Source organism: Heterocephalus glaber, unplaced genomic scaffold, assembly GCF_053883595.1.
Source record: "Heterocephalus glaber isolate CG9 unplaced genomic scaffold, H.glaber_assembly_v1.0 deba00001481, whole genome shotgun sequence".
NCBI lineage: Eukaryota > Metazoa > Chordata > Mammalia > Rodentia > Bathyergidae > Heterocephalus > Heterocephalus glaber.
Window position 1 is genome coordinate 4553723 of NW_028258317.1, and position 288358 is coordinate 4842080.

General features: G+C 38.7%; 1 protein-coding gene and 1 long non-coding RNA gene across 12 annotated transcripts; one reads left to right on the forward strand and one right to left on the reverse strand.

The window, feature by feature from the left end:
* Positions 1 to 38989: 38989 nt before the first annotated feature.
* Positions 38990 to 199778, reverse strand: Znf462 (zinc finger protein 462). Of its 11 annotated transcripts, none has more exons than XM_087183599.1 (13): positions 199759 to 199778; positions 142346 to 142595; positions 136196 to 141816; positions 135265 to 135429; positions 133586 to 133872; positions 130610 to 130728; positions 118450 to 118641; positions 75080 to 75347; positions 73087 to 73223; positions 63785 to 64008; positions 49358 to 49490; positions 42840 to 42963; positions 38990 to 41823 (listed from the first exon to the last, which is right to left on the reverse strand). In XM_087183599.1, the coding sequence occupies exons 2-13, from the start codon at positions 142563 to 142565 to the stop codon at positions 41616 to 41618; spliced, it is 7698 nt and encodes a 2565-aa protein (XP_087039725.1). In that variant the 5' UTR covers positions 142566 to 142595; positions 199759 to 199778; the 3' UTR covers positions 38990 to 41615. The 11 variants fall into 11 exon arrangements, with proteins under 11 accessions (XP_087039725.1, XP_004848230.1, XP_004848225.1 ...); XM_004848173.4 differs by lacking the exon at positions 199759 to 199778 and adding an exon at positions 196690 to 196926 and having other exon boundaries at positions 133586 to 133869; XM_004848168.4 differs by lacking the exon at positions 199759 to 199778 and adding an exon at positions 196690 to 196926.
* Positions 196985 to 197912, forward strand: LOC110350012 (uncharacterized). Its single transcript, XR_002396264.2, has 2 exons — positions 196985 to 197167; positions 197372 to 197912. It is a non-coding gene; the product is annotated as an uncharacterized LOC110350012 (long non-coding RNA).
* Positions 199779 to 288358: the final 88580 nt, after the last annotated feature.

Consider the following 288358-nt stretch of genomic DNA (forward strand, 5'->3'; position numbering starts at 1 on the left):
CACTGCCAGTTCCGAGCTACATCTCCAGCTATTTTATTGTTTTATTTTGAGAAAAGGTCTTGCTAAGGCAGTATGTTTCCCAGGCTGGTGTGGGGAAGGGGGAAGGGAAGAGTGTTAAATGGGTCTCTTTGAGACTAATACAGTCTAATTGCTGCACTTTGCTCTCTTTATTGTTGCTACAAGGTTCTCAATCCTTCTTCTGTCTTTGCTCAGTCTGTGCTCCTGCCCACAATGTCCTTCCTCCTCTCCTTCCTCTGTTCAGAGCCTAATTTACTTTAAACCACAAACTGGACTCATCCTTTCTCTTCTCTTTGACCTCCTGCACCACACTTTGTCATGGCAAATGCAATTATTTTTACTCTTGGACATCTCTAGAATCAGAATCAGTTCAGTATGACCCATAGAGAAAAAAAAATCTAACCCTTCTGATTTGTTTTTGCAAATAAAGGCTTTTTTTTTTTTTTTTTTTGTACCTGGGATCGAACTCAGGACCTTGTGCTTGCAAGGCAGATGGTGGAACCACTGAGCTAAATCTCTGGACTACAAATAAAGTTTTATTGGAACACAGCCACGCTCATTCATTTGTGAATCACCCATGGCTGCTTTCAGGCTACAGCAGCAGAGTCGAGTAATTACAACAGAGACTTTGTGACCCATGCAGCCTAGAATATTTGCTGTCTGGTCTGGTACAGGAGCTCCTGCTGTAGATCATTGGTGGTACTTAGAAGCTTGTTGGAAATGTAGAATCTCCAGCCCACCTCAAACTTGTGAATCAGACACAGTAGTTTAGCAGATCCCAGGTGATTTCTATACACATTGAGAAGTGCTTCTCTGAAGTCTCCTTAGGGCAAGCAGGGACCCTTGACTCAGAGTCACTGCACTTAGCCCAATGCAGGGTGTGTGTGAAGTCTGAAGCTGATTGGCTGCTGCTGCTGAAACAGACAGTCTATGGCCACAACAATCATTCTCAATGTGTGGTTCCAGACCTCACAGCATCTACATCATCCCAGGACTTGTTAGGAAAAAAAGTGCCTTTTCTAGGGCCCACTTCAGACCAACTGAGTTACAACTTAGCAGGGCTCAGCCACTTGCCATTAGTGAGTTCTCCAAGTGATTCAAATGCAGGTTACGTACAGGGCCCAAATCCAAAGATCCTACTTAATTAGACATTGATATATATTTTTTAATGTTCCATGTAATTCTAATCTGTAGCTAGGATTGAGAGCCTCAGTTGTTATTTATTTATTTAAAGGTACATTTTTTATTTTTTAGGTGAGCTCTTGCTATGTTGCCCATGCTAGCTTTGAACTCACAATCTTCTTACTTCAGCCTCCTCTGTAGCTGGGATTATAGGCCTGAGCCACCATGCTCAGCTGAGAATCTCAGTATTTATTTGAACACAGACCATGTGCCAGATACTGAGTTAGGTCCAGAGTGTGGAAGGATCTATATCTACAGTCACATGAATAAGATAAAGTTCTTACTACTGAAACAATGATCAGCTAATAGGGAAATAGTCATGTAAATAAAAGAAAAATTTCAGTCTAATGTCTGTTATGATAGACTCCTGATGGAGGAAATATTTGAGCTAAACCTTAAAGGATTGGTAGAACTTTCTAGGGATATTTTAGGCAGAGGAAATAGCATACACAAAGGCCCTGGGGCAGAGAGCAGGGCCACATGAAATTGCTGAACCAGGAGATTGCAAGAAGCTTGATGTAAATTAAGTATCATAAATAAGGTAGCAAGTATGGAATCTAACTGTAAAGGTTGCCCAAGGAGGTCCATATCTAATGGGAAAAGCCTGAAGAGGTGGATTTAAATAGAATTTACTTCGCCAAATCTTTGTGCCAAGATTGGTCAGACTCTAACCTCATCTCAATGCCTTGTTTACAGCGGCCACCTGTAGAGACAGTCAGGTGCAGATACAATACTCTGGCTGAGGGAGAAGTAGTAGCTGGAGTTCCCTGGGGGCGCTACAGAAGCCTGTGGGTCTCTACTCTGCACAGGGAAAGCAGACTTCAATGCACTGGAACTGTGGCAGCTGTACCTCCACGTGTGCACACCCACAGACAAGCATGGGCTGAGGGGAGATAGCCCGACTCTGCTGCGGAATAAACACCACTACCAGTCGGCACCCATTCCCAGAGGCTTTCTCTCTGGCACACTGGTGAGGCTGGTGGAGGTCGCTCTGGTCTTGCAGGCAGGAGCCAGCATGGCAACACACAGCTGCTAACTTTCTTCCCCCATCATGTTAAGCTGGAACATTTTGCACTTTTCTTCTCCAACTCTTTCAAAGCAAGTCATTTTCCTCCTCTGGAAGGATGCCCATTGTTCACTTGACGTTAAAGATAGGTCTTCACTGTTTTCTCTTAAGGCAGCAATTGGTGAAGTTAAGCTGTATTATGTGGACTTGTCAGAAGGATACGACATTATACAAAGGAATGATGTGAAACAAAAATTGCTCTCTTCAACTTTCCCAACCTCGCCCTCTCACAGATTTCAATCAGTTTTTCTGTCCTTGTGTGTTCTTGGCATGGCTGGGAATTGGGGTGATTGGAGGGAGTGGTGAAGTTTGTGGCTCTCTGCTGACTTCATGTCCCGCTGCTGGGAAAGCAAGGGGTTGCTGGGAATTGTTAGTGGACATATAAGGAACAGGGAGGGCGAGGCTGGGGGACAAGGAAAATCTTTCTTGTTTTGTTTTTCTTGGGAATTGCTTAGGAATACTTACTTCAGACTCAGAGCTGGAGGATGATTGGTTGGTGTTAAAGAGCTAAAGGTCTTTTCTTTCCCATGGTGAATTCACAATTTATTCCCCAGTGACTTTTACTCAGGATGACATGTGATGACATGTGTCATCTTTCACTACTGAAATGTAGTCCTATCTAAATTTTGAGCAGAAGGTCTAGACACTGAGGGCCAAAGCCAGTTTCTTCTTTAAATATTCATGAATTAGATTGGGCTGTATGCTCTGGTCCCCATTCTGTCATTCACTAAATACATGAGCTTGGGCAAATATCCATTTCCTCAATTTCCTTGTCTGTAAAATGAGAATAAGTATTAGAGTTTCCCAGTAGAATTATTGTATGGGCTAAAAGAACACAATACTTATAATTAACATGGCGCTTGGCAGTCTAAATTCTCAATAAATGTTTAATGTATATTATTATTTTTATCATTATTAGTCTATAGAAATTTATTAAGTGCCATTGATACTGTCCTAGGCACTGGAGAGAGGAAGAGGAGCAAGACAGGAAGTTGCAATGATGGGAGAAACAGAGCAGACAGTGATGGTCCAGGATTGGGGAGGAAGCTGAGGCTGCTGCAGCAGGTGAAGGGGGGCACCTTTCCAAACCCAGTGGTCAGAGAGGACTGCAGGAGGAGGCAGCTCCTCAGGGTGACTTCCAGGTAACATTGGATAAGAACATAGTGTTTGTAAGTGAAGAAGCCAGCAAAGGGTCTTCCTGACAGAGAAAATCATATGGCAAAGATATAAGAGGACCCTAAAGCTTCCTGAGAATTGTGTACAGCTCTAGGCACCTAGAGCAGAGACTGGATTGTTTAATTGCAGAAGATATTGTGAGTAGGAAAGTCTGGCTCCCAGGAAGTGCTTTGGGCTGGAGATGACGACTTGGATTTGATCTTGAAGGCAGAAGGGAAATACTGAACGGCATTCATGTGGCATGACCTGATTGATTGGCTTCTGGGAAGAGAGAGGGTTGAGGGATGTCTTAGTCACTTTCTTATCACTGGACACAATACCTGACACCTACGAGTTATTTATTTATTTATTTATGTATTTATTTATATTTATATATTAATTGGTACATTTTAGGTATACAATACATTTACATTTATCATTGGGTACTTGTACCTGTACATGATGTATCTTGGTTCTTATTTTTTCCCCATTACCTGTGCATCCTTCACCCTCTCCATCCTTCCCTATTTACACAGACTTTGATTCCATTTTTTTTGCTTTCTCATCATTTTTCCTTTCTCCTTCCCCTCCTGCCACCCCCAAACCCTTGGACCTTTTCCTACTTCAAATTATCAATTATTCATTTTAATCATTTTCATCCTTATTTACACTTTCAGTTTCTCACACTAGAGAAATTATTCAGTATTTACACGTGTGTCCTATTTATTTCACTTAAGAGTATGGCCTCAATATGCATCCATTTAGCTATAAATGTCTCTAGTTTCTCATTCTTTATGGCTGAGTAGTACTCCATTTTGTAAAAAAACCACATCTTCTTTATCCAGTTTCCAGTTGATAGGCACTTGGGCTATTTCCAAGCTTTAGTTATTACAAACTGTGCTGCTATAAACATAGGTCACATATATCACTGTGGTATGATTCTTTTAATTCTTTGGGGAAGATTCCCAGTAGGGGAATAGCTGGGTCAAATGGGACCTCTAATCCTAGTTCTTTGAGGTATCTCCATACGGATTTCCACAGTGGTTGCACCAGTCTACATTCCCACCAACAATAGAGAAGGGTTCCTTTCTCTCCATACCCCCGCCAGCATTTGTTATTGGTTGATTTCTTGATAGCAGCCATTCTTTGTGGGGTGAGGTAGAATCTCAGTGTTGTTTTCATCTGCATCTCTTGAATGACCAATGATGTTGAACATTTTTTCATATATTTATTTGCTGTTTTTATTTCTTTGAGAAATGTCTGTTCATTTCAGATGCCCATTTTTGAACTGGGTCTTTGAATTTGGGGGGGGTCTGATTTTTTTCAGTTCTTTATATTCTCAATAGTAGACCTTTGTCTGAGGTACAGCTGCTAAAAATTTCTTCCCACATTGTAGGTTGCCTCTTAGCTCTGTTGGTAGTTTCTCTTGCAGTGCAGAAGCTTTTTAATGAGATGAGATCCTTGTTGTTGATTCTCTGTTCTAGCTCCTGTGCTACTGAAGATTTGTTCATAAAGTCTTTTCCTATGCCAATGTCATTGAGAGTTCTGCCTAACTAATCTTTCAGCAAGTTTAGTGTTTCTGTCTTACTATTTAGATCTTTAATCCACTTTGATCTTAGTTTAGTGCACGGTGATAGGTATGGGTCTAGTTTTAATCTTTGGCAGGTTGAAATCCAGTTTTTCCAACACCATTTATTGAATAGGCTATCTTTTCTCCAATGAGGGCGGTTGGCTCCTTTGTCAAAGATGAGGTGGCTGAGTATGTCTGGAGTTGTTTCTGCATCTTCTAATCTATTCCACTGATCTTTGGGTCTGTTTCTTTGCCAGTACCATGCTGTTTTTATCACAGAAGCTTTGTAGCATAGTTTCAAGTTGGGGACTGTGATACCCCCAGCCATGTCTCTGTTGCCTAGAATTGCTTTTGGTATTCTAGGTTTCTTCTGCTTCCAAATGAATTTTTGGATTGTTTTCTCTAGTTCTGTGAAGTATATTGTTGGAATTTCAATTGGCATTGCATTAAATCTATACAGTAGTTTTGGAAGTATGGCCATTTTCACTGTATTGACTCTTCCTACCCAGGAACAAGGGATATCTTTCCATTTTCTTATATCCTCTTCGATCTCCTTCTTCAGAGTGCTGTAGTTTTCAGTGCAGAGGTCTTTTGCTTCCTTTGTTAGGTTGATTCCTACATATTTCATTTTTTAGATGCTATTGTAAAGGGAATTATTTCCTGAATTTCTCTCTCAATGGTCCGTTATTTGCGTATAAGAAGGCTACTGTTTTTTGAGTGTTGACCTTGTATCCAGCTACTCTACTGAATCTGTCAATTAGGTCTAGAAGACTTTTGACTGAGTTTTTTGGGTCTTCTATGTAAAGTATCATATCATCAGCAAATAATGACAGTTTCACTTCTTCCTTTCCTATCTTTATTCCTTTTATTTCTTTCTCTTGTCTAAATGCTATGGCTAATGTTTCCAGAACAATATTGAACAGGAGTGACACCTATGATTTAAAGGAGAAGTTTATTTTGGCTCACAGTTTTGGACCATGGTGAGCTGGCTCCAAGGCAGAAACAGGATGGCAGGGGGACATGGTGGAGGACAAGGTGCTCAATCCATGGCAGCCAGGCAGCAGAAAGAGGTAGGATAGGAGGAGCCTGAGAGGGAGATATATATTCTTTCAGGTCATGCTTGGGTGACCCACTTCCAATCAGCCCCACCTCCTAACAGCACATTGAGCTCTGCACCCATGATCCAATTACATTCCAAAAGTCCCACCTGTGAACACATGAGCCTTTGGGGGGGACATTCTAGATCTCAGCCATAACAGGAAAAAAGCCTGATCAGGAAGACATTGCAGGATTCCAGCAGGACACTGCAGGGGGGAAGAACTGGGGTAGTGGCCTTCTGTATGGGGACCAGAGATTCAAAAGTTAGAGTTTCTTAAATTTGGTAATAACTAAAAGCAGGGGAGTTGGGGATGTATCCCCCATATACACCACCAAGTTTCTGCCTTTACTGATACTTAATCACCCTTCTCAGACATGAGGTGCAGGAGGAGCAGGTGAGATGATGTGCTCCCTTATGGAGGTGCCATGCTGGTGACACCAGATGGGCATGATCACGAGGTGTCTGGCTTTCTCTACTTGGGGCTCAAGGAACTCAGCGTAGGTGATGTGCACTATCAACACCCATGAGGGCATAGGCCAGATGAGGTCACCCAGGGCAAGTAAGATGGCAAAAGGTAGCTGAACACAATGTCTTGGGAATAGCAAGATTAAAGTGCAGAGCGGTCAGAAGACTTAGTTGAGAAGTGTCCAGAGTGATAAAAGGTAAACAGAGAAAACAGAGGCTGTGGAGAGTTTCACGGAGTGCTCAAGGGTACTGGTAGCCCTGTGACACCAATCAAAGTGAGTATGTAAAGGTGGCCCCCAGATTTACAAGTAGAGGAGATTGTGGGTGATGGAAGTAAGGGCACCACCATTTGTGGTGAAGACAGAAGTTGAGGATAGAAGACAGAAATGCACAAAGCTGGAGTTGCCATTGGAATCCTAGGAAGTGAGGGAGGTGGAAATGTGCTTCTCCAGCCTGGCTGGGTCCAGGAAGTGCCTGGGGGGTGGGGGTGGGGTCATCAGATCTGCTGACCAGACTCTGTTGGTGAAGCCTGAGAACCCGCACTTTGATAAATCTCCTTCGGTGATTGTGGATCAAGAATTCTGGCCTTATGACAAGAACACTGGGCTTGGCATTAGGAGCAGGGCTTCTAAGTCCAGCCCCAGCCCAGGTGAATGGGAGACCAGGTAAGTAGGATATGAGTTTGACTCCCAATCTTCCACTTGCCATCTTTGTGACTGGGGCAAGTTACCGACTGTTTCTGGTCCCAGCCTTCTTCTCTTCTGTAAGACAGGGAGAGTAGTAATTGCCTGAGGGTTAGGTGCTGGTGAGAAAATGCACAAGGGAAGGCACTCATTGTTGCTATTAACAAAGTGTTTAGCTGCATGACCTAGGGCCAATTTCACAGCTTTTCTTGACTCTTAGAACAAGAGTGGCAGTTTCTTACTCAGCAGCTATGGGAGGACCAATGCGATCATACCAAAGGCCACCATTTCCGCAAGTTAGGTGCTCCATGAATCTCAATTTTGTGTCTTAGTACAGAAGACTACACTCAGAGGTGGTCACCAGTTGAGAAATCTTACTCCAGGGATGGTTCAAATATGCCCTCTACTCCCTTAGGTATTAGCAGAGTTTGGTAGTCTACAGGATCTCGAGATTTCTGCAGCCCACCCCAGTAGCTGGTGGTGCTGGTCATTGACTCTGCTGAAGCAGTAGTCAGAAGCTGAAGCCAGCAGCCACCTATCAGCCAACCCAGACTAGGGCCTTTGAAGTAGCTGTAACACATCCCAGACTTCAGGACAAACTCTAGTTTCTTGGGAGATAGGCAACCCAAGGACAAGTTCTTCCATGTGTCCTAATCCCTTAAGAAACAAGGAGGAAAAGGCTCAGAATTGAAATGTTCACACTAGCAGGAGAAAACTAGTCAAATGCGCAAGATCTATGCTTCAGCTTTTGCATAGTTCAGGCAGATGGGTGAAGTGATAGATGAAGAGACAGATGAAGTGGTCAGATTTTCAGCTCACTCTACCCACGCCCAGTTGGAGAGAGGAAGGAGACAGAGAGAAGGATGGACAGTGGGAGGTGCCAGGGGCCTGCTTTCTGCCTTCTAGTTGCTCTGTGGACACACAGTCACCAGGCCCACATTCCTACTTCATGATGTTCATCTGCTGTTCTGGTTAGGGCTGAAGTTGGAAGGTTTGGCCTCTTATGGAGCTGAGCTACAAGTGACAGTAAACAGTATTCACTCTACACTTTAACGTTTGTAAAGAACCTGCATCTAACTCGGGCCATTTGATCCTTATAGCTGCATGGTGCACAGTTTGTGCCCATTTTACACAGGAGGAAACAGCTGCCTTGTGAGATTTACCCATACCTTGGGATTGGTGTGTGGCAGGGCCTGGATGCAAATTCAAATCCAACTAGCTCCAAAGTCAGGGCTCTTTCCACTGGCCCAGGGGCTGCTTTAAAACTGATAACCAAAAGCTGGGAGTGGTAGGACACATTGTAATCCCAGCAGTCTGGGAGGCTGAGGCAGGAGGCTTGGAAGTTTGAGCCCAGTCTGGGTAATTTAGGAAGACCTTGCCTCACAATAAAAAAATAAAATAAAATAAAGGGCTGGGGATATAGCTTACTGTGGAAACCTTAGGTTCAATCCCCAGCACCCCAACCCCCCAAAATGTAGCTCAGATTTCAAGAGAAGGGACTAATATCTTTTTCAAGATTTGGCCCTAGCCTTGCTTTATGGACTGTGGCAAGTCACTTAACTGCTTGAGTTAGCAACACTGACAAGCAGCGTTTGAAACAAAGAATCTCAAAGGTCCTTTCCAACCTGACCGACTGTGTTAATGCTGGAGACACTCTGGGTCACTGTCCATGCCAGCCCTCACTTCTGAAGGGTTAACCTTCCAAGGGATCCTCTAGACTCACCCTGACCCCAGAGAATGTTCCTAGTTAGAGAGCTCTTTACTCCTACCCAGAAGCCACAGCACCTGTCTGAGAAGAAAGAAACTTGACTGAGAGAGGGGAATCCACAGACATCAGTAGGGTAGTGCTGTCCTCCTTGCCGAGTCCCTGAAGCTGGTCCAGCTGCTCTCTCAAGCACTGATTCCTCATTTCTTGGCTTTCATTCTTGGAGACCTTCTTGTACGGCCTCTGCAGAAGGGTACAGGCTGGGTAAATGTCCCTTACCCTTGTGACTTGCTTGTGTTCCTAGCGTACCTACAAATGCATGTGCTCTTCCTTGTTTGTGGAAGGAATTAACAGAATTACTCATTTCTCTGTGGCTCTGTCCACCAGAGCTCTACTGAGTGGGATCTTCCTTTCCCAGAGAAGTTATTATTTACTTCCTGGACATCAGTATTTTCTCCGGAGATCAACTTTGGTTTTTGAAGTTTACAATTGCAGAAAATACAAATGGAAAATTTAAAAATAAATAAAACTCTCCTCTTTTAGAGTGCACTTAGTATTATGGTTTGTATCTAGAAGTCCCTCCAAAGCCTCATGTGATCATAGCTGGGGGTTTGGGGAAGTGGCTGGACCATGGGTATGTGATGCTGTGTGTGTGGTACTGAATTAGTCCACTGACTGGCATAGTATAGTTCTTGGTGTGGATAATGGGAAGGCCCATACTGATTGTGGGTGGCACCAACCAATAGGCTTGTAGCCTCAACAGAATAAAAGGGAAAGGGAGTCTCCTCAATGCTGCTACTTTGCTGCCTCCTTCCTGCCATGCCATGGACTCTTTCTCCTCTGCCATGCCCTTCTGCCATGCTGCACTGCCTTGGAACCAGTGGACTATGAACTGAAACCTCCATAAACTTTCTTTCTTTTTTTTTTTTTTTTGGTACCGGGGATTGAACCCGGGACCTTGCGCTTGCGAGGCAGGTGGCAGAACCACTAAGCTAAATCCCCGGCCCTTGAAACCTCCATAAACTGTGAGCTAAAATAAACCCTTTTTCCTTTAACTTTGGGTGTTGGGTATTTTGTCCTAGCAATGAGAAAGTAACGAAGGCATCTGGTCAGGCTTTTGGCTGGGGAGAAAGACAAGGGCTAATTCTCTGTGTTTCATAAACAGGTCTTCTACCCTTAGGGGCTAAGGTTTGCCGTGTTCTGCCAAATAGGAGGACAGCTAGACTCCCCTGAGGATCTGTACCTTGGTCTAGAGATCTCTTCCTTTAGTTTCCTTTGACTTTTTGGCTCAATATGCAGATTAAAAAGAGGGGCCTAAGGAACAAGTTCTCTTCAGCATCACATGGATTAGGCTGGAATTAGGCCACTGCTGTCAGTTTTATTCGGTGATCCCAGTTGGGTCTCCAAATTATACCTGTAATTTGGTGCACTCTGTGTATTGCAATCTGTCAGAGAAATCCTATAATTATTTTTTAAGTGACAAAGTTTTAAGGAATAGCTAAATAAATGTAGCTAAATTAAGAGCTATATTGCTGTACAATGGAATGTGGCAGGAGGCAGAGAAATGATCTGTGGCTAGAGGAAGGAGAATTTTGTTACTATCCAAAAGGTGGCAGCAAAAATTACCTCAATTAACTGAACAAGAAGCCTAGCCTCCTCTGCCAGCTTGCCCAGGAGACCTGGCAAACACTGTTTTCCTTTTCTGCCAGAATTCTAGGCCTCCCTCACCAAGCTGTCCCTGGCTCCATCTGCTGCTCCTGTCTGAAGCTGATCCCGTTGCCCTCACTACCTCCTGCCTCCCCACCTAGAGGCTCAGGCTCAGCATTCCAGAAGGAGAAGGGTCAGGAGTTCATACCTCCAAGAAATCTCAGCCCAGATCCACACCTACCAGGAAGTCCAGAGAGAAAAGCCAAAGATCTGTCTCTGCCGTGTACAACTCCATGGAAAATGAGAGGTTTTCTATAAGCCCAAGACAGACAGTGAGATCTTGGGAGAAATGTGATCCATACCACATTGAACTATTCATCCAAGCTTTTTAATGTTGGAAATATACTCTGTGTGAGATGCTTGTAAATGACTCAGGTGAATGAATAGATTAATTAATCAAATATTTATTTGGCTTTTACTAGGTGCCATATACTCTTCTGGATTCTGGATTTATAGCAGTGAACAAAGGAGAAGTCTTTTCCTGCCTGTCACTAATGTTCTAATGGGGGTAGAGCGATGAATAAGATAAATGGGAAAAATACGTGCTTGATGTGAGGTGAGCCATGCTAAGGAGAAAGATCAAGCAAAGCAAAGAGTTTGAGCGACAGAGGAGGCTGTCTCACCATTAGAGAGGGTGGCCAAGGCCTCATAGGAATCAGGAGCTGGAGAGGATGAGGAAGCAGTCCAGAGCCTCAAGGGGGCTGAGGAAAGAATAAATGAAAAGACCCTGGGAGCGAAATGCTAAGAGGGCTGTTGTGATGCAGCGTGAATCCTGCAGGTTCATGCTTGAGAGGGCCAGAGGACTTGTTTAGAAAAATGATGACTATGCTAAGTTCACCATGTATTTGTTTCGACCAGGGATCAGCAAGCCATGTTTTTTTTTTTTGTTTTTTTTTTGGTACCAGGGATCGAACTTGGGACCTTGCACTTGCAAGGCAGGCAGCGGAACCACTGAGCTAAATCCCTGGCAAGCCATGTGTTTTTGTACAGCCCATGAGCTAACATTGGTTTCATATTTTTAAATGGTTGGAAAAAAAAATCAAAAGATTATTGTGTGACACATGGAAATGAAACTTCAGACTCCATAAATAAAGTTTTATCGGAACAAAGCCATGCTCATTCATTTATATATTTTCTAAGATTCCTTTTGTGGTAAGATGGCAGTTAAGTAGCTGTGATAGAAAACATATGGCCTGAAAAGTCCAAAATATTTACTGTTTGGCCTTTTACAGAAAACATTCGCTAACTCTTGGTGCAGGCAACATGGGAGAGGGGTTAGGCCTTGGCTTTGGAATTAGGAGCCCCTGATTCCAGCTTCAGTGGGGCCGCCATTTGGTGGTTCCATGACTTTGGACGAATGGACTATCTACTTTGAAACTATTTTAGAATTGTTGTGAGAATTAAATTATAGAAAGATATAAAGTACATAACAAGTGCTTGATATTCTTGGCCATTATAATTATTATACATATAAGGGCTGATCAAAAATACGGTGTGCATTTAAAAATTATTACTGTAAAAGATGCATTGCCATTAACGGCCCTCAGAATCCTCCCCCTTGCTTCAAACATGCATGTCCCATCATTCTTGCCATTTTCTGAAGCAGTTCTGGAATTTCTCTTTTGTGAATATATTTATGAGATATGATGAAAAATGCAGCAAATGCTGCTGCTGAGTGCCATCCAACAGAAAAGGGAGCTCAGAAAACATTATGGTGTGTCCTTATCTCCCTTATTCACCAGATCTGGAACTGTGCAACTTCTGGCTCTTTCCCAGAGTTAAAAATGACCATTAAAGGTAAACATTTGGAATGGATTCAGGACATCAAGGAAGCCATGACAGTACAACTAATGACACTCATGAAAGAAGGACTCTAGAACTGCTTCAAAAAAATGTCCAGAAGGATGGCATAAGTGTGTTTGAAGCAAAAGGGAGTATTTTGAGAGGGATTAATGGCAATGTATCTTTTACTGTAACACATTTAAAAACATTTAAATATTCACCATGTTTTTTATCATATGTACCTTAGTACTAAAGTATGAAGCTAAGATGAATGTCATTTTACAAAGCGAGGGGTGCTTGTGTCCACTAAAATTCGGATGTCGAAGCCCTAACACCAAGGTGATGGTATTTGGAACTGGGATCTTTGGGAGGAAATTAGATTTAGGTACAGTCATGAGGACAGAGTCCTCTTCAAGGTATTAGTATCCTTCAAAGGAGAGAGCAGAACTCTTTCTCTGTCTTTTCCTCCATTCCCTCAGCAATAGCTCTCTCTCCATCATTCACAGACATGGGGAGAGAGCAACCATCTGCAAACAAGGAAGAGAACCCTCACCAGGACCTGACAATGTTAACATCTGATCTTGGACTTCCAGCTGGGAAAAATAAATGTGTGTTGTTTAGGCCACCCAGCCAACACTGTTTTGCTATTGCAGCCTGCACTAACTAATGGAAGTGAGGTACATTAGGCAATTTCCCATCCCTGGGACAAAGTTCCTGACAACTGCAACTTAAAGGTGAAGAAGTTTATTTTGATTCATGGTTTCAGTGTGTTCAGTCCATTGTAGGCTGGCTCCAAGGTAGAAATGACATGGCAAAACAGCTTACTGGAGGAAAGCTGCTCATGCCATGACAGCCAAGAAGCAGAGAAAGAAGGGAGGCACTGGGGACAAGAATACAGCCTTCGAAGTCACTCACAGTCACCCTCCTCCTTTGACCGTGCCCTACCTCTGAATGTGAGACTTTTGGGGGACATTTTAGATGTCAGTCATAATAGCAGCAACTTTCTTTACCTTGAGAAGTCAGAGAAGTGGTCACTAAGAAGACTCTTGGATGATGAATACGATTTTCCAGGTGGGAAAAGTAGGAGAAGACAAGACATACACAAAGGAAATGGTGACATGACTGAGCATGGGATATCTGGTAACAAAGAGGACACTGTCATCATTTGCAGCACAGACACAGCAGCAATGGAGGTGGGAGGAAGGGCAGGATTAGGTAGAGCTGAGGCTGGAGATACACATTTGTGAAAGGCCATCTATCCCAATGTTGGGGTAGCTGATGTGTTAAGTTTTGCCCATTTGCTATGTGAAATGTTCTGTTCTCTCTCTTAAAATGAGAGGTGAAATGCCAGTCAACAAGGATGCCTCCTCCATGTTCTTTCACGGTCCTGGGTCAGCAGACCGTTCCTGAGCTTCGCTGTGGCCAGCAGCCTCTTAATCATGGAGATGTGCATGGTGAATAAGAAAGACATTACCTTGATGCAAAGGTGTAAAGAGTGTTAGGAGAAATAAGGAAATTTTTTAAAGGAAAAAAACAAACAAACCGGAAAAAAGAACATATATAGTCCAACCTAATAAGGTCTTCATGATTTTTTGCAATGGACATTGGAAAAAATTTGAAGGGTTTTTAAATAGTGCAGTGACAATACCTGATTTGAGTTTTAAAAAGATGACTCTGGTTCCTGTAACCCAGAGGGAACTTGAACAGAGGAAACTGTCACTGTGGTCCATGGAAGACAGAGCTGTAGCTTAGATCAAGGAAATGATCATGGAAATGAAGAAATGGGCCAAGGGAGGAAAAACAGTAGAAAGAAGAATACAGAGTGTTTAGCAGCTGGATGTAGAGTGTGAAGGAGAACGTACAGGTGATGAGCAGAAGTCTACCTGTGCAGCCGGAAGGATGGGACACCATATATGGAGAAGCAGCAGGAGGGAAGAGACAGGTGCAGGGGAATGTGGAGTGGTGGTCACAGGTCAGGACTGGGGATGGTGAATTGGAGACACTTATGGGGGTAATCCGAGGGAGGGGAGCTAACTTCAGGTATTTGCTACCTCAGTCGAATGTTCAGAATTCATTTGGTGCTAGAAGCCAGGAGATTGGTAATAAATTGATGGTGACTGACATCCCAGAGTTGCTGAGATCACCAAAGAAAAGATCCTATTTGTCTGCTTGCTAGCTAGCTACCCAACTCGGGCATGGAATTAAATCCTGTATAATATCCTGCCTCTACAACACACACACACACACACACACACACACACACACACACACACTCTCTCACACACACACACTTCTATCCCTGATGGCTCGAGTGGCATGTGTCTGGCCTGGATTGTGCACACAATTTTACAGGAAGTTGCCAACACAATGAAACATCTGAATCCTCTAATGAAGCAATTATAGTATGTGGAAGGAACAGTCAATCAACTGTAAACTCAGTGGTGAGAATTTTACAGAGATAGAGAGTAGATAACAGGCTGGCTGAGGTTAGGTCAAAGAGAGAAATTTGATTCCTTCTTGGAGTTGAAGTATATATATTGTGGGAAACTCCCTGCCCCTCCACTGACACACACAAAGAAAAGAGTTCATGACACAAGACTGTCACCACCCACCAGTCAGTGCTGCTCTTAAAAGTCTTCTCCTGGAATCACAAAGAATACGTCTACATTTTGGGAAGTCACATTTCATAAAGACTTTTTGACCCCAGTGGAATCTCCGCAGTTAAATAATTTAGCATTCTACCCTGTCATTTGGTTCTAGAATCCAAAGCAGTGCTAAGGGCGATGCTCAGTCTATGGCAATGATGATAGTGTTATGATTTCCATTGCTCTGTAACATTCTGTATATGTTATTGCCTCTAATTTTCACAACAAGCCTCCAGAATGGGTATTATTAGGTTCAATATATAATGCGGAGAGAGTCACAGGTCTAAGTAATCTTTTGGATGCCATAGAGCTCAGCTGGTGCAGAGCTGGGTCATCCCTCAACTGTCTGACTTCAGAGTGTGTCCCCACGACGGGCCACCTTTCTTATAACCTGCCCCCTCCCAGTCTGTGTGTGATGACAAATAGTTTGTTCCCTCGATCTCTGGGCTACTAGAAGATTTTTATTGCTATCTCCACCCACTGTCCTAGGCTTACCCTAGAGCCAGTCATATGAGACACAGGTCATTATCAGAGAGCAATCATGCCCACTCCCTTATTCTCCCCTCTGCTGTCAGTGCTTCCAGTTTCTTCAGCCTTGCCCCCCCGGACATCCTACTATCACTCCCTCCTCCACAGCTTCCTCACCAGAAGCATAACCTCCCACTGTAAAAGCTAAAAGGGCCAAAAAACCTCACTCCCCTAGAAGGGAATATTGAGCAGTGAATTTTCAAGTTCGAGAATTAGGGGACTGGAGCAACCAAGAGATGTGCAAGGTGTTAAAGAAGTACCTGGATCCTGACCCGGCCTGTGTAAACACTCTATAGCCTCAGTCTAGAGCTTCTGTGTCTCTGGGGGACACAGAGAAGTTAAATGATAAAGGGATGATATTATTTTTCTCATTATTGTTGAAGATGGGAGCTGCCATTCCTCACAGACAGTTCTTTACTTCATGCAGTGTGAGGCACGAGGTTCCCACATGGATTATGTAAGCAAAGGTACGCTGACATCCAAATGTCTCTAAATGTTTACCAGGCTCTCTCCTCCCCCCAAAACTAACTCTAGGACTAATATTTGTGTCATGTATCGATTGTTTTTTGACTCATCACTTGTTGTGTAAAGGAAAACTATTATTTCAACCATAGTTGCAATATTTGTCTCAAAAAAGATATCTTTAGGAAAGATTATTCGATTCATTCTTTAGCCCATTTTTCAAGAAGTTTACAATTCTGGAAACCAAATGTATGGAATTAAGATTAAAGAAAAAGCATCTCCACAGGGTCAAGAGGCCACAAGTTTGAGGTTCTTTGGCGTATCCGCTGTGTTGAAGGAAGGAAGTTGGGAGACCTTTGAGTCAAGAGTAGTTTGATATTCTATAAAGCAGAGATTCTCAAACTTGTGCATGTTTAAGAATTACCTGGAATGTGTAATCAAAATGCAATTGTATCAAGTGCCTACATTTCCAAAGCGTGCTTTGTTCTTTTGTTGTGTTGAATGTGCAGTTCTCTGTCTGGAGCACCTGGCCCTCTGTTACGTGAGAGGCCTGAGCTCAAATGTTGTTTTGTTGAACCACAGCCCAGGGTCTAGAGGTACAGTCCACAGCATCAGACCAGGGAACCACCCTCTCTTTCTCTGCACCATGGTACCCAGTCCCACGGGAAGAACCTCTTGGACCTTTTTTTGGGTCATATCTGGCATGTCCTTGGAATTCATCATTGATGAGTGTGACACAGCTGGCCAGACCCTGACCATGTGATTTCCTTTAGTCAATGGAGAAACGCTGTGACGTGTGCTTGGGAGAGGGATTAGTTTCCTGCAACTTCAGCAACACAGGAGATAGTTTGCAAACAGAATGAGGGAGGAAACCCAGAAAATACCAACAGAGTCCACATAACCCCTGGATATAGGTGAGGGTCTTTTCTTTCCCTTTCTCTTTCCTTGCTCTTTTTCTTTCTGTCCTAAAGAACTCTTTGTACACACTTCTCTTATACTGTTCTCCACATTATATTGTATTTTATTTACAGAACTGACTTCCTCCCCTGGGCCCTTCCAAGACAGTGAATTTACAGACTTCAGAAACAATATCATATCTTCCTGTGTGTCCTTAGTACTCAACATAAGGACCCAGTCATTGTGGAGTAAATAAACAAATGAAAGAGGATATATAAGAAAACATAGGGCCAGAATGAAGCAGTATATTTTATTTTTCCTGTCACTGGGAAATCAACATCAAACAGGGGAGTTTATTGACACAAAACCTTGCAGGATAGGCCAAAAATGTTTAATTCTCATTCTCCCTAGGATTTCCTTTAACAAATGCAAGCAACACCTGGGAATGAGAGACCTGCCACCACATCATCCACTTGATTTCAAACTGGAAACCCTAGGCACATTCCCTTGCCCACAATTATCCAGGTGGAGGCAGACAAGTTAATATCAACAGCTCATCTTGATGCCCACACTGTCTCTGGAATCCACACAAAGGTGTCTTCCCTTTAATTCTCTGTGGCAGGACAGATGGCACTTACAACCTAACCTAGCACCTGGGACATGTTTTTCCTGCCACCACTTAAGATGCATTCTCTCCACTGTGTCCTTCACAGGCACCTGGAGGACCCAGTAACCTCAACAGGTGCATCTTTCATCTGATCTCTCCCTTGTCTGTTGGGCCATGCTGCTGCAGAGCCACAGTGCTGCAAGGAAGAAATTGAGAGCTACGTTTGAAGTGGAAGCTTTCTTGTGTGTTAATGGGACTCCCAGAAAATTCTTTTTCATTGTTTTTTCAACCAGTTGACAACTGTGAACTTACTGTGTACCAATAGACAATAGAAGGGAAATAGATGATAAATGAGAGTCTGCCATGAAAGGGATTCATAGTCCAGTAGGAGAGACAGATTATCAGTTAAAATTAAATTAATTAAAAATCACTCTGAGAAACACTTGGAGGCAGTGATCAGCGCAGAAAGAAGTCTCACTAATTCTGAGGAAGGGCCAAAATAGAACCTCAGTTACAGAGAGGCCACGTGTGTTAGTCTATCTTTGTATAAAAATATAACTCACATTTTTATGGTGCAATGTGATTTACACATTTACACATATGTATTTCATTTTAATTCTCTACTATTTCTGTATATTTATTCATAGGTTAAGGAATTAAGGCTCAGATAGGCTAAGTGATTTGCTCAAAATGACCTCTCCTCTCAAAAAAGTAATTTTGGATTTCAGAGTTTATTTGAATGGATTCTGAATTGAGCAGGGTTCTTAGCTGCAAGCAAAAGGTAACAACAACAATAAAACAGAAACCCCTGTAGCACTAGATATGGAGGCTCTGTACCCAGGAAGACCAACATCAAACCAGTCCTAGTAGCAGTCTGGGGAAGGCACAAGTGAGCCTCCCTTGGACAATGGAGATCATGAAACCAGTGGAAGGCCTTGCACTGTCTCTTGAACTGCTGCCCAGATGCTTCCAGAAATTGATGGAGTGGCCCCACCTCTGGCTGGAATCTTGATAACTCATGCTTCTCAGTCCTTAACTTCTGGGAGCATCTGGAGCTCTAGCACAGCTGGACGGAATCTCCATCAGGTCCCTAAATGTAGGAAAAGCAAGAGCCTGGCATTCTCAGCTGCTTTTGTGGCTAATGGATTCAGTTTCACAAGTTTGGAAATTTCAGGCAGGAGGAGGTTTAGAAGCCAGGTGACAACACTTTACATTCTCCTCAGCATTACGTCTCAGGAGTGCTGAGTTCCCTGCTTACCGCTTACTCTATTTGGCTCAGCTTCTTATTCTCTGAAACACTATGAACCCAGCAGGAGCAAGCAAATCTGCTCCTAACCACCTCCTGCATCATGCAACATGACCACAACATAATCACTATGATCATTCCAGAAACAGCTCACTTCATTCTTGATAAGACCCATTAATTTAAGTGTGTGGTTAAACTCTGCCTGGACAACTGGCCAGCCGAGCTCTAGAATTTAATTAGTAAGAGCCACTGACTTTCACTTCCGAATGCTGATTGGGAAATAAGAAACAAGAGTTCTTACTCATCTGTGAAATGGAAAATGTCTTCTTCTGCCTACAGGGAATGGGTGCTGGCTCCTCAGTGAAAAGAGGTTATGTGAAAAGTGACTTGCTGTGTCAGATCTGTAGTTCTCTTAGGCCAGTGGTTCTCAGTGTGGTCTCCTGGGCAGCTGTAGCGCACGCACCTGGGAACTTGTTAGAAATGGAAATTCTTGAGTCCTACCCCAGACCTACTGAGTTAGAAATTCTGGGGGTGGAGTACAATGGTCTGTGTTTTAACAAGGCTTCCACGGGATTCTGAGGCTTGTGAAAGCTTGAGAGCCACATTTTTAGGCCGAGGAGCTACTTCTGACATGAGTACCAAGCTTTAGAGTCTTTATGCACTCAACTACCTTTCAATTTTCCTTAGTGGACCTGAATAGGAACTGGAGGAACTTTATTTAAAGCAATAAGGCCATCCCAGATCATTCCTTTAGGTAAATCTTGTCTAAGAAACCTACAATACTTAGGCACTCCAACCAAATAATTAATGACTAACTTGTATTACTTCATATCCATTATCTCATTCTGCCTACATTACAGCTCTGGAAGAAAAGTCATTTCCACAAAGAAGAAACAGACTCAGCAAAGTTAATTTACTTGCTAAGGCCGCAAATCTAGGAGAGCTGGAGCTTGTGGTGTCTGAGCTCTACCAAGGGTATAGGCATGACTGGGGATAATCCAGGGTGAATGCTCCCACCATTACATTATATAATGTAATCATTATATCACAAACACCTCAAGCAATCATCGTTTTCTGCCAAAGAAATGTGTCTGTTTGACTTGGTATAATTCTCAAGAATTTTCTTTCTTGAGAAGTCCCTCTTTATAAATACAATTTTACACAAATCTCTCACTATCCCTATGGTTTTGTAATGAAAATGATTCAACAGATGAGTGCAGGGTTGGCCGTCCCTCCTAGGAAAGGGAGACAGAGGGACAGAGGTATGAACATGGGATCAACTAGCTATCAAACCCAGCTTGACAAGGGGCAGACACACATAGAACCAGAGTCTTCTCTGGGTTTTGTGAAATGGGAAGTTATTTTTCAGGTACTCGTAAATTAACTATCTACTTTTATCTTATTATTTCTGATAAAAAAACATTTTGCTCTTATTAATTCCCATCTCACTTTTTGCTACTTTTCTAACGTGGCATGAATTCCATGAACGGTTATTTTGACTACATGCAGCTTCCTCAAGCACGCACACACATGCACACACACACACACACACACACACACACACAGACCCCTCTTGCCCTAGGTGAACGCACTGTCCTTTCTATAATCTTGCTCATTGATTGTTTTCATATTAAAGTGCATAGTTGTGTTATGAATTAGCTTTATTTAAAATCTATGTTTTCACCAACAACTGGGTTTTCAACACTCCCTGCCAGGGAACTCACTGCCATTTCTGCTCCTTCCCTTGCCCTTCATTGCTCTCCCTTAGCCCCTTCTACTCCCTGATCCCACGCACCAACAGGTGTCCTCATATTCTGTGTCACAGAGATGTTGAAGATGGTGGTGCACGCCTGTAATTCCGGCACCCTGGCAGGCTGAAGGAGGATTGCAAGTTTGAACCCAGCTTTGGCTGCGTATTGGCTCAGTGAGACCCTGTCTCAAAAAACATTTTTTTTTTTAAATGGAGGCTGGGAGTGTAGCTCAGTGCAAAGTCCCTGGGTCCAATCCCCAGTACCACTGAAAGAAAGAGAGGATGAAAGAAAGAAGGAAAGAGAAGGGGAGGGAGGGAGAGAGAGAGAGAGAGAGAGAGAGAGAGAGAGAGGGGCAGTGTTCCAACCCATATCCTTGGACTTCTGAATGATCTGATCAGTATCTTTACCCATCCTTCCCTCCTTCTCTCCTATCACAAAGAAAGAGATGGCCTTTATTTTTGCCAAGGCTAGTTTTCCTATTTTCCTAGCATTTGTGTATGTATGTATGTATGTATGTATGTATTTATTTTATATTCAAGATTTTAATCTTCTCCCTCTTTCTAATTCTTGCTCTGTCAAACTCTTTCCCTTTAATCTTCAACCTCTATCTCTTTACATTCTTCCCTTCAAACCATAAATATGGTCAAATTCCTCACTTTAAAACCTTTCTTATTCACTGTTTTCTACAACTCTAAAGAATCATCAATGATCACAGATTCTAATTCCTTTCTTCCTTTTACTCCTTAACATAGAGCATTCTGGTTCTTCCATCACTTCTCTGTAACTGCCTATTCTCCTGCCAGCATCTTCTTAATTTACCTCCTTACTGTATTTGACATACTTAAATTCTTTTATACCATTTGTATTTATTTTTAATACTACTCTTTTGGGGACACAGTTCTTAACTCTTGCATCTGCCTGCAAATGTTAGTAGATGCTTTTTTCAAGTTATTGTTCCTGCTCTTCTTTTTCTCATAGAACTTTACAATACCCAAATGGTGATGTTGAGGTCAGGTATTGCTACCACAGTGTATTAGTCAGCTTTTCTGTTGCTGGGATGAAATACCTGACATACACAATTTAAAGAAGAAAAGGTTTATTTTGGCTCACATTTTCAGAGATATCAGTGCATGGTCAGGTAGCTCCAAGGCCAGAAATATCATGGCTGAAGGGCATAGCAGAGAGAAGTTGTATATTTCATGACGGTAGAAAGCAGAGAGACAAGAAGGGCCTGGGGACAGGATGTACCACTCCAGATTACTTCCCCAGTGACCTCCTTCCAACCAGGCCCCACCTCTGTCAGCACATTTAGCTATGAACTCATAATGGATTAATCCATTGATGAGGTTAGAGCCCCATGATCTAGTCACCTTCCAAAAGCCCAAACTCTGAACACATGAGCCTTTTGGGGGGCATTTTTAATTCAAATCTTAACACAAAGACAAAGGGGAAAACTGTCTCTCTGGAGATCCCATGAGATGGCTTCCATTATCTTGCTATAACTAGCACTTTCTGATATGTTTCTATTCTGTAGAGGCCCCAAAACCTGATTTTTGTCAACACCAAAGAGTAGATTTCTTTCTTTGAGGTGAACTTACATTAACCAACTCAAAAAACTATGTGTAAGTCCAGAAAATCAATGTAATAAATAAATGTGAGTGGAATGTCTGGGTCACTAGGTAAGTTTTTTAAAAATAAAAACCTGCTGGACAGTTTTTCAAAGTAGATTGTATCATTTTACATTTCTACCATCAATGTATAAGAGTTCCAATTCCATATCTTCATCAATATTCAGTTTTATTAGTCTTTTTTATTTTAGCTATTCAATTGGATGTGAAGATATTAATTTGCATTTCCATGCTGGCTAATGAGTTTTATATCCATTTATGTAATTACTGGTGATATTTGTCTTTATTTTATTTTATTTTTGCAGTACTATGATTGATCCCAAGACTTTTGCACTGAGATTTAGAGCTATATCCCCAACTCTTTTTTTATTTTTTTTACTTTGAGACAGGGTCTGACTATGTTGTTAAGTTGCCTGGGCTGGGCTCAAACTTTCAATCTGCCTCAGACTGTGAGACATGGATTACAGGTGTGTGCTATCATCCCTAACTTGTCAATTTTCTTAATAGGCAAAAACTGGAAATAACTAAAAATATTCATTTCCCAGAGAATGGTTCATCCATAAAATAGAATACTAGCCAACTATTTTTTAAAACTGCCTATCAATTCACATAGTAACACAAATAAATCTCACAGACATTAGGATGAGTGAAATAGCCAAGATACAGTAGATCCGATACTGCATATTCCACGTATATGAGGTCTAAGAATGGTCAGCACTAATCCACAGAGAAAGTATGTTTGCTTTGCAGGTCGTAGGGCTGATAAGAAAGAAGCACAAGAGAACCTTCTGGGGTTATAAAGATATTTTATACTCTTAGTATGAGTTTAGTAAGTTGCAAGGGTGTATGTGTACATTTTGTCAAAATTCATAGACCTGTTCGAACTGTTCATTTAACTGTAAGTTATACCTTTCAAAATTCTAGAAGAAAAAAATTACTAAAGTTTTTTTTGCTAGTGCCTTCTTTCTCTCAAGTCAGATCTATGTGGCAGAGCAGGAGCTGGGATATTGGAGAAGGGTAGGAAGGTTCTTAGGGGAACCCAAAATTAGCACAGAAGGAGCAAGGTCCCTTGAAGGCTTAATGGTGTTAAACTAAGACGTCTGATGAATTAATTTCATAATTGGGAGGTCTGCCCTGGGGAACTGAAGTCTGGAAGCTAAACCTCATTTTGGTCCTATAAAGCTGCCTAAAAAACCACCACAAAACTTTCCAGTTAAAACAGAAAATGTACTGTTTTTCACAACTGTCACATTGGCCAGGTTTAGTTGAACAGTTCTTTTACTGCACTTACTGGTGGTTACCCATATTCAGGCATGTAGTTGGTAGCTAGGTGGGGGCTGGGTTCTTTTGGAATGCTGGAGGGGCTAGATCTCCTCTCTTTCTATATAAGCACAAGACCTCTCTTTCCATATGACTTTTTCTGTGAGGGCTCTTCAGCAGTGCTTCAGCTTCTTGACTTTGAGGCACAGTGCTCCTAAAAGCATGAAAGTACAAGTTACTAGGTCTACTGGTTTATCCCTAGAACTGGCACAACATCATTTCTTCTGTAATCTGTTAGTTAAAGCATGTCATAGGACCAGCCCAGCTTTGAGGGAAGACACTAAAAAATGATGGTTCATTGAAGGCCAGCACTATAACAGAATACCACAAATGTTTTGCATACATCAATTTATATAATAAGGAAAAACCTTGTAATAGGAATGCCTACCTATGTTTCTGAGACTCTTCTCTTGTTATTGTCTGATCTACCTCCATCACTTGGACAGTACATCCTTTAAGATTTAACAGGCCACTATTCTTTTGAGCATTTCCCTATTTCATTCAGGTGGATTTGCAATCTTTCTCAGGAGAAAATTTACTTCTAAATTCTTGAAAGGCCATCTTTGAACTTTCAGGTACTAACAATTGTTATTTTTTAGGGAGCTTTTGCCCTTGCAATGGCTTTGCCTTCCATGTCGGTCTCACAAAGCCAGGAGATTTGAGCTTTAGATGTTTTCATTGGTTTTTAAGAGGCTACAGGTATTTGGTAACATGCTAGGATAAGACTTTGAGTTAACGCAAGTATTTCCATGCTCTGCACACACATACTTCCACACTTATGTATCACAGGAACCTTCTACTTATTTCAGACAGCAGCTAAGATGATTTAAACTATTGCCTCAAGGAAGGAGGGCCACAGCCAAACAAAGGGGAACAAATGTATCAATTTTCAATCTTGAATTTCAAAACAGCCTTTTCAAACACCTGACAAAGAAAACAAGTTGGTAAAAAAAGTTTTGAGTTTCAAAAGCTTGACGTTTTTGTACTCTGTAGGACACTGAATGATGATCCATAAAAGCTAATGATCTACAGAACCTACAGAGACTCCAAGGGCAGAGCTGAGGGAGGAGGGTCCAAGAGGGAGCAAAAGAGCTATAGAGAACCTTCTGGGATAGGGACCCTTACCGTGTTTCAGCTTTCCAAATATCACAGGTTGGATTCTCTGCCAGTAGACTCTGAGATAAGCTTTGGATGTAAAATGTTGACTAGCAATTAGTGCCTAAGACAGGAAGGGGAAGAAAACAGGGCTGGGCAGAGGGTAGTTGAATTGAGTAATTGAACTGTGACGTGAGCTTGACTAAGCCTTGGGCAGCAGAGAACTCTAGAGTAAATACTACTCACTAGGGTTCTTCTATGTCGGGCAGAGTGGCTAGGCTTTTCTACCTGACCTCACTCAGTCACTGGACATAAGCTGCTCTGGGGAGGGCGTGACCTTGGGCATGGTGGCTTTCTGCATCTGGAAGGAGCTGACAGCTGGAGACCATCTGCTAACTGTTCTCCCTCCCTGAAGCTCAGCAGCAGCTCCTTGTATAAAAAGCTCCGTTTCTGTCATCCTAATTATTTCCTCCCTGAGTTTAGTCTCAAGCTAGGAAATGATAGAACACTTGAATAGATTTGGAAAGCCTCAACTAGGGACCTGTGCTGAACTTCCAAAACTTTGCCCAAGAGCAGTACAGTGCACTGGACATAGAGAAGAAGTGGCAGCAAGATGCATAGAAGGCCTCAGACTGCCATGGAAGAGCCTGAACATTTCCCATTACCCCAGGGGGACCAGAAATGGTTGATAGAAGGTGGAGCATGGACCATTTGGATCAATTAACATCTATATTTGTTACTGGGGCAGAGGACATATCAGCTGATAAAAGTGCAATTGACCAAAGACCACATGGAGCAAAGTTCTTAGGTTCTAGCTAGAAGAAATGACAGTTGTATTCCAGGTCCATTTCTTCACCTTCTGCCTGAAGCTAGGTTCCAGAAAGTCACCCTAAGCCCTGTCACCTCAATCAGTTTCAATAAATCTCAGGTATTGAGCAGAAGGAAGAGATGGAGAAATTCCAGATTGCTCAAATTTAGGGTTCACCTGAAGGAAAACCCTAAATTACTGAGATTATCTGGAATTAAGTAGATTGAGTTTTCTACCATGAAACAGCATGGAAGCACTAGATAGGCATTAAATTCAATTATAAGAAAAAATATTTTGAGAGTTACATTCTTTATTCACTTGTACCATAGATTGAAAATTCATACTGCTATATAAATCTGAAATGATCAAAGAAGTAATTGTGATTTCTGTCAGGGAGGAAAGATAGAAATACATACCAAAGAAAGATCCAAGCTTGTTCTTGGCCAAGTACATAGTGCAACCGGGGATCCTATCTTAAAATCCAGACACTTAGACACTGCTGGTGCAGTCAATATTGCGAGGAGGTGACTTCTGTAATTCAACTTGGCTATGTACATATGCAATCAAACATTCTGTCTTTTGAATTTATGCAATACTACTTTTAAGTATCAAGCTTAACAAAATGAGGAGCCATCACTCTGACTTCTGTACAAAGAATAAAGAAAGCAAAGAAATGGGAGAGAGGACTGGTCTTATAATATTCTGGGCTAAATTCTTTGGTTGATGGCAGTACAGATGGAAGATATAGGAAATTGGTTTTTTTGTTTTGTTTTGCTTTGTTTTTCCTCAAGAAAGACCCTGCTGATGAATTAATGGCATGTGAATCCTAAGGGTGTGGCTTTTAGTTTCTAGTTTAAGAAACTGGGTGAATAACGGTGGCATTTATTAATGTGGGGTGACTGGAGGAGGAGACAGTATCGCAAGGAAAGGGTACAAAGCAAAAGATTGATTGTGGCCATACTGAGCTTTTGATGCCATTAAATATCCACCAGCCTGTCTCTTTGACATCTAGTCTGGAGCTTGCTTGAGAGGACAGAGCTGGAGATATTAATTCAAGAATCATGAGCATAAAGATGGTGGTTTAAGATTTGGGGACTGGATGAGATCATTTACTGAATTACTGATTGTAGATAGAGAGGTGAATCAAGTGAATGACAGGATCAAGCTATAAGATTGTTATAGATTTTTCTTTTCTTCTTTATTGTGTTCTATATTTTCCAGGTATTCTCAATGCAAGTATATTACTTTTAATCAAAAAACAAATAAAATCCTAACAAACCTACTGCGGCCACTCAGAAATATGTGTATACAACTTCCCTGCTCCTTTTCCCAGAAAAAATAAAAAAAAACAAAAAAACCCAAAAACACTTTCCCTAGGTTTGGCCTTAAAAATATTAATGTGCTAACTTAATTGGGAATCTTGGAGATCATGTTCCCCTGAAAATCAACCTCCCCTCCTCTTCTGCAGTGCAAATGAGCCACTCATCCACTGCACACCCACCTCACCCGCATCTCACTGCTGATTGAACCTGTGCCTAATTATGTGTTGCTGCTTGAATTCTGGAGTATGTAATAGTGAGGTTTATTTGCCAGGATTGACAGTGATGACTAAGTAATTTTCCTCTTCATGTTGTTTTTATTTTTTTCCTTTTTAAGTGAAGAAGAAAGTAACTCTGCCTGTCATGCCACTTACCCAGCAAGGTGTGGGGCTGTCTCTGGTTAGTAAGAGCTATGGCAGAAGCCAAGATGTCTCAGGGGTATTTTGTCAGAAGGCAGAGAGGGGGATGGAGGGAGAGAGGGCGGAGGGGGGGATAGAGAGAGAGAGAAAGATTGATTCACTCCATAATTTATCTGGATGACTTTCAGGCAGTGGTAAAGGGCTTCTTGACCAGAACATTTATTCTACTAAAACTCACTATGTTCCTTTGGTGCTCCTGACCCTACACTCTGAGCAGAGACACAGGGATAAATATGACCTTGTGTGCATTCTCTAGGAATGCAAATTCTAGCAATTCAATTTCAGCTCAGTCTGTTAAGGGTCATGATGTGGGAAGTGCGGGATAATACAGAAGCGCAGAACCAGAGAGAGGAGTATGGTTCAAGGTCAAAGCTCCCTGGAAAGGATGATAATAGCTAACATCTATTGAACTACCAGGCACAGTTCTTCAAGCTGTACATGGATTAACTCATTTATTCCTTCAAACAACCTACAAGATAGGTAATATTATTCTGATTTTAGGGGAGAAAAAAGCAGAGGCACAGAGTGGTTAAATGTGAGCTATTTAAAATCAAAGAAGACTTAGTTAGGTTGGAGGTGGAGCAAGTGTTCTTAGCGATCAGAGCACCATGTGAAAAGGCAAAAAGAATGCATAGAGCATGAGGAACAAGTGGGGGACTGCTAATGTTTGTTATAAAAGCATCTAGGTTGGGAGGAGGTTTGGGGCAGGGACTTGGAAGAGATGGAGCTGGAGGGTCCTGAGATGTTACAGTGTCAAAATCAGATTTGCCCCTATCTGGGCTGCCTGTGTGGTCTGATTAGACTGCAGGAGAGCAGATCAGCAGTGGTTGTGATGGTCTTAATAAACAATGAATCCAAAGCTGAAGCAGAGGTGTGAGTGTGGACAAAGGCTGATGAACTTGAAGATATTGGGGAGTAGACAATTGGACCTAGGGAGCTACTGGCGGTGAGAAGCTAGTGTGAAGGAGTCAGCAAGGGCCCAGGTTTCTTCTCAGTAACTGGGTAAATTGTGGTGTTGCCTCGAGACTGGAAGCCCTGGGGAGTAGCAAGCTTGGTGCAAATAAACATTGCATGGGGTTTGGTTTTTGAGCCTGAATCACTTGGGAACAAGAAAAAAAAAAAAAAAAAAGCCCAAGCAAACCAACAGAGATACAAGGAATGTACGAGTGGAGACCCAAATGCAGGAATCAAGATAGCAAACAGTAAACAACTCTAACCAACCTCTTATCTGTAATCTAAATTTTTAGCATTTCCCTTGAAGATGTTCTTATGAGCAAGGGATGGTAAATAGAAATTAATTAGACAGCTCTCGCTATTAGTGTTTTAATAGGTCTTAAATGTCATTGACATTTTGCATCTCTATCTTGCTCTATTTTAGGGAAAATTTAAAACATGTATTTATGAGACTTTTCATGTTTATTGCTAGTGTGAGTCCCATCTTCCCCTCTATCTCTTTAAGGGGTGAATTTCTCCAAACCCAAATTCTCCTATTCTGAAGAGTATAAAGACTTTTCAGAAGCTCATGCTTTGAGGTAGGAGAGGTAGTGCTTTATTGATGAGCATCATCTCTCACAGGAAAGGAAGAGAAGACTCAGACAGCATAAGTGGTTTTCTCATGGTCCCATTCCAAGTTAATAGTGGAGCTGGTGTTCCTGGACAGGACCATCAGATCCCAGAGGTCCCTCTTTACACCTGTTCTCATCCCCTCCCTGAGAAGTGGGCTGGGTTAATGTAGGACACAGACTTAGAAGAAGGGTTGCAAGTCCTTAATCATCTCCAAGTAGAGAGTTCTGGTTCTTGAAAAATAATGAGCCCTGAGAAAGTTGGGTCCTAAAACAAGAGCGGCAGGTCTGTTAAGCACCAGCCTGGAGTCGAGGAAATGGGCTGATTGGAAGAGATGTAGTATTGCCTGAGAACCCCCACAAATGCTTTCATGTAGCTGAAAAAGTTTGCCATTATCCTTTCTGAGCAAGAGGCCACTGAGTGAAGAAGCTTCAGATTGGAAACGACCCTGTTCAGCCTGAACCAAGGCCAAGTTCCTGAAGTAGAGGACATTCCAAAGCTTTGGAAAGCCAGCACTTGAGTCTCAGCCCCACCCACTTTGTGGATGAACTTCCCATAGCAATAATTCCCAGGAGCACCAAGCCATGCTTTCATTTGTAATATTCCTTCACCAAGTAAGCATTCAGTGACTATGTAAAAAGTACTACTTGTTGCCTGGTCAACAGCTAATACTCTCTTTCCTTTCAATTGAACCTAAGTTTTTTCCCACCCCATTCCTATTCCAAATGGAAATCACAGTTTATGTGAGACAATAAGGTGATGGCAATCATACAGCAGAGGCTACAAGAGTGGGCCAACCCAAACTAACCCCACCACATTACAAGGAAGGTCTCATAGGCATTGCTTGGGAGAGAGCTTTTTTTCTCTCTTCCTATCTAGATGTGAGTAATAAAGTGTGTATCACTGAGGGTCATGCTGTGGCCACAAGAGGAACCAGCTTGAGGGTGTAGCTCACATCAGTGGTGGCCAGAACCAAAGGTCAGAATCCAAACGCCTGATGACATCTTACTGATATTACTGTATGATATAGCTGGACTTCTGGTTTTTTGAAATTAGGCATTTCATCACTGTTGAAGCCAGTTTCTATAACTGTACTTCTAGCATAAAGCTTCCTAACTACATCAATGACTCCTTTGTTTTTGGCACTGTACCAGCCCCTGGGAACATAGTCAGTGAGACAATCTTTGCTCACCATGGGAGAGACACGTAAGTGAGCAGAACATTTCAATTCTGAGTAATCAGTGCAAGATCTCAGTAAGCCCTCAAGACTGTAGAAGCTCTAGGGTGGGGCTGGGGGCTCATCCAATCTTGGGGACTAAGAATACTTCCTAGAGAAGAAGATATTTAAGCTGAGGCCTGAGGCATGTGTGGAGATTCACTGGAGGACAGAGATGTGCTTTGAGCCTGAGAGAGACAAGCCTCGATTTAAATTTCAGAAAGATCCCTCTAGCAGCTGTTGATTAGCAATGTTTTATCTTCAAATGCTAATGCATATTGTTTCCCTGAAGACTTGGGTCCAGACATTTGAGCGTATACTTGGCCAATAAATCTCAAGAAGAGAAGGTGCCCCTTTTCTAGTCCTGTAAGTGTATTGAGGATTAAATAAAATAATACATGTAAAGCACTTAGCACCATAATTCTCCCATAGTCTCTGCTCAATTGATATGAACCACTATTGTCATCATTCTTGGAATTGTTTTTGCTTATTTAATGATTTGGAACCTTTGTTTCCAAGGGCTCTCAAAGTATGGTGTGGAGGCCAATTACAATCTTCTAGTATCTTCACTGGGTTCATAAGTAAGAACACTGCAGTGTTCATGTATAAACCAGGAAAGTAACTACAATTCTATTTCCAGCCAGAATGAATAGCTTACACAGGATAATTCATAGAAATGAGACAACTTCCCATTGCTGCTTTGGCCAAAGCATAATCACCCATTCCCTGGGTTTGGGGGAAACCAGGTTCCTGGCAGCAGCTAGCAGGGACGTGAGATGCAGAGTGACTGGGATTTTGAAAGTGTGAGAAATCTTATACACCTGTAGACAAGCATTTTGCAGACTAATGCTTCTATTTCTAGAAGAAATGAAGAGAATTGCACTAAGAAAATAAAGTTTAAAAGTAACAATCTTTAAGGGTGATACCTGCTTAACGAAGAATACCAAAGTGAAATCATACGATTCCTGGGGCCACCCCTTTCTTCAGCACTTATGTGCTCCTGCCTCACTTCCCGGCCAGTCAGGCTGCAAATATTCATTGAACACCCTGACCACATCCAGGTGTGCTCATGGGTACAGGAATACAGTGGGGGATGAGAGAGAGTCCCTGTCCTCAAGAAGCACACATTTCCTGCTCTGCAGCTCTCCTCTGGTCCAGACACTACCTTAGCCCATACTATGATTCTCTAGTTTACAGATTAAAATAAAACAGGCATAGAAAGCTAAAATAACTCATCCAAGGTCTCAAATACAGCAACAAGATGATGTGACACTCAACCCAGCTCTGTATGACCTCAGAGCCCACACTGTAAGATTAATCTATCTTCTATCATCCCCTTTTCATTAAAGAAATCAAGCCCTTTACATTTTGTTTTGCAAGTTCTGGCAAGTGAACAATCATTAATTGTGAAATAAGATGCATTAAATCAGTGGCCAAATATGAAATGCCAACTGTAGACAAAGCACATCACAGTCCCTCTAATATATTTTGATCTTAACCTTCCTCAAGGATTAAGGGAGGAGACTTTATTGTTCCTTCTCTACAGATGGAGAAACAAAGGTTCTGAGTTATTAAACAACTAACCATGGTAACAATGAGGATAGTCGATTACAGCAACTGAGCGCATACTATGGGAAAAGCACTGTGATAAAGGCCTTACTAATTTTATTTAATCCCAGTAACATGTACAGCCATCCCTCAGTATCTGTGGGAAGATTGGTTCCAGGACTCCCTCTGGATACCAAAATCCATGGATACTCAAGTCCCTCATAAAATGGCATAGTATCTGTACAAAACTTATACATCTCCCCTATATACTTCAAATCATCTTTAGATTACTTATAATACCTAATACAATGTAAATACTATGTGAATAGCCATTATAGCAATTGTTGAAAGATTAATGACAAGAAAAATAGTGTACACGTTCAGTACAGATAGTTTTTCATTTTCTGAATATTTTCAAATGAGAGCTGACTGTACATGACTAAGTATTCTTATGCTAATAACTCTTATGCAATATAACAGATGGAGAAACTGATGTATATGGGGATTAAGGATGAGTTGGCTTGGGTCACATAGTAAGCGGAGCAGTCAGCATTTGAGCAATGGCAGCCCAGCTTCAGAAACTCTGCGCTTACTCAGGATTCAGTCATATTGTCCACAGTCTACAGTCCACGTGGGATGAAAATTCAGCTGTGTTAATACAGTGCCCAGTTGCATGCCCTTTCTCCTGTCACACAGTGCCACCAACATTTTGGCATCTGGGTTGACATCAGAAGACCCATCAGAGTAGAATCCCTTGCTAGCCCAAATCTGAAAAGTCATCAGGAGATCACAGACCCAGACCCATCCAATCCAGGCAAGTTTTTTCTCTTCTCTGATACTTGTCTTTGATGACCCCCATCCTCCTCTGGCCTTGGTAGCCATTCCCAAAGCAGCACCCCTGTGGCCTCCAGGCTGAGGTGGAAGAACAGACAGAAGTAGGGCCTCCTTCCTGAAATGGGCTACCAGGAGCCAGAGTCACGGGGCACAGTGGATGGGCCCAGGCCTGCAACTGTCATCTACTATATAGTTCCCTGGAGGAGGTTCCTTCAGCTTCAGAAAAAGGTCAGAATTTCAATCTTGCGTTTTCACACATCTTAAATGGATTTCGGAGGCACTGTTGCTGCCTGCCTCCTCTTTTTAAACAATGTGGTTAAGCTGCTGTAGTCTACGAGAGGCTGCATTCCTCCAGCATTGTGATGTGGTTTTTAGAAGTCATGCATGCAGTCAGCTAAACCAAACGAAGCTGTTTCATTAATGGGAGTGAGCTCAAGAGAGAAATTGTGAATAGAAACAAGGCAAGTTTACTTTCCAGCCCTAATTCAAAAAGCTAGATAATTAAGTGGGTGGGGAAAGGAAGTGTCCCTTCAGATTCCTAGAGTGACTCTCTCCTTTATTTGCTGGCAGTGGTGGTATGTGTATGTCAGTGGAGGGATATTTTGAAGGAAGTCCTACCAAAAGGTCTATTCCCCAGGCTTCTCTGGGCAAGCCTTTTCTGTTGTATGGAGAACAGCGATAACTGTTTTCAGTTCGGTTCAGTTTCCCTTTCCCTCCACTCAGTTCTCTTTCACGTGGGCTTCTCTTAACCTTTCTGCCAACTCATTCTACCTCTCACTTTGGATCCTCCTCAAAGACAAGACTCAGCAGCATGACCTCCACTGGCCCCCATCTTCCACTGACAAAACATGGCTTTCTGGCCCTTCCCTGTTTTGTTTCCAAGGCCACTTGCTTTGCAGTGCACTGGAACACACTAGGAGTTTGCTTGTCAGTTCCCAGCAGCTGCCAGAGCCCCTTCCCTCCTGTGTAATAAACATGTCCAAATCACTCGTATTCTCAAAGGAAGTCTTCCCTCAGGGCTGTCTCTCTCGAGCTACGGGTCTGCACTTGCCTGCTTGCTTTCTTCAGTCAGCACTTTGACACAGTCCACCCTGATTGCCATGACCAGGTGTCTCCACTGCCATCGAAGCCAACTCTGGCTTCTGCTCCCCTCACTCCAGAGCAGTCAACTCTGCCGTCTAATACTCAGGCCAAGGGGACCTCACTGCCCCTTCTCTGTCCACCTCTGAGTAAGAGAGGAGGAAGATGGTCAAGGTGAACTTAAAGGGGAGTGCTGGTGTTCAGTTCTCTGGTATTTTCTCAGAGAGCTCTTGGAATTGCAGACAAAGACATTTTTTTCATCTACCAAGCTGCATATTTTTACTTAGATATTTAAAAAAGCAATATCAAGCTCTGAAGGAAAATGTAACATTGATGCCAAATCAGATGAGAACTAACACTTGGTATCAACAGGAATATATTTGAATTTAAAAAGGCTAGCTGCATCTGACAGCAATGTGTCTCAGCTACTTAAAGTCTGAGCTGGGTTGGGGGCAGGGAAGAGAACATTTCATCATCCATCCATCCATTTCTCCCACAGACATTCATTGAGTCCTGACTCAGGGCCAAGTTCTGTGTAAGGCACTAGGGAGACAAAAAATGAATAAGACAAAGAGAAGCGCATGGTGCAGTGGTAAAGAGAATGCATGTTGGCTATTTGCAGTGCTTCATATCTTCTGAGCTGTTCTTGGCCAATTCTAACCTCTCACCAAGGGTTCTAACCTGTAAAAAGGGACTACTAACAGTAGTCATTTCAGATATTTGCTAGGATTCTAGTGAGTTCAACACTAGATCCTTTTATCCTAAAGATACATCCATTTGGAATCTGTGACTATGACCTTCTTTGGAACAAGAGTCTTTGCAGATGTTATTAAGATGAGATCATCCTGGACTAGGGTGGGTCCTAAATCCAATAGCTAGTGTTCTTAGATGAGATGTGAAAGGGAGAAGACCCAGAGCCAGAGGGGGAGAGATGATGTGAAGACAGAGGCAGAGGAGGCAGTACTGCATCTGTGAGCCACAGCACATCAAGCGTTGCCCACTGCCACCAGAAGCTAGGAGAGAGGCATGGAGCTGACTCTGCCCCGGCCTCCAGAAGGAATCAGTTCTGCTGACACCTGGACTTTCAACTTCTGGCCTCTTTCTGTTGCTTTATGCCACCAAGTTTATGACCACTGGCTACAGTGGTCCTCGGAAACTAACATTAGCGCCAAATGGGATGTTGTGTCTCAAGTATTTAGACCTGTTCCTGGTCATATCTTTATTAAGTATTACTAAAACAGGGAATCAGTGGTAGTTAGAGTGAGACTCTGTGTCCAATGACACATCGGGGTCAGGGAGAGCTTCACATCTGAAGTGCCATTTAGGCTGAATGGTAAAGGTCAGGTGATTTCCAGAAGAGGAAAGGAGTTAGCACTGAAAGCACACTCAGGGCAAGTTGTGTGGAAAGGAACTGATATTTTCAGGGAGTGATGAACAGGATGCTTCCAGGCATTTTAAGAACTCTACAATTGAGTGCTATCCCCATCCCGCACAGGTTTATGGGAATGTTTTGACCAACACTTCCTCTCCTATTTCCTACCTGTTCTGCACCTGAGGCTGACAGCAGAGAGGGAAGTGGGACAGAGCAATGTGACACCTTATACTTCCCTCTGACAACTGGGCCTGATCATAGCTCTTTTCATAGCTCTGCTGACGTAATGTGATGGCTGGGGTTGAAGTCTCCCTTCCAAAGGGCTGCAAGAAATCACCAGCAAAAGTTCAGTTGATATGGAGCAGAATCCTCCATTGTACCTTTGCTTTGGGACCTTTTCACTGAGGAGGCTCAGTTACTTAAGGAACACAAGCTAAGTGAACTTGACTTTCAGCTGGCTATCACTGTACAGCAGCTAGACACTGCTTTCCATGGAAATAACAAAAAAACTTGAATAATAATAGCTTAAATCAATTATCTTTCCTTCTTCCAACCTTACCTCAGAAAAAGAAATTCAGGGTGACTGAACGTAGGCTTCCATAACACATCCACAAGTGTGCTTAGGGACCCATCCTCCTTCAACTTTCTGATCGACCAGTGTAATGTATATCTAAAAGTCTGGTACTATCACACTCTTCTGGTCTCATGGTTGAAAGGTGGCTGCTCTATATTCCAAAAGAAATTCTAGAAAGAAGAAAGAGAGAAGACAGTAATGTGAAGGAAGAAGCATAATCTATAACTGGAAAGGAAAAAATTTTCAGCAAATTTCAATAGACTTCCATTTATATTTCAATGGCCAGAATTGGAACACATGGTACTTCTAGAGAAAAAGAACCCGTAAAATGTGTTTTTAAAAGCTAGCTATATCACCACTCCAATTAAAATTAGGCTTCAACTTAATTTCCTAATTTATAAGAAAAATAGGAGTGATAGATATTGGGTGGGGCAACCAACAACCTCACATTCATTTGACAAATACATTCTTTGTAAAATGAATCTGATTGTGTCAATCTCTTGCTTAAAATTGTTTATTGGGTTCACAGTTCTTATAGACATTTCCATGTCTTTATATTGAAACTCTTTGGTGTGGTTTTCAAGACCCTCGTGAATTCTGAGCAAACTTCCTTGATGGACACTCAACATCACCTGCCACTATTTAGGATACCAGGCTCCTAAAATTTTAAACTCTGGTTCTATGCATGTGCCTTCCTCTGTCTGGTAGATTCCCTCTCCATCCTTTTTCTCCCTGGCATACCCCACACCAATTGCTTAAGACTTTGTTCAATGATTCACCTTCTCCAGTGTCATACATTCTTAATCCTTGAGGCATTCAGTCCTTCCCGCCTCATATTTCTAAACCATCTTATTATATTGCCTTGTAAATTGCTTGTGTGAACTCAAAATGAAGTCAACATAGGCAATTTATCATTGATGGATCCCATCAGCTTTGGCACCATAGCTTCCAGTCAGGTCCAGAGCCAGATAAATCTGTTTAAGTATTCTTCCTCTTCTGATTAAGTAGAATTTTGGTAAGATTCAACACTATTTTAGAGATAGCTAAACCTGAAAGTCTGGCCTCTCAGTTGTGAACAAATTGACTATGTTGAAATATGCAGGAATTTAAAAAGCAAGAAATGCAAGCAAGATGTATGGTTGATATTGTAATATTTATTCTACAAATAAAGAGATCAAGGTACAAAGGGGGCTTAAGTGACTTAGCTGAGATGGGATGCTAAATGGGTCAGCTGGGAGTTGAGTCCAAGTGGTCTTAGAACCTACAGTCATGACCTTGCTATATATTCTCCCTCTCTGTTCCTTTTTGTATGTCCAAGAGTATCATTGTTATTCCATCCATGGCTGGTGCTGTGAAGATTAATAATGCCCTTTTGGAAGCTAATTATACCTCAGGATTTATTTTAGTGAAATTATCCAAAATCAAGGTAGGCAGGGAATCCACAGGCAAGATTTGACTACATCATTTTGCAATATTGCAAAAATTAAAAAAAATCTGAATATTCAATAACACTCAGGAGTATATTTATGTATTTCCAGTCAACATGTAATGTAGCTCTGAACAGTTTTTAGTTATGAAGACTCTATAGTAACATGGAAATTATTCATACTATTAAGCAAAAAGGAACATGTTGCAAAACTGATGACCATTAGAGCCATATGAACATTGCCAAGGAATGAAAATGGTAGAGAATATTCCTGGATGCTAGTGTGGGAGGCATTAGTGACTTTATTTTGATGTCTCCTTTAAAACTTTACATTAATAATCATAATTAAAAAATAAATTTTCGAGTGCTTCATTGACTCTTAAAACTCTATCTTTTGGTTCCTTTTTGCAAAGGAAGAGAGAGGTATATTTTATTATATCGCTTATTCCTGAGAGCTGGGGCCAACACTGGGGAGCTAGTGGATAAGTAAGGACAGATATAAGAGAAGAACATATCACACAGTAATTTTTGTTAAGCTTAAGGCTTGAAGGCATACTCACTATGTCTGAGTAGCCAGTTTCTTATATGCCTACCTACATCAATGACATTCCCTTACCTGGATGGAAAAACCAGTCACTCTTCAAGATCATGCTTCCATCAGCACAGTGCATTCAAAGCTTCCAGCAAGCCCAGCATCTTAATTGGTAGATTTAATGATCTAAGTATTGCATCTCTATCCTATTTGTAAATTGTCAAAAGACATGTGTCATCTGTCTGTCTTGTTCTCTAGAACCAAATATATGCTCAAAAATACCAGCTAAGTGCATTGGCAATGGGACCAGCATCCTGCACTTTGCAAAGAACAGAGTTTCTATTTCTTCTACTGTCCCTGAAGGAATATTTTGCTATTTTGGACTGTGGTGGATGCTTTTGGTTCACATTTTCTTCCTAGGTGCTCCGATATACTAGACCACGTGCTTCCCAGCTGTCTTGTGGGTAGGTGCTCCAAGACAAGAACACAATAATACATGGACATAGAGGAGCAAAGCTGCTTAGTTCATGGTGGCCAGGAAACAGAGCATGGGAACTGTCAGGAAGGGGCTAAGGACCAGATATAGGTCCCAAGGCCACACTCCCATGACTTACCCGAACACATCCAGAAATGTTCTTGTCTTGGAGCCAGCCAACCATAAATTGAAACCTCCAAATTAAGCCTCTCCTCTTTTATGTTGTGGGAGTTGGGTATTTTGTACTAGCAATGGGAAAGCTAAGATACAGTCCCAGCAAAGGCTGAACATTGGAGAAAAAGTTAGCAAGAAAAATGTGATTCCAACTGATTGATCCTTTTTTTTTCCTGCCTTGCCTACTAGTCAAGCTCAGAACCAAACATGTGGCTTATGAACAGCTCATGGAAGGTGTTTTAGTCAACTCACAACTATCATCACTTTATTACTCAATACTCTTTTTCCTTTTGGGTCCCGATTTACCTAATTTTATTTACTTTATAGTCTTGTGAGTCTCTTAACACTGTCAGTTTCTAACTTCCTTTTGGTGAAGGGAATCCACAAGATGAGGAAAGGTGAGAACCATGTTTTTAGAATAAACTCTGGACAAATTATCTTGAGCTTTCCTCGCAACATTGGTAGACACAGACAGTATAAATCAGCTGAGTTTAACAATTGAAGCTAGTGATTTTTAACTGTCTTCTCTGTTCCACGACTACTAATTTTTTCTTTGATTTATAACAAGGTAGCTCAAAATATAAGTGAATGGTGTCAGTTTGGTGCAGGATGCACAGTAAGAGTAGTCTGTGGCTCAGACTTTCATGAGGTAAGGCTAACAACATGGACATGGTCTGTCAGTGGCTGTGACTTGGAGTTAGTTTAAAGGGACTATGCTCACAGCCTCGTTTCCGGATGACATTTAAGCACTGGCTCTTCCCCCTGAAACTTCATGTATCACTTTCACATTTTTGATGGAAGACATTCCCTCCATAAAATTCTCCCAGTTGATGATGAATATCTGATGTAGAACTACTGTATTAACCGTGTAAAATCCTAGCTCACACCTCACTTTTAATTTTACCTTTGCTTTCCACACCTGTGTGGACTCAGTGGCTTGAAATCTCTTATGCACATGCATTGAAAGGTAGTGCTATATCATTCCCACATTTTCTCTCTGTAGTCACATCCATAAATGATTTACAACAGATGCACATAGACACATGTGAAAAAATTCTTTATTAATTTCTCACATTTCATTACAAAATGTATGTTGCAAACAACTTGAATAACCTACTTGTGGGTTTTATTTATTTTTTGTTTTGTTTTTAAACCCTTGGCTTCAAAGACTCAGGATCTCCCCATCTTTTATCAAGTATTGAGAAATACTGATTATTGGAGTCAATAGGTTATTGTTTTGCTATTTATTTTCTTCTCTCAAGCTCTGAAAAAAATGTCCTCTGTATAAATTAAACAACAACAAAAAATGTTGTAAATTCTATGTCATTACAGTCAACAGAATTATAATAATGCATCCAAAATGTGCAGCCACAAAATATCAGGTATATGTTTGAAAAAGAAAAAAAATGACATTCTAGCCTTGTTAAAAGGATAATGGTCCCATATTTTTATTAACAGGTTAGCAAAACAAAATCCAATGGATTACAATATTTACATGTTATTTGAAAAATAATGCAGTGATAAAAGCATGTCACAATTATTTTCTTTTTTCCTTTTTCTTCCTTTTTTTTTTTTTTTTGTTTGTTTTTTGGTAACCATTACAAACACCCAATCCAGGTATGGAACTGTTTAATACATTTGAAATGAGGCCAATTAAAAACAAATATGGACACAAAATTAATCTTTGTCTAGATAATTCACACTTTCCCCATTTTCTGGTTTCCACATGATGGCCCCCATCCCTAGAAAAAAATTAAATTAAATGTTCTACAAATAAAAATTCTTAACTGCAAAAAAAATAAAAGAACAACATGCTTTTCAAGTAAGCACTTACTCCACAAATGCAACATCTTTCCATGGATTTTATTTGAAGCTGTGTGGGACACTGTCATCTCAGCAATCCCCCTTCCCTTTCTACCCTCCCCCCTCCCCCAACCCTTCCAAGTTAAAAAACAAAACAAAACAAAACAAAACATGAAAACCAAAGGACTCACACTCACAAACGTGCGCACAGACACATGCACACACTCACACATCCAAGCACACACGCAGTCAGGCTTCTAAAACCTAGGCTTCAAGAAAAGTTCTTCTCTACTTTTTGGAATGAAACCCTTTGTTCACAATCAGAACATATTATAAACGTAGACTTAGATGTAGTCTAAGCTGCTCCCTCCAGAAAAAACTAATACAGGGAAACAGAGCAGCTGGCAGCTAGATTAAAAAACAAACAAAACAAAACAAAAAAAACCAAAGGTAGTTCTCCAGGCTCCTTGTAGGATATATGTCATTTGTTTTCCACTCTCGACAAAGGGATGGGATTCTAGCATATCCCCTCATCCCCTTAAAATAAATGAGAACCCCCTGTAAAACACAATGCAAACAAAAACACAGATTTTAAATCACACACAAAAGCCAGCCCATCCTAACAGAACTTATTGATGTGAGACGGATAATGTGTTAATTTGACAAGTAACAAAAGGGTGAAGAGGACCTCTTCGTCTGGCCCACAAGCTGCATAGCTGTGCCGAAAGTTTGGTTCTTTAGTTAAATAAAAAATTAAAAACAAAACAAAACAAAAAAACCCGAAACAAATAAAAACAAAGTTAACCTCTTTGTTATTTCCACGTTTAAAATAAAAACATTCCTATTCACAAAAAACTAAATCTCCCTTGCCCCCAAATCAAAACAATAACAACACACACACAAAAAACAATTTATATGAAAAATTGAATTGTGCTGTGTTTGTAACACTCAAATCGATAGAAAATAAACATGTGGCAAACAAAACTCCACAATCTTAAAATTAGCTCACATGAATCTACCAAATTCTAAATTATAGTTGAACACTAATAAACAGCTTACCTGGAATAAAGGATGATAATTCACAAACAGTTGTCTAATAATTAAAGTCTGTTTCTTTTTTTTGTTTTGTTTTTTACTAAAATAATTAAAAAAATCACAGTATTTTAAGAAATAAAACCCACATGGGGATTTTAAGCACAATTTGTGTTCCTTTCTTTAAAACTCTTTTTTTTCTCCATTCACCATCTTGCCCAGCAGTTCTCTCTACATTTAACCACAAGGGCGACAGGTAGTACTGACAAATGCAGAGAATTCCCTTGGTTAAGTTTGAGGTACTAGGAAACAGGTGACTGTTTTATGCAAAGCAGTTTTTTGTTTGTTTTCTGTTTTTGTTTTATTTATTTATTTTTTTCCCAAAGCGGCTGCAGTTAGGTCTTGAAAAAGCTTAAGGTATTAAAACTAGAAAAACGCACTAAAAGGTGTGCGTCCAAAAGTTGTTCCCCTATGAGAAGTCTTCTACTGTCCCGGAGCTTCTGTTTCAACACACTGTCCAAGACCGCCATGGAGTGCACCATGCCCATGGAAGGCGCTTCCATATCCACAACAAAGGAAACGTCCATGGTGAAGATCCAGAAGGAAAGATGTAGTGATGGAAAAGGAGCCACATATTCCAACCATTTAAATAACTTTAATTTACATACTCACTCACACAGGTACCAGTGCTTTGAAAATAGATTGTTCAGTCCTAAAAAGCAGCTTTGTTCTGTCTTCTCTTTACTGTCCCTCCCTTCTCAGCCCATGCTGGCCCTCCCACTTTTCATCATGGTTCAAGTATGGTTTGATTAAGAATTTCACCAAACTTTTATTCTTTTTTGGCCTCTGCATTCTCCAGGAGAGATTTGTCGGCAGCTACTACACAGATGGCTACTGTTTCATTTTTTAGGGAAAAGTCTATCCCAATTGGCTCATCGTCTTCCTTTTCCTCTATGGAGGGCATTGTGATACTGTCCTCCACCATCTCTTTTGGGTGGATCTCTTCTCTGATCACTTGCTTGGTGTCATTCAATGACCTGCAATAAGCATTTATGGAAGGGACAAATGAGTATATAGGCTTTTATTAGCTGAACAAAAAACGCTGTCCTTATTTCCTTGATCCTAAATAGCTTTTGGGGGTTTCCTTTGAAAAACCACTATGGATGTTGGATTAAATTGCCAGTGATGTACCCCTGCTGTCCGTGTAGGTCATGTATTTCTGTGGATTTTAAAAGATTTGAACAACAACAAAAAATCCATTATTATACCGTTTTGATTACACCATGTTTTTTTTTCCAGACTAACATAATGGTTTCTACTGTGTCACGAGGGGTAAATTAGGAAAACTGTGTCATGTTCAAATTCATCAGCTTAGCCCAGAAGCTTGGAGATCAGCTATATTTATTAAGATGAAAAGAGCAACTCAGGTACTAAAGATTTATTGGGTAGATACAGAAATAAATCCTAGAAATAAACAAAAAGCAAAAACTTGAGGATAAAATCTATATCTTGAGAAACTTAGTTATATTCTTCGAAGCCTAGACAATTGAAGTTTTGGAAAATTTTCTCCAGAAAGGACTGAACCCAAGCTTCTCTCGGGGTCTGGTGGACTAAGGGTGTCTTGGCGAGGGAACAGTTTTATGTTCAAGGATCTGAAAAGTATCTGACAGGTGTGCTGTCACCTATTTGGGACACCGGCAGAAGCTGTCTCTGTCCTGAGACAGGGCACAGGGATAGTCAAGGCCACTCAGGGAATGGTCTAGCACAGAGGCAGGAATAGAGGCCACACATTTAGCCCCTGATACATGCTCTCTAGTAGAATGTCATGCTCATAAAAACTAAAGAGGCAATGGCTAGAGAAAACACTACTTGTGCATGTGGACTGGTGAGGGATTTGTCATCCATAATGGTTTCCCTCATCTGGGTGACTCTTTAAAAACCAACAAAGAGACCTGATCCCTTCTTCATGGCTGAGGGGAACCAAACAAGAATCTCGACCTTCCTTTTCCCCTCTCATTTTGGATGAAGGTGTTCTCGGGATGGCCCGACTTACATGCCATGTCTCAGCACGTGCCTTTCCCACTCAGAGCCCTGTGAAAACGCCCGTCCACAGAATTCACACGGAAAGCGCCTCTCAGGGTTAATAGCAGCCCCATGGTCAGAAAATCTCATCAGCTCTGCAAAGAGAAAGCATAGGTGTTAACTGTGTGCTATGTGAGTCAGCAGAAGAAGCAAGTCCACACTCACTGGTAGGGCCTCTCCTCCCTCACCTGCAAAGCCACTCAGAGAAAGCACTTTCCAGACTCGTAACTCTTAGGGTTTCCCGAGATGCATTCCTCTAATAGCTCCCTAGAACTGTTCTGGTTCCAGGCTCCATGCTTCTCCCTTACTCCTCATTTTCCTAGCTGGTGTTGTCACAAGTAATCAGGCTCTTTCTGGCCAGAAGAGCCTCATCTGCCCATTCTTAAGGCATCTGAGCTTTCCTATTTTCCCATTTTAATCTCTCCTTTTGGTATGGTCTCTATCAGTGCCTCATGGTTTGGCACCTATTCATTTTCTATTTGGCACAGGTTTATCTTTGCTCAGTAAAAAGAATACAGGCTACACAAAAGCCCTTAACCCAGTTAGTCATTGTAGACATCAGGGCTTCTGCTTCTTCCAAGTGAGGCTGGAGCCTCAAGACTGTGGTCATCTGTTATGGATACCATCATCAACACCTTCCAGAGTGGTTAAGAGCCCTGAGTGAGATCTATAAGCAAAGAATTTTGTGTGAACATGAATCTGGACAACTGGTATGCAAAAACATGTGCCTGGCCAATGAAGGATCCTGGCCAACTGCCTGACACCTACCCTTCAATCAGTGGTATGCACGAATGTGGGGGTATACCGGCATTTCTGGACCGGTCTGTTCTAAGCATCCAATATTGACCTGGTTGCTTTGTTTCTTCTATGGTGCTAGGCAATGTTAGGGGTTTGCTAAGTGTGGATTGGCCAGGCTAATTCTTTTCCGGCCACACCTCCTGGCAAACTCAAAGATGAGAGCTTATATGGCCTTTGTGTTCTCCTAAGTCCCAAGCCCATATGTTTTTCATTAGACCACAGAGGGCCAAGTCTTCTTGTGGTAATAACAGCAGAACTAGAAGACGGTCCTTCAGCCACACTGTCAAGAGAGGGTAGAACTTAGGGAAATGCTGACCATCTTTATATATCTGACTGCTCTAGGCCCACACATATAAGATGTGACAGGAAGAGATCTCCTGGTTGAAATATCCCATCTCATAAAATCCTCAGGATGACATTAGCAGGATAGGGGCTCTGTGATGCCTTAATCTTCAGCATAAAAAGCTGTGTGAATGGGGCCAGTTTTCACAAAAGATGAAACATTTTCTCACAAATTAAGAAGATCACCATACAAGCCATTAAAAATAATTGCACAGACTATCTTCCTTGATTCTTTTCATTGGAAATGAGACAGCACCATCTGCTCTTCGCATTAATTCCTTAGCAGGGATTATCTTGGGCAAGAAATCAACAGAATGCCTTCCTGACTCCTCCCCAGCGGCATAATGAGAGGGGGTGGGGTGGGCAGGATTCTGCTAGGGTGCATTTTGATTTATTCATGCCTGGTTTCTCCTCTTTCAAAATCCCTCCAAGCTTCACAGGCAGGCCCTGCCCTGTGTCCATGTTAAGTCCTCCTCCAGTCCTGTTTGGTAAGGAGGCTGAGAACCCAGTAGCTGTAAGGCTCTAAATTCCCTAAATTGAGGGTGTCTGATGAAAGTCCAAATTGTCAACAAGGGGAATGTTCCTGGTACACTGACTCCTCTAGCCTTGGGAAATATGAAACCAGTCATCTATTTTTTCCAAAGGCACATGCTAAGTTTCATCCTCAAAGGAGGAGGCCACTCATTACCTGTCACACTTCAAATGGCTCTTCATCAGCCTGAGAGCTGTGCTACTTCCAGAAGCCCGAGTGTCTGGCAAAAACACCCCGAGGCTATTGTCTGCTGCTTCTTCTTGGCAAGAATTTACTGAAATGGTGGAAAATAGATTCTAGGTCTATTCAAAGGAGGAGGGACAAAGGAGGCTGTTCTTGCAAAGTGGGTAAGGGGGAAGGGAAGGTTAGGCTTGTTCATTCCCACTGACATGTCTGGGAGTCACTGGGGAAATCCCCTGACCTCTGGGAGGAATACACACTCCTCCCTCCATTGCGTTTTCTCCACGGGAATAAGGCTCTTGCATGTGTGTGCTGCACTTTCCAGTGACAACAGAGACCATGCGGTTCTTTCCAATTAAGCCCATCTAGCTTGATGTGGTGGAGCCAAATGAGAAGGAGGAGGCCAAGCCGGACAAGCAGGGAAAATGTGCTCTACATCCCACACATATCTCAACTGCCATCTTTTCTAATTTCCCATATTTGTTTTAGTCACAGGAAGGAAGAATAAAATAGATTTCTGCCTTATAATGTTCCTAATCTCTAAAATAATATGCACTCGGTTTCAGACATTTAAGAGTCATAATATCCAAGGAGGAATAATTTATTTCCTGAAGAGCAACAGCAGGGCCACAGAGAACCAGGAAGAAAAAGAAGCTTTTGTATCCTCTGTCAGAAGCATCCTCTCCCGGAGTACTCTTGTAATAGTGCACAGATGTTAAGAATTCATTGTGAAGAACAAATTTGTGAAATGGTTTAAAAAGAACAAAGAAAAAGCCATGTTCCTGCGATCACAACCATTTTCCTTCTAAGAAATGGGTGACTACAGCCCTGAATCATAAATGTGCTACTTTACAAGAACAATCCATCTATATGATAAGGATATTTTATTTCCTTGTGCATTTTTCAAGTTACCATAGGCTTGGGGTTTTTGACAAGCTCACACACACTGGCTGTCAGTCTCTGATGTCTGTCTTGCTCAGAAGCACTACTGCCAAACTGGATCCCCAACTTACAAAACCACAGTCCTCTGCCCTGGCTGTCAACAGGAGGGTTGGGTGCTGATTAGGAAATGGTCTAGGGAAATCCACAGAAGGAAATGGTTCACCAAATAGGCCCACTTGAGCTCACAGCCTGAGCAAGGAGGAGAAATAATAAAGAAATTCTGCATTTAAAAGTGCACCCTTAGGGCCGGGGATTTAGCTCAGTGGTTCTGCCGCCTGCCTCGCAAACACAAGGTCCGGAGTTCGATCTCCGGTACCAAAAACAAAAAGAGCACCTTTAAGCGAGGTCCCAAAGGCCACTGAAACCACAATTTCAGGGCCAAGTCCCCTTCAATAAAGCACATATCACTGCCCCAGGGGTTGGGAAAGTGGTACGTAGTATAGGAGGTCTTGCTGAGAGTGGGGGCACACGCCTGCAATCTCAGCCCTCTGGGAGGCTGAGGCAGGAGGATTACAAATTTAAGCCTAGTCTGGGGAATTTACCAATTTAGTGAGGTCCTATCTCAAAGGAAAAAAAAAAGAAAAGAAAAAAAAGACTGTAGCTCAGTGCAAAGGCCCTGGGTTCAATCCCAGTACTGGAAAGGAAAAGAAGGAAGTTTTACTTTTGGAGCCACAGGCTCCACTACAACCTCTACTGTTTTTTTGTTTGTATGTTTTACTTTGAACAAGCTCTTAAATTTTCTGTAGCTTTATTTTCTCATTTGTAAAATGATAATAATGATACATTGCAGAGTTAACATTTATTATGTGGCTAATATGCTCCAGGAACTAGGCTAAGTTATTGAATGTATGTGTGTGTGTGTGTGTGTGTGTGTGTGTGTGTATATTTACTTATTTGCAGTTCCAGAGAAAGAACTCAGGACCTCATACACACTAGGCAAGTACTGTACTATGCCACTAACCTATATCCCTAGAGCCCTCACTTAATTTCTATTATGGAACCACAAAAGACCCCAAATAGCCAAAAAAATCTTGAACTAACTAAAGTTGGAAGTATCTCATTGCTCTTTATTTGTTTTGTTTTTTGAGATAAGGTCTTGCTATATAGTTCAGGCTAGGCTTGAACTCCTTATGTAGTCCAAGCTGGCCTTGAACTCACAACAATCCTCCTGCCTCAGCCCCCCGGAGTGCTAGGATTGCACCACAGGCATCCACCACCACTACTACAAAGTTAAGATAATCAAAACAACATGGCACTGGCATTAAGAGGCACATAGACCAATGCAACAGAATAGAGTCCAGAAATAAGTCCACATATTTATAGCCAATTAGTTTCTGAGAAAGCTGCCAAGAACACAATGGGGAAATGACAGTCCCTTCAATAAATGTTGAACTGGATAACATGCATGCAGAAGAATGAAACTAGAGACTTATCTCACATCGAATTAAAAAAAAAGGTCAACTAAAAATGGATAAAAGATTTACAAACATAATGCCTGACATTGTAAACCTACTAGAGGAAATCAGGGGGATAGCTCTATGACAGTGGTCTGGGGAGTGATCTTTGGGATATAACCCAATAGCATAAATAACTAAAAACAAAAGAAAATAACAGAACAAAGAGAATCTACACAACAGGAGAAAATATTTATAAGCCATACACCTGATAACTGGTTGAAATCTAAAATATATAAGGAAGTCAACTCCACAGTAAGTAAGCAACTCAGTAAAAAAAGACAAGGGATCTGAATAGACATTTCTCAAAAGAAGATATAAAAACAGTCAACAGATATCTACAGATGTTCAACATAGGTAATATGAAGATGAAAATTAAAACCACAATGAGATATTACTTCACGAATGGGTATTATAAAAAAGGTCAAGTATTGGTGAGACTATGGGAAAAAAAAGGGATATGTGCACACATTGGAACTGCTACGTGATCCAGCAATCTCACTCCTGAGTTTATGTGCAAAGAAAATGATATGAGCACGTGCTAGAGGCATCTGCATACCAATGACCACTGCCCCAGTATTCATAATAGCTGAAATTCAGAATCATCCCGAGCTTTCCTCAATGGATGAATAAAGAAAATGTGATATACATACAGGCTGGAATATTACTGAGCATTATTTAGCTTGGTGAGCAAATCCCATCACTTGTGACAATTTGCAGAAGTCTAAAGAATATCATGTAAAAAGAAACAAGCCAGGCACAAAAAGACAACTACTGAATGATCTCACTCATATGTGTAATTTCAAAAGGTCAGACTCAGAAGCAGATAATATAATGGTGGTTACCAAGGGTAGGGATGGGGAACTGGGGGGGATATGGGTCAAAAATATGAATTTTTAGTTAGATAGGAAACATAAGTTCAAGAGATCTATTGTACAGCATGGTGCCTATAATTAGTGACAACATATTGTATACTTGAAATTTGCTAAGAATATACTTTAAGCGTTCTTGCCACAAAAAAGTATGTGAGTTAATACACAAATAGTTAAATTTAGTCATTCCACAATGTATATGTATTTCAAAATATCATGTTGCACATTAACTATATACAATTTATAATAAAAATAAAGTGTTGAATACAATACCAAAGCCCCATATATAAAGTTTTATATATATATATATACATATATATTTATATATTTAAACTACAATCTTAGGGGGTAGTTCATATTATTATAATTTTATGGATGATAAATGCACAAGAAGATAAATTATCCAAAGTCCTACAGATAGAATATAGCAGCAGTGAGAGCCAAATTCACACAGACTATTATGTGAGATGAAAGAAAAAATGTTATATATAAAAGCTACCAACACTGAACCTGGCAAGTAATGATGCTCAGTAACAACAACTAATACTATTCTCCTCATCACTGGGATGATCCATAATGTTTATTTCTCATATTCTACATATGCTTTTGATAAATCTGCAATAACTAAAGTAATATATTCCAAACTACACCCTTGTGTGTATAGTCTGGAAATTTCCACAATATTCCACATTGAACAATACAGAAAAACAAAACTTTCAATGCCTACAACTAAATATACTTTTGAAACCTTTCTATTTTGAAGTAATTATAGATTTGCAAAAAGTCAGAAAAGTAGTTCAAAAGTTCCATGGAACCTTCCTGAGTGTATTCTGTAAATACATGATGGAATGAAAAGAGTGATCTCTCTTTTTTCCTACAAAGGGAAACACAGTTCAAACTGAGGGGTTAAGAGAAGGGCCTTGCAGAAGGGCACATGGGGAGGGCTCAAGCTCTTTGCAGACCCCCACTATAGTCCCAGAAATAGTCATTTTAAATGAGCATTCAATTCCAAGTTCATTCTCATTCCTCAATAGCCTTTCAGTGTCATTTATCTGCAGTCTGCCTGTCCTCATTCTGAAGAGTCCCTAGATACTAGTTTTCCTTGTTAAAAACACATCACTGCCATATATTTTAAAAACACACATATATCTCTAATTAGGGAGAAAATATCTGTTTTCCTTGGAGTTTCTAGAGCTGGTAATAGTTTACAAAGAGATGGCCCCTGATGTTTCTTAAGGCAGTCTGTTCTGCTACTTAACTAAGAAGGATTATTCCTTCTGTTACTCCCACAGCAGCCTCCTGCCTCCCTTCTGTCTCACCACGACATGGTGAATGCCATCTGGGACTCAGAGAGCAGGAGGAGACTAACCTCTGTCTTCAGCCTTGCTGTTCATTTCTTCTTCCTTATCCTCATCATCACTGCTGGAGCTCTCCATTTTTTCCTTCATCTGTTCCAGCTGGTCCAGGTTAACCCGTCCAACCAGCTCAAAGTTACGGCTTACCTGAAAAAGATTCAAACAAAAGATGTAATAATGAGGTACACTGAATGAGGTTCTCCCTGTGGAGACCGTTCCAACATCATTTTCCTGTGACTGTTTTTGGAACGAAGACTGAACAACTCAGGTGTTTAAGAGGTCATTTTCTTCATGTCGACTCTCAGAGATGGGTGTGTCCTGTGTTCCCAAATCCACCACTTCCCTGGAACTTCAACACGGGACCTTCCTTACCAGACTTGGTAAGAAATATGAGTACAAGAAACAGGAGGCCAAACGTACTGTGAAGCCTAGGGTATTCAATAAATATCTTTCGAGTTGAATTCAAAAGTGTGACTTTCATAAACTACCCAAACTTCACAAAATGGGAGTAAAGAAACTCTGCAAGTGTCCTGGCCTCGAGCAGTGAGAACCACAACCTTCTTTGCCATGAACCTTCTCTGTCAAGGGTTGTGGGCTGTTCCAGTTTAGGCCCCTGACAATGATTTGATTCTTACTCTAGTTTAGGTGGAAGACAATACTATTGCTGTTAATTTTCATACTATATTTGGAGCTTTCCAAAGAGTATTTATCATGGCTGGGATGACCTGAGAAAAACACAAGTGACTACCTCCTTTAAAAGCCCTTTAAAAGCATGAACTATGGTTAGTTCTTATTTATATAAAATGTGGTTAGAATAATGAGAGATTTTAACCTTTTTTCAAAATATCATTCAAGGCCAAAAAAAAAACTATACTAAGAAAAGTTTAATAATATCCCATTTTGAGTTATCAGATCAGCAATAGCACAAAATTCACCTTCTGTTAGCCTGTTTTCAGAATCTCTCCAGTTGCATGCATAAAATTATCAGGAATGACATGCCAGGACCGAAGTCATAAACAAGCACAGGCTACTCCTCTGTGTAAACCACTACGCCTCCCTTCTTAAGGGGCAGGGGAGGTGTGTAACAAGGATAAATGAGACTTGGTTCTGGCCTCCAGAGGCTCACAGGTCAGCTAAGAGGGAAGGCAGACTCATGAATTAGATTCCAAGGCAGATTTACATGGCTGCCACGGTAGAGGCAGAGTGTAATGGGCACGGGAGAGGAAAGAGAGAATTTACAAGACAATTCCAAAATATTCTCTGGGACCAGACTGGAACAAAGATTTGCTGAGCACCACCAATTCCATATGCCTGGCAGATGGGAACACCATCATTGGCTGTGACAAATGTGAAAGAGACTCAGAGTATCAGGGCTAGCAGACATCCCGTGAAAAGGTTTAATATTGTCCCAACATCATATAGGAAATAGGTACATTGCAGAGGAGGGAAAGAACTCAGGAAAATATGCTCTTTTAAAATAGGAGAAACAACACATTGCTCTGTCTAAAATGGAATCCATAAAATCAGTTAACTTTGAAAACAAGTCACAACAGGATGTCTTTATCGCTTATTTTAAAGTTTTAAAAAATTAATAAAGTGAGGAGGAGGAAGAACTCAAGTTTAAAATCTTTACTTTTGCCTTTTCTTCTCTAAGTCCACAGAAACAGCCTCCAAAGGCTTGCTAAAGAGGGTTTTATCTACTACTCCTCACCCATAAGAGCTGTATGAGTTTTTACTTTTTTTAAAGCAAAAAAGCAAAAAGAATTAGCACAAGAAGCATAAACTTTGAAATCAGACAGAACAGAATTCAAGTTCAGGGTTTGCTGTAACCTTGACTATATGTCTTCCATGTTAACACTGTGCCTGAAACATAACAGTCCCCTCCCCCAATATAATTTCCTTCCCCTTTCTGGGAATGCGGGTCTTTTCCAATCTTGGCATTTGGAAATGCTTATAACAAACATTATAAATACATATTTAGGAAGTCTTGTTTGGCCACAATGTCTACGTTTTAACCAAATGGCATTTATGACACATATTTCAATAAAAATATTCTGCCTTGCTCGTTTTTGAGGAGAAATGAGCAAGGTCCCTTCCAATTTGCCTCATTTTAAAATGTTTGAAGAGAAACTATTTTAAGTGACCAATACGTAGAAGGAGCCTTTTCTGGACCACTTGTTCACTTATTGAAGTAACCAGGGAGACTGTAAATATGTATAAAAGACATGGGGTGCGGGGTAGTTTCCAGGAAACAGAAACAATGAAACCAAGAAAGCCAAGAAACAATCCTTGAGCACCTTTAATACACATATTCATTCATTCATTCATTCTTTCCTTTCTTTCATTCATTCAGCATGATCTCCCCGAGGTTCGTTCTGCGCCAGGCCCTGGTCCTTATTGGAGCTCCTGCTTCTTATGGAGCTTACAGTGACAGAAGGAGATCTGTCACCAAACCAAATGTTATTTTTTTCCATCCTTCTGGGATTTTTTGAGCACTGTACTTGTCCATTTTCCCATAGCCATCATCCCTTAACTAGAAAACTGTTAACATTTTGAATTCTACACTATTTTAAAATAGTGTCTGACATTTTCATGGTAGGATGTTCATCCTGGGCTAACCCACAGTTTATTTATCCTGAAGATTTCTACAATTTTTGCAAGGCAATTAAAAGATTTAAAAGTAAAAACTAAAAATTTTGCTATGTAATTAGCAGATTTTAAAAATAAAAAGCCTTTGTAGTGTTGGATTATTACTCTATTAAAATCCCCAAACCAGTCATCCAAATCTTAATCTGAACACAAAAGGAAGACTCTTTTCTTTTTTCACATTTCCGAGCCCATCATCATTTTTACCTGGATTATTGGAACTGCCACCTCCTTGTTGGCTTCCTGGGATCTAGTCTCATCTCTCTAGTATCTATTCTCCTGTGTGGTCGAAACTTTTTTTTTTTGCCTTTAAAAAATTTAAATCCCTTCGTGTCAGTCTCTGCTTACCCTGAGGATAAAAATCTAAAGTTTTTACTGTGGTTTACATAGCTGGCTAGTATCTCATTTTGGCCCAGCTTTTCCAGCTCCCACCCCCATCCTGATCTTACTGAGGTTCCTGGAAGAAGCTGCACTATTGGGGTTTGCTTCTGCATCTGCCGATTCTTCCTTTTGAAACTCTCATGCTCCTTGATGCCTTGGCTCAATCTTCCTGCCTGGCCTCTGTCCCTTCATCTGGGACACCTCCCACACTCTCCTCCTGGGTTCATATCATTTCTCTGGTTCCACAGTGTCCACACTCCCCCTTGGAGAACACCTCATTAGAAATTGTGTATGTCTTGCCTCTTCCCCACTGAGCAGCAGATTCCATGGGGACAGATCTTCTGTACATTTTACAGCTAAATCTCCACTGGGTCGCACTGGCTAGATTAAAATGGGTGCTGTTAGTGCCTTGTAGTTACTACTGAACATCTTCATTTTATTTTTATATATATTTTACATTTTTTTCATTAACATATTTTTCTCATATAAAGAGTCACACAGAGGGCCGAGGATTTAGCTCAGTGGTTTTGCTGCCTGCTGCGCAAGCTCAAGGACCCGAGTTCGATCCCCGGTACCAAAAAAAAAAGAGTCACACAGAAAATGTGGAAAAGGACCGCCCAACTACCTATTCAGAACCATTAACAAATCACTGCATTCCTGTCCTTCAACTACAGATTATTGTCATTTCAATATCATATTAAAATATACAAGTGTGTCTCTTGATTTGTTATTCCTTGTGCAGGATATACATCATTCTCCAAATAAGTATAACTTTTAATCACTACAGCATATTTCATCAAGTGGATATCTTATAGTTTCCTTGACTGTTCCCCTATGCATATACCTTGGGTTACTTCTGGATTTTTCACTACAAAAATGTAGTAACATGCCAGCCGTTGTTGGGCACCCTGGAAGGCTGAGGGAGGAGACTCCCAAGTTCAAGCACAGCCTGGGTAACACTTGTTTCAAAATTTAAAAATTAGCCAGGCATGGTAATAAGCCTGTAATCCCAGCACTTGGGAAGCTGAGGCAGGAGGATCACTGGAGTTTGAGGTCAGCCTGGGCTACATAGTGAGTTCAAGGTCAGCCTGATCTACATAATGAGACCCTGCCTTAACAACAACAACAACAACAAATCCCAAAATCACATAAACTAAAAATCAGCTGAGGATATTGCCCCAGTGCAAACCCCTTGTGTTCAATTCTTAGTATAGGAAAAAAGATACAGTAAAAACCATTTTGTATGTTAACCTTTCTTTCATGTTAAGTTTTAATTTTATAAGCAAAATTTCAGATGTGAAGTGAAAGGGTCAAAGTCAAATATATTATTAAGATTCCAACATATGCTTCAGTTGGCTTCTGAAACAATCACAGTGCTCCCTGAACCTGCCAAATTGAAGAATATTCACTTTTTTTGCTGGAGAAGAGAGTAATTTATTACCTTGAAGTTCCCCAAAGAAAGGAGAAAGAGCAAGTCAAAGAGTTTGAGATCTAAAACCCCCTTTGCAGTGTTTTGTAGCTAAAAGAAGGCATAGATGTTCCTGAAGTGTGTATTATCTAAATATGTAATCATTCAGACTATATAACTGTATGCTGATCCTTATAACTTGTGAGGATCACCTTTGAATGTCCACTAACCCAGGGTTCCCCGCAAGCTGCTGACCCAGGTCTGGTGGTAAAGTCAGCGGTGCAATAAGAATGCGAGGTGAAGTGAACCTTGACCGGCAGATGCTGAACCCCTGAACAGGAAGATGATGACACTGTGAAAGCCCCTCCATGCTCAATTAATGTGCAACCTTCACAATATTATTTTTCTATTTGTTGGCTTTTAACCATTCAGCAAAATGAGTTAGATCTTTTCCTAGCACATATTCCCACACGTTCGTCTTGTTCTAATACGATGTAAAATAAAAACTACTGGGTTGATCATACATTTTCATGCTGTGCTAGGGTGCCAAACCCAGGGTTCTAAGAGGGACTGATATAAACATGTTTGTTAATGTCAGAGAAGCAGACACTCATGTCTTCAGATTACACTGCAGGCATCTAGTGGGGCAGATTAGGATGGAGAAAGTCCACTGGACCTTCGTAGAGTTACAGACCTGAAACTCCACCTATTCACTTAACATTCATACCTTCAAAAGGAGATGCTCATATTAGCTAATACTGGATCCACTGTTAAAAAGAAAAACCAGAGTGAACTTTTTATTTCTAGAAAAAGTGACACCAGAGAACATGGGAAGCGCTGACCTGCCTCTTCCATCACCAATGCCCATTAGTCAGAAACTAAGAATGCATAAAGGTGCAAAGGATTTAAATGACTATGACATGGTCTGGCAAACTTTTTCTGTAAAGAGACAGTTAAGTAAATATTTTAAGCTTTCTGAACTGTATAGTCTCTCTCACAACTACTCAATTGCTGTTGTAGCTCAAAAGCCACTATAAGCAATACATAGATGAGCATGGGTAGAACCTGGTAAATTTCTGGCTATAGAAATCCAAATTTCATATAATTTCACTTGTTAGAAAAGATCATGCTCATTTTTTTTTCAATTATTTAAAGATGTAGAAACCTCTCTTAGAAAATAGGACATATAGGGTCTGGGATTTAGTTCAGCGACATAGTGTCTGTCTGGCAAGCATGAGGTCCTGAGTTTGATCTCTGGTTCCAAAAAAAAAAAAAGAAAGAAAATAGGACATATAAAAACAGGTGGTTTACTCCAGTCATGTTTGCTAATCTAGGCTTATAATATCAGGTGGTATACCCAAGGATCTTCCTTGCATGTCTTTGAAAATTGGAAGAGGGGTGAGGAAAGAAATCAGCAAAAAAAAATTTCAGCCAAGTATATTCTGGATGACTTCTTTCTTTCTTTCTTTCTTTCTTTCTTTCTTTCATTCTTTCTTTTTTATTGTTGTACCAGGGATTGAACTCAGGACCTTGAGCTTGTGAGGCAGGCGGCAGCACCACTGAGCTAAATCCCCGGCCCTTGGATGATTTATTATAAGAAGATGGTCAAGGGTGCCTGCAGAATTTTTTGTTTTGAATTCTCAGATAAGAACACTTTAGACAGAGTTTTTGTAAAAGCTTCAAGAAAAGGACATTCAAAATTCTTCCATGGTGTTATAAATGGTAGGATTTATTCCTTTTTCTGGCTGAATAATATTCCATTTTATATATGTATCACATTTTCTTTCTTTATCTGCCAAAAGACATTGAAGTTGTTTCCATGTATCAGCTATTATGAATAATTTTGCAATGGGAGTGGAGAATTTGTGGATCACATAGTAGTTCCATTTTTAATTTCTTGAGGAACTTCCATGACTTTTTGCATAATAGCTCTACTAATTTATTTTTTCATCAACAGTGCACAAGGGTTCCCTTTCCTTCACATATATCAAAGCATCACACCATACACCCTAAATACAATTTTATTTAGCAAATATATCTCAATAAAGTTGGGTGAAAAAAGAAAATGAACAAAAAGAAAGAAAGGAAGGAAGGAAGAAAGAAAGAAAGAAAGAAAGAAAGAAAGAAAGAAAGAAAAAAGAAAGAAAAGGGATTTAGCCAGACAAATCACACAGGCAGTATTAAAATATGGAAGATGAGCCAGGAAATCTTACCTGCTCTGCACTGTGCTGTCCTCTTATTTTATAGATACCTCTATCATGCACAAAACATGCTGAGTTGTGACTCTTTAAGCCTTTCTTGCCTTACTTGTTTATAAACTGTTCTAGGGTAGCAAATTTTTCTTATTTAGCTTTATATTCTCGGTGTAGAGTATAAGGTCAGCTGTGTAGCTGACACACAACAAATGTTCTCTGACTTTACTGGTCAGTTGAAATCCCATGGAAGATCACAAAGTATAAAGAATTCATAATATTCCCATTCTTTTGTATCCCATGAAATAAATTTGCTTGTTAATGAGAGAATATAACTGGATACTTTCTAAAAGATCTTGTAATAACACTTATCAAATATATTTTATGTACTAAACATATCCAACAGTCTTTCCTTATATTGCTTAAACCTTAAGACCACTGTGTAAGATATGCATTATACTATATATTTGAAATGAAGAAAACAGAACACAAAACAAGTGATTAAAGCTACTTATTTAGACTCCTATCTTCAGATGCCACAGCTCAAGCTTTTCCCCTCATAATGCAAATCTTCTGTAAAAATGCAAAGTTAGCCAGGCTTGGTGGTGCATGTCTGTAAACCCAGCACTCAGGAGGCTGAGACAGTAGGATCGCCAAGAGTTCGAGGCCAGCCTGGACTACAATGGCCAGACTTTGCCTCAAAAAACAGAAGCAAAATTACTCACAAAATATGTGAAAATCAGCATGGTTATACTAGCTGAGCATAGGATAAAGGAAGAAAAAAATCTTGATAACAATGTTCTGCTGCAAAATTTGATGGGACAGTGGAGTAGGATCCTTTGAGAAGTTTTCTTCAAAATAATTCTTTTAAGAACAGTAAGAATAAAGAAGTACCCAGAAGGATAAGATGCACAGAATTGAGGAGGATATCTACTTCCTTGAGTTGAAATAAAAAAACATTTCTTTTTGTCAGTTCTAAATTGGCCAAAGTCCAAACTAAGTCAACTCATTTGGAGAATCTTGGCAAAACTCCAGGCACAAGTTCTCAAGAAAGACTGGTGTTATTAGAGTCTCAGAGCTTCACTTTTGGCCAACTGAGTGGTTACCAATATCCTGGACATGTAACTCAGACGAAAAGAGGCTGATGATGCAGCCACATTGTGCTTATTTGAACAAACAGGATACTTAAAACTTCTGATTTGAAAAGTGATCTCATTCATTGGTTTATTTAATAAACAGCTACTGAGATGCTATTGCATGCTAGGCATCATGCTGCATTTTGGAAGGAAGGACAAGAATATGTCTTCAGAGAGGAAGAAGAAATGTCTTGAGGAAGCTTGGGGAGCTAAGCAATTATCTTTTACCAGGAAAATGAACAGAGTTTCAAAGTTTACAGATAAATAGCATTTTCTAAAATTGAAAATCTTCTTGCCCATCTACTTCTGGCTTCTCTTAAATCTATCATTGAAAACCAGCAAAACTCAAATGAGGAAAAGCAGAATGAAATGACATAATTTTCCACAGAAACTTTCAGCTTGCAGAAATGTAGTATTTAGTTAAGAAATTAAATGCAATTCAAAAACAAAAAAATGTGGCCAAAGGTATATTTTATGATTTGGAGTGGGGGGAGGTCTTTTTAAAATTTATACTCATTTTCTGAAAACTAATGTTCTGTGAGATTTTTTTCCCCCTCACTGTCCGTTTTACTAACCTAGAAAACCAAAGAATTTTATTGGAAAACAAGTGTTGGCCATTCTTTTTGGGGTTAATATTATGTGCTTCTCCAAACTGGCAAAAAAGTAAAAGATATGAATTTTTTAGAGTTCAGTTGCCGGAGGCCCCATTTGTATAAAAAATTAAAAACATTTCAAAATAAATTCAATTAGTAAATGTGTATTGCCTGAATAGACTATCCTTCTAAATTTAATATACCTAACATGACAATTTTATGAGCAAACCAAGTTAGAGATAATATATTTTTATGTTCCTTAAACTAGCAAAAAGACTCTAGAACCATAAAGAACACTAACAAGGTATTGCATATACTTAAATTTTCTTCCAAAAAGTCTGTGTTTTTCAAATGTGAGAAGTACAAGATTTATTTTTTCCCAAGAATCTAAGTTTCCTATAAATGCTAAGTCTTCATCTCTCAGAACTGCTAATAAATGGCAATGCTGATAGATATTTCATTGTATATGTGAGTGTGTGCGTGCGTGCATGCGTGTGTCTGGAGAGAGAGAGAGACAGAGAGAGAGACAGAGAGAGAGAGAGAGAGAGAGAGAGAGACTGAGACTGATAAGACAAAATAAAATAGTCTTCCAGAAGACCTAGTGAGATCAGAAAATGACAGGGAGTCAAAGGATAATAAACTAAAATTGCCTGCACTGTTTACTTTGGATCCCACGAGATTACAAGTGATTCCTTGCTCACTGGCAAAAGATAAAGGTCTAGGAGAACAAGATTCTGTTTGTCACCTATAAAATGAGGGTTCTGATTGTCATCCTTTCTCTACACACTCTGGCTTCTGAGGATAAACATGGCAGCCTATATCAAGTGCACTTGACATTTTAGATCTTAAATGGAATGATATATTTGACTTCAAGGACTCTTCCTGCTGTTACCAGCATCCTGTCCAGCCCATGAACAATACAGCTTGACATCTTTAGAGATGTTCCTGAAGTTTACAACCTTTGCAGGCAGAACTCAGATGTCCAGTTTTGAATGTCCAGCTCTGTTTAATGAGATTTTTAAACTGTAAAAGACATCCTGTAGTCTCTTATAGCTTCTTCTACACATTTTTCTCCACCGAACAAAATCACCTAAAGCTATTATTTTTCGTGAAAGAATGCAGTGAGCAATGTACTCAACACATAGTCTTACTGAAAAAAAATTAGTGAATCTCAGCTCAGAACCAACTACTTCATTTATTTCACATTTTATTTTTGACAGCTTATACATTAATCTGGATCTTGAGTATCTTCATCTATTGGATCCAAGGATCAACATGTTAAGAAAAAGACCTCAGGAAACGAACATTTATTGAAGACTTATTACATGTTTGCATTTGGTGTATTGAGGTATAATTTACTTACCATAAAATTTGTCTGTTGTAAGTGAACCAGTCAATGATATTTAGTGGATTTATAGATTTGTACACTTTCATCAATCTGAGAAGTTTTTTCATATCTTTTGTAATCGACTCTTGCTGACCTTTGAGGTGCTTTCTGTTTCTATAATTTTGAATTCTCTAGAAATTTCATGTAAACAGAATCATATTACATAGTCTTTTGTGTCTGTCTGGCTTCTGTCCACTTAACATGATTTGAGATTCATCCATGTTGTTAAATGTCAGGAAGTGGTATCTCAGTTCACGAACTTGATTCTTTCCACTGAGGTGAACGAGAACCAAATCAAATTCAATGGTTAGGTTCAGTGATGACCTTTTGTGGAAATTTGATTCAGTTCTTGTCCAGTTCAGTTTACAACCAGAATTGTGGAGAGAACTGAGTTCGTGCATGAACTGAGGTACCAATGTACCACGTTCTTTTTCATTGATGAGTAACATTCCACTGGATGACTACAGTCCACCACATTTTGTTTATCACCTAGGATAGCTGGGTCCTATTCTAATGCTAAATATATGCTAAGATGCTAAGTATATGTTTGACCTTTAAACTCAAAGTGGTTATAGCATTTTACACTCCCAGCAGCAATGCATGAGATTTCCAGTTTCACCACATTCTTGCCAACATTTGGTACTCTCTTAACTTTTGCCTTTCAACAGAGTACAAAAGTAAAATACTATTGTTGGTTTAATTTTTATTTTTCCAGTAGTGAATCATGTTAAACATCTTTTTATGTCTTTATTTTCCATTTGTATGACATCTTTGGTAAAGCGTCTGTTCATATCATTTGTTCATTTTTGAGTTGGTCATTTTGTCATTACTGAGTTGTAAGAATTCTTTGTATATTTTGGTCAAAGTCCTTTCTTATATAATTACTGTGAAAATATTTGCTTCTGCTCTGTTGCTTGCCTTTTCATTTTTATAATGGTGTCTCTTGAAGAACAAAGTTTAATTTGGTGACATCCAATTTATTAAATTTTTTTAGTGTCCATATATTTTGTATTGTATCTGAGAATTTTTCCTTAACTCACTGTCACTATTTTTATAGAAGTTTTAGCTCATACATATGATATATTTTGATTAAATTTTTGTGTAGTCATTGTAAGCATCAAGGCTCACAATTTATATGTGTAAATCCAATTTTCCAGTACTAGTTTTTTAAAAAAACTTGGCTTCTTATTGCTTTGTCATTTTTTATGAAAATCAATTGACCTTATATATGACAGTGGATTTTCTCTTATGCTCCATCTATTCTTCTGCCAATACCATACACTCTTAATTACTGAAGCTTTATAGTAAGTTTTGAAAGCAAGAAGGGTAAGTCTTCCAATTTTTTTCTTTTTTTTAATGCTATTTAGACTGTTATAGATCCTTTGTATTTCCATATAACTTTTAGAATCAGCTTGTCAATTTGTAGCAAAAAAAACTTTCTGAGGTTTTGATAGCGTTTATGTTGGATCTGTAAATCAGTTTGGGAAGAATTATCAGTATTAAATTTTCTAATCCATGAACATGGTATATATTACAATAATTTAGTTTTGTAAATTTCCCTCAACAATGCTTTTTAGTTTTCACTGTAGCTTCTGTAGTCCTTAGGTTAAATTTATTCTCAAGTATATTATTTTTTAATGTTATTTTACATGGAAATTGATCTTTTTAAAATTTCATTTTCAAGTTGTTCACTACTAGCATATCATAATAACATTTTTGTATATTGATCATATATTCTGCAACCTTACTAAAGTCACTAGTGTTCTTGTAGCTTCTTGTAGATTCATCAGTATTTTCTAGTTACCAAGATTATACTGTCTATAGATAAAACTGGCTGTATTTCTTCCTAATTCTTAGACTTTTAATTCTTTCTTTTGCCTTACAGTCTTTGACTTTTAGATTTGAATCGTGAGCAAACTTCTCTTCAGTAAATTGATACCTCATACTTTTTTGAATTCTGAAATGCATGCAGTTCGTCCTGGTGAATTGTCATTTTCAGCTAGTGTATAATGCTACTGCCTATAGCTAAAAGTTCAGTTTCATTAGCACTGCCATCTTTACTTAAAAAATAAGTGTCCAGGCAATTATTACAAAAATCTAATTGCACTTTGCACTCATTATTTAGGGAATAAAAAGAATAGAAAAGGAGAAAAGGTTAAGTGTTGCTATCAGTAATAAGCATGAGTCTCATAAACTTAATAACTACTGAGACAAAGATGGAAATCATTAGGCTTGCTGAAAGTGGCAATTCTTTTGCCTTGATTAAGTGTTCACTAGACTTAATAAGCTGGTCAACCATGAGAAAGAGAAAAAGGACAACACCCAAGACTGTCTAAAATGCAGATATAATTGGTCATTTTATAATATATTTCAGGTCTTTGAGAACATAAGTGCCTTTATGATGGGTACAACAACTGTTATATTTAAGCACAATTCAATTCACAAATATTCTATGAAAGATATTCAGTCTTCAAGTATGGGAAATACAAGGACTTCATCTGATCTTAGAAAACTTTTGAGAATGGTGCAGCAATTACTATTTACAAATCAGAAAACACACAGACCTACAAATTTAAGTAACTTCTCAAAGCATACACAACAATGGTGGAGATAGGATTAAAACCTAGGTCTTTTGTCTCTAAAAGTTCTAAACTTAGCTCTGACTTTCCAGTGCAAACTATTTCCCTGTCCCACATCCTAAAGCCTCACTGTTCTACCCACTGCTCAGGAAACCTGTGATTCTGTGTGTGCTATGGTTACTAACATACTCTGTATTTCCCCAGTGACTTATAAGGTAGTTTTCCAGTGACAAATGGGGAAGAATTTATATTCTTGATTTGCTGTGCCCCAAAATAATCATCTAAAGGTTTAAACACTATAGTAAAAAGCTGGTTGCATAAATATGTATAAATAAATACAGAAAGCTCAGTTTGAAACAAATAATTTCTCCTTAAGTTTGGGTTAGAAATGCTTAGGAAGTATAAATTAGAAAAGATACTGAAATTTTTTTTTGGTACCAGGGATTGAACTTGGGACCTTGCACTTGGGAAGCAGGCGGCGAAACCACTGAGCTAAATCCCTGGCCCTATATTGAAATTTTTAAGTGATGCAGTTCAGGCTTTCCTCCCTGCCTTCATGTGTTGGGCAGATACTGAAAATACACTGCAAATGTATTTGTAATACATTCCAAAGCAGAAAAGTTGATGTAAAACCATTAAATTATGGAAAGAGAAAAAAATCTCTGCAACCTGTCTCAACACTCCATAGGGAAAGTCCAACTGTTAGATCTAGATGATTCAGACTAAAATCTTTAAAACCTAGATTCGTACAGCCAAAAAAGAATAGCCAGCTTTCTGCTGATAAGGATACAGAGCAAGGGAAATAGAAACCATATCAAAATAGCTTCTCAGGGGCTGGGGATTTAGCTCAGTGGTTTCGGCACCTGCCTCGCAAGCGCAAGGTCCTGAGTTTGATCCCCAGTACCAAAAAAAAAAAAAAAAAAAGCTTCTCATTGTGTGTCAAGTGAGCATCAAATAGATGGTTTGGATCCAGTTCATTAGAAAGGATTTCAATAAACTAAGTGGTGCCTTGATTCATGAACTCAATTCTCTCCATGACTCTGGTCACAAACCGAACTGGATAAGAACCAAATCAAATTTCCCCATAAGGTCAACATTGAACCTAACCATTGAATTTGATTGAGTTCTCTTCCAGTTCAGTTTGCAACCAGAATTGTGGAAAGAATCAAATTCGTGAACTGAGGTACCACTGTACTTTCATCAAGCAAATAGTAATCAGTTCCTTGTGTAGTTAAGGCAATACCCGAAATCAGAAATAGTCATGTCAGTTCATGATATGCCAGGTTAACCATGTGCAGAATAAAGAAGCTGTCCTATATAAATTTGATCCTTTGCTCAACAAACCTTTGGAAGAGAACTTTTTCACAAGCCCTCTATTTCATGTCTATTTTTTAAAAATCAATTATCTTTTCTAAATAAAACATATTTTATACTCATTGTGAAGTTCAAATATACATGGTGATGCCTTTGAAAATCTCTGTAGTTCATAAAATGTTAGAAACAACCTACTTGACTGAGGGACATGGTGATATAACAGACAAATAGGGGTCAGCAACTATGTGCCCACAGCCTGTTGGTTATTTTTGTAAATAAAGTTTTAAGGGAACACAGCTATGCCCATGCATTTATATACTGCATATGGCTGCCTTCTTGCTATAATGGCAGACTTGAGCAGTTGCTACTGATGCCACATATGGCCTGAAAAACCTAAAATATTTACTCAGTGGCCCTTATAGAAATTTGACAAGCTTTGTGACAGCGAATTTAAGAACAATATGGAAAGATACACTTCTCAGGATTTTTTTTAAAAGGCAAGATAGAATATTTTTTTTTGTATAGTACACTATATGAGTGAAAGTGGGCATAGAAAAGAGGCCAAAAATGTCAAGCAGTTAGATTTGGGATATGGGTGATTTGCCTTTTCTCCTATGTTTTATATTTCTCTAAAATGACCTCAGATTTCTTTTATTATCAAAAAACTAAATTTCATTTCAATAATTATTTTAGTTCATGTCTCTGTCTTGTACACAGTGGGTGTGACTAAATTCACTTGTCTCCCCACTTGGCCCCTCCCCACTGGAGTGCTGAGGGTGGGAGAGAGGAAGTCCTGGGCAAGTACCTTATGCTCATCCCGAAGGTGACTGTCCAGTTCCTCCGTGTGCTTGGTCTCATAGTAGCAGAGCTGGCATTTGTAAGGTTTCAGTTCATTGTGCTTTTCTATGTGTTGCTGGAGGCTCTCGTCACTGGAGCAGGTGAAGGTACACTTATCACAGCGGAAAACTACTCCCTGCAAGTATTTTGATAGTTTGGAACGGCACACTTCAATGGGGACAACTCGCTCTTCTGTGGAGACAAATTGAATGGAAAGATGGGCATTTTTACTGATGGCAAGCAGATGTTCTTTTCCTTGGAATATAAGAAACTCAGTCAACTGTTCTACTTCTCATGGGTCTGGGTCTGTGGTCTGCACACACACTCACACTGCCCCACCCAACCCCCCAAACAATGTATTTCTCTGGTAAAAGTGTTGTTTTGAAGACCAAAGCCTCTTTGTATACTAAACACCCAAACTGACTTATAAATAAAGGTGGGGCAGGCTGAAAGGTGCTCCATAATTCCTCAGTGGGTGACTGAGGTGAGGGCAGGAATGGAAATGGTTGCCATTTTTACCAATTTTAGTGGTTATTGATAAGAACCATTAGCATCCCCTTCTCCCTTAGCAAATGTTACTGAGGCTGGACCTACAGATTTCTCTAAGAGGGGAAGAAATAGATATTACTGGGTCACCTATGTGCCACCACAGCATTGGCATTTTCCTCTCACACCTCTGTGAAGCTAGCGTTACTCCTATTTTCACAGTAAGTAAAATGATGAACAGTGTATGTTAGTAACTCTCCAAAGCTCCCGCCATTGTCACTGGTAAAACTGAGATGTGAACCAGGCCTGCCTCACTGCAGATGCATTATTGGCGGTATTTCCAATCCCATTCATATTTCTCCTTTTAAGATGTTCACAAGATGACTCTTCTATTTTAAAACCAAGAGAATCTCTAATCTAATAGTGAATCAGAAAAACAAAGAAACCTGTATACTTTCTTTCACTCAAACTCCAGCTATGATGAGCTCACAAATGAAATGGCTGCAGGCAACATTTAGGGGAAAGTAGGGGTCCTGCAGGAGACACAGAGGATCTTGCCTTTTTCAGACCATCCTTAATCTGATTGTTACAATGGGAAGAAACTAAGAGAGGATTTGGGTGCTTTTCCTCTTAATGTACCAAATGCTGTAGGGCTGGAAATGCATGTGCTTGTTTATATTGCACTCTCTCACCCTTGTGTTTAACTGCTCAAATTAAATTTCACACCAGTCTGCCCAGAGTATCGGCGCACACGCCAGATATCCATAACTGGGATAAAATTAAAATCTGTGCTATTTATGCAAGAATCAAATATAGCGTGAGTTTTCATGCTGTGTCTGGAATTCAGAAGACTCTGAAAGTTTACAAATGGATGCACACAACATATACTTATATTATTTAGAAACAGCAATGTATTATTAAGTCAAGAAAGCATGATTTATTCCCAGAGCCTCTGAGAAGCAATGTTTCCAGAACATCAGTATTTTGTGCACTGATGTGATCGGCTCCTCCAGCCCTCCCTTTGTTGTTGGCCTGTATTCAGCCCCGGGGAATTTCCCTGCCCAAAGTCATGCCTTAGTCTCAACCACAACATTCTAACTTCAGGGCAGTCGCTGCCTTGGGAGTCCTTGAATGCCGAGATTAATTGGCTAGTAAAATGCTGGGCAGAAGAAGTGTGGAGGTTGGTGTCTGCAACATATACCCTGAAGCTCTAATGCATATGTTATTTTCCCTATACAAAAAGTCAGTTGCTTATTTAGAAATATAAATATTTTAAAACCAAAGTGTAGCAGACAGCTAAGAAACACATCATTATAATGTAATCCACACATTTCTTAGAATAGCAAATGCTTAACAATCTTCTAACCATTCAGTTCCATGGTTTGGTGTAAATGCTTTGGCGTAAACTAATGAGTCCTAAAGAACACATGCTAGGAGAGGCTATTCCTCTAACTCCAGGTTTCTTGACAGAGGTGTGACTGACATTTTGGGGTTGGACAATTCCTTGTACTAGGAGGAGGCTGGCCTGTGCATTGTAAGATGTTCATCAGCATCCTGGTCTCCACACACTAGATGCCACCCTCTTCCTCTCCGGTTGGGACAACCAAACATGTCTGCAGATTAAGGAGGCAAGAGAGAGTGAGCTCAGATGAGAAACACTGCTCTAAGCAAAGCACAGGGCATGATCTCCCACTGCTATGTGTAAGGAAGTCCTTGGCGTGACCCATGAGCAAGGTGATGACATGGTGTGAGCTACAGTGGCAGCGTGAACCAGGGGCTAGTCTGCACAACAGAGTGTAGCATCCACAGGAAGTTGAGTGAACTCTCCTGGCACCTTCCTTTCTTGAGGCTGTAATTGCCCTTGCTCTCTGTGGCTGCTCCTAATTTACACTGTCATATCTACTGCTTTCCTATCCATTTTTCAGCTCTGGTCTGTCCTACCTGCCTTGTTTTTGTTGACCTCAGTGGAGATGAGAACAGTTGTGTATAGCTTTCCACATAATAGGGCCCCAAACAAGTTGAAGATGGTCATTCTGTCCCTCTCTGTCTTCACTTCCCATTGTAAATAATCAGCTCTTTCAAACATTTTTTATGGGTCTCCTTTTCAATTCCTCTACCACTCTGGTTAGTTTTCTTTGCAGTTTCCAATTTCACTATGTGTATCTCAGTGAACTTAGCACAAAGTCATGACTACACAGAATAAAGCACTGGAATTTAAGTAATAATAATTAATGTACACTATATTTATTAAACGCCTACCATGTTTGAAGCACAGCGGGGTGTTCTGCCCTCCCTGTGATTTCTTATCCTCACAGTATTCTACAAAGTAAGTTTTATTTTCTTCAGTTTGTTGATGTGGAAATTGAGAAGTGATCAATTAAGATACTTCCTCAAAGTCACATCCTTAGTTTAGCACAGGTTGGCAATCTGGGAGCACAGACCTGACCTGGGCTAGCACCCACTTCCTCCAGCCTACTAAGAACTCCCTGGGAGCCTGCAGTCTGAATGTAGTGTACCAGTTGCCCTTTATACTTAATATTTTAAAACAGGAAAAAGCTACAGATTTCTAAAGTAAGGTATATTCAGGAACTGCTAAAAGGACATTTCCCTGCCTGTTTAATCCGAAATGTGACTTCCCATTTCCAAATTAAGATATCACCAGTGTATTGAGTATCTCACTTGTAGGGAATTTTACTATGACATCAATTTCAGAAAACAGTTAACCTTTCTTCCTTTCTAAAAACAAGGCTAAGATGACCAAGATTAAAAAAAAAAAAAAGGCAAACTTTGAAAGGTGGGCAAATGACCGACAGTGCTTTCTGAATGAGGTTATTCATTACCTAAGCAAGTGAAGGACATAAAGTTAAAGACTGGAATGTTTCCAGGTCCTGCCTTGGCTACAGACTCTCAGTGCTCAGGGCTTTTTTCTGTGGGGGCAGTGACAACTGTGGGTCTTTCTTGACTTCACACCTCTCAAAATTACCTTGGGTACGAAATCAAGGCCTGAATCACACTCATTGTGACTCAGCTTCCAGCACTGCTTACAAAAATATTATGACTTCAACAGTTTGACTATAAGATGGATTGTGTCTCTCATCTCCTCCTACTCCAAAGATGCCTGGTGCTGCCATGGAACAAAGGGCCAGGAGGCTGGACCCAAGGAACACCACACTGAAGCACCTGTGTCCTAAGTGCCACAGGAGCTGAGAAGTGTACTCCATCAAGCCTTGTGGAGCTCAGTGGAAAAATCTGCAGAATGACAACTACAGAGGGGTCACTTCTTTTCAGATCAGCAAAATACTGCATCACTGTGGAGTCTAAAGTCACCAAGTAAAAATTCTTTCTAAGATGCAAACCATAACATGTGTTTTTTCCCCCCAGAACACGCCAAGTCTAAAAGAAGCAGGGAGAGCTCTAGAAGTCCTTTACTTGGACAAAGTTGGTATAACAACTACCACCCCAAGAAACTGAGTCCCTCTTTGAGCCAAACCAAAAGTCCATCTGTTACTCTTAACAAACAAGTGACAAAGGTTGAATAATTAAACAACAGTCATCAAGAAAACAGCATTGTTAATGTTTTAATCCTAAAATAAAACCAGAAACAGATACACATAAATACAAGCAAAACAGCTTTTGGTAATAAGTACTAAGTTTTGATGTTAGCTAGGCTTCCATGCTCAAGCTAGACATAGCCAGGAACAAACAGCACCTCTAATTCTATCAGGAAAAAGTATTTGGTGAGGTTGGAAGGGAGCATATAATTTTACTAAATAATGACAAAGATTGGCAATCTCACTGCAGATATTTTTCTCAAAAGAAAAATGACAGGATTAGATAAATCAGGGAAGATAACTTCCCTTCTCTCCTTCTATCTGCAAGGTTTAGATATAGTTAGCACTCATCTACCTACTGAAAAACAAACATTAGGAGACCAGGAACAGGGATTAGCTAGGCAATCACAATGTAAATATTTGGCAAAACTGTCTTTCATCCCTAACATTCAATCTGTGCCCAATTTTTTAGGCTCACCATTAGGGAGAGGTGTAAGGTGCATATGGATAAAGCTGTGCATGATGCATCTTATTCTTACTGTGGTAAACTGAATAGAAGTGTGCTCATGAAATTATTCTCTTGTTTATTGTTTCTTTTCTTACTAAAGTTAAATTCCTCCATTGTACAAACCTTGCTTGACTCTTCATGGCTGTATCCATTCAAGAGCTTAAAACACTGTTATATAATTAGCATGTGGATGGCCCTGGGTTCAATCTCCAGCAACACACACACACACACACACACACACACACACACACACACACACCACTAGCATATAATGACTGTACAACAAATACACTGCTCAAATGAAAGAAAATCCATCAGAAGCTCTACTATCAACTTTGAAATTTAAATCTGAGGGCTTAATTTTTTCCTAGCTAAACTCATTAAATCATGGCCAATTTCATCAAATGTTGATCTGACCTAAATCCATAGTTCCTGAAAAGTATGAATCAACCAATGTCTTGCTTCAACTTTTGTTAAATTGTATTTAACAAATGTCTCATTGGAAATCTAATCAAAATTTGCCCTGGCTTTCTGTTTGTCTCCTGAGTCCAGTTTATACATTAGTATCCAAGCCCTTCATAATTTAGCCAGAACAAACTTTTCTAGTATTCCTATACTCTTTTTCAGGTGCCAGAACAGTGCGATACAATTCTGTAAACATGTTTTGTTTCCACTGATCTCAATGGTTTATTAAATCATTCCTTCCCCTCAAGCAGTGGGTTGAATAGCGCCTCCCACAAAGATATATATCCACCCTTAACTTCAGCATGTGCCTGTACTAGGACATGGGACCATTGCAGATGTAATTAGTTAAAATGAGGTTATACTGGATCAAGGAGGGCCCTAAATTCACTGATTGGTGTTTTTAAAAGAGGAGAAGGCACAGAGAGACACACAGGGAATGAGGTCACAGCAAGATGGAGACAAAGTTTGGAGTGATGTAGCTACAAGCCAAGGATGCTAAGGAATCCAGGATGCCATCAAAAGCTAGGAAAAGGTAAGGAAACATTCCTTCCTCAGAGGGAACATAACCCTGTCAACACCTGATTTCATACTTCTCCACCCCAGAACTGCAAGAGAATACATTGTTTGAAACCTCCCCGCTGGTAGTCATTTATTATGGTAGCCTTGGGAAGCTAATATGCCCCACTTTGAGTTTTCTCTGACTATTGAACCACTATGAATGGCTCAGTTTAAAAGCTACCTTTGTTTACCACCTTTTTCTACCCGAACAGAAACGTAACTCCTGGACACTTGGCACTCACTGGCTTGGACATCCTATGCACGTGTTCATCCCCTCAAGGAGGCAGCTCCTGGGTCTTCTATACCCCTTTGGAACCAAACAACAAAGAACAGCGAAGCATGGAAGAAGCAAATAATGAGCATTTGTTGAATGCATGAACAAATAGTATTATTTCTTTTGCCAGAGCCAACACAAATCTTTGGTTTAGTTCTCATGCAGCTTTCCTTCAAATGAAACTTACTGTCTTCCCTTTTCTCCCTACTTAAATGTATCAATGTGTTTGGACAAGAAGTGATGGAAACTATTCTTGCCAGCAGTAGCTCTGTCTCGGCCAGTTCAGAAGTTGTTTTTCTTGCCTTTCATCCCAAGTATTTTCACTAACCAAGACCTCAGAACAATCTCACCCTGCAGACCCTAGAGACCAAAGATGTTTATTCTGAGCTGGAAGTGCACAGGTGTAAAAGCCACATCTTGTCACTCTGAGATCAGTCCCCATGTGGAACTGTAAGGCAGATAGATGCCCAGTCCTGTCTCCTGACATGTGAAGACCAGCTTCCCACTGAGCTATCACTGTGAGCTGAAGATACCAAAGCCAGGTTGGGACAGATGGCAGATTAAACTGTCCTGGAATTCTCTGCTGTCCGTGGATCAGTGGGCCTCATCCCTGACCTCCAGTACCATGGGTAATTCTGGCCTCAGACCCAGCTGCCACAGCCCTTAGAATATCCAACAGGATGATACCACCTTCCCCGGGGTGAGAAAGTGGTGCCTTTCTTTAAAACTAAGGTCTGTGGGTCATGCACACCTAGGATCAGATCCCAGCTGGTTTACTAAGAGTCATGTGACCTTAAGCCTAAATTGTTCAGCCTTTCTGAACTTTCATATTAATCACATAGGGTCTTCTGAGAATTCTGTATGACACTGTATAAATCACTTACCGTAATGTCTATTACCTAGTAAACACTCACTAAAGGTATCCACTATTGTTGCTATTATTAAGTTGTTACTAATTTTCAAATGCTCATGTTAACTTCAGGTTGGTGCTCTCTGACCTTCAGGAGGGCAATATTTAGATACTTAGAAAATTACCTCCATAACTAAACATAAGGGACTGTAAACAACCAGTGGCAAGTAATGTGATGGAACATGGGATCAAAAGAATGAAGCTGACTCACAACTTCACTGCTTATCAGTTGGGTGACTTAGTTAAGTGATTCCAGCTCTCGTTGGCTCTATGTAACTTACTAAGCTGTTGAGCACCCCTAATGTGAACATCTGAAACCCAAAACCCAACACCACAGTGATGCTCAAACAAGTTTTTGATTTTGGTGCATTTTGGATTAGTAAACTCTATTTAGATATTCCAAAATCTGAAAAATTCCCAAACTGGAAATAATTCTGGTCCCAAGCATGTTCGGATAAAGGAAACTCAACCTGTACTATATTTATGGTGAGTAGAAAATACACTATAGCAACGATTGCTCTTTTCAGGGAATCTACCATAGAAATTCCTGTCAAGTTTCTGCATCTGGTATTTCTGAAAATTTCCCACACAACACTTAGTTTCCTTCACTCTCATAGCAGTGGGAATCTCAGAGCCTAATCGGAAGCTCACTACTAAGAAATATCAGTACACTGTATATCTACCACGTCTCCAAACTCTTGACTACCCTTTTCATACTTTCAGGTGCACTTTCTACTGCTTTCATCTTCTTTCTCATTTGCCTTAATTTCCTCCTTTGTATTTAATCCTAGAGCTCTGCAGGAATGTACTTAAGCTACCCTAAATCTTTTATGAAATGAAGTAGACCACAAATAAATACTACACATTGAAAAGGAAAAACAAAATAAAGAAAACCCAAAACTCTTTCTCAGCCACAAGTTTTACACACATAAAACAGCTGTTGCTCAAAGTGATGGAAGAGGAAGTGACTGGATGTGTAAGCAGCCCTTTGTCATGGTCTTAGTGTTTAATCTTTTTGTTTCTCTTTCTTGAATTCTCAGCTCAGAAAAGTCATTGGGCTTCCTAGGCATCAAAGCCCTGAGCAAACCAGGCAGCAATATGGGGAAAGAAGGAAACCAACCACAGAAATGGAGGACTCACCATTTCTGCTATCTTGGCAATGGCACCGTGAATGGCCTCCACCCAAGCTGTGACAGGGCACAGAGCCACTGCAACACATGGGCTGGGGGACCGGAAGCCAGGTGACTGAGGCAGAACACCAGGCAGGACCACTCAGGCCAAGAATTCCTGCCTAAATGTTTCGATGCTGCTTTTCCCAGCTTGCAGGTAGACATCCTAGCCAGCAACAATCTCATGTCTCATTAGTGTGCAACAGGGAGAAGGGAGACCCGAGGATGCTAAGTGTTGAGTCTTCTATGGAATTTGCAGCACATATGTGTATGCCACAAAATGTACTGGACAAAGGCAGTGGCTCAAGGAAAACATGGGATACTTTACAAATGCCCTCCCACCCCCGATACTGAGATTTCACCTAGATTTCTGCTGGAAAGCAGATGCTGTTCACTGTTTTTGAGGTCTGTGTGATAAATGTTGAAAAGCTATCCAAGGTTGAAAGCAAAGGAAGTATGATGGGAAGGAAGAGGAAGAAAGCAAGGGAGAGAAGGAAGGAAAAAAGAAGAAAGGGAAAGATCAATAGATGGAAATGGAAAGCAAGACTGGCAATGGATAGTAATCTTTCTCCAACTCCCTGAAGCTTCAATTTTTTCAGGACAAAGCAGACCCTACATAAATACATTTTTCCTTCCAATGCAAAAGCAGCTTGATGTTTAGCAGTGTTTTAACTGACCAAGAGTAAACTCAACACAAAAACCAAAGCGGACTTAACAGAAGTATCCTTATTGGCCAGTGGGAACCAATATTCATGGATCAACTCTTTATCCATTATGTTCTGGATATAATCATCTCTACAGGTAAGAGGTTAAACAGTGTAGGATTCAAAACCAGAATTTCAGTTCAAAGCTCATTCTATGGGTTTTCTAATATAGATCAGGCCACTTTTATTTTTTAAGAATTCTTTCTCTCTGTCCATTTCAAGGGAAATTCTACATTTTGCTTTGGAAGTCATCATTTTGATCTTTTCCAAAATAACTGCTTACAAGCATATACAGTAGCTCTTCAAGTGTTACGTTTGCTTTCACCCACACATTTTGTTTCTCATTCATTCCTTCCTCAGGTGCATCCTACACATGGTTGTGGATGGCAGAGGATTCAGAATGTGCCCTGTGGAGATGTTCACAGCAGAATCCATCCCCTTTGCCTCCCTCCACGTGGAGCAATCCCTTTCAGCAGGAAGGTGTTTTTATTCTGTGGGCTGTCATGGTGCTTATCACTATGGTTTCTTACCTGGAAGAACAAGAAACCAAGGCAGAAGTGGTACTATTGTAGTCTCGAGAGAGTATTTGGAATAGCACTATGTGTTCCTCCCACTGGCACCCAAAGGAAAAAGGAGGAAGGTTACCTCGGTGCAGCACGATGTGGTCGATCATGTTGCGTTTGTATTTGGTGTGATAGAGGCAGAGAGGACAGCGGAGATCTTTGGGGCCCTCCTCAGGAACTGCTGAATGCCCAGCTTCCACGTGCATAGTAAAAGCAGATCTAGGAAAGAGGTTGAAGAGACAGGCGGTGAGTTTGACAACAGGTCATTTCTTTCACACATCTCTTGCCAGCAAACCCACCATAGTTGAACAAGTGTGACTTTCCTGCTTGAGGGGCCAAAAAGTAGCTATCAGTCGTGTCTGCTAATCACAAATTCCTTGGTCACTCAACAGTAATCAAACACACAAATACAGTGGCAACATTATTATTATTATTATTATTATTATTATCATTTAGAATTCTGCTAGTTGGCTGGGATCAGGGCTTGATTTAGAAAATAATATGGTCCTTAAACACCTTCATGGAAATTAGAAATTGCATATTAATGGTATAAAAACAAAATCCCCAAGAGAAATGTTTCTCCTCATGCTAGGAGAAGGACTATTTTAAAGCTTGGTTGATTTACAAACTTCCTACTTGAGTCTTCTCAGGGAAAAAAGGTACAAGCTGTTTAGGTCATGATGGCTGATGAGTAGGGAGACTTAGTCCACACAGTTGTACCACCTTAAGGGCCCGTCACCTCTTTCTCTACCCTTTCCAAATCCTCAATGTTTACAAAACTCTTATATGTCTCATAAAAATGGATGAAACCAAGGGTTTAATGGGCAAGGATCCTTTCTTATCAGACTATGTGCTTTTCTCCGGAGAAACGTGTGCATCGGCAGTAGGCCTGGTCATTGTGTCCTTTAGCCTGCTCTCAGTTCTAGATTACATACTCATTTGAAAGGTAAATGGACCAAATCAACAGTCAGACATAACAGTTCCCATCAAAGCCCAGCAACTAAGATGTTTGGGAAAAAGTTTCTTCTTTTTCCAATTCATCTTTCTCGTGGGACATGAAGCCTAATTTCCACTGCCTCTCTGTGCAAAGCCTGTATTGAAATTGGTCTAAGGTTCAGGTCCTGATTGCAACAGGAGTGGATAATCACTGCTTTAAATGTGAAGTATAGTATTGGTGTTATGTTATCATAATAGCTTTCTATCTATTATACAATATACGGGGCTCATCAGTGTTTACTGTAAACACTTCAGATACAGTGATTCATTCACTACTCACAAGGGTCCCATGAGGTAGGTATTACTATTATTATCTTTAGTTTTCAGATACAGAAATGGAGACTCAGAGATGTTCTGTAACTTATCTCTAAGGTCACACACCTACGAAGTGGCAAAACTGGTATTCAAACTGGGGCAGTCAGGCTCCACGTTCTATACCTATAACCACTAACTTAAATGATATCTCACAGGATGAGATTAAATCACAGAAGAGGTTTAGATTCTATGGTAGAAAGCATTAAAATTTTTTTCATTGAGTTCACCAATTCCGTCATGCATAGGAGCAAAGGTGAATATGTATTATCTTTTCCTAAACTGGAACATTCTGTCTATGATGGCTCAAGCCTTCTCTTTGCAGTGCTGGGATCTTGAATCTGTTTCTTTCAATACTACAATCTTAAGAATTTTCCACAAGAAGAGTAGAGAGGTGAGTATTGCTGGATGCTTTCTCCTAACTTTGCTTTCAAAGTATATACATATCAGATTTAAAATGGGGGGCGGTTCGCTGAAGGGAAAATACTTCTCTATGAAATGGGCTAGAGAAATTCCTTGTTGCAATTCCCACTGTTTGGGAGCCCATTTGCTGATTTTTAAACTCATTTGTTCTGATACAGCTCTTCATCCTTTCCACAAATCCCAAAGTAGTCTTCCTTCTTTTGTGAAGGCTGGACCCAACCTCCACATCAAGGCAATGGGCGTGGCCTTCCCTGAGCTCTGGCTAGTAAAGTACAAGGGAAGAATGCAGTGGGGTGGAGCAGGGGCAGCCGCTGTTTCTCACAGTTGCTCTTCATGCCACTTACTTAAAGCCTGTATAAAAGGAGCAGTCTTTGCACTTGAAAAGCTTCTTTCCCCCATGCTTGTCTCGATAATGGCGCCTAATGCTCTGGATGTAGCCAGAGGAGAATTCACAGAATTCGCAGTGAAGAACAGCTTCAGCTTTTTGCTCAGTGCCAGCAGCAGCTCCAGGAAGAGGCACAGGGCTAACTCTGCTGTTGTTTCTGGCCAGGGCGGCTGACTGATAGTGGTTCAATTGCTGCTGAACATCTGGGGGCTCGGAGTAGGATGAGTCTGTGGAGAGATGAGCACAATGACATGGGGTGCAGAGAACACAGTAGAGGCTGACGCTTGAGAACTCCCAGTGTTAGGGTCCCCCTCAGTCTCATTGAGGCATAATGGACAAATTAAAAATGTCCCTGTTTCTCAGCCATAAAGAACAAGAAACCAGAGACATTTATAGCTAAGTGGATGCACACTGAGGCCACACTCTTAAGTGAAATTAATAGGACACACGTGTAAATACCAAATAGTTTCTCTGGTGTGAGAAACTAAAAGTGTAAGTAAGGATCAAAATGTATAATTGATATTGTGAAATAGGAAGAAAAGGTCTAAAGGAGTAGGGGAAAAGGGAGAGGTGGGGAAAGGAAAGAAGGGAAAAGAAAAAATATGAGAAAAGGAAAAAAATGGAAACAAAATCTTTGTAAATAGGGAAGGGAGGAGGGGGTGAAGGGAGGGCAGGGGAAGGGGGAAAAAATAAGAACCAAGATACATCATGTAAAGGTACAAGATCCCAATGATGAATGTAACTGTATTGTATACCTAAAATGTATCAATAAACTTAATGAAAAAAATGTCCCTGTTGAAGGAGTACAACATAATGATTTGATAGATGTTGACACTGAAATGATTACAAGTTAATTAACACATCCGTTTCCTCCCAAGATTATCATTTTTTGGTGTGTAGTGAGCACGTTTGAGATTCTAGCACACTTCAAGTGCACGATACAGTATTATTAAACGTAGTCACCTGCTGTATATTAGACCCTCAGAGCTTGCCCCTCCTCTAACTGAAAGACTGCACCCTTTGACCAGCACCATCGGATTAGTTCTGAGTATTTTTTAAGGCTGATGGCTATGATTCCATCTCTCATCTTTGCTTACATTCTATGATTCAGATCTGGGAAACCACGTAGGGAGGAAGTGCCTCCTCTTTGCATCTGACTTTGAGGGCTCATGGCATTTAAAAATAAAATTCTGAGGTTAAAGGTTTCAAAGCAAAGGAAGAAAGTAAACTGCTTTATTTAAAGGAAACTGCAGCATTGCAACAAGTTGCCACTGAATACCCATCCTTGTAGGTGAGATAAATAAACCCACATAGTGTAGGAGAGGGGGTGATGCAACAGCTCCTTCTTTGCAGCCCAGAAATATTTACACCAACCAAATTAAAAAAAAAAAAATCAGTCTTTAACAGAAATGTTCAAGCACATGGCACACACACGAATATAAAAATGGGTTTTTTTGCCTTTACAGTCAAGTGATTTAAAATTTAAAATATAGAAGTCTAACAGTGTTCTTCTGGAATGGATGCTTAAAGCTTAGTCAGCATTAAGATGGAGATTTACTCATAAATCCCATTAAAATGAAATTCCAAACAAGTTCTCTGAAAGGTAGTTTGAAGTTTGCAATTCCAAGGAAAATGTCAGAAATGACAGGCACACATCTTTAACCCTGAGGAGTTTCAGTGGCCTGCGGTGGAGAAACCTGATCTGTATGGGAGGAAGGGAAGAGCTGAGTTCCTTCTTTACACTAAAAAAGGTAGAGAGAAAGTAAAATAAGAAAAAATTTAAAATTATTAGGGTGAGAGAAAATAAAAGAAAGGTCTTGAACCTTTTCCCAACACCCTGCTTTGAATGTGAAGGTTCAGAATTCAATGCTGTCCTACAAAACCCACAGCTGCCTATGAGTGACACAGATGAGGTCTGTGAATACCACACACAAGAATTTCAGTGTAACTTTCCTTGAAAAGAAAACAAAGGGCTCTTTTCTTAAGCCTTTCAGAAAGCAAAGGGGAAAGGGGAGCAAAACTGTACAAGCCTCCTCCTGATTTGATGGACACTTAATTTTCCAAAGCATGATTCCCCCAGGCGGGACATGGAGAATTCTGTAAAACCCGTATTCGATGAAACCAGGACCATCTATCCCACCGGCCTCCTGCAAAAGCAAAACAAAGACAGAGCAGCCTCCTTGATAGTGGGGGCACCTCCTCCTGACTTCAAAGTGGGGACATATCTTCTTTTCTTGTTCTCTGGTCCCCCCTCCTCAATTCACAGTCCTCAAAACTGAGGAAAAACCCCTTGGAAATTGTAAACAAACCTCAAACCTGACACACACACACACACACGCACACACTCGCATGTGTGTGTGTGCGCACACACAGTGAAACAAAAGCAAACTGGAACAATCTCTCCATGCCTCTGTGGGTTCATTACCAGGTGTAAACTGAAGACTAAAGAAGAAAGGAATGACACAACTGAATTCATTTTATCCAGTTCTTTTATCTCCCTTTTCTTTATTCCTCTACCCTCACTGATGAACCCACTCAGGATCACAATAATCCCACTGTCAACTTCTCATTCTTTCTTTCAATAGCAGGTTTGTTTACCGTTTCATGGATTGTTCAGAGATGTTTTCTGTTTAAGCCCTTAAGACAAGTTTCTGCTTAAAACATGCACAATGAAGGGCAGCATGTGCATTCCGCTTCTCTCATTAACATAGTTCTGAGCAGCAGGTTAAGCATGGCCGGCCAGCGTCCCTCGAAAGCCTGGGTCCTCTTGTTGGTGTTGGTCCTAGCATGCAATTTTAGCTCTGCAGAATAGAAATTCTACAACCAACAAAGCCAAAGTCAGGTTCTGCTGCTAGAGATTTGTCCACAATGCACAAATCCATCCAGGGACGAAAACAAATATCCCAAGGAGTGGTCCACTTTGCAGTGAGTGGCTGCAGTGGGGTCTCTGACATGGCACAGCCCTCAGGGAGTGTCTCACAGCTTTGGATGGATACTGCTGCACACTTCAGACACCAAGCACTTTGACAGCTTTGATTTTTTCACAGCAAAGCTATAAAGGGATATGTGGCTCCTACTCAAGACGATATGCCAGGTGAATGTGTCTCCCCTTATCTTCCACTCACCCCAACTCAACCCATGCGCTCATTTAGGCAGACACCCTCTAGGAGAAGTCTTTTAGGTAACACATTTTTCTCGTCTTCTGGGGGGTCTCTTACTCCTAGGATGATTTCATCTGTCTGAAAAAAACACATTCTAAATTTTGATCCAGTATTTATATGGTATAGAAATACTTGGAAGAAATAAAAATATATGAATCTTGGGAAAAGCATTCTGAGAGACTCATCATCCTTCTTAAATGCCAATGCAAAAGGAACAGTTGTAGGTATCTATGTTATAACTCCTTTTTTCTTCCTGGTTAAGATCGGGTGGACAGGTGTATTTATAAAAAGAAGCAAATCCCAATGCTTATGATACGTCTGTAATTATGCCCAGGTAACAACTTCTGGATTTTCTTAGCCCTTTCCTTTCCTTTCCTTTCCTTTCCTTTCCTTTCCTTTCCTTTCCTTTCCTTTCCTTTCCTTTCCTTTCCTTTCTGGTACCAGCATTCTCAATCTCCCCCCAACCCTTAGTGAATAATGTACGATTTTAGCACTTTGAGCACTAAAGTGACAAAGATGTGAGTGTGTATGATTCCACCGATCTTAAAAAAGCCTACTTGCTAAGCAACATAAAATCCCAGCTTGCTCAGGAAGCCCAGCCCCAAGAGCAGGAAGAGGGTCATTCTGTGCCCAGGTTAGAAAGCCAGATTGCCAGTAAAAGGGAATGTCACATAAGTTAAAAATGATCATTAGGACCTATTCTTTTTCATTCTGAGCTTACAGAAAGAAAAGTAAAAAACACTCTAGTGTTTACAGTGGCAAACTTCTGGTTTTGGGGAAAAACAGCAGCTGAAGCTCATGGATGCAGATTCAGGAGGAAATTCTGTACCTAACAGCAGGTCACAAAAGCTACATTTATCACCTGCAGGGCCAATGGTGTCTGCAATGGAACCTGCAGCAAAGACTAAAGGTGTTTACCTTTGAAAACACGTCATGGCTTCGTGAAACCCACCTTCCAATCCAATCAGCCTTGAGACATGTTGTCTAGAAAAGTTTAATGCCCTGACTTATGACTTAATTTATATGCAAAGTTTTATAAATTAAATTTTCTTAAGTTATATTAAACTTTTATAAATTGTCTATAATAAGAAAAGAATTATATTTCGTAAAATCAGGGTCAAACTACAATTTTAATACGGATAGTTACAGAGTCTACAAGATTTGGAATATATGGAGTAATCAGCAATTAATTCTCACAGCTATGGTATGCAGTATAATCAGGTTCACACTCCAGTTTTACCTGTGAGGTAGCTAAAGCTGAGGACGGTTGGCAACAGCTAATTAAGATGCAGAGGCAGGATCTGAACAAAGGTCTCTGAGTATAACACCTGAGTCTTGTCTATCACGCATTCACACCCAAAAGTGACCTCTAGGGAGCTATGATACGAATCAGAGCGATGAGAGATATGAGCATTCTTTCAACAATAAATAGAGAGGAGAAAGAGAAAGTAGTGCTACCAAGGTTGAAATAGTTAAGAAAATAACATCAGAAAACATAAAAATGCTAACAGAATAGACTGAAATAACATTAAGCCAAAAAGAAAAATGAAACACTCAAATATTTCAGAGCATATAGCAAATAATAAACCCAGCAAGATTCATGATAAAGAAAAAGGAAATCCAAAATTTCAAACTGTTTTATAAAAGCAATACAGGAAACATCTCTAGAAGCATTTTGTGCAGGTATGCATTGCAAATACCCAGAACTGGAAACTTCCTAAATGTCAGACTTTAGTTAGATGCTAGATAGGTTGTCCTCAAAAAACAATGCTCGAAAAATTCAAGTGGGATTTGGCTGGAAAAGACAGGTACACCAACGCGAATGGAGATAGGTGCTTTAGGTGCCTCTAGAATAGGGCAGGTTTTCACAACAGGAACGGCTGTATTCTGGTTGAGCTCTCCTAGTCCTCTCACTTACTAATGTTCCTGGAGAAATGGAAAATTTAATTTTAGATCTTTAGAATACCAGGCAAACCCAGGTGAATAGCAACTTCAGGGTTTCATTTTTATTTTTATTTTTTTGTCATTTTAGTTTGTTTTCCTTTTTCTGCCAGAAAGTAGCTAGTGCAGAAACAATCACAAGAAATTTGACTTATAAATGAAAAGAATGAAAACAGAACTCTGGAAGCATGACAGAATGAGGCTTTGCCAAGGAGGACAATTCTGGGTCTACAACATTTAGGTAGCACTGTCTTTGTGCCGGCCCATGTGCTGGCTGTGGGAACTCAAGGTCAAAGAAGATGTGAGGGGCACCTTCTAGAACTCAGATCTCTCACGGCAGGGAGCTGAGCAGTTGACTGTTATCAAAACACAGCCCTTCTCATGTCTAGCAAATTTATTCCACTGACTGAAGGAATAAAACAGGCAAAGAGAACAAATGAACAGGAACAGGAGAATTTAACTACTGTGAGATTAAGGAAGACACAAGGAAGAGTAAGAATCAATTGGGCAGTAAATTGTGCCGCAGAGGACAGCACCCTTGCACACTGAGTGATACAAAAAGGAAGCCATGCTGGAGATCAAAACTCAATTTTCTGCAGATTTGCAAAGAGGCTGTGAGAGAAGAGGAAGGGTGGCAAAAGTGCCAGCAACCACACTCAATTATATCTGAGCTAGATTTTTGTGCAGACTTAGTGGACAGTCTTGATGGTTAGTGTGAATCAAGTACCAGGAAAAAATAAGACAAAGAATTTTGGGAAAGCAAATTTTAGAGATGACCATGGGGCAAATGACTACTTTATACCAATCCATTCAGCAAATATTTTTGTTTGTTTGTTTTAGTTTTTGAGGGACGGTGTTGCTATGTAGTTCATTTCAGTCTGGACTTTAACTCACTGTGTAGCCCAGGCTGGCCTCAAACTCATGGGAATCCTCCTGCCTCAGTTTCCTGAGTGCTGGGATTACAAGCAGGCACCAGCATGCCGGGACATTCAACAAATGTTTATTGAGCATCTAATAGGAAACCTGTTCTAGGATAGTCAGACTTCATTCCTGCCCTCAAGCAATTCACTGTCTCAGAAAAAAACATAAATATGATACAATGCAAAAAATACATTTTTAATAGAGGCATCTACAAAGGGGTGGGAGGGAAAAAGGTAAAATCGGCAGCATTTGATGACTGGAATAAGAAAGAGAGAGGATATCAAAAGAACACATTTTAATAAATGTTTCTGGAATTAATTACTGTGCTAATTAATGAGACCAATAACACTGCTGATACTGAAATGTTCAATTCTCCACACTGTCACTTTAAGTCATACATTTTGGAAAAACTAAACAGAAATTAAACAACTCTATTCTTATCACTGAAAAAAAGTGACTTAATTCCCCTAGGGCAAAGGAACAAAGACTGGAGGAAGAGGATGATGAGTTAAAACAAAAAGAAACAGAGGGTGGGGTAGCTTGTGTAAGGCACACTTTAAAATCGCCAACTTCTAAAATAGTATGGAAAATACAAAATATAGTACAGTGGTACCTTGGTTCATAAACATTTCTGTTCACGAACAATTTGGTTCAGGAACAGAAGTGTTTTGCAAAATTTTGCTTCTGTTTGCAAACTCTGCATCCGATGATGAACATAACTCTGGCCCTCTTCCCCAGAATCGTGGAATGAAGTAAGTTTGTGAACCGAGGTACCACTGTAATGCATGGATTGTAATTTTCTTCAGAAAAGCAGACTATTTAGGAACTAAATATTGGTAGCATGAGCAATACAAACTATTCTCTCTAGTCAAGAAACTACAGCCGGGGATTTAGCTCAGTGATACCGCTGCCTGCCTTGTAAGTGCAAGGTCCTGAGTTCGATCCCTGGTACAAAGAAAAGAAAAGGAAAAAAAAGAAAGAAACTACAGAAAGTTTGAGAGAACCACACTAATAATGACATGAGAGCAGCTAAAGATATACTTTAATCATTAGCCAGAAAACTTTTGGAATGGCATGAAACTTCTATTATACAACTGCCTATAAACTTAGGCAAAGGTCAAAAATAATTCAAGTATCTTTGTGTATGTGACAGTTACCTGGGAATATGCAATGAACAGAGAAATCTGCTGCAGTGGGAAACTCGATGAGCTTTGCAATGACCCAAGTCCTTCATCAAAGGCTGAGACACTGCTTCCAGCTTTACGTCTGATGGATGTTTCAAACCCACCCGACACATTAAAAACTTTAATTTTGCCCCAAACATCCTTTTCCATTCTGCATGTTAGTGGCTGCTTTTGTTCAAAATCAGATTGTGAGGTTCTTCATTCAAGTCGCCAGCCTTCTCCCTTTCCTGTGGCAGTACATTTAACCATGTGCTAGAGAAATAGCCTATGATCCAACATCACTCATTTTTCTCTCCATGCCCCTGTCACCTGGTCTTCCTCTTAAAATCTACTCTAGTTGGGCCAAAGTACATAACAAAAACACTTATGTAATTACGATAAAATGATGCACTCCTGCCGAATAAAGTCTCCATCCCTTACATCAGCACATACAGATCGTCAGTCTGGTTCATGTCTATATCCTCCTTTCTAGATAGCTTCCAATAACTTGCATATTTCACATATTTCATCATTCATGGTCCATACTCAGGGCTATTTGCTGCTTTTCCTCTTTCCTTTCCCTGGAAAATTCCTACCCATCCTTCAAAATTCAGCTGAAATGTCATCTCTGTGAAGATTTTCCCCAACAATCCAAATAGAACTCTGTTCTCCTCTATGTTTTGCCAACGTATACACATCGTGATTCTTTCCCTTATCTCATTATACCTTATATTACATTTATATTGCATGTCATCTTAAGTAACTTTCACCAACACACTTGACCAGACTAATGGCCGAGGCCTTAGAACATCCTGACCAGGGAAGACCAATGGCAACAATGTTGGCCGGGCTGGTGTCGGTACCAATCTCTAGCAGGTCCATCCATTTCTGATTTCAGCAGTTGAGTTAATGCAACAAAGAATCAATTTTATTTGCTCCCAAAACTTCTTTATATGGTTATATTTGTTACTGGGCTTACTCAATATAATTAATATCCAATAAGATGATGAAATACGGGTGTAAAAAGTTATCTTTAAAAAAAATTCTTTTATTGGTACATTTTAGGTATACAACACATTTACATTTCGCATTGGGGTAAAAAGATATTTCTAAGAAAGCTGCATTGAATTCTTTGAAAAGGCTTGATAAAGTCAAGTTACTAAAAACACTGTCAAAATTATGTTTTGGTGAGACCTCCTTTAAACGACTAAAAACAAAAGTCTAGAAGAACTGTGTTTTAATGTTTAAGTTTTCATTCCACTTAAAGGAAATTGAAACTAGAAGTACCACATGATGCAACTAGGTGAATATGAGTCATGTAAGAGTGAAAACGGGACTCTGATTAAAGGATTCAATTTCAGCTACATGGGAGTGACTCTATGTTACAGTCCTGGAGGAACATATCTACATTTTAAGTGAAAATAAAATGCTTAAGGTGTTTTAAAGAAAGGATTCTCTGACTAAGATGCCATTACCAAAAAAAGAGAAAATAAGTGATTTTTTTAAGGATCTGGAAAAACTGGAATCTTTGTGTGCTCTTATTGAAAATGGAAAATGGTGTAGCCACAGTGGAAAACAGTGTGGAGAATACTTAAATAATGGACATTGAAAATAAGATATGATCCAGCAATCCTATTTCTGGGTATTCACCCAAAGGATTGAAATTAGTTTCTTGAAGAGATAACTGCACCCCCATGTTCACTGCAACATTACTTACAATAGCTAAGAGGGAGAAACAACTTAAATGTCTCCAATAGAAAAATGGAAAAAGAGAATAAACATACATAATAGAGTATTACTCAACCTTAAAAACATAGATGAAACTTGAGAATATTATGCTAAGAGAAGTAAGACAGTTGTAAAAGGACAAATCTTACATGATTCCACCCTATGAGGTACCTAGAGTAGTCAAACTCATAGAGACAAAGTAGAATAGGGGTTGCCATTGGTTATGGGAAGAGAAGTTGGAACACTGTCATTCAGTGGATCTAGAATTATATCGATGGAACTAGAATTACAGTTAAGTAAGACAAAAATGTTCTAGTAATCTGCTACACAATAATGTGCATATAGTTAACATGTATGTTTAAAATTTGATAGAAGGGTAGACACTTCATACTGTGTTTTCCTACCACAACATTTTTTTCAATATCTTTAGATAAGATAATCTGTTAGGTTGTTTTTAAACCTAATACACTGTAATTGTCATTACAATTAATTATGATACCTAGGATAATGTTTGCTGGGTTGAATTTGTGAGCAACTGTGGCGATATATATATGGTATTGTTTCTGCCTATTTAAAACATAATGTAAGTTGCACGAGGGCAAGGATTTTTGCTGCTTTTATCATTGAAGTATCTCAAGTGCCTAAAAGTGCCTGGAAAGGTATTTAAGAAAACGACCCCCACACACACCTTTTTTAAGTTCAAAAAAGCACACTGCATAAAACTGTCAAGATGAGTCACAGACTCAAGAAGTCTACTTGTTTAGGGCCGAGAATTTAGCTCAGTGGTTCTACTGCCTGCCTCTCAAGCACAAGGTCCTGACTTTGATCTCTCGTACCAAAAAAAAAAAAAGTTCTTCTTGAATAAATCTACTTCTTTAAAAATATTTCTTATGATCTATCTGAATTATACTATGTACCTTGATTTTACATTCTTTCTCAAGATTCTTGTTCATTTTGTGCTACTAACACTGAATAAAATACGGCATCCAGAACAACAGCAAAAACTACAAATCACCAATGCAACTTTCCAATTATTTCCTTTGAAGATCCTAAAAAATGTCCTCTATCTATGGATTACTGCAAAAGAAAACTGTTAAAAGTTAAGCTTTAGAATGCAACTCATTTAAATTCCTTCTGGATAGTGTCTAAGGAGGAATATAAATCTTCAGAGGCAGTTACATTATTTTATTTCCTTCTTCTGGTTATGCCTTGAAAATCTCCAGGCCAAGGACTCTGGCACCTCCTAGTCTTCTATCATTAGGGGAGCTCTCTGGCCTGGACACACAAGATTATGCACAATGGCCGGGGGACAATGGACACTGGATGACTATATATAGGAATCTGGGCTTGGTTGTCATGGAGGCAAATGGAAAAACAAACGCCTAGTCCTGAAAATAAAGTGGAGGCCAAACTTGAAGGAAACACACACTGAAAACTTCCTGTCATTCTGATGAGTAAAAACAAAACCTTGAAATATGATCAGGGAGTAGATGACAAAAAAAACCAAAAGAAAAATTAGTCTCCAAAACTATAAAAACGGCAAAAAATGTTCACTCTTTTTATTTCTGAGATAGTTTCCTACCCTACTTCAGTTTGCTGAGTTTCTCAAAGGCCTTATTTTGTATGCAGCTTCATGCTGTCACACACACTGTATTTTGGTGGAATCAAGGTAGATCTGACCTAAAACAAAGAGGGTTCCTGAACTTTCAAATGACTAGGTCTTGTATTTCGAGATAGGTCCATTTGATTTTTCTGCATTTTTTTCTCAATGTCATTACCATTCACTTAGTCGACAACATCAGCACAGATCATTCATTCATTTCTCTTTTGTTCTACACATTCAATAAATCAAAAAAGTATTGTTGGTTCAACCTCCTAGAAAGCTCCTTCTCTGTGATCCATTACTAGGCTGCTGCTTATGTTCAAGCTCTCACGGTTCCTCATGTGATTTTCTGCAAAATGCTCCCAACTGGCTTTCTGTTTTCTAGTTCTTTTCCCCCTAATATTCCTTTTTAGTTTAAAATGCAAATATGATCATGATACTCACTGCTTCTTACAAGAAAAAGTCTAGATGCTGACCTGTAACGTTCAGCTGTTCTTGATCTTTCCCGACCTATTCTACCCCAAACCCACAGTGTACTTAATGCCAGCCAATAGAAGGTTTCTGCAACATTTTTTTTTTTTGTCTTTTGGTACCGAGGATCGAACCCGGGTTCTTGCACTTGCACAGCAGGCAGCGAAACCACTGAGCTAAATCCCCAGCCTGCAGCAGAAGGTTTCTGATATTCACTTTCTGGCCATATCCTTAGACATTTCAGCCTGGAGTACTCTTACTAATCTATCAAAATGAACTCAATTCAAATTTTCTGTCACTATAAAAATTTTCCTGGATATACTTATTCAGTTCCCCTCTCACTCTCTCCCACTAATACTCATCATGCTATATTGAGATTAATTTATTTTATCCTTACCAGTCTGCAATCTCTTTGAAAGTAGGCTACCCATACTTGTATTCATCTATTTGTAACATTTTTAAACTTTTTAAAATTTGACATCCCCTAGCTTAGCTCAGGGTGTGTCCTAAGAAAAATGCTCAATAATGTCAAAGAGTTCATACTGAACACCGAGGTCTGGAAAACTCAGATTTAAAAGGAAAACCCAACTGACCAAAGGATGTTCTCTTGGACACTAAGTTTAATTGATCCTTTCCGCTAAAACACTGACTCACTTTTACGGAAATAAACCTAGATTGTTTTGTATAGTTGGGGGCATTCATATTTGGTGCATATATATTTATGATTGTCATCTCTTCCTCTTGGACTGTTCCTTTCACAAGGATGTAAGTGATCATCTTTGTCTCTCTTAGCTTTGGTTTGAAATCTACTTTGTCTGCAAATAAAATTACTACCCCTGCTTTTTGCTGGGTTCCTGTGGCATGGAGGACTATTTTCAATCCTTTTACTTTCAGTCTATATATTTCTTTTGGAGTTAGGAGTGTTTCTTGTATATAGCATATTGTTGGATTTTGCTTCTTAATCCATTCTGTCAGTCTGTTTCTTTTGATTAGTGAATTGAGATCATTAACATTGATAGTTATAATTGTGAGATATTGATTCATCCTTGTCATGATGTTTTACTGTTGTTGGCTTATTTCTTGTTTTTTTTCCCCCTTTCCCTTTAGTCTCTTACCTTGCCTAGTAGCGTCCCTCTGTTGGGCCTCATAGAGTTGTGATCTTCATTGTCTTTTTCTAGGATATTGCTCAGGATTGTCTGGAGTGCTGATTTGGTGTTCATGAAATTTTTCAGGGATTCTTTGTCATGAAAGTATCAAATTTCCCCACTGATTTTGAAAGATAATTTTGCAGGATATAGCAGTCTAGGTTGGAAGTTATTTTCTTTTAGGGCTTGAAATACTTGACTCCAGGCTCTCCTTGATTTGAGGGTTTGTGTTGAAAAATCTGCCATGATTCTGATGGGCTTTCCTTCATAGGTGATTTGTTTCTAAACCTAGATTGTTTTAAATTACCTGAAAAATGGCTTCTGAAAATTGAAACTTCAGAGCAGCAGAATTCAGCATTCATGGCCATCCCAAGAAGCATTAATTTCTAGTTCTGACCCCAATCACTAATGAGTCTACACCCTGAGACAGATGATGTCAATCCTCCAGAAACCACTTTACATGATCCCACAGGCAGGTGTCTCTTCTGTCTTTTTTTCATCATTGGTAGATGCAGATGTTTGGGAGATGGTCTGGTGTAACAGACAAGGTGGATTTAGTAAACTATGACTTTGCAATAGTCAGTGCCAACATTATGCCAACAGAGCCCTTGGCAGTCTAGGAGAAGGTATTACTGGATTAGTTATGGTATTTAGAACTACATTTTCTCTGTATATAATGTTTTACCAATTTTCCTTCATCAGGAATGCACTCTCATTCTAGGAATGTAACATGCAGGCAATTCATTTTGCCTAAGGATTTGTGGTGGCTCAGGAAAGCAGAGATGGGAGAGTCGCCCCCAGCACAGAGGAGCTGAACCATCTGGGCCACCATACCATGGCCCCCGGCACTGAAGTGAGTCATGCCTGCACCAGGAGCACACATCCCCTCCAACCCTGAAATGAGAAGACACACAAATCTCAAAACCAGACCCCCAAATCGCCTAAAGTAACCCGAAAGGAAAACGAGATGGAACAATCTGATACTGAACCATCTGGACTCCCTGAACTGGCAACAAAAGAAAATCTGGAAAAAATGAAATCAGAAATAATTTCTCACATAACAGCAGAGATTGTGCCCATAGTGCAAGACATGATTAATAAGTCTAGAGAGGACACAGAAAAAAAAATAGAGGAGCTGAGGAACATGATGGAATATCAACACTGGAAACAAATGGAATCCATAGAACAGATGCAAACAGATTTCCAGGAGATTAAACACTCCATAGAAAGTTTACACAGGAGAATGAGACAATATGGGGACAGAATTTCAGATATAGAAGATAAGATTGCAATTAGTGACCAGGTAAAGAAAACTTGCTTTAAAATAATAAGGGACCATGAGAAATCAATCCAGCAGCTGCTAGATAATGCATAGAAGAATAACATAAGACACATTGGAGTCAATGAAGAAACAGGAGAGAGAGCAGACAATATAAAAAAACTGTTAACAGAAGTAATGGCAGAAAACTTCCCAAGCAGGGGAAAAGAACTTGAAATACAGATAAGTGAGGCACATAGGACTCCAACTAGCCTTGATCAAAAAAAAAATCTACACATAGGCATATAATTGTTAAGATTCCAGAAACCAAACAGAAGAACAAAATTTTTCAAGCAGTTAGGGAAAAGAAACAAATCACATACAAAGGAAAGCCCATCAAAATCATAGCAGACTTCTCAATGCAAACCCTCAAGGCAAGAAGAGCTTGGAGTGACGTATTTTAAGCCCTAAAGGAAAGCAGCCTCCAATCCAGGTTGATGTACCCTGCAAAAGCATCTTTCAAAATTGATGAAGAAATAAGATACTTTTATGACAAAGAGCATCTTAGGAACATCATGAATACCAAACCAGCACTCGAAAAATTTTTAGATAATATCCTAGGAAAAGACAATGAGGATCACAACCCCAGGATCCCCATCAGAATGAATCCATTGGACACAACAAGAAATTAAAGGTAAAGGGGGAGAATCCAACAGAAAGAAGAAGTCATGACAATGGTAAGTCAATGCGTATCAGTTATGACCATCAATGTTGATGATCTCAGTTTACTAATCAAAAGAAATAGACTGGCAGAATGGGTCAAGAAGCAAGATCCAACAATATGCTGCATACAAGAAACACACTTCATTCAAAAAGAAACCATAGACTGAAAATTAAAGAGTGGAAAACAATACTCCATGTGACAGGAACCTCCCCAAAGCCAGGAGTAGCTATCGTCTTTGCAGATCAAGTGCATTTCAAATCAACACTGATTAAGAGACAAAGATGGACATTACATCCTTGTAAAGGGAACAATCCAACAGGAAGAGATGACAATCATAACCATATATGCACGAAACACTAGTGTGCCCAACTATATAAAAGAAATGCTAAAGGACATGAAAAATCAAATAAGCACTAATATAATAGTAGTGGGGGACCTCAATTACCCCACTGTCACAAATAGAGAGATCAACTAGACAAAAAAAAGCAAAGAAATACTAGAATTCAATCAAACTCCTGAAGAAATGAACTTAACAGATGTTTACAGAGTGTTCCACCTTACAAAATCAGAAAACACATTCTTTTCAGCTGCATGTGGGTCATTCTCCAAAATAGACCACATACTCGCTCATAGAATATGTTTAAGTAAGTGCAAAGGAATTGAAGTTATCCCCTGTATATTATCAGACCACAGTGTGAAGAAATTGGAGATCAATAGCAAAAGAATTTTATAAACACATGGAAATTGAACAACACACTTCTGAATAACCAATGGGTCACAGTAGAAATTAAAGAAATTAGACAGTTCCTTAAATTAAATGACAATGACAATACAACATAATGGAATGAATGGGACACAATGAAAGCAGTCTTCCGAGGGAAATTCACAGCAGTGAATATTCATATTAGGAAAATAGTGAGCCCGATTAAATGACCTGATCCTGAACCTCAAGCTTCTAGAAAAAGAAGAACTGGACAAACCCAAAGATCATAGGAGGGAGGAAATTATAAAGATCAGAGCAGAAATCAATGCAATGGAGACAAAGAGAATGACACAAAAAATCAATGAAGCCAAGAGTTGGTTCTTCGAAAGAATCAACAAAATTGAGAAAGCCTTAGTCAACCTCATCAAAAAAAGGAAAGAAAAGGCCCAAATCCATGCAATTAGGAATGAAAAGGGTGAAATTACAATGGACCCAGCAGAAATCCAGATGATCATCAATACCTACTTCCAGAACCTATATCCAATTAAATGGAAAACACAGAAGAAATGGACAGATTCCTAGATACTATGAAGTACCAAAGTTGAACAAAGAAGACCAAAGAATTCTCAAGAACCCAATATCAATCAATGAAATTGAAAATGTAATTAAAAACTTACCAGCTAAGAAAAGCCCAGGTCCTGATGGTTTCATTGCTGAATTCTACAAGACATTTAGAGAGGACCTACTGCCACTACTGTTTAAACTCTTCAATTAAATTGGAAAGGGAAGCAATACTCCCGAATTCATTCCTGGAAGCAAGCATCACCTTGATTCCCAAAGCAGAGAAAGACCCAACCGAAAAGGAGAACTATAGGTCAATCTCACTAATGAACATAGATGCAAAAATCCTTAATAAGATAATGGCAAACAGAATGCAGAAGATCATCAAGAAGATCATACACCCTGATCAAGTGGGATTCATCCCAGGGATGCAGGGATGGTTCAACATACGCAAATCAATCAATGTAATACACTACATCAATAGAGCCAAGGATAAAAACCATATGATCATCTCAATAGACACAGAAAAAGCCTTTGACAAAATCCAACATGCATTTATGATAAAAACCCTACAAAAAATTGGAATAGATGGTCTCTACCTCAATCTGATAAAAGCCATCTATGAAAAATCAACAGCTAATATCAAACTAAATGGTCAAAAACTGAAATCCTTCACAGCAAAGTCAGGAACAAGACAAGGATGTCCACTATCACCACTCTTGTTCAATATAGTTCTGTAAACATTAGCCATGGCAATTAGACAAGAGAATGAAATAAAATGAATAAAGATAAATGAAGAAGACAAATTGTCATTACTTGGAGATGACATGATACTCTATAGAGAAGTCTCCAAGACCCACACCAAAAGTCTTCTAGACTTACTAACCAAATTCAGTAAAGTAGCTGGATACAAGGTCAACACACAAAAATCAATAGCTTTCCTCTACAGGAACAACAGACTCACTGAGAGAGAAACAGGGCAAATCATTCCTTTCACAATAGCATCCAAAAAACTGAAATACCTAGGAATCAGCCTAACAAAAGAAATCAAAGATCTCTTCTCTGAAAAGTATAACATTCTGAAAAGAGAGATTGAAGATGATATCAGAAAATGGAAAGACATCCCTTGGTCCTGGGTTGGAAGAATCAACATAGTGAAAATGGCCATACTTTCAAAACTGCTATATAGACTCAATGCAATCCCAATTGAAATCCCAGCAGAATACTTTCACAGACCTTGAGAAAACAATCCAAAAATTCATTTGAAATACGAAGAGACCTAGAATAGCAAAAGCAATTCTCGGCAACAGAGACATGGCAGGTGGTATCACAACCCCCAACTTGAAACTATACTACAAAGCTACTGTGATTAAAAACAGCATGGTAATGGCAAAGAAACAGACTTGAGGACCAGTGGAACAGATTAGAAGATGCCAAAACAACTCCAGACACACTCCTCCACCTTTATCTTCGACAAAGGAGCCAACCATCCTCACTGGAGGAAAGCCTCTTTAATAAATAGTGCTGGAAAAACTGAGTTTCAACTTGCCAAAGATTAAAACTAGATTTGTATCTCTCACCATGAACTAAGCTAAAATCAAAATGGATTAAAGATCTAAATATTAAAACAGAAACGCTGAATCAGGTGGAACAGAGGATAGGTAGAACTCTTGAAGACATCAGTATAGGAAAAGATTTTATGAACAAAACCTCAGTTGCCTGTGAACTAGCACAAACAATCAACAAATGGGATCTCTTCTTATTAAAAAGTTTCTGCACAGCAAGAGAAACTATCAACAGTGTGAAGAGACAACCCACAATCTGGCAAAAAATTTTTGCCTGCTCTTTCTCAGAGAAAGGTCTACTATCTCAAATCTATAAAGAACTTAAAAAATCCGACCTCCCTAATTTAAAGACCCAATCCAAAAATGGGCATCTGAAATGAGCAGACAATTCTCAGACAAAGAAGTAAAAGCAGCAAATAAACATGAAAAAATGCTCAACATCACTGGTCCTTTGAGAGATGCAGATGAAAACAATGCTGAGATTCTACCTCGCCCCAGAAAGAATGGCTGCTATCAAGAAATCAACCAATAACAAATGTTATTGGATTGTGGAGGAGAAAGAAACCTTTCTTTCTCCATTGAGTTGTGGGGAGAAAGGAACCCTTCTCCATTGTTGGTGGGATTGCAAACTGGTGCAACCACTGTGGAAATCAGTATGGAGATACCTCAAAGAACTAGGACTGGAAGTCCCATTTGACCTAGCTATTCCCCTGCTGGGATCTTCCCCAGAGAATTAAAAGAATCATACCACAGTGATATATGTGCAACCATGTTCACAGCAGCACAGTTTGTAATAGCTAAAACTTGGAAGCATCCCAATTGCCCATCAACTGGAAACTGGATAAAGAAAATGTGGTTTTTTAATAAAATAGAGTACTACTCAGCCATAAAAAATGAGAAATTAGAGACATTTATATCTAAGTGGATGCACATTGAGGCGATACTTGTAAGTGAAATAAGTAGGACACATGTGTAAATACTGAATAGTTTCTGTAGTGTGAGAAACTGAAAGTGTAAATAAGGACTAAAAGGTATTACAGATAATGTGAAATAGGAAGAAAAGGGGCAAAGGGGAAGGGGAAGTAGGAGGAGTAGGGGAAGGTAAAGAAGGGAATGGAATTAATATGAGAAAATGAAAAAAAAATGGAAACAAAGTCTTTATAAATAGGGAGGGATGGAGGGGTTGAAGGGAAGGCAGGGGAAGGGGAAAAAATAAAAACCAAGAGAGATTATGTAAAGGTGCAAATTTCCAATGATGAATGTCATTATAGTGTATACCTAAAATGTACCAATAAACCTAATGAAAAAAGAAAAAAAGCTGAGATGGTTTCATGTGACCTAGACAGTTGATGGAGTAACAGGAATATAACCTGGGGCTCCTGAATGCCCCAGTTTTAAAAAAACGTGTTCTTTTTCTGCCAGAGTCATTAGAAAACATTGTAGGCATTCCTTCTGCATTAAACTGTAACACAAAGCCTGCATTCTTAAAAACCTCCCTTGATATAGGTTGGAAATTTTCCGGGAAACAAATGAATGTGTGGTGAAGGAGACTTTCATAATGTTTTTCGGAGGAAACGCTGGGTGGCATCTGCCATTGTTAATTGAGACGCTCTTACAGTACAAATGCATAATTCACCTGTGACTCTTTTGAATTGTGTGACGAGGAAGTCATGTTTCCTGCTGTTCATTTAGATCATATAGATGTCTTTACCACACTGAAAGATCCAACGAAAGGCACTGAGTACAAAAGCCTCTTTATAGACATGACTTGGCCTCAACCATAGAGAGCTTGCAAGTGACCTCAGATGGTATTTTGAGCTCACAGGCTGTGGGCAAAGCCATGGAGCTTCCTCAAGACTTGACTGGCAGGAAGATGCCTACTGACTTCAAGGAGTTGGTCACAATGTGCAGCAGGCTGTGAACAGTGCTGTGACAGCTCAGACAGGAAGCTATTGTGGAGATTTCTTAAAAGATTAATCAAAAAGAAAGAGCATATCTGCATATAAACATATCTATTTAGATACATGTAGAGCTCTAAGTGATAGTATGGAAGTCAGGTGAGAAAGGCAATAATTGATTAAGAACAGGAATGAGCAGCCACACTTCAAAGCACAAAGCTATTCTAGAATTGTCCCCAAGCTGGAGTTTCTGAACCAACAAACGCAGGGGGTTTCTTACCCTTCTTACTCTTTTCTTTTATTTTCACCCATTCCCATGCAGTGTAAGATAATCTTCACTCTGGGTTAAATTATATTTTTAATCACCATTAAAGTGGTAGTTTCTTCTGTTAAGACAGCTTCTCCACCCACTCAATGCTCACCCCCAGTGATACTGCCCAGATTACAGTGTGTTCTGGTGTTAGGTGTGAACCTCCAAAACCCTGGGAAGACCAGACAGTGAGACCCAAGTGCACCTTTCATGGTCTTAACTGCTTTACATTTAGAGACTGTGTTAAGGGGTTTTTAAAACAAAAGGCTGTTTCCTGAGCTGTCTCTTGCTGGGTATGGTGGTGCATGACTGTAATCCCAGTGCTCAGAAGGCTGGGACAGGAGGATCACTGTAAGTTCAAGGCTACCTTGGGCTATATGGCGTGACCCTGTGTCAAAACTAAAACAAAATACAATACAATACGATACGATACAATACAATACAATACAATACAATACAATACAATACAATACAATACAATGGTCTCTTGTTGATCTTCACTATGATCTTATGGAATTATTGCTTCCCATTTTATAGATGGAGAAACTGAGGAGGCAAATAAGAAACAGTTTTTGGCTCTCTAATGAGCGCTTACAAGTCTTCAGATAGAGAGTTCCAAGCAAGGAGACCTCTGGCTCCTCATTTGCCAAAGGGCAAAGGTAAGAAGGACAACTTCATATTAAACTAACCGTGGAGTCCAGTGACTGACACACAAGTCCACAGCAGTTAAAGCTTATGCCTTATAGAAGTTGCAGTGAATGATAGTTTTGATAGACTGTTTTCTACAGACAACAGAAGCTGTGCTCCTTAACAGGACTAGAGGATCCAGTAGAGGGGGGAACCTCTTACACTGCTGTACACATATGTAACATCCACCCCAGCTCTAGGCACAAGGGAGATGCTTGCAGCTCCTTCCTGACTAGTTGATTCTTAGCAAAACCAAATGCACAGCTTCTGCTTAGAGCAGTTTGTTGGCTAATGTTGCAGAAAGAGATAGCTGGGCAGGGGTTAGGGGGATACAACACTAACTGTGGGGCCTGAACGGAGTTTAAAGGTAGGGTTTGACTTGGAGAACATCACAGATGAAATGATTTGTCCCTTTTTGTCAGATAACAATGCACACAGAATGGCTGAAAATCAACTTTCTACAAAATGGCCTGTCAGAGCAAATTTAATTCCCAAGCTATAGTGGCATTCCTGACAACTATTCTGAGGTCTATTTCTTTTTAAATATTTTCAAGATCGTCTCCAGCTTTGGACAAGACTCTTGTTCTCAGTGTCCAATTTACAGATATGGCCCGAATCATCCCTAGCACCAATGATATCCTCCCCAGCCGCCATGCCTGACACTCTAGATCTAATCCTTTCTACACTCACTCTTGTTTTCTATCTCTTGATGGCACTTGCCATCTTACCTATGGTAGATATGCCTTGGTTGATTGGTTCTACTTTATGTATCTGAGGGATTTTGTCACAAACTTCTTGACTTGGATGGATTTTTGAGAGAACTGTGGGAACAGCAGCTTTCCATGTTGACCTTGAAATATTTGGGAGGCCAAGTAGGTAGCCACTGATGGGTTTTAAGCAGGGGACAGGTGAGATAGAGGCCTCACATGTTTACCTGTTCTCTGTCTATACCCCTGACTATCTCTGATATGGGGAAGGGAGCTTGGTACAAATGGGCTTCTATCTAGAGAAAACCAACCAGCGGCACGTTCCTATGAATGCTGGAATACTGTCAGCAGCCTGAGATTGCATGCTTTGTTTTGAAAAGTAGGAAACATTATCTATTCTCCTCTGCATTTTACTAGCATGTTCAAATTATTCACTTGAAATTCAGTTCCTATTGTTTCTACTACATTCACATCTAGAACAGATTATGGTCCTACCTATCATCCTGCCTAAGTTCTTACCTTATGAGTAAGAAGAAAACTCAGCAGTCTGACTTTTCTGATCTTTATCAACCCTTCGTGTGCAAACAATAGAGAAGCACAGATGACCAAGTGGTGTGCCCACATGCTGCAAACTGTAACATGTAGTCATCAGCCAAGACCCTTTGATCCTTTGCCTGAACACTATCTCAGAAACGTTTGAAATGTTGCTAGATTTGCCTTTACTCCTGAGTTTTAACATCCATATGTCAACCCAAGGACACTTAATGCACATTTCCTGAGCTTACTAAGACTCAAAATAATGGTCTAAGCATTATTTTGTAAAAGTGAAGAATTATATTTCTGAACTCATTAGCTTTTCGTAAGTGGCTTGCTTATCCATAGCAAACATCATATCTATTGTTAAGTTAGGTATTTGATAGAGATAAAGATAACCAGACCTCAAGTCTCAAGAGTTCTTATGTCGTTAGGGGAGACTGCCACAACACATGCTTAAATGAGTGAGTGCTCTAGGAATGGAACAAACATCACGAAGTCTGTTAACCATGTGGCTGGAAAACAGTGGGGCTCTGGAGTAAGAAAAAAAGTGATACAGCAGACCCTCAAGTTACGACTGGCCTAACATACGAACAACTTGGATTATGACCAGAATTTTAGTTTTAATTTACTATCAAAGTTTTGAGTTATGACCCAAATGCTAGCTGCTTGTGCTTCCAGGTGGTCTCAGGTACAGATTTAACCCTAAAAGAGTGCTGGACGAAATGTTACATCATCCTTTCCTGTGTGGGGTTAACTGAGAAATTCCAGGCCAATGTCTCTCTAAGGACACTGAGATCTCCCTGTATGCAAGAGAGACTTTGAAGGCTGTGTAGAGGAGCCTGAGCCTTCAATTGACAACTTGAGTTACAACTAGCCCTCGAGAACGATTTGAGTTCATAAGTCAAGGGTCCACTGTATCTTGATTTTCAGCTTTAAACTCTTATAATGACTATTTTGCAAAACATGACTTTCACGTTACAGATGTAGGACATTTACTCTAGGGGAAAGCAGCTCTGGGCCAGGTGTTCAGAATGCAAGGATGACAAGACCCTGACCCTATTTAGCTCCTTTCTGGTAATATTATGAGGTTGGGGGAATGAATCACGAGTTCCCGAGAGGAAGGTCACAGCAACATGGGATTTCAGAAGGGACTGACTCACATCTGGGGATGTGATGGAAGTGAAGGAATTTGTATATAGCTTTGAAGGACAAGCAGGGTCCGGACATGGTGAGATGGAAGACGAAAGTGAGGCTGAAACAGGTGTCAAGGCAAAAGGTGGGAAGAGAGATGCTCAGTCCATGTTGGTAGAATCAGGGAGAATGAGGCAGCTGATGGAAAGAGAAAAGGCTGGGGGACATGGAGAATACTCAGTGCATGTTTTAAAAAAATAACCAGGTCATAGAGAGCCATTAAAGATTTCTGGGTAGGAGAATGATATGAACTTAAACCTTATTTAGGATAGACTGCATAGAGGACTTGGCAGTGCGAAGAACATGGCAAGGGTTTAGGAAGAGATTGGGATGGAAAGGAGCGGGGGCAGATGTGAGAAAAATTAAGGAAATATAGGTTGCGTGGAAGATGCCGAATCACCCCGCTGCAGACAGGCAGCCACTTGGTTCCACACTACAAAGATGCAGAGGACACCAGACAACCAGACCAAGGTACTGAGTACTGCTGCTCCCGGCCCAGAGGTAGGGGCTTCTGAGCCGCGGTCCCACTGCTCCTGGTCCAGAGGAAGGGGCTTCCCGGTCACCAACACTCCCGCTGCTCCCAGTCCAGAGGAAAGGGCTTTTGGGCCACCTTCTGTCCTGCCGCTCCTGGCCCAGAGGAAGGAGCTTCCAGGCCACCAACCCTCCCACCACTCCCGGCCCAGAGGGAGGGGATTCTGAGCCGCCATCCCACTGCTCCTGGTCCAGAGGAAGGGGCTTCCCGGTCACCATCCATCCCGCTGCTCCCAGCCCACAGGAAAGGGCTTTTGGGTCACCATCCTGACCGCTGCTCCCGGCCTCTGTCCCACCTCTCCCAGCTCAGAGGAGGTAATCCATGCAGGCACTAACAGGCCCCTGCCCCAGTGGAAATGAGAAAACATGTAAATAAGTCTCAAAACCAGACTTCCAGATCACCTACAGCAACCCCAAAGGGAAATGAGATGGAACACTCTGACACTCAACCACCTGGACCCACTGAACTGGCAACAAAAGGGGATCTGGAAAAAATGAAATCAGAAATAATTTCTCAGATAACAGGAGAAATTGTGCCCCTAGTGCAAAACATGATTAATAAATCTAGAGAGGCTCTCAGGAACATGATGGAATCCCAACATAAGAAACAAATGGAATCCATAAAACAGATGCAAATAGATTTCCAGGAGATTAAAAACTCCATTGAAAGTCTACATAGCACAATGAGCCAATGTGAGGACAGAATTTCAGATACAGAAGATAAGATTGCAATTAGTGACCAGGAAAAGAAAAATTGCTTCAAAATTATAAGGGAACATGAGAAATCAATCCAGCAGCTGCTAGATGATGCAAAGAAGAATAACATAAGACTGATTGGGTTCAATGAAGAAACAGGAGAGTGGAGATGACATAAAAAGTCTCTTCACAGAAATAATGGCAGAAAACTTCCCAAGCAGGGGAAAAGAGCTTGAAATACAGATAAGTGAGGCATATAAGATCCAAATAGGCTTGATCCAAAAAAATCTACACATAGGCATATAATTGTTAAGATTCCAGAAATTCAACAGAAGTACAAAGTTCTCCAAGCAGTCAGAGAAAAGAAACAAATCACATACAAAGGAAAGCCCATCAGAATCACAGCAGACTTCTCAACACAAACCATCAAGGCAAGAAGAGCTTGGAGTGACATATTCCAAGCCCTAAAAGAAAACAGCCTCCAACCCAGATTCATGTACCCTGCAAAACTATCTTTCAAAATGGATGGAGAAATAAGATACTTTCATGACAAAGAGCACCTTAGGAATTTTGAGAATACCAAACCAGCACTCCAAAGAATTTTACACAATATGCTAGGAACAGACATTGAGGATCACAACCCCAGGAAGCAGAGCAGAATGAACCCATCTGGCATGACAAGAAATTAAATGTAAAAGGGGAGAACCCAACAAAAAGAAAAAGTCATGACAATGACAAGACAATACGTTTTAGTTATAACCATCAATGTTAATGGTCTCCATTCACCACTCAAAAGAAATAGACTGGCAGAATGGATCAAGAAGCCAAATCCAACAATATGCTGCATACAAGAAACACACTTAATTCAAAAGGAAACTCATAGACTCAAAGTTAAAGGGTAGAAAACAATACTCCATGCGAAAGGAACCCGAAAAAAAAGCAGGAGTAGCTATCCTCTTGGCAGATCAAGTAGATTTCAAACCAACACTGATTAAGAGAGACAAAGAAGGACACTACATCCTTGTAAAGGGAAGAATCCAAGAGGAAGAGATGACAATCATAAATATCTATGCACCAAACACTAGTGCACCCAACTATATAAAACAAATAATAACAGACATGAAAAGTCATATATGCCCTAATGCAATTGTAGTGGGGGACCTCAACACCCCACTGTCACAAATAGATACATCAACTAGACTAAAAATAAGTAATGAAATACTAGAACTCAATTGAACTCTTGAACAAATGAACTTAACAGATGTTTACAGAGTCTTCCACCCCACAAAATCAGAATACACATTCTTCTCAGCTGCACATGGGTCATTCTCCAAAATAGACCACATACTCACACATAGAACATATTTAAGTAAGTGCAAAGGAATTGAAGTTCTCCCCTGTATATTATCAGACCATAGTGTGATGAAACTGGAGATCCATAGCAAAAGAAACTCAAAAACTTTCAAAAACACGTGGAAATTGAACAACACACTTCTGAATAACCAATGGGTCACAGAGGAAATTAAAGAAGAAATCAGACAATTCCTTCAATTAAATGACAATGACAATACAACATATCAGAATCTATGGGACACAGTGAAAGCAGTCTTATGAGGGAAATTCATAGCAGTGAATACACATATTAGGAAAACAGAATGAGCCCAATTAAACAACCTGATGCTGCACCTCAAGCTTCTAGAAAAAGAAGAGCAGGACAAACCCAAAGCTCATACAAGGGAGGAAATTATAAAGATCAGAGGAGAAATCAATGCAATGGAGACTAAGAGAATGATACCAAAAAATCAATGAAGCCAAGAGTTGGTTCTTCAAAAGAATCAACAAAATTGACAAACCTTTAGCCAACCTTGTCAGAAAAAGGAAAGAAAAGGCCCAAATCCATGCAATTAAGAATGAAAAGGGTGAAATTATAACAGACCCAGCAGAAACCCATAGGATCATCAATACCTGCTTCCAGAACCTATACGCCAATAAGGTGGACAACACAGAAGAAATGGACAGATTCCTAGATACATATGAATTACCAAAGTTGAACAAAGAAGACCTAAAAATTCTGAACAGCCCAATATCAACCAATGAAATTGAAAATGAAATTAAAAACTTATCAACTAAGAAAAGCCCAGGCCCTGATGGCTTCACTGCTGAATTCTACAAGACATTTAGAGAGGAAATGCTGCCACTACCCCTTAAACTCTTCAATGAAATTGAAAGGGAAACAATACTCCCAAATTCATTCCTGGAAGCAAGCATCACCTTGATTCCCAAAGCAGAGAAAGACCCGACCGAAAAAGAGAACTATAGGCCAATCTCACTAATGAACATAGATGCAAAAATCCTGAATAAGATACTGGCAAACAGAATGCAGAAGATCATCAAGAAGATCATACACCCTGATCAAGTGGGATTCATCCCAGGGATGCAGGGATGGTTCAATATATACAAATCAATCAATGTAATACACTATATCAATAGAGCCAAGGACAAAAACCACATGATTATCTCCATAGATGCAGAAAAAGCATTTGACAAAATCCAACATGCATTTATGATAAAAACCCTACAAAAAATTGGAATAGATGGTCTCTACCTCAAACTGATAGAAGCCATCTATGAAAAACCAACAGCCAATATCATACTAAATGGTCAAAAACTGAAATCCTTCACACTAAAATCAGGAACAAGACAAGGATGTCCACTATCACCACTCTTGTTCAATATAGTTCTGGAAACATTAGCCACAACAATTAGACAAGAGAAAGAAATAAAAAGAATAAAGATAGGTAATGAAGAAGCCAAATTGTCATTATTTGTAGATGACATGATACTCTATATAGAAGACCCCAAGAACTCCACCAAAAGTCTTCTAGACTTAATAACCAAATTCAGTCAAGTAGCTGGTTACAAGGTCAACACACAAAAATCAATAGCTTTCCTCTACACGAATGACAGACTCACTGAGAGAGAAATAGGGCAAATAATTCCTTTCACAATAGCATCCAAAAAACTGAAATACCTAGGAATCAACCTAACAAAAGAAATCAAAGACCTCTTCTCTGAAAACTATAGCACTCTGAAAAGAGAGATTGAAGATGATATCAGAAAATGGACAGACATCCCCTGCTCCTGGGTAGGAAGGATTAATAGAGTGAAAATGGCCATACTTCCAAAACTGCTATATAGATTTAATGCAATTCCAATTGAGATCCCAGCAGCATACTTCATAGACCTCAAGACAACAATCCAAAAATTCATTTGGAACAAGAAGAGACCCAGAATAGCAAAAACAATTCTAGGTAACAGAGACATGGCAGGGGGTATCACAATCTCCAACCTGTAACTCTACTACAAAGCTACTGTGATAAAAACAGCATGGTACTGGCAAAGAAACAGGCTTGAGGACCAGTGGAACAGAGTAGAAGATGCAGAAACAATGTCAGACACACTCAGCCATCTCATCTTCAACAAAGGAGCCAAACACCCTCACTGGAGGAAAGATAGCCTCTTTAATAAATGGTGCTGGAAAAATTGGGCTTCAACTTGCCAAAGATTAAAACTAGACCTATATCTCTCACCATGCACTAAACTATAATCAAAATGGATTAAAGATCTAAATATTAAAATAGAAACTCTGAACCAGTTGGAACGGAGGTTAGGTACAACACTTGAAGACATCAGTGGAAGGAAAGATTTTATGAACAAAACCTTAGTTGTCCATGAACTAGCACAAACCATCAACAAGTGGGATCTCTTCTTATTAAAAGGCTTCTGCACAGCAAGAGAAACCACCAGCAGTGTGAAGAGACAACCCACAGTGTGGGAAAAAATCTTCACCTGCTCTTCCTCAGACAAAGGTCTACTATCTCGAATCTATAAAGAACTTAAAAGGATCAGACCTCCCAAATTTAAAGACCCAATCCAAAAATGGGCATCTGAAATGAACAGACATTTCTCAGACAAAGAAGTAGAAATAGTAAATAAATACATGAAAAAATGTTCAACATCACTGGTCATTCAAGAGATGCAAATGAAAATAACACTGAGATTCCACCTCACTCCAGAAAGAATGGCTGCTATCATGAAATCAACCAATAACAAATGCTGCCGGGGCTGTGGGGAAAGAGGAACCCTGCTCCACTGCTTGTGGGAGTGTAGACTGATGCAACCACTGTGGAAATCAGTATGGAGATACCTCAAAGAACTAGGACTGGAAGTCCCATTTGATCCCGCTATTCCACTGCTGGGGATCTTCCCCAAAGAATTAAAAGAATCATACCACAGTGATATATGTGTGCCCATGTTCATAGCAGCACAGTTTGTAATGGCTAAAACTTGGAAACAGCCCAAATGCCCATCAACTGGAGACTGGATCAAGACAATGTGGTTTTTTAATAAAATGGAGTACTACTCAGCCATAAAAAATGAGAAATTAGAGACATTTCTAGCTAAGTGGATGCACATTGAGGCCATACTCTTAAGTGAAATAAATAGGACACGCATGAATAAATTCTGAATAGTTTCTTTCCTGTGAGAAACTGAAAGTGTAAATAAGGACTAAAGGTATAATAGGTAATGTGAAGTAGGAAGAAAAGGGGCAAAGGGGAAGGAAGTGGGAGGGCTAGAGGAAAGGATAGAAGGGAATGGGATTAATATAAGAAAATGGAAAAATAGGAACAAAATCTTTGTAAATAGGGAGGCCTGGAGGGGTTGAAGGGAGGGCTGGGCAAGTGTGAAAAATAAGAACCAAGAGAGACTATGTAAAGGTGCACATTTCCAATGATGAATGTCATTATATTGTATACCTAAAATGTACCAATGATTAGAATGAATAATCGAAAATGTAAAATAGCAAGGAAAGGTCCAAAGGGGTAGGGGTCGTGGGAGGGGCAGGGGAAAGGAAAGAAGGGAAAGGAAAAAATGATGAGAAATGGAAAAAATGGAAATAAAGTCTTTGTAAATAGGGAAGGGTGGAGGGCGTGAAGGGAGGGCTAGGAATGGGGAAAAAATAAGAACCAAGATGCATTATGTAAAGGTACAATTCCCAATGAGAAACGTAATTGTGTCGTATACCTACAATGTACCAATAAAAGAATTTAATAAAAAAAGAAAAAAAATTAAGGAAATATAAACAAGACTGAGTAGGCAACTGACTGGGTGGTAGAACATGGGCCCAAGATCACCTGAAGATGAGAGGGTTCTTGCTGGGTCCCAAGAGCACTGGCAGAGGAAACCTTTTGGGAGTAAGATAAAGAGTGCCATTTGAGAAGCTCTGGGGTGAAGGCTCAATGAAACCAGCAGGTGGAGAAAGTGAGGAGCAGACAGAACAAGGTCTGGGGCATTTTCAAAAAAGTTGGAGCTGGAGGTCCAGGTGGCCGATGAAGTAAGTGTTGAGTCCATGTGTTTGTGAGGTGATGCCATGAACAGGTCAGGGAACCACCCCCAGGTACGGGTAATGGCAGCAGGAAGAACAGGGGTGAAAACAAGGTAAAGGGAATGCATTATCAGATAGGCTATAGGAGAGCCTGAAACAGACAGCAGGATCAAAACCAAGGGAGGAGAATTTGCCTGGGGGAAGATCAGCAGTTTTAAAAGCCACAGACCAAAAAAGAAGGGTGAGGCAAGAGCAGAGGCCATGGACTTGTTTGTCCGGACTCACTGATGACCCTTGTAAAGCCATTAGGGAGAGGGAGGGAAGGAGGTGGCAGCAGGTGTAAACAGCAAAAGGAAGTGACTTTTCCACGGAAAATGTCATTGGAGTTAGCCAATAGGAGATCACTTCAGCAGAGTGCTTCGAAAAATGCTGAAGGCAAAACAGATTGCAGCAGTTTAAGAGTGATTAGCGAGGAAGGAGAAGTTGGGAATGTTCCTTCTTTCAAGATATTTGGAGGCTGAGACTGCAATTGCAGAAATAAACTTGCAGAAGGTCACAGCCAAGAATGGTTTTAATATTTAAAACACAGAATACTTTCCTGGGCCTTATGGACTTTCTTAGGCGTTCTTCTTAGTCTTTCTAGGGAAAAAACAGCACACCTAAGAATGAGGTTTAAAAGAAGCAGTTTGACATAGAAAACAGAGTTCTGGAGTTGAGGTGACAGCACTAATTGCCTCAACTCTGATAGGTGCTGACTATGTCCCAGGTACACCCTTAACTTGCTTAAAGCTATTTTCCTTTTTTCTGAAACAGGAGGGAGCTGGTCCTAGAAGTTCCTCCCTCATGGGATTGTAGTAGGGCAGAAATGAAATGAAACAATGCTTGTAAAGTACTGTGTCGGTAGACACCCAATGAAGTTATCATTAAAATAGTTATAAATATATATAGTTATCATTATTGAAATGTCCATTGATAAATGCTAATGCTAATAATAATAATAATGATAATTACTGCCTGACAATGAAACTTATCAATGCATTCCATCAGCCCTTTAGGACACAATGGGCTAAGGACCTTCTTGTGGACGTGATGTCCATTAAGCCCTGAAGTTCGATACCAATAGAGCTCCGATAAAGCACTACCTTGAAACACTGAATTATTTTAGACCCCCAAGAAATTTCACAATATAAACAAACTTCATTCAGCTTCAAAGTCATGACATAGATTTGCTTCCTTTAGCATTAAGAAAAAAAAAAACTATTCTCTAGTTGATGATAAATTATCGCTACCAACAGAGTGCAGAGACAACACACAGAGTAGGAAAAAACTTTTTACCAGCTATTCATCGGACAAAGGACTACTATCTAAAATATATAAAGAACTAAAAAATAAAAATTTAAAAAAAGATCCTCCAAATTTAAAGACCCAATCGAAAAATGGGCATCTGAAATGAACAGACATTTCTCAGATGAAGAAGTAGAAATGGAAATAAATATATGAAAAAATGTTTAACATCACTGGTCATTCGAGACATGCAAATTAAAACAAAGCTGAGATTCCCAATGGCTGTTATCAAGAAATCAACCAATAACAAATGCTGGAGGGGCTGCGGGGAAAAAGGAACCCTTCTCCACTGTTGGTGGGAGTGCAGACTGGTCCAATCACTGTGGAAATCAGTGTGGAGAGTTCTCAAAAAACTAAAACTAGAGGCTCTATTTGACCCAGCTATTCCCCTTCTTGTTATCTTCCCAAAAGAATTAAAAGCATCATACCAGCGATATATGCACAGCCATGTTTAGAGCAGCACAGTTTGTAGCAGCTAAATCTTGGAAACAGCCCAAATGCCCATCAACTGGAGACTGGATAAAGATGTGGTTTTTTTGTATACAATGGAATAGTACTCTGCCATAAAGGATGAGCTTCAGACATTAATAGCTAAATGGATGGACCTTGAAACCATACTCTTAAGTGAAATAAATTGGACACACGTGTGTAAATACTGCATTGTTTCTCTGGTGTGAGAAATCGAAAGTAGAAATAAGGATTAAAATGTATAACAGATATTGGGAAATGGGAAGAAAATATTCAAATAGGAAAAGGAACAAGGGAGGAAGGAGGGAGAATGGAAGGAAGTGATAAAAAAAGAAAGAGAAAACAGAAGAAAAAATGGGAACAAAGCTTTTGTACATAGGGAGGGGAGAGGGCCTGAGGGGAGGGAAGGATGAGTCATATACACAAGCAAATTCCCTAGATGAGGTAACATTGTGTATGCTTAAAATGTACCAATAAATGTTTTGCTATTAAATAAATAGATAAGAAAATTGCTTCTACCCTACTACTTTAATAATATCTAATATGTCTATAGTAATTTGGAACAGAAAAGCATTTCTACATGTTATCTCATTTGATCCTTGAAATAATCCTGTAAAGTAGGCTTCTTTATTTTACATATTAGAAAATCAAGGCTCATAGAGGGTAAAGGGTTTATGATGCTCATGTGTGATATAGAGCGAGACAGGACATCCATCTACGACTGCACATTTCTTTACAACATCAGTGGCACTTCCTTGACTTGAATCTGCAGCAGCCCTCCACATGGTCCTCAAACTCTGGGGTCCAACATCCCCTGAGTGAGCTGAAGATTAGTAAGTAAAAGTCACCTACATGGAGAACTGGCTTCAGAAAAATCCTGTGGTCCTAATTTACTAGCCCCAGTGGGGTGAAAATGTTCCTCCCTGGCGTCTGCTCAATCAAAACGAACCGAGCATTACACAGTAAGAGTCATACTTGATGTCAGCATTGCAATCCAACTCTGAAATTCTGCTGAAAAACAACTGTTAGAATTGAGGAAGAGGGTTCGTGAACACCTTCCTCTGAACAATCATGCCTGATGGAGTTACTGCAACCAAGAATGCCTGGGTCAGAACTTGGACTGCTGTGGAATAATCAAAAGTGCAGACCTGTTGCTATCAATAACCCGCACTTCCCTTCTGGGACCAGAAACCCAGGGGTGCAAGGAGAGCTGTTCTACCTGACCTGCAAAGAGGGTCTGGGGGCTGTGAGCTTGGCTGGTCTCAGCACTTCCTTAACAGTTGCTTTATATGGGCTGCCCCAGGAGACTCATCTCCTGTTAATGGGATGATGATGATTAGTATAAAACAGCTACTAAAAGGTACAGAGTAATATAGGTTCTTTCTCCTATGTTGTTTTTGCTTTCTCTGAATTTAGAAAATGAAAACAAACTGGAAATAAATAAATAAATAAATCTGCCCTTGGCTTGGACAGAACCATCATTTCTCCATTTTATAGTCTTCAAAGCTTTTCCTGCTCTGGCTACACATGATGGGTGACATCTATGTCCTCGAACATGCTCCTCTAGGCATACTGTGATTTAGAAAATACTCCCAGAAATTAGAAGTTACAAGGGTAGAGTCACATAACAATTAAGCCATTCCAAAAGTAACTGAAAAACAATTACTTTGAAAGAGAAAAATAAAATCTTTTATTTAAACATTGAACTTAATTTTTGAATGAGTTATTTTTTTCCAGACCTCCCTTATGGAGGTGACACAAGCAAAATACAAAAATGTGCGGCAGATCTATTAGCAAAAGTGATCCTATTTCACTGTTACCATAACAACATATAGAATTTACCAATTTTAATGTGTTTGTTGGAAATTTCACTTACTATCACTGTCTGCCTGTGGTTTAGTTATCTTAATTACTGTGTTTCTTCTAACAAAAGTGTTGGTGGCATTACTCTTGCTTACGTGCTAGGTAGATGTGTTTCTTCATCTTTTTTTCTCTGTATTCCTAATTAAAAAACTACCCATGGGCAAAATTTTAAAATACTGTAAAATTAGAGTAATAAAATCACAACTTACAAGTACAATAATTTGCAATTGCCACAGCTATTAACTTTACAGTTGCTCACTCCATTTAGCAAGATAGACTGCAACTATCTGTGACTTCTAGTACACTGTCTATTCCTGTCTCTCTCAAGAAAATACATATGGAATACTTATATGGATAAATTGCTGCTACATAGAGATAAATCTGAATATGTGCACATTTATTTTAAAAGGCAAATCAGATTTTGCGATTAAAAAAGATAACCTGGAACACAGATTGGAAAAAATTGAGATTAGAGCAAGAAAGACTGGCTGACATCAGAGAATGTGAGAGAACAGGGGTTATTTAAGGTTGGAGTCTGGCATTTGGAAACCAGAAAAGAAAAAGGCAGCTCGAAAAATCAACAGGCTGGAGAAAGCTCCTCTGAAGTGGTAAACTCCAGGGGTTCAGGGTCTGGGAGGAAAGGAGACCTGAAAATGATGGTCAGATAAAATTTAAGAGTTTGAGAAGATGGGGTTGGAGCAGTTATGGTGAATCCAACCACAGAGAGACACCTGGACTATTGTCAGGAAGAAGGTCAAAGTATCTGGTGAGTTACTACCCTTGATTCTAGTCTACTGGAATTCCAGCACATGACAGTTAGAGGTAGAATAGAAAGAAAGGCTGTGGGCCTGGCTCTGAGTTCATGAAAGAAGATGAAAGAAAGTTCTGAAAGATAAGAAGAAAGTAAACAGAAAGAAAGCATTTGAAATGAGACCAATATTCTCAAGAGCAAAGAATGCATCCATTCCTCTTGGCTGACTGAGGGAGAGGAATTACTCACTTGGGTTTCAGAAAGTTGAGGGATATGGTGTTATTAATGGGGGTGGAAGTGGAAGTGAGTTAATTCAAGGAGGGAGGAGTGGTCAAAAAATACAGCACATCCGAGTACACACAAAGCCAGATTCTACTGATTTTCTCCAAACACCGTGTAACATCAATGAACCTCCAGTCACTCACATTCTCAAGCTTTCTCACACAGAAACTGTCATTGTGTCAGCGTTCCTTGTATGTGGTTGCTTATTCATCTCTAATTCAAATCAATTTAAGAAGTATTTATTGAATGGCCTGCCAAGTGCTAAGGTTCTGAAAATGAATAGGAAACAACCCTTGACCTCAGAGAGCACACAGTTTATAGTTGGGAGAGAAATATGATAACTGATAATTATAAGAATATTTGGCAAGTCCAGAAACAGAAGTGAATACAGGGGTCAGAAACTTCCCAACATACTTTATATTTATCCCCTAGCAAAATTTCATTTTCAGCCCATTACTCTGAATAGTTTAGTCTGTAATCTTGATTTTTCTCATTTAACTCGTAGACCATTTGCTAGTATTTCAAATGTACTAAATCTCAAATAAGTACTAGGGAAAGAGGCTCTATTTGAGTAATTTTTGAGATGAATGGGACTTAAAATGAAAACAATCTACTTTTGATTGGCAAAAATATCAAAGACCTTATACAATTCTGAGAATTCCACCTTAAATACATATACCCAACACATAAAAAAATACTTGAAGCCTTTAAGTAGTCAATATTGAAAAGGATAGTTTTTAAGACATGGCCTACCATATTTCCAACTCAGAATCAGTCAAATGATGGAATCTATCAATTGAGAGCAAAGCCATACGAAAAAAAAAAGTTTGTATATCATGATACCAGTTTTATAAAAGTAATTAAAATAACAAAAGCTCGTCTATTCATAGAAAAATTATCAAGAGGACTCTACAGCAAACTGTTAACCAGGATTATTCTGGGTGGAGAGAGACTAGCATTATGGGTGAGCCTTATATTTTATGCTATTTATTTCCATAAAACCATTCTTTAATTATGAGTAGGTATAACTTTGTAGACAGAAGAAAAAAAAAATCTATTCAGCTACCTTAAAGGAGGATGACACACATCCATGCCTATTTTTAATACATACTCATTCTTGAAGACCTATAGATGCATCTTTCTGCACCTGTAAGTCAGAAGTACCCTGCTACTATCACAAGGGAAAGGTACCATGTTGTTGGTCTTCCTTGTTCAGTATGTTTAACAAACTCAAAGTTCCCCTTGCCCCGCTGTGTTAAGTACACCTACTGTCTGGTAACACCTCTAGCCATGCACTAACCACCTCACTACACACCTTCCACTCTAGCTGGATTGGTCTCCTTGTTGTTCCAGGATCCTTTCATCTGTATGTTTGCTCTTTGTAGAGACTCCTCTCAGTTGGAATAGTTTTCCTTCCACCTGTATAAATCCACTCACCCTTCCACACCCAGCTTGAGTCCCACCTCTTCCATGGAGGCCTCTGTGACTCATCAATTCCTTCTCCTTTCCATAGTTACAGCCATTAGAATGTAGACACCAATTGCTTACTTCATTACAGCCTGGTCTTTTTTTTTTTTAACCAGGGATTGAACTCGGTATAGCCTGGTCTTTTAACTTAATACTATCTGTATACCTATTAACTTAAACCTCAATAAATAATGAAAACTTGCCTCTAGTATTACTTATAAGAAGAGGTAGTACCTTAACAATTCTGTATCACTTCCTGGATGTGTATTTTTGGTGTTAAGACTTCAATAAGGCATAAGGTTAAGGACACAGGGTTTGGATTCAGAGTATGAAACTCAGCTCTAATGCTTTCACTTTCTATGACTTGGGCTCACCATTTCACTCTTCAGAGCCTGGGTTGCCTTTTCTATAAAGTGAAACTAATTATTTGTATCTCTAATTCATTAGACATATTAAGAGAGATGACAAATTAATCAGCAGAATTAAATAAATAAAAATAATGATTATTTTTATCACTCAGTAACTAAACAAGGAGACATGCAGAGTCATTATGTAAGCCAGAATGGACGACTTTCAAAATGGTCAATGGGAAAAAAATAACTACCAATGCTAAAAATCAAGGACTAGATTAAAGATTTAGAAGGCTAAGTGTTGCTCAGTGTGGCTCAGTGTTGCTCTGTCACCACAGATCTGGTGGAGGACTTGCAGTGCATGAAAATAAAAGATGACCTAAAGGGAGTGACTTGTGCGAGTCCATATTTTGTGTCCCTGAGGAAGCTGCAAAGCCTAGTCCTGGAATGACTTCTCCAAGAGCAGTGTGCTGACACATAAAACCTGAGCTGGGCTTGGCAGTCTCAGCCAAACACAACTCCTGGAGTTGAGTTTGAAAAGGAGAAGAGCCCTCAAGGCTCTTCTTGGGCATCAACAGCAAGGGATGGACCACAGCAAAAAGAAAGCACATTCTGTTACTGTTTAGATCTAAAATGTCCCCTCAGTGTCTCATGTGTTCAGAATTTGGGCTTTTGGAAGTGACTGGATAATGGGGGCACTGATCAGTGGGTTAGTCCATGGATGAGTTCATTGCTGAATTTGCTGTTGGGAGGTGGGCCTTGGTCAGAAGAGGAGAGTCACTGGGGTGTGACCTCAAAAGGTATATTCTTGTCCTTGGCTCCTCTCTTCTCTTGCTCTGCTTCCTGACTGCCATTGGTTGAGCAGCTTTCCTGTGTTTGTCCTTCTACCAAGTCATTTAGGCCTTGGAGCCAGCCAACCATGCATGGACAGAACCCCTTTGAAAGTGTGAAGCAAAATAAATCTCTTCTCCTTTTAAATTTGTGGGTATTGGGTATTTTGTGCCAGTAACAAGAAAAGTGGAGTCCTTCTACTATCCTTCTACCAGAATGCTTGACTCTCATATCGCCTTGGCTGTTCTTTCTCTTTTCACTTTATTTAACCACCACCACTGGGATTTTTCTGTAGGGTAATATATAGGATTATGAATGTGTTCTACCTACTGTTCTTTCTGAGAACATACCCTCTTCATCTCCAAAGACTGACCCAGGATGGCTACCTTTGAATCATGGCTCACTCCTGTTGCGCCTCCTAACTCTAATATCCCTCCTTCAGCCTTTGTAAAATTCTCTTACGCAAGCAGTGTTTGAAAAAGAATTGAGGACCTGAGTCATAAGGGGTCTTAAAACAGTTTGAGGAATTTTTGCCTCAAATAAAATTGGTCTGACTATGTCATCTAGCTTCAGCCCCAGGGAAAGACAAATCAAGATGGACAATGGTAAGATGGAGGAAAATTCCTTCTTTCAAAAAAAACTGAGATTAGTCTTTTAGATGATTCAACTAATAATTCAATGTATCCTCTGCCAAAGAAGAAAGGAGATTTCTAGATAGTCCTATGACTGAGGTTCTGGAGAGGGTAAGGTAATCTTCAAACAGTTCACCAAACGATGCAAAAACCAGATGTGGAATCATGAAGCCAACTCTAGTGTTGCTAGGAACCAGCTCTGATTATGTTTAGTAGTAAATGCTTGTGTTTCTGATGACCCAATGTTTTTATTGGCATGGGAAGAGGGAGATGGGTTAGTTGACTAAGTTCTCAGGACATGGAAAGTCTATACTTGAAACGTTTTTTAAACGTTGGTACATAAAACTGTGGCTCAATGAAAAGGTCACAAATCCCAAGCAGGTGGGTTTCTTGGGAAGGATCTCTCACATGAACTTCAGCTTGAGGGTGATGATCATTTCAGAAGATTCCTGTTAGCCATCAAGGCCAAGTTCTAATAGCTTATCCCATACAAATTTCTATGTGTATAATACAGGATTCCAGATTCTTTAATGACACTTCATTGAGGACCTCTAAGATTTTACAGTATAAATGCTTTATACTAAGCATTAAAACAAACTCTAGATCACATTTTAGTGTAGAAATTCTGGTGTCAAAAAGGGAAGGTTAGTAGTGTCTGGTCAGATAATTTTGAGCCTAACAGAACCTATTAAAAATTATAGTCAAGCCATTAAAATTATGCCTTATATCCCATGTGCTATAAACGATGTAAATTTTTTTACCATACAATTATTCACGAGAGTCTCTATTTCATATTGTCATTTTAAAGAAACCACCTCTTTTTTCTTTCACCCCAAGAGAAATCTGATTGCAATTGGAACCTGCGTGGAAGGTCTGATGCCCTAGCAACTAATTGGATCCTCTTAAAGGTTCAATTTTATGTCTGACCTATTTAGAGATCTGAAAAGTTGCTCTTCGAAAAGCAGGCATCTCAGATCTTAATTTTTAAGTGTCAAATATTCCTGCAGTCAAGGTTAAATAAGTTGATGGTTTGGAGTTAGACTCAGCATACTTCTTGGAGAAGATTTTTCTTTTAAGCTTAAATACAATTCATGCACTAATATTTTTAAAGTTTTATCCAATATATCTTACATTTCATATATAAAACAAAAACTATTTGGGTCAAATTACATTTTAAGTACCATCTAGAATACTTCATATGTTAAACATAAAACTTCAAAAAGACATTTATTAAAGACTGGATTAATTTCATGGGTACTGCTGCAATTTTTCCTGTAATCATCTATATCAGGGGTTGGTGAAGCAACTTTCATAGGCCAAATCTAGCCTTTCCATTGTCTTTGTACATAAAGTTTTATTGGAACACAGCCATGATCATTGTTTATATATTGTCTATGGCTATTTTCACGGTGTAATACTGAGAGTCAAGCAGTTGTGAAAGTGAGTATATAACTACAAAGCTGAAAATATTTTCTATCTGGCCCTTTGCAGGAAAAAAGCTTGCCAACTCTTGATTTATGGTAAGAAGTTGACCAATATGAGTCTTGTAAAATAAGTCTCTTCTAACCAATATATTATTTTATGTTAAAAGCCTAGTGGGAAAGATTTTCAGGTAGATTAGAAAGTTCTACTCATTGAAAAGTTTTGTTGGTTTGATTCACTATACAGTTGTTATGAATCGGGATTTAACTCCCACCAAACATTGTAAGTTCTTTTGACAAAGACACAAAGAACAAGTTGGCCCCCTCCAGAGTCAAGGATTGTGTGCAATGGTTCCAGCACCTCTGCTACCTGGCGACCATCCTAGCAATGTCTATCTCTTCCTCACCACCACAGTTCAACCTCCTTCTGAGGGATGACAGGTTTACAGCTATCTCAACCTTCAGTTTCCCACCTCTCCAAAAGGTCTCATTATGCAGGAAGCAATGACAATATTTAATCCCTCTTTGTCAAGAAAAATCTTTCCATCTCGGCAGACTAACTTCATCAGAAAGTTTCTGTTAGAACAGTCCGTAAGGTTTCATCTTCAGATTGTCTTTGAAGTTAACTCTTAAATGCAGGACAGATAAATTCATCCATATACAAATGTGGTTCTGTAGAGGTAGATAAATTCAGGACTCAGTACAGCCAATTGAATTGAAAACTGGGATGTCTCTGACAGATCACTGATCTGTTAAAAGAACACAGTATTTACTAAGTACCTGCCTCACTATTCCCACTGGAAAAATTAGGTGGCAGAAGATATAGCATATCTATAAGTACAAATAAAGGTTTAAGAAGAGTGATAGAAGAGCAATAAAAATAGGGTTGGTTAGGGACAATGAAAAAAATCAGTCTTTGAAAGAAGTGCAAGTCATTAACTTGTAGAAAGAAGCAGACAGGTAGGAAATCTTTCTCAGCTCCCAGGTGAGCTTATTCAAAAGGTGCAAGTGCAGATGAAGAAGTTAGAACCTGAGGGCAGCAAGCGCTGAGATGGGAGGTAACATCAGTTTTAAGCCACTCTGCAATGGAGGAAGAACAGCTAACTGGTCAACACTGTGTGCAGTGCAGAGGACTTTGATTTTGAGATGACAAATGCCTGTGGTTCCTTACTAAGAAGGGACTTGATAAAAATAGTATTTATCCAGTATTATTCTACTGTTTAGAAAAGGCAACTGAAAAGTTCCAACAAGAATATCACATATAATATTTTTCTTTTAATTTCTAGTAAACATTTCTCTGCTGGATAAACTCAGTTGAGATCTTTATTATAAAGGCAGGGGCATCATGACCAGGCATTCTTTGTGTTCTCTGGGATGCTAAGTAGAGCACGCGCAAAAAACCTATATTACCCTTATTTACCTTATTGATTTTGCACCTAGTCTTGGTACCTGAATTTTTGTTGTTGTTTTAAATGGATTCTAGTAGTGACTTATTAAAGCAGACAATTCCATACAGCATAACTGGATAGATAAAACAAATAAATAATTTTTTGTTGAAGGAAATTTGAAGGCAGGAAAAGATGGAATGTCACTACTGGGTTGACTTCTTATAAAGTATATGGCTGAAACTTAAATTACATAGCCATTGGCCATGTCTTGTGTACCTTTTCAGAACTAAACAAATTTTATGGTTAAACTATGCTGTCCTAGTTTCTTTGTTATTTTATAGCTGTGTATGGATGTGTATTTTTCTGTATTGAAAGCAGAGACTTGGAAACAGACTGATAAAAGCCAGTCCTACATTTTATATGGCAGGAGAAAGAACACAGTAAACACAAACACAGTAGAGCTCTTCCCTTTGTTGACAACCTTATTGTCTCCCCTTAATGCATTGTTTTGAATAGCAATTACATGTCATTTTCCATTATCCTATACACAAAACCAATACCATACAGCTGCTGCTTTTCTTTCCGACAACTGATCTTGAAGAATATATAGAGGATTCACGTGCTGGTGAAACATGTCAAGACTGACAGCTCAGAGCCCAAGAGCTTTGTTGAAGCACAGAACAGGTGTGTGGCCAGGCAGCTGGAATGAGATCTGCCTTCCATCTTCTCATTTATGCTTTCTCGGCTTCTCTTCCTTGCAATGCTTCCCTCTGGGTTGGGAGGAGAACAGCATGGGAAGAACCTCCCATTTGGGTTCTTTCCTTCTGCCAGAAAAGGCTGGCTAGCTCTCAAGACAATAAGCATTTGACCACTGCAAAGCACAGTGAGCATGTCGACTCATTTTATTCACATCCCTCACTGGGGATTCAGAAAGCCAAGGACACACTGGTGATTTCCCTGGTTTTATGGATCTTGACTCCCCCAGGCCTGCAACACATTTTTGGTTCATGTGTTCACAGTGTCCTGGCATCTGCAGTGTGGGAAACCTTAACTGAGAGCCAATAGCCCCACAGCTTCTCCCTATTAAAATGTGCAATTGGATTTCACATGTGTGTTTCAAACACCATTCAAAGCATGATTTACAGGCTACTGTCTAGCCCCACAGCTGTTTTTCCATCCTCCAGACTGAGCTGTTTCTAGGAATCCACCATCCAGCTCCTTGGCAAATGGTCCTCTTAGTGTGGGTCTCCTCAGTCATATCTGGCCATGCAAAACAATGCAAGACCTATAGTAAGAACTTAAAAAAAAAAACAACTCACTGAATAAACTATTAATTATTCTTTCCACATAATTATCCCTTCATGAGAACAGGCTATTTGATGCTTTGTTTCTGTTCACCTCACCTTCTAATCAACTTTTTTGTCATCAAATTAAACTAATCACTGCTGTTTCTTTGATTTGGATTATTTATATACATTAAAAACAGCACAGGTCCATTTTGTGTAGGTCATGGTTAGCACCCAAGGCTTACATTTACTAAGCAAAGATAGGCTGTCTGTGTTAAACAGAGTTAGTGTCGAGTTTCTGTGACATCCACCACACTCCACAATCCAGGCTTCTAAGAATCTGAGGTCAACTCCCCAAAAATGATTAGACCTCAGACCTGAGGTTGTGGTTAGCTCAGATATGAGTGTTGATAATACCTTCTAAACATTTGATTTTAAGTTACCGGAGGGCCGGGACAGTGCTGTATTCATTCTCATTGTTCTGTGCCTGCTCAAGCTTTGGGCAGAGAGTATAGGTTCAGGGAGCTGAAGGAGCTCAACTCCTTTTAGCCTACACTGAAAAAGATGATCCATGCAGTGAGCTGTCTAAAGGAGTAATTCTCTTGTCCAACTATCAAGGGAGAAGGTCAAAGAAGATGACACTGAGAGAAATGTCCCAGAAAAGTCTTTGCTAGGAATAGTGTTTGAATGTACTGTATCAGTTTCTGTGAAAAGGCTTCACAGATGTAGCCTCTATTTCAGATGAAAATGATTTAATTAAAAATCTCATTGCTAAAAATCTTATAATTTGGGTCATAGTAGATTTTGCCCTCTGGTTGTAATATACCAATTTTTTCCCCAATGAATAGAATCTCAAGATACAAGGAATGCATTTCTTTTTTTTACCCTTTTACAAGTAGTTTCACTCAGCTCTAGGTTTGAGTCATTTAAGACAGGTATTGTGCTTAATACAGTATTTAATAGTTTGCAAGGAATGGCCACCAAGCACCACAACTTGACAAAGACATTTTTTTCATCTCAGGACTTACCTTTCCATTTCTTCCTACTCGCAGGGCTTGTGAATAAAGGTTACTCATTCACTGCTTTGATAATATGAGAATTAGATCACATTGACAGGTTGGATCATCAGATCATCAGGTCACCTGAAGAGTCTCTCATTTTAAATCCTTACATTAAAAATTACCCAAAATTCATACTTACTTTAAATGGCCCCAAAGGCCAAAATTGCAAAGACTGAAAACCACAGAAATAAAATAACCATTATAAAATACTTCCTATGTGTCAGATGTTATGTTAGGCATTTTACATATGTACCTTTTTCTCATTAATCTCTCAAGACAACCCATATCTAACTTTACATACAGGTTTAGGCTAAGATTGCTCAGGAAAATATAACTAGCATTGAGAGAAGATTCAAATCCAAGGTTTTGTTCCACTTTCTTTCCTATCCACCAATCTACTCCCAAGAATGGAACAGTGGGCCTTGGTAACAGCCAATTCCCTGATCTGGGAGGTATGTAAGCTGGTGGCAATAACTGCAGAAGAGATTTAAGTATTTGGAAGGAGGTGGAAGAGAACAGCTCTAAACTCTTTCACAACTTCAGGATCTACAGACTTTATCCTTTCTCTCTTAAGTCTCTGATTCAGCGGTCGTCTGAGGTGAGCTGTTTCTTGGTCTCATCAAAACAATAAACTCTCCCTTTGTTCAGTACACCATGCCTGCACAAGCTTTGGTCACACTGCCTATGAGCAAATCTCTCCATATTTTCCCATATTTTTTTTGAATCTGCAGGACTGGGCAGTTAAACCCTCCTTCCCACTAATGCTTACTCAACATCCTTCAGCTCTAAGAAATCATTATGGTACCCTTAACATATCACATGATCTGTTCAGTGACTCAACCTTCTCCTTCCTACTCTGAGTTTTATGTAGTTAACTTACATGTGTCACTCCAAAAACCTCACAGAACATATTTTTTTAAGACAAGATATAAATGAAAACAAGCAAACAGAAAAATATCTGCCTGGTATTTCAGTCCCGGCTTGCTTGAACCCACAATGGAAGAATCCAAAACTAACACATCCCACTTCCACCCATTGTGGTCCTTCGTAAGTGATGCTCACTTGGTACCCACGGATGTTTTCATGAAGGTATCTCACAGATGCTCAGAGTTTACACTTCTCCCAACTCCACTTTGTAAACCTTTGCACATTTCTTCCTTTACTTAAACCATCATGTTTTCATATAATGTGTTCCTCTAAAAGACTAATACAACTGATCCTTGCCCACTCTAGAAAGAGCAAGACAATTGATCCCACCCCTCCCCAACCCTAAGTGTGGCTCAGGAGCCCATTTTTACCATTGGAGTCTTCTACTTCTTCGGTTGGGGTAGCCTTTTGAGAGGAGTGGTGGGCATGTGAGGAGAGGAGGCTCACAATGCGTGGCCGGGGGAGGGTCAGGGCTTTTCCATGGACCTTGAGGGAATGTTCCTTCAACTGGCTGATTGTCATGGTGGAAAATGAGCACCAAGAACATTTGTAGGCATGTTCACCTGGAAGGGATAGTGGCAAGGGTCAGGACAGGAAACAGGGCAGGGAGGAGAAGGAGGGGGTGAAAAACAAAATAATACAGTTAATTCACTCAACAGACATGCTTCCCAAGCTTCATGGTCTAGGAACCTTTACAGGCTAACCACCTGTCCATTATCACAACACCTGCCCATTATCACAGCACAAGGCCTCCTAGGGACGAGACTTTTCTACATGCTCCATAATCTTGTGACTTGGTTGCTGTGCATCTCATAATCTACTTGTAAAGATGAAGTTTAGAGATGATTCCCCACCCACTTGTTTCTGTTAACTCCTTCTGAAAAGGTTCCCAATCTTTTTTGCTACCTCTCCATACTAAAAATCACTATGCCAGGTTTCATTCAAGCATAGACAATGATGTGCTTAATTCTCAATCAAAAGATCTACTGATAGCATTTCTAAACACAGTCATTCTATGCAAGCTGAATTGTACAATTCTCAATCATACACTACATACCGACCCATTACACACACACACACACACACACACATCGCGTAACTCAGAAACCTGATCATAAACTTCATTTTCTTATCTAATCAACAGTGCCGAAATAGGTCAAAATAAGTCATTTTTTTGGTGGGAAGACTTGTTTTGTAAACACAGGGAGGGTGTGTATCACCAAGATGGTTCAAAAAAGTTCATTTAAAGCAAAATACACCACAGATCACAATGACCAAATTAAGACAAGAGTGTGATGTACTTTTGCCATGATTCAATTTTTAAATGAATATTTTAAGAATTAAGGACATGAAGTACACATGTGTATGCTGCTGGACATACATTGAACGATTACTTCAGAAGACAACTGTGCTTTTAGTAATAACAGAAGAAATTTGGCAACCAATCCAGTCATTCTATTTCTAAGAGTCTCTATTAAGAAAATGCCCTTTAAAATAGAGAAAATATTTTTAGAAATTTACATTATTTATGCTTTAAAAAGTATAAAAGAACCTAAATTTTTAAACATAAGGAAAAGACTAGGTAATGTGTGTATATCTTCTTGATAAGCTATCGTTAAAGTTTGTAATAATATAGACAACTAAAAATATATAGGCAGGCCAGGTGTTTTTTAGCTCAGTGGTGCTGCAGCTTGCCTCACAAGTACAAGGTCCTCAGTTCAATCCCTGGTACCTAAACTAACAAACAAACTATATATATATTATATATATATAACATATATAATATATATATGAAAAATGTATTTTAGATTAAATTATAAACACAACTTAAAGGTAATATATAGAGAAAATGGATAAAAGGAAATATTGAATGTTAACAGCATTTATATATAATAAGTATGTAATAAATATGTACTTTAATAAATATGTACTTTAAATAAATACATACTAATAAATATGTACTCTAATAAATATGTACTTTGAAAATTTCTTTTTAGGGTGAAATTTTAAAATCAAGAGAAGGAAGAAGAGGCGAAAACAGGATCTTTGGTAATGTAAATTCTGTGGGATGGTGAAAATAAATGGGCAGAGCTGGTGGTGTAGAGATTAATAGTAAGTAAGACAGGAACCAGAAGCTAAACCTGCCCTTGTTTTAAGCCAGTTGAAATGGTTACTTCCCTACCACCAAAAAATCGCTAAAGATCTCAGCATCCCAGTTCTACAGTTAAACCTTTTTCTCACCTCTCATGACTCTCAGCGCTTGCATTTCCAAGATAGTCTTGAAAGCTTCAGAAAACCTTAAATTACACAACATTCTACAGCATAAGGAAAGAAGTTCAAAGTCAGAGGATACGGACAGAAATGCTAGTTAGTCGCCACTGCCAAGGAGCTAGACAATAATACTTGGCAGTGGACAATATTAGTGGCACTAATATACTGCCCTTATATTATTTGCTTTTGTTTTTTAAAATGCAAGCTTAGTTGCATGACCCTGTTGGGTGGCTGTGAGTCCCACAACCTAAGAGAGAATTCAAATCTAGATTATTTGACTGGTTCATACTACTGCTCATCCTAAAATACACTGAATAGTCCACTGAAAATAGACAAGATAAGTCAAGGGCCAAGGATTTAGCTCAGTGGTTCTGCTGCCTGCCTTGCAAGCACAAGGTCCTGATTTCAATCCCTGGTACCAAAAAAAAAAAAAAAAAAGATGAGTTGAGGGACTTTTAGAAAATGCACTGGCCTCTCTCCAAGCCAAGCTCTCTCCAAGCCAAGCTCTCTCAGTGGCTCAGAGTCTTATCACGGAGACCAAGGTTCCAAGGTATCAAGAGTGGAATTACACTGTTCCCATTGTCTCTTTCCTCCTTGCCAGACAGTGAGAACAAGGAGATCAGTCATTTTGGTCAGTTCCAAGAACACTTTAGCTTAATACCCTGGAGTCAATGTGCACCTCTAAGACTCTTCAAGGTCCTTCCCATAGACCAAATCGCTCACCCAGTTCCCAACTGGTAAAAGTGTTTTTGACCAGGCTGAGGCCTAGGGGGAAAAATCAGGATGCTGTCCTAGCTGAATAATTTGCAATATGCACAAGTTGGAAAAAAGTGGGTTGAATTCTAAATGCACTTATTCCCTAGACTTTAAAATTCCTAGAGACATACAGATACTTAACAGACAGAAAAAGGCCCACACAGCTAACTTCCCTGTTCCATCTCTGATCCCCAGGGGCACTTGGGCAGTTGGGAGACTGGGTTAGTTTTACTGTAATAAGATAGTCCAACAGGTTCAACACTTATGAGATAGTGAAAAGACACGGTCCTATTTGCATGAGGTAACAGCAGGTGGCAAAAATGAATGATCCAGGTTCTGAGCAGTTTTTACACCAATATTCAAAGTGTGGGAAAGTACCATAGAAGCCAAAAGAGAAGTTACCTAATATCTATCTACCCTTTAGGATTATCAAGAGGACTGAATAAGATAATCCCTGTAACATGTTTAGTGCAGCCTTAGGTAAGTGATGTTCATGCAGTGAACACAGTAAGATGGACTATGGTGCATTAGGGACTAGAACATCACCTGGGTACCCTGGAAGCAAAATTAAAGAAAGGACTTATTGATGGGCATCTCTTGAGAAATCCCATACACCTTGAGATCTCTGTCCTTTCAACCCTCCTCAAATTTATGCCCTTATTTTAGCTGAGTATTACCTTTAGTGGATATAACAACTCTGCAATTGATTAACAAGGCTAGGTAATTCAGAAACAGTCTAATTCTAATCTGTCAGTAGCATGAACCAAACATGATATGCACGATTATTTTGGTTTTAAGTAATTATCTTTAAATCTGTCCTATTTTTTTCAGTTATCTTTAATAGGTAAAAATAAAATTGACCTGCAACTGTCTCAAGAATAATTGCTCATCATTAGTGACCAGGAAAAGAAAAATTGCTTCAAAATTGTAAGGGACTACAAGAAATCAATCCAGCAGCTGCTAGATGATGCATAGAATAATAACAGACTGATTGGAGTCAAGGAAGAAACAGGAGAGTGCAGATGACATTAAAAAAATGTACACAGAAGTAATGGCAGAACTCTTCCAAAGCAGGGGAAAATAACTTGACATAGAGATAAGTGAGGCACACAGGACTCCAAATAGCCTTAATCAAAGAAAAATCTGCACATAGGCATATAATTGTTAAGATTCCAGAAACCCAGCAGAAGAACAAAGTTCTACAAGCAGTTAGAGAAAAGAACCAAAACACATACAAAGGAAAACCCATCAGAATCACAGCAGACTTTTCAAAGCAAACTCTCAAAGCAAGAAGAGCTTGGAGTCATGTATTCCAAGCCCTAAAGGAAAACAGCCTCCAACCGAGATTGATGTACCCTGCAAAACTATCTTTCAAAATGGATGGAGAAATAAGATACTTTCATGAAAAAGAACACCTTAGGAACTTTGTGAATACCAAACAAACACTCCAAAAAATTTTACACAATATCCTAGGAACAGATATTGAGGATCACAACCCCAGAAAGCACAGCAGAATGAAGCTATCAGGTGCAACAAGAAATTAAATGTAAAGGGGAAGAATACAACAAAAAGAAATGTCATGACAATGATAAATCAATACATATCAGTTATAACCACCAATGTTAATGGTCTCAATTCACCAATCAAAAGAAATAGACTGGCAGAATGGGTCAAGAAGCAAAATCCTATAATATGCTGAATACAAAAAACACACTTAATTCAAAAAGAAACTCATAGATTGAAAGTTAAAGGGTGGAAAACAATACTCCATGTGGCAGGAACCTGAAAAAAAGCAGGAGTAGCTATCCTCTTGGCAGATCAAGTAGATTTCAAACCAACACTGATTAAGAGAGATGAAGAAGGACACTACATCCTTGTAAAGGGAAGAATCCAAGAGGAAGAGACGACAATCATAAATATCTCTGCACCAAACACTAGTGCACCCAACTATATAAAACAAATACTAACCGACAAGAAAAGTCATATATGCACTAATACAATAGTAGTGGGGGACCTCAATACCCCACTGTCACAAATAGATAGATCAACTAGACAAAAAATAAGTAATGAAATACTAGAACTCAATCGAACTCTTGAACAAATGAACTTAACTGTTTACAGTGTTCCACCCAACAAAATCAGAATACACATTCTTTTCAGCTACACAAGGGTTGTTCTCCAAAATAGACCACATACATGCTCATAGAACATGTTCAAGTAAGTGAAAAGGAATTGAAGTTATCCCCTGTATACTATCAGACCATAGTGTTATGAAAATGGAGATCAATAGCAAAAGAAACTGGAAAAATTTCATAAACACATGGAAACTGAACAACACACTTCTGAATAAACAATAGGTCACAGAGGAAATTAAAGAAGAAATCAGACAGTTCCTTCAATTAAAGGACAGTGACAATATAACATATTGGAATCTATGGAACACAGTGAAAGCAGTCTTATGAAGGAAATTCATAGCAGTGAATACTCATATTAGGAAAACAGAGCGAGCCCAATTAAACAACCTGATGCTGAACCTCATGCTTCTAGAAAAAGAAGGGCAGGACAAACTCAAAGCTCATACAAGGGAGGAAGTTATAAAGATCAGAGGAGAAATCAATGCAATGGAGACTAAGAGAATGATCCAAAAAAAATCAATGAAGCCAAGAGTTGGTACTTCGAAAGAGTAAGCAACAATGGCAAACCCTTAGCCAACCTTCCCACAAAAAAGAAAGAAAAAGGCCCAAATCTGTGCAATTAGGAATGAAAAGGGTGAAATTACAACAGACTCAGCAGAAATCCAGGATCATCAATACCTACTTCCAGAACCTATACACCAATAAGATGGAAAACACAGAAGAAATGGACAGATTCCTAGATACGTATGAATTACCAAAGTTCAACAAAGAAGACCTAAAAATGCTAAATGATCCAAGATCAATCAGTGAAATTGAAAACATAATTACCAAACTTACCAACTAAGAAAAGCCCAAGTCTTGATTGCTTCACTGCTGAATTCTACTAGACATTTAGAGAGGAACTACTGCCACTACTGTTTAAACTCTTCAATGAAATTGAAAGGGAAGCAATACTCCCGAATTCATTCCTGGAAGCAAGCATCACCTTGGTCCCCAAAGCAGAGAACGACCCAACCGAAAAAGAGAACTATAGGCCAATGTCACTAATGAACATAGATGCAAAAATCCTTAACAGGATACTGCAAATAGAATGCAGAAGATCATCAAGAAGATCATACATCCTGACCAAGTGGGATTCATCCCAGGGATGCAGGGATGGTTTAACATACAAAAATGAATCAATGAAATACACTATATCAATAGAGCCAAGGACAAAAACTATATGATCATCTCCATAGATGCAGAAAAACCATTTAACAAAATCCAACATGCATTTATGATAAAAATCCTACAAAAAATTGGAATAGATGGTCTCTACCTCAATCTGATAGAAGCCATCTATGAAAAACCAACAGCCAATATCATACTAAATGGGCAAAAACTTTTATCCTTCACACTAAAATCAGGAACAAGGCAAGGATGTCCACTATCACCACTCCTGTTCAATATAGACTTGGAAACATTAGCCACGGCAATTAGACAAGAGAAAGAAATAAAAGGAATAAAGATAAAAAATGCAGAAGTCAAATTGTCATTATTTGCAGATGACATGACACTCTATATAGAAGACCCCAAGAATGCCACCAAAAGTCTTTTAGACTTAATAACCAAATTCAGTAGAGTAGCTGGATATGAGGGCAACACACAAAAATCAATAGCTTATCCCACTATAACAGACAGATCATCTAGACAAAAAGTTAACAAGGAAATTCTAGAACTGAACCAAGCTATTGAACAAATGGACTCAATATATGTTTACAGAGCGTTCAACCCCACAAAATCGGAATACACATTCTTTTCAGCTGCACATGGGTCATTCTTCAGAATAGACCACATGCTAGCTCATAGGACATGTGTAAGTGAATGTAAAAGAATTGAACTTACCCCCTGTATATTATCAGACCATAGTGCAATAAAATTGGAGATAAATAACATATGAAACCGCAAAACCCCAAAAAACACATGGAAATTGAATAACATCCTCTTGAACAACCAATGGGTCACAGAGGAAATTAAAGAAGAAATTAGTTTCTACAAGTAAATGATAATGCCAGTACAACATACAGGAGTCTATGGGACACAATGAAAGCAGTTCTATGAGGGAAAGTCATAGCAGTGAATGCCCATATTAGGAAAACAGAGAGAACTCAAATAAACAACCTAATGGTGAACCTCAACCTCCTAGAAAAACAAGAGTATGACAAACCCAAAGCTCATACAAGAGAGGAAATTATAAAGATCAGAGCAGAAATCAATGCAATGGAGACTAAGAGAATGATACAAAAAAGTCAATGAATTGAAGAATTGGTTTTTCAAAAGAATAAATAAAATCAATAAACCCTTAGCCAAGCTTATCAATAAAAGGAAAAAAGTCTCAAATCCATGCAATTAAGAACGAAAAAGGTGAAGTCACAACAGATCCAGCAGAAATCCAGAGGATCATCAATACCTACTTCAAGGTCCTGTACTCTAATAAAACGGAAAACACAGAAGAAATAGACAGATTCCTAAATACATACAATTTGCCAAAGTTAAATGAAGAAGACATAGAAATTCTAAACACCCCAATTACAAGGAGTGAAATTGAAAATGCAATAAAACATTTACCAACAAAGAAAAGCCCAGGTCCTGATGGCTTCACTGCTGAATTCTACAAGACATTTAAAGAAGAACTAATGCAATTACTCTTTAAACTCATCAGTGAATTTGAAAGGGAAGCAATACTTCCAAATTCATTCCTGGAAGCAAATGTTACTTTGATTCCAAAACCAGGGAAAGACCCAACCCAAAAAGAGAACTACAGGCCAATCTCCCTAATGAACATACATACATGCAAAAATCCTCAACAAGATACTGGCAAACAGAATACAGGGGGTCATCAAGAAGATCATACACACTGACCAAGTTGGATCTATCCCAGGGATGCAAGGATGGTTCAATATTCATAAATCAGTAACTGTAATACACAATATTAACAGAGTCAAGGACAAAAACCATATGATCATCTCAATAGATGCAGAAAAAGCATTCGACAAAATCCAACACCCATTCATGATAAAAACTCTACAGAAAATTGGAATAGAAGGTCTTTATCTTAACCTGATTAAGGCTTATTTATCAAAAACCAACAGCCAACATCATATGAAATGTTCAAAAACTGAAAATTTCAAAGCTAAAATTAGGAACAAGACAAGGATGCCCACTATCACCACTGCTGTTCAATATAGTTCTGGAAGCATTAGCCACAGCAATTAGAAAAGAGAAAGAAATAAAAGGAATAAAGATAGGAAAAGAAGAAGTTAAACTGTCATTATTTGCTGACGATATGATATTTTACTTAGAAGACCCAAAAATCTCCCCCAGAAGACTTCTAGACTTAATTGACAGATTCAATAGAGTAGCTGGATACAAGGTCAACACTCAAAAAACAATAGCTTTCATGTACACAAATAACAGACTCACTGAGAGAGAAATTAGGGAAATAATTCCTTTTACAATAGCATCCAAAAAAATGAAATATCTAGGAATCAATCTAAAAAAGGAAGCAAAAGACCTCTACACTGAAAACTACAGCACTCTGAAAAAGGAGATTGAGGAGGATACAAGAAAATGGAAAGACATCCCTTGTTCCTGGGTAGGAAGAACCAATATAGTGAATATGGCCTTACTTCCAAAACTACTATATAGATTCAATGCAACGCCAATTGAAATTCCTACAATATACTTCACAGAACTAGAGAAAACAATCCAAAAATTCATTTGGAACCATAAGAGACCTAGAATAGCTAAAGCAATTCTAAGCAACAGAGACATGGCTGGGGGTATCACAATCCCCAACTTGAAACTATACTACAAAGCTACTGTGATAAAATCTACATGGTACTGGCAAAGGAACAGACCTGAGGATCAGTGGAATAGATTAGAAGATGCAGAAACAACTCCAGACATGCTCAGCCACCTCATCTTTGAAAAAGGAGCCAAGCAACCTCACTGGAGGAAAGATAGCCTATTTAATAAATGGTGTTGGAAAAACTGGATTTCAACCTGCCAAAGATTAAAACTAGACCCATACCTATCACCATGCACTAAACTAAGATTGAAGTGGATTAAAGATACAAATATTAAGACAGAAACACTAAACTTGCTGGAAGATAAGTTAGGTAGAACTCTTGAAGACAGTGGCATAGGAAAAGACTTCATGAACAAAACCTCAGCAGCATGGGAGCTAGCAGAAAGAATCAACAACTGGGATCTCATCTTATTAAAAAGCTTCTGCACTGCAAAAGAAACCACCAACAGAGCTAATAGACAACCTACAATATGGGAAAAAATTTTTAGCAGCTGTACCTCAGACAAAGGACTACTATCTAGAATATATAAAGAATTGAAAAAAATCATACCCCCCAAATTCAAAGACCGAATTCAAAAATGGGCATCTGAAATGAACAGACATTTCTCAGACAAAGAAGTAAAAGCAGCAAACAAATATATGAAAAAATGTTCAACATCACTGGTCATTCGAGAGATGCAGATGGAAACAACACTGAGATTCCACCTCACCCCACAAAGAATGGCTGCTAGCAAGAAATCAACAAAAAACAAATGCTGGTGGGGTTGTGGAGAGAAAGGAACCCTTCTCCATTGTTGGTGGGAGTGCAGACTGGTGCAACCTCTGTGGAAGTCAGTATGGAGATACCTCAAAGAACTAGCACTAGAGGTCTCATTTGACCCAGCTATACCCTGGCTGGGTATCTTCCCAAAAGAATTAAAAGAATCAAACCACAGTGATATATGTGCACCCATGTTCATAGTGGCACAGTTTGTAATAGCTAAAGATTGGAAGCAGCCCAAGTGTCCATGAACTGGGAACTGGATAAAGAAGAAGTGGCTTTTTTATAAAATGGAGTACTACTCAGGCGTAAAGAATGAAAAACTAGAGTCATTTATAGCTAAATGGATGCATATCAAGGCCATATTCTTAAGTGAAATAAATAGGACCCACATATGTAAATACCGAATAGTTTCTCTAGTGTGAGAAACTGATAGTGTAAACAAGGGTTAAAATGATTAAAATGAATAATTGATAATTTGAAATAGGAAAAAAGGTCCAAAGATGAAGGAGTGAAGGGAGGGGAAGGGGAAAGGAAAAGAGGGAAAGGAAAAACTATGAGAAAAGAAAAAAAAAAGGAAATGAAATCTACTTAAATAAGGAAGGGTGGAGGGGGTGAAGGGAGCACAGGGAATGGGGAAAAAAATAAGAACCAAGATATATCAGGTACAGGTACAAACACCCAATGATAAATGTAAACATATTGTATACCTCAAATGTACCAATAAAAGAACTAAAAAAAAAAAAAAAAAAAAAAAAATCCATAGCTTTCCTCTACAGGAACAACAGGCTCATTGAGAGAAATAGGGCAAACAATTCCTTTCACAATAGCATCCAAAAAACTGAAATACCTAGGAATCAACCTAATTAAAGAAATCAAAGAGCTCTTCTCTGAAAACTATAGCACTCTGAAAAGAGAGATTGAAGATGATATCAGAAAATGGAAAGGCACCCCCTGCTCCTGGGGAGGAAGGATCAATATAGTGAAAATGGCCATACTTCCAAAACTGCTATATAGATTCAATGCAATCCCAATGGAAATCACAGCAGCATATACTTCATGGACCTTGAGAAAACAATCCAAAAATTCCTTTGGAACAAGAAGAGACCCAGAATAGCAAGACATGGCATCCCAGACATGGCAGGGGGTATCACAACCCCCAACTTGAAACTATACTACAAAGCTACTGATAAAAATAGCATGGTACTGGCAAAGAAACAGACTTGAGGACCAGTGCAACAGATCAGAAAATGCAGAAACAACTCCAGACACACTCACCCATCTTATGTTTGATAAAGGTGCCAAACACCTTCACTGGAGGTAAGATAGCCTCTTTAATAAATGGTGCTGGAAAAATTGGGTTGCAACTTGTCAAAGATTAAAACTAGCCCTATATCTCTCACCATGCACTAAACTAAAATCGAAATGGATTAAAGATCTAAATATTAAAATAGAAATGCTGAACCAGCTGGAACAGAGGTTAGGTAGAACTCTTGAAGACATTGGTGTGGGAAAAGATTTTATGAACAAAACCTCAGTTGTCCTTGAACTAGCACAAACAATCAACAAGTGGGATCTCTTCTTATTAGAAAGCTTCTGTGCAGCAAGGGAAACCACCAACAGTGTGAACAGACAACCCACAATGTGGGAAAAAATCTTCACCTGCTGTTCCTCAGACAAAGGTCTACTATCTTGAATCTATAAAGAACTTAAAAAGATCAGACCTCCCAAATTTAAAGACCCAATCTGAAAATGGGCATCTGAAATGAACAGGCATTTCTCACACAAAGAAGTAGAAATAGCAAATAAACATATGAAAAAATGTTCAAAATCACTGGTCATTCGAGAGATGCAAATGAAAACAATGCTGAGATTCCACTTCACCCCAGAAAGAATGGCTGTTATTATGAAATCAACCAATAATAAATGCTGGCAGCGCTGTGGGGAAAGAAGAACCCTGCTCCACTGCTGGTGCAACCACTGTGGAAATCAGTATGGAGATACCTCAAAGAACTAGGACTGGAAGTCCCATTTGACCCAGCTATTCTCTTGCTGGGTATCTTCCCCAAAGAATTAAAAGAATCATACCACGGTGATATAAGTGTACCCATGTTCATAGCAGTACAATTTGTAATAGCTAAAACTTGGAAGCAGCCCAAATGCCCATCAACTGGATACTGGATCAAGAAAATGTGTTTTTTTAATAAAATGCTACTTAGTCATCAAAAACGAGAAACTAGAGACATTTATTGCTAAATGGATGCACATTGAGGCAACACTCCTAAGTGAAATAAATAGGACACACATGTGTAAATACCGAATAGTTTCTCTAGTTTGAGAAACTGAAAGTGTAAATAAGGAATAAAAGGTCTAATAGATAATGTGAAATAGGAAGAAAAGGGGCAAAGGGGAAGGGGAAGTGTGAGGGGTAGGGGAAAGGAAAGAAAGGAATGGAATTAATATATGAGAATGAAAAACTGGAAACAAAGCCTTTGTTAATAGGGAGGGATGGAGGTGTTGAAGGGAGGGCAGGGGAAGGGGGAAAAATAAGAACCAAGAGAGATTATATAAAGGTGCAAATTTCCAATGATGCATGACATTATATTGTATATCTAAAATGTTCCAATAAAATAATATTAAAAAAATAATAATTGCTCATGTGTAGGCCAAGACATTTTTAAAATTTGACTCAACCATGAACATTAGATTACATATTTCAAACCTACTGAAAAACTTGTGAACTCCAAATACCAACTCACCAGCATGTGCTTTGAGTATATGTGTTTTCAGCCGGCTGTTATAGGAGGACTTGAAGGAGCAGAGTTTGCATCGGAATGGTTTATGGTGTCCATGGTGAGTCTGCATATGGCGATCCAAACTGATGTGGAAGAGAAAAAAAAAAGGAAAATAGCAAGATTAAAAAGTGCATGCAACATTTTCTTATTGCCCTCTTCCAGGCATACCACGTCTACATTGCTTAAAGTCCTTTTGTTTACTTTCTAATGATGGTACTTACCATATAAATCGGCAAGAGCTAAGAGGACAGAAAGCTAAAGAAAGAGATTAAGAGATCTTTTTGAAGATCCTTATTCTCTCTTCTGTAGACTCTGATAATTAAAATAGGGCCTCAACATCAACAAAAAAAGGTACAAGATGGATGAGTTCATGTTTTCTGCCTGGTCAGTGAGGGTGCCCATTTAGCTTATTTTTTAAAAAGAATGGGAACTTAAATTAAGGACTTAAAGGGGGCTTTCTTTTTAATGTGAACACTAGAGTAAAGAAAGGAGGTTTTCCGCTGACCTGCTTAGAGTGAAGTGTCGTGTTTCCAGCACCTATAGTAATATGGAAGTACAGTGTAAGTGTATTTAAATAGGAGTCACATGATCAAGAGGCTGGTCATCCTTCTGATCAATACAACCATCTCTGCTGTACATCAGCCTTCTAGAAGCAACTTATGAGGATGTCATTTAATTAGAATGACCTCCCAGTTCTTCATAATAATTTTAGTCTAAAAACTAATACAAGTAGAGGAAGAAGTTTTAATTTGATCAGTACCCCAGAGAACTAAATTCCATTTGAAGTGACTCATGAGCGTACTGCTGCTTACCATTTAAACATGCAATGCTCTCCTGATCTGCAAAGCAACATTTTCACTTGCCTCTGGACATCTCCCTCTGATGTCCATTAGCCTTCTTAAACAACCTGTGTTATACAAGCCTATCCGGTTTTTTTCCAATACGAATTTTCTTCTTCATTTTCCTGTTTCTATAAATGGCACTACCATTCTCCCACTCAATCAACTGAGAACTAGGTGCTATTTGTACTTTATTTTACTCCTTCAACCCATACATTAAATCAATTCTAAGGCAAGCAGAATCATTCTCTTCACCATTTCTTAACTTCTTGGATCAGCTACTATCACTGCTTCTGAGTTGATCTCTCCTATCTTTTTTCAAAATGCAGAAACGTTGGAGTCATACTGCTCAGGATCAAATCCCAGCTATTACTTAACAAGTTTTGAGACTGTGGCCATGTTATTTAACTCCTTTAGGTTTTGCTTTTCTCATCTATAATATGGAGATGATAGGACTGTACCTCATAGGCCTGTTTTGAGAATGTACAATAGTAATACTTGAAGACACTTAGTACAGTGCCTGGTATATACTGAAGTGTACTTAATGTTAGCAATTATGTTATACTCAGTCCAGACTTTTTATACCAGTAATGTATTAATTTGGCATTTTGAGACTCTAAACAGGATTTCTACTCAAATATTTAGACCTTATCTTCTGCCATTCCCTTATATGCAGCTTAATAACTGGTCAAATTAAACCACTATTGAGGCACCAATGAGGCTCACATCCTCCTTAACTTGAGCGCTCATCCTTTTCTCCATAACACAGCTCTTTCTCAAACTACTCAAGTCTTATCTTCCTATTTTAAGAGTTGACTCAAATGCTCTGTACTCCATAGAGCCTTTCTGACTCTTCCAAAGTGGATGTAACATTTCCCTTCATTGAAACTGCTCATCAGTTTATTGATTTTCTTTAACAGGTGTGCCTCATTTGTTTGGTTCCTTTATAACACAATCCTAGGCTCTAAATTCCCTTAGATGTCAGACTTTGTCCTATTCATCTTTATGTTCTCCCAAAGCACAGTGCCCAGAGCAGGGTATATTCCTTTATTTACAGTTGTTTACTGCGTTCCACTATGTGTCAGACAATGTGATATATGCTGTTCAAGAAATACTTAATGAATCAAAGGGAACAACACAAGTTGTATGTCAATATATGAACCTGATGACAGAGATTAGATATTTGGCTCTGTTTAATAAAGGTTTGTAACCTATCCTAACCTCGACAGTAACACTGCCTCCTGCTTTTCAACAACCAATTAGCACTTTGCCTTTTTAAAGAAGCAAACAGCTCATCATTTACTTTCAATTAACATAAAAATAAATAGCAGATAAGTCTTAAAATCAGTTACCTTTTTCCAGGGCTGTGGGAACGCATTATTAAATATTTGTCTTTTTTATAACAAAATATTGCTTCTTTGTTTTGTTTTGTTTTTTTGGTACCGGGGATCGAACTCAGGTCCTTGCACTTGCGAGGCAGGCGGTGGAACCACTGAGCTAAATCCCCGGCCCAAAAATATTGCTTCTTTGAACAGCCCCTCTTCACCTCACTCCATGAAACTTTACATATCTACCCCAAATTTACACTCACTGTGGGAAGTGACACAAGAAGCTCCTTGTAATTTTAATCTCTTTAGCATCCATGGAAACTTTGTCTTTCCATATCTTTTTAAAAATCCCAAGCAGTGATTCTTCGGTCATATAGATTAGTAGTCCTAATTTTATCTCTTTAGGAACTCCATTTTCCAAAGGGAATGTTACTTCCTCAAACAATGGCCAAGTTTTGGCTGAATGTTTGGCAAATCCATCAGTAAATTCATCTGTGCCCTGTAGCTGCATCCTCCTTGAGATAAATCACAGCAATTCCTTCAATTCTCATTTTTTAAAATGCCTGAATTTGCCAAAGTTAATGCCATCCAGTCACTCCTGCTCTTAGCCCCATTTTACAGATGAGACAGCTGAGAATCCAGGTAATGGAGCATCAGGAATGAGCCAACAGTGGAGCCTTCTTACTCATTCAAGCTTCTCCTGCTCTAACCTAGCTGTCTTCTACTATGAAATCTTCTCCCAGTAACCCTAGGGACCATCCAACAGCACTTACTTGTGCCTGAAAGCAGAAACAAAGGAGCAATACTGGCAGCTGTACTTGTCCTCTCGGGTAAACATGGCCAGGGCCAGGTGGCTCCTCTCATGAGAACGCAGCCCCTGCATGGACATCAGGACTCTGTCACATTGACTGCAATGGTATCCCCCCGGCCGGGTTTCATCCTCCAACATTCCATCAAGCAAGCAGTGTCCACCATCCACCCGGCCCACAAGGGCTCCACTGGCATCTTTGGCTGCTTCCAATCCATCCAGGAAGAAGTGGGAAGGGTCTTCAGCCTCCTGCTAAGAGAACCACACACACACACATGCCCCACCAACAAAATAAATATCCATCTTCATTGTCCCCAGCTTTCCTCTTCTCCCTTCATTCTCCCAAGCTCATCAGCATTTCTGGTCAGTGCTTCTTCCCCTGCCTCTCTGGCTCTTCCTAAAGGGAGGGCAAGCCATATGGCCATTCTTCATGCAGTGGTGTTGACTTAGGGGCAACATATCCGGACATAATTTATTACTGCCTGGGAAATGTGAGAGGGGCTCTCCCAGTCTGCGACAGTGCACTCATTCCTGGTCTTAAAAAGAAAATTCAAATTGTGATCCTATCTGAACTGACATCAAGTTGGGTTATAGTATTATGGCTCAGAGAAGGGAAAGAAGAGAAAGGAAAGAAGCAGAGTGGGTTGGACATGTAGGAGCCTTGGGCCATCATTTGGAAATGAAGCAAAGCAAAAGATCCTGCTGTCTGCCTCCCACCCCAGTTGGTGACTTCACTCCTTAACTGAAGGTTGCTGCATAATTAATTGCAAACATTAAGTAGCGGCCTGGTTTTAAATCACCCATTTTTCAAGGTGGCTCCTTGGAATTGTGATTTTCTCTTGCTTGGTTCCAGGAAACAAACCTGGGCACATTGCAGTGGTCTGTGGAAGAAGCTACCTACTGCTTTCCCTGAGTTGCCACTGTTCTGACCGAAGACAGAAGACGTCAGTCTTCAAAGTAGCAGCCTTCATTATTCTGGATGAACAATGACTGCCATTTAGATTACGATGTTCAAAACAGGTGGCCTAATAAAGTTTGGGAGAAAGGGAAGACACTTGGCTGAATCACATGGGGAGAGGGAAGGGAGCAGACAATCGAGGTCAAAAAGCTATGAGGGCCATAGGTAACCTGGAGGATTTGGGTTTTAGATTTAATCAAAGCCCCATGCACTCCCTGGACACCCCAAGATAAGCAAAAGACAGATTCTGCTGGGCTCTTTGCATCCTCGGCCACATGAGAATAGTGAGAGTAAGGCAGCGAGAGGAGCAGATGACAGGAACAGAACCCACTTGATTCCCTTTAAGAGTTCAGGAAACTTGGAAGAACCAAGACCTAACGGCACTAAACACAGAATAAAAGGACGACCGGAGGCTTCCTGTGCTGAGAGTCCAGGACCTTCTGTGTCCACCAAACTGTCCACATCAGATGGAAACGAGACCAAAACTTGACCTTTACCTGGACAGAAAGGTGAGGAAGGTCCAACCTGCAAAAAAAAGAAAATCAAAACACGCCAAACCGATGCAAAGGTGACTCAGGAATGGCTGCATTCTGAGATGGTCCTCCCAAGCTGCTTTAAGCAATGGGGTTAATAAGTAACTTGAGGCGCTCACTCACAAGTTCGGCATCCAGAGCTCCCCGGCTCACCTTCACGGCAGCAGACATGGCTGGAACACTGCCGTACTGGACGTGCTTCCGGAGGTGATTGCAGATGGCTCGGAGCGTTGGGTGCACTTCCACACAGAATTTACATTTGTAGCCCACCACTTTCCTCTCCTTGATCTTTGGCACCTCTTCTAAGTGACCAAAAGGCTGGTAAAATACAGTGGTAGCCATCAGTACTCCAAGCCCTCCTTCAAAGATAGGCATTTATTATATACTGGCATATATAATTTTTTAAAATTTTATTTTAAAGCAGGTTAGCAGGTTAAAAACCAAGGGAGATATAGGCGAGTATTTTTAAATACCAACTTATCAGTCATGGCACGTTGCCTATTAGACACAGTCTCTGGAACCCAGATATGTTACGGCTTGTGAGTAGAGAAGATTTCTGTGCAGAAGCTCATCGTCACTGCCATTAAGTTATCTGGTTTTCAAACCAGTTTCAACGACGCAGGTGAAGTGTTGCACAGCTGCGCCATTAATGAACTTCTTGATAAAGTAATCTACTCCTTGAGATGTTAGGTTCCCGTGGCAAACACTGAAGACCAAGACATGGCTGAGAAGTGCTAATGATACCAAGAGACAGCCACGACTGCCTTAAGAAAGAGCGGGTGTTGTTGTATAACAAGACTTCAGATCAGGCTACTTGGCAGACATACATAGAAACCACCCCAAACCTTCCCTGGGGAGCCATGGGAGTACTCAGAGGGAGAGAGGGAGGGGAACAGGACCGTGGAGAGGGGTGAGCACAGAATGGGGGATAATCAAGCTCGAAATGTTTAATTGACTTATTGAGCTCTCTGGCAAGCTAAGTCACTAGGAAGCCTGCAGCAGTTTGGCTGGCAACGAAGAAGTGCATGTGGGCACCAGTGATGAGAGGCCTCCTGGGGGAAGGGAAATCAAAACATATCCTTACCCTCTCTTGTTTGAAATCTGCAAAAGCACCATCTGCATATTTCTGCTTGCTCAAAAGCTGTTTCCTCCTCTCCTGACGTTTGGCACGCTTCTGGAATTCCTCATTGTGAATGTTCAAGTGTGAGGTCAGCTCAGCTGTGCTTTGCAATTTGCTATCACAGTGCTTACACTGGTAGGTGGAGTTCTGCAAGCGGGGCCCGTTGCCCAGGATGACGAAGTCCCTCTTTAGGTCCCGGCTGTGGTGGTCAGTGTAATGCATGCACAACAGCTCTGCGGTGCTAAAGGACAGCTTGAAACATTTGATGCAGCGAAATGGGAGCCACTCGATTTCCTGAGCTTCACCCTCCACCTCGGCTTTCTCAAAGCTGCCTCTCTCCTCTTCCTCCATCAGCGTGGGCTTCTCATGCTCGTCTGCATACACAGCTGTGAAGTAGCCCCCCAACTTGCTGGAGTGCTGCTTCTTTGGGAACACCCCAGGGTGGCGCTTCATGTAATGGGACACAATACCTTTCTTGCTGAACGACTGGAATGAGCACAAGGAGCACTTTTTCTTCTCCACAGCCCGCCGGAGTTCCTCACTCAGCTGTGGGGAGTCGTCCTTGGGTGGGGATGGGATGATCACCTTGTTGGGCTTGTCGCTGATGGTCCGGGAGGCTGCCAGGCAGTGGGTATAATATGCATCGATGTCGTGCCGCTTCTGGTAGTGGGCTGCCAGCCCTTTGCGGATGGGGTTGGTGTAGGCACAAAGGGCACACTTAAAGAGGTTGTTCTTGCCTTCGGGTTGGGCACGGACGTTGTTGTGCTTGATCCGGTAGTGCCTCGCGATTCCTTTCCTCGTGGAGCAGAAGTACTTGCAGAGCTGGCACCGGAACACAGTGTGGGAGACCAAGTGTGAGGTAGAGAAGTGAGAAGTGGACACAGGCTCCTCTCCCACCTCCTCCTCAGTAATGGAGATTTGGGAGGGGCTTACTTCAGTGGTTATTTCAGGCTCGAGGGAGACTGGCAGCTTCGGGGGTGAAGGGGAAAAGACATCGAATTCAGGCTGATTGTGGTACTTCTCATAGTGGATTTTGAGTTTCTCCAAAGTGCCATGGGTGTATGGACAGAGTTTGCACCGGTAGGCACCATACCCTTGCTTGAAAATCCTGCTTGTCTCCTCCACGTCGTTCTGGGAAATGTCAGCAGACTGCTCTACATCATGCACAAAATCCTCGGCGGTCACCTTGATGGCTGGGTGTCGCTTCTGGTAGTGGGTCAAGACGCCATGGATGCGAGTGTTGATATATGGACAATGCCTGCATTTGTAGACGGCACCTGGGTTGATGTCGATGTCCTGGGCAAAATCGGCAGCCTTCACTTTCATGCCAGGGTGCTTCTTCCCATAATGAGTGAGGAGGCCGTGCAAGTTGTTATACTCAGACTGGCATACCGTGCACTGGTAAGGGGTGGAGGATATGGCGGGGTTGGCTGAAGTGAGGTGTATGCTTTTCTCTGGGGAAAATCTGGCATCCTCTGAGCATTCCAATTCCTGCTCAGGGAGGGGGATGGGCATACTATTTTCACAATTCATAGGGCCTGCCAACTCTTCAGGTGTTAGGAGGGGCTTCTCAACACCATCTTTCTCCTTGATGATATCCAGCAGTACTGACTCATCACCATTCATGGCCCAGGGGTGGAATGCTTGGTAATGATTGGTGATGTCCCAGATAGACACCGCTTCAAAAACACAGTCCCTGCATCTGTATGTTTTGGCTTCAGCTGGCATGGTGAGAGAGGGAGGGGACGGGTCTGGCCCAGCCCAGAGTTTGGTAGCCATGTAAGTATAATCAACGTAATGCTCTGGATGCCTCCTCTGGTAATGCAGAAGCAAACCACTGGGCTCTGGGTGGGAATAGATGCACCACTCACAGTGGTAGCCAGCTTCTATCAAGCCATCTAAAAATGCCCATCGCATGATGGACGTGACTGTGGCTTTCAGGGCAGGGTGGTCTTTCTTGATATGCTTCCTCAGTGCATAGAAGTAGGGGGAGGTATACGAACACTGCCTACATTTGAGTGCTCGGAGTTTTGTTTTGTCCCGCTCCACACCGGAGGTGGGGAGAAGGACACAACTGGCAAGCTTCTTCTGGTTTCGGTCGCAGAGGCTTCGGATGGTGGCTGTGTGCTGCCGGATCACGTCTGCATTGGCCTTGAAGTCTCGGTGCTTCTTCTGATAATGAATGAGGACACCTTTGACCGTCCGATTTCCATAATCACAGTGCTGGCAAAAGAACATCTCATTCTCCACAGGAAGGCCATCTCTCTCAGAACTGCTCCGGTTCAGCTGTTGCATGGGGGCAGGAGGCCGGGGGGAGCCTTGCGGCCCTTCGGCCCCTCTCATCATTGCAGCTGTGGGAGGAGCCTGCCTGATATATTTGGCAGTAACCTTTATTTCTGGGTGTCTTTTCTGGTAGTGAACAAGCACTCCCACAACTGACCGATTGCTGTAGGAACAGTGTTTGCAGTAGTAAAGCTCAGTACCGAGGTCTGGTGGCGGGGGTTGTGGGGGGGGTGGGGAACCCATGTTGGACATTTTGGGAGACATTGGAGCACCCACCTCAAATGATAATTGGGAAAGGGCAGAGCCCCTGTCCACAGACACCATGCGCATGGTTTTCTGGATCCTAAAGTAGGAGGCCTTTTCTTCAGGGTGTTTCTTCTGATAATGAACCAAGACAGAATGCATGTTGGGGCTTGCGAATGAGCAAACGTCACAATCGTAAACGACAACGGTGTTGACTGAAGAGTCCTTCTGGTTTTCACATTCTGGAGTAAAGGTCTTTGAAGGAGTGCTTTTATTAAATGTAGCTGGCATACCACCACCACGACCCACGGGAGTGGATGTCGCCATGTTCTTGGGAGCCGAATTCAGAATCTCCCTCAGCGTCTGGGATTCAGTGTTCAGCCCTTCTTGCTGCTCCACAACATAGCTTGAAAATATCATTGCGTTGTTGATCTTCACTGTGGGATGCATTCTTTGGTAATGTGGCATCAGGCTTCTAACATTTGGGCTTGTGTAAGAACAAAACCGACACCGGTATATCAGGTCCGAATGATCAAAGTTGAGAACATTCATGGCTTCTGGGTGGTGTTCACCATAATGCTGCTGCAGATCTTCAAAATTGGTGTAATCAATGTAGCATTCCAGGCACCTGTACACTGCACTGTGGTCATTGGGGTCCAAGATGTACCTAAAGCTGAACTTAATGTATGGGTGCATTCGTTGGTAGTGAGTGCTAACACTCCGGGCAGATTTATTGTTAAAGTCACAGTGTTTGCAATAGTAAAGCCTTCCAGAGTCACCAAAGTCTGTATTTTCATTGTTGTGCTCAGTTCCATAGATAGGAGTTTGGGTATTCATCAAAGCAGTGTTGGAAACTTGATGATCTTTCAGGTTTGTTGAGGAGCCATAATAATCCTCTTCATCTTCAGAGAGGGTGAGCTCAATCTCAGCCCCATTAGTAGCATTGTAATCGTGGGTGACATTTCTGAAGTTGGGCTCCTTCTGGGGCTCACTGGTGTCTCTGACCCAAATCTGTTGTGCTGAAAAGGAAGTGGGAACCTCCATGATAGGTTCTGCTGGCTCTTCTTCCCTGTCCAACTCAACTTCAATCTCCACTTCATTGTCTTCCTCTTCTTCCTCGTCATCCTCAACATTGATCACTGCATCTTCCTGCTGTTTGGTTTGGTTAATTTTGCTCTGCAGGTTGCTTGCTATCTCGTCGATCCTAGTTCTTTTCTTCACGGGTGATAAATCAAGAGGAAAGTCATTAGCAAGCTTCCTAGAGGCCTTAGCTACAAAATTGTTCTTGGAGGATAATCCAAGAATTGAGGTCTGACTTTTCTTCACAGTGTTGCTGGAAGAGGGGTGGCTGTCTGTCTCATTTTCCAGTGGTAGGCTTGAGAGTTGCCCCTCAAATTTTGGCAAATTGTCACAGAATGAATGTTTGTGCTGCTGATGAACTCTTAGCCCTTTCAGAGTCGTGGTGGAGTAACTACACATGGTGCACTTGTAGGGGTGCAAGGGTGGGGCTTGAGTGGGTGGCTGCGGCGGCTGTGCTGGTGGTGGCTGTGGCTGGGGTGGCACCTGATGTGGTGGCTGAAGCTGCGGTGGCTGTGGCTGTTGCAGAGGCTGTGATGGTGGTGGTGGTGGCGGCGGCGGTGGTGGCTGTGGTGGCTGTTGCTGCTGCAAAGGGTCCAGCATGACTCCTGACTTTCTGCCATTGATGCTTGAGCTCTCATAAGACACTACACTTTCATTCAGTGAAGAAGAAATGCTTTCACTCTGGGAGTTCACAGCATCCCAATCTGATATTGCACCCGTGTGACACTGTTTATGAGCCCCAAGTTTTAATGAGCTCTTGCAAGTAAATGGACATTCGTCACATTTGTAGACAGCTGTCTTTCCAGATAAGTGGATGTTTTCTATGTGACGAGAGATGCTACGTCGATGCATGGTGAGGAAAGGACAAAAGGGGCACTGGAACCTATTCATGAATCTTCTAAATGGAATCCCCTTGGTCTCCAGTAATTTGTTGCCATCTGAACCCATCAGCTGTTCTGCAGACAGGCCTGATGTCTGGTGATCCATCGCATTTAGGCCGTTCTCACTGTCTATTTCATTTAACTCTTCATCAGAACTAGAGTCATTCAGCATGCTGTTAGTTTCCAGGTCAGTAGAAGAATTGGTCATGTCAGTCATTCCATAACGGGATCTCTCTGGCAAGTTAATGAGGCCAGAATTATGAGGTGACTTCGGCTTCATCTGAGGGTAAGACATGGGTGAAAATTTGGAAGCTGAAGAAGAATTGGTTCTCATGATGGAGTTGCCAATGGAGCCCCTGAAGTTGGAGACATTAGTGTTGGGTATCTCCCGGTTTGCAGCATTCATGGACAGATACGTGGAGTTGGAAGTGGGGCTGGCAGAACCCTTATTCTGCACATCAGGTAGATTAGTCCCTTCTTGTTGTTGTCTGAGACTGGAAAGAATCTTGACCATACTGCGGTGTTTCTTCATCATGTGGTCACACCAGCGTTCTCGGCGGGGGGTCTGGTAGCTGCACCACTCACAACAAAAGTTGCCTCTAGACTTGGTCAAAGGTTTGACCATGGATTCTAAGATGCTGCGCTCCACGACCTCTGCTGGCAGTTCCTTGCAGGGGTCTTGCAGAGACATGGGCGGAACCACGGCATCTGGCATAGGAGCAGGAGCAGGTGGAGGAGCTGTGGTCTCCTTCAAATTGTTTTTGTGATACATCTTCTGATGCTTAATTATTCTTGCCCTCCTTGGAGACTTGTATGTGCAAAACTGGCAAGAGAAGACCTTTCCAAATCCCTCATGCATCATGATATTATAATTTAAGGATCCTGGGACAGGGGGTCCTGCTGAACTCCCTTCAGCTTGGGCTCCATGCACCTTCCTAGTGTGTTCTATGAGGAGATTTTTTGACCTGAAGTAGCGTACGCAGAACTTGCATTGAAAAAACTTGTTTGTTGGTTTGGGATTAGGGGCAATATGCTGACCGTAATATCCTGGACTGTGGCCATAGTAACTTCCAGTCCCCAATGCAGCTGCATTTTGACCTAAAGAGAATGCATAAAAAAAGTAAGAAAAGGGAAGCAAATGAGAAATTCAATCATGCAAATCAATGCCATTTCAATTATCCTTCATTAATAAACATCACATTCAAAGGGCCTAAAGTCTTAAAATGCAGTCCTGAAGAGTATTCCTGAAGCATTAATGAACATACATATAATTACACCTTCTCACTGATGAAGTTGGAGAGTATACTTTTAGGTACAATACTTTCCTCATCTCCATAAATAAACCACATAGCTATGAAGATACAAGGCTCATAAACTGCAGTATTTATTCTACAACTTTCCAAGATATTACTTTGTTCTCAAATTAAATGTAGGAGGCATGAGGAAGCTGAAAGGATAATTACCTAGGAGACTCAAGAAGAGAAAAACAATGCCTAAACAAGAAGAAATAGCTTTCAGAGAGCAAGAAACCATAGAAGACACACATATCAAGAACCATAGCTACAAGCTAAAAATAAATGAGAGTAATTAAAATATATCAGATATGCTGTGTTTAGTGTAGATTTACCTGATAAATCCTCTGCAATGGCAAATTCATCCTTTATAGAAGAAAACTCCACCTCTGTCTGATTACTGGCATTCATGGACCCGGATCGTGGCTCGTTGTCATTGTCCTCAGCAACATCAGTTGGCTGCAGAAATGCTGTGTGGACATCCTGGATGTGTGCCTTGAGATCTTCATAAGACGGGGCTCTGAAATCACAGCCATCACACTGAAGCACCTCCATGATCTGGGACTACCCTCTCACATTAGGAACCTGTGGGAGAAGTCGGAGCAAAGCATCAGAAGGAATGCACTACTCACAGGCTTCAAACTGAAGGGGCTGCACATTCAGTAATGGAAATATTTCTAATATCAGCATATTTCTCTTACTTGGCTTGCCACTTGGAACACTGGCCAAAGAAAGGCAATCAGACATAATAGGGATAATGTCCTTGACTCCATAACTTCAAAGAAAAAAAGAAAACCCAGATAAATATTTTCTGGCTTGATACATCTTCAAATGTCACTTGTCAAGGAAACCTTTAATATTTCAAAAATTTTAGCAGTATCTGAATTTCTCCACTAAATTCACATTTCTTAGTAACTTAATATTGGTTTTGGTTCTGCCTTGAACTCATTTTCATTTTCAACTAGAATGTTCATAGAAGATATCTACACAGAAAAAAGGACAAATCTCAACTCATATTAGCTGTTTTAATATTATTACAATGGTGTTTTATCAACAAATGGTAGACAAGATTGAATCTTAGGAGTGTTGGTACAGAGTTTTTATTGTTGCTTTTATTATTTTTAATATCTTTACTGATGCTGGAATATGTCTTTCTTGCATTCCACAAAGTTTTAGTTGATTCTCATTCATTCTCTCTCTCTTCATGAGCTAAATGGTTATTTGCTCTTTTACTATCTACCAATTAAAATCTAACAGCTTCTCCAATCTAATTAGGTCATGAGGTTTTTAAGCAACCAACTTTAGATGACAATCCAGTTTCTAGTTTAAAGTTATACCTTGGCACCTCAATTTACATTAAGACAACAGAGGCTGGCAGGTTTAAAGAAGGGCTTCTAAGTTGTGACTCTGGATTTTTCCACTTCTTTTCTTTATAAACATGAAGTGTATACTCAAATGCAAAAAGCTATGAACTTGGTATGCAATAAAACAAAACTTATTTGTCCAACTACCTTTATTCTGCTATTTATATATGACTGAAATATACAGAAATCTTCACACTAACCCAATGGGAGAGTCCCATCATTAAGAAGTCAAAAAGGTATTAGAAAGGTGTGTATAGTCCTTCCTATATAAATGGATCTCCCACATTGAGCCACCTAGTTGTTATCTTAATGAGCGAGTTACCTCACTAAGCTCACCTCAAACTCAAGTGAGTCACTGTAACCTAGAACCAGATGTCCAAGAACTAAAGCTATAGCCAAATCTATTTTATGATGCAGTTTTCTATACTTTTCTCATAAAAGATACATGATTTCTACAGGAGGAATGAAGTCCATTAATAATCTGTCAATGTAGTGCAAGTAGCCATGGCATGAGGATTTTCTATGAAAGAACACTCCTCCTGGTAGCCTGCTAAAATAACTTCTGGCAAGTCCAGCTCTGGACAGCCTGAGCTTGCAGAGTGAGACGCAGATATTTACCTCCTCTTCTTTCACCCAGCAATTTATCCTTTTTCAATAAACATTGAACTCTGCACCAGAGTCCTTTCAGCTAACTAAGTCTCAATATTCCAGATACACAAGCTTTTATGTCTAAGCACCAACCCAAATTGTGTGGAAGAGGTTGCTATCAGCTCTGGATCAAATTACAGCAGTCACTGAGGCCCCACCCCACTTCTCCTTTCGCACAGTCCATTAGACCTGAAAACAAATTTTTCCATGGTGCAGACGACTCCTGCATTTAGAACACTTCACAGAAAAAAGCAGATCATCCAGTGTGTACTCCCCATCCCCCAAGCTTAGTCCTTTCATCTCAGCCAAACAAGCCACAGCTCTGCTGAATGTGTTTATCACACTTTCAAGAGATAGGAGCTCCTGCGTCACTGGAGCTCTAAGACTCACTAAGCTGCCCTAGTCCTCTGAGCTTTAGGAGCAGCCATTTTAGCTCAGAGCTTCTCCTCCGTGCACAATATGGCTTCTCTTGGATTCTGCTAGGCTGACAATCAGAAGTGAATGCTAGAAAGGCAGGCTGGCCTCCTCCTATGCTCTTCTCTTCCCAACAAAGAATTAACTGTTTTCATTTCTTTCCGAAAAGCAGCACCTTTCTCCTCCTCAAATGTCATTCACCAAGATCTCCAAAGGTTCTTTTATTCCATGATTGATATGCTGGTTTGTTAGTTCCAGCAGAGAAGTAGTTAGAACAGGGTGATCCAGGACCAGACCCTGCTCTACAGCAGGATTTGGAGGTATACTTGGGGGACCTCCAGAATGCCTTGGCTTCTTGGGAGTCATCCTTCCACACAGAGAAGACATACCATCCGATGCTGCTTGCCAGATTCCAAAGTCTAATGACCTTTGTTAATCACCAGCCAGTCTGTCTGCATCAGCAGACTCTGCCAACAGACACACCCTTCAACACAAAGGCTGTAGCTATTCCTTTTAAAAGAGGTTCTCTGAAAGCTTCATTGTGTAGCTTAGAGGAAAACAAAATCTCTTCCCTTCAAAACTTCAAGCCTTTAGAAATAATGCAATAAAAGGCTTTCTGCTGTGTGTCTTTTGGAAAGTCTGAGCTTCATTTGCACGATATCAACAAAAATTTATGGTTCTAAACAAGGAAAGGGGGCACCTTTGGCATTAAGTCATCTACCTAGAGATGAAATTCATCTCCCAATTCAGCTCTCTAGTATCTTGGTGTCTTCTGAAGCTCTTATCAAGGATCCTAACCTCATTGGATACAAACACAAACTAACAATCTCCTTGTTTTGCTACAAGGGAGATTAAAGGGTTAGGAGATCAGAAAAAGAGCCACTGATTTGGAAAAAGGACAGATGATGAAAGTGATTTTCTAATGGGTTCTAGCTTTAATGTTGTTGCAGTCTCGACCTCAAAAATAGCTCAAAGCCTTAGAAGAGGTTAATCTCTAGGCTGCTGAGAGAACCAGCAGCAGGTAGAGCTGAATGGCCTTCAATTTGATGTCTGCACCAATACTGAAATGAGGATGTAGACTACTTTGAGAGCCATTTTGCCTTTGTGCACACATTTCTCCTGAAGATGCTGACAGAAGAAAACAGAAATTGCTGGCATGGCCCAAACAATCAAACAGAAACTTGATATGTTTATGAGACTTGGAGGAATATAAGTGCAAAAAGCAAGAGTAAGAGGAGATGAAAGGAATAGGGAAGGATAGACATAAGGAAAACTGGATCTGAGGAAGACCACCCCCTATCCATCAGCCAGAGAGTATGTTTTTGCAGCAGATGATAATCTTCTAAGAAACCAAAAAAGATGAGAAATAAAGTCTTGCATATTTGACTGTTTCATCCACTTAGAAGAACTGCAATACTAAGAGGCTAACCTAGACACTGATTGGTTACAAAATTATGATTTAAAGTTAAAAGCCTTGATCTCAGAGCTACTTACCTCATTTAATAATACTATGATTATGAGATTAGCAATATTTTTTCTCACTTACCAAATCAGCAAAATCAAAGCAGAAAAGGAAGTTTCTGAACTAACTAAAAAGAAATGCTATTTTTAAAAGGTCATGAGATCAGTCTACAAATCAAAAGAGCACCCTTCTCTCTCCTAGCCCCATGCAGTATCTCCAGGCCCCTCAAGGTCAAACAGAATTCCTTTAGATAACTAGACACCACATATGATGATGCCTGCAAGGTGAATACGGATTCATTCTACAATAAGCTACAACTCATGTGACGGCTCCTTTTAACATGAAACCTCCAGACCCCTAATTATTTGTTATTCTTCAAACTACTTATTTTTGGTGGCTGGTTTGTTCAGTTTACACTTATAGTTTGCAGATTTCAAAACATGGGGTTTTGACGGGAAACCCCAAATCTAATCATCCATGTCTGACAAACTCTTGAAGATATATTTAAAGAACATCTAGAAATATATTAAAGTTTTGGGATATACATATTAGAACTGGGGAAAGGCATTATAACAGGCAGACACAAGCTGCTCTTTTTTCGTGTGAAGAACATCAGTCTGCATTGACATAGCCTGCCCACCCTACTTTCTGCTCTCAGAATTCCAGGGGTCCATTATGCCTGTTTTTCCACCTGGGAAGAAGAAAGCAGACAAGTCACAGCTTCATCATGTGTCCTTCCAACTCACTGCTCAGATGTAACTGGCACAGGAAAGTGTTCTTTAAGTCTCTCAGCATTCTCACAAGCCTGCATCATCAACCCTGGTCCAAGTCAGCTTGGTGAACACCTCTCTTTGATCTTTATGGCAGGAGTATAAGATGGTCCTCAAGTAAAAGTCTCAGTGGTCTCCAGGAAGTGAGCAAATGAAGATGCACAGGCCTTGCCTGGATCTAACCTGTTCTCTGACTGAAGGACTGTAGACCAGAAATAAAGCTGTGAAGCCCCACAACCATGTGATTTAGTAGCAACTAATTATAACCTTCAAAGCCTTTGAGAAATAGATCCAGATACACCATAAGATGCTTTTCCTCTGTCCACTCCAGAAACCTACTTTCATTTATAAGACACTGAACTCCCCAGTTCTCCTCAGACACAATTCTAATAAAGGGCTTTAGTTAGTACCTCTTGTTTGTCCTTTTCGCTTTCTTTTTCTAGGAATGGAAACACCTTTTATTCAAGGACAGGTAGTTAAAGAATGTATATTGGAATACTTTAGATAGAAAAACAAAACAAAACAAAAAAATAAGAAACTTGAAGGTCATTCTGAAACAATATATTTAAAGATCAGACAGAAGCTGTTGACATGAGGTCAAAGAGTTGTGGGGTGTACTGCAAGGTTAATATTTCTAATTGCAAATGCCAGGACCTAAGGATAAAAAAAGTGAGGGGCAAACACAATAAATTTGTGAATATTGGGTTGCTAGTCTTAGCAACATGGGATATTCTGTATCACTACTAATCATTTATTCTTGTCATGGCCAAAGTAGAAGTTCTAATAGCTAAAAAATTATTAAAACATCTTTCTACATAGTACTGAATCGAGAAGTTGAAGTGAAATCTCTTTCAGAAACAATAGTTAAGGCATAAGACCTACAAATACAAATATAAAATAGCCAATTGGATAAATTGTATATATGAACTCTGATATGGGCCTAGGCACTCCAAATTTAATAAATGCTAAGGGAGAATCAGTTCTTTTCTAAATAAATACAAGTGACATATGTGTTACTCCCAAGTTATAGTTTAAAAAAATAAACCAACAGAGAACTTCCAACACCAAGCTACCTTCAGTGATCTCACACCATTTGGTACTACTATAGATCCTGGCTTACCATGTGGTGTCTTCAAATGTCCTATCAAATGTTTATACTATTTGCTACATGATCTAAGCAGAGTTCTGTGTACTCTTGGCAATTTACCACACTAATGAAAGGTTTAACATATCAGGGAGGATAAATAATTAAGGAATTCAGAAGGGAGACACAGCTGTTCTTCAAAACCAAATTTTCAGAAGAGAAAGGATTAATTTGCAATCACATATGTAACCCCCAATATGAGACTGAATTTAAATAGTACCAGGGAAATACCACGAGACTGAGTCCTGCCAATGTATGTGTGGCCTCTGCTGTATATGGCTGGCCTGGTCCATCTGTGGGACCTTGTATACAAGCACAAAGTTTGAAGCAAGCAATTTGCAGATTAATAAGGCAGTCACCTCCTGGATAAGGATGCTATCTTCAAGTTTTTTCCCTATGTTAGCTTTGCTCTCCTGTATAAAGTTTTCAAGTATTATAGAGCACGCTGGACTAATATTTCATAGTAGATACCTTGGGGATCATCATTAAAATGAGATGAGCATCTAGAAATGTAATCCAAGTAGTTAAAAAATGTCAGATATATAAGAAGTCATTCTGGCTGAGTGACCTGTTATGAAAGCAAGTAGTGAATGTCTAATACACAAAGAGATACTATAGACCTTCTGGAGAATTTGTGCATTCCTTTACAATGATACAAGGCTAATTGAGGCCAACAGGCCAGTAGGCAGTCTGCCAGCTCTCCTGTCCTCAGAAAAGGAAGTGTGTGATTTGAACATGGAGATAAAAGGAGAGAAAGGACAAGAAAAGAAAGGGAGGAAGCAGGGTGGTATCTCAGTAGCTTTAGACTTCATTGTCTACAAAGGGGAACTTGCAGTTCACCAGATAACTCCAATTCTGAGAAGTGTCCGGACAATATTCTTGAGATGTTGCTTAGAAAAAAAATGAAGATGCCTCTCCCACACCTATATCCTCAAAGTGCAGCCATGACAAATAAGAGCACAAGTCATCAAGTTCTTTCAAATAACAGGGAACCATTCTTGATGTCTAATAAGTAAATTAGAAATGACAAGTACAGAGGAATTCTCTGGAATGTCATGAGTTCAAAAGGAGGTTCTTGGAAACTGAAGCCATTCTTGCCCCAGCATTTTGAACAAGAGATAACTGATCTACCTCCTCTAGTGCCAAACCTCACCCACACAGCAGAGACAGAAAATCAGGGTGTTCCCTTAGAGACTCTTCAGAATGCTGGCTGGGAATCTACAGACACTTTTCACACTACAAGAACTCTCATTATAAAAATTGTAAAATTAAAGGGAAGTTGCAGATATGCTGCTGGGTCTTCATTACAGAACTGATTAAGACGCAGAGTAAGCAGAAGCTAGAGTAAAAGTCATCTTCCACATGGAGAAAGACTGAAATGTGCACTGACTACTTTCCCTATGGGCTTGTCAGCCTGATTGACTTTAGGCCTTGGATGCATCTTCATGGCCAAAACAAATGGTTCTTTGCTCAAAACATCCAGCCAAATACCAAGTCTTGATACTACTAGTTTCAGTAAATGAATTCTGAAACAATTTTAATAACTTACCTTGTTCTCTATTCTTTTTTTTCAAAGAAAACAATGATGTATGACTGTTGACTTGTGGAAAGTGTAAGAAAGTTTGGCCAGAAGAACTTTCTTTATTTGGGGAAAAGCCCACCAAAACTCCCATAATCTCTTTGAAGCCTTGGTCACTGATGGTATGCTTAATAAATTCAGACAAGTTCTTTTTCAGTAACATGGATGGAAGTAAAGGAAATTATGTTAAGTGGAATAAATCAAACACAGAAAGATAAATATCACATTTTCACTTATATGTACAAGCTAAAGTTGCTCTTTAAAAAGTAGGGAAAAGAGTATCAGTTACCAGAGAGCCTGGGAACAGTATGGAGGAAAGAGGGATGGAAAGAGGATAGATAATGGGTACAGAGATATAGCTGCATACGAAGAATAACTTTTTTCCTCTGGTGCTAGGGATCAAACCCAGGGCCCAGACAAGTGCTCTACCACTGAGCTACACTCTTAGTCCCTAGAAGGAATAACTTCTAAAATGTTCCATAGCACTGGGGATAATTATGCTTGGCAAAAATTAATAAAATATTTCCAAATAGTTAACTATTTGGAAGGGTTTTGAAAGTTCCCAATATGAAGAAATAATATACATCTGAAATGACAGATATGTGCTTTACCCTCATCTGATCATTACACATTAAATAGATGTAATGAAAAGCCACATTATACCCCATTAATACTATTAGTCAATGTTAATTTTTTAATTAAAAAAAAACTCAGACCAAGTGACTTCCTTTATATGAGAATTGAACTGAGTCTGCCTACATCACTGCCCTGACTTCTCTACTCAAAATCCTTACATTAGACAACATTGATTACCTATACCTGGTCCCTGGGGGTCTGTGAACCAGGATTCTTCATCTCACAGCCTTGTCAGGATGAGTTCTAAAGCAGTCTGCTTGCTGGCAAACAATGGCTTAGCTTAGGTCTATAGGAACCATGAACATTTTTAAGTTCTCCTACAAAAGGAGATTATGCTGTGGTATACACCTGCCCCCAGCATGGAAACTTTCACAACTTCAAGGGTAGCCTAGCTATATAGCGAGAGAGAGAGGGAGAGAAAGAGAGAGAGAGAGAGAAACAAATTTTCCCTCTTCTTCTTGGCCTCCACCTAGAAGGCTGTCCTTGCTCCTTATCAAATTAACCAACTGACCCATTCAGCTTCATTGGTTTTCCCACCCTTGTTTCAAGAATTAATCCATTCTTATAAAAAAAACACACAACATATTTATATTTGAGACTGGAAGAGAGTCAAAATTGGGATTTTAAAAAAGTGACAGTCCAGTAATTTGCTTTCTCTTGAAATTCCCAGTCTACATCCACTGAGTGAGTTTATTCTTAAAAAATGCTGCACCTCAACAATGAAGTAGAAAGCTTAGACATTTGTCTGCCAACACAACTGTAGACTTTACCATTGTGTGAAAACACAACAGCTCAGGTACATGGCAAAGTCCCACATTCCATAAATCCTTAATGATAAATTCCATTTTTGTCCAACACACTTAGGTTCTTCAGCTCATTCAATATTGAGCTATTAAAAAAAAGACATGCAGAAATTCATATCCAGCCAATTTAAGAATTTGTTCTCAGGTCACTAAAACCAAAAAGTGACAGTAGGTATGATGTCTCTGCCTGCCATCTTTACCTTGAGCAAGTTTTTTGAGGTTCTTACTTTGATCATTTTGTTAAACGTAGATCATGGTGTTCAACCTTTTCATACAAGGGACCTGTTTTACATGATTTCCTTCTCATATTTTAGAAGACTTTTTCCCTGATTAAATTCATTCCTCTACTTTTTATTATTATTCAGAGACCTATAAATGCCAATCTTCTTGTGGCTGCCTCCTCCTCATCCAAGTCTGAGCTTAAAGGTTCTATCTTCCAGGAGCTTTGCCTGACAACTCCATTTACTATTAATCACTACCTCTCCCGTGAAGTTGAGCCCCTACCCACAACAACACACTGACACTTTGTCTCTATTATATTATGCCTATAACATAATAATATTATATTATTTTCTTCATTGTTGACACGATGCTCATCTTTCTGTAGTCTTTCCCTTACTAGAACACAAGCAACCCGAGAGTGGGTCAATGTCTGACTTATTCATATTGGTATCTTCAGCCCTGGGACAGAGTAATCATGTACTTAACAAGTTCTCTGCAAATATAAGTTGAATGAATGATGGAGTGAATAAGTGAATAAATTAGTTTCTGAATGACAAGATTCTAACTAACCGTAAAACATGACTGGCCATGAGAGCTAAATTCTTTTACTAACCTCATGTTATCACAAAGCAGTGATCACAGCCAGGAATAATTTTGCTCTCCATTACCTCCAACCCCAGGATATTTGGCAATATCTGCAGATAGTTTCAGTTATCACAGTCAGAGGGGGTGCTACCAGAATCTTGTGGGGAGCATTCAGGGATGCTGTTAAGCATTCTACAATGCACAAGACAGTTGATACAAAAAAGAATGATCTGATCCAAAGTAACAATAGTGCCCATATTAGAAACACTTTCACGTGTGATCTGTAGGTATTTTCGGTTTCCACCTTTATAAGTCCTTCCTTGGTTCCTAGCTAGTGAGTCCCTGGCCCATGTGATCAAAAAGTTCTCTCCTGCAAGATTAATGACTGTAAGGTTTGAATTGACCTTAGCAGCCCTCATGTCAAATGATATCATGAGTATTTAGTTTTTCTGATTTGGGTATTTTAGCGAATATCTTCCAAGAAAAATACAAAATGAAGGGATGTGACTGACCGGTCCATCTTCTTTAATGATAGGCCCCTTGCACTGCTGATGATCTTTGTGAGTGAGGAGCCCATGTCACTACAAATGCTCAAGTTCTGTACTTAGCATGAGACCTCCAAGGACAATTTCTGTGTAACACACAATACATATTTTCTTCTCTCCAGTGTGTGAAATCATCTTCTTTCAAAGTGATGGGGCCTCAAGCTACTCAAAATCACTCTTCAGAGGACAAGTAATGTGTTCGTTTTTGTTCTTCTATCTCCAGGGCCCAGCACAGGTCTGGCCCTGATGAGATTTGTGGTATGAATGACTAAATGCATGCTTGTTTTCCTGGAGAAAATTACCCAGTGGTATAAACTCAAAGTAAATGTTTAGGAACTTAAGCAGTTCCAGAGAGCCTCCATGAACAAAATGAAAAAAAGAACAAAAATTTTTTTAAAACCCAAAACTTAGTGCTATCTAACACTTCCTAGCCCAACAAATGAAACTTATGAGGCTATATTACAGTGATTACCTGACAACTGGGATACCAAGAATGCTAAACCTCCTCTCGTACTTGATACTTAGGTGAGTGGCCATCCTCCTCTGTGGCCTCTTTCACAGGGAAGGCATCTCTGGATGCATTGTTCCACCCATGCATACATCACACTGCTAATTTTAGTGACACCTGTGATCATCATCACCTGTGGCTACAGTTGAGACTGTCTGGTTATCTCCCCTCCACAAAACCATTTTATTTTTATTTGCAAAGCATTCTGTAAAGGCTGAAGGATAATTCCTCCTTAGTATATTAAAACTGTATAAAAATTTTCAGTGGAGGGAATCATAACAGATAGAAGTAGAGTTTTCTCTTGTTAGCATTCCTGAAAAACACTGAAGCAATATATTACTTGTGCCTTCCTTAATTCAAAGAGAGGAGTCCACTCAAAAAGTTAATCATCCAAAAGCTTAAAATGTTCATCAGAGAGGAAGAGATTTTAAAGGACAAATCACTTTTCAGATAGGAAAACTGAGGTCTCAAGAAAAATACCCTGTCTAAGCATTTTAGAACACAAATTGTTTGAAACCAGGAAAAAAAAAATTGAACTCCATAATTTGAGAAAAGGACTCAGCAGTAAGGACACTCTACAAGTGTTATTCAGTTTACCAACACCTATTCCCACTGAAAGTCCATGCTCCATATATTCTCAGTAATAAGCATTCTCCTTCACTGTGGAGCAAATTCCACAACAACCCCTAGTGTCTCCACTGCCCTGGATTCACACTCCTGGGAGTCACCGAAAAGGTGCTAAATCTATTGTGTATAGTTTGACTGTTCGAGAAACTTCTCAGGCATGCGAGCTGTGTGTTCATGCTTTGGAAACACATTTGGAAGACTGAAAGTTGCTGACAAAGGTATACACAGAAGAACAAGAGCTATAACACTGAATTATCTTTCTTCAGAATCCAACCTCATGGAATCAGAACAAGGTTATGCAGTGGGTTTATGCCTGCCAAATCCACCCCATGAGAAACATCAGCTTGTTTCTTATGGAAAATGTGTACTGCCAACAAAGTCACTGAAGAGCCTGGCTGAATGAGCCTTAGGGGTATCTGGAAATATCAGGGTCAGTTCCATGCAGAAGGGAGCAGAGCAATCATTCCTATGAGTGCCTGGCAAGGAAGCCAGCCTCCCTATACTATGTCTCGTATGTAGCTCAGACAAATAATACTAGAGTACTGTTGATACCAGATACTGATTCAGGGTATATATTTCATTAAAAACAACCAACATTCTGAATATTTTTTCCTATTTTGACAAATATACTAGTTTATCTTTCTCCATTATTCTTTTATCTATCTTTATTTCTAGTGAGTACCTATGTGCATTTGTTGTATATTTAAAAAGCTAAATGTATCAGAACATGTGGGAATCATCCTTAATTTTTAAACTATTTTCCATAAAGGTGTCTTATAAGAAGAGTTCACTACCGTCCTGACAAGATGTTGAGATTTCCATGTTTGTTTGTTTTTCACCAACATTTTGAAAGTCAAAGTGGTTATCATCCTTTAAGACAGGGGTTCTTAAAGTCTGGTCCCTGGACCAGCAGCATTACCATCACTCAAGAACTTAGCAACACAAATTTTCAGGTTCCATTCCAGGCTTGAATCAGAAACACTAGGGGTGGGCCCCAAAGTTCATTTTAACACACCCTCAGTGATCCTGATAGCTGCAGAAGTCTTAAGTGTGGACTCCAGCTTTCCTTGCATTGTGAAACAGTCCCCGAGACTATCAGATAGAACAGGCAGCATCTCCTCCACTGCACTGAACCCCTATTTTCAAATGCAATTGATTGAATGGAATACAATAATCACTATACAGTATTTAAACAGCATGGGAGAGGACTAATGCTTGTAAATACTTAACTTTATACCAAATTGGGAACCCAACATCAGAAGCAAATAAGGGTATACTTGTAAAAAACAAATGCTATTCTCTTAAAAGAATGAGTATTGTGGCCAATGCAATGCTGATCCTGATATTCATCTCTCTTATGAACTTCAGACAGTTGATGACATTGTGTCCTTGATATTTTGAAAGTAGGACATGGCAATCCACAGAGGAAAGAAACAGAGTTTTTTATCCAGAAGACACTAAGAGTTGAGTAATCCTCAGGACACTAGAAACCTCTATAACAGGAAACTTGCATGACAAATGAAATCTTATTAGAGAACACTACCATACTTGGAGTGGTCATTTGATCTTTGCACTAACATTATAAATATAGAGCTAAACTCTCAGTAATAAGCAGCACCTGAAGGCACAAAGGTGTTTGGCAATCCCTCAAAAGAAGGAGATATGCTTTAAACTAAGAACTCCCCCCCAGACAGTGGACAAAGGCCTCCTTGAAGAAAAACAAAATAACCAAGAGAGATTATGTAAGGGTGCAAATTTCCAATGATGAATGTCATTATAATGTATACCTAAAATGTACCAATAAAATAATATTAAAAAAAAAAAGGAAAACATAAAGAAAGGGAAAAATAGTTTGGCCACACCAAACCAACAGGACTGCAGAATCTTCAAACCAAAAGCAAGACTTTAAAATCCTACACTTCAATAAAATTTATCATCTGCATCTTGTCCAGGAACACAACCAGGTCTCTTTAGACTACTGAAGGACTACAAAAAACCAAACCAAACCAAACCAAAACACAACAAAACAAAACACCCCAGCAAAATTCAAACTCAAGCTCTGAAGGGAAAGATGAGCTAGGTTTAAGATTTCAAAGACTATTACCCTCATTTATGGGGGCCAAGAGAAAGTCTTAATAATTATGTCCCAACCAAAGACAAGATGGAAAAAAATAAACTGAGGGGGAAGATGAGAGAAAGAAATGGCATGGAAAACACCAGTAAGCAATCTATTCTGAGAGAAGAGGACACAGAAGAAACTTATATATAACAATTAAAACAAATTCTATGGAAGATCAAAGACACGATGATAAGACACCAGATGAAAGGGAGCTGGCAGTTGAAAGAAACTGATGACAAAAAAACATCATTGCAGAACTAATAAATATATTAAAGTTATAAGAGGTACAATCCACAAACCAAAAACAGAGTTGATGTGGAAAAGTCTTCAAAAGCTGCACAAAATGCAGAGGAAAAGGACAAGTAGATGAAAGCAGGTAGAGAAGATGACAGATAAGAAGGTCTGAACACAGAGATCCAACATACAGATAAAAGTATTCTAGAAGTAGACAGCAAAACAAAACGAAGCAAAAAAAATATGCTCAAATCCTTGATATGAAATAATTGAAACAAGAAAGTATCTGTTGTTTCAGAAAGAAGTAATATAGGATCATCAAAAAACCTTGAAGTTATAAGATTTCATGGGTAAACACTGAATTCTCTTACCATCAAGACATTTAAAAATTAGTCAGTTACAGAAAGAAAAATCAGGTGGCCTCTGAGTTTTTCAGAGTAACATTCAACACAGTTAAGTGGTATCTATATAGGCTTGAGAAGACTAAGATCCAATTATTTCAGTCACCAAATAAATTCCCAATCATGTATAAAAGTAATAAAAAAGCATTTTCTAATAGGCATAGGAAATGCATTTTATAAGTAATCCTTCTTGAAAATCTATGCAATAATATATAATACATCCAAAAAGAAAAGGTTCAAAATCAAGATCTCAAGAAGAGGAAATTTACAGGTACGGAAGCAGAAGCTATGCACACCAAATCAACTTACATTTAACACTAAGATTGAATAATTTGCAACAGTTGCAAATATATCCTTTAAGTATATTGTAATAATAAATTTTCCTAAAATAACCATAAAAACATAGGTTTAGAAAAAATCCTCAAGCATAACAAAATAAAGAAGTGGGGTGAAGAAGCATGAAAGGATTAAGTATATGTGGTTGAATATAAATAAATACTCAATGTTGTCTCATTCCTGAAGTTAAAAAAACTCCAAGTACAGGTATAAATACATTAATTAAAATTCAATTTTTAATTAGTCGCAAAAGCAAAAACAGACTATATAACTTTTAATTACTACAAGGAGGAAATCAAAGAAAATGCAGATCTTGTAGTAAAAGGCAGAGGGCAAAGAAAATGATAAAGAAATATAAAATACATAAAATTAATTAGAATCAAGTATATATGTTACATCAATAAATATTAATTAGCTAACTCCTCCTCCAGAAAATATCCCCAGAGGAGATTTGAAAACAAACTCTAATTGCATGTTGTTTATAAGAGACACACATATAATGAAATGACACAAAAAGTTTAAAAAGGAATAATATGACTAAAGATAAATCGAGCAGGCTGGGTGTGGTGGCTTATGTCTGTAATCTCGGTACTCAGGAGGCTGAGGCAGGAGAATTGCTGTGAGATTGAGGCCAGCTTAGGCTACATTGTGAGTTCAAGGCCAGTCTGAACTATGTACTGAGACTCTGTCTCAAAAAAAAAAAAAAAAAGTCAAGGGAAAGAAAGCAGAGCTCATGATTAATATCATTCATAGTAGGGGCCGGGGATTTAGCTCAGTGGTTCTGGTGCCTGCCTTGCAAGTGCAAGGTCCCGAGTTTGATCCCCAGTACCGGGAAAAAAAAAAAAAAAAAAAAAAAATATATATATATATATATATATATATATATATATATAAAAGTATATATATATATATATATATCATTCATAGTTAAAGTCAAGATACAAAAGCTTTTAAGATGATAAAGATGAACACTTAATAAAGTAAAAAGTGCAATCCACAATGAAGATTTGTTATGAATATTTATGCCCACATAAATGCACCAAATAGGAAAAAAAAGGTGGCAATAAATATAAGAAAAAGGCATAAGCATTTAGCAGATTAAGTAGAGAAAGAACTAAGGATATAATTCATATAATTAATAAAACTGAGTTAAGAGATACCATTTCAAATTTTATATCCTGGAAATAGAAAACACACTTTCATTTTTTTCAAGAATGTGTGAATCACTTATAAAAGATTTTAATGCCAGAATTAAGATATAATAAATTACAAATAGAAAAAAGTCTATAATTTCTATTTACAACACAATAAAGCCAGAGACAAAAGGAAACAAATTTCCAAACACCTGGGAAATTTTTAAATATTCTGCTAAATAATGTATGAGATAATCACAAAAATTCGACTGCAGAATGTGACTCAAATTTATGGGTGAAATTTGGTAAAAGCAGTAGTTAGAGGAAATTTCGTAGCTTTATAAAAATTATAAATCAAGGAAAAAGAACACTTCTTATAAATGAAGAAAAAATAATAGTAAATGAAATAAACATCTAATTCAAGTACAAACAAAAATGAAGAAAGTTGAAAAAGGGATTCGGTTGTCATAAAGATAGAAAATCAGCTATCAAAATACCAAATCATAATAGAACTGATTCAGTAACCACTTTGTTTTTTTTTTTTTGGTACTGGGGATCGAACTTGGGACCTTGCGCTTGTGAGGCAGGCGCCTGAACCACTGAACTAAATCCCCCCCCGCCCAACCACTTATTTTTTTAAAAATGTAACACTATATAAAATTAAATATAAATTAGTTAACATAATGAAGAAAAAAGTGGGAGAAACAAAACACAAATACAGAAAATTAAAAACAGAAAATATCCACAAGTGTAATTATAATCTTAAAATTACTATGTATAACTCATGTCAATATTTCTTCACCTACTGTAATACAGAAACACATATTTTACCAAAATTAACTGAAGAAAGAAAACCATGCCAATGCAAGTCTAGGAAATATTTTAAAAGACCCAATTACAAGACAATCTTACGAGACTTTCAGGAACCACTAAATCAGATGCTTTTTAAATTGTTTAGCCCAAGTATAAAATGGTTACCAATGTGTTTCCAATGGCAGTGTAACACAGATACCAAAGCCTGTCTCCAAACTATAAATAATAAACAGACCAATATCACTTATAAATATTGAGGCAAAAATTCAAAATAAAATCCGGGTGACCATTAAGCACTAGCACTCCATGATCAAATGGGGTGGACTGCAGGAAGGCAATGTTTCCATATGGGAGCATCTGCCAATACTCTGCTATGTTAAGAGATCAAAAGAGAAAAAAGAATTGGTCAATACAGAAGAGACTAAACAGCATTTGATGCAACTTAAGATAAATTCAGCATCATACTTAATGATAAAATTTGAAAAGTTGAAGCGGGTACCAGAAAAGAATTATTACTATTCACATTGTTGTGGAAATGCCAGCCAATGCATTTGTAAAAGAAAACCAAGTTAAGAAAAGTAATTATTAGACAAGATGATCCTCCCTGGGTGTTGGCACAGGTAACTGACACTATCTTTTTCTACCTAATAACTTAAAGTAGAATCTTTTGTTTGTTTGTTTTGGTACCGGGGATTGAACTCAGGATCTTGCGCTTGCGAGGCTGGTGGCTGAGCTAAACCCCCAGTCCCTAAAGTAGAATCTTTTTAACATTTAAAAACAATCATCAAATTTGGCAAGAGCTTGGTCATCTGTGAATGTCACTTCCTTTCCTCAGGTGACTAAGAACACTGGCTTCCACCCACAAGCACCATGTTATTTCTTTTGCAACTCTGTCTGAGCTTCTTTAATGACTAATTAAGTCAACAATTTCAGATGATCTGTATTCAATGATTTTAAAACTCAACCCCTAAGGTCATGAAAATCGTTTTTAATTGATTATACCTATTTATCATCAATTCGAAATGAAAAAGTCGCTCTATTCATACATTTAAAAGCCTTTTATTTTCCAGAAAAGTTAAACTGTGTCTCTTCATTTAAAGAATTTAAAATGGGCGTGGTGACACCTGTCTATAATCCCAGCACTCAGGAGGCTGAGCCAGGAGGTTTACAATGAGTTCAAGGCCAGCCTGGGCAACAGAGTAAGTTCAAGGCCAGCCTGAACTGAACTACATAGAGAGACCTTGTCTCAAAAAAAAAAAAAAAAATTTAGGCAGCTGAAGGAAAAACTGCAAATGACTTCCCATTATAAAGCTCAATCCATTAATTTTCCCTCACAACCATTCAGAAAAATCTCAATCATGCCTAAATGAGTGTTTCTTCCAGATTTCTCTGCATATCCTCAGACTGGTTTCTCTGCAAACTCACAGCCTCAACTCTACCCAATAACCTGATGTTTACATAGGCAAGTCTGTTTCCCATTTTCCACTGTGTCTCACTGAAAAGAAAAGTTTCAATGTTCTATCTGGCTTTCCCTCCTTTAATCTCCATCTCCCACCGTAATGAAAGATGGAGTTCTACTGCTCACCACCGAAGGCTGCTTTTCAGCTAGGTTCTAGGTGCAGTTCTCTATGCCTCTTCTGGGAGCCCACCACCCACGTGACAGTTCTGTATTTTTCATTTCTCTTTGGCTGCCACCTAAGTCATTCCTATCTTAAACTCTTACTCATCCAGGGGGAAGACACACACACACACACACACACACACACACACACACACACACCCTGTTTCTAGGGTTGTCGTCTTCTCTAGGGAAACCATATAGGTAGAGTCAAGAGACTTAGACTTGAATCCCAGCTCCATGATTCCTTGACAAACTACTGAAATTCTTCAAACCTCCATTTCTTCATCTATGCAAGGTAATCCATATTTTACAGGTTTGGAATCATCTGGATAATGAACATAAACCATTTGGCACAGTTACTGGCATATACAGACTTAATTATAATTGCCATGATTACCATTAATTCCTCTTTTCCACAAACTGCTCCCATGCGCCTTACTTTTCCATAGATCTTCAACATCTGCCTTTTGTAATTACCATTCTGCTAAAACAAATTTACCTTGGTCAGGAACAACCTTCTTAGAACCAATGATAAGGTACTTTTACTTTGCAACCTTACTTAACCATTATTTACGTATCATTCCCCACATAGCCTGCCACGGCCTGCGTGGCATGGGTCTGAGGTCTGAGTCGGGCGACGAAGATGCAGAAAACAAGAGGATTAAAGCAGGACCAGGTGGGGCCTCCCTACCTGCTGAGTGGAGAAGACCACCACAGCCTGTGTAACTTTATTTAAGGCATAAGGAAGGGAAGTACAAACAAGGAGATGGGGCAGGGTGTCCTTGGTAATTTGTTGTTCTAATACATTCTGAGACTAGCTGACTGATAAGGCTGGTGGGAACAGGGACATGCAAGCTTGCTGTTCCTAGGACCATGTCAACCAGGACTATAATAAACAGAGTACAAGGAACATTTCTTTGCACCCTGAACTATCTACTTTGGCAGGGTAAATAGAGGCACAAAGGGAGGAAAATCATGAAGAGCAGGAGGCGGGCAAGACGCCTCCTGATCGTGGTGGCTCCTGACAAAAGCCTACAGTTTTCTTTAAATAATTACCTTCTCTGGATACCTGTAACTCTCTTCATTCTGCCCATTCCCTCACCACCAATTTGCATTCATCCTCCAGTGTCAACCAAGTTTTGTCAACCACAGCACTACTGATGTTTAGAGTCAGGTAACTGTTGTGGGGGCCTGTCCTCAGTGCTATAGAATACTAAGCATCATTCCAGACTTTAGCCATCCATAGATGCCAGTAACATCTTCTCCCACCCCTAGTAGTGACAACCTGCCATGGTCTGTAGTGATCTAAAAACACTGAAAAATGCTCCATGGTAGGACAAAATTATCCCCAGTGGAGTACCATTTTCTCTAAAAATCCTTTCCTAGTACATCAAGGCTAGGCTGAAGACGTCCTCCTGGGTGTCCCAGAATCTCCCAAGTATTTTTCACACTGCACCATCTGCTTAATTGCCTATCTCCCCTTCCTGCATTATGAGTTCCTTGAAAGCAGGGACAGCCAGACTCCAGAACCTGTACAATGTTCCGCCTTTTGGAAACAAATTTATTGTAATATATATTTTAACAATAGATTTAAAGATAAAATTTATGCATACTAAATGTAAACTCTGATTTCAACAAGGCTTTCTTAAGAAATGTATAAACATAGGGAAAATATCTTATCACTAAGAGAATAAGGAGTCAAACACTGCTGAGTTGATGAGCTGTGTGTGTGCCTGTATATACAGAGAGAGGTGGAAAACAAGATGTGTGGGGTGGGGGTTGATGGAGAAATGGAGGATCAGAATTAGAGAAAGGCTTTAGTCTCAGTCCCATTTGGTCACAAATCAGGGTCCTGCCTTGAGGCTGGAGGATATTCTAAGACAGATCAGCAGGGGCCTTTGGCAGGCTTCTTTCTCTCCCTGTACCTAAATCATCTCTTTCCCTAATCTCAATGTCATCCTTGTTTTAAGACTCACTAGCAGATCTGGCACTTTGGGACTTAATCATATGTTTCCACCTTCGTCCTCCTTTTCTCATATCCTTACACACATTGCTATGCTCCTTATACAGCTCCTCCCTCTGGCAATGAAATTTCAAACAAAGAAAAGTGTCCTTACAAAAATGTGATTTTCACTCAAAATATTACTGCACTCCAGGAGACCAATGGTATAATTAGGGCATGAGTGACATTAGGATTGAAAAGAACTACTAGTCCCCAAACAGTTTATCTTTATGCAATTACTTAAAAAAAAGTCTTTAAAGATCCACATATTGGGCCGGGGATTTAGCCCAGTGGTTCCGTCACCTGCCTCGCAAGAGGACCCGAGTTCGATCCCCAGTACCAAAAAAAAAAAAAAAAGATCCACATATTAAAAGTACAATGAGGTCACCGATGGTCAAGATTCAACATAGCATAGGCAAAACTCCTTTGTCACCAAGCTAAGAATCTCAGGCATGTAGCTCTTTTGCCTGCATACCAAAACCTGTACATCTCCTTAAGAAATTCTTAAGTTGCAAAACAGAATGCATAGTCTGCTACTACTCAAATAATATTTATATATATTAGCATATAAATAGATAAACAATCAGAAGATATATATCCTAAACCTGAACAGTAAAGTCTTCTATGGGCATGGAGTTGAAAAGCACTTAGATGATGTTTGTAAATTTTTTTATTAGTATGTAGGTTTTACACATTGGAGAAAACAAGCTGAGCTACCTTCTTCTCTCTCAAAAAATTCCCAGTTCATGAATGGTTGGCCAATAAGTCAACCCACATCTTAGGGAACATGTGGATGTATGATCACTTCTGGGTTTAAACACTGAATATGAGTGCAGACAGTAACATAGGAAGGTGAGCAAAAGAGGCACAGCCAAGACTGACCACAGAGGACTAACTGCCAATTAGTAAATGGTCAGTGCTTTGCTACCTGTCTTCATAAACTTCAGATAGGAGCAGGTGTGTCTCATACTACAGAATCGACAGTCTAGCAGGAACACAAACATTAATCGATCAGTTGATCCCACTGACTGACCATTCCCTTTAATGTTCAATTTTGCTCCATGAGGGCCAGCGAAGGGCATACACTCTGTGCTTGTGGGACCACATACTTTGCCTTATACCCCAAAACACAGAAATATCTTATATGTCTCTCCAGGAAATATAATATTACCTTTTGGACATATGGAATACTAACTATGACCACGCCATCCCACAACTGAGATCCTGAGATCAGGTGAGAAATCTGAGACTCAATGAGGTAAAGTTTGGCATAGAAATGTCTTGGCATTGCCAAGGTCCACCCTAGCTCACACTTAGACTGGTGCACAGGGAATCACTGACCTGGAGCTCTCTACCCTAAATTTTTTTAGAAAAGTTATTTTCAATTGAGCAAAAACCAAATATCCATTGATCAGTTACCATGACTCAACACACCCACTTATTGAACATTGGAGTTCCTACCATATAGCTGGTATGATTCTAGACATGGCAGAAAAACAAAAAATATGAAGGAAAAAAAGCCCTAGTATACAGGATGCCATCCTCATTCTGTATACTGGGTAAAACATATCTGGGGCAAGATAACATCAAAAAAATAGGCAACGAAAAATTCTAAACACTCTACAATGAAGTGTGGATTGCTAGGGTACTAAGGCAGAGAGAGCACTAACACTGAGAGGGTGGCTGGAAAAGGAAAGGACATGATTTCAGATAGAAAGGGTGGGTTTGATAATGAGCATTTTTTGAAAGGTATGCAGGGAGCTCAGGTCAGTAGAAGCACAGGTTTTAGTATATGTCCTGCTGAAGCAGCACCAACCACAGCTTTTAATAAAGAAAACTAACAAGACCCTACCTTACAGTAAGATCTAGCTCCCTCGCTTAACACCTGACCCCAGGCAAGATACTGAACTGCTTCCTCACCTGTAGAATGGGACTAAAGAATATCCATCTCAAAGGGATTAAAGAAGATAAGATCTATGGAGTCTCAAATGTCATTCTTCCTTCCCTCCCTTCATTTGGAGAGCAAGGAGAACTCTTAACATCCTTAATCAGAGGAATGTGATATATTGAATGCTGTGTCCTCTCAAGATTATTTTGGCAGGACTATGAAGGACTTCTGGGGGGCAGAGAGGGTGGTGAGACACAGGCAGCTAAAGCAGCTGCTGAGATGGGTGTCCAGGGATGAGATCAAGTAGGCTGGGCCAGCAGTAAAATGGACTCTGGGTGAAAAGCTCGGGTCAAACCTATGTGACATTTAGAAGGGAGAAAGGATGGAAGCTAACTCAGTGAATTTCATCTAATAACCAGGTCTTCACTTTCTGACCCATCCAGAAGAACTAATGAGTGTGTTCCAAACTAGATCTTCTTTCCAACATATGTCAAGAGAAGTCTCTTCTTTGGTGATAAATGAAAAATTAAACTTTTAACTGAATTTAAAAAGAATACTGCCAATGCTGGTGTAGAATATCACCAAGAAGCAATAATTCTTTAGGTTGAAATAGTTTAACCAGATGGTGCTCAGTGACAGTGTACGAGCCTATGATAATCACATTCTCATGTATTTTCTATTTAACTAGATAGCAAGGAAATTCCCTAGACCAACACTGTCAGATATAAAAATAATGCAAGCCATATACATAATGTGAAATCTTCTAGCAGCCATAAACAGGTATAATTTTCAATAATATATTTAGCCTAATATATCAAAAGTATTATTTCAACAATCAACATGAAAACTTATTTTCTGTTTATTTATTATTTTTTATTATCAAGTTTATTTATTATATTTTCTAAGTTATTTTTTAAGTTTCTAAGTTACATTCTTTCATTTTTATAGTAAGTTTCTAAATTCAATATTTTTAGATTTATAGCAACATTCTTATTCAGAGCAGGCACAAGGAAGTAGGTGCTGAGGAGCCACATGTGGCTCAAGGCTACAGCAGTGGATGGCAGATCTAGACAACCTTGAAGACCCTTCAGACAAAACACTTATTCAATGGCCAACTAAGGCAGCTGAACATCTGGAATGAGAGATTTAAAATGCCTATCTAATTACATCTGGTGGTGTGTTTACAGTCCTATAATAGCCTTACATTTTCTTTAAGATAAAGACCTGAGTTAGGGATGGATCCCTCCCATTCAAAAAGGAAAGTCTGCATATTGTTTTATGGATTATTGAGCTAATACCTTTATAGCTTCTCTAAAACACAATAGAGATACAAAGGTCTTTCTCAAAGCACAAGTCTCTACTACCTACTACTGTCAAACTGGTCATTTGCAGAATGCAACAGCCCAAAATGAGCCAAGCCAAGCTGATTCAACTTTAGCCCAACTTGGCCCATGACCTAATGGTACCCCAGCATGATAGTCAGAAACATGAACTTGGCACCTACCTGCCTGAGTTTGAGTCCATTCTTTACCACTATCAATTGTCTGATCTTGGTAAACCCTACTTCTCCATGCTCCTCCCCACCCCACACAGCCTGTTAAAAAGTGGTAACAATGGTACCATTTTGTAAGATTAATGTGAGGAATAAATGAAGTAATACATAAAAATTATTTTGATACATAGTATCACCAATAGTTCTTAGCCTCTACCTTCAGGGACTTCTCTAGTTCTTGGGGAATATCAGTATGATGTTTCTCAATAAGAGAGGTTTGTAGGCAACATTGTACCATGAAAAGGACAACTGGTTTGCCTTCACATCTGTCTTGACACTGAAAACATCTGCAATCATGTGCCAAGTTATTCCACCTGTCAGAGCCTCTAGTCTGCTTTCTCTTATGCTAAACAGGAGTAGCATTGCTCATATGCTAAACAGGAATAAAAATAAAATTGAATCCAATGCACAACAGTATGGTGAAGGTTAAACAACAAATGTAGCAGGTAATCTAGCCCTTAGGAAACAGTTTCTTCCCCCTCCTGCACACCATTAGCATTTCCCTTCCCCGTCAAAGCCTGTTGCTTTGTACACATGAGTATGTAGATGAGCTGGGGCACATGAGTTGGACCAGGTGTATTTGAGGGAAGTAAAGGCACAGGAAATAATCATGAGGGTCCTATTTACTATTTCAGTAGGCATTTATCTTACCAAATTTTTACTATGTCCTCAATCATCATTCAAATCCATTTTACATAAGGCTTATAGCAAGCCATCTCAACCACTACTCCAAGGACTATTCTATGAAGATCATGGTGATTTCCTTCCACGATGATACATCCTCACAAGGTTAGAGGATGCCCCCTGAATATCCTCAACTTCCTTTAAAAGCCTACCAAGCATTTGTCATTTGTGAGTGATTCATCTCTGGTGTACTGGAAAGGGTTGGTCAGGAGACAAGGTTTAGGTCTTTGTCCTGGCATTCAACTAGCTATGATTTTGGGGGAAGTCGCTTAACACCCATGGGTCACAGAGAGTGCTGCTGCTTCAAGGGGCTGTTGTTGAGAATTAATTTATATAATTTCTACTGAAAGCCCTTGGCCTGATTTATAAAGATCTCTGCAAATCAATGTAAGGTTTGGATATATCTAAACCTGATTTTCATACATTTGTGCTTTGGTAGCCTATTTTAGGAATTTGCTCAGAAATATAGAAGGAAACTCTTGCTTCACGTCACCTATGTCATCTCCCCACCCTTTTCTCAGTTCCAAGTCAGTAACTAGAGATTCAGGCCTTTTACTTTGAGAGCAGGTCTAGGATGAGGCAAAGGAGGAAAGCCTGGGGCCAGGATGACTCATGGCTGTGGAATCCATTAAGGGTGGAATTCTTTCTGCATTTCTTCTTTACATCAAGTCTCTAGGTTAGCAAGGTACAGATGATAGATGAAGGAAATAGGCATATTTCTCTACAGATGAAATTTATTTATATATGCATGCATACATGTGTGTGCCTCCAGATATGAAGGCAAAGATCTAAGCAAATTATTCTAGTAGATTGTATGAAACCAGAAATTTCATTGATGTTTTTTAAAAATGATATGTTTCATAAAGTGTACGTCTCTCAGTTGTCTTTTTTCCATTGGAGTTTGGCAAATTAAACTTGACAAATCCTTAGAAATGATTAAAAAATTTAAGAAAAAAAATAAGCGAAAAGAAAGAATTATTAGACAAATCATTGAAATTCTCCAACTCTGTGAGACAGAGGTTGTAGTCATTGAATGGGAGCAGATTGTATAAGAACTTTTAATGATGCCTGAACTTAAAAAAGGGGGGGGCCAAAAACCTAAAGCTAATAAAGCTTATATTACAAGCTCATATAAAGAGCTACCTAATCTTCTGTCAGGGTTGCACTTTTGTTAAATGGATGCCAGGATTGTTATGGAACAAGAGGAAAAGACCTCAAAGGGAACATTCCAAATACCTTGTGCATGGATTTTTTTCACACAGCTGTAGCTATTAAAACTCTATTAAACCAGCTGCTAATAATTTTCAAATGGTCCATTAGTTCTACCAATGACCTTGGGCCACCACCAATTTCAAACCTTGTCTTCATGTCTTAATCAACAACTTCAAGTGAAATGCCCTCTTCTCTCTATTGCATAGGTCCTTTGACTTTAAAAAAGTTGTATAATGTGGAATTTAACCTAAAAATCCCAATTTTCCTGAAAGGAGAATGGTCCCCCAGAGATTTATATATGTAAAGCAAGGTGAAAACTGAAGTTTTTGTTTATTTGTTTTTGTTATTTGTTTAATAGAAGAGAATGCATGAATGGGTCTCTCAGGACTCTGGAAAACTCTCTTGAATGTGCTTGATCAACAATGGGAATTCATCCAGAGGAAAGCAAATGCCAGGGAAATATACCTTAAGTTACTTCAGATGAATCTAAGAAAACATCACCTTTTCTATAATCAAGGGTGTGGAGAGGGAAGAAGGTGCAAACATGATTTCATTTTCAGATGTAATTTATTAATGGAACTGAAGATGATTCCGGGAGAAATCAACACCACGAAAACAAGAGTGCCAAAGACTAAAAGGAATGTCCTTTTCTTAGGCTTGGAAATGAAAATATTTTTCTCTCTCATGACCATCTTAACTTCAAAAGCAGAAGCAAGGAATGTCAATCCATATGGAGCTCCTCTGGCTGCTTTACTATATTTCCATTCTTTCCACAGAGAAGGGAAAGGCAGCCCATTGTATGTCTCCGCCAACAGAAATGGAAAAAAAAATCACTTGTTTTTAAACTTTTATAGGACACTGATAACTCAGGGGAAAAGAAAACAGGGATGGATAAGGATTATTTTGAAATTTTAAAAAGATTTTAAAACTCAAGTAAGTCAGAATTCAAGAAATGTTCAGAATTTCCAGTGATAAAAAGCATGGGCTTCATAGTTTTTATACTGGGGAAATGTATTTTTCTGTTTTTGCCTTTTTGGTTATTTTTTTAGTACTTCTATTCCAGGAAGAACTCTTCTTCAGTACTGTGACAATACCAAACAATTTCCCATTTCCTGGAAATCAATCATCTCATTTTATTTAGCTGGACCTATTTTCTTCTGTTCCATCTTGGACATTTTACTAATTCTCACCAAATTGGCTAAAAATCTTCTTGATTTCCTGTATTAACCACATTCTTTGGGGAAAGAGGAAAGCGTGCTTCATTCTTTACTAAACCACAAGGGTACAGAGGAAATCATCAGATTGTAAGGATGCCATTTAGTCTTCAAGAATAAAAGTGAGAAAGTTGCTTGGGTCATCTCTTTGTTCACCATTGCTGGCAAGTTTCCAGGCAAGAGAAGGCAGTAATCTCATGATAATTGAACAACATAGTCCCTTACGCACCCTCTACCATGCAATATTGTTTCAGGTCACAGCATGATGCAAGTGACATGAGCTTTAGTGCAGAAGACAAAGGGAAGGGACGACTTCTAGAATTCCTTATCAAAGTATATGCCCTCTGACCTAGCTACATTTGGCTAACTTAAAGACAGTCACTCATGCTGTGAAGGTAAGCTTAAGTGCAACCATGTGAGTGGGGATAAGTTTCAAATATTTCTCATCATAAATGGAATTAAGCCCAGCTGCATAAGACAAATGTAAGGACTATGGTTGTGGAAATACAGAAGGAATTGCAGAGAGGTAGGTACTTTATTGAGTCATTTCATGTGCTAACTTTGTATATGACTCAAAAAAGGACTATAGAAGGATATGAAAGAATTTTTCTAAACATGTTGGAAAACTCCAAACCAAGAAACTAATCACCAGTGTTCCTGGAAGAGAGATTTCAGGTGTTGCTGGGTTTATGACTAGAATTTTTAGGGTTTTTTTTTTTAGTACCAGGATTGAACTCAGGACCTTATAGGCTGAGGCACCACTGAGCTAAATCCCCAGCCCTAGTGACTAGAGATTTTGAGGTCCATACACCTACATGCTGCTGACAGCAGATTTGAAGAGTGAAGTCATATATAGTCAACTCAAAGCCAAGAAAGCCTGGTAAGATTTTATTACCAAGAGAGCTAAACTGCCACCAGATTTTATACATGTTTAGGCAGACTATTATCCAATGATGAATGGAGTAACCAGTGGAGAAAAACTCTAGTCTGGAATCCTGTGGGAACATTACAGTGGGGATAATGATCAAAATTAAGATCAATAGGAATCAAGCTTTATCTAGTCGAGACCATGAAACATTCAAAGAAATGGTCATGCCCTATTTTATTTTATTTTACTTCTTTTGGGTTTTGAGACAGGGTCTCACTATGTAGTCCAGACTAGCCTTGAACTCACTGTGTAGCCCAGGCAGGCCTTAAACTCAGGGCAATTCTCCTGCCTCACCCTCCTGAGTGCTGGGATTACAGGCCTTTGCCACCACGCCTGGCCATGCCCTTTATTTTAGCCTGGATATGCATATGTATCAATATGGCTTGAAACTTCTTAAGGTAATGATCTCTATCCTGATCACCTGGTATTAACATGTTTAAAAGAATGAAAGACTGAAAGGTATCCATGTAGCTTTATGAGGGATGATTATCTTCAGCAATTAGAGATAGCACAAAAACCAAAGAAAATGCATCCCCTCTAGGTATGGCAACATCTGCCTATGACTGCAGATGTAAACACAGTGAACTCTTGACTTACAAACTCAATTTGTTCGCCAGGGATGGTTATAACTCAAGTTGGTCAATTGAAGGCTCAGGCTCCTCTACACAGCCTTCAAAGTCTCTCTCCTGTATACAAGCAGATCTCAGTGTCCTTAGAGAGACATTGGCCTGGGATTTTCTCAATTAACTCCACACAGGAAAGGATGTTGTAATGTTCCTTCCAGAACTCTTTAAGGATTAAACATGTATCTGAGACCATCTGGAAGCACAAGTGGCTGGCATTCGGATCATAACTCAAGTTTTTTGTATGTCAGGCTGATGGTAACTTGAGGCTCCACTGTACTACATTATGAGCTTCTGGAAAACAGAGTCTATATCTTTCATTTCTGTATAGCCAGTGTTTAGCACAAAGCCTGAGAAGTGATCAAATGCTCAATAAATGTTTGGAGGAAGTGGGGGTATCGCTCAGCACTTAGAGCACTTGCCTAGCATGCACAAAGCCCTGGTTTCAGTCCCTATCACCACTTTACCAGGGAAGTAAATGACTGAATGTATGTATATATGTATGTTTGAATGAAGGAATAAAAGACAAGCCTGGTGTCCAGCATTCAATAAGGAAATAAGCTGTCTTTTTTTTTTTTAACTAACCAAGAAGAGTCAGAACAGGGCAAGACTGTATAAACACCAATGGCAGCCACAAATCAAAGCAAAGACCAGGGGGATGCACAGTCTGACAAAGAGTACTCCAGCTCTGCTCCCTTTTAACCAGACTTCCCTGTATATACACCACAGCCCATCACTGGCATTACTTTCAAACCCAAAAGACAGCAGCAGCGTTAGCAATAACCTGAGCTTGTTAATGATCACAACCCTCTGAGCTACCAGAGCACAGGGGAGCAAAGGGACAGGAAACTTTTACAAGATAAATGGGGAGGCAGAAATTTCTGAAGCCTCCCTTTTAAAAGGGATGGAGAGGAAGGGTGTGTACACTGGGAGTGGATGTACAGACTTCCACCTAGTGCCCCATTAGGCCAATATTTTACAAAACCAGGTGTGTGCGACTTGCTTATTAAAGTTCTCACCCTGGGGCAACTGACAAGACTCATCAGTCCTAGAAGACTTGTGCTATGACCCCAAGGCAAGTTAAAGCATATCCAGAATATTTTAAGCTAGAAAGAGAATCTTTTTGTTAAAGTGAAAGAGGATCATTCTGCTGAAACGACTGGAAGGAAAAGGAATTAAGGGTGGTTTATTCCCAGTTTTGTATAGAAATTATCCTCCTAAACACAGGCTCAAGGTTAGATTGAGGTTCCAGAAGGAACAAGGAAAATGTTTTTATTGATGATTCTATAAGTGGTGGCACTATCAAAAGGAAATGTTTCATCAGAGGGCAAAAGCTCCAAGGTGGCCTAGCTGGCCTACTTCCTGTAAGAGGTCTAAGAGCCAACATTCTTTGGAACACTGAGATCTCTTAGAAATACACATAACACTTCTTTCTCCTTGGCTAAAATGGTGGGGAGAGTGATAGGTGTGAAGCAGCCAGTGGAAACAGACAAGAATGGCATTGCCTAAGGAAAGTGATCTGATGCTGATGCTGATTAAAACAGAAGAGCCTCAATTCTGATTTCCAGACCAGCCAAGAGAGACAAATGAATGGAACTGAATGGGAAATGACAGTAGCCTTTTCTATACTGTTACCAATAGCACTCATGTCAAATTAGACATTAACAGACTGTTCTGCCTGTGAAACATCGCTCCCTCCCTGCTAAACTAACTCCATTCAAGGCAAAGTACTATCAGTTCATACATAAGAGGATAGAGGATAACCATGACAGAGGTCTGGTGGTAGGTGCTTCAAATCCTGGAAGATAAATAAAGTCCACATTTGTAGAACAACTATCATGTACCTAGCATTGTGTAAGACAACCACAAATTCACAACACTCTTTAGATTGCCAGACACATTTATTGTCTACATATGTCTTTATCACAGCAATTTTTTGGACGTAGAAAAGGTTCCACAATTATACTAACACCTTATGAAGGTGTTTGAAAGAAAATGTATAACCAAAGATTTTCTTTCTAAACTTACTATATAAATTATGTTAAAGACAACCCCAAAAGTCCTCTTCCATCACAGTTGTATTATTCTAACCACACGAAATCTATAGATTCTATTACATTGCAGGGTAATCATACTCCCTGTGAATTTCTTGATAAACAGTTCATTTCTCACTAAAATAAACAAGGAAAAAAGAGAAAGTTAAGGAGAAAAAATGTACAATGTGGACTTGGCTGTGTTTTTCAAGATCCAGAGGGCTTTTGTGCCACCTAACAAGTTAAGTCACCTTGGGAAATTCCTTTAAATATTCTTGGATTCAGTTTCTCTGGCTATAAAACAAAATTAAATAATCTGCAAGGTTTCTTCCAGTTTCAAAATTATGGTAAGAAACGCCTTGTAATAGTGATGATCAGGGCACCATTTCTAGTTTGGCTCTGTGTTATCTTGGGCAATTCTGACCTCTTTGAACTTTTCTTATTTCCACCTACAGAGGAAGAAGATTCAGTAGACAGTGAGGTCCTTTAAAGGATGTAGGCAGTGAAAGGTAAGCTGCAAACAAGATGTAAGAAGATGGTGGTAAAACAGGGCAATGTGGGATCTTCAGCAACAAAACACAAAGAGCTCTTCAGTCTAGCTGATAAGACCCAGGTGAAATCTATCATTGGTTCAAACTGCAATTTAACATATAGTTACCCTGGGTAAGTCACCTGGACAAGCTATGGCAAATGAGATTCTCTTTCACCCAACCAGACATTCTTGTCTTTGTTTTAAAACATTTGGAAATAGGATGTCTTCATGAATGCCAAGTGAAAAAGTATTTTGGTAGGGAGTACATCTGTGATTTTAAATCACACAATTGCAAGGGGCAGCAAATATGGGGAAGTGCCACTGCCTGTCATTTACCCTCTCCCGCCTAGTGCATCCTTCTCTGCTTGATCTCCACACTGTCTTCCAACAAGCCCAGGCAAGGAACAGAATTCTCAAAGTGCAGCTCCAGGTGGTCTCCACCAATCAATCAAAATTGGCACAAGAAATAGAAGCTATCTGCCAACACGGGTGTAGTGGAATAAGCATGGATCGCCAGGGCAAGAAAGTGAGATTCCATTTCAGGATTCCCTAGCTAATTTCCTACATAGTGGACTTTGGACAAGTTGCTTAAGCCTTTCCTGAACTACAAAAGAAAGATTTGGGTGGTACGATTTCACAGGTCCTTATAATGAATGACTTCACATTTATTACAGTAACTCCTTCTCTTTCAGACCCTTTCGCTCTCTTCTGTTTTTTGTAGCTGACACTGCCATGCATTTGGGGATCCGGATCTAAAATGTGCTCACAGTCTATGTCTGGATCCTCAAGGCCGCATCTCAGCATTTTATTTTTAAAACCAGGATCCAATATCATTGCCAACATGCAGTGGCTTGAATCGGGAGAGCTGGCTACTCTTGAGTCATTATCAACTTTCAAAATAGGCAACACATTTACAGAGGTGAACAGAAAGATACTTGAAGGTTTAAAATAATTTTGGATTTTACATAAACATACTGGAGACATGAAAAGATAAAGTTTAAAGAGTGGTCTGGTGAGGTAACAATCCCCACTACCTTCTTACCACCCCACCCCATTCTCATTTTTACTGAATCAGTAATGCTCAATGAGTCATTAGACAGCTATCTCCTATCATGCTAAGGCAAACAAACCCACTTCTTGGGTAGGAGTTACTCTTGGTTATTATTTCATAAAACAGCAAACTACTCAAGTTTGTTATCTTATTCAAAATAGGCATCACATACTTTTTTAGGCTACTTTGAGCATACTTTGCCTCTTCCTGGGGAAAACAAAAGCCTACATCTATCTAGATGAGGAAATATCCAATGTGCAAACAATTATGAGAACATGGCTCTCCCTGGCTCCTTCTCTCTGAGTGGTTTATATGAGGACAGGGGACAAGGGTTGAGGTGAGAACTGGAAGGTATTAGACATCAGACGGGCTCCAAAACACCAAGCAGTCCTCAACACCATGTGCAGGAGAGCACTTCAAATTGTCCTTGTTCTCAAGTCCTGTTGGGGCCATAAGCTCTGCGCCATATGCTTAAGGAGTGACCTAATGCTGATTTCTGCTAGGGCAGCTGGAACAGCACAGGATCATTTGCCACAGTGATCTGAATCACTGCTCAACAACATCTGAGGGTTAACAAGATCACATGTTCAGCTGCTACTTGCAGCCTTGGAGGCACTTCAACCTCTTATTGGGTAAGCATTAGGAGCCCAGTAGATGGTGTCCAACTCCTCAAAATAACTTTCAAGAGACTATACTCCCTTCTTGGAGCTTCTCAGCATGCCAAGGACATGATCATGAGTTCTTGGGCCATGAGCACTCCTTTCTGTTACTAAAAAATTACTGGCAATGAGAAAAAATGTCCTCAACTTTGTTCTTGCCACTGAATTGTTTCTTCTCTTCTACTTCTAAAACATTCTTCTCATCCCCATGAGACCTTTAAATTTAGATCAAAATGTGGAGAAAGATCAACTTCTCTTAATAATATATATTCTAGAACCATTTTCTTTAAGGAGAGTAGTGTTGAATGGTAGTAGTAGTAATTGTTGTAGGGGTAGAAAATATACAAAGAAAACATTTTCCTCTGTTTTCTCAGGAAGCCAAAGTGTCTGACCTAGCAGATTTTGCAACAGAGTCATCTTCCTTTCTGTTGAGATTATTTTAAGACACATCCTAAAAGGTATGTTGATGACATTCGTTGCTTTGAAGCAGAATCTTCATCTTTCCAAGTTACTTCTCCTTTGGGGCAAGGTTTACAGAGCTTGTTCAGTCAGTTCATCACACTAACCAGCACAACTACATATCAGGCATACTATTAATCCTAAAATCATGTTGATCCTGTAGCCAAGGTCACTTTGATTCACTTATAGTTAAGAGTGGCCTAATATCACAAGCAACAGCTTCAAACCAGGCCAAGGAGGAAGCCATACAGAGTAACTATGGTCTCTGGTCAGCAAATGTATCTTATCATTAATACAAACAAAACTTTAGTTGGGTAGATCAGTAGCAATTTCTTTGTATTTAGAAATCAACATAATATCCCTACCAAATGTATTAACATGAAAAAAATTGCAATCAATTTAACTGACATTGCCTCTAATGATAGGAGGGAAGGGGCAGGACAGAGAAGGATGGTGGTGGTAGCGAAGCATAGTATGGTGCCTGCCCCTAAGATCCCATTTCCAGAAGTTAAATCATTAAGTTCACTAAAGGTACTAAATACCTGGGAAGAAAAAGTGAAAGAAAGCCTATGCCATAGGTCAAATTATTACCAGCTATAAATACTAAGTTGTCATAGTAATTCTTCCATTTCCTACTTCCTGCATATTGGACATTCAAATGCAATAGATACTCCCTCTTCCCTTGCATAATGATACTTCATTCTCAATCCCAATAGTTCCTACATCTGGCTTCTTACAATACACATTCAAGGCTCCCATCCTAAACTAAAGAATCTGTCTCCTGCGATAGAAACTAAAAGTCCATTTTCAAATATATCGTTTTTGTTTCTTCTCCCAAGATCTCAAAATAATTCTGAAGGTCAATCAGGTTTAGGAATCACTGCCTTATACCACAATCCTATGGTGATTTTTTAAAAGGAGCTGTCCCCCATCACGCACACAAGGTGGTTCCTTAAACATTTTCTTTATGACCAATGAAGAGAGTAGAGCAGCTTCCTCCACTACTACCCAAATATCCAACAACTGGCAGACTAGCTCCACAAATTCTTTGCATTCTGAAGCTGTTAAAACAAACACTGTGTGTCTGGTGCAAAGATTGTTCACCACCCCCATGACTTGTGTGGGCTCCCTTAACCATTTAAAGGAGCAAGTCATAGCTGTTGATTCCAGGTAAAATGATAAATAAGTCAAAGGAACCTCAGACTTAGCTCTGAACTCCATCCAAACTTCAGACAAAAAGATTTAGTAATCCCTTGTATACAATAAAAATAATAATACAAAAACAAAACCACCTGCCATTTGCCAAATCTAACGTAATCCTTCTGTGCAGTAAAAATTCCACTCAAGGTATTTCACCACCAAACTTAAGTTTGCATGCACAATGAATGAACTAATGATGCAGGTCTATGTCTAAGGTACTCTGGGAAAATGCAACTCCTCAGAAATGGACTGGGATAAAATGTGAAGATTAAAGTCAGAACCAGCAAACAGGACCAAGAAGAAGAAAGTCTTTTCATTTTCCATACAAACACTATTCTGCCTTTGCTGGACCTATATTAATATGATCTCTGGTTCAGAAGGACTGACTTTCCTGCTATTATCCTAGTCTTGCTTTAACACATACTTTATATTAGAATGCGTTCCAGGAAGCATATGGCAATAGAACTAGGTCAACCATTAACCAAATAACAGGAAACTGCTCTGCGGCGCACACCCTTCAAAAGCTTGCTTAATGAGCTGGCTCTTCAGAATATGTCCTTCAGTGAGGTTGGAACTAACAGGATCCATGGGTTTCTTTCATGCTGCAAGACCACCTAATACCTAGAAGGGTTCTGCACATACTAGAGTTTCAACCATCTAAATCCTTCTACTGAAATGTTCAAGAACTAAAGTCAAAGGTAAAGAAGCATGTTTCTGAATTCACTTGACTGTCCTCAAAGAACATTGACTATTATCCTAGTTCTATGGCTTCATTCTTCCAATTCTGTTAATTAATATACTCATCTTTTCTTGGCATAACATTTTCCTCTATATTCCTTGAGGCTTCAATGCCACCAATTTAACTTCAGAAATATACGCCACAATCTATTTAGACTTAATAGGTCAAACAGTGTTAGTTAATACAAAACTACAAATGAGTTTCCTCAAGAACCAACCAACTTGATTGTTGAGTATTTTTGAGTTTGAATTTTTCTGGTCCAATGGTTCTGCTTCTACAGAATCTCACTTTCTAACACACTAGGATAATACGTCAGGATTATACTAGTAAACTATCATCTTCAAATACTCCTTCTGAAACTACCAACAACCAAATTCACCTTGGCTTCTTTCACCTAGAGGGCTATCTAGATATTCTTACCTCCAAGATGTATGCAACAAGGATTTGTAGAGTCAAGCAGTTTCTGCTGATCAAGAGCTTACATTAACTTTCATCTTTAATTAGAATAAGGGCCAAATTTTCATTCACTAACATTTAAAGCTCTATGTCCAGTGATATTTGGAATAGCAGTCATGACTCAGAAGAAATTAAAAGATACTATATTTTATTTCAAAAACATAGGGAAGAGATATTTAAGGGCAATATGACCTTTTAAAAAATGCTAGGTTTGGCTGGCTTAGTACATGTTTTTGACTGTGACATCTATTCCAGGCACTGTACAAGGCACCAGTGATACTGAACTGAACAAGGGAAACCCTGAGCCTGTCTTGCTGTAGCTTCTAGTCTAGTACGATTCAATAACTAACTTGAAACAAACCCATGGTTGGCCTTTAACATTTATTTGGCTAAATTCTGATTAATTAAGGTGTTTCTTCTCTGAAAGCAGTCATCAAGACTTCATTGGGCACCAATATAAGGAATGGTACACTGGGCTAGAGGTCAAAGAAAAGGGGCTTAGAAGAGACACTAAAATTGTTAAATCTTTTTGATTCTGGATCACTACTTATCTCGCATCTGGGCTATTCTTGGGAAAATTTAGGTTTTATTTTAAAGGAATTTGTTGTGTAGCAATCATCAAAACAAGAAACCAGAACTTCATCTAAGGAATTTAATAAATAATCCATTACAGAATGTTCAAGATAGTGCAAACACAGGTTAAGGTACTTTTCTTCTCCTTTTCCAAATTTTGGAATCATGTTTCAGAGGAGTACACTGGCTTTTAAAAGTCACTATGTGATAAAAGATACTGCTCAGCCCCCAAAGCCAAGAAACAAAATGTTTATCAATCTTGCCCATGCAAGCTTCCAGGAGTCCCCTAAAGAGAATTTTATGGGAATATCAAGGGTACTCTGACTCCTAATCAGATAGTTACTAGAAATGCTCTGTCTATCATTTTATAAAAATTTAAGGATGAGAGGAAAGGGAATTAGTATTTTTTAGATGCTCACTATATGTCAGGCTCACCACCAGAGATTTACATTCATGATTTCATTTATTCCCAACAAGAATCTTACAAAGTATATTTTTTCCCCTAGCTAAGGAGATGGGGGACCAGGGTTTAAATCTTCACTCAAGGTCACTCAGCTGCCTACTAGCTCTAAGGTCTATGATCTCTCCACCACACATTACTGCCCTCTCTGGCAAGGTAAGGTCTATTGATGCTGATAGCAAAGGGCTCCCTTATATATATGGTCTCCTTAGTATGGAGGAGTCAGGGGCTCCTCCCTCATATGTATGCAACTACTCCCAACATAATCTCCAAGACCCTGGAAAGATAGATGGTTGAGTGTTTCTCAGTGTGTCCAAACACTGCTGATAGCACAAGGTCAGGCCAGTTCCTAAGATACAAAGCAAGATGAACTCAGTGGGTCCTCCTGCCAGTTGCCCTTGTCCTTACCCATTGGCTGGAGCATGCCAAGGCCTGCCTGGAATGACGCAGGAGAAGGTCACCATGGGTGATCCATACCCCCACCCCCAGATTGCTACAAAACAAAAGCTCAGTGCTGAGACAAGCTACTCCCTGAAAAACTGCCAACATTGTTTCCTAGGAATCAAAATTCTTAAACTAACTGCATCCATCAACCTCAGAGTTAAATCCAAGAGGTAAAGAATAAAGCAGAGGTCTAAAGGTCAAAGGACTAGGAATCTGTGGACCCAATCCATCTTGGAGTCCAAGTCTTCACTTTGCCTGCTGGGCATTCCTTTTTAACTAACAAAGAGGCCAAAAAGCTTTTTGTTCCTATTATACTTAAGTTCTGGTTACAGACAGACACATTTAAATAGAAAAATGCAGATGAGTATCAAAGTTATGAAAGGCCCAACTTATGCCATTAGTAAAAATGTACCTTGACAACCACTTTTTCTATTCTAGCAATTCCACAAAACCAACATCAGAAAGGCAAGATTGCTGAAATATAGAGCTACTTAACATAAACAAATGCAAAGGCCACACTGTAGTTAGATGATGTGGCTAATTTTAGATGACTATCTTCCATCTGATGAAACGGAGTTTGGACTTCTCTCACTGGTTTCATGAAACCCTTGCACTTACCTTTAACCAACTCCACCTCAAAGTTTTCTGACCTATAGAAAACAAGTGGATGGGCCGGGGATTTAGCTCAATGGTGCAGCTGCCTGCCTCAAAAGCGCAAGGTCCCGAGTTTGATCCCCAGTACCAAAGAAAAAAGAAAACCAAAGGTGAGGTAGCTGAAAGAAGGATTTTATTTCTACACTGTGAGATCCTCACAGACAAACTGCTTAGTTTGCTCCAGCTGCTGAGACACTCATTGCACTGTGGGTTGATGCTGAGAAGATTTCAGCATTTAGGGACACAATACTCAAGCTTTGCAGCTTCCACTGGTCAGCCAGCATCTGAGGTAAGCATTCATTCAAGAGAGGCTGTGAAAATCCTCCTGAGCAGGCAGCAGAACTGAGAGGGCTCCTGATGATTGTAGGCAACTGTTAGTCTCTCATTCCTAAGGAAGCTCTAGAATATGTCAGGTCTTGAATACAGACAGAACAATAACAGATATTAGAAATGAGTTCAACTGATAGAGTCCATTGTTCCAAGAGTGAGTTAGTTGCTCACTGTCTCTAACACAACCGAATGTCCAGCCAAGTGTGCTCGGGAACTTCTTCCCCTGTCATGCCAGAGAGGACTGGGTTTCAGCCTGGTAGCTCCATGTACTTGCTCATCAGCTTTCAAGTTTAACAAGGGAAAACAATCTGCCCCTCACATGGTAGAAGCTTTCTTTTCTGGAGAACTAGACAGTGCTGATGGCTCTCGCCAGTTACATAGCAATTATGTAATTGCTAAGCTTCTGCAGAATCACGGGAACCATTCTGCAGCCTTCTTACTGACTACAGCTGCAGTACAATGTTCCAAGATGATTGCAGCCTTTGAATGGATGGCTGGTCTCAAAGCTGAGCACAAAAGGACATACAATGGGATCCCATCTCAAGCACAAAAATGTTCCTGCCTAATGAAGCCCTTTCTCCTCCTCCCAGTCTGTGCAGAAAACCCTTCCCTCTGCCCGCCCTACATATGTGTGGAATGTGGTTTGCTGTTTATGTGACAGGTTCCAGGAGAGGCAGAAAATCAACTGAAGTTTTGCCATGGACCATGCACAAGGTAATCATTTAACACAGAATGTGAAAGCTCCAAAAGAGAGGACAAGAAGCAAGGGGGGTGGAAAGCATCTCTCTAGGCTTCCTGCACTGGCATGAAATGACTGCTTCCCTTCCTTCTGCCAGCTCCAATCCTTCATGTTGACATTACACATCCTGTGCTGTAGATCCACCCCCATGCTGCCGCTTGCCCAGCTGAATTATCTCCTGCGTCACAGCGGTGGTAACAGAACTGCTGGCTCGGCGGACCTGAAAGCACCATTTCAATGCTTAATGCATTTAGCAACTGGACACATTACCAGTGCGTCAGGGCTGGTCTATGGCCCTCTCAGCAGCCATGCAATACTTGACCTAACCTTCTGCTAACCAGATGGTCTGTTTGCCTCTTGGGACCAAACCATTAAACTTTACTTTATTAAATTCTATCCAAATGTGGGGACAGTTTACAGCAGCGTGTCTGGTTCATCTCCAACAGGGTTGCTAAGATGAAAATGACCTAAAAATAACTGGAAACTCTACTTCACACCAACAGAGAACAAGATATTTTGGAGTAAATATTTAAATGATCTGCCAGATTACGAACCACAGCAGCACTGACTACATGGTTAGCAAATTATATTGTAAACAAATACACACACCAAAAAAAGGCAGAAATGGATGCATCTGAACAGGAATCTACTAACCACAGCCTAAACCACAGTTCACCATTCCCCTGCCTCCAGGCTATTTTACTGTGGCTGTGGACACCCATCTCCATCATAATCACTTCAATTACCAAAACAAAGAGCCTAACACAACTCTGGGAGATTCCCACCTCCCCTTGGTTTGACCACCTAGGCACAAAGCAGCTGTGCCTGGTACTCAAAAGGTGCTCAATGAATGTTTGATGAATGAAGAATGAATGGACACATATTTCTTAACTATAACAGCTTCTATAAAACACATCTCTGACAATGAAGATACTAAACTCTTTCCAATTCTATCATCACCCCACAATTGCTAACAGGCATGCAAAACCAGGTATCAGATGAATGGCAAGGAGCAAGCCATCTGCACCCAGAAGCACTGGGAAGTCACTAATTCATCCTTGCAAATGAAATGCAGAGGTGGCCACTTCTTGAGCACCTGGCAGGATGCTGGGTGCTTTACATACATTATAACCTCTAAACTTTCACCTAACCTAAAGATAGGAACCCAGGAGGGCAGAAGCAATGAAGAGCTTGACCCAGCTTCATAGAGGAGGAAAATAAGTTGTAGGTTGTGACCTTAACTCTGGCTCCAAAGCCAACTGCTTTTCTTAGTCACAGATATGCAGCAATCCTATGATAGGTAAAGAATTCTACATATGAAGGTGACATCTCTAACCTAAAGCATCAAGAAAAAGAGAAAACCTTTCTTTCCACTCCTAGTCTTTTAGGTGTTCTACGTACTCAGGATTTCAGTTCATACGTTTTCATTCTGTTATTTCTTATTGTATTGAGAGCATTCTGGATTATAATAATCACTACTACACCTGTGGCTACATCTCCTTTAGTTGTAAGTGTCCCCCTCCTCGAGTCTAAAAATCTCTCATACGCAATCCCAGAGATTTGAATACTAATAAATTCGTGCATGGTCACTTTTTCTCTCCTCAAACAGCAATGGACACAATTTTAAAATGTTGACTAAGTTGTTGGGTTTTTTTTTTATTATTTCATTGACACCTTTGTCTCATTGGAAATTTCCAAAATGTTAAAATAAAAAGAAAAATTTCTTAGGTGATTTACTTTTAAAGGTAAGAAATCAAAATTTGCTTTTAAAGGTGAAAACTTGGTATGCAGTTTTACCAAAGAACCACTCAGATGTTCTTCATTTTCATTATTACCAACATCCTTCCCACCACCACACTGTCACCAGTGAAGCCACCAATAAATGTTCTCTGGCCAAAGCAAATATGTTAAGTCCTGTTAGGCCCTACCATTCCACATTTTCCACATTTTGAAATATCATCGTTGTAACACTTCAAAATTAGCCTCCTTACCCCTGAGATCTCAAAGCATCTGATATTACAGTACATTAGTAAGACCAAGTAGACATGGACTGTTAAAACAAACATTTGCGCAGAGAAAACTAAAGCATTTCTAAGCAAGCCTCCGAGACGGTCCTCAAAATGCCTCAATGGATACCTTATGCGAGTGAAGAAACAAAGAAGCATCCAACATTTATATGACGCAGCATAGCCAGGATTTTCCTTGCAGAAAGTACTGTTTTCTCAACCAAATAGATACAGTAATAACCTCTTCCAAAAAGCTCAAAGAACTTCACATTTATTAAAAATTGTTCCCCCACAACACTCCAGGAAATATTGCTGTGAGGAGTGGATAGGCAACCTTGTTACCATGTAAATGCACTTTTCTAAGGGGAAATGGCACCATTTCCGGGTAGTTTACAAATTCCTGTGGAATGCTGCTGAGTCCTCCACAGTCAAACAGACCAGCAACTCCTGATGTAGCAATGTCTACTTGTGATGAGCATCAATCAGCACAAAGACTGTTCTTCAGTAAAAGCAGAAACTTAAATAGGCAGGGCCGGGGATTTAGCACAGTGCCACTGCGTCTCCCTCACAAGTGCAAGGTCCTAAGCTCGATCTCAGGTACCAAAAGAAAAAAAAAAAAAAAAGGAAATTTAAACAGGCAGGATTAAAAAAAAAAAGCCAAGGACAAAATAATATATTGATCTAGATGAAGGTAGCAAAACTCTGGGAAAAAGTTTCTTTCCTCAGTTTCTTTACCAATGAGGAAGGAAGAAATTATCATTTTGAGTGCCCATTATAAACCAGAACACTTATTCACATAATATTTTTTAATCTGTATGTCTGATCTACAGAGTCATAGCATATCATACCCATTTTATTGGGCAGAAAATCATGGGGACAGAGAAGCTAAGTGACTTAGGCAAGGTTACACAGCTGGGAAAGAAGAGAGATAAATTTCTACCTCTTATGCAGCCCCATATGCTCTGCTCATGATACATCACTTTCTTAATGGAGACCCCTGCACAGAGAAGTGCACTGTCACCAGCCATTCTAAGAAATGACTGCCAAGTAGAAATCCACATTCCTGATGTTTTGACAAAAACTTAAGTCCCCAGAGCGAATCTAGCACTCTCTACTTTTATCTATCTATCTATCTATCTATCTACCTATCTATCTATCTATCTACCTATCTACTATCTCAGACAGATAACTACACTGAAGTTTAGCCATGGTGTGCAAATTTTAAGGGCATTATGTTCCCACATAATTGTGTATCCAAAAGGGAAGGCTGCCAAATGACCATCAAGCCCAATGATTCAGGGCCACACTGACATACTCACTTCTGATACAGGTTGTTGTTTGTATTTTCTAGAAATCATTGTCTCCATTTGGGAGATTAAACAGTAAACAACATCCCTGGTAATGAGATATTCTCTTTATGCTAGAATACACTGGCAGAAAATTTAACAAATTTAGGGGGTAAGCAGGAGTAACATAAAAGTTCTCACTTTACAGTTCCTTGGACCTTAATGAGCCTGTTGATAAGGCAACATCTTAACCACAAATGATTCTCTTTTTTTTTTTGCTTTAAGATTACACCTTGTAAAGTAAAAGATCTACTCAAATGAATCATATTAGAGCTTCTGAACATGTTCATATGCTGAGGGAAAAAACAATTCAGTCAATTTTGGATTTTTATACTTCAAGGTTCTTATCTACTAATGGATTAATGCTTTTTAGTCACATTTGATGCCTAAAAATTTAAGAATCTATTTTTCTGAAAACACAACATGAGTTATAGAGTATATGCCTAGTCATGGACAAAATAATATTGCCAAAGAACTTTCTGAGATGGGGAAAAACTTTAAGAAGGTGGCAGGAGGGGGAGAAGGAGCAGGGAGGAGCACCTTGGCAAACATCAGATGTTCACTGTTCAGCGCTGTGTCAAATAAGATCACTAACACTTACCTGTGCTGGGGTCAATTTTGATAATTGTAGTTGATGTCTAGAAGCAGGGTTATGAATATAATTATCATGAAGCAGGAATTGGGCAATCACAACCTAATTAAGCCCATTGACTAGATTATCTTGTTTTCTCCTAATAATCACACAACATTTAACACTTGCTAATTTGAGGACCTATGGGTGATGTTCATTCATTATTAACAAGCTACAACCACTGGTCAGAAAAAGAAGAGGTAAGGTACTCTGAAACACTGAGTCAACAATAGGATAGGATGAGATAAATTTCACTGTTAGTGGACATCTGTTTCTGGAATACTCCTTCACTTCTCGGTACGACGCCCCCCATTACTAAGTAGAGGTAAAGCCATGGGAGAAGATGGAATGACAATGAGAACTTTTACTCTCAAGTGGAAGGATGTAATTCTGTTTTCTTAAATGTATACTACTTTATGTGACCTATACAATGTTTGTTGTTTACAATGACCATGGAAACTATCTTTAAAAATATGGCTTTCATTTCTTTTTAAGATAATGGATGAGGGGCCGATTTAGCTCAGTGGTTTCCACCGCCTGCCTCACAAGCACAAGGTGCCGAGTTCGATCCCCAGTACCAAAAAAAAAAAAAGATAATGGATGATTCCTTTGCCAAGCATGCATACGTAAACTTTATGCATTGAAATTTGCCATCCTCCTGTCTCAGCCTCCCAGAGTGCTGGGATGAAGGCTGAGCTGAAAGTTGCCATAAACTTGATACATTTACTTCCTTGAGACAGGTCCCAAAGCTCCCTCTCCTACTGTACCTCTCATATTGAGTGTGTTCTCAAATTCAGTGTCCTATGACTGTCACTACACCCACAAAGAATGCTGACCAAATTCACCTCAATTGTGCAAAGCAGTTCTTTAGGATGGCCTAGGTAAGTTTCTCCTTAAAGAACTAGGAGAAAGAGTAAAGAGGGCCAGTGATTTAGCTTAATGGTTCCTCCACCTGCCTCGAAAGTGCAAGGTCCTGAGTTTGATCCCTGGTACCAAAAAAAAAAAAAAAGGGCTGGTCTAAGAGTGAAGAAACAAGTTGAAGATTGGTCTTTTAGACAGGCTAGGATGAGGGATATTTTAGAAGGCCAGGCATTACTGATGAGGGTCACAGTTTATGGTAGGTAAGGCTGAATAGAGTCCCTAGTCCTGTAAATCAGAAGTTCTTTCTAGAGAATTACACGCTTTTACACTCTTCAGCTACATAGTTATTTTTTTCTGAGGCTTTTTCTCATTAAAAGGCTTAATCTAAGAAAACAATAGGCAGTACTACTGAGGTGGAAATGAGCAAAGCGTGTTATATGCATGTACAAATATGACCCTCAAAATCCACTATTCTATACAACTAATATGCACTCATAAAAGAAAGGGGGAGAAAAGAATGGTTTTGGAGCTGGGGGTGTAGTTCAGTGGTGGAGGGCATGCCCAACACAAGAGAAGCCCTAGGTTTGATTCCTGGAACCACAAAAATAGAAAAGAGAGGAGAAGAGAAGAACTAAAGAAGAGAACTAAAAAGAAAACAATCGTTTTAATAAGTTTGATAGATAATGATATGGATGAGGTAAAAATGGATGAGTCTGTGGTCTCCTCTAGTATACTTTATCTTTTTTTTTTTTTTTTTGGTACCGGGGATCGAACTTGGGACCTTGCCCTTGTGAGGCAGGCGCCGGAACCACTGATCTAAATCCCCAGCCCTTCTAGTATACTTTATAAACAGGACACAGGGCTGGCGAGGAGGCTCAGTGATAGAACACTTGCTTAGTATGTGTGAGCCCCTGGGCTCAATCCCTAAACAAACAAAACAAAAATCAGGATGCACATTTATGCTTCTACAAGAGTCTTGATTATGGGTTAGTCTGGGGACCACAGATCAACTGAACGGATCCATAGCACAGCGAAGATTTAGAGCTGAAATCTGCTTAGCAATTAAGGCCCAACTGCTTGTCATACAGAAAAGCTACTGTCCTGGATATCATTGAGGTATTTGGAGCTGTTCTATCTCCCTTAGTACATACAGCCTGTTACTCTATTAAGGGCATTTATGGTCATCTATGAACACCAGCTTCCTTACTGTATTTTAATGTTTCAGGGAAAGGCAGGTAAGACTGAAACACTCCTCATGTCTCCATGATCTAAAGAGAGCACACAGTAATTATTAAAGGGGGCAGGTAGTAATTGCACCCACACTTTTAAGTGAATCTGCCTCATTTTCCACAAATGACCATTAGATGGTAGAGCTAATTTTCAAACGACTGTGCAGTTTTTTGAAAAGGTTTTTCAGGTTTAAGGTAAATAAAGCTAACATGGAGCACCGTGACTTTTAAGAGGGACCCTAAAAAACAGAAAAGTAAAGCACTTTTTCTACATGGAAAAAACAAGCCACAGCATCTTTCTGCCATATAACAGGTAGATGCACTTTTTTGTTTGTTTGTTTTGCATCAGGGTTTGCTTTTTAATTCAGGCTGGCCTTGAACTCACTGTGTAGCCTACACTGGCCTCGAACTCATGGTGATCCTCCTGCCTCAGCCTCCGAGCGGTGGGGTTACTGGTGGGCACACGACTCTTAGCATGCTCTTTTTAAAGATCCATGTGTACAAGTACTTTACAAGCTTGATACAACTTAAAAATATTTATTCTCTAAAGTGCCCCTACATGGTTTCTTGTTTTGTTTCTCCCATCATCTCCTTTATAACCCAAAATGAAAAGAAGGTACTGTTGAGTTAAACACACTTTGTCAATCTATTGCACTGTTATATCTCTCATATCAACCATTATATTGTAATTAATTTTCCATTATGTGCAGATTTCCTTTCAGAACACCAAAGATATACTCCTGGCAACTAGAGGAGATAAAGCATCAGGAACAGACGCTATTAGCATACTAAGTACTAACCAAGGCCAGGTCTCACCAGTCCAGAGCCAGAAATAGGGAGGCAGTTGCCTTTCATGTGAATCCTGGCTCCCTACCTTGTAGCCCCATGACCTTGGGTAAATCACTTTACCTCCCTAACTCTTTGGTTTCCTCCACCATATGAATAGTCCCTGGTTCATACTAAATGTAAAACAAATGTTACTTAGAATTAATATTAGCTATCAGTCAAACCAAGAGGGGAAGCAGCATTTTTAGAAGGACTATATGATATTACTACTGTATTCAGGAATGGCAAAATAACTTGATGAAGCAATCATATTTATTCTCTATCACTCTTAGCCAACATTAGGACAGACAACCCTCAACTGAGAGAAGAGAGGAGAGAAGTTCTGCAGCTCAATTCTGACATTCAAATGAAAATGGTTTCCACACAGACACTTCTCCCAGTTAACATTATTAAATACTAATAAACAGTCTTCAGGAAGACTACTTAAGAGTCAAACTAGCAAAGAGAAAAGTCTGGGTGGTAACTATTAGTCATGTTGAAATCTTTACATGATCTCTAACTGGTTTCTATCTTTGGTCATCTTCAGTCTGTAACCCAGTATTCAAATTTTACCCCAAAGATTTTACCCCTAGATTAGGTAGGTCCTTCACAATCTGGGTAAAAAGAATGGTGCTCAATTGCTGACTAATTGTTCATAACAGAGGGATGATGTAATTAGGGATTAGAGTGGCTAAACATCCTGCCTCACAGTAGCCTTATTTTGGATTTTAAAATGCTAAGAGTGGATTGACAGACCAGTCTTTGACGTTTGGGATCAAGCAAATGGCTTAATCCTCAACTGGACACCAGGTAGTAGTCATGATCCACTCTTTCCTCTCTGAAATAAGCATGACTTTGTTCTTCCTTTCTTCTAATACCCAGAGGGTAGATAGAGAAGCTCTATGGATAACCTTAGAGAGGACTATCACATTTTCTTCCCATTAATAATGCAGCTATTTTCTACTGTGCTCTAGTCTCTACTTCGTTCATTTTCCAGGAAAATCTCTACCTAGGCCTACTTAACCAATTCCCTCAAGGTTCCATCTGTCCTTTGTCAGAAAAGGCTGTATTTGTAACACAGAAGTCACACAAATAGTCTCCCAAGCCCAGTTCTATTTTTTACAATAGGAACTTACCAAAGAATGTGGATCTGAGCTCTGGTCTTCATATTTCACATGCAATAGGTACCAAATTACAAGGTCTTTTTCTACTTGCTGTATTGTTTTCTTAAGAGCAAGGTCTTACTTCCTGTAGGTTCTTCTCAGTGGACAGACCTCTTCTATTTTGACTTGTCAATTACTCTCCTACCTCTTTGTCCTTTTCCCATCCAAGTAGACTCTCCTTCCCAGCAAATTTCTACCATATAATTACAGCAATGCTTTAGCCTACTTTTCTGTTAGCTTAACAACCCTGTCTATTTTCTACTTGTGCTGATGCTACTGTTTGCTTTTCTGACAGACTAATCCATGTATCCTTTCAAGGCCTAACTTCCCCTACCATGATAGCAGCTGGAGCTCTAATTCATAGGTGCCTTCCAAAGCTTTTCATTAGCAACAGAAATGAGATGGTTTAGAAACCCATTTCTTAATCTGCAGGTGAGTATTGGAACCTTTGTGTAGCAAACATCTTTCAAGTATCCCACATTGTGCCACTGCACAATTATTTTCTGAGTAATAAGTACAATGTTATAGGCACATTTGTAGTGTTAAGAGGGAAAATGTTCCCTCTGAGGAAATCAACTTTCACCCTGCTGCCTCTAGCATTTCCCAGCTCAAGGCAGAAGCCCTAAGCAGAGATGAGCAAAACTGAAGAATAATGGCTTTACCTTCTTACATCTGAACAGAGAAGAGAAGAATTAGAATCCAAAATTCAAGGGCCTTAGCTTGTGTTCTGGTTTAACTGGCCAAACAACAGCTTCAGCAGTGAGTGTGGCCTTCCTCAGGTGGGCTTTGTGGCAGATAAGCCTTCCCACAAATCCTGGGCTTAGTTACTTCTGAAACAGTTGTCCACCATAGGCATCCAGCTCCTTTTGTGCTCTAACCAATCTGAATCCAAAGGTAAGTCTCTGCTATTCACCTTGGGCAAATGCCTAAAACATTTAAATCAGGATCTATTGCTTCCTAGTAGTATTTTCCCCATCTTTCCTTGCATAGCATATGTTAAAATCTACTTGAACACCTACAAATAAGTTCCTGAATTATAGAGTCCTCATCTTCAAGTATTTATTTAGTTTTTTAACACATGAATACCTACCAACCCTCCCTTCACCCCAATAGGCAGGTTCTACCCTTTGAGCGAAGGTAGGGGGTTAAGATGTGGACAGGCACAGCCTAAGTATTTTGCTAATATCCAGAAGCAACATGAAGTGAACTAAACAAGCAAACACAAGAAAGCAAGGAAATCAATACCAAAATACCCATGACCTGGCATGAAAAGAAATCTTCCCTCCAAGAATAACTCAAGAAGCAATGTCTCCAGCTAGGAATTAGAAAAGAATGCTTTGAAGCCACCAGAAGCAAAAGACAATGCACCTGTAGGTGACAATACCAGCATCCTTTGCCACCACACGACTTTACCTCTCTGAGCCTGAAAAAACAACTTTGTGTTGAAGGCACACTCAACAATTTCAAAAATCTATGGATGCTTCAACTGATGAGGACAGAGGACCCTGGGGAGAAGATAACTTTTATGTTAGCATTGCCAAGCAGAAAATGTAAATCCAAATTACTTCCAATGGACTTATCATTTATTATCTGTGCAGTTCTCCAGATACAAAGCTCAAAGGGAAAGCTTCCTAGTAAACTGCAAATACAATCTAAATTCATAAAAATCTACTTTCCTGCATTTGGAAACTTCTGCTAGGTCTTACAAATCCAGGAGACAGTTCAACTTAATTATCTTCCTTCCAATGCCCCCCACCCCACAAAGCCAAACTTTTTTCTTCTTCCTTCAGCACTGGCATGCAAACCATGCTGTTTTAACTTCTTTCCTGTTCTCCCAGTTCTTCTGGAACATTTTATTTTCGACAGTCAACTCATTTGGAGGAGTGCCACATTGAGGTTCAACTGTTTACAACGTTAACTGTGCTTCTGCCAGAAGTCCACATTGAGCACTACCTTCTCCAGACTGCCTCCTGGATTAAGAATTTATGGGTTCGTTTGGAAGAAGCTTAGAAAACGTGGAAACTTCCAAACATCACTCTTCCTCCTTACAAAATATTTTTGCTTATCCAAGAGGGGACAGAAATGAAACCCATTTCACTCTTCCTAGAGTACATTCCTATCATTCATGATTAAATATTGCTTGTGTTGTTAAGTCATTTTAATTACGACTTCGTGGATAGTGGGGAAAGTAGTAAGCCACTGGTTTGCATGAGAAAATTGGTCTCCAAGAAAATACAAGAGGGCTCCTATCTGAATGACTGCAGAACCCTTGAAAATCACCATGAACTATTTGAGACTGGATTTCACCCTCTCAGTTACCCCTCAGTATTACAAAATGACATCTCTGAAAGAAGCCAATTTAAATCTGTCCCACATTGCAAAACAGATCCTCAGAGTCCAATTGTGGGCACTTTTGTAAGTTGCAATAGACCCGGACGAATTTCCAAAGAAGGGCATTTGAAAAAGACTTCCAAGCCCTGGATGATGGAACAAGAGAGAAGAATAGGAAGAATTATGAGAAATACACAGCTACAAACCCAATAGCTGAAGCTTAACTAAAAGTCACATGAACAAAATTGTTTCCAGAACTATGACTGAAACACACCATGCTCAGCCTGGGATCCCCTAAAATGTTAAATTCAATTAACAAGAATCCAAACTCTTGTCCCAGTGGTGTATGTATGACAGCAGTTTCTCAGAGAGCCCTGGGTCCTCAAGAGTACAGCTGTTTCACAATGTGTCAATCAAGTGCATCTGGGGAGGTGGAAAGGGCACTGTGTTGCAGGCAGACCTGAGTTCTAGGCCTGGCTTTGTTACAGTTGAACTTTCTGACCTCCTTCAAGTTGCTTCATGTTTTTCCTCTTCAGTAAAATGAGGGTGGAGAGAGGATATTTGAGGTATATTATCACTCTAAGGCATTAAAAAAAAACAAACCTAGCTTCTAAATCGGAAGTTCTGCCTGGCAGTATTAAATACCTCATATTCCCCTCACTTACCGTATACTCACTTATAGTGTGCATATTTGTCAATTTTTAATTGACTTCCATGTTAATTTCTACTTGGGAAATAATATTTTGTCTAACATCCCAAAATCTCAGCTTATGCTCCCTGCAGTATTTTTTTTTCATATTACACTAAATGCCTCTTCTTTTCCTTTCTTTCTTTTTTTTTTAAGCAACCTTCCCCAAACTAAGAGTTGTGCTATTAAAAGAGCTTAGAACTTCCCATTTCCTTGCTAGGGCTAAAATTAAACTGTCCATTCCTTAGGGCCCAACATAACATCTGCCAGATGTCTTGGCATATCACACAGTAGAAGAATTTTCTTCTAGCATTATCTACTCTCTTCTCTATTTTCTCATAATCAATTAATAGGTCACCAACACTTAGCTAATGTTTCTCCCAAAGCCATCAACTTCCTATGTATGTGAATCTCACAAGATACTTGCTTTCATACATGCACATACATACATACAAGCTGATACATTTTCCAGCTCACTGGATTTTACCCATAGATCTTGGCAATCTTCTCTCCCCACTTCTTTTTGAATTTCTCTAGTTTCCATATACTAAACCATGCAGTCATAAACTCAAGTCCGATCCTTTGCTATCTGAATTTATTATTTATATACTTCTTACTCTATGACTGCAGCGTCATGAAATGGCATCACTCTTCTCCAGTCACTAACTTAAACTATTCTACACAGCTTTGTCAATTTTCTATCCCGTGACATAGCGAATTATCAGTCTGGAAAGGCACAGATCACAAAAAAGACAAGAAATCTCAGCATCAAGGAATAACTCTAGGCAGACTAGAACATATTAAACTCCATCACAGAAAACAAGACTTTCCTGAGACAACCTTACCATTCTTTTCCTTCAAGAAAACTGACCACAAGTACTTTAAAGCCCATTAGTGGAGTCGGACTTTTTTCCCTCCTATCTTCCAGAAGACTCATTAGGAATAGACATAGTTTTGTGTTTTGGTTTATTTTCCCCTCTAAAAGTTGTCTCCAACAGGGGTGGGAGTGAGGGGTCAGACGGAGAAATCCTTAGGGAATAGTCAATGAATCAGACTGATATAAAAGCAAGATGAGAAATATTATGGAACATGAAGATCCAACAAGAATCTCTTGTATGGCAGTGTCCATCATAGCTTACATATATTTCTTCATAAAGACTTCTCTTTGTGATACATTAGAAGTGATAGCAAAATTTTGCCATACTTATGAGCCTCATGAACTTGATGTCAAAAACAAAAAGAATTTTTAAACTTTGACAGTAAATCAGAATGTTCAATCTGACACTCTTATTTCTCATAGTGATATATCCAAAATACATTCTAGAAAGATTTAGGAAACCATGTCTTTAAATAGTATGGTGCTTGCCATGTTGATGAAGTGCAAAATCCATGGCTGTGTCTCTTAGGTTACCACTTAGAACATATTCTCAAACTCCAAAAGGCCTCTTAGAGAAGCTCATTTTTTTTCCCTTAAAAAAGCTCACCTGAGGCCATCTCTAAAGACACTGAAGTCCCTGGTTGTAATATGACAAATACAGTGAGTCAAACTGATGGACAGGCAATCAGTTTGTCACCCCCCCCAACTGAAATAAATAAATTAACCATTCTCTCTTCTGCTCTCAGTAACAATAAAGATACCATAAAACTTTGTTTCAAGATCAACATACAGTATATTTGTTTAGATAAACATATATAATTAGATGCAAAATTGTCTGATAACCACTTTCCCAAATAACTCGTTATCCACTACATTTGAGCTTCCAAGTTTGAACACCTAGCATCCATATGTTCATTAAATATAACAGTGATGACATTTCACTTAAGAACAGAAGTAATGGTAGCAAGGGAGAACATTCAAAAATGAAGAATGAAAGGTATGGTTGCAGGTACGATTTTTTTTTAAGTGTTCTTGGAGAATCTTAGATTTTCAATAAAGGAGCAGAAACCTAAACAAGTATGTTTTAAATAAACATACACATCAACTGAAAACCACATATCCTCTTCATCTGTGAAAACAGGGTTTTACTTCATTGACCATGGACAATTATCAGCTAAAGAACCATGTTTCCCTTCTCCTTTCACACCCCTCAGAAGAACAATAATCCTCAATTAATGACACAACAGTTTGGTTAGAAAAATGTGATGCTGTCATATACTGCATTGTGCCTTTACTGAGTGACACTGCTACAAGGTACTCAACAGAATATAATTACACCTGGAATCAAAAACCACTTCAATATGCACAAAAATACTGTAGACATGGGGAACTTCACACACAATGATTTGACACATAATGAGAAAGCAAAGCAAGAAAAAAGCTGGTGCAAGTCGCTCACCAACATGTTCCTTATTTCTGTTGGAGCTGGTACCTTTCTGTATTTCTCCTGAGTTGAAAGCAAGGTCCAATTAGCCCCCTCAGATTACATTAATTGGTTCTGAAGCTTCTCCAAGTTTTCATCTCACTGTGGAGCTCTCCTCACCTATCTTTAATAGTCCATCTAAAATTCTTCTAACATCTTTCCTTATCCTCAAGATGGCTACCTTATCTAATGGAAAAGCAACATCTTCATTGTTGACTTTTATAAATTCCTGAAGCATTTTAGGATTAGTTCTTTCCTTGGGTCAATTACATACATTCTCTAGAACTAATCTGGAAAGAGCTTCAAATCAATGTGTGGACTGGGGTAGGACAGGGTCCCTTTTTCATATCATCCTCACAAAATGTCTTCCTACAAGATTAATAAATTCCTCCAATTAAAAAGGTGAAGACACCTGGACATAAGATTTTCTCAACTGACACAATTTGTTTCCATAGTGACATTATTAAGTTAGACATACTGATATTGCTGAAGACTTACAGTACTTGAGAACACAGGGGGAAAAAATAGCAGGAGAGGGAAACGGGGAAACAAAGGAGCTAAAAGAAGGCCTAACATACAAATGGAACAACGTGAAGAAAAATGTAGAACCTGGAGAAACTGCTGTTAGTCAGCCAGTCTTAGAGTTCTCTGACAACTTGCAGGAATATTTTTTTTTCTTTTCTAGATTTTTTTTTTTTTTGCAGAAATAATACTCAACCAGACAATAAAGTCTTGCAAAGCCTCAAACATGATGATCACCAAGCCCCAGAACTCAAAAAAAAATCTCAGCTTTGGGCCACCACCATCTGCACAATGAAGAAATAACATTTCCTGGTGACTTTCAGGAGACCTGGAGAACGCAGCTTTAAATTGTGAGAAGACCTCAGTGGAAATGTTTAAGGTTTTGCCTTGCCTGTCCTGAAGGAGGTCAAAACCCTTCAGGTCCACTCAAAAGGAGAAAAAAAAAAAATCCAAAAGTTTACTCTAAAATGGAAACAAATGTCTCAATGACTTGTGAAAGCACTCCTTGGGTAGGGGAAAAATCTGAGGAACCCCCAGAAGTCCTCATTTCCTTGCATAATGAATAGAGAGTGAGGAACCACCACCATGTCTCCCTCTGGAGAGGGAGAAAAGAGTAGGCAAGCAAGCTTCCTCCTCCAGCCATCACCAACTGAGCTTCAAAATGGAGACAACCATAATTTTATAAACACTTCTCATCTCAGCTTTGTCTCCTGGAAACCCGTGCTCTCCTCCATTTTCTGGTGGAGTTACAAGACACGGTTTACCTGACTCAGTTCCCAGCTCTCAACCAAACTAGTCACTTCCTTCAAAAACCTGCAAGCAACCTCCAGAAACAAAACCAAAGCAAGCCAAACAGCCAAGACAGACACTCAGACGCAGCCCCGGGGGACCTAGGAGAAAGCCCCAACTGGTTGGTCTTTCCCCATCCCAGTCGCGTGGTTAAAAATGAAACTTTTTTTTTTTTTTGGTTGGGGAGGAATATAAAAGGAACTCTCCAGGCAACCTCCCTCCTTCCTCCCTCTCTGTAGGTTAGAAGCTTCAATGAAAAGAAAATGAGGGTTCCTTGAGGAATGGTGAACAGCCTGGAGAATGAACGTGAGAAGGAGCTTTGTGTTTTGGAGTCTGGACTGGAACCAAAGCAGACAGCTTGCAAATGGAGGACAGGGAGATAAAGAAAGGGAAAGAGAGGGGCTGCTCCAATGGGGGGCGGCTGCGGCTTCCCCTCGCGCCTGGAAGGGGGGCAGACCCCTGGGAACCGCAGCAGAAGTGAGACGCCCCCCCCCCCCAGGCCCCTGTCTTCCTTTCTCTCTGCCTCAGAGGAGAGCCAAACGTGTGTAATGGCTTCTCCTCTCCAGAAACCGTTGTCCTCCTCCACTAGGCGCTTCTGAACCTCCAGCCTGGAGACAGCTCCTCAGCTGCTCCTCAACCTGCGCCGCCCCCCCACCCGGCGCGCGCGCCCCCCACCCTGCTCCTCGCCTCTTTCCTCGCCCACAGCGGCGACAGTGGCCACCCCCCGACACATCCCAACCCCGCATCCCAACTTCAGGGAGAGAGAGAGAGAGAGAGAGAGAGAGAGAGAGAGAGAGAGAGAGAGAGAGAGAGAGAGAGAGAGAGAGAGAGAGAGAGACAGCGAGCCAGAGCCAAATACCTGAGGAAGAGGGGGTGCCAATCCGCACGGCTTTGCCATCGGGTGGGGGACAGGCAGATAGAGGGGGTAAAGGAAGGAGAGGGACAGAGAGAAGAAAGAGGTCAACCCGCTCGGGTCGGGCCGCTCGCTCCGAGTGCTCGCTCCCCTGACCCTCGCTCGCTCCCTTCTGGCTCGGGCACAGGTCCCCTGCCTCCCGCCCTCCGCCCCCTTCTCCGTCCCTACTCCTGTCCCCACGCTCGGAGCATCCGTCCTAAGCCTCCAGCTCTCTTCTCACTCATCTTTCATTTTCTCTTCTCTTCACAGAACTACACGAAATTAATTAAGCGCTCGCTCGCCCGCTCGCTCGCCCCCCCCCCCTCGCAGAAGGAGCAGCCAGCAGGAAAAGCACAGCCACCTCCACCTTCTCCTTCTCTTCCTCCTCCTCTTCCTCCCTCGCTTCTCCTCCTCCTCCTCTTCCTCCTCCCCCTCCTGCTCTCCCTCCTCCCCCTCCTCCTCTTTCTAGCTTCTCCTCTTCCAACAGCCAGTCCATGCATGCAGGGAACTCCCGGTGCTCCCCGCTCCGCCAACCCTCCTCGGCCGAATGAATGAGCGCGTCGGTGCCTCCACCGCCCCGCGCTCTCCTCCCCGGCGCACTCAGACCACCCGGAGGTGGTGGTTAATTGCAGTAACTTACAGAAGAAGCGTCCCGGCGCCGGGAGGTGCTTCGGGTTCTCCAGCCCCACCGCCTCCTTATCCTCTTTCTCTTTCTCCTCTTCCTGCTTGGGTTATTGTTGTGGAAGTTGTTTAGGAGTCTCATGTGCTTCTGCCGGGTCTCAGCAATGGAGGATCGCCATCTTCCCTGCCTTCCTCGGCTCCTCAGACTCGCTGCAGCGGCAGATGACCTGAGATATCCGTCTCTCTCTCCCTCTCCCTCTCTCCCTCCCTCCCTCTCCCTCTCACTCTCTCCCCTCTCTCTGCTCTTCTCTCTCCTCTCCTCCCTCTCCCTCGCGCGCTCTCTCCCTCCCTCTGAGTCTCTCTCTGAATAATGAGCAACCAGAGGGAGAGAGAAAGCAAGACAGAAAGAGAGAAGGAAGACAATCTTCTGCCACACAAAACGCCGGAGCACCAGGGGGTGCGCGAAGCCTTTCTAATAACAACAACAACGTGCAGGAGTGAGGAAGGGGGAAAAAGAAAGAGATGGGAAAAGGGCTGGGGGGGTGGGGGACGGGACAGAATTATCCAGGAGCCAGAGAAGCGCAGGAGAAGCTGGAGGAGATGCTGAGGTTCTGCTGCGGACCCCCCCCCCCCCCCGTGAACCCCAGAAGGAGGCAAGGTGGTTGCAAAGTTAAGGCTGGGACATTGTCTTTGTCACTCAGAGCAACACAGAGCCAGGCCAGTGAGATGCAAGAGGAGGAGGTGGCGGCGGCGGCGGCGGCAGTGGAGAAGGAGGAGGTGGTGGAGGAGGAGGAAGAGGAGGAGAAGGAGGCAAAGGAGGAGGAGAAGGGGAAGAGGGAGATGAGATGAATAAAGACCTGCGGAGAAGGCGGTGCGAGGAGCGCGGCCGCCGGGGCTGAGGCGTGCGCGCTCGCGTCCCGGAGGCGCCCGGCCAGGGCGGCCGGCGGAGGAAGCCCCCAGTGTGGACCCTGCCCCGCTGCACATAGCGCTCCCACCATCAGCCCTGCCCGAGGCTCCTGGCCCCACAGGGTCCCTCACATGTATCCATCTAGAGGCCAATCTTTGGAAAGAACAGACGCGGGGAACTGGAGGTTGCAAGTCTAAACCCAGATCAACCACGTGGGGCTTTTTAATTCCTTTCCAGCTTGCGGTGTGAGTATTTCCAGTGAAAAGCTCAAGTTGTCCATTACTGGCACGAATTTTGAAGTCTTCCTCCCCGAAATAAAGGCTCATTGTACGTTTTATTTCTTTCTTATATAGGAAGGGGGAAAGGATGGGGGACGGAAACAACCCATCATTCTGAGTCTCGGAATCACCACTTTCTTTTCCTAACTTGTGAAATGTTTTGACGGCGCACCAAAGGGGGGGGGGGGTCTACTTAAATAACTTTACACCCTCCAGCCCCTTGTTGTTTGCTCTTCCTGATCATCTGAAGGCTTGGAAAGTAACAATCAGTGCTCCTAATGATAAGGTGTCATGGTGTTGAAGACAAGAGAGCCAAGATGAAGCTTTCACACCTTGAATTTTTATTTCGTGTAATTTCCCCCAAATGGTTCTGAACTATCTCTTCTGCAAAAGAGTGGGTTTCCATCCCCTCTCGCCAGGTCAAATGTCTCCTAAGGCTTTAATGTGAGGCAGGGAGGGGGGATTTAGGGGGACTACAGTATCAAAAAATCAATGCAGCAAGTCAGGAGCAATTGAAGTTCAAGGGCATGGGTTGGCTGTACCATTTCTATTTCTCAGATCTCGAGTTGGACATCAACAGCCTCGGGAGAGAGAAACACGCAGCGCGCGGGGCAGAGACCTTAATTAAAGTTTCTTTTGTCCGCGTCTGAATTGGGGGATGTTGCTGGATTCCTTTGCATTGAGGAGCGCGCATCCGGTGAAGGCGCGGTATCGAGAATCCTGGGCAAGACTGTTCTCTCCAGCACTCGCCCCCCGCCCCCCAACAGTCCGAGTGTGGGCATATATACCCGTAAATCAGTACAATAGAGGAGGAGGAGACGCGCAAACAGTTGGTTCCCATCGGATAGCGGGGTTTCATAAACAGGTCTAAACCCCTCGTTTTCTACGATTTTTCCGGATTGTATATTCCCGGGCAGAATCTCGCACCCTGAGGCAAGATTTCACCCCCTTCCAGTCAACACTTCCTGCCCTTTTCTCCTCCCACTCACATTGAAAAGCTCGGGAGCCCTAAAAGGGTGTTGATGGCGGGGGTGATAAATAAATAAATAAATGACACTAGGCGTGCGGTGGAGAAGAAAGGGGGGAGGAGGGAGAGGGAAGAGAAAAAGTAGGGAGAGGGGAACAAGGTGGAGAAAAGACACGAGCGAAAGGGAAACGGGAATCAAAGACAGAGGAGTGAAAGAAGAAAGGACAGGAAGACGGTGAGGTTGCTCTGCACTGGAAAGACCCTGGCTTTGTGCAGAACTGGAAGGATTCCCCCTTCCAGGTGCCCCTAGGGACCTGGGAAGTTCTTCTGGCCCAAGCTCCTCCCCACCGGGACCCCAGGGGTGTCTGAGAGCCGGCCGCTGCTCCCCCATAAATTCCTCGTGGCAACCAGAGGAAGCGCGCCAGGTCTCCGCCGTCCCCTCAGTGTTCCGGCTGATAATTTACCTCTTTGTCTTTAATAAAAAGCTGACTTTTCTTGTCAAGCTCTGCACCGGGAAAATAACAATCGTATTTCAGGTTGAAAGCTCCTATTACTGCTGGGTGTTCGCAGGCTGCGATAAAAATCTTCATCGACGTGAAGGTACCTCTTCTGGGTTGGCTTGGGTCAGAAGTGCTAAAATAGGGGCCGCCCTTCCCCGAGGCGTAGGGAACCAGGCGGTGGGGAGGGAGGAAGACGCGACGAGGTCAGAGGAGACCTTGAGTTTCCAGGCTCCTGGGGCACCAAAGGGCTTTCCGCAGTCGGGGAATGAGCCCTGGGGAGGAGCCTTTCGCTAGAACGCGAGCGCGCCCCAGCACGCCTCCGACCTCGTAAACCCACTTGGCAAAGACCGGGGAAGCCGCTGGCGGATCGACTGCGGTGAACTCAAGAAATTAACCTGCGCTACAATTAAACGGGCTGCCGCCCTTTCAGACTCACCTCGAGCGACCGAGACTGAGAGAGCTCCCGAACCGGCCGCGGGAGGGCCTGGCTCCACCCTCCCGTCCCAGAAGAAGAGGACAAAAAGGGGAGAAGGACTTGGAGATGGCCCCGCCCTTCAAACGCTCCAATCCTTGGAAACCAGACCTCCGCTCCAAGCCTCCACGTCTAGAAGGGACAAAGACAGCGAGGAGATCCTGAGACTGATGTGGAGATGGTGGCTTTCCGGGGCTTCTGATGTGGGTGCCTTGGGGAAAAAGTGTAATTCACCTGAAATAGGGCTCCAAAGATGATCTTAGGACAAGTCAGTCTTCTGCTTTAGAAGCAAACTGACTTCCCAAAGCTGTGAAGCAAACTACTGCAAAACTCCCTCACACCCCTGCTTTTTTAAGGTGACAAGGCTAAAATTTCAATTGATGATGTCTCACACATTTTTGTAGACTTTTAGAAGTCAAAAGTGCTTTAACTCTCCAACTAAAATACGTGAAAGAAATTAAACACAAGGGGAGTAAAGGGTTTGGTTGCTGGGTTTTATTTGGGGCAGTTGTTCAAATGATAGGAAAGCAATTGGAAAAATGTGAGCTGGGACAGTGAAAGAAAGCACTGTGACTGAAAGTTTTAGTGAAAACCTTAATAAACTTGGCACTTAAGTAACTGTAATTATGCTTTGCCATTAGCAGGCCATTTAGATAAGCAAGAGAAAGTTCACACCTCCTGCTAATTCATTCCCAAAGAATATTCACAAAGATAATGCAAGCCTAGTTGGTGGGTTATCTTCTCCATCAGGAAAATTAGTGTTAAATTTTTAAATTAAAATGGAAAAGCTTGAGTTTTACATACAGCCAACAATGTGAAGGAATTCTCATAGAAACATGTTGACTCCTTGATATTTACCTTTCGTACCCTACCTATGTTATTATCCCCCAGAGTCAGATGGGATTTCAAAGCTTTATTAATGTTCCAGGGAATAAGAATATGTTGAAAGTCTGGACTTTCTTCTCCTTATCATGGGTGGCTGGCATACAGACTCTTCATAAAGAGAAATTATGGCTCATCAAAAGAGTGACTTTATGAGCATTAATAGAATAATAAATCTTGAATTTCAGTTCAAGAAACAGTGAAGTCCTATAAGCAGAGTGACCCATGCAAATATGATCCACTTACTTGCCTAACACTAGCAGGAGAGGGATAATCTATAAATCATTTTGGTTATTAAAGCCTCAAGGAACTAAGGCACCCAAATCTCTTAAAGAAAAGTGTTTATAGAGAGAAAGGACTTCTACTAGACCTGCAGGAAGGACTCATGGGAAAAAATGAAGAGTTGATAAAGATTCCATTTAAAAGATTTTCAACTGAAACAGCAGTGCATAGATGTTCTGATGACAGGATTTTAATATTTACGGTCCATAGTATAAAAAAGGAAAATTCTCTCTGCTTCCTGAAAGCTATACCCCTTCCAAAAAAGTCTAGTTGATAGCTCCACTTCCTAAATTCCAGCCAGAAAACTGTTCCAGTTGATGCGTTTAGCAAAAACAAAGACCAGGTGAATACAGATTATGGCTTTCTCAGACGTCTTAATTATTCTACCTTTAAGCATTTACCCATATTGCTACATACCTCTTAACTTGCTGGGACTTTTCTGCCTATTAAAACTCTTTTTCTATGCAATTCAGTATAGTCCTTTCACTATTTGAGTTGTGATTTTCAATACGTTAGTTATGTTGAATTCTTGATACCTTTACTTTTGCTGAAAATTACTGTCTTTGAAAAGGTTTTCTGAAAATTTCAAATCAGATAATTATGGAACTCCCTCCAAATTTAAGACAGCAAAATCACTAGCACATCTTCTTTCTGATCTCATATAGAAAATTCAGTATATTTTCATAACCCATATTCAAACATATGTATCTGGTTGACTAACATCCATGCTTAGGGAGAAGGGACTAAAAGAAAAGGTCTAGATGATTCCTAGTCTTGAACAGCTCTCAAAGGAAGAGAAATTGTAATAATTTAAATTTACTCTCTATGTATAGTTATATATATATTTTTGAATACCAAAGAAGATATTTCAAACGTAATATTCTAAATTTCAAAAGGAAGTCTTGGTCCCATAAATGTAAGTTAAATTTGTGGTTCCATCAACATGAAACGCGTAATATTTAACTACTGAGTATTTATTCAGAATTTATAAAATGCTACCCTCAGAGCTGAATATTAGGGATACAAAGATGAATGAAAGAAGAGTCAAATCTTTGATGCATGATCTACTTCATGAACTAGCTTCAAAATCACATTTCTTGGTTACAGAATTTTAGTTTTTGTCTTACTCAAAAGCAATACAGGAATTTGGACTAGGAGAATCTGATTAATTTGAGCATTTTAGTCTCTACAGTACAGAAAAAATATTTTGTTAAAATAAATTTGTATAGTTCATATAAAGGTCAATATCTTGCCTTAACTCATAATTTAACATGAATTTCTTATTTAGAGACCTTTTTAAAATATAGACTGGTGATGAAACTGGGTAGTAGAGTACTTTCCTAGCATGTTCAAGTACCCAAGTTCTATCTCCAGCATAGAAAACATAAAATTTCTAAAAAAAAAAAAGAGCAATTTTAGATCAAGTATGGTTAGATTAATCAAAAATTTGAAGACACAACTGAATGAGTGCTCATTTCTAGAGGCACCCCTTCCAGCAGAAAGACCTGTATTTCAAAATGATGCTCAGAGAGAGGTGTCACTTGGTTAGAACACAGAACTTCAGAGGCTGTCAACTCTAGAATCTACATCTCTATGGCACTTGCCCCAAAGTTACTATTCTCATGCCACCTTCAAGATTCTTTTTCTTTGCTTTTGAGTTTTTTCCTTTGATATATCTCTATATTGCTATATATATATATATATATATATATATATATATATATATTTCTATATTGGGGATATATTTATATATATCCCCACCCAGTATTAGGGACTGAACACTGAGCTACATCCCTGGCCTTTTTAATAGTTTTATTTTGAGACTGGTTCTTTCTCTAAGTTGCCCAAACTGGGCTTGAACTTGGAATCCTTCTGCCTCAGCCTCCAGAGTGCTGGAATTATAGTCATGTGCCTTCATGAGTAGCTCATATATATATATATATATATATATATATATATATATATATGTATTTTAAATCAACTTGTAAAATTTTTAAATTCATCATAAGCAGTAAGACCTTTGAAATAACAGGTCTGATAGTCTCCCTTTCTCTCTCTGTCTCTCTCTCTATATATACATTTTTTGGTCATTTTATTAAACATTTTTGACTTTAAAAAATCTGATAGTATACATGCTGAACTGTTAGGTAAGGAGAGAGGTGGAAAAGAAATTGTTAGAATTTTGTATGTGTCCAAACATAAATCACTTTATAATTCAAAAATATATTTAAGAGAAAAAATTAAGTAGTCTAGTGGTAGCTAATGTATAGTAAGACATTCGTTATTTTTTGTAAGAATTAAAAATTAGCACAAACCTTTTTAACTCAATTACACAATATATACTTAAAATCCTAAGATCTTCACACTTCCATCTCTTTAATTCTTCTCTCTTAAATTTCCTGAGGAAGCAGTCAGAAATAGAGAAAAGATTTATGCAAGAAATGAATGAAGAGGTACAGTAAGTAATTGGATATGAGATTAAGAGAAGAGGAATGGTTAGGCAAAGAATTCATCTCCATTATGACATATTAGGGAGCTTCAAATTGTTTATGAGAATTTTGTAATTAAATAGAAAAATGGCCTATTGTTAGTTAAAAGATCATGATTTTTTTCATAATACATTCCCAAAAGCTCACCTTGAAAGGAAAAGAACCAGCCTGTCCATAGTAAATTGACTTCTCATTATAAAAATTAGAAATGTAAAACATACATAAACTACATGTAATATAGTTATACAATGATATATAAAAACATATGAATGTACATTATGTATATTTGCTATGCAGTCAAGCATTTTCTTTGAAATGAACTATCAATTATCTTTTTAACCATTAAAAATTTTTTAAATTAAAAGGATAAATGTTTGTATATGTGATAATAAATGTTTTAAAAAGTGTATTAATACTGCTAATAAAATAGTGTTATAAGAACAGTTTTTCACATAGGTATTTTGTTTTTCATGGGGATATTAGCATGAAGGTTTTAGTGGGTATTTTGAACTTATTTTATACAGGAAAAGGAATTTAGGACCAAAGAGACTGAATAAGTTAATATAAGATCTCCCAACAATAATGGTACATAGTCTAAACTCCAGGTCTCCTAATTTTTATTCCCACATTTTCAAATCCATAATTCTATTAAGTAAATTTCAAAAAGTTTACCATATATTGCCAAAACAAAATTGTTAATGGCCAATATGAAAAAATTCAGTTCCATCAATTATGCAAATGAAAGATAATACTCTTTTTACACATAAAAGTTAGCAGGAAATATATAATATACACATATATTTACATCTTCCAAGTGTTAATAGTATGTAAGCTGGTGTGGTGACACATACCTATAACCCCAGTACTCTGGGAAGCTGAGACAGGAGGATCTCAAGTTCAAGTTAAACCTGGGGAACTTAGCAATTTAGCTAGAATCTGTCTCAAAATAAATAGATAGATAAATATATAGATAGGGCTGAAGGCATAGCTCAGTGCAGAGGCCCTTGGTTCAATCTCTAGTATCACCTCACATACATACTATATATAATTCTCACTTGTTGAGGATATGGAAAAATAGACCCTATAATTCTCTAATGGTGGGGTTACGAACAGTTTCAATCTTTCTGGATATATTAAAAGTATTTAACCCTGAAATTTAACTTTTAGAAATTGACTTTAATAAATATTCATAGGGGAATGGGGAAAAAATAAGAACCAAGATATATCATGTAAAAGTACAAGTTCCTAATGATGAATGTAACTGTACTGTATACCTAAAACGTACCAATAAACTTAATGGGAAAAAAAGAAATATTCATGACTGTCATCTAAATTTTATGTAAAAATGGGGTTATTGTGCCATCAGTACCCTATAGCGAGTGATTGGTTTAAGAAATTATGTTCCTTTACATTATAGAAAGTAGTATAGCTATCAAACTCTTTAGGAAATACTAAATGACACTATAATATGTACATGATTTTTTGATAATGAAAAAAGATTTCAAAACAATATATAATATTGCCTATTTGTAACTGTGTATATAAACCTGTCTTTGAAAAACATCAGAAAAGTGTAAGTAATCAAAGTCTTAAGTGTAGTTTTTCTGAGTAATATCATTTTTAGGTGATGTAATCCTGGGACATATATACTAAATATATATATTTTATATATATTTATTTATTTCACTCTGGATTTTCAGATTTTTAAATCTTTCTTCAATGAAGTAGTCTCAATTACAGAAAGGAAAAATTTAGAATTTGCCAGTACAAAATTTCTCCTATACCATAAAGCCTGACCAGATTAAATGTTTATCTAATTTATAAAAGAAATTTTAAGTGTGAAGTTTTATTATCCTTATATTAACCACACAATTTGAATTTTTCTATACACTTGATTTCCCAAACAGCCTTAAGTCAGAGTTCAGCACATGCTGTCAGAGTAGACCTAGTACAGCACAGGCTATATTTTCGGTATCTGAAATGCACAGTAAGTTTATGTTTCAGTATCTTTCTAATCTTTACACTGAAAATTTGCTCATTTAAACAAGTTTAAAGTAGGCATTTATTTAGAATAAATAAGAGTATGTGTTTAGGAAAAAAAGGCAAGCCAGGTGGGGTGGCACACTCCTGTAATCCCATCACTCAGGAGGCTGAGGCAGGAGGATCATCACATGTTCGAGGCCAGCCTAGGCTACATCCTGAGTTCAGGGACAACTTGACTACAAACAAAGCAATAACTACTCCTTAATTTCTAGCTCCTATTTTTATTAGTGATGACCTTCCACACAGTTTTAATGCATGCTTTAATGGTTCCATGCATCATTTTCAATATCTGTAAAGATATCTTTCCATATCTGTAAAGAAGGAATATGTTAAAAACTTTAAAAATTGCTATGTGAGGATTACATGAAACGCTTTTAAGGAACAAGGGGCCTATAGGTGTAGCTCAACAATGTAGCACTTGCCTAGTCCCTAGGTTCAATCCCCAGCATCACCATAAAAAAAGATTAAGGAGAGAGGGCATGGAGCATGCAATTTTGTAACTGTAAACTAAGGTGCTCTATGTCCTTAAATCTTTACTGTGAGGCAGTATAGCTGGAACTCTAAATTTGGAATCAAGATAAGTATCTAATCCAGAGCACCAAAAGCAGAGTATGTACCTATGATAAAAAAGTATTTAAACAAATCAAAAGACCAATAATAATCGTTAAAAATGTTTAAACAAGCATAATTAATTATATCTAAATTTTTCCATTACTACTGTATTTATTTGCTGTCCATTCACTTTGTCATTTGTCAGACTCATTTTCAAACATGTGGCACTAGGGCAAAATATTTCTTCAAAGTGGAAAACAAAATCCTAAAATCAAGGAAATTTTGTTTACTGATATCTCAAATCTAAAAAAGTTGAATATACTTAGAAAAATCTATACTATGCAGGAATTGTTATAATAAATATAAGTAAATAAATTGCAACAAAGAGGGAACATTTTATTTCATTTTCCTGTGAATTGTATAGACCACCACTGTTCATTGATCTAGCTTCTGGTCAGCAGTGTTCTGCTACAGCACAATTTAAAAACCACTAATCTATCCCAGACAAGCAAAGGGCCTGGAGGACAAGTGATTGCCCAGGGTTATGTAGCAAGTTACTGAAGAAGCTAAGATCCAAACTTACTCCTTCCCTTCTGGTGGCTATTTACACTGCACCCAGTTTGCCTATTCTGGCAACAGAGATTTCTTGAGCTGGTATTGAACCAAAAGCTCAGTTATCATCTTTCCTACCTCTTTTCCTCTCTTCTTTTCTATCTTCTTCCCTCTCTAACCTTTCCTTTCCCCTTCTTTCCTTCCTTTCTTGCCACAGTTTCCAAGAAATGAGACCCTGTACTTTACATGATCAGTAATAATTAACAGTTTAATTTAAATTCTTTTGATGACTTTCAGTTCATTTCATGTTTTTTTTCTAGCCTCAGAGTATTGTGGTGTCTGTGTACATATCAACATCTTCTGTTCCTTGGAAATGTTTAGTCTTACCCTCCACCTTTTTTCTTCATCTTGCAAGCTAAAGTGATTTCTGTTGACCCAAGAGCAAACGAGAAAAAGACAAAGGGGGAGTATGATTTTTCATGTGGAAAATTATAATTCTGCTTTTAATTCACATAGGGATATAAACGGAGAAACACCTCTGTTCTGTATATCTGGACCACATGAAAGAAAAATTGATTCTTCTGGTCCTTCTGCATTTGCTCTATCATGGAGCACTCACAAAGGAATTACTTCTATTATTGAAAAAGGAGATCAGCCAGTGTTCTCATTTGACTTACTATGGAGCCGAGAATTTGAAATTAGTCAGGACTTTTTTAATGTCATGAACTTGATCATACAATATCAACTTGGTAATTAAATTAACTCCATGGATACGAGAATGGACTAATGAAGGATCTGACAAGGAAGGAAGACAGCAATCGTGATTATTACTGTTTCACTTGACCAAATGGCCTATAGCCAGGATCTAGTAAGTGATCCTATCCCATTCATTGAGGAGACATCAAAATCCAAGACACCTCCAGCTAACTGTCACCAGAACAACTCAAGAACATAACCAGGCATCAGGCACAGGGATGTACTGTTTATAAGAGAAGACATGCAAGTTCTTCCTGGAGGCTGGGAGAAGCCCTAAGGCACTAGGTCATTAATAACTAATCTCTGATCTGTGAATGATCCTCACAAAACATTTCCACTTTTTTTCCCCCAATACTGGGGATTGAACTTGGGGCCTTCTATATGTTAGGCAAATGCTCTATCACTAATTCATACCCCAGCCCCCACATGTTCTTCACAACACCTTATGATAAGATTATTTACTGCTTCGTATTTGGAGAAACGAAGTCTCAAACTAGTTTAGTGAATTGCCTAAGGTTGTTCAACTGGGATTTGACTTCAAAAGTTCTGATTCCAGATAGCACCATTTTTTGTCATTGTCAAGTATTAAAATCCTATTATAGCATAGTAATGTGGTTTCAGTACATATGTACTTATGTAAATATATAAGTTTTTCTGACTATTAAAGTAATGCATATCGTAACAAATTTAGCAAATGCGAAGTCTTAAAAAAAGAAAACTCATATCTAGTCCCCAAACACAAAGACAATGACTCTTTCCTCTGTATTTCCCCCCTTGTGTTTTGATAGTTTATGCTTTTTATTTATTTTTTTTGTATATGTTCATACCCATTTGTCATGTTATTTTATAGATTAAGAATATTAACCCCAGATCTGGGATGCAGCTTAGTTCGATGGTAGAGCACCTGCCTAGTATGTGAGAAACCATGGGTTGGATCACCAACACTTAAAAAAATAAGAAAGAAAGAAAAAAAGTAAAGGAAAATATTAATCTTTATCATACATAATAAAATGTTTTTCTTACTAATTCTCTGATACATAGACTATTTTTTTTCAGTGCCAGGGATCAAACCCAGGGCTTTCTGCATGTGAAGAAAGCAACTCATCATTGTGCTATAACTTCCCCAGGGCCAGTTAAAATTTATTTTTGTGTGTTTAAATGCATCAATTAATTCTTTATGCTTTTTACCATTGGTGTAATATTAGAAAAGATTTTAAAGGCCTTAATAGAACAACTATTCATCAACTTACTTTTTAAATTAATTCTAAGATTTTTATTTCCACATTTAACTCTATCAATTTACTTGAAATTATTTTAATATGTGATATGAGGTAGAGATCAAACATAATTGTTTTCTAAATCATTAACTAGTTATCACAGCATCATTAAAAATCCTTCCTTTACCAACTTAATTGAAATATCACTTTTATTACACAATAAAATTTTATATATTGAGATGTTTCTAGACTATCCATTTGTTTCTATTTGTCTTTCTACATTACCAAACCTGTTCTTCTTAGTTCTTATTTACTCAATTATAATCAGATTTAATCTTTTTTTTAAGACAGGGTCTTGCCATGTAGTTCAGGGTGGCCTTGAACTCATTATATAACCCAAGGTGGCCTTGAACTCCTGGTGATCCTTCTGCCTCAGCCTCCCAAGTGCTGAGATTACAGGTGTGGGGTGCCACGCCCAGCTCAGATTTATTCTTTTAAATTGAAAAAGATTTAAAAAAAAATAACCCCCCCCCCCAAAAAAACAGTGAACTGGGTTTGGTGGCACATGCCTGTGATCCTAGCGCTCTGAGAAACTGAGGCAGAAAGACAGTAAGTTCAAGCCCAACCTGGGCAACTTAGTGACTTAGCAAGACCCTGTCTCAAAAAATTTTAAAAAGGACTGGGGATTGTAGCTCAATGTGAAGCTCAATCCCCAGTACCAAAGAAGAAACAAAGAAAGAAAAAACTGACAGCAAAAAATATCAAAATATTGGATATTATTTAGATTTTATAAAATATTTGGGAAAATTTTATATATATATAAAGTCTATCCATCTATATCAATTAACTTCTCAGTCTGAGTTCACTCAACATTTATACACGTTTAGCTCATGTCCCCAAATGTTACCTCTGCCATTTCATAAAATGTACCCTACAAATCCACTCAAAACTTTACAACAGCTTTATTCTTAATGTTGTTGGATTTAGGATTCAGAATCTAACTTACACTTCTAAACACGGTTAGACTTTGTTCCATCTCTTTGAGAAAGTAGTTAAGGTTTGTTCTTTTCCTTCATGAACTTTGAAGTTATCATTTAACAAAAACATTCAATTAATCTAATGAAAGGAAAAAGATGTAAACAAACAAGAAGACATGATGATAGAAAATACAAACACACACACACACACACACACACACAGAAAAGAAAATACAAACACAATGCCAGAAATAAATAATAAAACTCTTTGGTTAATATATTTATGCCAATTTTCAGAACAAATGTTAATGGATAATATTTCCCTACTGAGATTCAGAAATTCATACTATTAAGCCAAATAGAGAACCATAAACTTTAATCAAGTTTATTAAATAGGTTGTTCAATTTCCCTCCCCATCCCACATCTGAAGTTCACAAAAATATTTCAGTTTCTGGAGGAAGTGTGTTAAATAACAAGATACTCTAAGAACAGATAGGTCATAAAGCTAAATTACCAGAAATTTTTGATCCAAAAGGAACTAACCAGAAATCAGGTAAACGTTATCAAAAAATAAAGCAGGAGAAAATATAGTAATATGAAGATAAAATAAAATCCAAGGTCAAAATCTTACAGTAAAAAAAGGGAAAAAAAGTTAATCGGTAAAAGGAATAATTCACCATTTTATACCAAGTATGCTAAGTATGTGAAATATATATCATATCTGTATAGATAGAGGAATTGATAAAATTACAATAAAATTGTAGATTTTTGATACTCCTCACTGAAAAATGAGGAACTATCTTAGTCACTTTCTTCATTGCTGGGACAAAATATCTGATACACACAAATTAAAGGACAGGCTTATTTTGGCTCACAGTTTGTAGAGGCTTCAGTCCCTAGTCTGCTGGCTTCAAAGCAGGACAGCATGGCACAGGGGCGTGGTGGAGGAACAGCTGCTTGAGCCTGGCAGACCGGAAGCAGAGAGGGAAGGGAGACAAACCCTTCCAGGCCACGCCCCTAGTCCACCACCTCTTCCAACCAGACGCCATGTGGGCGGGCCTAATAGCAAGTCAGCTATAAATGCTCATAATCCAATTACCTTCCAAGGCCTCACCTACAATGGCAGGAGGCTTCAAGGGAACATCGAGATATAAATCAAAACAAATTAAGCGATCCTGAGATACAAAAAGAGGCAGAGAAATTGAATGGTATATTTATTAAACTTGATTAAAGAGATGTGTGATTGGAACTATATGTCTGATATTCTTTTCTAGTACCCATGAAACATTTTTAAAAATGTCCAGTTATTCAATTACACCTAGAAAAGATGTATAAACTCAATAAATATCCAAAATAAAGCTGGGCATGGTGGCCCACACCTATAATCCCAGCACTCAGGAAGCTGAGTCAGGAGGATCCCTGCGAGTTTGAGATCAGCCTGGGCTACTTAATAAGTTCAAGGCTAGCCTGAACAACAGTGAAACCCTGTTTTAAAAAAAAAACAAAAAAGTAAGGGTCCAGGATTTAGCTCTGTGGTGCAGTGCCTGCCTTGAAAGAGCAAGGTCCCGAGTTTGATCCCCTCCACCACCAGAAAAAAAAAAAAAAAAAAAGTAAAATAAAAGGGGCTGGGGATTTAGCTCAGAGGCACTGAACCTGCCTTGCAAGCACAAGGTCCTGAGTTTGATCCCTGGTACCAAAATATATATATATATAAATTAATTGACAGTGGATAGAAACACACAAATACAAATATCTACTATAAATGTATTTCATAATAACTCAGTTTAAGAGACTACTAAAGTGAAATTGTAGACTATTTACATAAAAATTATAATAAGAATAATATATATCAAAACTTATGTAACATAATCTGGCTATAGTGAAATAAGAGTTAATACCATTGAATGTATTTGAAAACAGAAAATACTACAAACACATATTTAACATTTTCTTTCCTTCTTCTTCTTTGTGGTGTTGGGAATTGAACCCAGGACCTTCACACTAAGCGATATCCCTAGCTATTTCCCGCCTTTTTAAAACAGGCTTGCCTAAACTGGGCTCCAACTTGTGGTCCTCCTGCCTCAGCCTCCTAGAATGCTGAGATTACAGGTGTGCACACAACACCCAGCTATAAACACTTTCTTTAAAGTTAAAACAAAAATTTTAAGTAAATTTAAATAGAAAGCATTGAGCATTAGAAAAAGAATTTTGTGAAAATGAACAAAGAGGGCCTGGGATTTAGCTCAGTGGTTTCACTGCCTGCCTTACAAGTGCAAGGACCCGAGTTCGATCCCCAGTAACAACAACAACAACAAAAAGAATGAAGAGTTTGTCAATTAAATGATAAACAAAGAAATCAGTTAAATATGATAAAAACAAAAATATATAAGATTAAAATAAGAGACAGTGATAGACACAGGAGATTTAAAAGACATGAGTATATTATATCAATAAATTTGAGAATCAGGGGAAAAGAATAATTTTCTAAAAATCTATCTAATAATGAAACATTTCAAGAAGAAGGAAAAAAATTAATTACCATATGAGAAATGAAAACATAGACATTCCAGGCTGGGAATATAGCTCAGTGGTAGAACATGTGCTTAGCACATACAAGGCCCGGGTTCAAATTGGGGAGGAGTAAAACATTATTAAACCAGAAATAATAGATAATAATAGATATATTCTTATTATTTTATTTTTTTGCAATGCCCAGAGTCTCATGCAGGCTACGCAAATGCTCTACCATTGACCCATACCCCAGCCTTAGAAGTAGGTAAATTTTACTATGCCTTACAGAAATTGTTAATTCATTCTCTAAAATACATGTATTTATTTATCTTTAAACTCTTCATTATGTAAGTAATATACAAAGAAATCTAGAACATATGACATAATAGTAGAAGTCCCGCTCTATTTAAGATTTCATATTCATTCTCTGCATCTAGTATTATTGTCATCTTACAATGTAACAAAACAAGCCAAATATATAAAAAGCTCTGTAGCAATATTGTACAGATGGATGCAAAACTCCTGTATAGCATATTTTATATAAAAAATCCAATCATATATGAAAGAAATGACCCTACATTAATAAATAAGGAAATTAAAAGTAAGGATGCTCAAAATCAGGAAATCTATTGATTTAGTTCATTAACTGAACTCCATAGAACGATCCTGTGATCATCTTGATATAGGCCAAATAAATACTCGATGCAATTTGTTAACTATTTCTGATTAAAAACAAAATAAAATTTTAATAATTTAGGATGCTTCTCTCATTATCAGGCTTTCTACCAGAAAATTATAGTAAAAATTTTACCCTTGAAATATTAAAAGCATTAATATTAAGGTCAATAATTTTTTTTAAATGTCTGCTATCTACTGACACAATTCAACTTCTCACTGAAGTTGCAGCTTTTCAGATAATTCAAGAATACAAAGAACTATTAGATAGATGGAGACCAAATTTTCATTATTTGCAAATGCAAATAGAAATTCTCAAATAATTCTCTAAGTTCAATCAGAATTTAATACAAGGGAAACACACAAAAATCAGTGTTTTTTTCCATATGCCAGAAGTATCTAAACAAGTTTGGATTCATTCAATTGCAGTCAGAAAAGCTGAATCAGCTAAAGTCTAAACCTTGTTTTCTGAAAAGGGAATCTGCTTCACTAACGGCTTTAAGGATCTCAGCATTTTGCCCTTTTCTCCCTCATCCTTGCAGTGTTTTGGCCTCACGGAATAGCTATTGCCAGCTCACCAGCACTGACAATAGGAAGAAAGAACAGAGAGGGGTACAAAGGGATTTCCTTGTTTCAAGGAGTAAAATTTATTAAACTTTCTCTTACCACACATTTGGTAAACTTAAGTAGCAAATGGAGCAGGGAAAATTGCACGTGTAGCAAAAGACGATCTTTTGGTCTGCCATCCTCTGGGAACTGACATGTTGCTGCTTCCAAACAAAACCAGAGTTCTGTTGGCACAGGGCGAAATGTCACCAGGCTACATGGTAGATAACTCCCAGTGAATGCCACTAGATGAGATAAGATGGAAATATAAGATATATAACAAGATGCAGTGCAGATAGAAAACCTTTGTCACTCAGATGCCAATTTAAAAAATACATAAATTAAGCCAGGTATAATTGTACTCAACTGTAATCCCAACTTCTGGGAATCTGAAGCAGGAGGACTGCATGTTCTACCCCAGCTAGGGCCACTTAGCAATGTGGCAAGACTCTGTCTCAAAATGAATGTAAACAAACACATAAACAAGTAAACAAGAATGGTTGTGTAAGTAGTGCTATATGAAAGCCCTGGGTTCAATGCCTAGTATTGAAAATAAAATATCCAGATAAAAATAAAATGTATAAAATCTATATGACAGTTATAAATTTTACCAAGATTCTATAAGATATGGAAAATAAAGGCACATAATATTCCTATGAAAAAACTCTCAATATGGTAAAGTGTTGATTCCTTATATAATCATCTACAAATTCACAATAGTCAAAACTAAATTGCCCAGTTTTCTCTTATCTTGATAATTGCTTCTAAAGTTTATATGAGGAAAGGGGCATTTACAAAAACATGGCTAGAAAGTACCCTAACTCTCCATCAGAGGCCATAACATTTATTATGCAATGACAAAAATAGTAACACAAGAGTAGAATACAAATAACAGAACAGAGAATGAAATGCAATACAGAATGCAAAATCCAAAAGCCTATGTACACATGAAGGTTAGTATATAATAAATATGATGTTTCAGATCAGTCGGAAGCGATTGCTTATTTTAGATTAAATTTTGGAAAAAAATGTCTTTCCTTGGGAAAAACTATTATAGGCCTTCTCCACACAATGTACAAAAATAAATTCCAGATGGACTAAAATTATAAACACAGCAAAATGTTTACAGGAGAATATTTTTACGATCTTAGGTGTGAAAGAAGTTTCTAAGAAAGAATAGAATCCAGAAGATTGACCAGTGAATGTACAAAATAAATTCATAGGTGAAGAAAGTTAAAAGGCAAAGTAGCCTGAAGAAAATATTTACAATATATATAAAAAATAATGAATATTATTGCAATGAGTTCCAATGGTTCAATAAAAAAGACAATCTAAATTTTTCAAGTGGACATAGAATGTGATCAAGCAGTTCATAGAAGTCACACAAGATTGGCAAAACATATTAAAAAGATATTGTGTCTGTAATAATCATAAAAGTAAGAATTATAAGAACAAGACAATTTCATTTACCAGATTGTCAAAAAATTTTAAATTGATAATATTTAGTGTTGATGTAGATATATAAGTACTGGGTTTGTGAAAATATCAGTTTGTACTGTGATTTAGTGGTCAATGGGGCAATATCTATTAATATTTATATTCACAGCTTTATGACCCAGACACTATACTTCTACGACTCCAACCAACAGAAATATTTGCATATGCTTACAAAGGTGTTTATTGCTTGTAATAAGAGAAAAAATTATTAGAAACTGTGTGACTGCTCAATGTAATAAGCATATTTTATAAATTATAGTGTATAAGTTTACACTACTACAAATGTGTTTCTATGTGTTCATTACTATTAAGATAGATGAACAAAAAATTAAGATGTATTGGGCCGGGGATTTAGCTCAATGGTTTCGCTGCTTGCTGCGCAAGCACAAGGACCTGAGTTCGATTCCCAGTACCAAAAAGAAAAAAATTAGGATGTATTATGTAAATGTACCAAATCCCCACAAGAAATGTAAACATGTAAACAAATGTAAAAAATGTAAACAAATATGTACTAATAAAGAAAATGATCTGGAAAAAAAACCTTGTTTTTACACTTTCAAAAATAAAAGAAAGACCTATTTGTATTGATATAGAAAGGTGTTCAAGATTATCATTAAAAGGAAAAACTACCATCATTCATCTTTTAAATGCTACATTTTATATTACAATATCATTGCATTGGTATTATGTATTATGTTTATGTATCTTAATCATATATATATGTAAATGCCTGTAACAGTATCAAAAAAGAGCCTTTTATAAACAATTTTTGAAAGGCTGGAGTACACGAATGCAAAGCATTGGGTGAGGAGAAACTAGCTGTAAAAAGCTTTAAATGTTTTAGTCTATATATTTCAAACTGCTCAGAAATTTTCAAGCAAGCATATATCATATTACTTTTGCAATTAAAAATATTTTTAAAGCAATCGCTCAGTATTTAGATTAGACTTAGGTTCAACTTCTATATATATCGACAAATACTGTGTGACTAGAATATTTTTAATTTCAGAGACCTCACTTCTTTATAAATTAAATCATATATTAGTACTTACTTTATAAATATGTTAACAGATCAAATGAGATCCTTATGAAAGACACTTGGTCCATAGCAAGTGCTCAATATGTTAGTTTCTTAAATGTCTGAGCTTACAGACAAGTAAATTATTATCTTTATCATTTGGTTTCCTTGTATGGGCCTAGAGGGAAGCATGGGCTGGTCAAACAGAGTTGATCAAGCATTTGTACTTGAAATTTCACTGAAAGATGGTAGATATGGGTCTATGTTTTCAGATTAATGAAATATTTAGTTGTGTGATCATTACTTATAAACTGATAATAGTATTGTACTATTATAATACTATATATAGTATTCACTTATGTTAGTCAGTATGCTAAGAACTTGGAGGTGTAAAGATGAACAAGAGACAGTCCTATTGAGTTGTTTAAGTTGATTTAAAGCTTTCATCTTAGTGAGATAAATGCAATTCTAGAGCCATTTATAACAGGCTAAAGATGTAGAAAAGAATAATGGTGAAAAGTCTCAGAGTCAAAGCATCTTGAAACTGGGCAGGCCCAAGATATCTATCCAATACCAGAATCCCTTCCACAACATTCTTGGAAGACTGTCAAATAATTTCTGCTAGAATAATAATTACAATTTATTGAACATTCACTATTATTCCAGACATCATACTAACTCCTCATAGATGTTATCTCAATTTAAACTCACAAAAACCGGAAAGCTATTTACTATCGTAAACAATTGATAGACTGAAACTGAGACCCAGAGAGGTTAACTTGTCTGAGGTCATACAGCTAATCCAAAGGACTGAAATTTGAACCTAGATCAGCCTTAGCCCAGGGTCTGTATTCGTAATCTGAACCAGTACACTCTATTGTCTTCACTTCTGGAACACATCCAAGGATAAGAAACTCTGTATTTCAAAAGGCACCTCTTTTACTTCTTGAAAAGGTCTCTCTAGAGCGCTTGATTTTGTTTTCTTATAACATCAGTTCCATACCTCAACAAGCATCAGATAACACCGTCAGTGTAACTGGACTTGCCAGGGATACAATGATGCTAAAAACATATTTTCTACCCTCAAACAGCTTATCATCCTGATTTTTCTCTCTAGAGGAGCATGGGAAACCTGCCCTTTTCTACAGAAGAGCCCTTCAGATGTCTGCAAATTATCCACCTCCCATACTCTTCCAAATAAAAACCACTCTACCTCAAACTGAACTTTTGGTTGTTGTTCCACATTAAATATCTTCAGTTTCTTCAACTGTTGCTAGATTCTCCAAGGCTTATCTGCCTTAATTATCTTTTTCCTGATGTGCATCTGATATCATCCTTAAAAGATAAGATTTTGAAATAAAACAATGCAATGCCATAGTACTGCAGAGAAACCTTGACTTTCACCTGAATATCAACTTCAAGTGATATTTGTTGTGCTGATTCTAACTTTTGATAACAGGAGTGTCATTTATTTATATCAATACCACTTCTGCACTCTGCTCCCTTTTCTATTTTTTTTTTTTTTTTTGGTACCGGGGATCGAATTCAGGACCTTGCGCTTGCGCAGCAGGCGGTCCCTTTTCTATTTTTACAAATTTTGGTCTATCTAGGTCTTCACTTTGAACTTGTGAAATTGAATTTTTTAGATATTTAAGAAATGGAGTGTTGGAATATTTCCTAGTCTGGGCTCAAACTCCTGAGCTCAAGTGATCTTCATGCTTCAGCCTCCTGAGTAGCTAGAGTTACCGACATATACCACCATGCCTGAAAAAAAATTTTTTCTTTTAGATAGGGCCTAGCTAACTTGCCCAGGTTGGCCTTGAGCTCATGATCCTCCTGCCTCAGCTTCTGAAATAACTGGGGTTACAGGTATGCGCCACCACCCCCAGCTCAAATTTTAAATTCTTAAATCAAGACCTTATTACTCTCTGTTAAATATAATATTTTTAAAAATTGGTCTATCATTTCAGACTGTCAAACTTTTAAAGTCTTGATATTATATTCCAATTTATTAGATAGTTCTTCAGTTTTATAAAGTCTTCAATTCTTAGAATGTTATATTTTTCTGCTCTCTTTGAAGGATCAAGACAAAAGGGGGAGTTTTGAATTGTGTCAATGACCTCTTTCCAAGTTGGGATATGTTCATTAATCAATCCTCTTTTTTTATCCTTATTCAATAAATCCTCTTTTTTGTTATCAGTGTTCAATACAGAATGAATTCACCTAGATAAATTAGCCTTTGACTTGCTATATTATGAGAAACAGAATACATATTATTGAAATTAAAATACGTTTTCCTGTCATTGTTAATTTGGCTTGGTTTATTCTTAGTCATACAGGATCCAATAATCATTGCAGGGCAGGTAGTGGAACCACAGAACTATATCCCCGGCCCTTTCATTTTTTGATTTTGAGACAGGGTCTCACTAAGTTGATAAATTGTCCAGGCTGGAATTAAACATGTGATCCTCCTGCCTCTACTTCTGAGTACTGGAATTACAAGTGTGTCACTATGTCCAGTTCCAACTTTCTTTTTATTTCTCTTCTAGTTCAACAAAGGATTAAAATTATAAAATAAAACTCACTATAAAATATTTAAATCTGAACAAATTATAAAAATTTAAAAATTAATTAAGGCTGGGTTGAGGATTTAGCTCAGTAATTTCGCCGCTTGCTGAGCAAGCGCTAGGACCCGAGTTCAATTCCCAGTACCCCCCCAAAGTTAGTTAAGGCTGAGCAATGAGAAAAATGAGTAGAAAAAAATAATAACAGTAGATATAAAATTAGCACACAGAAATGCATGGTATAGACTCCTACATGTGTGTTTAGAATGGGCCCAAACAGATAGGACATATCACTAGTGATATGACAGGTTGCTCAGAGGATAAAAGCAAAACACATTTTTATTTGCTTTGTTTCCTGAATCACATCATCATTTCAATAGACGCAGAAAAGGCTTTTGACAAAATGCAACATCCGTTTGTGATAAAAACACTGAAGAAAATAGGACTTTTCTTCAGTGTTTTTACTGTCTCAATCTGACCATTTATGACCAATGTACTGTCAACATCAAAGTGGAGAAAAATTGAATGTTTTCCTTCTAAAATCAGAAACTAGACAAGGCTGTCCACTGTCCCCATTCTTCTCCAAAGTAGTCTTTGAAATATTAGCCAGAGGAATCAGGCAGGAGAAAGAAATAAAAAGGATACACATAGGAAAGGAAGAACCTCTAATATCGTTACTTGTAGATAACATGATCCTGTACATACAAGACCCAAAAAATTCCATCAAAAGACTCCTAGAATTAATAACCAAATGCAATGTAGCAAGATACAAAATCAGTAGCACTTCTGTGCACTAATAATGAACTCACTGAGAAAGAAATTAGGAAAACAATACCATTCACAGTAACAATAAGAAAAATTAAATACTTAGGAATCAATTTAACCAAGGAAGTGAAAGACCTCTGTAACAAAAACTACAATACTCTGAAAAAGGAGATCAAAGAGGAAACCAGAAAATGGAAAGATATTCCATGTTCCTGGATAGGCAAAACCCATATAGTCAAAATGGCTACACTTTCAAAACTGATATATAGATTTAATGCAATCCCAATCAAAATACTAACAGCATTCCTCACAGATCTAGAGAAAACAATCCTAAAATTCGTAAGAAACTAGAAGAGACCCAGCACAGCAAAAACAAGGCTGGGTAACAAAAGCAAAGCAGAAGGCATCACAATCCCAGGTTTGAAATTATACTATTAAGCTATAGTGATAAAGACAGCATGGTACTGGCACAAAAACAGACATGTGGATCAATGTAACAGAATAGAGGAAGCAGAAACAAGCCCCAGGTACATTCAGCTATTTGATCTTTGACAAAGGGGCCAAAAACTTATACTAGTATAGATACAGTTTCTTTAATAAATAATGCTGGGAAAATTATATATGCACATGTAAAAGATTGAGTCTAGACCCATGTATCTCACCATGTATTACACTGAATTAAAAATGGACCAAAGATCTAAATGATCTGCTAGAAGATAAAATAGGTAACACTCTTGAAGGCATAGGGGTAGGCTGGACTTTCTGAACAGAATCCAGTGGCACAGGAAAAGTGCAAGAATCAATACATAGGATCATGTCAAATTAAAAATTTTCTTCACAGCAAACAAAATCACCAACAGAGTGAAAAGACAACCTATAAAATGGGAAAAAACTTTTCCCAGCTATTCCTCAGACAGAGGACTAACATCTAGAATATACAAAGATCTCAAAAATATGGTACCACTAAGATAAAAGACCCAATCAAAAATGGACAACTGAAATGAATAGACACTTTTAAGAAGAGGAAGTGCAAATGGCCAATAGATAATGTTTAAAAATGTTTAACATCGCTGGCCATTACAGAAATGCAAATTAAAACAGTACTGACATTCCATCTTATTCCAAAAAGAATAGCCCTCATCATGAAATCAAATAACAACAAATTATTATTAAGGAAAGGCTGCAGGGAAAAAGAAACTCTTCACACTGTTGGTGAGAATGTAACTAGTACAACCACTATGGACATCAGTTTGGAGATTCCTCAAAAACCAAAAACTGGAAATTCCATTTGATCCAACTACCTCTTCTAGGTATATCCCTGAAAAAGTTGGTCATCATATTACAGGGATACATGCATGCTCATATTTATAGCAGCACAATATATAATAGTAAACCTTGGAAGTTGCCTATATGCCCATTAACAGAAAAATGAATAAAGAAAATGTGGTATTTACTCATGCTGAAGTACTACTGTGCCATAAAGAAGGATAAACTGGTCATTCAGAGGTAAATAGATGCAATTTGACATCATAATATTAAAAGAAATAAATCAGACACACAAGCTTAAATATCACGTGGTTTCTCTGATTTGGGAAACCCAAAATATAAATAAAGAGCAAAATAAACCATAGATGACAGGAAATAGGGAGAATAGGTGGATGGATCTTGGGACAGAGACAAAAGCCTGTAATTAGCCAAGCCCAAAGCATGGCTTACAGCTAGGAGGTGCCCAAGAGAGGAAGCAGCAGGAAGGGAACCAAGAAAGGGAGGAAAGGGTGAGGAAGGGGATAACAAAAAGGAATTGAGCTGGGCGTGGTGGTGCACGCCTGTAATCCCAGCAGTTGGGAGGGAGAGGCAGGAGGATCTCCTTGAGTTCGAGGCTAACCTGGGCTATATAGTGAGTTCAGGGCCAACCTGAACTACAAAGGAATACTGTCTCAAAAAACTCAAACAAGCAGGGCCTGGGATTTAGCTCAGTGGCATTGCATCTGCCTCAAAAGCGCAAGTTCCTGAGTTTGACCCCCAGTACCAAAAATTAAATAAACACAAACAACCAAAGGAATTGAAAGAAAAAATGGAAATGGGAAAGGGATGAAGAGATGGAAGAAGCAGGCAGCGATGGGGGAGGGGTAGGAGACAAAAAAAGAATTAAGAGGTGTTGTGTGCATTTACCAATTCCCCGTGATAAAAGTAATCATTATGTACTGCAAACTTTACATACTAATAAAAAAAAAACGTATAAAATAAGCTGAGTGTTCCTGATATTAACACATGAAAGAGCCACTATTTTTGCAAACTCACCCACTGCTGCTTAACAAGATGAGGGGGTAACACCAAATCCTGATTGGTTGGGAGAACTTCTAGAAGTGCCAAAGCAATCCATCTGTCACCCTCTTCCAGGATGACCTCAAGGATCGGCAGGAAAGGATATGCCGCTGTGCTTCAGGTAAATCTCTTAATGTTGTTGCTTGAGATCACATTTTTTCATTAGTATGGAACAGCTGAGACCACCAGTGAGAATCTAGAGTTCAGAGGCTCAGCTCTGTGCTACAAGTTACAAGCATATGTATATGGATTAGGTTCCTGTAGAAAGTTAAAGGCGTGGGCTGGGGATTTAGCTCAGTGGTTTCGCTGCCTGCTGTGTAAGCGCAAGGACCTGAGTTCAATCACCGGTACCAAAAAAAAAAGAAAGTTAAAGGCAGTTCAGAGTGTAGCTCAGTGGCAGAGTACCTGCCTAGCATGCATGAAGCCTTGAGTTCAAGCACAGACCACATGTACAGACACACACACACACACACACACACATTGAAGAATCTCTCTAAAACATATATCTATCAATTTAATAATGACCCATTGCTTATTATTTCAATGAGATATTCGTATAAACATGCACACTCTTAAAACATATTTAAACTGGGTGCAGTGGCGCACACCTGTAATCCCAGCTACTTGGAGGCTGAGGCATAAGTATTGCAAGTTTAAGGTCAGCCTGAGTAACTTAGAACCTGTCTCAAGCTAAAAAAAAAAAGGTGCTAGAGTTGTACCTCAGTGGTAGAGGTCTCCTGGGTTCAATCCCTAGCACTACAAAAAATGAAAAGTACCAATACTTATTCTAGTCAAAGGAAATCCTTTTTGGTACTACAGACATGTAAATAATAAATTTTATAACAAAAGAAAAGAATATTATTAATATTTCAATAATTTTCAGTTTTCTCTACACAGCGAAATTTAAAAAATTTCCAGAAAGTTCTAGATAGAAAAATGCAAACAGGGCCCAGGGATTTAGCTCAGTGGTTCCACCGCCTGCATCGAAAGCTCAAGGTCCCGAGTTTGATTTCCGGTACCAAAAAAAAAAAAGAAAGAAAAGAAAAAAGAAAAATGCAAACAGGATGTTATATCTTATTTGTCATAGTTTATTACTCTTAAAATATAAGAATGATATAAAACAAAGACAAAAAACCAGAAAAAATCTCATATCCAGTATATACTTTCCCCCAATCTAGCAAACGCTTAAAATAAATGTCACTTGATCATTTGCTCAAATGACTTAGTTCATACTATAAAAATAAATAAAGTCTCTAGTTTGCTACCAAGTGGTGGTGAGCCAATGCTACCATGATCAGCTTTGCATTGTCCTCAAAATCAGATGTCCATATCCACTCAGCCCACCTCTGGGTCCACCTGTAGCTGTGATGGGCATCTCTTGGCATACAGACAGCTTCCTGTCACAAAGATCTATGTTACTCTGTTTTTTTGTTTTGTTTTGGTACTGGGGGATCAAACTTGGGTCCTTGTGCTTGTGCAGCAGGCAGCGAAACCGATGAGCTAAATCCCAGGCCCTCGTTTCTCTGTTTTCGTTCCTGGGATCTTTTGCTAGCACCACAGAACCTGCACAGTAATGTGGGAATGCTAAGCATTTAATGCCCCTGGTGGGCAACACACAACCAATAAATCTGTGAGTGGCTACCCCACCCCGACCTTCCTGACAATGCTGAAGGACATTCTACATGTTTCTCAGAGCCAGTTGCCTGGAACAGTAACATGCTCATTAATATGTGGCCTCTGTCAAAGCCTTGTTTCAGGGTCAACTTATGAAAGAACACAAACTGAGATATTCTCCTTCACCACTCCTATTGAAATTTCAGTGAATTTGATTATGACTTAGCAGCTCCTGGGAAGTCTTGTCTGCAGTTCAGGCAAGGTGGCAGTGCAGTAGAGGGAGGACAATGTTATGGAAAAATCACAGAAATGAGAACCAGAAAATCTGATCTATGACTCCTGCTTAAATCTTCTCAAACCTGACTTAGATCTCACTGATTGTTTCCTTCAATCTCATAAGTTAAAAATTTTCAAATGCCCTTTGCTTTACCTTCCTAATTTTCCTACTTTTATTTGTTAGAGAAATCCAAGCTTAGTCTCCAGGTTCCCCCTCCCCAACATGATATATGATCAAAAAATATGGTGAGTATTAAAAAAATTTTAAATGTTATTATAGTAAAAGGCACATTACCATCAAAATACTCTTCCTCTCTTTGAACACACTTATCCCAACATTCTTGCCTCTTTCTGAAGCAGTTCTGGAAGTCTTCTTTTGTGAATGTCTTAAGTTGGGCTGTTGTGGCTCCCTGTATGTCCTGAATTGATTCAAAACATTTACTTTTCATGGTCATTTTAACTTTGTGGAAGAGCCAGAATGTGGATGGTATGAGATCCAGTGAAGTATACACGATAATGATTTTACAGGCCTGTCTTTTCATTGAATGGCACCCAGCAGCAGTATTCACTGTATATTTTTTATCACACCTTATGAAGACACTCACAAAAGAGCACTTCCAGAAGTGCTTCAGAAAGTGGCAAGAACGATGGGATAAGTGTGCTCAAGGTGGAGAGGAATATTTTGAGGGAGAGTAGTGATACGGTATCTTTTTACTGTAATAAATTTTTAAAAATGTAAGCACACACCATATATCTTGATTACCCCATGTATATATTGACTCCAAAATTGACATCTTCAGTCTGACTCTTTCTCCTGACTCCAGAACCCTCCATCTATGGGCTACTTAGCCCCTCTGCTTCAGTGTCTAAGAAGCACCAATTTAACAAATCCAGAACTAAATCCTTGTTCCCCCAGCATTCTTGGAGAGTTTTTTTTTTCTGAAACCTTAGTCATCCCCAATTCCTTACTGTCTCACACTCAGTCTTCAATCTGTCATCAAGTCCTGTCTGTTTGCTTCAAAATACATCCTAAATCTAGTCACTCTTTACTTCTCTATGACTAAACTGAGCCTGGGCAACACCATTTCTCTTTTTTTTTTGGTACTGAGGATCGAACTCGGGTCCTCGTGCCTGCAGAGCAGGCAGCGAAACCACTGAGCTAAATCCCTGGCCCTACACCATCTCTTGACTGAATTATTTCAATACCTTTCTGATTGAACTCTCTGCTACTCTTGACCCCTTGAAGTTTATTCTGAGTGACCTTGTAAAAACACTAAATCAGGTCAAGAAATGGACATGCTATGGTACCCCAAATCAGTATAAAATCAAACCTATATTAGATTCTCCTGGGCAGTAAATCATCTTGTCTCTTCTGTTCTTCTAATTACATCTTCTATCACTTTCCTTCCTGCTCAGATTTCTTCAGCCCCACTTCCTTTCTCTTAGTTGCTTCTTTGGACTTGTTTCCTCTTCCCAGAAGTGACTGCAATAATATATCCTCATTCTGTCTTCATCAAATATCAAACTACTCAGATGATTTCCCACACCACTCTGTCAAAGCCACCTTGCAAAGATGCATACACATCAAGTGCACATATACACATACTGTCCATCTCTGTTAGCACTGACATTTAAAAAATTTGGATACTGTCTTTCTCTCTCAGCTAGAATATGAATTCTTTGAGAAGAGAGACTTTGGTTTATTCTTTCCTACATGCCTAGCATCTCCCATAGATTCTGGTACAAATCAGGCACCCAGCAGATATGTTGTGAATGATGTAACAAACTAGCTATAAATTAAAAGAGATTGCCTCCTTGTCCTGAGCTCCAGAAGATAGAGCAGAAGTGAACAGCAGAAAGAGGGCCTCTCTCAGGCTCCTTGATGAAAACTGAAGCCCACTGGAAAAGTGAAGAGAATCTCTGCAATAAAGGCACACCAGACCACCATACTTGGATGACAGGGAGCCCAACTTGGGACTTGCAGCTAGAAATCTGCCTAAATCTCACGGGTCTGCTACTGGCTTGCTGAGACTCATTGACTAATATCTGCACATGACTGCCTACATTGTCTATTGTGACAGCAGAGACATACCCTGAAGGAGGCCCTTCATTTTTATTTGCAAAAAATTTTTTCACTTATTTTTATTTTTTTCTACTCTTTTCAAATTTTTATTTTTCTCTTCTTTTTTTGCTTCTCTCTCTCTCTCTCTCTCTCTCTCTCTCTCTCTCTCTCTCTCTCTCTCTCTCTCTCTCTCTTTCACTTGTTCTCTTGTCCCACATTGTTCTTCATCTCCCTTTTTGTTCCTGTTCTGGACTTAATTCAGATTTCTTCTTTATGTTTCTTTTCTTCTCATTTTCCTTCTCTCAGTTGTCATTAGTTTTAAAAGAAAATAAATACAGTTTCTAGCCTCCCTATTGCTATTAGGTTGTTCTGTTCTTGTTTTTATTCTTTCATTCTGTCTTTTCCTCTTGTCTTCAACAGTTTCTTAGAGTTTGCGTGATCTTTCTGTGTCCTCTGGCCTCACTGCTAACCTTTCCATATCCTTCTATCTATCTATCCCTCCCTCCCCAACTCCTTCTAACTCCCTATACCAAAGGGTAAAGTTGCTAAATTGAAGAGTTTATTCACTATAAACATATGTTGGGTTGGTCCTCGATTTTGATTTAATTAACACAGTTAAAGGTGATAGATTAATAACTACCACAAATTGTCATTTTATAAGCTGGGCTTGATCCTATGGTGTTGCTGATTGTATCATTTGGGCTAAGGTGTTATGATTGCCTTCTTGGTGTAATGGAAATAAGATAGCCTCAGAGTCATTAGAGACTCAAAACCTAAAGACCAGTTGTATCTGGAAGACACCTCTGAAAAGCAGTCATTCCACAAGGGTTCTAAACACAAACAACAAAGATACTTACAATAAGCAATTTTGAAGTATCAACCCAGTTACTAAACCAATGACAGTACTAAAAACAAAAATGAGAAGACATTTAAGCAAGCCACAAACTCAGACATCCACCCCACCAAAGGCAAATTCTGGGGGAAATGAGGTGGAAAAATATCATAATCAACCACCTGGACACCCTGAATTGATAGCACAGGCAGTAATAAAACAGATGAATGAAATTCTAGAAAAATTCAAAACAAAAATAATTTCCCAGATAACTACAGCAATGGTGAGCAGAGTGAAATACATGATTAGAGGCTCTAGAACAGAAACAGATAAAAAAATGGATGTGCTCAGAACCATGCCGGAAGCCATGAATGCCCAGCATAAGAAAGAAACGGAATCCATGAAAGAGATTCAATCAGATATCCAGGAGATTAAAAACTCCATTGAAAGTATTCACAGCAGATTAAGGGAATGTGAAGATAGAATATCAGATTTAGAAGACAGGATTGCAGTTAGTGACCATGAAAATGAACATTTCTTCAAAATAGTAAGGGATCATGAGAAATCAATCCAGCAGCTGCTAGATGATGCAAAGAAGAATAAAACAAGACTGATGGGAGTCTATGAAAAAACAGGAGAAAGTACAATAGACATAAAAAAACTGTTCACAGAAGTAATAGTAGAAAACTTCCCAGACAGAGGTAGAGAATTGGACATACAGGCAAGTGAGGCATATAGAACTCCAACTAGCCATGATTAAAACAACAAAAAAAATCTAGGGGCCAGGGATTTAGCTCAGTGGTGCCATCGCCTGCCCCACAAGCACAAGGTCCTGAGTTCAATCCCTGGTACAAAAAAACCCCCAAAAAACTACACCTAGACATTTAATAGTCAAGATCCTGGAAACCCAACAGAAGAACAAAATCTTACAAGCAGTTAGAGAAAAGAAACAAATCACCTATAAAGGAAAGCCCATCAGAATCACAGCAGACTTCTCAACACAAAGCTTCAAGTAAAGGAGAGCCTGGAGTGAAATATTTCAAGCCCTAAAAGAAAATAACTTCTAACCTAGACTTTTGTATCCTGCAAAATTATCTTTCAAAATCAAATGGGAAATTAGACACTTGCATGACAAAGAGCACCCGAGAAATTCCATGAACACCCAAGAAGCACTCCAAACAATTATAAAGGATATCCTAGAAAAAGACAATGAAGGTCACAGCTCCATGAGGTCCAACAGAGAGAAGCCACCAGGCAAGACAAAAAACTAAAAGGAAAGGGGGAAAAATAAAAGAGTCAACAACAGCAAAACAATATGACAAGGATGAGTCAATATCTATCAATTTAAACCATCAATGTTAATGACCTCAATTCACCAATCAAAAGAAATAGTTTGGCAGAATGGATTAAGAAGCAAAATCCAACTATATGCTGTATACAAGAAACACACCTAACTCAAAAAGAAATCCATTGACTGAAAGTAAAAGGATGGAAAACAGTTCTCCACATGACAGGAACCTGGAAAAAAGCATGAGTAGCAATCTTATTTGCAGACAAAATGGGTTTCAAACCAAAACTAATTAAGAGAGACAAAGATGGTCACTACATCCCTCTGAAGGGAACAATCCAAGAGGAAGAGATGACAATCATAAATATATATGCACCAAATATGAATGCCCCCAACTGTATAAAACAAATATTAATGGACATGAAAAAGCAAATAAGCACTAATACAATTGCAGTGGGGGACCTCAATACCCCATTATCACAAACAGACACATCAACTAGACAAAACGTCAACAATGAAATTCTAGAACTGAAACAAGCTATTGAACAAATGGACTTCATATGATGTTTACAGAGTGTTCCACCCCACAAAATCAGAATATACATTCTTTTCAGCTGCACATGGGTCATTCTCCAAAATAGACCACATGCTAGCTCATAGGACATGTGTAAGTGAATGTAAAAGAACTGAACTTACCCCCTGTATATTATCAGACCATAGTGCAATAAAATTGGAGCTCAGTAGCATAAGAAACCACAAAACCCCAACAAACACATGGAAATTGAACAACACTCTCCTGAACAACCAATGGGTCACAGAGGAAATTAAAGAAGAAATTAGTTTCTACAAGTAAATGATAATGCCAGTACAACATACAGGAGTCTATGGGACACAATGAAAGCAGTTCTATGAGGGAAAGTCATAGCAGTGAATGCCCATATTAGGAAAACAGAGAGAACTCAAATAAACAACCTAATGGTGAACCTCAACCTCCTAGAAAAACAAGAGTATGACAAACCCAAAGCTCATACAAGAGAGGAAATTATAAAGATCAGAGCAGAAATCAATGCAATGGAGACTAAGAGAATGATACAAAAAAGTCAATGAATCGAAGAATTGGTTTTTCAAAAGAATAAATAAAATCAATAAACCCTTAGCCAAGCTTATCAATAAAAGGAAAAAAGTCTCAAATCCATGCAATTAAGAACGAAAAAGGTGAAGTCACAACAGATCCAGCAGAAATCCAGAGGATCATCAATACCTACTTCAAGGTCCTGTACTCTAATAAAACGGAAAACACAGAAGAAATAGACAGATTCCTAAATACATACAATTTGCCAAAGTTAAATGAAGAAGACATAGAAATTCTAAACACCCCAATTACAAGGAGTGAAATTGAAAATGCAATAAAACATTTACCAACAAAGAAAAGCCCAGGTCCTGATGGCTTCACTGCTGAATTCTACAAGACATTTAAAGAAGAACTAATGCAATTACTCTTTAAACTCATCAGTGAATTTGAAAGGGAAGCAATACTTCCAAATTCATTCCTGGAAGCAAATGTTACTTTGATTCCAAAACCAGGGAAAGACCCAACCCAAAAAGAGAACTACAGGCCAATCTCCCTAATGAACATACATACATGCAAAAATCCTCAACAAGATACTGGCAAACAGAATACAGGGGGTCATCAAGAAGATCATACACCCTGACCAAGTCGGATTTATCCCAGGGATGCAAGGATGGTTCAACATTCATAAATCAGTAAATGTAATACACAATATTAACAGAGTCAAGGACAAAAACCATATGACCATCTCAATAGAAGCAGAAAAAGCATTCAACAAAATCCAACACCCATTCATGATAAAACCCTACAGAAAATTGGAATAGAAGGTCTTTATCTCAACCTGATTAAGGCTATCTATGAAAAACTAACAGCCAACATCATACTATATGGTCAAACTCTGAAAACTTTCACCCTAAAATCAGGAACAAGACAAGGGTGCCCACTGTCACCACTCCTGTTCAATATAGTTCTGTAAACATTGGCCATAGCAATTAGAAAAGAGAAAGAAATAAAAGGAATAGGAAAGGAAGAAGCGAAACTGTCATTATTTGCTGACTATATGATATTTTACATAGAAGACCCAAAAAATTCCCCCAGAAGACTTCTAGACTTAATTGACAGATTCAGTAGAGTAGCTGGATATAAGGTCAACACTCAAAAAACAATAGCCTTCATGTACACAAATAACAGACTCACTGAGAGAGAAATCAGGGAAATAATTCCTTTTATAATAGCATCCAAAAAAATGAAATATCTAGGAATCAACCTAACAAAGGAAGCAAAAGACCTCTACACTGAAAACTACAGCACTCTGGAAAAAGAGATCAAAGAGGATACAAGAAAATGGAAAGACATCCCTTGTTCCTGGGTAGGAAGAACCAACATAGTGAAAATGGCCATACTTCCAAAACTACTATATAGATTCAATGCAATGGCAATTGAAATTCCTACAATATACTTCACAGAACTAGAGAAAACAATCCAAAAATTCATTTGGAACCATAAGAGACCTAGAATAGCTAAAGCAATTCTAAGCAACAGAGACATGGCTGGGGGTATCACAATCCCCAACTTGAAACTATACTACAAAGCTACTGTGATAAAATCTGCATGGTACTGGCAAAGGAACAGACCTGAGGATCAGTGGAATAGATCAGAAGATGCAGAAACAACTCCAGAAATACTCAGCCGCTTCATCTTTGAAGAAAGAGCCAAGCAACCTCACTGGAGGAAAGATAGCCTATTTAATAAATGGTGTTGGAAAAACTGGATTTCAACCTGCCAAAGATTAAAACTAGACCCATGCCTATCACCATGCACTAAACTAAGATCAAAGTGGATTAAAGATCTAAATATTAAAACAGAAACATTGAACTTGCTGGATGATAAGTTAGGTAGAACTCTTGAAGACATTGGCATAGGAAATGACTTCATGAATAAAACCTCAGTAGTACAAGTACTAGCACAAAGAATCAACAACTGGGATCTCATCTTATTAAAAAGCTTCTGTACAAGGGTTGGGGATTTAGCTCAATGGTTCTGCTGCCTGCCTTGCAAGCTCAAGGACCTGAGTTTGATCCCCAGTATATAAATAAATAAATAAATAAATAAATAAATAAATAAATAAATAAATGAACTGAAAAAAATCAGACCCCTCAAATTCAAAGACCCAATTCAAAAATGGGCATCTGAAATGATCAGACATTTTTTCAGACAAAGTAGTAAAAGCAGCAAATAAACATATGAAAAACTGTTCAACATCACTGGTCATTCAAGAGATGCAGTTGAAAACAATACTGAGATTCCACCTCACCCCAGAAAGAATGGCTGCTATCAAGAAATCAACCAATAACAAATGCTGGCTGGGCTGTGGGTGAAAGAAATCCTTCTCCATTGTTGGTGGGAGTGCAGACTGTTGTAACCACTGTGGAAATCAGTATGAAGATACCTCTAAGAACTAGGGCTAGAGGTCCCATTTGACCCAGGTATTGCCCTGCTGGGTATCTTCCCAAAAGAAGTAAAAAAATCATACCACAGCGATATATGTGCACCCATGTTTATAGAGGCACAGTTTGTGATAGGTAAAGCTTGGAAACAGCCCAAGTGCCCATCAACGGGAAACTGGATAAAGAAGAAGTGGTTTTTGAAATAAAATGTAGTACTATTCAGCCATAAAGCATGAGAAACTAGAGACATTTATAGCTAAATAGATGCATATTGAGGTCATAATCTTAAGTGAAATAAATAGGACCCACATGAGTAAATACCGAATAGTTTCTCTAGTGTGAGAAACTGAAAGTGCAAATAAGGATGAAAATGATTAAAATGAATAATTGATAATTTGAAATAGGAAGAAAAGGTCCAAAGGGGTAGGAGAAGTGAGAGGGGAAGGGGAAAGTTAAATGGGAAAAGAAAAATTATAAGAAATGGAAATTAAGTGTTTGTAAATAGGGAAGGGTGGAGGGGATGAAGGGAGCATAGGGAATGGGGAAAAATAAGAACCAAAATACATCATGTACAGGTACAAGTACCCAATGATAAATGTAAATGTATTGTATACCTAAAATGTACCAATACAAGAATTTAAGCAAAAAATAAAAAAGTAAAAAATAAATAAAAGTGATTGCCTCCAAGATTTTTAGAGTACTATCCAACTTTGGTTGGCTATAAAGTATAAAAGATGTACTATAACTTGTTTAATCAGGTATAAGATTGTTTTTACTATTGTTCTTAAACTTCTAACATTGCCTGACAACTAACATGCCTTTATTTATTGCAGATTATCTATTAGAATATTTAATTGTTTTTGGTTTTGTGTGTGAGTGTGAGAAAATATATATGTCCAATTGATATTTGTCTTTCATTTTTTTCTTCCTATCTTGATTATATTTTGTATGAGCATTCAGTTTTCTCCAGGTATATTGTATTTCTAATAGGATTGGGATTTAGCAGCAGAAAAGAATCAGAATTCCCCTTCTGGTTTAGGACCACACTTTTTCCCAAATATTTCCATCCACCCATGTGCTACCTTAAGAAAATCAGATGAGAAAGAGGAAAGAGCAATGATTCCCATTTTGTGCCTATACAATTAGCCCAAGATATGGGGTTTTACCCTTTCTTCTCTACTCAACCTAATGTGTACTCATTGGTGTATATTTTTTGTACCTATCTTATTTGGTTATTGCTTTATTTCTAACCTGAAAAATTATTCAAGCAACTTAAAAATATTTATTTCAAGTTTATAGACACATATGTGTTCTCATCTTTTTATTCTTTCCTTAAAGCTGAGATCCTGAGATCTCGGATTTTTATATTTACCAAAACAATGGAGGTTGACATTTCTTTGAAATCTACCAGGAAGAAGACTGATTCTAGCCTTTCGCAAATCCCTTTTCAATCTCAAGTACAATTGGTGCTTGATTGGTCAATTTTATCTTTTAGTACCTTCCTTTTCCCTAGGATGATTTTCACCTAGTCATTTCTTTTGTAAATCCTCTCCCTCACCCCCATCTTCTTCTTCTTTTTTTTTTTTTTATAGTTCAACAGTGTTTTATAATTATCTGCTAAGCAGGATTGAGACTTTATTGGTCCTTTTCATTCTCTAAATATTCCAGTAGTGGTTGAACATTTAGAATGCAGAAAATAACAAAAGATAGGTATACAATAAAAAATGAAGCAGCTCTGAATAATGATAATGTGTAACTTGAATATTCTGCACACAGTATTTGCCTCTGTTTGGGGGACCTCAACGTATCTCCATTCTTAGAATAAATCTGGTCTAAGAGCCACCTTCAGAGCCCTTAGAAGTTCTCTATGTTCATGTGTAAGTTGTCAACATGGAAATGGAAAGAGTAAGTAGAGGAAAGGAAAATATCAGTGTCAAAAAGGAAGATTAGATACACTCATTGTTTTGTAAATACTTATTCTGTGCCAGGCAATGCGTTTGAGAATGAAGAATACAATGGTAAACAAATCTAAGCAATCTCACTGGCCCTCTCAAGGTTAGTATAATAGGGTAGAGTGGAGTGGAAGAGGCTGGGAGAATAGAAAGAGAAATGACATGTGAAAACTGTTAAATTACAAGAACCTGTGTGAAGAACACATAGGTTGTACAGGTCATGCCTCATCTAAAAGCACCAGACTAAGGTAATACTAGCCAGAGCTCTGCCAGAATTTCTTGCAAGCATCTGGAAGGAAGAATATTTAAAAAAATAATTTTTTTTGTTTGCAATTTCCACAAAGGTAGGCTACCAGAGGCCCTAAAGAAAATGTTCATAAGAGCTTAACATAGTCATAGAGGTCAAAGAAGTTTTCTTTGAGGAAAGACAGAGAGTCAAACAAGTGAAATATGAAAAAATTTCCAAAGGAGTCAACGAGGATGGAAGTGTTAGAAGATGGGGAGTGATGAGAAGGAACCCAGGGAATGTCCTGTGTAAAGAACATATGCTCAGTGCCCTGAAGAAGCTGAAGGCAGGATGCTAGACCAGAGTGAATAAGAGGAGAAAGTTGAGATATTTTAGGGATCAACCATGTGAACTGGGACATGTATAGGGGCTGATCACAATATGTGGTGCGTGTTGAAATTTAAGAAGATAATTATTACAGTAAAAGGTACATTGTCATTATTTCCCCCTCAAAACCCTCTCCCTCACTTTGAGCACACTTATGCCATTGTTCTTGGCATTTTCTGAAGAGCTACTAATAGTCTTCCTTTGTGAGTGTCTTTATAAGGTGTGATAAAAAATATGGTGAATGCTGCTGCTGGAGAGCATCGAATGGAAAGGTAGGCTCAGCTCCTAAAAACATTACAATACATCCTCGTCCACCTTATTCACTGAATCTGGTACTGCGTGACTTCTGACTCTTCCCCAAAGTCAAAATGACCATGCAAGATAAATGCTTTGAATTGATTCAGGACATCAAGGGATGCACAACTAAAGAAGACTTTCAGGGCTATTTCAGAAAGTCTCAAGAACAATGGTAAGTGTGTTTGAAGTGGGAAGTGTTTTGAGGGGGATTAATGACAATGTGTCTTTACTGTAATATGTTTTAAAAATTTAAATATTTATCTTATATTTTGGATTCACTATTCAAGAGTGGTAAGTGCCCGGTGTTGCACTGTGGAGCAGGAAGGACAATACAGACAGCTTAGAAGACTCCAGTGGTAATGGGCAAAATGTGTTGACAACACTATGAACATGGCAATATCTATAGAAACATTTAACAAAATCCTCTTAAAAGGGCCATGAACATACTGTTGACTGGAAACATTGTAGGAGGAAAGACCATTTAATGTGAAAAACAGAATTCATTTAGGCTCTAAGGTTTGGTTTTCTGCCTTGGTAAACAGAGCAATACAATTATAATTTATTTTGTTTTTGATAATGAAAACTCTCAATTAAATTAAATTATATTAATTTTCTTATGTGAAGAATCTAGAGTAATGAATTGACTCTCTCCTGATCTTAGATGTGCCTGAGCTTACTTCCTTAAAATCACTGACATCAGATTTATTCCTTATTCTTTACCTTGTTTCCATAAATGTGAACTGTTGTATGACTCAATGTAACATAGCTAGAATATTAATAATCTAATTTCTTAGCAATCTAATATTGTTGGACAGCTGTTCTCAAACTCTGATTATTTTCTTAGGATAAATTCCTAGAGAAAGATAATTTCCAGATTATATACACTTTTAAGGCTTTTGACACAATTTGTTAATTTTTCTAGAAAGATTAGATATGTTATACTCTCGTTAGCAGTATAGGAATTCTTGTTGCTCCACACTTGCACTAACATTAGATGTTCTTACTAAGAACATCCTATTAAGCTTTTTCAGTCATGTTGATAATGGAATCTTCTTAGTTTATTATTCTATTACAATATGAAATTTTTTCCAAAATTAGAGTTCATTTGCATTTCTTCACCAAATTTTCAAAGGTACATAGCTTTTACTTATTGGTTTATAAGGATTCTTTACATAGTAAAGTTCCTATAACCTTTATAATAAAACTTATGACACACTGCCATTTCAGCATGTACTACTGTTTTGGTCACTTTTGATGTAAGGAGGAAATTTTTTTTTGTTCTATAACTTTAGAAAATAGTTACCAAATAAAATTGAGATCAGGTTATATTTTTGCAACTTTAAGCACGAGTGAAACTTGGGTGCTTTGGTTATTCATTTCCTGTAATCCTCATCTACTATGCTCTTATGTATTTGAGGGTATTTTTTTGAATTTGAATTTTATAGGTAATTGATACTCCTATGTAGAATAGTGACCTAGAAGCCACTGGTGTGCAAGCAAATGTTCAGCACAACTGGCTCTCCTCATCGTGGCTGATCACACGCTACCAAGGTAAGTTGCATAATGGAGTCTTGAAGACTGGTATTGAAGCAATGCAGGATTCTAAAATGTCATCTGAGTATCAGACTAGTCAAGTTTGGTCACATATTGTATTATTGGCAAAAATATTTCAAATTTTTCTCAAATATTGAATGTGTGGAAAATGATAAGCCAGAAAACTACACTTATCAAATTATTCAGCCAAATGAAATTTACTTGTAATTTTTTCACTTAGTCAACATATCATGGGAGATTCTAGGAGTCTTTGGATAAATGAAATGGTGAAACACATTAATTCGCAATTGTTTTCTTTTATCTTTCTTTTTTTTTTTTTGGTACCAAAGATCAAACTCAGGACCTTGCACTTGCGAGGCAGGTGGCAGAACCACTGAGCTAAATCCCTGGCCCCAAAGTTGTTTTCTAACAAATCAAGTAAGACATATGTGGAAGGTAAGAGTGAAGTCATAAGTATTTAGATTAATTTATATAGAAAAGTTGATAAGAACTGCTTTAATAAATATCTTTAAATGCTGAGTGGTTATGGTTATATAAAACCAAACAACCACACACACACACACACACACACACACACTCACTTCCCTATTTCCATACAGTTTTGAACAAAACTATATAAGCACACTAAAAAGGGAAAGATTTAGCTTGATTTGAATAACAACATTCCTGGTTGCAAAGATTATAAAGAATGAGTCAAAACCAAAAGTATTCTCTTTTTTCTATATATATGTTGAAATAATAGAATATTGCCTGTCTGAGAATACCCCAGTGTGACTTTGTGCCAAGTCTAATGAGTTTCATACATGAAATACACTATTTTTGTTGTTCACTATAGAAAAGGATCATGTACAAAGCAAAAGCATCTGTCATATTGAATAACATGGAACTCGTGAGGCCCAAAAGTTTATAATGATGCTGCACATATGAATGATTGCTCTTGGAAAGGGGAAATGAGTGATTCAGGGAGGAAAGCCTCAAGATGGGGGGATAATGACTGGAAAATTCATTTGATTGCTTTAAAATATCAGCTTAACTCTGGCTCAGGATTCACATTTCCCACTTGTGCCTTGTCTTCAAAAATAAAAAAGAGGAAACCACCAATGAACACATGTGGTGATATAAATCATTCAGACTATTGTTAGAAAAACGAGTAAGGGTTCTAAATAGTTTCAAAGGGTCCTGACCAGCTCTTTTCACTCACCTTGAGAAGAATCATACAAGTAAGAACACAAAGGGAATTCTTTTGCTTTTCCTACACCAGTCATCAGCAGCGTTCTCTTTGGGCTCCTGGCATCTGGGCCGAGTTGCTCGGTTACAGGCAAATATCATCAAAACAAATACTAGAAGGTACTCTTTTGGATCTTAACATGTTGGAAAGGTCTTCTGCCTTCCAGCCTCTAAGCTAGCTAGCTAGTGACTTTCTTATTACTTGTTGTACTTTCCTTTTCTTTCTGCAGGACAACTCCTGATTATAAACTTGTTGTGGAGCAGAAGTAGCCTTTAAATGAGACCATAAGACCTTTAGATGTTTTCTCCAACTTCCTGTTGAACGACTAAAGCATTTAAGGGGTTTCCTGTCACTATCTTTTAGTAGAACTTACAGCACTACCCTATCCTCTGAAAGCCAGGGGGATGTTGTGTGGCTCCTCCACAGTAGCAGTAACCCTTTGCTCCCCACTCTTTCCATTTACCAAGGATAGATTTGCCACAGAAACAAATGGTATTTTCCATTCTGGACTGTGGTGCCAGATTCAGTGATGGACTTCCTGCTTCTCAGCACTTGTGATGTGTTATACTATATTTGAACTTGGACAGGAAAGCTACCAGGCATGTTTAGAAGTTCGGGAAATAAGATCTATGGCAAAAGTCAATCCATTAGCCAGTTTGTCCGGAGTATTTTGTTAAGGGCCATGGAGTGCCAAACACTTTAATAGAATAGGGGCATTCCATTCTGCTCTGCAGAAGTCAAAGGCACCAGGGTGATTTTTCCAGCAGAAGAGAGGAGGGAGAGGAAGCTGTCATAAATCCTCCAATATTTGGAGAGGTTTTATTCAGAGGGTGGCAAACAATTGTACTCTAAGCCTGCTAAGGCAAGAGCAGGAGGAAATGCACTTGAAACATAGATACTCTGTTTATTTCTAAGAAAGAAATTCCTAGCAGTGCAAATGGCTAAATACCTTGATATGTTCCCTAAAATAATGACTACATCTTTCTAAAAACATCAATCTAAAAGACTTACCTGAAAAAAAAAAGACTCACCTATCATCTGCTTGAAATGGTTGAGTTTTTGTATATGTGATTGGGAGTGTCTATGTGTTTAACTAAAGATGAGAGTGAGACTGACTTTTGATATAGGGAACTTCTAACCATGACTGATCTGTGAAAAGCAAATATTCACTATATTTCTGGAAAGGTCAGAGGTAAGTGTTTTCATTCTGCTGTTTTGTGAAATTTGAGCCAAAGAAGACAAAGTGTCTTTTCCAGGATCATCCAAAATATGAATGTTAAAACCAAACACATATTTTTCAAGTATATATTATCTTTTATTAAAAGTTTAGTCTCTGGAATGAATTTTACCAGAACGAATTTTTAGTGGCCTAAAAAAATTATATGTTTCCAAGCTGATTTTACTGGATTTTTTGGTTTGTTTTGTTTTTTTCTTTATTCACTTTTATCATCATAAGAACTGCTATTGATTCAACTTCTGTTATGTCAGACATCACACTCAGAACGTTATACACACTTTTATTTCTTTTAATCCTTACATCTATGATGTAAGGTAATTTCGTTATTTTTATTTACAAGATAAAGAAATTGAGATTCAAATAAATCCCAGTAAAACATGTCTAACTGTAGCTATCCAACTAGTAGTTAGTGAAAACAGAATTAAAATCCTGGTCTCTAAATTCAAAGTTCTTTCTCCATTGGACTGGTCTGCTGGGGAGAATCTTACTCAATTATGCTATGCTAAAAGAAGTAAATTATTGTTAATAAAAATGTAATTCATAATACTAAACTTACCGAAATTGATAAAACATGTATAATTTATGTCAATTAGCATCCTTTTAAAAATGTTTAAAACTCTTTCTTGCCTATAAACAGACAAAACAGTGTTCAAAGCAGAAAACACTTTAATTGTCTTACTGTGTTCCATCCAAAATGATTTTTTTGAGTGTTTGTAGAGCTGGGAGATTGATTTCATTGGGGCTGTATTTCATAACATAACTGGCATCAAATTTTGGAAATCTTTTCTTTTTTTCTTTTTTTTTTTCCCCCATTAACTTTATTGGTACATTTTAGGTATAAAATACAGTTACATTCATCATTGGGATCTTGTACCATTACATGAGTCTCTTGGTTCTTATTTTTTTCCCCTTCCCTTGCCCTCCCTTCACCCCCTCCAGCTTTCCCTATTTGCAAAGACCTTGTTTTCATTTTTTTCCTCTTCTCATATTTTTTCCTTTCCCTTTTTCCCTTCCCCTACCCCTCCCACTCCCAATTCCCCTGCTCTTTTAGACCTTTTCTTCCTGTTATGCAATATTAGTTATACATTTTTTTAAATTACAATATTAAGATCTAGGAGACATTACCACAGATTTTAAAGAATTTAAAAGGATATAGAAAGCATATTACAGAAATATTTTTTGAAATAAATTTGACAACTTCTAAGAAGTACCTTGGAAGACAAATTAATGAAACTAACTCTGGAGGAAATATAAAATTTGAATAGCACCTATTAAAGAAAGTATATTCCTAGCTTAAAAACCTACCTATATGACAACAGCAGGCTCATAAACATTTTAACTGATAAATTATATCAAACAATTAGAGCAGAAAAAAGAAGGAACACTTCTCCCCTCATTTTAGGAACTCAGCTAATCCTAAAAGTGGATAAATATAATAGAAGAAAAAAGTATGAACATAGATAGAAATTTGTTTAACAAAACAAACTATTAAGAGTCAGATCTGGCAGGATGTAGAAAGTGGTTTTGTTATAGGGATGGCAGTGTTGGTTCAGCATTGGAAGATCCACCCCCAAAAGTCATCATTTTAACAGAGCAAAGGAAAAAGCCATATGATCCTGTCACTAGTTGGAGAAAAAGTATTGGACTAAATTCTACAGCTGTTCATGGTAAAAGCTATCAGGAGATTAGAAGTAGAACAGAAAACAGATTAAAGACATGTATTCCATACTTCCAGGGAGAACGCCTTATATGAATGGAGAAGATACAATGCTTTCTCCTTAAGGTGGGGAACAAGGGCAGATATGCTTACTCTTTATCTGTCCATTAAACTTTGAAACCTAGTCCCCACCAAAATAGTCTGGCAATAAAATGACACAACTAGGATAGGATTGGCATGGCAGAAGCAAAATCTTTATATGTAGATGAAATGATGATCTACAGAGAAAATGCTAAGAAATCTCTAGGAGCCCCTAGAACTTGTACTTGAATTTAGCAGGATTAGAAAACACAAGGTATATACAAAAATTCAGGTCTGTGTATACTTGCTATAAATGAAGAATTGGATATTGAAATTTAAAAGTTATGTAGGAGCACAAAGGGCCTAGAAAAGTTAAAAACAAAAACAAAAACAAACAGTGTTGGAAAATGTTTAGTACCTAATTTTAAGACTTCTTCTAAAGTTACAGTAATCAAGGCAGTGTTGGTATAAGGAAAGACATATAGATCATTGGAATACAACAGAGAATCTAGAAATAGAACCACACATATATGGTCCACTGAGTTTTGAAAGATTATTTAACATTAGCATTTTATAGAATATAAACTCAATTCAAGAGCTGAGGAAGAGATAGTGTTTTCAGCAAATGGCACTAGAACACCTGGTATCTGTATATAAAAAATTAACCTCAATCCTTTATTTCCATACATGAAAATAACTTGAAGGGATCTATGAACCTAAATAAGAAAGCCTAAAAGTATAAAATTTTAAGAAGAAATTATAAGGGAAAATATTTATGAATATAGGGTAGGCAAGAACTACCTAGGATACAAAAAACATGATGTATAAAAGAAAAAAAATTGATAAATGAGATTCCATCAATATTAAGAACTTTAAATGACATCATTAAAATGAAAAGTAGTCCTTAAACAGACCATATTTACAATGCATATAACCTATGACCAGAATATATAAAGAATTCTTAGCGCTTATTAATAGACAACCCAAATAGAATGTAGCCATAAGAAGATGACAAATAGCCAGTATAGCACAAAGAATGGTGGGCAACTCTAGAATCAGAAAAATACTAATCAGTACAATAATAAGATTGAATTATACACTCATTAGGGAGATGAAGTTAAAAGTTTTAAAAGCCTTGTCATGACTTTTTCTTTTTGTTGGATTCTCCCACTTTGCATTTAATTTGTCACGCCCAATGGATTTATTCTGCTGGATTTCCTGGGGTTGTGATCCTCATTGTCTTTTCCTAGGATATTGTCTAAAATTTTTTGGAGTGCTGGTTTGGTATTCATGAAGTTCTTGAGGTGCTCTTTATCATGAAAGTATCTTATTTCTCCATCCATTTTGAAAGATAGTTTTGCAGGGTACATCAATCTGGGTTGGAGGCTGTTTTCCTTTAGGGCTTGAAATACATCGCTCCAAGCTCTTCTTGCTTTGAGGGTTTGCATTGAGAAGTCTGCTGTGATTCTGATGGGCTTTCCTTTGTATGTGATTTGTTTCTTTTCTCTCACTGCTTGTAGAATTTTGTTCTTCTGTTGGATTTCTGGAATCCTAACTATTATATGCCTATGTGTAGATTTTTTTTGATCAAGGCTAGCTGGAGTCCTATATGCCTCACTTATCTGTATGTCAAGTTCTTTTCCCCTCCTTGGGAAGTTTTCTGCCATCACTTCTGTGAACAGTTTTTTTATGTCATCTGCACTCTCTCCTCTTTCTTCATTGACTCCAATCAGTCTTATGTTATTCTTCTTTGCATTGTCTAGCAGCTGCTGGATTGATTTCTCATGTTCCCTTATAATTTTGAAGCAATATTTCTTTTCCTGGTCACTAATTGCGATCTTATCTTCTATATCTGAAATTCTGTCCTCTCATTGGTTCATTCTGCTGTGCAGACTTTTGATGGAGTTTTTAATCTCTTTGAAATCTGTTTGTATCTGTTTTATGGATTCCATTTGTTTCCTATGTTGGGATTCTGTCATGTTCCTCAGATCCTCTATTTTTTTTATCTGTGTCCTCTCTAGGTTTATCAATCATGTCTTGCACCATGAGCAAAATCTTTGCTGTTATCTGAGTAATTATTTCTGATTTCATTTTTCCCAGATCCTCTTTTGTTGCCAGTTCAGAGAGTCCAGCTGGTTGAGTATCAGATTGTTCCATCTCGTTTCCCTTTGGGGTTGCTGTAGGTGATCTGGAACCCTGTTTTTGAGGCTTGTTTATGTGTTTTCTCATTTCCACAGGGGTGGGGGGTGCCTCTGGCACCCATGTGGCTCACTTTCTCTCAGCTTCTCTGCCCTAGGAGCTTGGGATGACAGTGGGGGAGCTTCCTTCCAGGTGCTGGAACTGGCTCACCTTCTCTGCCCTAGGAGCCTGGGATGGAGGTGGGGAGCCTGGAAATCTTTTCTAATGGCCTGAATTTTATGTTAGAAAATTTAATTCTATTTCATAATTTGAGTAAGGAATGCCTTCGACTCCCAGCTTCTGGAATATTCCAAATTCTTACTAGAGATGATTCTGCATCTTAAGTCTCCTCAGCTGGTGTGCTCCTCTCTTCTCATGATCAAATTTACAGGTAGAGAAGGCACTAGTAAAACTGCTAAATTCTAGCTGGGCATGGTGATGCATGCCTATAATCCCAGCACTCTGGGAAGCTGAGGTAGGAGGACTGTAAATCTGAACCCAACCTGGGCAGTTTAGCGACTCAGTAAATTTTGTCTCAAAAAGAAAAAAATTAAAAGGGATGGGATGTAGATGAGTGCCAGGACTCTGGATTCAATCCCTAGAACTGTGAGGGAAAAATAAAAAGTGAGAATGAGAGAAAGGAGACAGACAGAACGACAAGAAGAAAGAAAGAAAAAAAGTGCTAGATCCTATATGATTCCAGACAAGCCTCTTAGACATTTTGAGCAGAGGGCTTTTCATTTGCAAAGCAGGGAAAAAGACCCTGGTGCCTCCCAGCTATGAGTTTTCTTATGCCCTAAGTGAAAAGGTAAGCACCAAAAAATTTGATTAAATGTAAAACAGGTGTTGTGGTTTAGAGTGGCAATAAGAAAGAGACCTTGGTTCAGTGTGAATCTAGAAATTTATAATATCAGTAGTGAATTGATTTATTATTTGGTTCAACTGACCTTCATATTTTGGTTTCTTTCATAAAAATTTTTCAAGGGGGAAATATAATATATGTATCACTTTGCTTTGAATTTTCTCTGATATGGATCACTAGCAAAACAGATCTCATCATTTTCTCCGCAAAACTATTTACTTTTTCCATATTCCCTATCCCAATTGATTGAATAAAAGGTGTGATTGAAAAATAGAGTTCAAAACATTTATGGCAATTTCTGTCAAATAAAAGCATTACAGTGTGCCCTCATCCACCTTATTCATTGGCTCTGGCACTGTGTGACTTCTGGCTCTTTCCCAAAGTAAAAATTTTGAATCAATTCACTTCACTGAGGCAAACAGAACTGCACAACTAAAGACACTTGCGAAAGAGAATGCCCAGAGCTGCTCCAGAAAGTGGCAAGAACAATGGGTGTGTTCAAAGTGAGGGGAAATATTTTGAAGGAGATTAATGGCAATGTGTCTTTTACTGTAATTATTTCCCAAAACATTTAAGCATTCACACCTCGTATACTATTTAGCTCCTAGTCTCCCATACAGTCCCTTCCCCTGTCCTTCCCATTCCCAATTTGGCTAAAATTCACCTGATTTTATTGTAGACATGTTTATTAGCTCTGTTCTCCACTTACTGTCCTTAGATAATGCCTGGATCATAATCTTTCACTAGTACTGTATTAATGAATCATTTTTTGACAGCACAGATGGAGACATAACTTCCATCCACAGCCACTGCCCATAAATGTGTCCAAGGGAAAGCTTTACCAAAAATAGTCTACCAAGTTACCATATTTTCCTGATAGATGGGTCATTATTCCAAATTTTTGTTTTAGGAATTAGGTTGGACTATATGCCAGCTATATATCTGAACTAGCTGTGCATCTGCTTTGGGCTGACTTCGATTTTCTATTGGTTGTCTGGGAGCTCAAGGCTATCTTATCTCACTGCTCTATGGAAAATGTTTTACAAGATCAAGTGGCACTCCAAGAAAGAAAGGAAGGGATCAAGCTCTCCTTAAATATTTCTCCAAAGGGGATCAAAGATGTTTCTCCCTTGGGTTCTTCTCCAGGAAGCTCTAACTTCTGGTACTGTGGTCTAACTCTGGTCTTAATTCATTCATGGACCTTGCTCTATTGTTAGGAGTAGAAGTAGAGAGAGGAAAGGAAAGCTTGGATTTCCCTAGAGTAGTTTCACCGTATAAGCCATGAAATCACTTTTGTGGTTTGTGACCAGGCTTTAAAAAAAATAATATTGTAGACTGGAAAGAATGGGACACAATAGAACAGAAAGAGTTGGAGTACATTTCATAAATATGGGAATGACCTCTTTATGAAACATTTATTTTAGGTATTTATGGCGATAATTTGTGTGTGTGTGTGTGTGTGTGTGTGTGCGTGCATGCAGGGTCATAATATGAAACCTACTTATTCCTCTGAGTCATAACCTAAAAACTTTGGGAGATACCACTAGATTAAAGTGTATGAACAACTACCCCTCCCTATAGTTTCTCCCCTTTGATCCATCTTCTATTCTGTAAATTGTCACATGGATAATCTTCTTTCAAACTCAGTGGGATCACCCAATCACCCTGGATAAGGGTGTCTATTTGGTTGAGTATGATGGTGCACTCTTGGTGGCTGAGGCAAGATTGCAAGTTTGAGCCCAGCCTGAGTAACCTAACAATTTAGCCCATGGAGCATAGCACCAATTTTGTCATAAAGGCACATAAATGTGGGTCTGTTTATTCTTTAGAATATTTCTATTGATGAATTATTAATTTTAATTTTAAAAGTTTTATTATATTAAACAATGTGTACTTAACAGGAAAAAAAGTCACAAAAATAAAGTATTAGATTTTTAATATTTATTGAGTATTTATTCAAAAAAGCATCAAAATTTTGAACATTGACTACTTTTAGTGTACAAAGTCTAAAAAGCCCCACAAAATCTTATACGAACTACAATGAAAATACTAATAGCACTTTACAAAAAAAAAATCTTTATTTCAATTATCACAACAAGTATCTGCACATATGACAATAGCACATTCCATACACATGTATTGCTTACACTGACAACACATGTGTTTTGTTTTCCTGGCTTTTTTTAAGGAAATATTTAACATCTCACTGATCTTCCTGTTTTCTCAGGAGTTTCTTATTATAGTATACAATGTGTTAACGGGAACATAAAATATCAATAAAATAAAGTATTAAATTTGTAATATGTATTGTGCATGTAGATAAACATCAATATTTTCACATTAGCTGTGCATAGCTTACAAAACCTAAAAGATAACATCAAAATAAATTTCTATATGAACTACAATGAAAATACCAATAGAATTCTACAACAAAAAAAAGCTTTGCTTAATTGTCACACCCAAGGCCATCTTCACACATGACAACTGCATGTTCCATGCACACTTCTCACTTATACTGACAGCACATGTGCTTAGCTTTTCTTCCCTATGTGGCAATCTTGTCACCTCTCTTCTCTTCCCATTTTGTCAGGAACTTTCTACTATATTATAAAACATACACTTAGCAGGGAAATAAGATATCAATAAAATAATATATCAAGTATGTAATGAATGCTTAGAATAGACATCAACATTTTTACATCAGCTGTTTACTTGCTTACAAAACCTAAGCAATAAGATCAGAAATAAATTATGAACTACAATGTAAACTACTAGGTGAACTACAATGTAAACACAAACAAAAGTCTATCACAGAAATGATCTTTGCTTCAACTGTCACACCCAAGGCAGTCTTCACACATGACAACTGCATGTTTTATACACAGTATTGCTTACACTGATAGCATGTAAAGTTTGTTTTCCTGTCCTTTCTTGTAAGGCACAGTTGACATCTTTTTGGTTTTCCTGTTGTCATAGTAGGTCTTTGTGATGTTATGCCTGCCTGTTCACCTGTCAGCTCACCAGTATGCTCCACAATTTTTTTGCATAGTTCCCTGGGCAAAAACATTTTGTTTTTCCTTGCTGTAAATGATCTCTTAAGAGTTCCAGTCCCAATACTCTAAGAAAATTTCTCTGTGATATTCTGCACTTATTTTCTTTGTATACTATCAAACTATGCCACACATGTTTAGGATTGAGTAAAACACAACCATTAGCCAATGCTTTGTGTTTTGAGTGACATCATAGTTGCTGCTGTATAACTCATCAACAACTTCTGTTCCACCTTTGCTTTTGCTGTAGAAAGTTTCCATCTCAGGCTTCCATTTTGTTGACATTTCCCCACCAATATTTCCATCATGGTGCAATGTTGACATCAGTGGTACCAGTTTGTTTTTCTTTGCCATACATGAGGCCAATGTAAATCTTTCTGATATCCGAAGATTGTACTATACAATTCTCTATTTTGAAACCACAGTACTTCCTTTGGAATTTCTGCTTTGTTCCTGTGTACAGTTCCTGCACTGGTTAACTTGTGTTCTCTTAGCAAATGTAACATCATTTGGAAACTGGTAAAACAATCATTGAATATCACATTCCAATTAGTTTGGGAGACGGGAGAAACAAGTCTGTTCACAACATCATTAGTTTATTACTATTCAATAAGGACTTGATGGCTGAGTTCCAGGATAAATGTCTAAATTGAAAGCACAATAAATCTTTGGATCTACAAGGGCATAAATGTTCATGCTATATTTTAACCTATCACTTTTCCGTAAGTCTTTTATATTCCTTCAATTACCATGAGAAATCCCTGCTAAGTACAGCAGACTTATGAATGCTTTTAGTTCAGCTAGTAAGGTATCATAATAGATACATTTTTAAATATGGCTACTAGTACATATGGAATGTTTTATTTTCAGTTCAGCCTTTGTGTATTTCACAGAGTCTTGCAACATTTCCTCTGTTTCAATTTCCAACATTGAAGGGCAGTGCTGTTCAATACATTTCACCACTACCAAGGACCTAGTTTTAACATTGTATCATTTCATTTGGCTGTGTGGTCATTTTGTAACATTTTGGCTAGTCAGATATTGATGTTTTCTTCATCATTGGAATTAAGGAGGTCTGCATCCCCTGTGTCTCTATCAGTTGATTCTTACTCCATTTCACTGTCACAGGAACTTTGGCTCATGTGGCTAATGTCAAAGTCATCATCATCATCATACACCCACACCACTCTTCTGTTATGAAAAATGTGTATTTTACCATAATGGATCATCTTCATCATTCATGCATGAGTAATCTGATGATTATCTTTTGACCTCCTCCAAAACTTCCAAATCTGTTTTTTCGTGGGACATTCATTATACTGAATTGGGCTACTTCTGCTAGAAAAATCAAAAGAAAACTTTTTAAAACAAATCCTGGAGTGGTGTGGGTCTATTGGACCCTCTGTGGTGCTTGGGTAAACATATGCAAAACCAGTTAGATGGATCATAATGTAGGTAAAAATTCCATTTTGCCACTTTTGCACAGTGCACACACCTTGCTGTTCATCATACCAAGTGGGTAAACACATAGATTGCTTCCTGTATCCCTCAGGGAAAGGCACTAAGATGAACAGCTGGTTACTATTAAGCTAAAGTACAAATTTATAGTAGAAAAGTAAGGGATGGGTCTGCTAGATCCAGTGTCATGCTCAGCAGATTAGTGAGACCCTATCTAAAATTTAAAAAAAATTAAAAATGACAGAATGGAGCTCAGTGCAAAGGCCCTAGGTTCAATCCCCAATACTGCAAGGAAAAAAAGAAAAAGGGGCTCTACTCCTGAGAACACTGATTCATAGGAATGCCATTCAAGATCTTCAGTAATGCAATTCCAGATGCTTTTCCAGTTTCATTACTCTATACTCCTTACTGGTCTACCCCAGCTCTTCCAAAAATGCTTTTCACATCATCATTCTGTCTTTATTCATATTATTCTTTGGCCTAAAATGACATTTTTCAATTCTATGCTTGTCTAAATACAACTCATTTAAAACTACTTAGAATAACTTTTATTTTTTTCTGTTTAAAAATTTGGGCTCTCACAGAGGTTACTAAGTATAAAATAAAATCATATAATCTCCATAATCCAGAAATAGTATTATATATATATTTAGATATAATACTTTTTAGTCTTTACCTCAAACCATATATGCATATTATACACAAAAATGCATATATATTTAGAACTCTTCTTTTTGACTTAATAAACTAGGAAAATTTTGCAATATCATTAAGTAATCTCAAAAGTGTATGTAACAGATACATTATATTTTATTATCTAGATATCATTTGTATTAGCCACTGTCCCATCACTGGGAAATAATGCCCAAAACCTACAATTTAAAGGAGAAATTTATTTTGGCTCATGATTTCAGTTCATGGTCAGCCAGCTCCAAGTAGAAACAGGATGGCAGAGGGGCATAGTAGAGGAAAAGGTGCTCAACCCGTGGCATCCAGAAAGCAGAGAGAGAAGAATACATCCTTGCAGGTCAAGCCCCCAGTGACCCAGCCCTACATCCTAATTCCACACTGACCTACTGATCTCATCAATGGATGAACCCAGTAGAGTATAGCACCCCCAGGATCCAATCAACTTCCAAACATTTGAAGCTTTTGGGGGACATTTTAGATGTAAACCATAATATAAATGAAATTTTAAATAGTAGTACTGAGGATTGAATCCAGGGCTTCACACTTAGCAATATCCTCAGCTCTTTTTTAACCATAAGGTGTCATTAAGATGCTCAACTGCCCAAGTTGGGTTTGAACTTACAATTTTCTTGCCTCAGCCTCTCAGAGAGCTGGGATTACAGGCATGCACCACCATGCCTGGTTTAGTTTCTAATATTTTATCAATATGAATAATTCCTTGATATATGTCTTTATATATTCTTCAGAATTTTCCCCCTCAGAATAAAATATTAAGTTTGGAATTACTGGGTAAAATTGTATTACTCAAACATTTTTCAAGCCTTTGTATATATATTTTGTATATTATACAAACCGAACAAAATTTGTACCAATACTATTGTCATTTTTAAAAGTCTGTGAATCTGAGAGATGAAAAATAATTTTATTATTTTAATTTGCATTTTTCAATTATTAACCAAGTGAATCATTTTTTTAAATTAAATTCTTTTATTGGTACATTGTAGGTATACAACACAATTACATTTCTCATTGGGAATTGTACCTTTATATAATGCATCTTGGTTCTTATTTTTTCCCCATTCCTAGCCCTCCCTTCACCTCCTCCATCCTTCCCTATTTACAAAGACTTTATTTCCATTTTTTCCATTTCTCATCATTTTTCCTTTCCCTTCTTTCCTTTCCCCTGCCCCTCCCACTACCCCTACCCCTTTGGACCTTTCCTTGCATTTTACATTATCGATTATTCATTCTAATCATTGGTACATTTTAGGTACACAATATAATGACATTCATCATTGGAAATTTGCACCTTTATATAGTCTCTCTTGGCTCTTATTTTTCACCCTTACCCAGCCCTCCCTTCAACCCCTCCATTCCTCCCTATTTACAAAGATTTTGTTCCTATTTTTCCATTTTCTCATATTAATGCCATTCCCTTCTATCCTTTCCCCTAGCCCTTCCATTTCCTTCTCCTTTGCCCCTTTTCTTCCTATTCCAAGTGAATCATTTTTTGTTGGTCCTTTAGCTATACTTTTATGTTTTGAGGAAATTACTTGTCTTTGGCTTTGTACATTTCTTTTTAAATTAGGGAAGTTGTTTTTTCTCCTTTTTGCCCGTATTGGAAATCCCACTTATTCTTCAAAGCTCAATTTAAAACACAAATCTCTGTGGAACTTTCTTCTACTTTCTTAGTTTAAAGCTTTGTTTTTCCATAACAGATTATTTGTACCTCCATTTAGAGATCAATTTACTCTACCATATTGGCTGCTATCTTCTTCACTTAATCATAGGATATTTGAGAGTTGAAAGCTTTTCTTATTTGTTTCTGTATCTCTCTCCAGTGAAAGGGACAAATCAGGTATTCAGCATTAAGTTGATGGTCATTGCCAAGCTAGAGAGAAGAGCCCTTCTCTTTTCAATGTGAAATTTGATAAGTTTATTTTTCTGTCTGCTTCCAGAATACCCTATCTGAGGCCACACTCACATATATTTAGGGAGATTCTGTAAGGTTAGAATGCATTCTTTTTGGGACATCAGGTAGAGGGAGCAAGCAGTACCCTTGCTCACATCTGCTTGGCTATATGCTTCCTAGTTCCATTTAAAATAACTTCACCAATAGAGGTGTTGCACTCTGGGTAATGTGAAGTTTCTCTTCTCCCTCTTTCCCTCAACACCACAGTGTTCTGCTTTCATATACTTATAGGGCATTTGAGACCATTTGAATTACTCTTGAAAATTGGTCAGAGGTTAGAATCATAAAATGGAATTGCTGGATGGAACCTCAGAGATTATCTAATCCAAAACCTTTAGCCCTCTACAACTTTCTGCTCCTGAGACTTCTCTCACTTTAGTTGACATTGGCTTCTCAGAGAAAATAAAATTCAGGCCCAGGCTCAAGAAGTAATTCTCCCTGTCCATATTACATTTGAAAGACCATCCCTATGAGCACCTTCCTTCAAGAACATGGGTTTGATTCTCAATAAACCAGAGCCAGAAGCAGATGCTCCTCCAGAGAACCCCAGATTAACACCCTGCCTGTCTCTTTGGTGTTATTCTCTACCACATACCCAGTTCAACTACCACATACCCAGTGTTTTAGGTCTCTTTCTGATGGTTCCATATGCTTAGCCGCTTTCAATAGGTTTTCTGAAGAAATTGGTTATTGATTGAGCCTCTATATGCCACACTGCTGGGAACTTTGCGGATTTTATATGATTATTTCTTCCATTTGTTCTCATTTTTGCATTTGGAGAACTGAGGCTTTCAGCCTTTAAAATACAAACGTTATATCTCTGGAAAAGTAGGGGAGCAAGAATTTGGGTCCATGTTTACCTAACCTAATGCTCCTGTTACTTTCATTACATCAGGTTTCAATACAAAGAAGGTGATTTACATTTCTGAGACTATATACATCCTTGAGGAATTTTTTTCTCCTGGTAATGCAATCATTGAATTTTAAGAGTGGGTGGGAGAAGACTTGTTCTAAGCTGTATTTATTTTGAAAGTTATTTTTAGATGTTCAGAATAAACACTAAATGAGCACATATAGAGATAGAATGAAACATTAGAAACATGGTAGGTATCAAAATATTTATCAAATAAAAAATATTTATATGCTTTTTAAAATCAAGAATGTGTTTGATTTAATGAGAAAGGGAGATTTAGGACTCTAATTACCTGGGGACTTTGCTGGAGGGTACTGTTATATCCACAGATTTTGGAGTCATTCAGAACAGGATTTAAATCCTAGTTATACTGTGCATACTACATCTTTCTGTATCGAAGTTTGCAAAGAAGAGTAACAATACCTACCTCTTGGGCATTCAGTGAGATAATAGATTCATTTATTCATCTATTCATTGCTTTGACAAAAGTATTTTTGAATATTTACAATTTGCATTATACTGGGGAGGTAGCCATGAGTGAACCATATACATGATTTAAGAGAATTGATATTCTTGTGGTTAAATATAAAATCCTTGTCATGGTGTCTGGCACATGCTAAGCAGTAAATGGCAGATGCTATCATTATTATATTATTATCATTACTATTATCAGTCTGCATTTATACAACTGTTTGTAATTTTGACATATCTTATATTTGATAATAGCTGCAAGACCTAGTTAACATTTTCCTGTATTGGCATTTCTAATTAAAGGATAGTGTCGTAAGGTAACAAGCAATTATTGTTAACAAAAGAAGCTCTGTATAATTAGAACCTTGTTTCACGAATATAGGGTTTCTTCTCTACTCCTTACTTGACTGCTATTCTGTCTTTAGCCACGTGAAACACTCAGAACACTGGATGGCACACTGAATAACTATTAGTTGAAAAAAGAATGTGGAAATGAATAGGGGTTGCACAGACTTTAAACACAATATCTGGCTGGTGAGTGCAGGACAGAGTGCTATCTAGCTTTAGATTGTACAATGATATCCTATGTAATAAGAGTCCTAAGTCTCAAGCATTTTAATATGAGGGAAAATTTGAGGTGGGAAACTTTATGCAAGAAAGTTATTTTTAATGTCACTGGACCACAAGGGGAAAGAAAAAGTGTAAAGCCTATATATGCAATAATCATCTTCCAAACATGAAGGATTTTAGTTTGAGGGAATTAAATGCTGAAATAGTTACTCAGGTATTTTTTCCACATACCCCTACATTTCACAATGACAACTTTTAAATGTAACAGTTGGAGTTAGTATTTTATGATAATTTACTATGTTCAGAGATTCATATGTCAGAATTTAGTACCTTATTAAATGGAAATAACTTTTACATGCACTTAGTGCATATCCTTGAAATGTTTAGTAATGGAAAGAACACATGCCATGGAGTCTTGAAAAGGATTCTGCCATATCAGATTCACATTCATAAAGATAAATTTGTTTATGTGGGTAAGATTCAATTTCCACAAATACCAGTTTGAAGAAGAAGAAAAGGCCCCAGGTAATAATGTATTCATTTTGTATTATGAGATCTGCTCATTTAATATTATATTCATCTACTCTTGTAATATTATAAAGAAGTATCATAACAAAAACCACACTTTCATTAAACTTAAAATCATGGAATTTGACCCACACATTATTTAACTTTGATTTAACTGGCCATAATTTCTAGATCATCTGAAGAAATCTTCTGTTCTTAATAATCCTTGCAAGAGCACCAGTAGTTATTAAGTTTCAATATTTTCACATGGTAATTCAAATTCATTACCACCATAAAGAAATTGTGATTGGTATGAACATATTTTTACTTTTAAAGATATAATCATAATAATGTTAATAAGTAGGCCAAGTAATGTTGATAATGAAGTCTAAAGGAAGTTATTGCTTTCTTTCCCTGCCTCCATTGCCTCTTTTCCCCAACATACACTATCATTTTAGATAAACATTGCATGTTACAAGTATAATGTTCATTTACTGAAATATTCAGGGAATTAATATTTGACCCATAAATTCCAACCTACATCAGACACTGGTTTTTTTCTTCCTTTTCCTTCTAAAAGAAATATGCTTTCATTTTCTATGTATTGAATGTAAATCAGAGAGCCAATGCATCAGGGATGAACATTGCCTTTCAGAATTTATCTACACACAAATGCTCACGTATCTCGAGGCATAATTGTATGCATGTGTGCACGATGATTGCACACAGTATGTAAAAATGTTGTTATGGTGAGTGAGCACTTATGAAAATAGAAATCAGTCAGTATTAGTTTAAGCCAGACATGGTGTGAAGAGGTAATATAAAAGCTTTTTTCAGTAGACCTCCTAAGTTGTCTGCAGCATCCCAATTCTGAGCTAAAACCTTCATTGCTATTCTAGTCATAGAATTCAAAGATGGAAAATACCTATTAGGTTACTTCATTTATCCCCCTAGGGCCAGCACTGAAGATTACTCTGATAGCATATTTGATTCTTTCTTCTACTTCTTCAGTATTTGGTCCACCCTTATTCTAAAATGTCTGCATTGGAAGGATTTCAGATTTTTTTTCCTTAGGTAAGTATATTTACCTAGATTTCCTTTCACTCTTTCAACATTTAGATACGTTCTGTTGTTTGCAAATATTATTGCATGCCTGTAATCAGATCTAGGCAAATGACTTCTCCCTTTTCATAATATTACCCATCTACTCATGGCTTATAGCATCCAAAACAATGTGAGGGCAGTAATAACAATAGCTTTGAGGCATTTTTTGCTTCCATACATATTTATATGTATGCATGTACATCATTTGCCAACAATTTCTTTCTCAGATTGCTCATCAACAGAGGCTGAAGGAAAGACAAGCAGATCATTTGAGTTATGTAAAACTCTGCATATTGAACTATCCACAAACCAGGATTGTTCTAAATCTCATTATTAGAACAAATAGGGTATGGTAAGGAGACCTTGACCCAGTTCAACTGAAGACATCTGGACTTTATGAGCAAGAATCTCAACTGGATATACCAAAGTGAAGGATGAGGAGCTTAAGATGTGTGAGGAGTGCTTTTAAACATTTCACATATGTTAACCCAGTCCTTCTAACAGCTTTTTTGGGATATGTTCTAAATAACCTCATACTTCATACCTCACTTATCCCATGCAGTCGGACTGGTTAGGAATCCAGTAGTCTGGCTTCAGAATCTGCCCATAACCACTACGCTGTCCAGAATGAGAGAGGGGTATGAGTGAGTGCATGCTTTGGTGTCAGATGGACCCCACTTTGAACATTGATTTTGCACAACTTTGCACAAAGGACTTACTCTCATCGAGTCTTGCTTTTCTGGGGTGATGAGGGGGTCTGGATAAGGGAATTAGCAATATCCTCCTCTTAGATTTTATGAGGATTGAATAAGAAAATGTCCAGTCCTTAGTACAGTTTGTGACATATGATTAGGATTAAACAAAGATTAGTTTTTACCTTTTGAAGTTCTTAGTGTCACGGAGGAGGTTGGCTATCTTAATTTCTTTTCACTAACCATTCTAAAAGTAAATGATTTTCTAAGTGATTGGTGTTTGCTCTCTACATGAAGACATATGTTTGTATTGCAAAGTGATAGTGATTTTTGTGATATGCAGGAAAGCCCCTGAGAAATCAACTTGAGACAGTCTTGATCAACTTCTTCATTTTGCCATCATGTTCATCTGACATTTCGTGGTGATATCTCCCAATTTAAAAATAGATGTTCTTCTAAAAGTTTGGTGCAAGTTAGAACTTGGAGCATATTTTCTCCTAAAAGCTATGTTATAAATAATAGCTCATTAGGTTAACTCACATAATTTTTTTAATGTGTAAACTCTCTAAGCTATCATACTAGCATCCTGTAGCAAAGACAATAGTTGATTTGCTAGCCATAGCAAATTCTTTTATTTATTTAGTTTAACCTGTGTAACTTACAGCCCTAGAAGAGGCTGACCTGGAGAGTGGAAGTTCTGATAATTGGAGGAATTTTGGAGAACTTACAGATCCATCAACTGGCTGATGGTCAATCAAATGCTCTCCCCAGGGTCTGAAATGAGCAACAGAGACTATATCGGACACTGATAACCTTCAGTTCACATAAAGCCTGCTTGTTATATTTTACAGTTGGATCTCATAGACTCTTTATATGTTATTTCAATACATTCTTTCCTACTTATGCTAGTTTGAGTGGGGTTGTGAGAGGCAACAAGCTAAAAATCTCAGACAAGAGCACTTCTGGACTCTATTTTTTGTGATTTTGGATGGCTGTCTAGAGGAGGTGAGGACTGATGTTTGTATCTGAGAGGTTCTTGGTTTGGGAGGTTGGGAATAGAGAGCAGCAGGAGACTTGCTCTTCATAATAATCTGTTTCTGTTAACTCTTAATCCATAAGACATTGGTGTTACTTCCTCAAGGTCTTCCTCACTACATACAATCTACCGTGCTTCTCTCATTCACACTGCTCATATCTTGAATGCCTTTTTGTTCCTCTCTACTTATATGAAGTTTATTTTGCTTTCATTTTATCTTAAGATGAGTCATGAAGAGTTATAGAATTTTATGGCAGGAAGAGGACAAAACCATCTGGTTCAAAGGCACAGAGATTACCAAGGTCACTTAAATACAAAGCAGTAGTGCTAGAACCTGAATTTAGATTCTGACTCGAGTATATTTTCAACTAGACAACTCTGCCTAGAGCTTGGTCTTAGTATATCAGAGTGACTTCTTCACAGTGCAGTATTTATTCCTATATTCCCCTGACTTATAGACTTGGCTCATGTTTATTTTAAAAACTGTGAGCTTGTTGAGAACAGAAATGGTACTTTCTTTTATTGTGGTTTTTCCTCGCACTTCACACAGTGCTTGCCATAAAAATGATCAATACATCTCTCTCTATCTTCTAACTGATTGAAAATATCATATGAAGATGAACAAAGAACCTCACAAGCTTCCAGAGTAAACATCTATAAGAGATGAAGAATGTTTCCAACATAGACAAGTCCCATTAAAATAGTTTTATTTTTCAACTACTAGTGCCAGAGAATTGTGTCTTAAAGTATACATTGGACTTTTACTTCTCAGAGTGGGAGACAGATCCAGAGACTGGAAGTTTTATTAATTGCACCTGAAGTAGGTGGTGCTCACCAGTGGCACAAACAGAGAGATTGGACATATGTAGACATGACTCCCTTCCAGGTGTATTAAGAGGTGCAGTATATTCAGCTGGAGTAGACGAGGTGATCTGTGGAATATTTATTTCAAGTGATGATCAGGTATCATGAAATGTTCTCCTCCAAGAGTTTATGTTTCATAGAGAACCTGGGTGAGAGAACAAGTTAGTCTCTTTTTGCTGATTTTAAGAGCATCTTCTTGCTTTTTGATTTCTCTCCTAATTACTTAGTACTGATTGCTATTTTCATGCTTTCAGATCTCATTGTTCACATTTGTATCTCAATACATTCTGATTGTATGTTTTTGGCAGCATAAATACAACATTCAGATTAGGTTATGGGTACTAGCAAGTTATAGTTAAACTTTTTGGGTCTTAGATTCATGAAATGAGTCTCCAAACTGTGATTTCTTATTAGATTATGTCTCAAAGTGACCTCCTTTCCATTTACTTTGATATAACAAGTTGAAACTTCTAGGTTTGAGGACTAGCAATGTAGATATACTCTTAATGTTCAGATATTTTTAGTTGAATTGGGTCAAAGTCTTTTTGCTATATCCTACTTGCTTCATTAGTAAAATTTGGAACAATTCCAGTAATCCTGGTTTGTAACTCATGTAGCATGCAATGTTTTACATAATTTAAGTGGTCTATTTGACTTTTCTTCCACATCTTGATGAGTAGTCTGAGAAAGAATTTGATGGTCTATGAGGTACATGCATAGGCATGCATATGTATAGAAACAGAAGAAATTGCATCAATAAAATGTTAGGTGATTGGATTAAAGCGAACTTTCCCCCCTTAAGTTTTATGAAATAAGTATAAATTACTTTATAGTCAAGGAAACAGTAAATATTCTTACATATAAAATAAAGAAGAATCTTGGAATTTAAAGAGTTATCATTACATCTTAGATGTACTCAAAATGTTCTTAATTTTTAGGAACACAGGTTGAAGAGCACAGTGTGGGAGAATACAAGCTGCAAAGAAAAAAAGAAATCTTTCTTGATTCTTGATTTACCTAGTAATTATGCTATGTCCATTGGAATCAATGTAAATATGCATCTTATTTTTTAATTACCTTTAGTATATGAAATACTCAAAGGGAGATGCTGGTGCTCTGATGGGAAAAGGATTTTATTTAAAGTTTTTCACTTATATTTGCTGTGTGATTATTGGCAAGAAATTTAATCTGTTTGAAGTTCAGTTTTCTCATTAGGATAGAATAAATAATAATAATAGTTGTTATAAATACCAGCTTTGATAATCTATTTGATAATTCTTTTAAAGTGCGAGGGGGAACTAGAAGCTCAGTGACAGAGTGCTTGCCTAGCATGTGCAAGGCCCTAGGTTCAATCCCCAGTTTTAAGGAAGGAAGGAAGGAAGGAAGAAAGAAAGAAAGAAAGAAAGAAAGAAAGAAAAGAAAGAAAAAAGGTAGGAAGAAAGAAAGAGGAAGGAAGAGCTGTTGTATGCATCTAGCAATAATAACTGTTATCATTTCCACCTTAAAATTCATAGACATCCTTATAAAACTTCCTTCTCTTGTTAGGTGTGTACTGGGACTCTTCTAGTACGCAGTTCTAAGTACCACTGAGTAATCTTCTGAACTGTGACCACAACAGGAAATGTTATGTCTCTGTGCCTTTGCTTACATTATTACCTTCACCTAAATCCTCTCACACATTCCACTCAACTTGGCTTTCAAGGTCTAGCTCAAAAATTCCTACCTCTATAATGCCTTCTCTGCTCACCCTTGTGGAAGAATTAGTTATTCTATCTTCTGGATAGGCTCCCTTCTAGAATTCGGTTAGACTGCACAGTTTTGTCTCTTTAGTCAGTTTGTTGACTGTTGTATTGAGATTGGCAAATATATTATGATACCTTCCCTGTTGTGCTCCCAAAATTTGATCCAAGCTTAAGGTTTATTTTTGCTACAACTAACTACACAATTCATTACAGTAACTTCTGTACGAAGGTACTTTGAATCGAGCAAGTCTGTGCAGTGTGGTCCAAAATGGGGCACTATCTGCAGTAAGGAGAGGGTAAGAGTTGTCAAGAGCAGGCCAGGAATGAATAAAGATCAAGAATTTTGTCAAGCCATGGCAATCCATAGTGCTATTCCAACTGACACACTGCTTTGATGAAGAAAACTTAAACCCTTTAAATGCATGCCAAAATTTCTACTATATAGAATGTATCAAAAAATAAAAAGAATTGAGCACCACTATACTTGAAGTTAAGTCCCTTGAGGGTACACATAAATATTTGGATAAAAAAAGAATAATACATAATTATCAGGGCTAGCTAGGAGATCCAACAAGTTCATAGGTCAAGTAATTTTTTGTTGTGTCTGACACTTTCCTTATATGAGGTAAAGAGATTTTTGGTATTGTCAGTGGCCAACAATTCTTAGAAACTTAAGAAAAATGGGTCCAGCTCATTTTATGGTTAAGGTCTTGGGCTGTGAAATCAGACGTTTTTGTGCTCAGATCCTGACTTTGCTGTTTACTACTTATTTTGATTGCTTACTGTCTCCAAGCCTCAGTTTTCTTGTCTATAAAGAAACTAGTGAAATATATCAGTTGGAGTGATTTTGGCTGCAAGTAATGACTACCTTATTTTTGACAATAAGATGGTTAATTATTTCAGTGTAAGAGGTTCAAAGACACAGTAGATTCCCAGGTTGTGAAAATCCAATGATTCAGTGAGGTTCTTTTCATCTTTCAGCATTATTGTCATCAGGATTGACTTTTTTACAGAGGGAAAGTAGAGGCCACATATTTATCCCATTTTCTCTTGCTGAAGAGTGAAGGGAATTTTATCTGCATACCACTGGGCTTGTGCCTTATTTGGAAAGTAATGCCTGGTAATGAAGACAGAATTACCATGATTGGCACAGACCAAATAACTCAGGAGGAATAGATGTTGGAGAGTTAATCCTGACTAGTACAGGGTCAACTTTTAAAAAGAAAATTGTAAAGTTCTTAGCTCACAGTTGAGATATGATAAGCATAGTGTAGCTTTTCTTATTGGTCAGTCACTAATTCAAACCTAAAAAATCCACCCCAAATTTCTGATCTGTAGTATTTCTTGTACCTGTCTTGTTTCTTTTACTTAAAAATTGTTCTTTGTCTAATTCCTTCTCTTGCTTCTGAGTAAGATTTGCCAGATATTAGTGTCCCACATACTTGTGGATCTAATAATGAGTATCCTAATGCATTAATAACTCTGCCTACCTGCAAGTCCTCTTTACTTATTGTAACGTGGAAAGTCCTCTTGGTCTGAGAAGCATGGAGTTTGCTGTATGGGTGGGCTTGAGGAAGAAAGGAAACAATTTCCACGAGACAGGTCCTGGGTTAGGTATTTCATACAGGGTTTGGCTTCTCTTGCTTTTCCTACTCAGCAGCTGGGTAATCTTGTGTAGACCATTATCTCTTTTGAGTCTCGGATGTCTCTTTTGCAAAATAAGAATGATCTGGAGATCAAGGAGCTAATTGATGTGGAAAGTCTTTCTATACATCTTAACTCTATGAAGACACTAGTTATGTTTCTTCTACTGCATAGCTTCTTTTAATGTAATATATAAGCATGAGAGTCAAATAGGTATAGCCAACGTATGGGGAAGTGCAAAATAATGATGCAGTGACTTGATCTAAGAGGTGCTTATTATGTTTAAAGAAAAAAATCATACTTTTCTCTCTGCAGGTTCTTCTCCATCCTCAAAATTTCCAGTGACCTCAATAAAGTCTCCATTGTTCAGAAAATGCCTCTGATTGGACAGGAACCAGGTAGGTTGATTTGTTTGAAAAGTGACATCATCTACTTTTCTGTGTACTGGTAGATAAAATTCTATGAACATCCACACATTCAGTAAATTAATAAAGGACACTCAAGAATGAGTCTAATTTTCTATAGGGTTCTAATCTGGGATTCAAAACTCAACCAGTGTTATCTTTCCCAGAATACAAACTACCATTCCTTAGGAAGTAGCATCAAATAAAGTGACTCTTGGGTGAATCTAAAACTAAAACAGACACTGCACATGGCTTTATTTAGGAGCCTGAAAGTTGAACATGGGAGGAATTCTCAGCTCAAAATTCTTCCAGATTGTAGAAACTGGTTGATGTTTTCTGACAAGGCTTCCTGCCAATCTAACCCCTCCTAGTTAAGTGATTTCAACTCTAGACTTAGACTGATAAATCTCTTAGAAACATATTTTCTCTTAAATAAAAACAGATCTCTTATGGTCTTGTTCACTCTTTCCTTCTATTGACCAATTTTGATAGCAATTCTCATCCCTTTCTCAAGTGAGCCATTATGCTTCATTTTTATTCTCTTCCTTCAAGTCCATTATTTTATTGTTTTCTTTTCATCCCTATGACAGTTAGATTATCGCTGTCCAACACGTAAACCACTATTTAATTGGGTCTATTTAATTGAAGTTGATTAGAATTAGATAAAATAAAAAAATTCATTTAATTTTCAGTTGCACTATTTATTATTCAAGTATTCAATAACCATGTGTAGCTAGTGGCTACCATAGTGATGACAGTATAGATATGGACAATTTCCATTACCACAGAAAGCTCTACACACAGTTTTGGTCTAGGTATTTAAATTTTCTATTTTATTAACTGATTTCCCCCTACTTTCAGCTAGTTTCTGTGAATTTTGACCCTCATTGTATAAAAAGGTTGATAATTCTTTGAAGCAAAAGAAGTATCTTTATAAGTTGTTCATATACCTGAAGCACATGCCCTTCTTTCTCTTTGGGCATAGTTATTTCAGTTTACTTAATCTTTTCAGCAGATTAAGCAGAAGAACAAACTGTTGTAGTCTTTAAGATGTTTTTTATTATTAAAACTGGAATTTCAGTTCTTCTATAATCCCAGCATTTCAGATGCTGTGGCAGGAGAATCACAAACTTGAGTCCTACCTAGGCAACTTAGTGATATTATCTCAAAATAAAAAATAAGAAAAGAGCTGGGGATGTAGCTCAGTGTGAAGGCCTGGGTTCAATCCCTATTACCATAGGAAAAAAAGGAATTTTATATAAGCTCTGGAGACATGCATTTCCCTGCCTTCTTGCATGCCCATCGATTGATCCAAGTCAACTGTGATTATTGAGTGGAGACCCTGTTATCCAAAGAAGTCAACTTTAGCAGCAAGAGCTGTTTGTACAATGTGACCCAGACCTAACATCCAAATTTCTACTGTCTGTCTTTCTGTCCATGGCAGCTAATTTTTTCCTTGAATTGATTCTTGCCTGGTGTTCTTGATCTTAGCCAAAAGGTCGAGAAGCAACTGCCTGGTGTTCTTTATTAACCCTTTGATTAGCGTTTTTCACAGGAGCCAGAACCTGACCTCAGACCATTCTCTCCTTCATTCCTGTGCTAATCTATGAGATTTGATGACTCATCACCATGGCTGCCATCATATAATTGCTCCCTACATCCACATTTTGCTTTGTCCTTCAGATGTTGAGAGCACCCCTGGAACTTGAGAGCCTGCCCATTCCTCTGTTAGCAAGCATGAGTTCTAGCTTCTTCCATTTTCCTTGGATTCAGCTTGGAGAGATTTAAATGAAGGAAAGAAGTAGCTTTATCATCAAAGAATTTATATAGTAGTTGGAGGTACAAGAGACAGTTACATCAGACCAGATGATTTGCAAAGGGTTCAGTGATTGGTGTCAGTACAAGAATTGTTAGAATGGAGACAAGAGTTTGATCTATTTCATTAAAGAAGTAGTACTTTGCTGAATGTGAAAGCCTGAGCAAGATTTGGATTACCCAGGAGAGGGCACCTTATTTGGTGGTCTGGTCACTTATGACTTGCTTTTCCTGCACTTTCTTTATTTTCTACTCAGTGTCGTGTCTAGATCTGGGCCTAGCTGCTTTCATCTTTCCAATGCTTTCTTATATGTGGCTTTGCTTGGCTCTCTGTAAGCTCTCACAAGGAGCTTGAATTTTTTTTTTACTTTTTATTTTTGATGCATAGATTAAAACAATCTAGAGCAATGGTGGTGAATCTATGGCATGTGTGCTGCAGCAGGCTGTTTCTACCATTGAAAGCTCCAGTCTAGATATTTCACTGGGGATAACAGTCATTCATTCTAAGAGTTGAGTTAAATCTGTGGTTCCAAAAGAAAAAATGCTTTTTTCCCCTCACTGGGGGCTTCTTAAATCTTAATTGTTTGAAGCTCATCCTCCTTGCCCCATATATTATTCTTGGGTATAGACAGGTGTTAAGACTTTGTAAACTTTATTTTTCAGATGGGAATCTGAATTTCCCAGATGAAAGAGGATGAGCTCAGGATGTAAGCTCCTCTGGGGGTTAAAGTTATGCTTTTTCTTTGTATCCCCAGTGCTTGTAGCTGTTCCTGAAACATATTAGGTTCTTAGTAAATGTTTTCAGGGTGAATATTTAATGAATGTCTCAGAAAAACACAACAACAATAAGGTATGAAGAGAGCTCAGCTAAGCTGAGTATGCAGAAATTCATCCTCTTCCAATGATTTTGAGTTCTGCTTTTCAAGTGTCTGCCATTTAAGATTATGTTCCTACATGAAACTCTCCCTTGGCTGCTATGTGGTTATTCATTAGTGGTTCCATAGAACTTTTATCCTCCAAAGCACCAAGCACCAAACATGTTATCTTTTTTTTCCCCCTTTGGTTCTAGGGATCGAACTCAGGACCTTGTGCTTGTGAGGCAGGTGTGGTACCACTGAGCTAAATCCCTAGGCCCAAACATGTTATCTTTAAATGACTTCTTTAGGCATCTATCTGTTCCTTTGGGTGTGGAAAGTTTTGTTCCTTTCTCCACTATCACTTTATTTATTTCTGGATAAATTTTTATGAAGAATTTTCTAACATTTTAATTTTGGTGTTAAAGCATGTTCAGAAAATAAGTTCTTACTCATTTTTGTAAGTTCAGCACTTGGCCCAGTACCTGACACACCGTAGATGCTAAATTATTATTTAGTGAGTAAATGAAGGTCCTAGGTCATAGTGGATGCTGTTGATGCTCCACACTGATCCCCTTGGATACCCTCAACTGGATGTTTTTTTTCCTCACAAGTTAAATCAGTGACCTTCTGGAGAGCAGTGTCTTTGAGAAATTGGGCAACCTTTGTTCAGACCTTCCATGAGCCAACTTGGTAGTTTGTATCTTTCAGGGACATCCTGGAGCCGGTGTTTTACTAGTGCAAATGAAATCCCAGGTTCATTTCCTCAAAGTAGACCAAATGGCATTATTTATCTTCAAGAGGCTCTCACAGGTTCAGTGTGGAGCTGTAACCCCATCTGATGTTACCCCACACTGGGTTTATTCCCTTTTTCTTGTCCTGACTTTCCCACTCTCCAGAGAACACTTTTTAATAAGTCACTCATACAAGAATTCTCCTCTCACATTCTTCTAGGAAACCCAAACTAAGACCTGTGCTGATTTTGCAGGCTGCAATTATAATGCAAGGTTTTTTTTCTCCCCATTTATACTGAAATAATAAACATGTTCCAAATCTTCAGGTAAAGTAAAAAGGCATTAGAAGTGGGACTAGGAATGTGGCTCAGTGGTGAAGCACTAGATTAGCATATACAAGGGTCTGGGTTCAATCCCCAGTACTGTGCTCCCCCCAAAAGCATTAGAGATAGAGTCTCAATGATGATTCTTCTATGTCATTTTTATAATGTAAATGACATCTTATGGGAAAGCACATCCTCTGATAAATATATCAATGGAACCCAGGATTTCACATGAGCTACTCCAGAACTTGACCACGGAGCTACACCTCCAATCCAGAAGTATGAGTTTTCAAGAAAAAAAAAATAAAGAAAACGACAACAGCAAAAACCCAAGAAGTCAGTTCTGATGTTATAGCAGACTACCCACATATAATTGAAGAGAGGGGACCCTAATACGTGAGTCACAGAGAAAACACAGCTGGAATGAAACAAGACATTCCAGCACATTCAGGAATGTCACTAATTTATTTCTGAATTCTTGGGAAAATTTAGTCAACTGTGGAACACATACCTCTCTGTTTGCTGTTTTCCATTTCACCTCGTCCTTTCTCCATGTCTGTATTTGCCCAAATCTGTTTCTTTCACTATCCAAAATAGCTGATCAAATTTCCTTCCATCTTCTGGTGACAGTAACTGCAGTAAGACCTGAAATACCAACAGAAAGAGCAACAGCTGAAAAATGTGGCTTTCTTACTGGGTGTGTGTATTTTCAAAGAAGGGTAGATCACTGGCATTTTAAAGGGATCATAAATATACCATTAATGAAACTGGAAGCCATCATTTCAGAAGCCAGATTAATGTCAGGAATTGACACCATTCCAAGAGGAGGGAAAAGTAGCAAAATAAAATTATCCAAGTCCAAATTTCTCCACACTGCACAGGGATTGAGTGAATGACACTTGGGGAGACACACACATCAATATCTTTTAAGTGCAAACTCTCCCTTCTTAAACCCTTGGGGTGGTGACAACTTGACACACAGAAGACATAACTCTGCATAGGCTATTTAACCAAGGAAAGATGAGTGTCAATTTTCTCCAGTTTTCTTTTGTTAATAGTCTATAAACACAGATGTCCTTATTAATTGCAGCTCCTTTTCTTTATTGGAAATTGCCATTAAATTGTTCTTCAAAAATATTATCCAGTGGCCGCAGACCTCACTGAACACTAACTTTACAAGCTCTTCCTCTTTCTCTTGAGCTTTTGTATGCTTAGCTGCCCATCCTCTGGCTCTAAGTGTGTAATCAGGCCCAGTCTCCTGCTGAGCACCATCAGGAAAATGGCAGCTCTCACTGAGAGACAGCAGAGCCATTCACAGTCATGGAGCTATGGAAACATTGACAGATATGACAGACATTTCCAAAGCTGTGCAAAGCATTAATTTTAATGTATTCTGTGTGTCCTTACTTAGTAAATATTTATTTGACTGTGAAAGATAGGAGAGGTAACTGCTTTCCTTCAAATATAGTTCTCGTGTGAGCCCCAAGCCCCTTTTTGTGGGAACTCAAGACTTGGTCCTGGAGTTTTGAAACAAAACTCAGAAAAATAAAAGATGCAAGAGACAAGCTCTCCATTCTAGAATCAGCTTCAACATTTTTCTGTGTCTTGTCCAAAGTATTTCCTTTGGTTCCAAAGAGACAGCATAACCATGTTGGCTCAGCAGCTAACGAGAATCATGCTTAAGCAGGGTGTGGTAGTACATGTCTGCAATCTCAGTACAGTGAGAGGCAGAGGCAGGAAGATTGTAAATTCGAGCCCAGCCTGGGCAACTTAATGACTTAGTGAGACCCTGTCTCAAAATAAAAAATGAAAAAGGGCTGAGGATATAGCTCAGTGTGAAGGTCTTGAGTTCAATCCCCAGTACTGGAAAAAAAATAGTTGGCTTGAAAATAATTTCTAAGAGGTCTGTATTGCCATTGAGATCTTATGTGAAGACCTGCCAACTTAGCCGACACTATCTCCATTCTAGCTTTTCTGCCTGCATTTCAAGTGTGGTTTTCTTAGTTAAGCTCTATAGTCATTGGCTGTCCAGTCCACTCAGAGGGTCTAACTGGGGCCATTACCTCTCAGGTGTACAGAAGATCATTTTGTTCATCAAATTAAATGGATAAAGAAGCTAGAAGGAAACAGATTGGGTCACAACAATAATCTCTGAGCGCCTACAGAGGGGAAGTTATTTTCTCATATACTAACTTAGTTATTCCAAACAACTTCCTATGATGCAAGCACTACCTCCATTTCATAGAGGAGAGAACTGAGGTATAGGGAGAACAGAATACTTTCCTCAGTGTCACCTAAGGGCAGAACTGGGATATAGACTTAAAATGTTCTAATCCAAAGTCTGATGTTCCATCTGGAACACTGCAACAGAGAGCTTTGTGTGTAGGAAAGCACTTTGTAAATCTTAAATCTTTATAAAAATGTTAGTTACTGCTACTGTGGATGGTGAAAAATGTGCTTGTTAGTTTTACCTGGCTGGTCAGCCATCCAGGGCTTTTCTAATAAGGCAATGAACCCAACAGGGGTGAGGGGATGAGCTGCCAAGCCTTTCACATCAACTTTGTGTGCACTAATTAAACATCATGCCTGGATAAATGGTCCAGGATGACAAAGTCCACAGCTTCTCGCACATGGTTCCAGTAAGTCGCATGGTTGGCTGGAGAGGATTTGGTCATGAATAAGATGCAACCTCAAATCTCCTCCACTGGGTCTGTGTGACCAGTTACATTAATCTTTTTTTGTATCAGTAGCAAGCTGTGGTATGAATGTCAGGTGGGCCCCAGAAATCAATTTCCCATTGGTGAGTACCTGATAGCTGTGTGCTTATTTTATTATAATATATAAAGAGAGTGACATATATTGGACTATGAAACCAAGCTCTAAAATATTAATAGATTATGCTTTTCCCTTTGAATCTATGCTGTTTACTTTGGCAAGATCTCTTAAATATCCTTTGACCTTTTGCAAACTCTTTTATTTGCTCTCCTCTATTCTTTGTATTCAGTGGAACTACTTTGGAATTTTCCCTTGACAAAATTTTACATAGTCAACTTTTATAAGGAATAGACATAGGTTTGAAAATTATGCAAGATGTATTGGTCATGCATACTGTTATAATATCAAGGCAACACTAATTTAGCATCTTAGAGACAGCTAGTTCTCTACCTAAAAGTTTATTAAATCTGAAAGAGGCTATATGTTTTCTATTTCAAGTTATACAAGTGCAGAAAATTAAAATTTTTTTTTCTCTTAAGCAGATGTATAACCAGATAACTACAGGTTTTCTACATTATGGTAAAGGTACATTCTCTTATAGTGTCCTAGAAAAAAATTCACAATCAGATGAGCAACTACTTCTTAAAATTCCTGAATTTTCTAGTTACCAAAGAATGAATGTATTTGCTGATGGCTGATATATAGGTGGGTCATAATGTGATCTCCAACTAATATGATCAAGTATTTATGGCTTCAGTAGTTCCATCATGCTATGTCATTACAGAAAACACTCGACATCTGGCATAAGCAGACCATAATTTTACTTATATCCTAAACTCTTTCTCAGGTTCAGTATTGGTATTTGGGGCAAATCTGTACTTGTCACCATGTTGAATGTTTCCACATATATTATTCCAGGAAAGCTTTAAAAAAGTTGTGAGGGTAATAACTGTTTTCAATGGCTAGGGATAATAACACCCTGGAAAATTTGATTGATTTTTGCAAAATCAGAGGTGGAATGTGAACCCAAGATTTCTAAATATAAATTATATGATCTGTTGGTGACTTGTAACTGGCCTCTATTTTTAACAAGATGTGGCAAATGGAGCAGTGAGGAAGCCATTAGCCCATTCTGGTTAATGTGGTCCATCATTACTTGAGGGTATCTTGTACCCTCTTTTTGCTGGACATGTAACTTGCTAGTGATAATACATGATGTTTCTCTATTAATGCTCCTGTTAATAAATTCTTTACATTCAACCAAAGTAACTTGTGGACTATTGTCAAAAATGATAATGTTTGGTCATTCATTTGCTTCAAATAACTCGCCTAAGGCTGATGTTTGAGTTGTAACTGTGATCATTATAGAGACATATTTAGTGAAATGTTTTTCATCAAAAGTCCTTTTTCTGGAAGAGTCATGTAAATCATTATAGACTTGGGACAAGAAAAATGCCTTAGAATTAACTGTAGAGAATAATTTCCTTTCTTTATACCTGGGAGGAAAATAAATTTTAAAAGGGTGTAGGGATGATGGAATCTTGATTTCTGTAATAAAATGATGGGAATTTTGGTCAGTTTGTATGCAGCTACTTCTGATTACGTGGTCATTCATGTTTTGTAAAAGATGAGCAGCTTAATCCTCCAAAGTTTTGTGGCTAAGTAAAGTTGAGGCAAATTGTGCACAAGAAGAGACTATGGTTTTGACCAAGAGGTAATGAAATTCCAGAAGTTCAAGAAGTATTTTTCTACTGATAAATTCTATGCCACAAGTCACTTCCTCCGCATTAGACAATGAGATGACTTAACCAAAGCTGCATTTTGTGTAATAAAAATATGGTGAAAGTTGAATTGTTCTAGGATAGCTTGAAGACATTATTTTTGGAAACCATGTGACATAGATTATGCTTCATTTAATTTCAGAAGAGTGAATACCAGAGAAAGTAATGCAATAGACCAAGGAGATAGCATGTTCAACTCCCCTTTCTGGAACTCTTCCCAGAGCTTTCACTGCTTACTGTTCTCTGATGACTCCCAAGTTTATCTTTCTAGCTCAGAGCTTTGCAATGAACTCCAGACTCAATTTCCAACTGCCTGTTCAACACTTTCTGTGCATGTCTTGTGTACATATACTGTTCATCAGACCAACAAAATCTGCCTCTGTTCTTTTTTTTTTTTGTATTAAATTCTTTTATTGGTACATTGTAGGTATACAACACAATTACATTTCTCATTGGGAATTGTACCTTTACATAATGCATCTTGGTTCTTATTTTTTCCCCATTCCTACCCCTCCCTTCAAGCCCTCCACCCTTCCCTATTTACAAAGACTTTACTTCCATTTTTTCCATTTCTCATCATTTTTCCTTTCCCTTCTTTCCTTTCCCCTGCCCCTCCCACTACCCCTACCCATTTGGACCTTTTCTTCCTATTTTACATTATCGATTATTCATTCTAATCATTGGTACATTTTAGGTATACAATATAATGACATTCATCATTGGAAATTTGCACCTTTACATAGTCTCTCTTGGTTCTTATTTTTCCCCCTTGCCCAGCCCTCCCTTCAACCCCTCCAGTCCTCCCTATTTACAAAGATTTTGTTCCTATTTTTCCATTTTCTCATATTAATCCCATTCCCTTCTATCCTTTCCCCTATCCCTCCCACTTCCTTCCCCTTTGCCCCTTTTCTTCCTATTTCACATTACCTATTATATATTTAGTCCTTATTTACACTTTCAGTTTCTCACACCAGAGAAACTATTTGGTATTTACACATCTCTGTCCTATTTATTTCACTTAAGAGTATGGCCTCAATGTGCATCCACTTAGCTAGAAATGTTTCTAATTTCTCATTTTTTATGGCTGAGTAGTACTCCATTTTATAAAAACCACATTTTCTTTATCCAGTCTCCAGTTGATGGGCATTTGGGCTGTTTCCAAGTTTTAGCTATCACAAACTGTGCTGCTATGAACATGGGTGCACATATATCACTGTGGTGTGATTCTTTTAATTCTTTGGGGAAGATCCCCAGCAGTGGAATAGCAGGGTCAAAGGGGATTTCCAGTCCCAGTTCTTTGAGGTATCTCCATACTGATTTCCACAGTACTTGCACCAGTCTACACTCCCACCAGCAGTGGAGCAGGGTTCCTCTTTCCCCACAGCCCCACCAGCATTTGTTATTGGTTGATTTCATGATAGCAGCCATTCTTTCTGGAGTGAAGTGGAATCTCAGCGTTGTTTTCATTTGCATCTCTTGAATGACCAGTGACGTTGAACATTTTTTCATGTATTTATTTGCTATTTCTACTTCTTTGTCTGAGAAATATCTGTTCATTTCAGCTACCCATTTTTGGATTGGGTCTTTAAATTTGGGAGGTCTGATCTTTTTAAGTTCTTTATAGATTCAAGATAGTGGACCTTTGTCTGAGGAAGAGCAGGTGAAGATTTTTTCCCACATTGTGGGTTGTTTCTTCACACTGCTGGTGGTTTCTCTTGCTGTGCAGAAGTCTTTAAATAAGAAGAGATCCCACTTGTTGATTGTTTGTGCTAGTTCACGGGCAACTGAGGTTTTGTTCATAAAATCTTTTCCTACACTGATGTCTTCAAGGGTTCTACCTAACCTCCGTTCCAACTGGTTCAGAGTTTCTATTTTAATATTTAGATCTTTAATCCATTTTGATTTTAGTTTAGTGCACAGTGAGAGATACAGGTCTAGTTTTAATCTTTGGCAAGTTGAAGCCCAATTTTTCCAGCACCATTTATTAAAGAGGCTATCTTTCCTCCAGTGAGGGTGTTTGGCTCCTTTGTCAAACATGAGATGGCTGAGTGTGTCTGGCATTGTTTCTGCATCTTCTAATCTGTTCCACTGGTCCTCAAGCCTGTTTCTTTGCCAGTACCATGCTGTTTTTATCACAGTAGCTTTGTAGTAGAGTTGCAGGTTGGGGATTGTGATACCCCCTGCCATGTCTCTGTTACCTAGAATTGCTTTTGCTATTCTGGGTCTCTTCTTGTTCCAAATGAATTTTTGGATTGTTTTCTCAAGGTCTATGAAGTATGCTGCTGGGATCTCAATTGGAATTGCATTAAATCTATATAGTAGTTTTGGAAGTATGGCCATTTTCACTATATTAATCCTTCCTGCCAAGGAGCAGGGGATGTCTGTCCATTTTCTGATATCATCTTCAATCTCTCTTTTCAGAGTGCCATAGTTTTCAGAGAAGAGGTCTTTGATTTCTTTCGTTAGGATGATTCCTGGGTATTTCAGTTTTTTGGATGCTATTGTGAAAGGAATTATTTGCCCTATTTCTCTCTCATTGAGTCTGTCATTGGTGTAGAGGAAAGCTATAGATTTTTCTGTGTCGACCTTGTAAGCAGCTACTTGACTGAATTTGGTTATTAAGTCTAGAAGACTTTTGGTGGAGTTCTTGGGGTCTTCTATATAGAATATCATGTCATCTGCAAATAATGACAATTTGACTTCTTCATTACCTATCTTTATTCCTTTTATTTCTTTCTCTTGTCTAATTGCCATGGCTAATGTTTCCAGAACTATATTGAACAAGAGTGGTGATAGTGGACATCCTTGTCTTGTTCCTGATTTTAGTATGAAGGATTTCAGTTTTTGACTATTTAGTATGATATTGGCTGTTGGTTTTTCATAGATGGCTTCTATCAGTTTGAGGTAGAGACCATCTATTCCAAATTTTTGTAGGGTTTTTATCATAAATGCATGTTGGATTTTGTCAAATGCTTTTTCTGCATCTATGGAGATAATCATATGGTTTTTGTCCTTGGCTCTATTGATATAGTGTATTACATTGATTGATTTGTATATATTGAACCATCCCTGCATCCCTGGGATGAATCCCACTTGATCAGGGTGTATGATCTTCTTGATGATCTTCTGCATTCTGTTTGCCAGTATCTTATTAAGGACTTTTGCATCTATATTCATAAGTGAGATTGGCCTATAGTTCTCTTTTTCAGTTGGGTCTTTCTCTGCTTTGGGGATCAAGGTGATGCTTGCTTCCAGGAATGAATTTGGGAGTAATGCTTCCCTTTCAATTTCACTGAAGAATTTAAACAGTAGTGGCAGCAGTTCCTCTCTAAATGTCTTGTAGAATTCAGCAGTGAAGCCATCAGGGCCCAGGCTTTTCTTAGTTGATACATTTTTAATTACATTTTCAATTTCATTGGTTGATATTGGGTTGTTCAGAATTTTTAGGTCTTCTTCATTCAACTTTGGTAATTCATATGTATCTAAGAATCTGTCCATTTCTTCTGTGTTGTCCATCTTATTGGCGTATAGGTTCTGGAAGTAGGTATTGATGATCCTCTGGATTTCTGCTGGGTCTGTTGTAATTTCACCCTTTTCATTCCTAATTACATGGATTTGGGCCTTTTCTTTCCTTTTTCTGACAAGGTTGGCTGAAGCTTTGTCAATTTCGTTGATTCTTTCGAAGAACCAACTCTTGGCTTCATTGATTTTTTGTATCATTCTCTTAGTCTCCATTGCATTGATTTCTCCTCTGATCTTTATAATTTCCTCCCTTGTATGAGCTTTGGGTTTGTCCTGCTCTTCTTTTTCTAGAAACTTTAGTTTAAGCACCAGGTTTTTAATTGGGCTCATTCTGTTTTCCTAATATGTGTATTCAGTGCTATGAATTTCCCTCATAAGTCTGCTTTCATTGTGTCCCATAGATTCCGATATGTTGCATTGTCATTGTCATTTAATTGAAGGAACTGTCTGATTTCTTCTTTAATTTCCTCTGTGACCCATTGGTTATTCAGAAGTGTGTTGTTCAATTTCCATGTGTTTATGAAAGTTTTTGAGTTTCTTTTGCTATGGATCTCCAATTTCATTGCACTATGGTCTGATAATATACAGAGGATAACTTCAATTCCTTTGCACTTACTTCAACATGTTCTATGTGTGAATATGTGGTCTATTTTGGAAAATGACCCATGTGCAGCTGAGAAGAATGTGTATTCTGATTTTGTGGGGTGGAAGACTCTGTAAACATCTGTTAAGTTCATTTGTTCAAGAGTTCAATTGAGTTCTAGTATTTCATTACTTATTTTTAGTCTAGTTGATCTATCTATTTGTGACAGTGGGGTGTTCTGGTCCCCCACTACAATTGTATTAGTGGATATATGGCTTTTCATGTCCGTTAGTATTTGTTTTATATAGTTGGGTGCACTAGTGTTTGGTGCATAGATATTTATGATTGTCATCTCTTCCTCTTGGATTCTTCCCTTTACAAGGATGTAGTGTCCTTCTTCATCTCTCTTAATCAGTGTTGGTTTGAAATCTACTTGATCTCCAACGAGGATAGCTACTTCTGCTTTTTTTTGGGTTCCTGTCACATGGAGTATTGTTTTCCATCCTTTAACTTTCAGTCTCTGAGTTTCCTTTTGAATTAAGTGTGTTTCTTGTATGCAGCATATTGTTGGATTTTGCTTCTTGACCCATTCTTCCAGTCTATTTCTTTGGATTGGTGAATTGAGACCATTAACGTTGATGGTTATAACTGAAACATATTGACTTGTCATTGCCATGACTTTTTCTTTTTGTTGCATTCTCCCTCTTTACATTTAATTTCTTGTCATGCCAGATGGGTTCATTCTGCTTTGTTTCCTGGGGTTGTGATCCTCAATGTCTGTTCCTAGGATATTGTGTAAAATTCTTTGGAGTGCTGGTTTGGTATTCACAAAGTTCCTAAGGTGCTCTTTGTCATGAAAGTATCTTATTTCTCCATCCATTTTGAAAGATAGTTTTGCAGGGTACATGAATCTGGGTTGGAGGCTGTTTTCTTTTAGGGCTTGGAATATGTCACTCCAAGCTCTTCTTGCCTTGATGGTTTGTGTTGAGAAGTCTGCTGTGATTCTGATGGGCTTTCCTTTGTATGTGATTTGTTTCTTTTCTCTGACTGCTTGGAGAACTTTGTTCTTCTGTTGTGTTTCTGGAATCTTAACAATTATATGCCTATGTGTAGATTTTTTTTGATCAAGGCTATTTCGAGTCCTATATGCCTCACTTATCTGTATGTCAAGCTCTTTTCCCCTGCTTGGGAAGTTTTCTGCCATTATTTCTGTGAAGAGATTTTTTTTTGTCATCTGCACTCTCTCCAGTTTCTTCATTGACTCTGATCAGTCTTATGTTATTCTTCTTTGCATCATCTAGCAGCTGCTGGATTGATTTCTCATGTTCCCTTATAATTTTGAAGCAATATTTCTTTTCCTGTTCACTAATTGCAATCTTATCTTCTGTATCTGAAATTCTGTCCTCACATTGGCTCATTCTGCTGTGTAGACTTTCCATGGAGTTTTTCATGTCCTGGAAATCTATTTGCATCTGTTTTATGGATTCCATTTGTTTCTTATGTTGGCATTTCATCATGTTCCTGAGCTCCTCTCTAGATTTATTAATCATGTCTTGCACTAGGGGCACAATTTCTCCTGTTATCTGAGAAATTATTTCTGATTTCATTTTTTCCAGATCCCCTTTTGTTGCCAGTTCATTGGGTCCAGGTGGTTGAGTATCAGAGTGTTCCATCTAATTTCCCTTTGTGGTTGCTGTAGGTGATTTGGAAGTCTGGTTTTGAGATTTATTTACGTGTTTTCTCATTTCAACTGGAGCAGGGGGCTGTTAGCACATGCCCAGATTACCTGCTCTGAGATGGGTGAGGTGGGCCAGGGGCCACGAGCAGAGGTAGGGATGGTGACCCAAAAGCCCTTTCCTGTGGCCTGGGAGCAGCGGGAGGGATGGTGGCCAGGAAGCCCCTTCCTCTGGACCAGGAGCAGTGGGATGGCGGCCTGGAACCCTCTCCCTCTGGGCCGGGAGCGGTGGGAGGGATGGTGGCCTGGAAGCTTCTTCCTCTGGGCCAGGAGCGGCAGGACAGAAGGTTGCCCAAAAGCCCTTTCCTCTGGGGTGGGAGCAGCAGGAGGGATGGTGACCGGGAAGCCCCTTCCTCTGGACCAGGAGCAGTGGGATGACAGCTCAGAAGTCCCTACCTCTGGGCCAGGAACAGTGGGACTCAGTACCTTGGTCTGGTGGTCTGGTGTCCTCTGAGTCTTTGTAGTGTGGAGCCAGGTGGCTGCCTGTCTGCAGCTGGGTGATTCGGTGTCTTCCGCGAGACTCAGGACCTCGATAGGGCGTGCACAGACCTTCCTGTGTGTAGCGGGCTGATTCGGCGTGTTCTGTGTGACTCAGGACCTTGGTAGGGCATGGGCAGACCTCCAGCTTGCAGCAGGGTGATTTGGCGTCTTCCACGTGACTCAGGACCTCGGTAAGGGGTGCACAGACCTGCCTGTCTGCAGCGGGCTGATTCGGCGTGTTCTCTGCGACTCAGGACCAATGTGCCTCTGTTCTTGCCTTTCCTAATTCTAGCTAGAGTCATTGGAGACTCTTTCTTCTTTCTTGTTTCTCAAGTTTTATTAATCATTTTACTATGTTAATCTTACCTTAGAAATAGTCTCCAAATTCAATTTTCCCACTGCATTTCTCAGGCATTACTACTACCTTAGATTTTTCTTTTCAAGATTATTGCACACATTCCCACTGATATCCCTACTTCTGGGTTTGCTTATTTGAGTCACTCATGCTCTGCTTCCATAATATTCCACCTAAATGTTGTTTCTATTTAAATATCTTCATTGTCTCTCCTTGCCTTTAGGCTAAAGGTCAAGTTCATTCATATGGTTTATAAAACCTCTCACAATCTAGACCCTACTTATCTTTCCAATGTTTTACTTGCCACTTTCCAAAACTACACATTCTTTACAATCACCAAACTGAACTATGTTGTTTCCTTAACACATTATGCACTTTCCCCTCTGTTAGAATCCTCTTCACTACTTTCTACCCCCACTGCGAGTCACCTTTAAAGACTCAGCAAGGTGACTGAAAACAAGTGTATATATTAACCCTTTATTCTGGTTCAGGCACTATGCTAAATACTTTGCATGAATCATTGCAATTAATTTGAAAAGATTTCTACATGCAGGTGCTATCCACATTTTGGAGAGGAAATAATTAAGATTTAGAACACTGGGTAATTGCCAAATTCACAAAAGTTATCCAGGCTGAGGAACTCTAGAGCCATTTTCTAATTTCTACAGCACAGTGCTTGAAGAATTAACTGAAAAAAATGAACGAATGAACAAATAGTACTAGGAAAATCACAAGTTTTGCTTTATGAGATACCATCATATGAATGTTTCTTCCTTTATAGTAGCAGCTACCAGCCTACCCCCCTTTTTTTTGCACTGAGAATTATAAATTCAGCCTTAAGAAACATCATCTCAAAGCCTTCTATGATTGTCACCATAACCCATCCTGGTAAGATGAATAAGCAGAGAGATGAGACTGTCTACAGCTGCCTAGGCTAGGATAAAACTAGGGAGCCATATATTGGTAATGAGGTAGGGATGGCAATGCTATAGGAGTTTGTGTAGGGTGGACACTACAGCAGAATTTTTGCTAGGAGGAAGAGCAAAAATGGGGATGATGGATGGGGACAGGTGTCAGAATAGCAAAATAGAGATTCTAGACTCCACAAGTGAAAATCAGAATCTGAGGGTGAGGTGGGATAGGAGAGGACCCAGGTTCAAAGTTAATGAGACTATATGAAAACTATATGATCCTTGGTGAAAACCCAGTCAGTCTGAAGTGATTTCCTAGAAGAATACTTACATATCTTAAATATAGATGAATCACCTTGAGATTCATCCCTGTCCCTGTCAGGTGGCACATAAAACATACTAATAAGAACAACTTTTATCATTTTCATCCTTCACCACAGACCACTACTAATTTAACTATAGAAGACTAGAAAATAAAGTGGATCTTTACTATCTTCTCTAGAGGAGCTAGCCCAGGGATTTTAACAGTATATCATTCAGCAAAATATATTAAAATTGTTTTTCAATTGTTCATCTACTGAAAGACATAAAAACACTTCCCCTCTTTCAGTTTCCAAATTGATCTCTGATTCTCTCTTTATCTCTGGACTTCTTTCCTGATCCCTTCTCCCTCTACTTTCCTTCCCTCAGTCAAGACAATGCTTTTATTTTAGGAACATTCCTCCTCCTCCTCCTCAACTCAGACAAGAATTCTGGTGAAATTAATTTTTTTTTCTATTTCTTGGATATGCATATATATCAGTACTCTTTTTTGAAGACTCAGCGAGTTCCTAGCTTCATCTCTTTAAGGTATATTTCTTCAAAGTTATCCTGGTACTTGAAAATTTTGTGGGGAAAAGAATTTCCAAAGGGAAGGCATGTAATTCAAAATGCCCTTTCACAAGTGAGGGTTGCTTCATCCAAGATTAGCTGTTGACCAATTTGGACAAAGCCAGGCTTGCAAAGTCCTGACTACCAGTGAATATCCAGAGTCAAATGATCCCGAGACGTGGCACATGGGTGCTGCTTCAGAATTTGTGGTTGCTCTGCCTTCTCCATAGTGCTCAGTTATTAGGCAATAGTACAGTGCATGGCATGGTTAAAAGGCAGTAGTGATTTCAGACTATTTTAATTATTCAAAAATACTCAATTTTTTTTTTTTTTTGTACCGGGGATTGAACTCAGGTCCTTGTGCTTGCGAGGCAGGCGATGGAACCACTGAGCTAAATCCCTGGCCCCAAAATACTCAATTTTTTTCTTTGAACTCAAAATTATTTCTACTGTGAGAATGAACTAGTAAAACAGTTAAATTCAGAATGGTTTGAAATTAATAGGCTCATAATTTCTCATATAATGTATATATGTACATACATATATAGATATATATTTTTATTTATTATCACTATTATTATTATTGTTATTATTATTATTGAGACAGGATTTTGCTATGTAGTTCAGGCTGGGCTTGAACTCACTATGTAGCTCAGGTTGGCCTCGAACTAGTGGTGATCCTTCTGCCTCAGCCTCCCAAGTGCTGGAATTACAGGCATGCACCACCACACCCAGCTATACATATATTTAGAAAAATAATTTGATAATATCTACCAAGATTCCTAAAAATTATCATTAATTTCAGTTTTGAGTGTCTATCCAATGAAGCAGCCTAAATATTGAAAACAATTTATGCATGAAAACCCAACTGCACCGGTCTTTATAATAAAGGCCTATTGGAAAAGTTGAGAAAGCAAACTATTATACTGGGGAAAATACATAAAACATGATAATGGTGCTCAATAGAATATTAGCAACCAGTAATCCAGTTCTAGTTATGCCCATGTTTTCAATGTTCAATGAAAAAATAAGACCTAAAGTTATATACATAATACAAGAACTTTGTAAAGAATATATAAAGATATATAAAAGTATATATATATATGTATATTTAAAAAGAATAACTATAAAACAAACTGTTAATAGTAGTTGAGTTGGGATGATAGAACTAGGTATTTTCCCTCATCTTGTTTCTAATTTTTAAAAATAAAGACCATGAACTTTGATAACAATAATAATAGCAAGGGTCAGAAAAATATTTGAATACCATCCCAACAAGAATGGTTGCCTTAAGCACTGAAGCCTATTGCTACAAATTAATGATTTTTTTTTTTTTTTGGTTTCAATTCCCTTATAATGACACCTCACAACAGAATTTCTAGCATCGTCAGCTGTGAGATTGTTGTAATCTCAAGGAATGCATGCTGGTCTTAACAACCATGGCAACAGACTTGGAAAAAAGTTAAATGGAATGTGTCTGATTACGGATCTACCACAACTCAGTTCAATTGGAGTCTTATTCTCCTGGTCAGTGGTGGAGCTCTGTGGTTAGTTCTTGGGGAAGTGCATTGTGGTATCTGTGGAAGAGAATTGATATTCCCTGCATGACCTTTGCTGTCATTTATTTTCTTGCACTTCAGTTTTCTTCTTTTAAAAACAAGGATGATAATCTTACATCAAGGGGCTGTTGACCAGGGCAAATGAGGCAATTAATATACAGAAAAGTACTGTGGAGACATTAGTGAAGTAGTTCAGTATCCAAGAAAATGCATCAGGCATGGTGCTGGGCAAACCTGTCTTTTCATTCCAAGCTCAACCAGTTAAGCTTTTAGATAATGACCCGACACTGCTGAGCATTAGTTGTTTCACTTGTAAAATGGGGGTAATGATAGTCATGTTGCAAAGTTATTATGAAGGTGGAAGTAATATTGGTTTGAAAATGCTTCATCTGAAGCCTTTAGAATTATTAACCATTACTGTTATTTATCAAAGAGTTTAGCTTTGTATTCTTTGAATATGCTCCCACCCTTGACATTTACTATATTTGAATAATCAAGGTGATAAGCACTCCTAGCAATATTTCTAGATTCCAGTTTAATGGATCCTGATGAGCACAATCTGCCAACATTATTCTTCCTTTTGGTGAACTTGTATTTCACATTACTAAATATATGAATGGACTTTCAATAGGAGTCTCTGCAGCTTGGTTAGGTTTGCTATATAGAGATTCTGGGATGGGTGCTTTTCTTGATCTGAGTCAGTTGTTTAAAAGTTTTCATTTATGCTTTGTGGGAAGTATTTCTTATGAAATCTACATCCTTGATTTCTTGATACTTAATCACACAATCTTGTTGATGATGTAAAGGTTTGTCCTGGGTCATTACAAATGATCACTTTTTTTTCAATTAAATGGGACTTTTGTAGGACTTGGCTTATGATGGTCTTTTCAAAAGGATAATCTTTTTCAAAATTTTTAGATTTTATCGGTACATTTTAGATATACATAATGATAATATTCACCATAGGGAATTTGTACCTGTACATGATATATCTTGCTTCTTTTTTTCCCATTCTTCTCCCCTCCCTTCAACCTCTCTACCCCAGGATAATCGTGAAATACATATTTTAATAAATGCTCCAAATTGCAGTCTTGAGGCAGAAGGGATATCTCTCTGATGCAAACAGCTTTGCTCTCATTGTGGCACTGATTTTATTTAGAAAGTGTCAATCTCTAAACAATGGCTAATGGTTTAAGGAGAAGTGCTCCTTTAATAATTTGTTCATCTAATTTTATGTTGTCACTTTAGGTGAGGCAGACTGTCTGAGAATTCTTGCTACAGCCCATGGAATGATGCCATTCCTGTCTTCCTGGAAGTTCTCTATCTGATTGGTTGAAAATGGAATGAAAGGAACCTCACACGGGAGTTTTGTGAAGAACGATGTTTGGTAATGACTCTTCAGGACAGTCCAGAGTAACAGTGTGAATACCATCTGCGCTCAGTTTCAGGGTAATGACAGGAGTAATTTGATTATGCAGAGAATAGAAAAACGAATTTGCAGGACATCTTCTTTAGTTTTCTCCATTGTAATAGGAACTCATTTTGTTATTAGAAGTGGCAGGATTTGAGAAGCTCTGGTCATGATTCCAACACTGACATATATTACATGAAGAATTATATAACTATACCCCAACACATGCATAAGGAAACCTCAAGACAGCAACCATAGTTGAAAATGTCTAGCATTTTTCTCTAGGGCTTCTCCTTATCTTGCATACATCAGGAAAATCAATAAATTCTAGATGTCCTGTTGGCTTTAGAATAAGATTTATCATTCAAGTAGAATCAAATGTTCTGTTGTTTGTTTATTTTATGAGACAGGGTCTCACTATATAGTTCATCCTGGCCTTGAACTCACTATGCAGTCCAGGCTGCCCTTGAACTCGCTGTGATCCTCCTGCCTCAGCCTCCCAACTGCTGGGATTATAGGTGTGCTTGACCATGCCCAGCATAAATGTTCTATTTTGAAACTTGGATGGAGAGTTATTGGTGTAAAAGGGTAAGTGAAGGAAGAATGACACCAACCTCCTTGAAGAGCAATGAGGAGCTTCTGCAATGTTTTTCAGGTGGCAGGGAACATTGTCATTATGGAACTCACTTCAGAACACTATGAAATAATTATTCATTTCTTTCCATCGTATATGTTAGGAACAACTTTGTCATCAAATAATAATAAATTACAGAAAAGTAATAACTAACCTTTCTTGATAAATAAATCAGTGCCTGACAGCAAATATTAGGCATTATTGTAACTGTTGTTGTATTCTCAGTGTTTTTCAGGGTAAATAAATGAGTATATGAATACCTGTTTAATTCTCATATTACCCTGTGAAGTGTTGTTATAAGTACTCCAAATTTAGTTTGGAAACTAAGGCATCAAAAAGTTTTAAATGATTTACCTAAGGAAGGACACACAGCTCAGAGGTGGCCAGGCAAAAATGTGAATTCAGGCAGAATGGCCCAAAGCTAGAGTTCCCACCTTCATGAGAACTTAACAGAGAAGAAACAAAGGCATATTGTTTCTTCCTTTTTTTTCCCTTAAATTCTTTTATTGGTACATTTTAAGTATACAATACATTTACATTTCTCATTGGGAACTTGTACCTTTACATAATGTATCTTGGTTTTTATTTTTTCCCCATTCCTAGCCCTCCCTTCACTCCCTCCACCCTTCCCTATTTACAAAGACTTTATTTCCATTTTTTCCATTTCTCATAATTTTTCCTTTCTCTTCTTTCATTTCCCTTACCCCTCCCAATTCCCCTGACCTTTTGGACCTTTTCTTCCTGTTTCACGTTATCAATTATTTATTTTAATCATTGGTACATTTCAGGTATACAATATAATGACATTCATCATTGAAAATTCGCACCTTTACATAATCTCCCTTGGTTCTTATTTTTCCCCCTTCCCCTGCCCTCCCTTCAATCCTGCCATCCCTCCCTATTTACAAAGATTTTGTTTCCATTTTTTCATTTTCTCATATTAATTCCATTCCCTTCTTTCCTTTCCCCTTCCCCTCTCAATTTTCCTTCCACTTTGCACCTTTTTTTCCTATTTCACATTATCTATTATACCTTTTAGTCCTTATTTACACCTTCAGTTTCTCATACTAGAGAAACTATTCAGTATTCACACATGTGTGACCTATTAATTTCACTTAAGAGTATCACCTTGGGCCGGGGGTTTAGCTCAGTGGTTTCGCCGCTTTCTGCGCAAGCGCAAGGACCCGAGTTCGATCCCTGGCACCAAAAAAAAAAAAAGTATCACCTCAATGTGCATCCATTTAGCTATAAATGTCTCTAATTTCTCATTTTTTATGGCTGAGTAGTACTCCATTTTATAAAAAAACACATTTTCTTTATACAGGCACCAGTTGATGAGCATTTGGGCTGTTTCCAAGTTTTAGCTATTACAAACTGTGCTGCTATGAACATGGGTGCACATATATCACTGTGGTGTGATTCTTTTAATTCTTTGGGGAAGATCCCCAGCAGTGGAATAGCAGGGTCAAAGGGGATTTCCAGTCCCAGTTCTTTGAGGTATCTCCATACTGATTTCCACAGTACTTGCACCAGTCTACACTCCCACCAGCAGTGGAGCAGGGTTCCTTTTTCTCCACAGCCCTGCCAGCATTTGTTATTGGTTGATTTCATGATAGCAGCCATTCCCTCTGGAGTGAGGTGGAATCTCAGCCTTGTTTTCATTTGCATCTCTCAAATGACCAGTGATGTTGAACATTTTTTCATATGTTTATTTGCTATTTCTACTTCTTTGTCTGAGAAATGTCGGTTCATTTCAGACGACCATTTTCAGATTGGGTCTTTAAATTTAGGAGGTCTGATTTTTTTAAGTTCTTTATAGATTTGAGATAGTAGACTTTCGTCCGAGGAAGAGCAGGTGAAGATTTTTTCCCACATTGTGGGTTGTCTCTTCACACTGCTTGTAGTTTCTCTTGCTGTGCAGAAGCCTTTTAATAAGAAGAGATCCCACTTGTGGATTGTTTGTGCTAGTTCACAGACAACTGAGGTTTTGTTCATAAAATCTTTTCCTACACCAATGTCTTCAAGAGTTCTGTTCCAGCTGGTTCAGCATTTCTATTTTAATATTTATATCTTTAATCCATTTCGATTTTAGTTTAGTGCATGGTGAGAGATATAGGTCTAGTTTTAATCTTTGGTAAGTTGAAATCCAATTTTTCCAGCACCATTTATTAAAGAGGCTATCTTTCCTCCAGTGAGGGTGTTTAGTTCCTTTATCAAAGATGAAATGGTTGAGTGTGTCTGGAGTTGTTTCTGCATCTTCTAATCTGTTCCACTGTTCCTCAGGTCTGTTTCTTTGTCAGTACCATGCTGTTTTTATTACAGTAGCTTTGTAGTATAGTTTCAAGTTGGGGATTGTGATACCCCCTGCCAAGTCTTTGCTACCTAGAATTGCTTTTGCTATTCTGGGTCTCTCTGGTTCCAAATGAATTTTTGGATTGTTTTCTGAAAGTCTGTGAAGTATGCTGCTGCAATTTCCATTGGGATTGCATTGAATGCATATAGCAGTTCTGGAAGTATGGCCATTTTCACTATATTGATCCTTCCTACCCAGGAGCAGGGGATGTCTGTCCATTTTCTGATATCATCTTCAATCTCTCTTTTCAGAGTGCTATAGTTTTCAGAGAAGAGGTCTTTGATTTCTTTTGTTAGGTTGATTCCTAGGTATTTCAGTTTTTTGGATGGTATTGTGAAAGGAATTACTTGCCCTATTTCTCTCTCAGTGAGTCTGTTTTTCGTGTAGAGGAAAGCTATTGATTTTTGTGTGTTGACCTTGTATCCAGCAACTCTACTGAATTTGGTCATTAAGTCTGGAAGAGTTTCGGTGGAGTTCTTGGGGTCTTCTATATAGAATATCATGTTATCTGCAAATAATGACAATTTGACTTCTTCATTTCCTATCTTTATTTCTTTTATTTCTTTCTCTTCTGTAATTGCCCTGGCTAATGTTTCCAAAACTGTATTTAACATGAGTGGTGATAGTGAACATCCTTGTCTTGTTCTTGATTTTAGTGTGAAGGATTTCAGTTTTTGACCATTTAGTATGATATTGGCTGTTGGTTTTTCATAGATGGCTTTTATCAGATTGATGTAGAGACCATCTATTTCAATTATTTTAGAGTTTTTATCATAAATGCATGTTGGATTTTGTCAAATGCTTTTTCTGTATCTATTGAGATGATCATATGGTTTTTGTCCTTGTCTCTATTGATATAGTGTATTGCAGGGATTGATTTGCATATGTTGAACCATCCCTGCATCCCTGGGATGAATCCCACTTGGTCAGGGTATATGATCTTCTTGATGATCTTCTGCATTCTATTTGCCAGTATCTTATTAAGGACTTTTGCATCTATGTTCAATAGTGAGATTGGCCTGTAGTTCTCTTTCTCGGTTGGATCTTTCTCTGCTTTGGGGATCAGGGTGATGCTTGTTTTCAGGAATGAATTTGGGAGTATTGCTTCCTTTTCAATTTCATTGAAGAGTTTAAACAGTAGTGGCAGTAGTTCCTTTCTAAATGTCTTATAGATTTCAGCAGTGAAGCCATCAGGACCTGGGCTTTTCTTAGTTCATAGGTTTTTAATTACATTTTCAATTTCATTTGTTGATATTGGGTTGTTCAGAATTTTTAAATCTTCTTCGTTCAACTTTGGTAATTCATATGTATCTGGGAATCTGTCCATTTCTTATGTGTTTTCCATCTTATTGGCATATAGGTTCTGGAAATAGGTATTAATGATCCTCTGGATTTCTGCTGGGTCTGTTGTAATTTCACCCTTTTCATTCCTAATTGAATGGATTTGGGCCTTTTCTTTCCTTTTTCTGACAAGGTTGGCTAAGGGTTTGTCAATTTTGTTGATTCTTTCGAAGAACCAACTCTTGGCTTCATTGATTTTTCGTATCATTCTCTTAGTCTCCATTGCATTGATTTCTCCTCTGATCTTTATAATTTCCTCCCTTGTATGAGCTTTGGGTTTGTCCTGCTCTTCTTTTTCTAGAAACTTTAGTTTAAGCACCAGGTTTTTAATTGGGCTCATTCTGTTTTCCTAATATGTGTATTCAGTGCTGTGAATTTCCCTTGTAAGTCTGCTTTCATTGTGTCCCATAGATTCCGATATGTTGTATTGTCATTGTCATTTAATTGAAGGAACTGTCTGATTTCTTCTTTAATTTCCTCTGTGACCCATTGGTTATTCAGAAGTGTGTTGTTCAATTTCCATGTGTTTATGAAAGTTTTTGGGTTTCTTTTGCTATGGATCTCCAATTTCATCGCACTATGGTCTGATAATATACAGAGGATAACTTCAGTTCCTTTGCACTTACTTAAACATGTTCTATGAGCGAGCATGCGGTCTATTTTGGTGAACCACCCATGTGCAGCTGAAAAGAATGTGTATTCTGATTTTGTGGAGTGGAACACTCTGTAAGCGTCTGTTAAGTTCATTTGTTCAAGAGTTTGATTGAGTTCTAGTATTTCATTACTTATTTTTTGTCTAGTTGATCTCTCTATTTGTGACAGTGGGGTATTGAGGTCCCCCACTACTATTGTATTAGTGCATATATGACTTTTCATGCCTGTTAGTGTTTGTTTTATATAGTTGGTCACACTAGTGTTTGGTGTATATATATATTTATGATTGTCATCTCTTCCTGGTGGATCGTTCCCTTACAAGGATGTAGTGTCCTTCTTTGTCTCTCTTAGTCAGTGTTTGTTTGAAATCTACTTGATCTGCCATAAAGATACCTACTCCTGCATTTTTTTTGGTTCCCATCTTATGGAGTATTGTTTTCCACCCTTTAACTTTCAATCTATGAGTTTCTTTTTGAATTAAGTGTGTTTCTTTTATGCAGCATATTGTTGGATCTTGCTTCTTGACCCATTCTGCCAGCCTATTTCTTTTGATTGGTGAATTGAGACCATTAACATTGATGGTTATAAGTGAAATGTATTAACTTATCCGTTTCATGACTTTTTCTTTTTGTTGGATTCTCCCCCTTTCTTTTAGTTTCTTGTTGTGCCCAATGTATTCATTCTGGTGGGCGTCCTGGGTTTGTGATCCTCATTGTCTGTTCCTAGGATATTATCTAAAATTTTTTGGAGTGCTGGTTTGGTATTCACGAAGTTCCTAAGGTGCTCTTTGTCATGAAAGTATCTTATTTCTCCATCCATTTTGAAAGATAGTTTTGCAGGGTACATCAATCTGGGTTGGAGGCTGTTTTCCTTTAGGGCTTGAAATACATCACTCCAAGCTCTTCTTGCCTTGACGGTTTGTGTTGAGAAGTCTGCTGTGATTCTGATGGAGTTTCTTTTGTATGTGATTTGTTTCTTTTCTCTAACTGCTAGTAGAACTTTGTTCTTCTGTTGGGTTTGTGGAATCTTAACAATTATATGCCTATGTGTAGATTTTTTTGATCAAGGCTATTTGGAGTCCTCTATGACTCACTTATCTGTATGTCAAGTTCTTTTCCCCTCCTTGGGAAGTCTTCTGCCATCACTTCTGTGAACAGTGTTTTTATGTCAGCTGCACGCTCTCCAGTTTCTTCATTGACTCTGATCAGTCTTATGTTATTCTTCTCTGCATCATCTAACAGCTCCTGGATTGATTCCTCATGGTCCCTTACTATTTTGAAGCAATTTTTCTTTTCCTGGTCACTAATTGCAATCTTATCTTCCCTATCTGAAATTCTGTCCTCACATTGGCTCATTCTGCTGCATATAGTTTCAATGGAGTGTTTAATCTCCTGGAAATTTGTTTGCATCTGTTTTATGCATTCCATTTGTTTCCTATTTTGGTATTCCATCATTTTCTTAGGATCTTCTTTTTTAAAAATCTGTGTCTTCTCTAGATTTGTTAATCATGTCTTGCCCTACTATCACAATCTCTGCTGTTATCTGAGAAATCATTTCTTATTTCATTATTTTCAGATCCTCTTTTATTGCCAGTTCAGGGTGTCCAGGTGGTTGTGTATCAGATTGTTCCATCTTGTTTCCCTTTGGGGTTGCTTTAGGTGATCTGGGAGCCTGGTTTTGAGATTTGTTTATGTTTATGTGTCTTCTCATTTCAACGGGGTGTGTGTGTGTGTGTGTGTGTGCAGTGTGGTGTACTGGTGGCGCCCATGTGGCTCATCCCCTTGGTGCTTGGGGTGGTGGTACAGTGGCCCAGAAGGCTCCTCCTCAGCTCTGGGGGTGGCTCTCCATTGGTTTTATTTTTAATGGAAAAGGTGAAGGGACTCAATGTCTTCTCTGGTTTCACATTTGCAGGACAAATGGGGATTCAAGTGAGGAATCAGTATTCTAGAAGGCTAGCCAGAGCTAAGGCTTATAAGCTCTCTGGAAATTTGCATAATTCTTGGGGAAAGACTTGACCTTCTATAAGGCCCTGAGATGAAATTTGCATCAGCATCTAGATCTTGAGAGCCAACCTCAGGTGATGTCTAGGTTACATTTGACAACTTGGCCTAGAAATAGTAGGAGAGGTCGTGGTGGATAGTGAAAAGGAGACCAAACTTGAAATAAAGTCCTGGTTTGTATTTTGACAGTGCTAGTTACTGTTTTGAGTCTCAGTTTCACTATGTATAAAAGATACCTATGTATCTATGAAATGTGAAAACAAAGGTGAAGTAGATAGCGCTTACTAGCAGATGGTATATGCTCTGTATTTGATACATGAAGTTAGTAACTTTTAAAATATACTTCATTGAACACTCAAATGTGTAAAACTTATCAGTCAGCACAAGCTAGAGTATGCCTGGTAACAAATAATCCCCAAATTTTAGTGGTTTATAGCAACAAAGATTTATTTTTCACTTCTTCTGTATATTCTTTGCAGAATGGCTGGTTATAAGCTTTGCCTTGTCCTCACTTTGGAACCAGGGTGATCAAGAAGATGTTATCATTGAGCATCATGAAGGAAGGGGAAACAGTTTTGGAGAGTCCAGCATAGACTCTTGATGGAAATATACTGGTATGTGCCTGGAAGGCAGAAAGCTGGAATTATGTGGCAAATAGCATGAAGCCATACCAAAATAATATTTTTTCTTTTTATTATTTTTCTGATCTCTTTATGAAGGACAAATGTAGATTTATTGGGCAGTGAATGCTATTCTGTGTGAATTCTAGAAAGCTTCTTTAGAGTACTGTACCCTCTTGGGATCACTCATCCTCTGTTCCATTGCAAAGATTGCCTCCCATCTACCCTCACTGACTTTGAAGCAATAGATTTTAGAGTCAAAGATTTTGAACATGCAAGTATACAATCTCATATGCAAGTTCTGGTGTGTTCAAGTTTATGTCATTTCAAGTTAATTCTTAAGTCTCATTAGGAGAAAGATACTTTCTATCCCAATTCAGATTTGAATAACAATTAGTAAAATTATCCAAATGTTGAAAAAAAAAGCAGTCCGTACTATAAAATCTTGTTATGATAATTTATAAGCTAAATATAACATCTAAATACTTGTATCTGAATACACTGAGAAGGAAAGAATTTTCAGAGGTACATTTTTAATGAGTTTTTTGTCATCTTAAAATACAAAGGTGTGCAGGTAAGTTTATATAATGATCTTAGAAATACATAGACAAATATGTGGCCAATACATGTTCCTTAAACTTTTCCTACCTGCCTAAAATTCTCATCAGTCACACTGACATTGTTTCTTTTCTCCCTAAATGCTATATATGTCTATTTATATATCGATATAGACCAATTTCACTTTCTCTACCTAGAAAATACCTGCTCCTTAATTATTTAGCTCAAATTTCATGTCTTCTGTGAAGCTGTCTACATTTTGTCAAAGAGACCAAATTGCTCCCTCCTCTATAATTCCAAAGCACTTTGATAGTGATTCTTTTATAGCACTTAGCACATTGCATTTTAATGGTCTCTTTCCCTCTGCTAGTCATTTCTGTATCACTAGCATCAAGCATAATTGCTGGTACATAATGGATATTACATGAATAAATGGAAGACATGAAGCCAGATCTGGAAACCTGGTCCTCTAGTCACAGATGTGGATCATGCTATGTTTTATCAAACCACTTGTGGTTTGGCAGTAGAGATGTTCTCCTTAAGAGATAAAGGCAGAGCCATCTCTGTTTCAATATTCTAAGAATTTTAAGACACTCTCAATTATATAAGTTCCTTACTAGGACGACTGTGCTTTGAGGATAAAGATATTTTCTGATTTATTAAATATTCTATTGCTGTTG

Bases quoted from the DNA above. Each gene is read 5' to 3' on its own strand.
- Znf462 (XM_087183599.1), bottom strand. From the start codon at position 142,565: ATGGAGGTGCTTCAGTGTGATGGCTGTGATTTCAGAGCCCCGTCTTAT. The intron at 141,817-142,345 runs GTAAATCTACAC...CATTCTCTTTAG, and splicing joins CATTGCAGAGGATTTATCAG to GTCAAAATGCAGCTGCATTG. The intron at 75,348-118,449 runs GTAAAAATGGGC...ATCTCTCCACAG, and splicing joins AGAAGTAGAAGACTCCAATG to ACTCATCCTACTCCGAGCCC.